Source organism: Girardinichthys multiradiatus, chromosome 2 (assembly GCF_021462225.1).
Source record: "Girardinichthys multiradiatus isolate DD_20200921_A chromosome 2, DD_fGirMul_XY1, whole genome shotgun sequence".
Classification (NCBI taxonomy): domain Eukaryota; kingdom Metazoa; phylum Chordata; class Actinopteri; order Cyprinodontiformes; family Goodeidae; genus Girardinichthys; species Girardinichthys multiradiatus.
The window spans coordinates 41,819,322-42,107,679 of NC_061795.1; the positions used below are offsets into that span (position 1 = coordinate 41,819,322).

The window sequence follows — 288,358 nt, forward strand, 5'->3', positions numbered from 1 at the left end:
ACAGTTACATGATTTGCCAGTACAGTGGCACGGGATGCAGTCTATACTTCAACATAAATAACAGATTTTCTCCTTCTGTATGCTAAACAGTGGGATTTTTTCATTTCTTTCTGCTGGTTCACACTGAAATTCAGACTATAATTTTCTTGTTTTATGTCAGTTAGGGAATCCCCACTTATTCTGCATAATACATGTCAGAATATTGAAAGCCAGAATGCTTTAATTTAAATTTCAGAAGAAGACAAGTGACGAGTATGCCTTTAAGCAATTTAGGACAGCCCAGATGATGATCATGGCATTGCAAGTTTCTCCTATGTTACTTTATAACATCTGAGATAATTGTGGAGTATTTTAAGGCAACATCACAAACACACTGCGTGCTTGAGTGACATATTGAAAAACTCAAAAGAAATCAGCCAATGTATCGGGAAGACAATGATAGAAATCAGCAGGTCTGATTCATCTGTGCGTACAATGTCCAGATGTTTTAGGGTTCTTCTGTTCAGTGGGGGCAAAGACCTTAAATTTTAGAGACACGTCCTGTGGTCTGATGAAACTAAAAAGAAAAATATAAAATAACTGATAGTTTGCCTTATTTGATCTCACCAGAGGCATGTATGTGTGGAAACTTGTTTTTGGGAGGATTTAGTCTTGATCAATGAAATAGCAAAGATGACCATGATGTTGCTCTGATTTTACAGAGCAGTCTGGCTTGTAGCTTGAAGTTGAATAGTGCTGGAGAATTTATGACATTCCATGTAGCTTCTGATCTTTTCCCAGCTCAGCAAAGATTTTACCCAAAAAGAAGATTAGGTCTTTCATTTTTTTTGTGGTATAATTTTGCTGATGTTTCTTTTGCAGTTCAATCTGATAATCAGTTCTCTGAGGACTTTCTTTTTCCCATGGACCCTCCTCTCCTCTTTATGCTCCTTTTCTCCATGTTTCTTTCTCTGCTCCTCCTTACCGTCCTTCCTCTTGTCGTCAGCACATTCCCCTGCCAGGAAAGACATAAAGCCTGGCTCCTGCTAATGCACCTGATTGATGGAATGGCACAGATCCAATGGAGCGTTGGCCTTCAATTAAGCCCTTCGTGGTCACCTGGCAACAACGTTAACGAAGTGTACCCTTCAATTAAGTCTCAGTGGTTACTCAGCAGAAGCCTGAGCCAATGAGGCGTGAGGGAAGGTTGGTGGCACATTGTTAATGCTCCCTTCAAGGCCTCAGACTAGTGCACTGGTTTTAATCACTCAGCCACCCTTTAGTGCTACCAATCTGTGCATGATGATCACTGCGCACACTCATGGCTCATTGGAAGTGCTGGGTAACAACGCCTTGATGTTATAGGAGGCTCTGAAGCTTGTTTATGAGGTGTTCTGGGTAACTCCCTCAAACAATATGAGCAATGAGTATCAGATTTCATAACAAATTATCCAAGGAGAGGCTTTACTGTTTATGGGGAGGAGCTGTTTTAATTGCTGAGCATTACAGTGGCTCTTTAAGAAGCCACTGTGTTAAAGGATAGGTTTCTTTTTAGCGAAGATGCATTTCTCCATCATGGTATCTATTAAAAGAGACGGGATGGCTGCAAGAGGAAAAGGGAATTAAAGAGAGAACAGGAGAGAGGAAGAGTGAGAGAGAAAAAAATAATGACAGTGAGTTCAGCCTGCTTTTCAGCAACCTAACGAGAGAGTAAGATGCTGCCTGAGGTTGATAATTAGAATGTCCTCTCAGGCTGAGGAGGCCCACACTTCTTCTGTCCCTGATACATCTGCACTACAGAGGACAAACTGCCCCAGTGAAGCTGGATGTTTCTTTTTTTATAACATGAGTCTTGAGAACATTTGAAAAAGTTGAGACTGTCCACTAAAACCCAGCCTGCTGTCATCTTTGGGGTTATGAAAAATACATTGCAGTCAAAAAAAATTTGCCCCCTACAGATGATATTGTTTCTCTTCATCCATCCCTGTTTGTTAAATTGTGAATGAACACATTAACCACATTCTTTGGAAAACTGTTCATTTATGCAAGCCACTCCCAGGACTGTTCACTCACATACCTGTGAAATCAAGAAATTACGAAATTCGAATGTTTCTGACAACATAAAGTAGGATAATAGATCTCAAAAATGAACACATATCAGAAAAAAACCCCCATATGAACATGGTGGTGGTAGTATGATGGTCAGGGGCAGGTTTGCTGCTACGTGACCTGGAGGACTTGCCTTAATTAATGGAACTGTCAAACCTGCTCTCTTCTAGAAATTCCTGAAGGACAGTGTCAGGCCATCAATTGACCTTAAGCTAATTAGCCTCCTGGACGCCTCCCTCGGGAGGTGTTCCAGGCACGTCCCACCGGGAGGAGGCCCAGGGGACGGCCCAGGACACGCTGGAGGGACTATGTCTCTCGGCTGGCCTGGGAACGCCTTGGGCTCCCCCTGGAGGAGCTGGAGGAGCTGTCTGGAGAAAGGGACGTCTGGGTGTCTCTGCTGAGTCTGCTGCCCCCGCGACCCGGTCCCGGATAAGCGGAAGACGACGAGTACGAGTACGAGCTAATTAGCTGGAAATTCACTTGAGTTCAGCAGCAGGAAAATTATCTGAAGCACACAGCAAGTCCATCTCTAAAAGTCTCAAAATAAAAACAACATCAACAATATGAATGCCATGTCAAAGTCCAGATTTAAATCTATCTTAATGCTGTGGCATGGCTTTAAACAGACTGTGCACACAAACTCTAATTAAAATGGATTAAAATAATTCTGCTAAGAAGAGTGAGGTAAAATTCCTTTACAGAGATGTAAGAGACTCATTACCGCCAGTTACTGCAAAAACGTAATGGCAGCTGTTACCACCAGCTTTTAGTTTTTATCTGTTTGTCCAGTATTTTTGTAAAAATGCTCAAATGAAGACAGTTTCTTTTTGATGTGAAATAATGGGTACAAAACAACCAAAACTACAAAATAGCAAAGCTACAGACTAGTTTGCAAAACATTCAAAAAGCCTGGAAATCTTTTGATCAACACCACTTTAAAGGTTTACACCCAAGTCTTGCTGTTTGGATAGAAAACATAAGGAGAAGCAACACATATCTTTACTCACACCTTTGTAATAAAAACTAAACAGTGCTTTAGCTGTTTTAGATTAAGCAGTGATAAAATATAATAGCCAACATTTTCTCTTACTATGCATCATTTCTATCTTTGCTTACATCTTGAATAAAAGGTTGCTATTACAGACATTGTACCCACTCCTTTTAACCCATAACATTATCATAAGTTCTGTTATGATAATACGTTTTTAATGCACATAGACAGTGAGAAAAGCTAAGCTACAAATGAGAGTTATTCAGTCTTCATTGCAAAAAACAGGTGCTTAATTTTACCTCCATTGGAAAGGAGAAGAATAACAATACCACAACTTTTACTACTAAGTTCTGAGATCAGATTACAATTTAAAAAGGTTTAGTCAGAGTGGTAATCACTTTGACTCTTCAGTACCCCTTAATATATATTTTTAACATCTTTCAGTGGACTGATTCGATGTTTCGGACCCTTTCAACAACACTGCATCAGTCTATTTTCAGCCGCAGATAGAATAGTTTTTAGCCCCACTTGATCCACCAGAGGAGATCGAGCTTCCTGTTCGCTGGTAAAAACAGAGAAGCATTGAGATGTTAAACAGCCACATAATTTTCTCAGGAGCTGGTTGAAACACAAACAGGATTATATTTTTCTTGTAGAGGTGCCAAATGATTACTCCTTGTGCACCGGCTGTATGCATAAAACAGGAGCCTTTGCACTCATCTTATTGAGACCTTACTTAATTTTCACAGCACCCCTTTGAGATGGCAGCAGTGCTGACTGGCCTAGGCCCCCTCCACCAGATTAAGGATTAAAACAATGTTATAAATCAATATCAACATAAATATTTTTTCCAGCAAAAAGTATAAAAAAAAGCACACCTACAAAACGATTTCATGGCAAAGAATATTTTTTCATTGGTTTATTTTTGTGTTTAAGTAGCACTTTATTGACTGATTTATTTGTTGATTTGTCCCTGCTTCAACACTAAGTCATCTTTCATGTTTTTCTTCTTCCATATTTTCATTTACAATAAACACTCAATTTGGAAATTTGATGAATGGGACAAATGGTATGCTCCTGCAACCCTGCACAGGATGTGACAAAACATTGGAGGCTCTGCCAGGACTGACCAGTGGCCTCTCAAACTACATCTAACATTGCAACCATGACAAGAAAAACGTGCAGTAACCTGAAAAATTTAAAGCCAGGTGTTACAAAACTATGCTGATTTAACAGATTAAACAAAAACACACAAGCATATCTTTTTAATGCATTAGTAGCTTTAGGGAACTTTTTTTTTTACAAGAGAAACTGATAGTCTGAATAAGTTTTCGCTCTAAATCCTTGCACTGTACATATAAAACTGGCTTAATATTCATATTTAGAAGAAATAAACGTGGGGGGAAAAATCAAATTGAGCAAGTGTTGACATCATCCATTTTTATTATTGGTACTTATAAATATTCAGTTTAAATACACTAACAAAATATCTTGGACAGTTTTCATGACTTGATATAGTAAAAGCTTCCCAAAAATTGAGATACTTCCAAAAATTCAGGATCTACAAACCTGAGCCACAAAAAAAAAAAAAGAAAACTAAAGGTCAACAGAAGATTTGGTAAGAGACGCTACACAGTAGCCAACAGACACAGTCCAGGTCCAGTCTTCAACAAGGTGCAGCACTATTCTCCTACCATCTGATTAATGATTGACAATAAAAAGTTTTCAATACACAACTGACATAAATAAATAATTAAATATCATCCAGCTTTTAGGATGAATTATTCACAGAGGTTGTTAAAGGCTGGGTTTCTAAATAATTGAGAGCTTGATTGCAAACCTGTTTCAGCAAAGTGTAACTTTTGATAGCTGGAAATGAAGAGAAAATAATCTAGTAGGTGAGGGAGCAAACATCCAATCAGCAAAAAAACTGTATTTGCTAACATAGCGCACAGACGTGTTGGGTTGTTTTAAGGACACAATTCAACCTCACTCAAATAAAAAAGAAAAAGAAACATTAATATGCAAAGAAATACTTCTTTACAAAACTGGTTGCTGAAATATTACCCATCTCATGTTCACAATTAAGGAAAATATTAAACTGACAGGTCTTAAGATGATTGACATCTAAAACCACAGCTTGAAAATAACAGGGGCAAAATTTGCTATTCTGTGTTGGTTTTGTGTTTCTTTTAAAGAATTCAGCTTTTTAAAGCAGAATTTTAAAGCATGTTGGCAATACAAAAATATGAACATTACTACTTTAAATGCTCTAGTGTTATGAAGCTGTATGTCACTTAAATGAAGACATTGTTTGACATTTTGTTAGATCACAAGTAACAAAGGAAAGATATGTAATTTGAAAATGTAAGGAGCATTCTCTTTGGAACCGTAGAAAGAATTGGTAGAGAGAAATGAAATTTTTGGAAATTGCTTAGGAAATTCTGTGCTGCTCGTTTAATTTTTTTTTTAAAGTTGCAGATCTGAAATTCAGGTTTCCGGCTACCACTGAAAAGAGCACACTGTCTTCTAAAAACCTGCTTTTCAGTGTGCAAAGCAACATTTGAAGTGTACAAGAAAATAACAGGATGTGTGCTTGCACTCACCAGAATCTCGGTGGTTCAACTGTTCAATATGCCAAATAAAGTAAGAAAATATATCCTGTCAGATAACGGCAATAGGAACACTTAAAGATTATCATCGGCATAAACTCATTTTAATTTTGGTAAATTTGAACCATTCATCTTGCAGGGTGGAATTACTATTCAATAAATTACTTCAGTGGCATTTAAATAACAAAAATATTATATAAAATATAATCATACACACATAACATTAATATACTGTTAAATGTCCCTAACCAAATTGCTTTAAAATCACACACGTTGCAGCTATTAATCAGCTTCTGCTAAAATATTTGACCTCTCTTCTTAGCAGAATTGGTAGAGATCATTTAAGCTGGTTGGTTTTCTGGCATGAACATGGCTTTAAAGGTTTGGTATCATTGTGTTGTTGAAACACCCTGTTGTGTCAAAGTTTCATCCCCAATGTATTCAAAACTGTCCCAACCTGTGTCCTCTGATAAAATAAATTCGGTTAGGATATCCAAGATCAATCCAGGAACCACTAAAGCTGAAGCCTGCAATGAATGTGATACTGCTGTAACATCAGTTTACCATCAACCTGGACCAACAAGCTGCTGACCAAGTAAGAACCGCTTGCTTCAGAAGTGACAATAAAGAATGACTGAATTTTCAAGCTCCTAACATTATCAAGCCAAATCTCTCCTGGAGAAAGGTACGGTCAGATGAGACGAAGACTGAGGCATTCGACCACAAGAGGAATCTTTAGACCTAAGAATAATGTTTCAGCTGTCAAGCATGGTTGTGGTAGTATCATGCAGTGAGGCTGTTTTGCAGTCAGTGTTACTGGTACATTGGGTAAGATGACTGGAACAATGAAAAAGGATTACCTCATAGTTGTTAAACGTCAACTCAAATTAGTAGCTAGATGGTTGAAACTCTTACACAGTTGCATTCAAAGCTGGTCTTGGGATGGACGTAGTAGGATAACATCAAGCTTCTGGATTCAGCTGTCATAGTTAATACATTTAGAATGTATTAACTATGGTTAAAAGTCAACCCTGTAGGAGGAAACCAACTGATTTAAGTGAGGGATATAATTTGTCCAATAACTGAATAATTAGACTGAATTATGTAGAAAATTTGAGGGTGGCAACTAGAAGCAAATGTTCGAGATTAATTTTGCAGAGGGAGCCTAAACCAAACATTACAGGGTGTGTAGAGCTATGATAAAATCTGCATAAAATTACAATGTGTGAATCCAGATCTTCTTTTTAAAAAACGGTTATGTTTTTTGTTGTATAATAATAAAAGCCCAAAATTAAGATGACATTGATGCCTGTGATGAATGTCTGAAAACCTCTGAACATAACTGCATTTGTTAAAAAACAATGACGTGATGTAACTCATCTTTTTCTGTAGCATCATTCAACATGTTTTAGTAACGATGGCCTGCAGCCAGGGTACCTATAAACGAGGCACCGAGAAGCTTTTCTGCTCTATAGCGTGTTAGCTGCTTATTGTGTCTCTTTCATGTCTGAATTACCCTCTAGTGCTTTTCTGCAACATTTTTTGATGGAAATCTGACAGAGTCACACCGGTCTGAGCTGCTGCAGTCTCATTATTGGATAAAGACAAAGTAGCAAATGGTTATTTCATCCACTAACAGATTGCAGATTTACAAAAGTTAATTAGCAGCAAAACATAGTCATTTATTATAATGCCTAAAGCACTTTTTTTAGTGTTGAGCGACACTAAAAATGTTTGCAAATAGTAGAAGCTACTTCTTTGACATTGAAATGTGTTTTTTATGGCTAACAAATTGTTTGGAGACACATAAACAATCTGAATACATTTTTCAATTTATCCAGATTGTTTAAGCTTTACCACCATACAGCCATATGTATTGAATCGTATTGTATTTCTTGCAAATATAAATATGATGCCACTTTAAAGGACATAGTTCATAAGATTCTGGCATCACAAAAACAAACCAATTGTGACGGCACTAACATAAATAAAATCCAAATGATGTTTCCACTGTTTTCCAAAGCAGATTTCCGAAGCCTCACGAGGTAGGCTTTTCTTCAACAGAATCTGCACAACCACATATGGAGTGACATTGTGTCACATGAAACTGCAGCAAGGGCCTATTGTTGGAGTTGATTATAAACAAAATCTTATCTTCATGTCACAAATCTTTGTAACTAGAGCAGTCGCTTCTTAGAGGGGTGGAATTAAAGGTATTAATAGAGGCAGAGCTTAAAACCACGACAGACAAAAGTTACGGCAGATGGTAAATGCCTGATCACTAATCTGTCAAGCTGAATTCAGAGACATTGTCATGAAGATGGTCAAAAAACAAAAACACACCAGTCTCCTACCTGAAGGTGTATATGCTGTGTGTGTCCTTGCAGCTGTAAATAATTGATTATGCTATCCAACGTATTAATGCTAGCAAGAAAAGCAAGGGGTGTAGCAGTTTCACGCAGGTCAGCTATAAACCATCCCTGGCTAACAGCTCTGCTGCCCAGCCTCCTTCACCAAGCACACCACAAAAAGTGCATATTTACTCAGTCCGCTGGCTGCTTCCTATGCAGTCAGCCATCCAGCTTTTCCTCCAAAGCAAGCAGTCTATCATTTTTCGTGACTAATTTTCTGGAACAAAAAAGGTCTGGAATTAAAAAATCCACAAATATTAAATACCAGTCAACCTTTTTGCTCATTCATCCCTTCCATAGCCATACCATAATGTTTTTGTTAGGTAGGTCTGAACTGGTATGGTGCCGGTCTGTTAGGTCTCTGTGCTACTCCCTCTCAGAAAATTTGATTTGATTTCCTTCCTATTACTGGGAAAATAAATCATGATATGAGCTCAAATATGGACGTGAGACTTCACAATATCTTCTTTCTTCTCTGGCGTTCCTTACATGATGATACTCTTCAACAGATTTTGGCTGTCTTGTGCTCAGTTTGTTGTTGTTGTTGTTTTTTACTGATTTGTCTACTTCAGAAATGTAAATGAGTACTGCAATTGTGAACTACAGACCTAGTTTCTGTAAAAATAACAAAAAGTATCCTTTAAAAGGTCTTAAGTGGATGATATATGTAGACAGAAAAGGACTCGAACCTTTATGATCTCTAATAGGAACTACATTCTAAACCTTTTAAACAAATTTGTTAAATCTGCCATGAACTGTTTAAAATTGTGATTTTAAAGCAGTTCTTTAAACTGGCCAGGGGATAAGGCATTATATTTTCTGTTCCAAGTGTGTGTTGTTTTTGAAGCCCAACGCTATTGACTTTGGTCAATAAGCTGTGGAGCGGTAACTGCTCTTTCTAGAGTCTTTCAATTATATCATGTGACCATCACAAGTCTTGTTTCATTAAATTCAGCAGGATACTGTATTCTTCTTAACTGATGTCTGGCATCAGTCAAATCAAAGAGTGGGCTGGACTATATCCAAATTTCTGCTGCAATTTTCAGGCAACACTTTAGCTTTATGGCTTGGAGCATTTTTTTACTGTGATCAAAGAAACCCGTCAGTGAAAACTGATGTCTGTAGGAAAGCCAAGAAGAGAATCTACTTTACTACTTTGCAACGCCCCTGCAACTGCGGACCTTACAAAGTTTTCACATTATAAGTAACAACCCTCTCTCCGGTTCTCTGTTGTGGATGTTTTTGTTGGTACCGGATAAAGAAACATTCTGTGAAGCAACATTTAGTTTTCAGGTTGCCAAAGGAGCTGGGAAAAACAGACAGCCTGGCATTAAATTTGTTTTATTTAATAACTTACTATTATTGTATCCACATTTTAAAATGTTATGTTGCACAAGAATAATTTGATAAGAAAATAGAGTTACTTTTAATTCCTCTTGTTGATTGTGTCATAAGCCCCTTTTCTATTGCTTGTGGAAACCCCCAGGCTTTTGAAAAGCCCAGGGCGCCTTTCGATACAAATTTACCCGGCTAACTTTACTTTCACAGGAAAATGGTCCTTCTCTGAAGTAGGCCTTTTTCAGATTTCTCTGGGATTGCTGATGGGGCAGGGTTGCGGTCAGCGAGGCATAGTAACACCAGCTGCAGACGCACAAAAAGTAGTTTGGAAGACATCCCAGGAAAAGTTTTTTTCCATTTTACAATTTCAAACATGAACATGTGGAGTTGGCTGACAAATACTGGGCCTTTAATTGCAGTGGGTTTGGCTTGAAACAGAAGAGTACAAATATTGAAAAGAACTTCATCCCTACTGTTCAGTACGGTGTAGGATCCATGATGCAATGGATATGTTTCTCTTCTGAAGGACCTGGGAAACTTGTGACTGAAAAATCAAGTACCCAATACGAGGAAACTGAAAATGGGGTTTTGCATAATGTTCCAAGAGTTGTTCTTAGGGAACAAAATTAACCTTCTCCCTTGGCCATCTCAGTCCCCAGATCTAAATCCTATAGATAACCTCTGGAGTGTGCTGAAGAAAAGAGAGAATATAGAGCACCCAAGAACCTGGATGATCTACAAAGATTTTGCAAAAACGAATGGTCGTTCCTCACTCAGTATTTGCTGCAACTTTATGAAATGTCAGTGGGAAGAAAAGATGTCCAATTGACCCATACAGGATTGCACTAACAAATATTAACAGCTGTTTTTGAATAGGGGAAACATAAATTATTTAGCAAAAAATATATTTTTCTTCGCAAGGGATTTAAAATTTTCTTCTTAAAAACGATCACTGTGAGATTACATTACAGAAATAAAAAGGAATTTCTTAGAGATCATAAACAGGGGTGCCAATAAGTGGAAGGTGCTTTGTAATGAAACACTGCAGTGATTTAAACTTTTAAGTGTTCCGACACACCATGAAACTTCTGAAAGACCTAAATCACTATGTTGTTACTCCGCATTACACTTTCTCTGCTTTTTGCAAAACTGATAGAATGTATAGCCTCAGTGATGCCTTCAATCTTAAGTCAAATAGGACAATAATGACTATTGACTGCTTACAATGTATAATTTGTGAAAAAACATCAGCTGCTTTGCATTGTAACAGGTTTTCTGTAGTGTGCTCAGGCCTGCAACTATTTACGTACTCATACCTATTTGAATTATGCTTATACACTTTGTTTTGCTGATTGTGCAGTGAGACAGATGGAGGTTCAGGCACCATTTAAAACTGCAGACAGGGACTCAAAACAACAAAGTAAGCCCGCGCCTGCAATAAACAGTCTGCTTTCATGGTTTCATGTGCCGTTCCTCTTGAAGAACATACCATAATATTTCTCATTTTGATGGCAGGCTTGAAAGCTTTACCAGCATCTGCTCCATCTGTGAGTGTCTCCTCCTTCATTTTGTTGGCAGAAAAAGGTTATTAGGTTACTGATGGTCCGTGCATGATTGAAGCACGTAGTTTATTGTCCAGATTGTGGGTAGAGACACATCCAGAGTTTAAATCTTTTGGAAAAGTCCCCCTTTGTTTGGACTCTAATGCTTTTTTTATGTGCATCATAACTCCACCCTGACTGAATTCACTGTGGCAGGACAGTCAGTACGTTCGTAATGGTCCATTTCTGACCAGTGCAGTCCTGAATGGCCAGCTGGAAGGTAAACCCTGACTGCTTGCTCTCTACCAGCTCCAGACAATCCTGAGACTCGATATTCTGGATGGCACCACCCTGTAGAAAAAGAGAAACAAGATGAGGGAACACAGACATTAGTTGGGCGCTTCATTAAAGCCTCTATCTGCGACCCAGTTATGAACGTTTTCAGCTTTCACCAAAATCCGTCTGTATGCTAGCATTTGCAGATGCTTTTCTTGGTAAACGTTTTTTACTCTATAGGTACAAGCAGCTCCATTTGCATGTCAACTAGAGAACATCTTCCAGTTGCATTTATGTCCATCCCCTTTATGTTCATTTAGATTTGCATTTGAATGGAAGGTTTTCAGTTATTGTCTTTTTCATCCATTAGCTGCAGTTAAAAATAAAAAACACTATATTTTTTACTTTACAACTTTATGTAACAGGACATATTGACATTGTCTGGATCTCAGAATGTCTATAAATTTTATTAAAACAGCAGACACAATATAGCTGTAATTTTTAACTAATTCAAACTAATACAGAACACAGGAGCACCATGAAGAAAAAAACACACACTTAATGGTTCAATAGAAACGAGGAGTGTAAGTATCTGACAGATGTCATTGAAATACACTAATTAACTGATTAGCAACTGATCTGAACACCTCTACAAAAGCTGAAGTTTTAGCAGCTTGTAGTTCTGGAGCATACAGGTGTCTGCAATGGTTTATCTCAGGACACTTCTGACACACATTAGAACAATAACCCTAAAAGCACAGATGTTTACAAGGCAGGTTTTAGGGAGTCACAAATAGCAAGATATCTTTTTCAGGAACAAAATAAAATGTGTTGCCTTTTGAACACTAGTTGAGACAAAAACCAAGTGGCGTTTGTCTAGTGCAGGGGTCTGCAGCCTGTGGCCCCGGACCCGCATGTGGCTCTTTGGCCCCTCCACTGTGAACCTTATAAAACCAAAATAATAAAGTTTTTAATTATAAAGGACCAAGTTTTGGCAGTCGTTTTGTATGTTTCTATGCAATATCTGCATAGAACATCTACAACAGAAGGGCACCAATGGGACCATGCCTTTCAAAATAATTTAATATTTTTTAGTTTCAAACTATGTGCTTTATATTTTTAAGTGGGCAACTTATCTTTCATTTTCAAAATTTATGAAAAGGGCTCACTCAGCTGGTGTTATTGTAGAAAATGTTTTTTCCGTTGTAAAAGTTAATGTTTAATTTTGTTCTTAAAACTGAAAACATTTTAGATGTATTTCCTTAGCTTTTAAAAAAAACATTTTATTTAGTACATATTTATATTTTTTGTGGCTAGACAAGTTTTTTAGGCAAATGTTATTTTGTAACAGCAGGGGCAAAAGTGGCTCCTTGAATTGAATAGCTTGTTGACCCTTGATCTTGTGTGCGATGGCCATTTTCACCCCTGATGTTAGTGAGCGAGAACAAATACTTGCTATAAAGTGCTAATATATGACCACTGGGATTGGGTACAAATACATATACCATTACACCTCATTAGACCATTATGACGTTGTAAATGTTACTCCTTGGCATAATGTGCTTACATATGACCAATGGACTTGACGCAAGTCCACTCCTGCCAAATCAGTGTAAACTTGAATCTTCACTTACAAACAAGAAGGTGGGTCTTTTAAGATCATGCCTATTCCTTTTATCATCCATCATTGCATTGTTTATTCTAATTCATTTCAATTCAATTCAGTTTTATTTATATAGCGCCAATTCACAACACATGTCGTCTCAAGATACTTCACAACAGTCAGGTACATACATTCCAATTAATCCTAACCATTGAACAGTGCAGTCAGAGTTAACTTTTTATTCAAATTGGATAAAAAGATTTTCTGTCTAAGGAAACCCAGCAGATTGCATCCAGTCAGTGACTTGCAGCATTCCCTCCTCCTGGATGAGCATGTAGAGACAGTGGACAGTCACTGGCGTTGACTTTGCAGCAATCCCTCATACTGAGCATGCATGTAGCGACAGTGGAGAGGAAAAACTCCCTTTTAACAGGAAGAAACCTCCAGCAGAACCAGGCTCAGTGTGAGCGGCCATCTGCCACGACCGACTGGGGGTTTGAGAGAACAGAGCAGAGACACAAAGAGAACAAAGAAGCACTGATCCAGGAGTCCTTTCTATGGGAAGGAAAAGTAAATGTTAATGGATGTAGCTCCTTTAGTCATTTCACCTAGAAAGAAAGAACAGATCAACTCTGAGCCAGTTTTCAAGGTTAGAGTCTGAAAGAGAGCACATATAATTAGTTACAGTAAAAGCTCAGTCAATCGCCATGTCTAGGAGAGAGAAAGGGTTAAACACTAAAAGACAGGGCCATGTGGATCATCGGTAGAGGGTGAGCATTAAGTTGTTGCCAGCAGAAGCTCGGACGATTCCCCTCTCCAGAAAGGTGTCACAGGTAGACACAGAGCCAGGCCAGGTGTAGCTTCTAGGAAGAGAATAGAGAGAACAAAGTTAAAAGCTGAAATAACAGCAAATAATGCAAAATTGGAGAGTAGTGTGAGAATATAGCGAAGAGGTTGAAAGTGGTCGTTATGTCCTCCAGCAGCCTAAGCCTATAGCAGCATAACTACACAGATTCAGTTTCAGTTCAGATTATTTAGTTAAACGGCGCTTATTTACAAAAATGTTGTCTTAAGGCACCCCACAAAGGGTCCCACTGATGGTCATTGTTATACTAAAAACCACAAGGATTGGGATACCTCTCTCTGTCAGACTGATTATAACCATTGGAAAAGAGAGGGGGTCATACAGGTAGCAGAAATGGAGGGTGTGTTTGCATCTCAACCATAACTGAGCCGGTTTAGGCTAAACCTGACACCCCCTTACTCCATCCAACAGGGAGGGAAGAAGGCTCCCTCCCTGATAATCTAAGTCACTCTAACTATAAGTTTTATCAAAAAGGAAAGTTTTAAGCCTAGCCTTAAAAGTAGACAGGGTGTCTGCCTCAAGGACTAAAACTGGGAGCTGGTTCCACAGGAAGCTATACAAACATCTGCATTTAATCTTCTAACAATTATGATTGCCTGTGACTGATATATTCTGTATCTGACTGAATGTGCATGCAAGTGCTGTTTGTACAATGGCAGCTGGGTATACATGTACCAATACACCTCATTATATCTTTCCGACTTTGTAAATGTCACAGTTGTCTACTTTACCACCCAAGGAAATGCATTTGTTTTAAAAACTCCTAAAAATTACCTGGTTTTGTACCTACACTTTTGGTAATGACATGTATGCACACTTCACTGCTCAGAGGTAACCTACATTGTAAATATTAAATACATTATTAAATCAGCAGGGTTACACAAACACTTTCAAACCATGGGGAGCAGAAAAAGCTGTTAAAACATAATAAGCTACCATACTCCAACACTGAAAGTAAACACCTGCTTATATAAAGGGAATTAATCTGATTAAAAGTAAACAACCACATACCAATATAAAGCAGCATGTATTACAAAGTTTATATAAAATTTTAATTGTCAAATGTCTGTCATTCAGTTTGCATCACTGTTTGATATTTATCCTACAGTATTCGGCCCCCTTGAACTTTTCAACCTCTTGCCACATTTCAGGCTTCAAACATAAAGATATAAAATTCAAATTTTTTGTGAAGAATCAACAACAAGTGGGACACAATCGTGAAGTGGAATGAAATGTATTGGATGTGTCAAACTTGTTTAACAAATAAAAAACTGAAAAGTGGGGTGTGCAATATTATTCGGCCCCCTTGCGTTAATACTTTGTAGTGCCAACCTTTGCTGCAATTACAGCTGCAAGTTGCTTGGGGTATGTCTCTATCAGTTTTGTACGTCGAGAGACTGAAATTCTTGCCCATTCTTCCTTGCAAAACAGCTGGAGCTCAGTGAGGTTGGATGGAGAGCGTTCGTGAACAGCAGTCTTCAGCTCTTTCCACAGACCCTTGGATTCAGGTCTGGACTTTGACTTGGCCATTCCAACACCTGGATACGTTTATTTGTGAACCATTCCATTGTAGATTTGGCTTTATGTTTTGGATCATTTTCTTGTTGGAAGATAAATCTCCGACCCAGTCTCAGGTCTCTTGCAGACTCCAACAGGTTTTCTTCCAGAATGGTCCTGTATTTGGCCCCATCCATCTTCCCATCAATTTTGACCATCTTCCCTGTCCCTCCTGACGAAAAGCAGGCCCAAACCATGATGCTGCCACCACCATGTTTGACAGTGGGGATGGTGTGTTCAGGGTGATGAGCTGTGTTGCTTTTACGCCAAATATATCGTTTTGCATTGTGGCCAAACAGTTCGATTTTGGTTTCATCTGATCAGGGCTGTTATGATTTGGGGTTTTTTGATTTCAGGTTTTTTCCTTATATGTTTTTCACTGCTCAAGTTTTGAATCATGCTTTTGTTTATTATTTTTCTGCTCATGTTTTAGGCTTGTTCATGTTTTGTTTGTATATTAGAGTCTCTGTTTTTGCCGCAGCCACGTTTTGTTCTGTCTGTCAATTAAGTTTATTCGGTTCACCGGCACCATGTTAATCAGTTTTGTTTTCCACCTGTACCATGCTCCATTTATACATACCTGTTCAGTTAGTCGTCGTGGAAACATTTCTCATGCTCATGTCTTGTTCGCAAACCTAGTCTTGTCTTTTTGATCATGCCATGCCTGTCTTGCCTGCCCGTTTGTTTTGTTCCTGCCTCCTGCTGAGTGTGAGTTTTTGTAATTAAACCTTTTTTCACTTACCATCACGATGCCTGCTCGTCTGCATTCTGGGATCCAATATCTCGTAAACCTTAACAAGAGCACCTTCTTCCACATGTTTGGTGTGTCTCCCAGGTGGCTTGTGGCAAACTTTAAACGAGACCTTTTATGGATATCTTTGAGAAATGGCTTTCTTCTTGCCACTCTTCCATAAAGGCCAGATTTGTGCAGTGTACGACTGATTGTTGTCCTATGGACAGACTCCCACCTCAGCTGTAGATCTCTGCAGTTCATCCAGAGTGATCATGGGCCTCTTGGCTACATCTCTGATCAGTCTTCTCCTTGTTCGAGATGAAAGTTTAGAGGGACGGCCGGGTCTTGGTAGATTTGCAGTGGTCTGATACTCCTTCCATTTCAATATGATTGCTTGCACAGTGCTCCTTAGGATGTTTAAAGCTTGGGAAATCTTTTTGTATCCAAATCCGGCTTTAAACTTCTCCACAACAGTATCTCGGACCTGCCTGGTGTGTTCCTTGGTCTTCATGATGCTCTCTGTGCTTTGAACAGAACCCTGAGACTATCACAGAGCAGATGCATTTATACGGAGACTTGATTACACACAGGTGGATTCTATTTATCATCATCAGTCATTTGGGACAACATTGGATCCTTCAGAGATCCTCACTGAACTTCTGGAGTGAGTTTGCTGCACTGAAAGTAAAGGGGCCGAATAATATTGCACGCCCCACTTTTCAGTTTTTTATTTGTTAAAAAAGTTTGACACATCCAATAAATTTCATTCCACTTCACGATTGTGTCCCACTTGTTGTTGATTCTTCTCAAAAAATTTTAATTTCATATCTTTATGTTTGAAGCTTGAAATGTGGCAAGAGGTTGAAAGGTTCAAGGGGGCCAAGTACTTTCGCAAGGCACTGTATTATTAATCTTTTCATTAACCTTACCATTAACACATAAAGTTTTTCCAACAGGCTGCAGAATATGTGCTGTGATAAATAGGTAGTTTTCAGCCACAGCCAACATTCATTTGACCTTGTGTTTAAAATTTTAAAGCCTGAGATCACAACTTGAATTCTGATTTTTTTTACAGCAGAACAAGGAATGGCAGGAGTCCAAACTCCCACCACTCTCCTGGTTTTACTCATGAGAGGTGTCTCACTCTTCAAGCAAAGCAATGAACTTATTCTAAATGCAAAAAAAAAACGTTTTTTCATTTTAACCCCAAAGCTTCTTGGGCAGTTTATTAAAATAAAGAAACATCAAATTAATAAAATAGAACATTTAAATTAAATAAATCTGTTGTATAATTAAAAGAACCTAGATGTAAAGATATAGGCATGAATAACTTGTGTTTTTACACATTCCTAATCAGAACACTCCTTCCCATAATGCATAAACATAGTTTTATTCATGTTCATGTCAAGGATTTATTTATTTTTATCATATCTAAAACAAGAAATCCTCTCAAACACCATATTTTTGGGTCCCAAATGAGAAACCATTGTTTCCTCAGGTTTAATAACATTTATAATTTGACTTGCAGGATACCGTCATGTACAAAAAAAAAAAGCAGCATAACTCTCAATAACTTCCTGTCAGTTTTTCCCTATCGATGTCTTTTTAAGGTTTATGGGATTTTGGTTTCACACTCTTAGCCCCCCCCCCCCCCCCCCCCCCCCCCCCACAGCATTTCAACCAGCTTGGGGTGAGGACTTTGACTGGGTTATTGCAAAAACCTTGACTGTTTTCTCTTTCGGCCATTCTGTTACCTGTCCTGTTGATTATCCTGTTGAGACAAGATCAACAGTCAGATAGATGGCTTCAACTTTGACCCTAGAATACTATGGTATAAAGAGGAGCCCATGGGCGACTTTCTGACTGCAACCTGATGAGGTATTGTGTCTGTAAAAAAAACAAAAACAAAGCTCAAATAATGTCTCTTCAACCTCTTTGGTTTAACTAGCTGGTATGTTAACTGGCATAAGGTGTTTTCGTGTGCTGCACTTTGGTTTTATTCAACCAGAGGTTCCAGAAGTCTTATGATTCATTCAGATGTATCCAGCTCTGAGATATTTTTCTAGAGAAAAGTTTTTTTCTTCTTTCAACTGTTCACTATTCACTAATAATTTCACTATTCTTTTTTTTTCTTCAATTTTACTGTCATTAACATTTAGCATTCCAACTGCCAGGCCAGTGGAGCCTGACTTAGCTTTTTGCATTTTCTCTGAACATTGCACTATCTGACCTTTAGGGGTTTGGGTTAGGAAATAAGGGGCCACCACCTACATGACTGATTGGGATCTGGGTAAAGCTTGGCAAATTTCTAACCACAAATCATTGTTGCTCACAGAAAGTCCCAACACTGTTAAAACTGGCTGCTCCCATCTGTTGTTGACTTCATTGAAATGATCACCAGCTTGGTGTTTATATGAAAGTATACGTTTATTTTTTTAATTCATTGGCATTACGATGTTTGACAGTAATCATAATGATGTATTTATTGCCAATAATGCTGAATAAATGCAGGAATGTAAAATATGCTGCTGAGTACTTGAACGTTAGTGTAACTAGTTATTGCTTAAAACAATGTGTCTTTAAATAAAGACCTTACTTTGAGTTTACTTGATATGAGCCCTGCTTTCTCTCCATGTGTGTGCGTGTGTGTGTGTTACATTTCATTTACTTCAACAACAAGCTGGCAACAAAAGTAGGTCCTTAGTTTTTTTTGGCATGAACAGTAACAGTAACACATTTTAATGAGCTTGGGCCCCATGAGAGAGGAGATGAAACTCATTTGTGTCAAACTTGCTGTGTTTTTCAAGAGAGCTGCTTTCCATTAAAAGCAATATGCTTTACAAATCTCACACGCTTACACACAAAAACAAAACACATACCATCAACAGAATGACCATCAGTGGGAATCCAGAAAATGACCAGCAGTGTTTGAATGTCTTAATGTGACCAAAACAATTCTGGATTAAAAACTTGTGCCTGTCTTTGAGTGGAATGTATTATACTGAGTCTCTTAAAATGGTGGGAATAGTTGTTTCTGCACAGAGCAATTCATCCACATCCAGTTCTGTGTTTAAATAGAAGTATATTTAAAAATGTGAGTAACAGCTTTTATTTCTATGTCCTTAAATGCATAAGAAAGGCTGCAGATTCTATTCTAAAGAAAAACATAAAACAATTTTTAAATTTAACAAAGAAATATTAACATTAGGCTGTTAAAAAATCTCAATATGTGCATTTTTTAACGTTTATTGTACAAACTAAAAAGACATTTTCTATTGGATTAAGGTCCAGGGTGTCTGGTCACGCCATAACGTTCATCTTTTTGGCCTAGAACAAAGATGCTGCAGGAGTGTTTGGAGTTTTGTCTTGTCTTTTTAACAGCATTAGGCTGTTGTTCAAAAGGAAAACTTATTCGTCAGAAAAGCCCTGGCATTGCATTGAGCAATAAGGAGGAGGGGTGAATAGCAGTAAACAACTAGTATCAGCACAAAGCAGCATATTTTAAGCTAATTTAACACTATAGTTTGGGATGAAACAGGTACAAGTTTTAATTGATTATGGGAAAATGTCTGGAAGTTAGTGGTACCATTTTACAATTTAAAATGTATATGATTACTGCAGTACTTAATTAAATCCAGTTTTTTTGTTTTTTGTTTATGGATCCAAGCCAATATCTCAGGCATTCTCTAATATCTCTGTAGGGAAGATTTTGTTTCCTTAAACATCAATAAGCAGTTAACACAGATTCTTGGCTGCAGCTCACATCATTTTTCAATAGTTGCAGGGTGACTCTTAGAAAACAACTTTAGGCTTTAGGGCCTTGACTTTATCATCTCAGAGTGATCTGTAAAAAAACACAGATATTGGAATTTGTGTGTATGATTCTTTCTGACCAATTTCCCCAAGAAACATGCACAGAGCACTGCAGCTTGTTATTATTTTTGCAAAAAATGTCACATTCAGAGGATGCTGCAAAGTCCCATCATCTGCATTTTCTTATACAGCTGATAAAATGATGAAAATAGAAACTGCTGCATCCTTCTCTAAAGTAGAACTGAAAGAGAACAGCATCTCTCATTTATAAGGAAATTTAGTTAACATCATTGAAATGGTCTGGCAGATTCTAAAGACCATATGGTGGTCTTGATCCAGTGTGAAGAGGACCTAAACAATCAGTTTATCAAAATCTGACAGATCAACTATTCTTACAGCTTAGTCCAGAATATAATAACTAATGTTTGATCAGCCATTGTACTAAAACCTCTCTGAACTTTGCTTAGAATTTGGCAGTGAACCAACTCCGGTTGAGGTCATTGTGGCTCCCTCATCAATCAATTATATGCTTGAAAGCTGAGTCACACCTTTAATGATCAATTTATTAACAAAGTCATAGCCTCAGAAATTCTCAGTTATTAAATTTGCTGTTTAAAATGGCTTTCCTAATGAAACTTGCTCTATTAAATAGTGACTGATTGTTTTTAATTCAGGAAAGCTTTTTGCTATTTTAATGCAGGGGTTTCCTGGAAATGTGTATCAAATCTGAATAAAATGACAAAAAATGCTCTCATCAAATGTTTTACTTTCACAACTGATGAAGTAACAATATCCACAATAAAAATGTTTGACCTACATGTTGTCACCTAAAATTATGCTATTATAAGCTGATTGTTTGCTTCTTTAAACCCACAGTTTTGGTTCATGTCTACAGTTCTTATGCAGCTCCATAACTGTATAAAAAAATAAATAAATAACACTTGTATTTAAAACATCACTGCATTCATTTGTAAAAGCTCACATCACAAATACCTTTATCTTATCTACTTATTACATCAATCCACAACTTTCAGAAACCTAGGAGCTTCAGAGCCCTGGTTTTAACAATTTCACCTTAACTGTGGCTTTATGCTGTGACTGTTGATAAGAGATTATAGCAGTAGGACACAAAGAAGAACAAAGGTTCATAACTATGGAGTGGCAGACTTTAACTCAATTAAAATAATCACAATAATCTTTCTGGCCTTTTTATCAGCAGGAACCTAGATTATATAAAGTGTGCAAATTCCTGATAATGTTTGGTGAAAAGCCACCACCTAAAAGCTGGCTCATCACGCAAATCACAGAGGCTAAGTTAAAGTCTACACTGAAACACACGTTTCCAAAAGTCATCTCTCTTGCAGAGAAAACCATTTGGCATTTATCCACCACAGTGTCCTTTATTCTGTACTCAGCTCTCCTGTCATTCTGCAGAGTTGGATTGCACTATCGATTCATTGCTATTAAGGTGGGAGCACTTGTTAATCAGTCCGTCAGGCAGCGAGTTGCCACAGAGCCATCAGACGGGCTGGCCAGAGAGCCAGGCTAGTGAGTAAGGCAATCTGTCAACCGGACACTCAATCTTCAGGTCATTCCGCTTAAAGGATGTTCTGAATTAAAAGACCCAGTGAAGACAAAGAGCAGAAAATAGCAGTGTAGGATGCAATAAGTGAATGTTAAAATGTAATTAAAGTAAAATCAAATCAAAATTCTTTTTATCTTAAAATACACTCATAATGAAGTGTAAATTTAATTGCTTTCTCTACTCTCTAAGTAGGACCAAAGAAGGAAAAAGAACACATTATTTAATGGAATTTATTGGGATGCAACATGTTGTGGTTTCACTGCTGTCCAACATTCTTAGTATTTATTTTTGTGACTAAGTTTAGAGGAATGACCACACTTTTATTGGAAAAAATCTCCAATAGATCTTGAACCAGACCATCTCCCTTTACTTCATGGGCAATGAAAGGACAGAAAGATGACGCAAAAAACCCAACCTGGAAAATCGAAACATGCATTTATCTGATATTTTCCTCACCGATTTCCTCAAGCAATCCACCCTTTTCCAAGTTGAAACCCATGGCCTCAGACTCAGAGGAACTGACTCTCATAATGGCCTTTTTGTATGCAACTATAAACTGCTCCAGTGTATGTTGATAGTTATGAAGCTGTTGGGGTCATCCATTTTGGTGGCACATTTTGACATGCGCACTTGCGCAGCTCAACAGACGTCGCCGCTCTGACGTCACTGGGAAGATAAACCGGCTGAGATGGAGAGTTTCGTTGCCATTTCTTGCCTGTCTCACAGGACAGCGCAACGGAGGCGCATATCTGGAGAGGCAAAAGCTCGCAGGCGAACTTTTGCTCCACAAGGCCATTCCCGAAAGAGCTTGAAAGCTGGAAATCTGTCTGATAAGAGAAGATTAGAGGATTTATTCACCGATCGAAGACCCCGCCGACACCCGGCGCAGGTGGAAACCCGCAGAAGTTCTATGTCCAAGGAGATGAGTTTTCCTCCTTGTGTATGCAGTTGACTAACGGTTCATCTTTTCCCTTCCTGGACGGATGACAAATTAGCATTTTTTTTTCTTTAATTTGATCACGGACGCGTGGTCCCCCTCCCCTCCTTTTTCTTCAGACTTGATCCCTCCTCAACCGGTGGAGAGCAGAAATCAACGTCAAAGTAATTTTGTTCTTTTCATATTAAACCGGATAGGTGCAATTAGAGGATTATGTTATGCTGAGCTGTGTTTTGATTTGGTGCTGAATTGTGCGTGATCTCAAATCAGCCAGGAGTTAGAAGTCGGACTTTTAAAAGTTTTCATTCAAAGCAACTGCGGTCTGGGCCTCGCCCAACCACTGTTTGTTCCAGTTTTATTGCTGGAGATTTTCCACTGAGTTCCCGCCTCAGAGTTTTATGACTCCTTGTTCGAGATTTGGGGCGTTCTGCCGCTAGAGGCTAAAGGGGCGTGGCCCCACCGTTTTATCAGCTGATCGCTGCGATCGAGACATCAGCACCAGGAAGATTTATCTTTCCATTTAACCTAAATTACACATTTTGTCCTTAAAACTACTGGTTTGATCTTCATAGACACTAAATGCGCATATATGTTTTTCTTTTATTATCATTGTTAGGTAGTCATTTTTATTCCCTTTGTGTAGAATAGTGCTTGTTAGTTAGGTGAAGGTTTTTGGACCAGAATAATGGTATATCAGGATTATTTGGCTTCAATAAATCTTCATATATATAATTAAGAGAAGCGTTTGTGTTTATTTCGTGCAAGAGGGATTTATCTGTCAAAACAAGGTCGAAGTTCCCCCACCTTTGGTGAAGTGGTTGAATAAACAGTGACAGTTTGTGATTTGGTTAATAATTTATAATTATTAAAGAGCTTTGAGCTCATAATCACAACACCAGAGGACATCTCTGATTTCTATTCATAAGTAATGATTTTTGAAATTCAATTTTTTAAATTATAATTTTAAATTATAATTCTTGATGAATATTAATTAATCAATAATCATAATCCTTACAAACCGCAGATGCCAGCTAAACCATATCATCTTCAAATGCCAAGGACAAGACCTTGAGGTTCCTGAACCAGACACCCTCGCCCTAATGACAATGCTTTGAGATCCCATCCATGAACACCACCGAGAGCATCTGGGATGAGAGTGTTGAGGTAAAATAGTTCCACCAGATATCATAATACAGCCTCAACACCCCAGTCCGGATGCCAAAATCATCTGTATTAAGACAATAAAATACCTGAAATATTTCATTTAGTGTGCAATGAATCTAAAATATATGAATGTTAAATTTTCATCATGACATTAAGGAAAATAATGAACTTCATCACAATATGCTAATATTTTGAGAAGGACCTGTATACCTAGCTGGTAGCAGTCAGGCTCTCACACCAGCTCAGGCCCCTTACCTTCCAGTGAGGTGACATTCCTTGTCCCTTGAGCCAGATTATAATGCAGGAAGTCACCACAGCTAGGTCTTCCCCAAAGCCTCCCACCCGATATAGTACCTGACAGTGGCCAGGTGCTATAGTTCGTCCCTGCAGGGGGTTGGCCCACATGGAACGGGGTTCTTGTAGCTTTTTCGAGCTGGGGACGGCTGAACCACAAGAGCCAAGGCTTGGTCCCTGTGATAATATTTCTAGCCGCAGAGTGCGACCACAGATGTTCAGCAATAATAGTGTCATTGACTTCAGCCTCTTGCTTTACAGTGTTAAGAAATCATGAGTTGCTGTTCATAGTTTGATAAAAAATGTGTTTGAGCATTGATTCTGAAGTTTATCCAAAACTGGAATAAAAAGTGTCAAACTTGACAGCGCAAAAAGGATAAAAGCTGCCTCAAATATTTCTTTCCTATTCGCTGTGTTCACTTTTCAGTGTGGTAAAATAAAGTACTTTAAGATCAATTCTTAAAACTGTTGTTTCGCTTGATGTCACCAGTTTGACTTCATCTGAAAGCAGACAATATTTGCGGAAGAGGCTCTACATTGGTAGGCCTGATGGTGCACTCTGACTGTGCTGTTTTATTCTGCTGTAAATCTAATGAACGGTAGCAAACTGCTCAACACTGCGAAATGAAACTTTTTATTGGATGTCCAAAAAGTAAGTTCAGCCCATAAAGAAGCTAATAAAAGCAGAACAACTAAGAAGTAGATATAATGAAGATCATTTTAACAGTAAACTCTGCCTAACACATTTTAGAGGAGTTACCCAACTGTCTGTAATGTTTCTGTGAATTTCTTTTTTCTCAGCTTCTTCCCCTTTTTCTTTTTACCCTCTGATAGCTATTACTTTAGAATCAAGTTGAATTTATTTTTTAAATATAAATAATGTTTTAATATACCAAATTAACCATTGTAAATTACTTTTGAATATGTTGTTCCTTTAATGTTCAAATGAACCATCCAACCTATCAGCGGTGGTAGAGGTGGTAATGGCAGTAATACTAGAAGCACATTGCAAACTGTAGCTCTAAGTTGTGGTCACACTCCTATCTTGGCATGTGTGCTGGCATATTGCTAAATTAAGGGGATTTTATGTAGCATCAAGCCCTCTCACATCTTTAAAGAATGCGTGTTCTATTTGATGCAATCATTTTCCGAACAGTGTTTGTGCATTGGGATCATGGGTGTTGAATTCAGTGTTCTGCTGCTTCAGGATGGGGTAAAAACCTTTTGCTATGAGGTCACCGTCTTGTTTCATAATTTTGTTTGTATATAAGGATCAACTAACTGCCCAGGAATCAAATTCCAATGCTGCTCAAGTGCCCCTAAGTGGTTAGATAATTATTAGCCAAATTAACCATGATGTAGGTCAACCTGTCAGTTTCACCTTCATTTTCAAGCATCTGGCATGCCGAGGTGATTGAATTGTCATTAGTGCAGACAGCATAGAGCAGGAGCAACGTATTCCAGTCCTTAAGAGCCGGGGTCCTGGAGATTTTTACATTATCCTCTAATCCAACACATATGAATGAATGGCTGAATTACCTCCTTAGTAAATCATCAAGTTCTGCATAGGCCTGGTAGCGAGCCACTCATTTGACTTAAGTATTATTGATCAAGGATTATTTAAAACATGCAGAAAACTGGCTATTGTGGACTGGAGTTGACCAGCCTCGGCATAGTGTGAGATTAAGTAATATTGTTTGGACATTCCTGCAATATATATATCACAGTTGTATCAGTTCCATTGCAGTAGCAAACATATGAGGTATACATGGCATATGACAACCACGGTGCTCATCTGGCCAAATTTTTGAATTGTCTGGTGTCAAATTGTGCAAGCTACTGTGTTAAAAATATGTGTTATTTTCCAAGGCATCATGTCTTCCTACGCAATTGAAATAAATAGCAGCAGTGTATTAAGAATGGCATTAATGCTTAATTTTATTATACACATACCGCTACCAGGCTAAAACCCACAGCCATCACCGTTAAAAGGCATTGAGATTAGCGTGTATAACTAACAATTATTTATGTTAGGCCATGGATTTTCCATTGATCTGATTTGGGCCATTCAGGATGATTTAAAGAGAAATGCTCTGGTCTGGTTTAGCCATCTTCGGTTCATGTTTAAAGTAAAACTTATCTTCCACACTAGTCTTTTAGGGTCTGCCAGGTAATTGACACATGTAGCTTAGGATTTTAATTGTGACTGACCTCACTTACAATGGATTTGTGATGACAGAACTCCAATTCAAAAGTTGGCTATAAAAGCCAAAACAGACAAAGAAGACCACCAGTGATGGTGGTGAGTGAGTAGATTTGCAGTATGCTGGTTCAGAGAGTCGGCTGGAGCTCTGGGTAATGTCACTTCCTGTTTTTGCTGTTGCACTTGGTGAATTGTTTGGTGTGTGAAGGCTCTCTCCTTTGATCTGATGTCTCTCTACTGTGATATCTCTTACTTGTTATAATACCTAAGCACGTTAAAACACATACTTTCTGTTGCTGTATTTAACGTTTGGGGACTCTCCGTGTCTTACACGGTTTTTCTAGTAGTGGTAAGGGGTCGCTAGCTTAGCGTTAGCTTTAGCTCCACCATGGCTACCCATTCTGCTGTTTCTCACTCTGAATCTCCTCCTCTCTCCTGCTCTCTGTGTCAGATGTTCAGTTACTCCTCTGCCTCCTTTAGTGATAATGGTACGTATAATAAATGTAGCATTTTGTAGCTTTGGAGGCGAGGGTGTCAGAATTGGAGGCCCGGCTCCGTGCTGTTGAAAAACCAGCAGAAAGCCGAGGCACCTTAGCCAGCGCGGAGCCACCGAGGGTAGCTCCCCGTAGCAGTCCTCCAGCAGAGCCCGCGCAGCCGGGGCCTCAGGCCGGCTGGGTGACGGTACGTAGAAAGCATAGTCCTAGATCCCAGCCCACAGGTCACCACCAACCCGTCTGCGTTTCTAACGGATTTTCTCCGCTCAGCGACACACCCGCTGAGAAGCCAACTCTGGTAATTGGCAGCTCCATAGTCAGAAACGTGGCACTAAGACACCAGCGACCATAGTGAAATGTTTGACAGGGGCCAGAATGGGCGACATCAAATCATACCTGAAACTGCTGGCTAAGGATAAGCGTAAATACAGTAAGATTGTTATTCACACTGGCGATAATGACACCCGGTTACGTCAATCGGAGGTCACCAAAGTTAGTGTTGCTTCGGTGTGTAAGTTTGCCAAGACAATGTCGGACTCTGTAATTTTCTCTGGTCCCCTCCCCGATCTGACCAGTGACGACATGTTTAGCCACATGCTGTCATTCAACCACTGGCTGTCTAGGTGGTGTCCAGAAAACGATGTGGGCTACATTGATAACTGGCGAACATTTTGGGGAAAACCTGGTCTATTCCGGAGAGACGGCATCCATCCCACTTTGGATGGAGCAGCTCTTCTTTCTAGGAATCTGGACGAATTTATTAGTTCTCCAAAACTCTGACAACCCAGGGTTCAGACCAGAAAGCAGGGTCATAGTTCATAACCCTGTCCTGTCTGACCATTTCTTAATAACCTTTATGTTTAATTTATCCGAGTACTCCACACCTGAAATAAAATTTCATTATAGTAGATCATTATCAGGCGATGCTGTAACAACCTTTAAAGAATCTGTTCCACTTTTAATTTCCTCATTATAACTGAAAAGCACAGTGGAGGGCAATAATTCTGTTTCTGCCCCTTCACAAATTGATTCTTTTGTTCATACTGTTTCTTCATCATTGCATGATGCATTAGACAATGCAGCCCCGTTGAAAAAGAAGGTAATCATTCATAGGAGGCTAGCTCCTTGGTTTAATTCAGAGCTGCGTACTTTAAAGCACAATGTTAGAAAATTGGAGAGAAAATGACGCTCTACACACCTAGAGGATTCCTACTTAACCTGGAAAAATAGCCTACTGTTGTATAAAAAGACACTTCGCCAAGCCAGAACAGCTTATTTCTCATCATTAATAGAAGAGAACAAGAATAATCCTAGGTTTCTCTTTAGTACAGTTGCTAAACGTACACAGAGCCATAGCTCTGTTGAGCCATCCATTCCCTTAGCTCTTAGCAGTCATGACTTTATGGGATTCTTCTTAAATAAAATTGATTCTATTAAAAAGAAAATCTTTGACATACTCCCGAATGCGGAAGCAAGAGTTCTGATGAAAATTAAAAAGAGAGATCATATCTCTCCTATTTTAGCTTCCCTTCATTGGCTCCATGTTAAATCTAGAATAGAATTTAAAATTCTCCTCCTCACATATAAAGCCGTTAACGATCTAGCTCCATCATACATCAGAGATCTGATTGTTCTATATGTTCCTAACAGAGCACTTCGTTCTCAGACTGCAGGTTTACTGGTGGTTCCTAGAGTCTCTAGAAGTAGAATGGGAGGCAGATCCTTTAGTTATCAGGCTGCTCTCCTGTGGAACCAGCTCCCGGTTTTCTGTCTACTTTTAAGGCTAGGCTTAAAACTTTCCTTTTTGATAAAACTTATAGTTAGAGTGGCTTAGATTATCAGGGAGGGAGCCTTCCTCCCTGTTGGTTGGAGTAAGGGGGAGTCAGGTTTAGCCTAAACCGGCTCAGTTATGGTTGAGGTGCAAACACACCCTCCATTTCTGCTACCTGTATGACCCCTTCTCTTTTCCAATGGCTATAATCAGTCTGACAGAGGGAGGTATCCCAATCCTTGTGGTTTTTAGTATAACAATGACCATCAGTGGGACCCTTTGTGGGGTGCCTTGAGACGACATTTTTGTAAATAAGCGCCGTTTAACTAAATAATCTGAACTGAAACTATCTGTGTAGTTATGCTGCTATAGGCTTAGGCTGCTGGAGGACATAATGGCCACTTTCACCCTCTTCGTTACATTCTCACACTACTCCAATTTTGCATTATTTGCTGTTATTTCAGCTTTTAACCTTGTTCTCTCTATTCTCTTTCTAGAAGCTACACCTGGCCTGGCTCTGTGTCTACCTATGACACCTTTCTGGAGAGGGGCATCGTCCAAGTTTCTGCTGGCAACAACTTAATGCTCACCCTCCACAGATGACCCACATGGCCCTGTCTTTTAGTGTTTAACCCTTTCTCTCTCCTAGACATGGCAATTGACTGAGCTTTTACTGTAACTAATTATATGTGCTCTCTTTTCAAACTCTAACCTTGAAAACTGGCTCAGAATTGATCTGTTCTTACTTTCTAGGTGAAACGACTAAAAGAGCTACATCCATTAACATTTACTCTTCCTTCCCATAGAAAGTACTCCTGGATCAGTGCTTCTTTGTTCTCTTTGTGTCTCTGCTCTGTTCTCTCAAACCCCTAGTCGGTCGTGGCAAATGGCCGCTCACACTGAGCCCGGTTCTGCTGGAGGTTTCTTCCTGTTAAAAGGGAGTTTTTCCTCTCCACTGTCACTACATGCATGCTCAGTATGAGGGATTGCTGCAAAGTCAACGCCAGTGACTGTCCACTGTCTCTACATGCTCATCCAGGAGGAGGGAATGCTGCAAGTCACTGACTGGATGCAATCTGCTGGGTTTCCTTAGACAGAAAAACCTTTTATCCAATTTGAATAAATAACTAACTCTGACTGCACTGTTCAATGGTTAGGACTAATTGGAATGTATGTACCTGACTGTTGTGAAGTGCCTTGAGACAACAGGCATTATATAAATAAAACTGAATTGAATTGAATTGAATGAACAATTTTGCCATTTATGAACTAGGGACTACTAGAATTCAAATGGGATATGTTTGAGATGAGAAAATAAAATCTATCTCTTAAGAATCCTACATAATAAGTGTTCTATGTTTTAAACTTAAAAAAAAGGGAACTTGAAAACACGTTGGTATAGTAATTTATCAATTGCAATGCCTTCCATAAAACAACAAATAATTCCTTTTTGCAAAAAATGTTTTTTAAGAATGTATAAAATTATGTTATGTAAGGTGATAGGTATTAGACAAATTTCAATATTTGATATTTACAAAATTAACAAAAATAGATTTAGGTCAACTCTTGTAATCAGGCAATGGCATCACTACTGATTGAAATAAAAAAATTAAAGGAAAGTTTTGTGGAAGGCCAAAAGTAAGTTTCACCTATAATCTTTAACGATGATAAAGAATAAGTTTGACCTATGAAATGTGGACAAACGTAACATTTTTCATAGCACTCCTTTACATTAAACCATTAATAGATCTAACTTTTAATCTTCTCTTTTAGAAAGCTAGAACTTATTCCATCTCAGCACTTTAACTTCTTCAAACTTTTCATGGAGAAAATGGAGCTTTCTTTTTTTTTTTTAAACCCATGGGGGTTTGCCTAATGGGGCTCATGTCTTTGACTCCTGATGTAAATTGTAAGTGAGAATCTTTCTGATTTTGGCTGATGCTAATTAGAGGCCGATTCCCCTGCCAGTCTGCCCAGAAGCTACGGATACTGAAGGACCTAAAGAGCTGGAAAATGGGGAGGTTGTATTGTCCGCTGAGGAGACTGGATGTGCGGAGGAAGGAGAGATGAAGTGTAGGTATGACTGTAAAGTAAGCCTATTATCCAATCTGAACAACAGTCTGAGACAAAAACAGGACACAGATACAAAGAAAAATGTGTACAAATGCACACACAAACCGGGGAAGCCTGGAGCTTGAATCTACTTGTTTCTTCTTGTTACTAATTATCCAGCTCCCTTAACTAATATGTCACACTTTAAGACAACATTAAAAGCGTGAAGATTATAAAATAAGTGAGGGTTGTTATAAGCCAGGAACTATAGATGTGTGGAAGCTCATTATCTATGGGAGGCAGATGTGCTTTTAAAAAGTCTGTCACATAAAACAGCAGATGAATGATCTGTGCTCTGACAATCCCGGGGGGCGGGGGTGCCTTGAGTCGGAAACAAAGTGGAGAGGAAGAGGCCTGAATCAAACTTAATTATTTAAAGCTATAACACTGCAGAGATTTGGCCCAGCAGATGAAAAACATAAAGTAAAAGCTTCTTGCAAAGTACCAATAAGGAAGCCAATTAGATAAAAGACAGAACACATCAAAACAAAATACCTGACATTATTAAACCATGTAGAAATCCAAGGGTTTGGGTTGAAACTCACCTGAGCGAATGTCCAGGTGAGCTTCATGTGTTTGGTGGCTGCGTAGCTACACTCCAGCAGCCTGGGCCTGCTGTTCACGTCCACCAGACACTTATTATCGTCATCATCGATGGTTGGACTGAGAACGCCGAGGTGAATCTGCTGGGAGCTGGTAAAGTACACATTCTGCTGGGAAACAGAGACGACTGGCAGTGAGGAGGACGGACTTTTCTAGACATGTTTTAATGATGGAATATTACTATAGGACAGTGAAATATAAAAATAATTTTTATGCATTTTATACATTATATAATACTGTGCAAAGGTTTCAGGTAGGGGAAACTTGCATGTCACATGTCATAAACCCTGGTCACACTGAGCCCTGCAACAAGACACACGGTAATTATCAGTGGTGACTCTAGGATCTGATCTTTAGCGTTGCTCAGCCACCAGTGAGAAACTCGGCATTTTCAAATAGCTACCCCTTCAAGGATCCGTGATAAGCTGTGATCTACCTCTACACACACTAACATGAAGCACCCCTGCTAGATCAGTGATCAACAAAACGGGAAAGGATGAGTATCTCATATCTACAGTGAATGACTGTAATGGTAAAGACAGAAGCATCAAACAAAAGTAAGATAACAGAAGCGGAGAAAGCTCAGCCAGACTACTGTCAAACGTAATTAAAACTACAGCAAAACTGCATGAAAATGAATGTGTGCTTGATGAAATGACTTGAAATGCTACACATATGAGAAAACTATGCTTAAATCTGAGCTACTATTACAGAACTTATACAGTCTCTTAGTTTATAGTTTTAAATACAGATAATTAAACCAAGCAAGTCAATGAGTTGCTTCATAAATTTCCTGCCACAAGACTTTGTAACCTTAAAATGATTTTTATTGTCTTGAAGCAGCTATACAGTTGATGTTAGCAAGGCTAAATAACAAGTGAATAAAATCCCACTGCTTTTGATTAATTTGTGTGTCTGTGTGTGCATTACCTATTGCAAAAAGATTTCAAAAGTCAGAGAAAACAAGAACATTTTGTAAGGTCGGAAAATGTTGCCCTACTCAGAAGTTTGCTATCAGTTCCGAAGTTTGTCATGTTCGTTGTTCCAAATCTAAAACACAGTAAACTGATTTGGCAAAAACACACTAAAGGATCATTTTAATGCTTTTTTAGCCTGCAGAAACAATGCTAAAGCATGCAATGTGCATCTTCTAACTTCACACTAAATTAAAGATTTTATATTAAAGAAAGTTGACTGCATTTGGCCATGTCTAGTTAAAAATCAGAAATACATGGATTAAATTTGAAAAACGTTTTGTGAAAACATACAAATTGTGATTTCAGTTCCATTTGTGGCATCAGGACCACCAACGGAGTCTTTCTTAAAAACGGCAGCACTTGGAGTCAAACAAACACTTCAACACTGACTACAGATTCTTAAAAAAACTGATTTTAATTATTGAGGCCTTCACTCTATTTGTTTAAATATACTGCATGTGCACATATAAAGGCATGAGGTTTTTAGATGTAATACAATAAAATAATCTAACAATTTAAACATAAACAAATGTGCTAAAAATATAATCAGGATTGAAAACATTCAAGTAAGCAATTAAAAATAGGATTATGTGTGGGGGCATTTTTATAGACTGCTACAGGCATTATTTTCAATAAAGGAAAGTGTATCTTTGTGTGTGGGGTCCTAAAGGGTCTGCAGGTTCTGTGAAAGCAACTAAGATTCACACACATTCAAGCGATGACTGTGGCTCACTGGATAGTTGTCTTGCCATCGAAAAGTTTTGGGTTCGATTCGAGCATTCTACTGCCACTTGCTGTGCCCCTGGGCAAGGCACTAAACCTCAAGTTGCCTACCCTTTCATTGTATTGGTTTATGAATGCGAGTGTGAATGTGGCACTAGTGTAAAGAGCTAGATTGGTCAGTATGGCTTGAAAGCGCAATATAAATTTAGTTCATTTACAGCTATAATATACTGATTTGCATCCAATTGTATTGATGAAACTAATTGGGAAAAGAGTTAACATTACTTAATTTTAACTTGCAGCTCTGTAGAATTTGGTGTCCATCTACAGCAACTATTTTACTGTTTTGTATTAATAATTTAGCTATACAGTTTTGGTTTAATCTTCAAGGATGCAGCCTAAGTGGATTTTAGCTGTTCCATTGTTTGCAACAGCACTAAGAGAGATACATGAGTACTTATAGATTTACAGCTTTGCTAATTCAACATGAAAGTGAAAACAACACAAGATGAGCTTTCAGATATAATGGAAACCATATATGCAGGTTAGTCAGACATCTGTGGTGACACAGAGCACAAAACAACACTGCTTGAAAGCAGATTAAACATTTAGTAAGTTCTGTTCGGTTTAACTATGGATGAATATGCACTGAAAACAATACGAAAGTCAGTTGACGAAGTGAGCAAATGTATTCAGTTAAACATTCAAAGTGTGTTTTATTGTACACTGATTCATGTAAAGAAAAATGTCCTATTTATATCTGTGTTTTAAGTTAACTTTTGCAATATGACTACTTACAGGAACAAGTTGAGCAACTTTGGACCCGAATTGACCAGCAGGAAAACAGGGCCTGTCAAAAGAACATAAGACTGGTAGGACTAAAAGGGGGAAAAGAGACTAGAGGTGCTTTGTCTGATTATGTGCAGAAGATACTTTCAGATGGTTTAGGGCTGACTGGAGGTGAATATACAATTGAAAGATATCACAGAAGCCCTTCACACTAGCCCTAATCAGCCTCCATGCATCATACTGGTGGGATTTCTCAGATATGCAGCTCAGGAAAAAAAATACTGGCAACTGTTAAAAAGAGGAAAGGGATGCAATAGTAGGACTATAGTTTATTGTTTTACAGGGATTTGACCAAGAAGAGCTCAGCACAGTGCAAACTGTTTCCCCGATGATGAAAGCGTTGTGGCAGTGCCAGTTGAAGCGCACGCTAAGGCTTTAGCGATGCTGCGATTCACATGGAGGGAAAATGGGCTAAGCTTCGCAAATGCGCAGGAGGCGGAAGGTTTGTTCGAGAGAATATTGAGAATGCGGAGGACGGTGTGGGAACATTGGGCTAGTTTGTGCAAGTGGGAGAGAGGAGAGTTCAGGACATTTGACAGGGAAGTGGAGGACACTGTGGTGCTGTCAGGACTGGGACGATGGGAGGAGCAGAGGGACCGTCTTCGGAACCCAAACAGACAAGAGAAGACTTGACATTACCACCGGGATGTCTTCTAAGCAAAATGTTTGTTGCTGTTGCACTTCAAATTCAATTTCAAATTCAAATTCGAAAATACTTAATTAATCCCAAAGGGAAATGAACAAATGTAATTGGTGTCTGTCTAGAGTGCATTGTTCATGGTGTGCCCAGCATGTCGTTTTAAGCTTTCTTTAACCAGCGGTGATTACCAAGGCGACAAACCGCAGAGTAAAAAAAAAAAATTCATTATTCTGTTTCAAATTTCCATGAGTTTTAAAATATAGACTTGAAATTCAGAGCAGATGTTTAAGACAGTTGTCGTGAAGTGTTAGTGTTAAGGTGTCACACAGCATTTCTCACCCAGGAAGGCAATCTCTGCAATGTGGAGTTTTGCACATAATATCAAAACATGCATGAACCGGGTTGTCATTCAGCTAACTGTAGAGGAGCGTGCATCAGCTCAATATAAATACTTTACACAGCATTTTAGGAAACAAAGCCTTGTTATTAATATTTAAGCAGGGAGCCGTCAATCATGTGCCACTAGTCAAATAAATCTGACAAGATGGCAACAAGTTAAATAGACGCACAAGACAATTCTGGACACCGTTTACATAATAATGGAGACAAGTGAAGGTTCAACTTAACTCTTAACATCCATTTCTTATGATGTATTGTGAAGACAGAAAATATCCATAACTTTGCATGAAAAAGACAGATGTCACCCATTCAACCAAGTAAAAAATTATCAGACAGGACAGGGCTTTACTCACATTCTGAAGCCCGTACTAAATGAAACACTAAACGTTTTCTTTAAATCTTGTGTCATCTCAGTCCTACAATAAATAGCGGTTAACTATCATCATCAGTGTTGAATGTGATGTTAACATCCAATTCAGTATCTGTGCTGGTTCTGCTCAAAGTGTTACTGAACGAAAAACAAAGCAAAAAAAAAGCTCCTAAATTATAGACAGCAGATTAAACAAAGATCACATCCATCCTCACTGCTCAAAAAACAATGTTGCAGTAACCCATATTTTTAAAAGAGGGCTGGGGTTCATCATGCGTAGCTACAGGAGGTTCTGTTAAAATAGGCTAATTTCTGAATACTAATTGTGTGTTTCTTATTTCACCTGCGAAGTAAGCCAATATTCTCCATATCACTTTTCATGTTGTTAGAAATGAACAGGAATCCAGTAGCTGCTCTAATCAGGATGAAGAACAGAAAGGGGTTAAAAAAGAGTGGCAAAAGACAAAGAAGTGAGCAGAAAGGTCAGGGAGAAAAGTTGTGTCTGGCTTAATATTAGTTGGGGGAATGTTTTTGAAACCTGTGAAAAAAGAAACATAAGGGGATGATAAAAAATGCAAGTGTTGACCCACTTTTCACGCCTGGAGAGGTAAATCGAAACGCGGTCAATAAAAATAAAGTGAGACATGTGATGTATCTAACTCAGTCTGCCAACAAAGAAAAAGACAAGTAACACAAACACAGAAGGATCAAGAACAACATGAGGTTTGTACAAGCATAAAAAGTTTAAATAGGGTGAAAAACCCGGCATAGGACAAAACCTGAATCAGTGTGTTTGTTTCCACAGGAGTATGTGTGAGAGTTCAGAGGAGGTAATTGTTGAGAATGATGACTGTCTTACAGGAACAAGACATTTCTAGATAGGAGCCATTATCGCACTGTGAAACAGCCCCAGAACCTTTCAGCCTTTACTTAAAAACTCGAGACAGACAATAGCTCACGCCAGCATATCTGGGTGCATGAATGTGTATAGTACATTAAGAGCATGTAAATGACTTTGAAGAAAGGTTTAATTCTTGGCATATGCATGTGTCCTGGTGCAGGTGATTAAACTTGCTTCTCTCTATCGATCACTGCTCAGCTTCCAACAGGAGGCTTACTTCCATCTCCTCTCCTGCCACATTGAGTCACATCTGCTAATAGAAAGATTAGCACGGTGCTGTGTTTGACAGATAACCATCTCCCCTGGCGTGAGTACATGTTAATGAGTGTGGACAACACAGAAGCTGTCAGCTTTAGGTGGATTTGTGATGCTTAAATCCAACGTGAGCAATGACATTTCGATTAAAGAGAAATCCTTTTGCAGCCACAAAAGAATTTCAGTTTGATTATCTAATCTGTCTGTTCAAGCTTATCTTAGGTGACTGACTATCATAAATAGGAAGTCAATGGACAGTGCGTTACTAGGTTGGTATTGTATGAGGAAGTCTTAAGACACACTGAGCAGCACAAGAAAACACCAAAATGTACAAGATTCGAGGACATTTCTTTCTGTATTTCTGTAGTAAAGGAAGTTGAATGGACAATCCTGGATCTAATATGAACCTTGCATTACACCCCAAAAATAATGTTAAACATGTAATAGCAGGCTAAATGTTTTTCTTATGCAAGCCACATCTGATTCACAGTATCTGCACACTTAAGTGGCCAAATCTGCCAAGCATGGATTTTGCACACTAACATTAATTTTAGTCATGGACAAGCCATGCAATTCTTGGTGATTGGGTGTAAAGTAGATTTAATAGAATGTTTCTCCTACGCTAGAGGGCTAATAGTAAAGCTGGTGGAGCTGAAGGAGAAGTTTGGTTCTGTTGATGTATAAGCAGAGTCTCTCATTCACCTCTTGATTTCCAGGCCATTTTAAAGAAAGTCATGCTAATGTTTCAGCCCATTGGCCTGCATCATGGATGGGAGCATGATTTTCTTTGAGGTGGCCTAGAAAATTGTTGGTGAATGGAAGATGCTACATAGAAAGAAGTTTTCCTTTATACATGAATTATTCAAATAGTGAAGTTAGGCATTATAAACAAAAAAAACTGGGAAAGCACATTCTATTTCACAAATTTATGGTCAGATCAGTACAAGGATCTCAGAATCTTTTCCCTCTGGATTGAAACCAAAAAGGAAAATGAGCCAAAATGCTGTTAAAATGTCTCTAGATTGCAGCAAATTCAGAAACCCTTATATCTTTCTAAAATAACCAATCATTTTGCATTTGCCAAATAGTTTTTTTTTCCTGCTCCTTTCCAAGCCATCCTACCACAATGCCACACCCACTGGCTCATGTACTAGAATGTTTTCTCATAATATGCAAAATTTTCCCTTATATATGGCAGGTTTTTGCACCTCCATCATTTGTTGTTGTAGCATGAGAGGATAGACATTTTTGACTGATCACTGTGAGCTAAGCACACATAAGCTCTAAAGTCTGAATTAGATTTTTTGTATTTGTGCTACAATTTGCAGCTCATAGGGTATTATATACCCTATGAGCTGCTGTTTCTACTTCTTACCCCACCTCCGTCAATAGACAGGCTTTTCTTTGAAAAGCTAGACTTCATTTAAACTGTAGCATGAAAAACTTAGAACATCCTTCAGTCTGTGACCTACTAGCACAGTCAATCCTGGGCGTAATCTGCAGGTGGGAGCCTACTTCTATGAGGATGGCAGCACTCTTGATTTTAGTGTACAAGGGGCTTGTAAATGATGCTATATTGTTGGTGTAAAGAATGTGGATAGTTTGTTGCAGCTGCATGCTCAGTTCCTTTTGGTTACAGCCATAGCAATTACTAGATGCAGTGGTTTCCCCAACAGCATTACAATGACTTACCTGGAATGCTACCAGCTGGGTCTGGGCGTAGCGAGGTAACTGCCTTGACAAAAGGTCAACATAGTTACTCCTGCTTCAGATTGTCCGCTGACCAATACATGATAGTTCTCACAGGTCAGACATCATAGATAAGGTGGTTTTGGAACCACGCCCCACCCAAAACCCCAACATGTTGCCACCATTGTCAATTTAATCATGAAAACTCTATCACAATACTGTTGAACTGCCAGAAGATTTCTCCAAGACCCTGCAATGACCATCCACATTCTGGTTAGGTTCTAGCATAATCATGCAGTAAGAAATGAAGAGAACCTAAAAACCCAATTAGAGTTTGATTACTTTGGTATGGCATACCTTTTTATGATCAGAATAGAGACGAGGATGAAATGAGTGGTGAAACACGGTGATTTGCTGCCAGTCTTTCCAAAAGGGAAGGGTATGGGTTGAAGACAAGTGGAGAAGAAATCCAAAGACAAGAATTAGAAGAGAAACTAGGCAAGAGAGAGTAAGTCAACAATTTTCAGTTTTAATTTTATGCTGGCAAAACCCAAACTAGGCATTTACCTTGCACAACTGATCAAGTGTTGATTTTTAACTTTGATAATTAGAAAATTATGCAACAGTCTTATGGGAATGGAAACATTTCTTGGTTGTACTTGGGCCTTGATGTTAAAGAATCTTAACAACACCTTTGCTCGCTTAGGAGTAAAAGTTTACGGGCTAATACCCTGATCCTTAAATGGTAGTAAAACATTGTTATATTTAACCTAAACTCTTATCTTCCCCATGAATAAAAATTATTTTGAGCTCTAATAGTAAAAGCTGTAGTTAGTACAGGGCTTGTTAGTACAGCCTGCATTCAGGCAAATATACAAAACTGGTGTGTTTCCATTGTATTTAAGAAAGGGCTGATAAGACACATAACAGGGTCTGTTTTTGTGTTCAGATGGATCTACCGAGGTCACGCTATTTGGAGTCTGTCAGTTTGGAGAGGACATTTTCTTTGCCTCAGAAAAGTAGACATAAAAAGATCAGGAAAGATTTACAAGCACCACAAGGAAGGATGCTTTAAAACCATGCTGACTTATCTTTTAATAGCTTTTGTTTGCAATGGCAACCATCACTGGATTGCTTTGATACTGCAGAAAACTCTGATGATTCTGAGTCTGAATCCTCCAAAGGCATGTTCAGATCTAACAGCATCACTGCTCTGACGGAGCATTTCAGTTGCTGAACTGGGAGAAGTTGTTAAATTGGCCCCACAGGCTGTGCGCCACAATGGCTTCTGCTATTGTTGACTGTGCTTCTAATTGGCAAAAACTGAAAGTCAAACAATAACTGGATTTGCTTTCAGTTTTTTTTTTAACTCCAGCATGCTATAGAACGAACACATCTGCTCATATTACCAAAAATACAATAGTCTGTCCTTGTGCTATTCCCTGTCCTTTTTCTAACTTTCTCACAACCAACTTAAGGACTTCGACCTTGCAAAACAGCAAAATCCTGTTTTAAAGCAAATGCTCTCCCACACATGGTGCAACATAGACTGTGCTACTAAATACAACAAAATCTTTACGGCTCACAACAAGGACAGAAAAAAAGTAATTTTGAATGTCGTTCTAAAATGGTTTTACATTATAGGTCTTAAAGAAAAATTGGAATTGATTCAAATCAGTATAGACTGGTCACAGTTTAATAAAAAAATATATATCAGAAGTTTTTGAGCAGAGCTGTGAGCTGCTATTGTATTTCCAGACAACTTCTCCACTGGCCAGTCTGATGAGTCCTGCAGCCATCATAAAATGTGTAACAACTATTGTGAAGTCTAAAAAAGCTGCACTGTTTAACTTTTATTTCTGCCATTGCTACAACTAATCTGGGTGTGGTTGAGGTGTTGTTTGGACATTGAGATTCCCAAATAGCAGATTCCAGGATCTTTGATCCAGGTAAAAACTTGTGAGAAGCATGTAATTTAATTGTGAAATTCCATATTCTTGAAAGCAGAAATCAAAGTACACTGTACAAAATTCAATGCACTAAGATGAAAATGTTCAGTAAGGTTACAATGCCTTCAAACAATGTGGAAAAGTTCAGCTAATGAGGTCATGGCTTTGCAAGTTTCTGATGTTAATTTAAAGGATTCGAGATGTTTGGCGGCACACCTGTGGATGTATTTTAAGGCAACACATCAAACATACTTCTTCCATTATGACTAGCTAAGCTAAAGCTGGTAAGAGAGTGTCATTATCCAGAATGAAATTTGACCTGTAATGAAATGGGCTAAAATAATGCTAATAAAGGAAGAAGTCATTAATCCAAAAGCAACATAAAAAAACAAGATTATAGTTTGCTAATGCACTCAGGGACAAAGAGCTTAATATTTGGAGGCATGCCCTGTAGAAACTAAAGTTGGACTGTTTGGTCACAATGACCCTTGTTACATTAGGAGGAAAAAGGTGGAAGCTTGCAAGCCAGAGAGGACGATCCAACTGTGAAGTACGGGGGTGGCAGTATAATGTTGTGTAGATGTTTTGCTGCATGGGGAGCTCTTGCACTTCTGGAGGGACTTGTACTCTCTGTAGTGACAGAATATTATGTGGGAATATTGAAGCAACATTTTAAGACATCAGCCAGGAAATTAAAGCTTGCGTGCAAGACAGCAAGGTTTATGCGAGCCAGGTGGCCTTCAGACCCGTCTCACTGATACCGATTCTTTGACACCAAAACTATTGTGAGAAGCTTGTGGACGGATACCCAAAACATCTGTCCCATGGGGTATTTGACCAAATACAAAGGAAATGAATGTAAACTTCTAAATTTAAAAAACATTAAAAGAAGGAATCTCTAAGAATTTTCTCTCCGATTATTATGGCATTTACCAAATTGAAATATTTGTGACAATCCAAACTGACCTAAAACAGGAAATGTTTAGTCAGATTTAATGTCAGCAAGGAAAACAAATACAACAAGCTATGTCCCTTTATACAATATATGTAACTGTTTAGTTGCCACTGTTTCTATATTAATGACCTTGGTCTTATTAGGCAAAGTGACAAATTTTATTTAGAAATAAATAATTTTTGAGTGATATGAATAGGCAATACTGGTTTCTGCAAACATACAGTTTAATCCATTTAAGGATATAGGAGACATTTCTCTTTTTGTGTTGAATTTACTTAGGAGAATCAGAGGCACAAGTTGATGTATTGGCGACTAAACCTTATACAGGAAAATACTTCTCAAACTTCTGAATCTGCCTGAAAGAAGAAGTGATTGTCAGGGTCCAACTAATTGTCCATTCAGTCGTAATAAAAGCTGCTCATAGACATTATTTACCCTCTGTTAGTGTAAAAAGAAACATATGTTATTACAGGTCTGAGGTATATCTACACAATAAAAACAGAACTTTAAACTTAAAATGTCATTTAAATGACTGTCATAGTTTTACGGATTGTTTTGACCCACATGCAGAAAGCAATCAGGAGACCGATGAAGTTTTACAAGAGGTTTTATTTTACAGTGAGCAGGTAAAAGGAAGTGGAGCTGGAACTGGAAGAAAACTGGTAAGTAGACACGGTAAGAATATATAAAGTCCAAGATGGTGAATGTAACAAAATAACAAAATTTGTCTTACTAGGGAGTGGACTTTGATCTGCCAGGAGGGGGTGAGACAACAATGGAACTGCACACTGAGATGAACGGAGCTGGTAGGTACTTGGACTCACTTTGAGGTAACTCTGAGGTTCGGCTGATGATATTATTGCGTGGGAGGGTGGACAGGGTTCGCTTGTGGTGGTCCGTAGTTGTTCCAGGAAAGGCACCGTCGGAATAGCCGCCAGCCAGTAACTTAGAAAGCACAGTGTTGGCAAACCAGGTATAATCCACGTGGCTAGGAAATCCTTCTCCAGTGACAAAAACATCCAAGTTGATGAGGATTCTTCAAAGACAAGGTCAGGCATAGGAATCTAGTCTGCAAAGAGCAAATACAAAATTACCCAAAAGGACAAAGACAAGCTTAGGCAAACTGTGGCTTGAGTCTATACCACTGAGGGCAACACTCTGGCGCTGAACTGCTGGCGGCCTCCATCTTAAGTACCCTCCAGGGATGATTAGGGAATATGGGACACCTGCCACCACTCCACACGAACCCAGAGCCACCTAGAGGCCAAGCACAGTGCAACAACAACAAGACAACACACAGATCCTGACAATGACCATTTGAGGTCAAATCCAAATATTAGTTAAATTAAAATGACCTTGTAGTGGTGAGTCATTGTTTTGTTAAATTGCAAAGGTGAAAGAGGTGGCACATTTATCTCCTAGTGGGAGGCTTTTATGAGGTCATTTTTCATTCGGTTGTCTTCCTTGTTTGTTTCTCCAGGTTTTTGTTTGATCTAATGTCTTCCTCTAAATTTTATCTTAAAATGGAAAAGAATCGTTAAAGGGAAAACAAAATGAAAATCACCATCACACTTTATTGCTTTTTGGCTCCTCACAGATAATGAGATAATTGAGCCTGGCCTGACAGAGCAGTAGTGTTTGTTGCTTCTTCTTGCTGTGAGAGTGACTTCTTCCAGTCTGAGGCTGCTGGTGAGCTTATTATTGCCAGCTGTAAATGTCAAGAGACACAAAAGCACAGGTGTTTGCCTAAAGACCGTCTGTTGAGATGGCAAGAAGACAACAGAAACATTATGGATCCAAGAATGTGAAAGCACAAAAGAAGAGCTTGATCTGAATGAAAGGAGAATTAATGCAAAAATAAATGGAAAACCACATCCCATTTTTTCTTCATTTCAAAATGATGCACAACTTTGTGTTGGCATTACCAACATCTCTCAAATTTAACAACAGAAGAGGGGACTCCACTCACATTTGACTTAATTTGCCAATTACTTTGTTTAAAAAGAAAATAATTTATTTTAAGATGGGTGACGGTGTTAGTGGTGTAATGCCATGTATGATTAATGTCATGTAAAACCATCCAAAGTAAATATATTTACCTTGGATCTCATAACAGCATCTTTCATCAACATACTGGCCCTAATTCTAATTGGCTTGCAGAAGCTGTCAGGTTGGAAATTGGTTACTTCAGTCATAACCTCAACTGTTTAGTATTTCCATTTTCTAAACAGTATGTTTTAATCACCTGAAATATTAGCCAGATATGTTTATTTTACTGCTGCAATACCTTGGGCTGTTTTTTTTAAATGATATCAGTAAGCCTGTTAGAAAGTCCCATCTTGTATGAAGGTTGGATGGCCTGTTGTAAGTTGTGAATGGGATTCCTTTCCCTAATAACGAAAAGAGAAACCAATCAATCTTGGCAAGCCATAATGTTGAGTCAAATAGATTTTCCTCAAAGAAGACTTTTAGTTAGTCAGAAAAGTTCCTAGTTTGATGATGATACTGAAAATGACTCCCTGCTGAGATAAGTCCATTTAAAATTTACAGTATTAATACACCACCAACTATTCACAAGAAAAAAACACTGCTCTCTATCCCAAGAAGGACTGTGTTTCAAAGTGTAATGTTACATTAAACTTGGGTTTTAGCCTCCTACAAACATCAAAGATAGCTACAAGGTTTCTGGCAGCTTGTCCATTTGTTCTGGAACCGACCGGTTCAAAAATTACCGTAGTTTAGCTACACTGGCTGAAAGGCTAATATACTTTCTCACACAATTCAGTCTGAAGCCATTATAACATCATCAGGATCATTCACTTTACAGCAACAATGAATCCTTAAACAAGCACACAAGGATGTAACATACAGTTGGTGTTGTAAGTTTCTTACAGGTCTTAACAAAAACAGAAATGTGAAATAAACCCAAAAACACAGGGTAATGTTTCCGTGGTAAATAACCTGAAAGGTTTAATTTTCAGACTAGATTGATCCACCCACAAACTAATTTCCTTAGCAGAGCTACAACAATATTAGGACACAGATCAAATTTATATTACCGGACTAATTTTCAATGCAATTTCTCAGTAGTTTGTCAGAAATATCATCATCCATACTGCTGACACTGGCCTATAATAAGCCCCTGACTCAGTGGATGTATTTTCTGAAACTGACAAGAGGAAAGTAGAAATTGTTTATTCGTCTTCATTAACAACCAAGACTTCATCTCAAGACAGGTGGCAAACAAACCCGCAGAAGTCTTTTTTGTATATAAACACAAAACAATATCACACTTTTACAGCATATTTTAGATTCTGAGACAATTATTGCATATTGGACCCCTATGGTACATTAGATATCAGGGCCAAAAACAGGCAGATAAAGGAATACAACAGCTCCTATTGCAGCAAAGGGAACACTCCCAGGTTATGTTTAATTGTAAACTAGTTTTCCAATTAATGTTGATCTAATCAGTGTATTTATGAGCATACAATACATATACTAGCAATTACTAGCACTACTAGCAAATTTAAAATATGTGCCATCAGTACCTTGCAAATAAAATAATTTACAATGCCTTACAAAATTAGTAAACCTTTTAAAGTTTTTCACATTTAGTCACTTTACAAGCAAAAGCATCTTTGTGTTTTATTTGGGTTTTTATGTTTAGAAATAAAAATCTCCAAAGTGTGGTGAGGATATGCTTTCAGCTCATTTTGCCCATGCAAGTATCCCTTGTAGCCCGGGCGGTGCAACCTGCAGGGAGATAAATCTCCGCCCCAGACACAATACTTTTTCAGTTTGTTGCAGGTTTTCTTCAACATAGGATTGCCATGTAATTTGCTCCATCCCTTTTTCCATCAACTTTGATCTGTTTATCTCTGTCTTGTGAACATAAGCTCCCCCACAGCATGATGCTGCCACCACCATGTTTTGGAATGATGTGTTCAGTTTTTGCCAAACACAGTTTGCATGTAGGTCAAAGAGTTACTACAGTGGCTTGATCTTGTACCAGTTTTCCATACAGCCCCGATTTGTGGAGTGTACAACTACTGCTGACAGATTTGCCAACCTGACATATAGATCTCTGCAGCTCTCCTGCCTCTTGGATGCTTATTTGGTTAATGCTGCTTTTCTGGCCTGTCCAGTTTAGGTAGACAATCATCTCTTAAATGGTTTACAGTTGTTGTATACTCTATACATTTTCAGATGATGATTTGAACAGTGGTCCATGAGATGCTCAAACTTTGGTTTCTTGTTTTATAACATAATTCTATTTTAAACATCTCAACAGCTTTATTCCTAATCTGTCTGCCGTTTCCTGGTCTTTAATGTTCACTAATGTTCTTCATCAAACTTCTGAGACCTTCATAGAATATCTGAGATTTAATTATCCATAAGTGGATTCTATTAACTTATTAGGTGACTTCTGAATGTGACTTGCACTAGATTTCACTTTTTAGATTTTTATTTTTTAAAGATTTGAAAACCATCAATCATTTTCCTTCCACTTCTTAATTATGGTCTCTCACATAAAATACTATGAAGTGTGTTGTGACAGTATCAAATAATACTTTTTCAAGGCACTGGGAACATCCCTCATTAGTCTGCATGTTTACCAAAGGAGGTCAAAATCATGACCACGTTAGAAGTTGGGTGTCAAGATACATACTTAGTAACCATGAATATAAACATGTAAATCCTGAAATCTCTTGTCTTTCTCATTCTGGTTTTATTCTAAATGAAGATTAAACCCCAATCTTTCTTAACTAATGGCTATTTATAAACTGTTAACGTGAATCAAAAATATAAGAGACATTTTGAAAAATCTTTCTTATTGAGAACTAATATCAGGGAGTGAAGAAAATACCCGTGGGGGCCCTCTCAAGGTCTGTTTACCTCTCATTAATCACATAAGATTTCTAGTTAGGCTGGTAAAAAAAAGCTCTGATCTGGATTCAAGCAAAAAATAATAAAAATAAAACAGATATTAGAAACGCAAACTTCTTTTAGGAAAGAGAAAAATGAGGAAGGCTGGTGGCATGAGCTCATTTTGTTCTGCAGCTTTTGAAAGCATGCTCGCAGAAATCCACTAAGTTATCAGCTCTGAGAACAAATGTAAAAGAACATTTTAATGTTTGGCTTGCTGAATCTTTTTAGGTTTGAGTTTTCTAGCAGGAAACTATGATTAACATGGTTCCTCTGGGCTTGTTTTATTTCCAGTAAAGCTGATCGGACGGCAACAGCAGGAGTCCGACAGCTTTAGGAAAAAGTACCTCAATAAGACTCCCACTATTACATGTCGTCTACTCCCCCGTTTCTGCTTCATTTCAGTTTCTTCCCATCATCCTCATATTCCTTTAAGTATCTCTCCTTTTATCAGTATCAAAAGGCAGAGAAGGAAACCGAGTATCAATCATGCATCACTGGAGCTCAGCTGATCATCAAGTATTCCAGCCCACATCCATCCATCCATCCATCCATCCATCCTTCCATCCATCCATCCATCCATCCATCCATCCATCCATCCATCCATCTGCTTGAACAAAAAAGTTGAGTCATTTTGTTCAGAAAGAAGGCGACTCAGAGATAATCTTAAGCACTGGATGAATCAGAATACAAAAAAGGATCAGAATGGTGAATATGTACTGTGGGGAGTTAAACTGCAAATGGTATTCCTTATAAATAGAGAATGAATGTGTGAAGATGTGAGAAGACCAGAGGGGTGTCAGAGAGTTTAACATCAGCTGTGAAGCACTGTCAACTGCACACTTTCAGCCTAAACATCTGTGGTACAGAGTTAGGTACAAGGTTTTAAATGATAATAAGGTTGCCATTGTTTCACCTCCTTTCAGTCAAAAAGCAGAGATTGTCACTTAAGTGGGAAATTTCATTAGGTTAATTCACTGAGCGAGGAATACGTAAAAAGATTATGAATTTACCCTTTGTACTCTAACACTCTCTAAGCCGTCTCTGATTACCGCAGCAGGTACCGTAACAAAATACCCACTAATTCTTTCTATGTGTAGTTAAATGCATGCACCTCTGATTCAAGAACCATGAAGATCTGGAGTCATTAAAATGATTAGTTCCACTCACTGATTCCATAATGTGCAATACAAATTCTGTAGCTATCTTGACTCCTTTCAAAGACCCTTAAAATCGTCGTTATCTGAAAGCACAATTTAGTGCAGTGGCTAAAATTGGGCTCATTATACGTCATTTATTTGCATAAACTGAAATTCTTTTAAAGATATAAGTAAAATAATCTTTTCATTTGCAGTACATAAAATGTTAGTTTCCAAACTGAAGAGGCAGATCTCAGCTTGTGTCCACATACTTATGAACTCATGCAACACACAGCCGCCTTGATGCCCCTAGTAAACATGCATAAAAAGCATTAAAATAAGTGTATTTTTGCAGTTACCAGAAATATCCATGAGAATCAGCCTTTAATTTTGACTGCTTTAATTTATTCGTCTATTATCACTCATTCTTCTACAACACTTCACATGATTGGAGAATACAATGAATATAGATTACCCTTCATGTTTTCTATATAATTTGGGTCTGGAGAATAAGACAATCATGGAAGAAGGTTAATTTTGTTTCTGCAGAACCATTTTTATGTCTATTTGTCAGAATAATTGGATTGTTATCATATCTAATAATTCAGGATAGCTCTAACAATGCTCCCCAAGAGAAACATGCTCACAGCATCATATCTTCCTCAGTTCCTAATAATAGGTATCACGTGCTATTTCACATATTCCTCTTTTGTTTCGCATCAGATCCAAATCTAATGGTTATTATGAATACTTTGAAACTATCATGAATTGCTTAGATAGTCCAATTAGAACAAAACCAGAGGATGAAACAGACTCAGCACACAGGATAAGACGGTAAATGAGGTTTATTTCTACTGTAGACTTTGTTTAAGGAATCTTGAGTTGGAGTTGTCCAGAAGCCAGAGGAGGAGGAGGTAAATCCAGGAATCCAAGGAGAGAGAGAGAGAGTACTGGTGATGAGAATATTTACAGTGCAGTCCTTAGGAGAGAGTATTACCAGATGTTGGCAGGCAGGTAGGCAGATAGGCAGGTCGACAGGCAGACAGGCAGGCAGACGGATAGGCAGACAGACAGGAGTCCACATAACTGAGGTTATGTTCCAGCAAAGGTCTGTATCAGCAGCTACCTTAAGAAGCCCATGAGCTCATTAAGAGAGTGCATTGCAGCTGCAGACAATGAGCTGCCAGAACCAACCAGAAGGGGAGGAGCAGAGATCCTACAGAAACCCCTATTTGGCACTCTTTGCTCCAGTTCTCCAACTGTGAACTTTGGAGATTTTGTGACCTCTCTTATAAATCTCCTCACTGTGAAGGGTGATGAGATAAACTAGGGTCCTCATCCAGCATTGCTTGTCTTATCTCCAGTTGTTTAAAACGTTAAATTATTGCTCTGACTGCGATTGCATATATCTGTTTTACTTGAATGGCATGTGCTCTTGGTTTTCCTATTTTGAAGAGTGGATGGTCATATTTATACCCAGGGAAAACAGAAAGTCCTGCATTGCTAACTGAAAATCCAAATCATCTGAATTTATTACATTTATTTTATAGAAATTGTTAGGGCGGCAATTACTATTAAACAAAATTTCAGAACTAAATTATGCCACTGCAACAAAAAATTAACTTATTTTAGGGTTTTTTACACATCTATAGGAGGCAAAGAGTGCAGTATGCATAGACTGCATCATTATACTTAAGACAGAAAAAACAGCCGTTTGCATTAAAGTAGGTTTAATTTTCTGTTTTCTAGTTCTTCTTTGACTAAGATATTAAATGTCTATACAATTTTAAGTTTGCTCAGGAAAAAACAGAGCAACTGGAGTTTAGAGTAAAGTTTTAATGAAGCCTTATGTCAATTATCATGGGTGTTTTGTCAAAACAGACACTCGAATTTTAACACATGATGAAGGTCAGATGAAGATTAGTGCATCACTTGTTACCCCAGAGGACTGGACCAAGCAGACCCATAGGTCTTAGTTAACTCTAAATAAAGCAGTCTGCTCTGCCAGAGGCGGAATACATTTACCTGTTTTCTGTCTGTCCTGTTCTTAATTAGTCTGAGCCAAATTCATGAGGTGCATATGAAAACATTTCAAGTACGAATCTGCTGAGCTCAGACTACGCAAAATCTTTAGAAAGAAGCTGTTCCCGTTGGGAAAACAAAAAACATGTGCAGGTGGCTTATTATGCATTCAAAGAAGAAAGTAAATAGCAATAGTTGTGGAATTAAAATGGACCAATACAAGTCAATTTCTTTATCAGTACCTGCTTATTATGCAGAGCAGAGTACATATGAGGCAAAACGAAAGGAGGGACACAGAAATGCACACACCGCTGTTCCAGACGTCAGTGTGCCGGTCAAAGCTATTAACATTACTGACAAAGGAGACAAAGCTCTCCCAGATACCAGGTCTTCGACAAATAGAAGCCTAGTTCTGAATTTGCAGCAGCATTTATGCAACATGGACGGTTTTCTTTTTTTCATGCCGCAGAGCATTTCAAAGAAGTGAAACATGGTTTGGTTTTTTAATTGTTTTTCTGAAGTCTCCATTAAGCAGGCCATAAGAACAGCTAGAGTTACACTTTGGAACTAAAAGGTCTAAATCTGCAGTGAGCTGATAAAGGTGATGACTGGCTTCACTGACTCCCTCATAACGTTTCTGCTATTACAGCTGTAAGAGCTAAAAGGCTTAACTGTGCTGCTGAAAAAAGTGTCCAAACATCATGACGGTTCATCAATATTTTATGTTTGAATTGGATCAAATTTATACTAAAAACAGCCAAGTTTCTTACAATGATAATTTGTCTTTTTCAACTCCAGAACAACTGTGACCTTATGTAAGATTAAACCATTTACTAGGAAACCCACAAAACATAAAAAATAAAGTTACAATTTGCACTTCCTTGAACTCCACAGCCATTTAGCACTGGGTTGCTTTAGTGGTTTCAGGGCTGTTTTGTGGCAGCAGGCAACAGACAACCTAATTTAGCAACCAGCTGTTAAATAAAATCGACCATTTACCAGCTAAAGACCTGGAAAATGCTAACATAATGATAATAAATCAATGTGATGTCTTTCTTTTGTTCTGCTTCACTCACGGAGGCAACCAGTATTAATAACAAAAAATACATTAATGATGGGTTTTTACCGGAAAAATGTGGAAAAAACATATGTTTTTCTAACATATTTGGACATTTGGATATTTATACTAAAAGACTGCAAGTTATACAAATAAAAAATATTTTCTGTTAAGAGTAATAAAAAATTAAATTTCTGGTGATGTATAAATTTGGACACCTCAGGGGTAACATTTATTCCCACATAAGAAGGCTAACATTACACAAAGCTGTATCACCTCTTGTGCACACAACTAGAACACTGCTACTCAGCATTTTAAAGGAGGTTTACCCATTTAAAACTCAGACATTTTGTGTGGTGTGCTCCTGACAGCTGAAGTGAGGCTGAGCACTATGGTTAGACTCAAAAAGATGTCTGATGCCTTGTAGCAAGCTATGAGTCTGCTAAGGAATTAAAAGATGTCTCAAATGAATTAGAAAGCAGAAAGTGGATCACATTTAGAGCAACCGCCAAGCAAGTTCATTCAGAAAGTAGACTGCTAAAGGAAGACTCCAAACATCTTACAATGTCATCACTGACCTACTACAGGCTTTTGCTACTGTTGATTTAAAAGTGCATACCTGTAGAACCAAAACGAAACTGCATGAGTTAAACTTTCATTGGAGATGTGCAAGGAGGGAACATTTGCTCTCCAAGAAAAAAACACTAAGGCCATATTGACGTTTGCCACAGAGAACACAGACAAACCCTAGACTTTTGAAATAATTTTCTCTGGACGTATCAGTCCAAAACTGATTAATATCAACAATAGCACAGAGGATATGGTTGCCCATGTTATAGTCTTGAAATACAGTGTTATGAGCAACCAGTCCATGTCCAATCTCCGTAACCAGGACATACCAAATGTCAGATGCAAGGACTAGACAGAATATGGGTAAAAAAAAAAGCAGCCAAAGTCTAATGGAAGGTTTAAATAGTTTGGATCCTCTAAAACAAAATATGAACGACATTATGGGATGATTTTAAATCTTTGCACAGTATCTAATATTGATTTAGATACCAGATACATTGAAAAACAAGCAGAACAAAAAACTAAATGCTTACCATTCACCCACATCTCCAAAATGCTTTATTAAAACAGGGAAAGACTTATAGACTGACAACTTTGGTACATCTGAAACAAACTGTAGTATGAAATAAGCCACACAAAGCCATGCTGCACTTCTTCAAAAGCTTTTCTGCTGGATCAACACTGCTGAAACATTGGATACACCTCTAATGTAACTTTCTGCAAAGGTTGCACTCTGCAAATCCCCCATTTAAAATATCAAAGACTATGAAGTTGCTCTAATTAACAGCTGCAACCACGTCTCTTTGGATCTCTGTGTGATCAGTGTTTTCTGCTGCTTGAGGAGATCGAACTAACAGATGAGAATGGAACCACTTAGGAATGAAAAGTCACTCACCTGGGGTGTCATTCCATGGCAGACATACATGATGGGAACGTTATCAGTGTCCGGTCCCTGGTCCAGACACAGGTCATCTCTTAGACTGTTCTTTAACTGGAAAACAAAGGAAAACAAAATAAAGCAAAGGGAAAAAGCACATAGAAGAACTCCCAGCCTGAATATAACCAAATAGGCTAATCAATGTATAGTATAACATGCATCAGATAAGCAACATTTTATTCTGGCCTGTTTCTTTTTTCTTTGTTTAAAAACACAAGTTTCTTCTTTTAACCAGACAGGAAAAAAAACTAATAAAAAAACCCACAAGCAGCAGTCAGTGATATGTGGAAATAGCTTAATTTAGGAATATAAACAAATCCTACACAACAGATAATCAGTTAAAGGCACTTTTAAGAAAAATTATGCCATTGGTAAAAAGGATTCGGTACAGGTTAATGCAGATTTCTCAACATATAAATAAAACTGTAGCCTCTTCTAAGCCATGTACAACTAATTTATATATACATATATTATTGAACAAGTGAGGTTAAATTTGACGCCTTTCTAGTAAATACAGGATTTAGTAAAATAGTCATAACTTGAGTCATTAGTTACTTAAGTTATCCCTTTAATAAATAACCTGCTGTTCTGTAGAGGAACATGATATATGTGCTTATCTCTAAAGAAAATGAGGTTGCGTGTACATTTATATATGTGTCACATCAATGGGAACATTATTAATTTCTAAATGATGCCTTGCACAGAGAGACAATCAGTCATGATCTAATTTGCTATTTAAAGTACAGCAACAGGGGAGCTCCCCGCAGGACTAATATACCTGCTCGGTGGTTACAGGACGGATGGACGGATAGATAGATAGATGGGGACAATTGCTAACCACACAATAGGGAATAAAGCCTAGAAAACCTAATATTTTTAATTCTGTTGGTTTCTTTTTCCACATTTTTCCACTTCTCTGTCCTACAAATGGGACACATAAGAGCAATTCTCCAACACCACATGCAATTCTCTGTTGAAAATACAATGAAACCATCAAAAGCTTGAAGTACTGAAACTTCACTGAAGGATATAAACTTAGAGTAACCTTGTGCACTCCTCACAAACTCAAAAATAAATCCCGGAAATGGAGAAAAAATCCCTCTCTTACAGAAGTAACAATATAACACATTCGCGTAAAGATTTTATTTTATTTCCTTTTGTTAATTACACAACAAAACTGCCTCCTGTGGCATCTCTTCCTTTCTTTCTTTTTTTCTCCTTTGATGTTTTTACAAAAATGATTAATCCATTATGACAGAGTGATGCACAACAAGGCTCTAAGTGGGTGGCTAAAATGGGACTAAATGGAATCGGTGCAGGATAATTACTGCCTGCCAGGAGACAGTCCCGCCAACACTTTCAACTAACCTTCACCTTTTTTTAGAAGCTGTACTGAAATTTTTCAAAAGGAAAAATCCTTGTTGAATTAGCAGGCCATTTATTTAGATTGGCTACACTCCACAAAAGATTACAAACTAATTAAACAAATTACATAAATTGTCACTCAGAGAGCAGTCCTTCAGGCATCCTTTGTTTCTTTTTATTTCCAAAGAAAAATGAGAGCATATTAAATACTACTACTTTATTTCACAGATGGTGTCATGTTTTCAGATCTATGCCACTGCCTTAAACAAATGACTGCCTTAAACAAATGTATAGTTTATGTAAATCTTAGAAGCAGTTTGCATAAAAAGCCATGTAATAAAAAAAAAAAAAGTGAACAACGTATTAAAAGAATAAATCATTCCACTGGAAGAGACTTCTACATTCAGATCAAGGTGAAATACCAATTTTTTTTAATGATGAGCACCTTTACCGAGGCACAGGGGTGTTGCTACACATAATCTAAAATGTCATTCTTATTAATATACAGACCAGGGGTCGCGTTAATCGAATATTTTCCATTTTTGACCGTATATTTTGAATGTGACGGAAAAATCTGAAGGCCATCTGTCCTTTTCACAGACTGCAATTCATACCCCTGACCACTTGGAGGTGAGTTGGCATATTAAATAGCTGTTTTCTTAATTGATGCATGACCTCATTGGCCCCAACTCTATAACGGAGTTTCAACGTTTCTTCAAAAAGCCCAATAACGATGATGGTGTTGATAAAAAAGGTAAAAAACGAGGGACTGAGTCAGTGGAAATGAAGAAAAAACAAGTGCCACTGCGCAATTCAGATCTATGCGGACCAGGAGGAAGTTTTGAGATTGTGCATTCAGGCCAAAACAGTGATCTGTTCATTTTAAGTGCAGTCGTTGAATTTCATTGTTTTTGTGTAGTTACTGGGACCACAGTCAATGGAGAAAAAGTTACAAATGTATTCATCTGATTGATGTGGATTCCCTGTTCAGGTTGTTCAGACTGAGTATTAATTAAAATGAATGAAAATAAATGATATTAGATGTGTAATTATTATCATAAAAAAAAAAACCCGGTAAAAATAGATCATGACAGGACATTTTTGACCTCGTCAGTCAAAATGACCGACAACAAAAAAGTCTAGCGCAACCTTTGTTATACACCCATCAGCCACTGTATTTGGTACTCCTGGCTACTACCAGATCAAACCTTCTTTTTTATTTCAGAACTGCCTCAATTCTTTGAGGCATAGATTTAAAAAGGTGTTAAAAAATTGTCCTCAGAGACTTTGGTCCATATTGACATGATCCGTGATGCAAATCTTCTGTTCCACCATATTTGAATCGTGCTGTATTAGATTGAGATCTGGTGACTGTGGAGGCCAGTGGAATACAGTGAAACTCATTCACTAAGTCTGATTAGACATTAGGTATTATCCTGCTGGAAGCAGCCATCCAAAGATGGGTACACTGTGGTCAGAAAGGGATGGATATGATCAGCTAGGCTGTGACTTAAAAAAATTGTTCAGTTGGTATTAAGGGTCAAATATCCCCCTACACCACCACCACAACCAGCACCAAACTGCTAATACAGGGCATGGTGAATTCATGCATTTCTTCACAGTACATTCTGACCCTGAAATCTGAATGTCACAGCTGAAATTGAACCTTATCAAACTATGCAACATGGCTCCAATGGAAAACAAAATGGAAAAATCAGGAGCTGGTAGATTAACTGGTCAGAACCAAAGCAGAAAGTACATCTACCTGAATAGTGGTGCTGGAATTTAAGCTTTTAAATGGGAATTTGTCACAAGTGGTCATTCACCAAAATGCTGAATTACAATTACACTTGCCACAGATCTCCTTTTAAGTTGGGTGCTGGTTTGTTATGTATTCAAGCATTGCTTCTCAGACAGCATTTGTTCTAACTTCCTTCTTCTTACGGGAAAGATCTTTACCACATTACCTTTCATTCGAGCAGGAGATGTTGGTTTTACTTTCTTAAGGTGCAGCCATCATGGCAGAGCTTTTTGTTCCCAACATGCCATCGTCTTTGACAATGTTCAGCAGTGTTTTAGCCCATCTTTAGCTTGCTATTTTCTGTTTAACATATTTTGCAGCTTTATAAATGCAACCCGAAACATAACTGAAAAAAGTTGTAAAAATGATACATTCCCTTTAAAGGATTAGTTGTGAAGCTCTTCTTTAAACCCTGAGCATTGTAAATAGTCTGTTGCATCTGTCTTAACTGTCATTCAAGCGACCTTTTTAAAAGAGATGATTTGAATACTAATGCCTTCAGATTCTTTGGTCTGACCTTTTGTCTTCCTTATAAATGACAGCAGGATACACACATTCAGATTCTGAGATCAATCAAATGTCTACTAAATCAGATCCCATAGGTGCCACATTCTGAGTTGTTTATGAGTGGGTAGCTCGAAGGACATTCCTTCATTTTCTGCAAATATCTTTTCTATATAGGAGTCTTTTTCTCCTTTTCAAGAGCAGCTACCATTCAAGCTCCAGTATCACAGACTTAATCTCTGCTTCAAATTTCTTATTGCATCCCACGGTCTCTCTGTGCTCATCTGCGATCACAGCACATATGGTCCTGCAGGGGTTTCAGCGTAGTGCTTAAGCTTTTGAGGGCTGATCTGAGCTTTCTATTTAATATAACATAATATCTATTTAACATAATATCTCATGTTGCTGTCACATATCAAAAAGCAATATCCATAATCTGATATTTTATTGATCCCCTGAGACAGATTTCTACAGATTGCATACAGTTGTCAAAGGTCAAGCACACACACAGTCATAGTCCTGGGAATGTTGGTAATCAACTTCTTGCTCAAAGGTACTAAGGCTAAGTGATTCTCAAAGCAAATACTTACCTTAAGCTTAAATTAAATTGTCAACTCCCAAGGTTCCTCCCAAATATGTTACTGTTGGCAGCAATGACAGATGATTTGGCTTCAAGCAGCTAGATTGCAAAATTGCAAAAATAGACAAATCTCATGGGGAAGATTTTTATGTGGATGCAAAATCTCCAAAAAGGATAGGACCAATATTATTCTCTCCCATACATCAAGTTCCTTTGCCAATACTTTATTTGGCTATGCTTTTTTTCTAGGAAGAGAAATGGTGTGGTAATTTAAAGATAACTTATGGGTATGAGTCGCTGGTGAGTTAAAGAGAGGCCAAATATTACCGTCTGTAAGCAGGTTTGAACATGACTGGCACGGGCAGAAAAAATAAATAGAACAAAAATATATATAGTCATCCACCAGATCTGACACGTTGTTACTTATTTGTTTGTTCCAGTGACAGAACCAGTCTTGTTACAAGATCAGACTGACGACATATTACCGACAGCCATTTAGGAAATCCTTTGTCTTAGTTGTTGTCTTAGTATCGTTTCCCTACAAAATACTCCCACATACACATCCCAAACACTCACACTAACGTCAAGGCAGTCTCAAACATAATTTATTAAATATATTTCTACTTTTATTAACAGTGCTGTTAATAATGTGAATCATTTGTCATACTTTTATAAATTTTTATTAAACAAGTAGTAGTACTATGTTCTGTGTTAACAACACTTACAGAACTGACCTAAGGAGAATGAGAACACGGAACCAGGGTGAGAACAACGACAGAATCCAGCAATGAATAATGGAAACAGGGAACCTATGTACTGAGGAGGTGTGATTAGTGACATGGGAACTCGGTGAGTACAGTCTGAGTGATGCAGGACAGCTGGGGCGGAATGTAAAGAGACAACTGAGGGAAGGTGACTAGAAAACACCTAAATTAACAAAGAAAATACTAAACAGGACACAACAAGGATCTTACTAACTAAAACTAAAGACTAATGCTAACATACCAGTCTAAACCAAAATGCAAAGGAAACAGTACACAAGATAGAATCAAGACACTCAACACAAAGAAATGAAACAATATGGAAATACCTATATGACAATAATAGACACTCCAAAATAACCTAAATGCAAATGTAAATCAGAACCAACATTCCAAACACACAGGGATCAGGACAAGTGGTCTGTCATCATTTGTATGCAATAATAGCTGATGGTTGGAAAACCTGAATTCAAACCTTTTGTTTATCAGCTCTCTTGGTGTCATATTTGTTCAGACTGAACCCTAAAGCCCATTGATTGGTTTTAGTTCCTGACATTCAGGTGGGTTCCCAAGAATTTATTCCTTTCATAAAAAAAATAATTCATAATAATGTCTTTACACACTTGATTACATACCATATTCCAAAACAATATAAACAGCATTGCTATGCATTAAGAACATTTTAAACATATTTGTTTTTAAACTGTATAACAAATGTTATTAACAGGATGTCACACATGAGCACTGCTGCAGGCCAGACAAGAGGGATGCAGGGGTCCTCAGCCAAACCCCACCTCAGCGCTGGTAGCCAAAGCACCCCCACCCCACCACCGCCATCTCCATGCCAGACCCATCGCCACCCCAGGGCAGCACCCAAATGCTCAGCCCGCATCTCCATATGCCTCAGCCTTACGATGCAGAGGTGGCAAAGCCAATACCTCCTACGCCACTAAGTGATGTATTAATTTATTGGAGCCCAAACTAATTAAAATTTATGCTGTTGGTTTTTCATACAATCAGAGCTCTGAATTCATATTTAGCTCTATCCTTTGAAAGTCACCATTTAAAACCAAGGTTGCAATGGCTAAATGCTGAGCTCAAGGTTTCAACACAACACCATACAGTCCCATTACAATCTAAATCCAAGTCTTAACTGACAGTATATGCATTACAAATGCTGAAATAAAGGCTGTAAAAAAGTGGGGAAGACATAGGTTTTTAGAAATAAAACCTGATAATCCTGTGGACTGCAGGGAGATTTATAGGCTTTATCGGCTGTGTGCCAACCCACTTATGAAAGGCTTGAATGTAACAGAGACTCATTACTTTGGACATGTTTAATTGTATAAGTCCAACAGGTTTAATTAAACAGTTTAATGAAAAGTCTTTAATTGAAAAAAGGAAAAATAGGAGTCTCTGAAAAAACAAAAACTGATTTGAAAACACATTTGTGCAGTTTTAAAAGTATTGGCTGGTAAGAATCCATAAAAATGCTTAACAAGAAGGAAAATGGCCATCAAAAGTCTATGAAAATGTTTCTTCGGGAGTCTTTGTAGCCTCAGATATTATTTACATATAGATTAGTACAATGAAATCAAGGTCGTTAAAGGAAACTCACCACTCCATAAGCAACAGTGTCGCTGTATGATCGCAGCTCCGGGTAGATGTTGGAGAGGAACCAGCTGAACGGTCGACATTTGAGTCGGGACCGCAGGGCTTTTCTCTCAGAAATGTCCCCAATGTCTATCCCTGAGTTCTAGGGAAGGAAGTAAACACAAACACATTATTTTTCCAGTTTTAGCTTTTCACTAATACTCCACAACCTCGAGCAATGCAATAAAATACAATGTGCTTCAACCCTCAGATTTAAAATGCTGCAGTAAATACGGAGCTGAATTCGGGGCCTCGAGCTCCTTCCAGCTCTCCTGCAATTCTACAAGGCCAACTAGAGAGCCTTAAATAATAAAGGAGCTCAAAGGCGACAATAAATGTTTGAGAGAAGAGGGAAGTTATAGAGAGATGGCATTCATTAAAAAGACCAATTTTTGGCAGAAAAGAAAGGATTTAGCCCCAAAAGAAAATAAATTTAAACAGCTTTTCCACAACAGATGTTGAAGACATGAGATTTAAATAGCAAATAAAGTAAATATTCTTTTGTATATATTATATATTTTTCTTTTTTAGTTTCTTAGATGCATCTAAGTGTATAAAAACTGATATAGGGTTTACCACAAATTAAAAACAAAGTCCAGTTGTACATATTTTTATATTGTCCTATCTTCGGAGCAGGTACAGTTTGATGTGGAGACTTTTTCTCCCTGTCGAGAAAGTCTTGCGGACTTCTGCTTTCAGTCTGTGCGTATGTAGTCAAGTACGATACGCCTGACTATGTTTTGCCCTTAAGCTGTAGGCCAAAATAAACAAAACACCGCTCTTGAGAAAACAACCGTTGAGGGGCTCAGCCAATCGCCCAACCTTAGTTGGTTGTTTGTGCCAGATCGACTGGACTTAGTATTTCAGTCACTGTTGGTCTACTGGGATTTTCACACCCAACCATATCAGATTTACAGACGTTAGTCCAAAAAAAAGAAAATAATCAGTGAGCAGCCGTTGTTAGGGCAACAATGCCTTGTTAACATCAGACATCAGAGCAGAATGGGTAGACTGGTTTGACAAGACAAAAGGTAACAGTAGCACCTTTGGGATGTGGAATAAAGGGGATATTTGTATCATGGACGGGCAGCCGACAAAACTGCAGCAAATCTGCGATGCTGAAAGGTATATGCGGACAGAAATCTCTGAGGAATTTTTTAGACACCTTGTTAAGGCAAAACCAGAAAGAATTAGGGCAGCTATGAAGGCAAAAGGGGGCCCAGTGCAGTAATAGTGAGGTGTAACTAATAAAGTGGCCAATGAAGAGGTCAAAACTCTCAGCTGCTCAACTGTTTCTGACTGCTTTAAATACAGCTTTGTGATATTCACAAGGATCTCAGATGTGTACAAGATAAGTTAAATCTGAAACTATTTTGGAAGACCTGTGTCATGATTTGAGGGTGTTTTTTTTTTGTTTTGGTTTTAGTTATTCTTATTTCCAGTTTATGTCTTGGAATTATTTATTTTCCTGTCTGTGCTTTAGTTTCTTATTATTGTTTTGTAGTTCATGTTCTAAACGTTATGTCTTCCCGATTAGTTTTACTATTGGATTTCTGTTTTGCCTAGTCATGTTTTGTTCTCCCTGCATCTGTCAACCTGCCATCAGCTTCTTTTGGTCCACCTGCATCATGCAATCAATTTTCTAATTTCACCATGCTCCATAAATACTCTATCATTCTGTTTACTCATTGTGGAAACGGTACCACTTCTCTCCTGTCATCTGTTCCTGTTTTGCCTGTTTGTTTGCTCCTGCCTACGCCTGAGAGTGAGTTTTGTTTTTTGGCTTAAAATAAAGCCTTTTTACTTAATGTTACACTGCCTGTCCATCTGCATTCTGGGGTCCACTACATTCAGCCAACGTGACAACTTGATCATTAAATTATGAAGTGTAGCAAAATTTGGTCTTGATAAATAATAAATAAATAAGACCTAATAAATAGGGCTTTTCAAAGATTTATCAATCTTTATTTATCTTTAGACTGCGGCTGATTTTTCAGGTATTTTCAATTCGTTAAGCACTGAATTTTAACCTGTAATTAATTCAGGAATGAAAAGGAAGGCTACTTAACTCAGTAATAGGCCAATGGTGTGACATATGACAGAACTTAGTAAACAATTTTAAACAGGATGCATAGTCTCTCTTTAACTAGCATCTGCGCACAATAAGACAAATTGTTTCAATGTAATGAAAATTCATAAAGAAAACTGAAAGCTAAAAATAGTATTGAACACCAACAAGGTAATTTCAAATGAGCAACTGGCTAAAATTTGGCATACAACAGACAATGAACTGTGCTAGGTCTTTACTGGGTCTTTTCCTGTTTCTTAAAGACATGCTTCTCTTCAGCACACATTATACAAAATCCTGTTACAATCACACCTCCTTGAACCGCCACCTTAACGTGGTGGAGGGGTTTGAACGCTCAAATGATCTTAGAGGCTATGTTGTCTGGGGCTTAAATGCCCCTGGTAGGGTCTCCCATGGCAAACAGGCTCTAGGTGACGGGTCAGACAAAGAGCGGTTCAAGAATCCTTCATGAGGACTAATATATCGAGGCCCGGTACGGCGGAGCCGGTGTCCCACCCTGGAGCCAGGCCTGGAGTCGGGACTCGCCGGGGAGCCAGGTGGCCGGTGTGCTCCTCGCGGGACCTGGCCGGGCCAAACCCGAACGAGAGACACAAGGCCATCCCCAAGTGGGCCCACCACCTGCAGGGGGAAAGTGAGGGAACGGTGCAAAGAGGATTGGGTGGCGGACGAAGGTGGAGACCTGAGTGGCCTGAACCCCGGATGCTTAGGCTGGCTCTAGGGACGTGGAATGTCACCTCGCTGGGGGGTAAGGAGCCTGAGCTTGTGCGGGTGGTCGAGAGATATCGACTAGAAATAGTTGGGCTCACCTCCACGCACAGCGTGGGCTCTGGAACCCATCTCCTTGAGAGGGGCTGGACTCTCTTCTACTCTGGAGTGGCCCACGTGGAGAGGGGGCGGGCTGGTGTGGGTTTGCTTGTTGCCCCCCAGCTCAGCCATCTCGTGTTGGGGTTTACCCCAGTGGATGAGAGGGTCGCATCCCTGCGCCTTCGCGTTGGGGATGGGCCTCTGACTGTCGTTTAGGCCGAGCAGTAGTGCGGAGTACCCGGCCTTCTTGGTGTCCCTGTCGGGGGTGATGGATAGTGCCCCTCCAGGGGACGCCATTATTCTGCTGGGGGACTTCAACGCCCACGTGGAAAACGACAGTGACACCTGGAGAGGTGTGATCAGGAGGAATGGCCTCCCTGATCTGAATCCGAGTGGTGTTTTGTTTTTGGACTTCTGTGCTAGTCACGGATTGTCCATAATGAACACCATGTTCAAACATGGTGTTCAAAGATTGACTTTGTTGTCGTATTATCAGACCTTCGGCCGCATGTTTCGGACACTTGGGTGAAGAGAGGGGCTGAGCTGTCTACTGATCACCTCCTGGTGGTGAGTTAGATCCGCTGGAGGAGGAGAAAGTCGGACAGACTTGGCAGGCCCAAGCGCATAGTGAGGGTCTGCTGGGAGGGCTCCGCCAGGCGTTCCCAGCAGACCCTCAGTATGCACCTGGGCCTGCCAAGTCTGTCCGACTTTTTCCTCTTCCAACGGATCTAACTCACCACCAGGTGGTGATCACCTCTGGGAGAGCTCCGGAAGAGCTTTGACCAGATTCCGGGGGATGTTGGAGACATAGAGTCCGAATGGACCATGTTCTCCGCATCGATTGTCGATGTTGCTGCTTGTAGCTGCGGCCGTAAGGCCCGCGGTGCCTGTCGCGGCGGCAATCCCAGAACCCGGTGGTGGACACCAGCAGTAAGGGATGATGTCAAGCTGAAGAAGGAGTCCTATTGGCTGTGGTTGGCTTGTGGGACTCCTGAGGCGGATGATGGGTAAAGTGAGGCCAAGCGTGCTGTGGACCGGGCTGTGGCAGAGGCAAAAACTCGGGCCAGGGAGGAGTTCGGTGAGGCCATGGATAAGGACTACCGGTTGGCCTCGAAGCGATTCTGGCAAACCGTCCGGCGCCTCAGGAGGGGGAAGCAGTGCTTCGCCAACACTGTTTATAGTGGGGGTGGGAGGCTGCTGACCTCGACTGAGGACATTAGCGTGCGGTGGAAGGAGTACTTCGAGGATCTCCTCAATCCTGCCATCACGCATTCCCTGGTGGAAACAACAGCTGGGGACTCGGGGTTGGACTCTTTCATCACCCAGGCTGAAGTCACCGAGGTGGTTAAAAAGCTCCGTGGTGGCAAGGCTTCGGGGGTGGATGAGATCTGCCCTGAGTACCTCAAATCTCTGGATGTTGTGGGGCTGTCATGGTTGACACGCCTCTTCAACATTGCGTGGCGGTCGGGGACAGTGCCTCTGGACTGGCAGACTGGGGTGGTGGTCCCCCTTCATAAGAAGGGTGACCGGAGGGTGTGTTCCAACTACAGGGGGATCACACTCCTCAGCCTCCCTGGTAAGGCCTACGCCAGGGTATTGGAGAGGAGAGTCTGGCCGATAGTCGAAGCTCGGCTTCAGGAGGAGCAGTGTGGTTGTCATCCCGGTCGTGGAACACTGAACCAGCTCTATACCCTTTACAGGGTACTCGAGGGTTCATGGGAGTTTGTCCAACCGGTTCACATGTGTTTTGTTGAACCGGAGAAAGCATCCGACTGTGTCCCTCGTGATGCCCTGTGGGGGGGGCTCCAGGAGTATGGAATCGGGGGCCCTTTATTATCGGCCATCCGGTCCCTGTACGAGCGGAGCAGGAGTTTGGTCCGCATTGCCAGCACTAAGTCGGACCTGTTCCTGGTGCATGTTGGACTCCGGCAGGGCTGCCCTTTGTCACCAGTCCTGTTCATAACTTTTATGGAGAGGATTTCTAGACTCAGCCAAGGGCCGGAGGGGGTCGGGTTTGGGACCAGTGGATTTTGTCTCTTCATTTTGCAGAGGACGTGGTCCTGCAGGCCTCCTCTAGCCAAGACCTACAGCATGCGCTGGGGCGGTTCGCAGCTGAGTGTGAAGCGGCTGGGTGAAGATCAGCTCCTCCAAGTCAGAGGCCATGGTACTCGACCGGAAAAGGGTGGCTTGTCCTCTTCAGGTTGGAGGGGAGTTCCTTCCTCAAGTGGAGGAGTTCAAGTATCTTGGGGTCTTGTTCACGAGTGAGGGAAGAATGGAGCGGGAGATCGACAGACGGATCAGTGTGGCTGCCGCAGTAATGGGGGCACTGTGCCGATCCGTTGTGGTGAAGAGAGAGCTGAGCCAAAAAGCGAAGCTCTTGATTTACCGGTCGGTCTACGTTCCTACCCTCACCTATGGCCATGAACTTTGGGTCATGACCGAAAGAACGAGATCCCGGATACAAGCGGCTGAAATGAGCTTCCTCCGTAGGGTGGCCATGCACTGCCTTAGAGATAGGGTGAGGAGCTCGGCCATCCGGGAGGGGCTCGGAGTAGAGCCGCTGCTCCTCCACATCGAGAGGAGCCGTTTGAGGTGGCACGGGCATCTATCCGGTATAGACGGATGCCTCCTGCACGCTTTCCTCGGGAGGTGTTCTAGGCACGTCCCACCGGGAGGTGGCCCAGGGGATGGCCCAGGACACGCTGGAGGGACTATGTCTCTCGGCAGGCCTGGGAACACCTTGGGATCCCCCCGGAGGAGCTGGAGGAGAGGGAAGTGTGGGTGTCTCTGCTGAGTCTGCTACCCCGCGACCCGGCCCCGGATAAGTGGAAGACGACGAGTACGAGTACTGTTACAATCTGGTACAAGGAGTAGAGTGAAAACAAGTCATAAAAGGTGCTGAAGTCCAAAGAAAAGTTTTGAAATACCTCAGAAAGTCTGTAGAGCTAGTGATCAGGGCTTTTAAAATTTTCAAGATCTATCATCTCAGAAGGAAATGTTTTAAAAATTACATTTTCTACTGCAAATGCACTATACAAACACTGACAAAGCTCAAACTGTATTCATGTTAAATTGATTAGCTACTACAAATTAGAACAACCTGCAGCCTCTCACTCACAGATAATACAAGAAGATTACTCCAAGCAGCTGAATACCTGCAATGGAACGTTCCAGGCCATGTAGACGTGACTCTTGTAGTTGTCCATCCACACCTCAGCCACTCTCAGAGCATTGCGTCGCACGTGGGTCGTCAGATTTTCCGTGTAGGGTTTGTGAGCGCGCTCGATGTGGGCGATCCTGGAGCAGGGCAGGACCTCCACGCTGCCACCACACTGCCACACCTGTTGTGATAATCAGACACTGTCAGTACTTTAAAATAAAATAAAAAATCCAGGTGTTTAATTGTTCATGCAATTTTCTACACCTTTTTGACAGTGGAAGCTTTCAAATACATGAGCAAATCCAAGCTAGCATGGTGACAGTTTCAAACAGGATTAACTGTAAATAAGAGAAACATACAGTCCACTGGAAATAATACATATGTTTGGCAGATATATTTTTTAATTAGTTACTAAAGGCTAAAAGTCCCTGTTTGAATAATATGAATGACCCAGCTAGGACTTTATCTGAGTTAAATTTTCAGATCAAACATATTTCAAAACACTGATGCCTTGCTTGTGCCTCATGTTTTCTGCCCAAATACTAAATGGGCATGGACACATTTTTAATACCATTTTGGGTTGGTTAGTGATTGTCCCTAATTAGCACCGAAATATACTGAAAATGTAACCTTTTTTAAAAGACAAAGGTCTTTAGTGTAAACAACAAACAATGCTCAATATTACTTTTACCACTGGCTTAACGGCAATATATACCCTGCAAGAACAGAGAAATTTGCTCTTTTACTCAAAGGGAAAGAACAACAAAGTTGTTTCTGGACAGGGCATGTCATAATTAACAAAAGATCAAGTGCAGACCTCTTGGAAGTCCTCATTGACCCCCTCCTTCTACACCATCTGTATAAAATAGCTGTCGGGCACCACACAAGATGATGTATGAGGGACAAACTCCCAAACCAGGGCTGCAAGAACAGAATGATCAAAAGATGTCTTCATGTAGACAGGGTGTACAGCAACAAAAATAAATAAATGTCAATTTTGTTATTTCAACTGAAAAAAGTATACCCTAAAAAACCCAAACCCTTCATATTACTGAGGAGGATAAGAGAATAGGCTATGCACAACAATGCCTTAAAGGTCATATGTCAGGGTTTTTCCTTTGTTAAAAACTAAAAAAATGAATTTATATAAAAGTATTAGAAATGACCCAACTTGATAACCTATAAATTCAATTGTTTTTACCAACTTTGAGAGACACCACCAGGTGGCCTTTACTTATAGAGCAATAAGGTTTATTTAGCATATACTTGGATTATTAAGCCACTAAGTCCAATTTTAACATAGAATATATTTTTCTTTATTGCTCTTAAATAAACCATTACACCTCTTCTTTGGTCTGTAGCTGTAAAACAGAAAACAAGATAAAAGGAGATAGTATATGGGTTATGACTGGGTTTCTACACATATTTGTGTATTGTCCTGTTTTCAAAGCAAGATACAAAAGTTCACTTTAAAAAAATTGTAAAAATATTTACAACAACCATGCTTTGAAAAGTAATTTACAAAAACCCTAGACTCTAAGAAAGATGTTGCACTCACTCGCCACTTTATTAGATACATCGGTATTGTGCAATTCGCTCCCCAAATGCTTTCATCGCATCACCAAAAGCCTGAATGCAGTCTTGAGCACAAAGTTCTTCATAAGTGGGTTCAATGTTTTGGAGAAGTCAAAGATGCTGTTTTCACATGATATCTTGAACTGAGCACAGCACTCCTTGTAATTTAATAGTGCTCTGTTCAGGAATAAACAAAAGATGTAAGTCGAAAAATTTTTAAAGCTACCTAAAACCTTCTGCAGAGGAAGTGCCATCTCCCCTCAAAGGCAAGAGCAGGGTGACTGCTGTGCATGCACCTGTACAAGTCTGCTTGTGGCTGGCATTCAGCTTAAGCACAATTACAAAATATTCAGTTCTTTAGGGTCTCATTATTGATAGTGTTTGCCTTTCCTATTGCCTAACCTAATAGTAAAAACTCTAAGGCTCATGCCCTGACTATCAAAACTGATGCTGAATTGTTTCTTCAGTTTTGTTGATACTCTACAGAGCTAGAGAGTGACTAGCTTTACATGTACAACACAGCCAAGAAGAGGAAGGAAACTGCAACTTCACCAGCCATCTAGGCACAGATGTAGTCTTTATGCATTACAGATTTATCAGCTGAGGTGTTTAAACAGAATGCGGATCTTTCCAAGGAAGAATAACATCCTGCTAGTGCACTGAAAATGAGCGCCAGTAAAACTATAGTTTGAACGGGCTGTTTCTCAGGGATATTTTCAGACTCATTTTATATTTTGACAGGTTTTTATTTTGTTTGATAAAAAGGACAATGCACTGCTTTCAATGTAAGTATGCTTCTTTTCATCTTGCGTACTCCGCAGGTTTGTGTAACCCCCTCTACAAAACGACATCCTCTACATAATTTTAGAGCAGTTAATCCTTTTTGTGCAGATGCTGAGAATGCTTATTGTCAAAAACTTTCTGAACCTTTCAGAAGTAAGCTGGTGTCATCATCCTGTTTTCTTTCAGGCAACCAATAATAAGGCAGGAAACGGTCATCCTGATAAACGAATAAAGGGGGAGAAGCAGCTCAGGTGCTTTATTTATTTATGCAGAGCATTGCAAAAGTGGTAATACACCCAGAATTTTTCACATTTTGACACGCAAACACTTGAAATTGTGAAAATAGATTTTGCTCATGTTTTGATATAGGTCAACACAAAGTATTGCATAGTTGGCGACTTTTTAATTAAGGTCAAATAAGTAGAGTTCACAACTTATTGCTCTTGGCTGTTTCTCTGATTACTTATTACTTTGAGATGTTCAAAGCTACCTCTACTTTAAACTTCTCCGCCACTTTATCCCTAACATGTCTGCTGTGTTTTTTGGTCTTCAAGATGTCCAATATTGTTCTCCTTTGAGGCCCTCGCAGAACAGTTGAATTTATACTAAGATTACACATTGGTGGAACCTATTAACTAATACAATTAGGTGCTTTTTGAAGGTAGTTGGTTGCACTTTATTTTATTTAGAGGTAAAAGAGTAAAAGGGGATGAATAAATATGCACACTATACTTTTTAGATGCTTTTTTGTAAATCATTTAAAAAAATTTTTTCTTCTACTTTACAATAGTGTACTACTTTCTGTTGGTCTGTCATACAAAATTAAACAAACCTTGCAACTGTAACGGGAAAAATGTGAAAAAGTTTAAGTGGTACAGAAACTTTGGAGATGTGAAACAAAGTATGTTGTGTTTGCAAAGTTGTTGGGAGCTGTGTTGCTGTACGTCAGCTGTGCCTAAAAAAGATTAAGGATAAAAGATGACCGGCAGTATGCTCTTTTCATAAAGCAAGCAAAGAAATATCTGAATTAATATTCTCCAAAAATTGGTACTTTTCTAGCTGCTTTGACTTTATTTTTTGCAAAGGTTTCTTTGTTAATCTTATATGTTTAATAAGTAAACCTATACTAATTTCCATCAGAAATTTCTAGGAAGCTTTCAGCATAAGGACTTTTGTATACCTGGAAAAAAGTGGTAATTTCAGTAGCAACCCCTGATGTGTTTGTGTGTTAAATCTTTCCTGCAAGGCTGCCTCATTGCCTGCATCCATTCAAAGCAAAGAGCTGCTGTAGAGCAATAACTAAACTGTTGTAATGGCTCGGAGCCCAGACAGGAACATAAACCAGAGCCAAATTCTGAGGTGGTGAATGCCACTTGCAGAAATACCTCGGCGCTCTCACCATCCGGGATTTACAACACGGGGTTGGAGCATTGAGGAGCTATTCTTCAAGTATAGCAAACTGTGTCACAGAAGGTGGGTGTGCAGAACGTGATAGAGAGACAAAAATTTTAAAAAGACAAGAGAAGAACAGGATAGATTGTGTGAAATATTAAATAAAATGTGACAAAATAAATAAATAAACTGGAAAGTAAAGAGAGAAGATAAAAATATGAATAGATGGTGGTGGTCTTTTTTTCTTTCTCTATCTAAATATAAATCTTCTTCCCTGGGAAAAAAACAGCCATGCAGCACATCTACAACTCTTGACTGCTTATCAGTCTCGCACTTTTTCTTTTCCTTTTTTGGTTTATGTTTAACAAATTTCACTTATGGACTTTCAAAAGTTTTGCTGAGAAAATAAAAAAAGTAAAGTTGCGTATTATAAATCATATCAAGGAAAGACTGCCTGTAGTGATAAAGAAAAGCCATCTTGAGACAATGAGGATTAAATGTGCACAATAATGTGCTGTGGTGCAGATGAAGCTTCGTGAAAGCAGTTTTTATCACAATGGGGCCAGAAATACCGAAAGCTTCGGCGAAATAAATGATGGGGGAAAACAAAGAAAAAAAAAAAAATCTGTGATAACAAAAGGCCCTGCTGGTTGGCAAGACGGAGATAGAAATAGAACAAACTGACTGTTCTCTGCATTAAACCTTGGGCTGAACTTCACACATGATGAATTATTTAGAATAAGAGAAAAACCCTTGAGATATGACGACAGAACTGATTCTGTCAAAACAACACTACAGATTTACATAATTATTGATTTAAAAGAGGAGCAATTTGCTGAGTTGCCTGCTAAGTCAGCAAAAAATGAAAATATTGATTCCCGTCATTCCTAATGTGTTTTGAAAAAAGTAAAGCTGAGGTTAAAGTGTATTTCTGTGTAAACAGGCAAGTTATTAAGGTTTTATTTGATGTCATGTTTCATGAAACCATTTAGACAAAATGGCATGTCAATACTAAGGCTTCTACGACCTTTTCTATGGATTCCAGTAATAGTCCATTAAAAATAAAATAATATTAAGCTTAGTTAAAAACTATTATTGTTTTTAATTTTGTACTAGGGGGTGTGCAGATGAGCTTCACCCTGGAGCACTGGAGCATTTCCGGTTTAATAAAGCTGAAAAGGATCAATAGCTCCTTAATTAAGCATTGGTAAATCACAGAATCACCTACTTCAAACCATGGAGAAGACGACAAAGTGCAACGAGCTAATTTTATTTACATCGAGATGTGTTCCGAGCTGGACAAGCCAAATGGGTGGCTATAAGTCCTGGTGGGCTGTTCACAAAATGCAACATCCTTCATTGTTAATGTTTAACATGACAGTTTGTCTGGTCATGTCCTTTAAATCCAGGTTAATTCAAGATCCTTCTTTCTCCTGCACAACATTGCCAAGTGTCCATGCATTTTTTTTTTAAAGGTAAGACAGTCACTTCTCTTCCCTATTAAATCCATTATCAAGCTCTATCGTACACAGTTGTGTTCAAAATAATAGCCATCCACCTAGACTAACCAGATCAATTACTGTTTCTGGCAGAAATCCTATTACTACATGGCAAATAATTCACTAGTAGGTTTAGTAGAGTCATGGCAGATCAACAGAACATTCATTATATGCATGCTCCTGACTGTGTAATTAAATCATTGTCTGAAAGAGACATGTTCAAAATAATAGCAGTGTGGAGTTCAATTACGAAGGTCATTCATTCTGTAATGAAACAGGTGTCAATCAGGTGGCCTTTATTTAGGATGACAACAAGTCCTTTACTATTTCTGGAAGGTTAAATGCACTGAATTGTTTCCTTGTGAATAGCCTATTTCCTTGTTTTAACAAGACATTAAACAGGTGTGGCTGATGAAGTGGCTGGTAAGTGTATGTTCATAGTTAGTTTATGCAGAAACCAGCTGATGGCTGCGGTGGATTTTTAAAGTGTGGAATCTCTAGGTTTTTTGAGTTGACACTGAACTCTAGAATCTTCTCCACATGCCTCATTTTACATCTGTTAGGTCACATAATTAGAGTTATTAAGAGTTTAACAGTAAACACTGCAACAAAAAATGATTCACTTCAATCTGAATTAAAGTGACTACATTTATTCTTAATCTTAATCTGCTGATAAGAGAATAAGGTCTGATCATTTAGGATAGATTTTAATTGTTGTTGTGAACAGATTTTAAAATCTGTCCACATGTAGCTGAACCAGCTGGTCAGTGTGTGCTCTTTCAAGGCCTAAAGACATAAAAGGGTAGCCTATCCAGGAACAGCCAACCTTAAATGTCAAGCATGTGAACATTAGATAATAAGCTGTAAGCTCACTGGGAGCTTTGAGGTGCCTCCCCATTTCTTTTCAGTGTTTGTCATTGTTTATTTGGTGGGTTGTTCGTGACTCTAAGCCCTATTTTAGTGCACAGGCGAAAGCGAAGTGCGGGCAGAGCAGCTGCAGGGAACATCTGACTTGATTCATAACAACACACTGCTGGGGTCATGACTGCAACACTGAGATCTCCCCTGCAGAGAGGTTACATGTTCATGCGCTTTGTTTTATACTGAGCAAATAATCCTTTGTGTTCAGCTTATTAGTCTGTACATTGGGGGACTCATTTGGTATAATTGGATTTCAGGAATTTTATAATAAAGGCACAATAACTGCTCATCAATGCAGAGGCACTTAAGCATTTTTCAGAACGGAGGATCTGAGAAGGTTTGTTCAGACTTGAGTTGCAGAAATGGAAAAAGTCAAGGCTGAGTCCACCATTGATGCAAACTATCCCAACTGAAGGAGACAGGATTTTTTCAACTTCTAAAATTTAAGCAATTAATAAAATAATTTTATAGAATATTCAATTTGCAACAATTCACTCTGCCTTTTTTATGTTTGAGAGAGATGAAGAATCTGCACTCAACATACAGTATCCCACAAAAGGGAGCACACCCCTCGCATTTTTGTAAACATTTTATTATGTCTTTTCATGGGACAACACTAAAGATATGACATTTAGATAAAATGTAAAGTAATCAGTTTACAGCTTGTATAAAAGTGTAAATTTGCTGATGAAAAGAAAGATTAAAACATTTACAAAAATGTGAGGGGTGTACTCACTTTTGTGAGATGCTGTAACTGATTCAAACTGACAGTGTAGTGTATATAAAGGACAGGGTGCATATACAGATCTGCTCTGAAGTTTACAGGCATGAATTTCATATTAATTCAGGCTCAGAAAAACACAGGTCACCCCCCTACTCCCTGAAGACTTCCATAGCACCTGCTTAAGAGGGCATGCAAAATCTTGTAGGATTGTGATACCAGGTGTTTAATGTGCTGGCCTCTGCACATTTGTTGCACAGATTCTGTATTTTTATTCTGTGTGCATTTGTTATACTCTCTTTTATTGTATGTTTTAGCACCAATGTGAGTCAGTTGTACTATGTATAAACTATGACTGTGCAATGACAATAAGGAGTTAGCTTAGCTAACAGTAAAATTCATTAATGGCCCCAGCCTCAAGCCTGATGAAAAGGTGTGGACTGTGCTTAAAAACTGGATCCATGTCGGGAAACCAAAATTAATATGATTTCATCCACAATGAGCATATATAAAATGTTAAACGGAGTGTATTTTTAACAGTTTACTCATATTGCCTTTTTCCCCCTCCAAACACAGCTAATTAGAATATAATGATAAAATAAGCTGACTTTTTGAAAATCTTCCATTCTAAAGTAAATAATTTCATTTAAAGCTGTCTACTGTCACCTCTGAACAGTGTGAAAATACTAATATCATTTTGGGACAAATTTTAAACTTGACACAACTAGCTGGTCTCCAAAATCTCTTTCAAAGTATACATCTACACCATAAATATGGCACATTAAATCACCTACAGTTAAATAAGATATAAATGCAAAGTGTAATGTCAACAGATAGTATACAATGAAAGTAATACTGTTTTTTTTTAATAGATGTATAATAACATTATAATTCTAACCTTATGTTTAAATTATTATGTTAAATTTTTATCTTGCTGCTAATACATCATTACTAATCAGCTCAATTTGCTTGAGTCATGCTAAATGAAAATCGTAGCTGACAGATAAAGCTCCCATTCTGTCAAAGGAAAGGTCATTTGTCAGCTTTTGCAGGACAAATGTAGCTGCAATGCAGATTATTTCAATTCAGAATGTGACAATGGCTGTAAGACACTTGTACAGATGACACCATGCAGCAGATATTATGAACCTCCTTAGGTGCTGAAATGTTTTCTAGTTGGAATTGGCAGTGAAATTAATAGTCTTACCCTAATGCCGAGCTCCACATTTTCTCCACCATAAATTTCCATGCCTTCATCAAGCAGGCCGATTTGCTCAAAGTATTTCCTGTCGACCACAAAGCAGCCAATCAGGGCTGGGGTTCTGAAATAGAAAGTGAATGGAGGAAAGAGAGGTGTCAGAAAAAAACTGCTTTAAATGCATGGCAATAGGGGAGTTTAAATGCAAATATTCTCGGAAACCGACATACAAAATCCTTTTTCTAACCCACAATTAGCCTACACTGGAAATTACACCCTGAGGAGCTGGGCTTTTATTCCAAGAACACTACATATTCGAAGAGATGGAGTAATGTTCTAGCATGTCAGCATGAACCTATATATGGCATCATACAAACAAATGGAACTGTTGTCAAAAAGAGGGACCAACATCAAACTGAATCAACAAGAGTGGAAAAAAGTAACTGATTACTATTCATGCTGTCAGTCCCACACATCTCCTCATATCACTATGTAAGACAACATACTAACAAAAGCAACTCGTTTGGGCGAATTTCTCTTCCCTAAGGATAAACAGATTGGCAAACAGAAACCTAAAAATGCTGAGAGAAACAAGGCACTCCCATGACAGGCTTCCAACATCAAACAACATCACACTGAGATCACAGCTTATATATAAACTATAGTTGTTTTTATAGCACAGTAACCTGTGAATTGAACTGAAGAGCCAGAAAACATTTGATTTTTACCCTCACGTTCATAAACCCAGAGATTCTCTGTTAATAAAATGCATTTTATGTCTAACATTAACATTTGTCAAAACAGTCAAGAAAATGCCTTAGTATCTGCTGTGGAGCAGCAAAAATGCCCTTTCTGTGCCATGACCAACATCTGATGGAGATGAGCAAGGGATACAGTTTGGGTTAGCATCAGGCTGGGTGGTCTGATTTTAAAAAAATGGGTGAGTGTAGGCACCCATAAACATCATTTGTTACTACGCATTAGTTTCTTCTCGGTCTGGGTTGGACTGGTCTTATCTTTGTCTCTGATCCTGTTGTGGTGTTCCTTGACAGAATTTCAAGGCATAGAATTGAAGAGAAGAGTGTCTGGTTTGTTTTTGGAAGATGATATGGTTTTGTTGTCATCTTCAGGTGGTGACCTTCAATAGGCACTGAAGCAGTAAGCTGCCAAGGGTGAAACACCAGGATAAAAAGTTAGCTCCTCTAAGACTGAGGCCGTGGTTCTGAACCAGAAAAAGGTGGACAGCTCCCTCTTGGTCAAGAGTCAGATTCTGCCTCAAATGGAGCAGGTATTTTGTTTTGTTTGTACAAGTGATGGTAGAATTGATAGAAGGATTTGGGCTTTATATGCAGTAATCCAGGTGATGCTCCAGTCAAGTGTAATGAATAAAGCTTTGCTAAAATGCAAATCTTTGATTTACCAGTTTTTCTAAATTGGGTCTTGAGATACAAGGACTGAATACATGACTGAAAGAACAAGTTGTGGATACAAGTGACTGAAATTTGGAGCTCCTCAACCTGAGTTATGTGTTTTGTATGTATGGTTTTATGTCCTGTTAAGTTATGTCATCTTTATCCTGGTCCCTTTGTGTTCCCTGTGGTGTTTCTGTTGTGATCAGTACTTTCTCCTTTAGTTTTCTCGGTTCTTTCTTACTCCCTGTTCTTCCTCCAGTAATCAACACCCCAGCATATTAGCCTCTCAGTTCAGCAACTGCTTTGTCAGATCCATTCACATTTTCTCTGTTTCCACCCAGTGTTTACCAGCTTGTCTTTCTCCTTCACAGAGACCCCGCGTTTGTCCACCAGTTCCAGCCCTGGTTCCAGTCCAATCTTCTAAATAAACTGTCAAAACACGGTCTTTGTCCTCGTGGTTTTGTATCTCAGAGTCCCCATTATGACAAGTTTGGGATATTCATCTTCCTTAATTATAATACTGAAGATATGTCTCCTTGCCATAATCTATACACATCGTGTTTACTTTCCAACTTTAGAGGTAATGTGTAGATATTGGTCAGTAAGCAACTTTGCTTTTGTTGCTGGGTTAATTTCTAGAGTCCGTCTCTGCAACCTCTATCATTCATTCTGGCCACAATTATTGAATTTCTGGTAATAGGCCTGCATTGTCTTGAAAACTTGTGTGATGGCTCTATGATGCAACCGTTTCTGTGTGTTACTTTTATTGTGCTTTATGGCTGTAATTTTATTCTCCAGGATTCATATGGGTTTTAGAAAGCTGACACTTATTGGAATCTGAATATGTAATCATTCATGGGAATTAGGAGTTCAAACATCATAATGTAAAAATAATGAACCTAGTAAGTGATCTCATCAAAGACACACCAATATGCTTCAAGGGAAGTTAATAATTAATACACTGCTGGTATTTGTCATGATAGAAAGAAATGCTCTGTAATGAAATTCTGACTATTTTCTATTATTGTTGGAAAGTTCTCAGTAGAAATATAGAGAACGTCTTCTGGTTACCTGATGGGGGCTGTGTGGTTGCGAAGCATCCACCAGGACTTTGGTGGGTTGATGTATCGACACCAAAGCTCCCAGTCAAAGCCCTGAGCAGACAGGGGGTACTCCTCAATTTCAAATGTGTCATATTTGATGTTGTCAAACGAAGGCGAGACCACTCTGGTCCGGTCCTCCTTTATTCTTTGCAGAATCGGTTCCGCCCTGTGAGATGACAGAGTATAGATAGTCTTTAACATTTAAACCAAAAGTTTAACCCAGCCTTTGTAGAAATTCCATTTATTTTGTGTGGAAATGCACAGAGAAAACAGATAGTGGTTAGAAACTGGACAATGGAATAAGTGGAACAACTGCTTTTAAAAGTGGGAATAAAAAACTTGTAGTTATGCTGCAACATTTTTTGAACAAAAAAAGTCTATTAACTTCCTATTTATTCTCACCCTTCTTCAAATCTGAGTTGATTTGATCTGATTCACCCTGTGTCTCCCATTCGGACCCAACATAATCTCTTCAGTCAGGCAGTTTTGAGCCTTGGATAGAAAAGGTTAAATAATCTGTACCTCAATTGGCTTTTTAAGTGTTACAACAATGCACCATCTCTCTCACTAACCATAAATCAAATAAAATTCAGTACAAAACGTTACACAGTACTGGAGGCCAGGAGAGGAAACAGGCCTTCTGGTCGGGATCTGGGCTGGGGTTCGGGTCTTGGGGGTTGTCTGGTGCTGGGCTGGCTTTTCGGCTCCCTCGGGATCGTTTGGATTGCCTTGGATCTCGGTCCCTGGCTTCGCTGCCCAGTCCATGGGTTGGGGGGGCATCGGGCTCCAACGAGGGGTTCTTGGCCGGGTGGTGTGTAGTGTTGACTGAGATGTGGCTTCGCTTTGGTGGAGGGGCTGGCCAGCTTGCTTGGTGCGGTGGGGTGTGCCGTGCGGGAGGGTGAGTGGCTGGCATCCTGGGGCTCCTCCGGGGTTTGGGTGAGGGGTTGGTGGGGTGCCTGGTCCTTGGCGTGCTGTGCTGGCCTTCCTCCAGTGCTTCCTTCTGTGGCTCTTGCCCCTGGCCGGGCGCAGGGCTACGGTTGGCGGTCGGGTAAGTGGAGCGTGGAGCATGTCTTGTGCCCACACTGGGGTGGCTGGTGGGATGTGCTTGGCCTGTAGCAGTTGGCCTTCCCAGCCCGGTTACCCGGCTGGTGCACATTTCCCTCTCATTATGTAATATATAATGTCTCCTCTAGATTAGTACTTATTAATTTGCTTTCAACACACAATCAAGTAAGGCATAACATACAGGATGGAAATGGAAAAGTCGACAGCAAAATAGGTCGAAGGAAGCCAAAAATACTTACAAACTAAAATGCCGTTTAGTTTCTAGTGTGACAACATATAACACTTTGTGTCTATCAGAGCTGTAAGGCTGAAACAGGCTAATCATAAATGCTTTGAGATTTGCCATTTATTTGTCAGTTTTATGATTGTTATTATTGAATTTAAAAATAAAAAAGAAGGAAAACTATTATTATTATTATTGAATATCCATAAACAGAGAGAATGTAATTATTCTGTGCAGTGAAATCTATTGTGCACACAGATAGTGCAGAGTAAGGCTGGATTACAAAGGTCCGATCCACCTTTAACGTAACTGAATCAGAGAGGTGAGTCGTGGACTCCTTAGGGAAGACAGAGTGTTTTCAGCGAAAGGAGTAAATTAGTGTCTGGAATGGGAATTCCCGGGAAGATTGGTCTAAACCCTGTTTAACCCCTTTGATTTGATCCAAAGAGGGAGCAAGGGGAAAATCGGATACTCTTGATGACGAGGTTGGTTGTCTTGCAGGGATCTGAGAAAACCTATAGACTTCAAAGAGCAGAGCCGGGATTCAGAATTTATAAGATCCGGCCTCAGTCAGATAACATTGGATTCTGTGGATGCAAATGCAAATGTGCAAGAATAGTGAGATGACTAAAGGACTGATATCACACATTGAAGTGTTACTGTGTATAAAAAAGCTGAGAAATGGGGCAAATATTACGCATTTATAAACACATAATGAAGTTGTCTGTATCAGACTTAGATTTTAAATGTAGGTGCAAAATTAATCTTTGTTTCAGTATCTAAGGCAAATCTGCAAAAACACAACACTTCAGATTATTTGGGATAAAAGGTTTTCAGTTGAAAGATACATTGCAAAACCAAAAGCCTTAATGTGCCTCAAATGTGTAGTTTTTAAATAGTTTAAACTTCATATGATTAGTGTTCTAATTCATAAAAAGCTGGAATTAAGGCAATGAAACGAGTAAAAAGTCGCTTCAATCGGCTTATGGGACAGACTGCTGATAGCTGTCGTTTAAAAATTCAAAGTGCACTCAAATGTGCCCTGAGAGAACTAACTGTTTATAGCGGGATCATTCTTTTTTTATACGTTCAGTGAGAGACAGAACAATGATACCACCCACTCTAAAATTAATGTATGAAATAAAGGGGCTTAAAAATTGTGTAAAAACAAAAGTCTATTTATTTTAGTCACCCTACAAAATGGGAAAGACCAGAGAAAGATTTAAGGCAGATGTGCAGGTTGAATGTGAAGCATGTCTGGAGAAAAGCGTTTTCTCTTCATGAAAAAACCAAAATAAATGCAGTTTGCTTCATCTGCCTTGACCAGATAAGATTGAGGTTGAACTTTACAGCAACAAACTCTGAGTGGGTTTGGCATAAAACTTAGGATAAATGTGTGGAAAGTCATCTCATACCCACTGTGAAACATGGTGGAGGACCTGGTATGCTGTGGACCTGTTTCTCTTCCAACAGGCTAAGGAACTCTTTGAAATATCAGGACTTTTTAGATAAAAATCTATTTGACGCTAACATTAAACAGAAAATAGATCATCACTGGATCTTTCAATAGAGTACTTAATAAAAACAAAAATGCAGAAATTGCTTCCCAGACATATGATCAACATTCTTCTGCTGTATTTCAGTCCTGCAAAACTAAATCCTATAGAAAACCCCTGGGCTGAGGAGAAGAGAGCAAAATGATTGTCAAAAACCTTACATCAGCATGATTTGTATGAGATTATGGTACTGCAACAAAAGGTTAATTTAATTTAGGATTTTTAAACATCTTTACCAAGAGTGCCAACAAGTGTGGAGGGTGCTGTAATAACCAAATGTTCTGAGATAAGAGATAAGATGATGGGGGATGAACCTCGTCTTTGAATATTTATACTAATAAACAGACAAACACAAGTATAGTCAGCTTTTCTAGAAATTCCTGTATTAAGTCAGAGGGCAACAAATTAGTGAGACCTCCACATTAAGGAATTGCAAACGCTTAAAGGCTTTGGAAAAAAGAATTTGTCTCACTGCTGAATACATAAAAGTGTTTGGCGCTTTGAAACTCTGGGAATTCCTAATTCAAATCAAGCGTAGCCTCAGTAAATTCCAATTAATTATCAACCAATTTATGGCAAAGAAATTGGAATTATATTTATTACCCAAGAGCAACAATGTCTTTAAGCTGGTTTTTGCAAAGATAAACTTTTAATTTCTTTTATAAGTTTGTCTGCAGTTTTAGTTGAATTAATTAAAGTATTGGAATTCATTTGCATCTGCTTGACATTTTTAGCTTAATCCTTATTTTTCCATCCATCCATCCATCCATCCATCCATCCATCCATCCATCCATCCATCCATCCATCCATCCATCCATCCATCCATCCACTGACACCAAAATGCAATTTAGAGAGACATCTTGATGTATTATACAATGCAATGAACATAGACCAAAATACTCTGAGAAATTAACAGGCTGTACACAACTACCTCTCTATTTTATTCTGATTTGACATATTTTGTTTTGCTATTTTTATGGAATTTGTAGGCAGTTGTTTCATGGTTAGTTTTTTTAATGAACATCATAAAACCTGCTCCACACCCTGGATGAAGACCCTGCTCCATGACCTACACAACTCATCAGACCACAGCTGGATCACAGTAAATTTGGAACTTCCTCTAAAGAGTGAAGCAAGTAGGACACTGCTCTGCTACCAGTACATGACAAACAGATTTATCTAGCTTTCTTGGATGTCCTAAAATGCTCCTCCACCCTCACCCGCAAGAGTCTTTCCATATTCAGTCACCTTGTGACTCTTTCACACTACATCAGTACAAGCTACACACTAAAAGGAAAACCCCATGGCCTCTACAGCCAAACTGCTGCACCTGAAGTAGTTTTTTCAGAATTTTTTTAAGGAAGTTTCTAAACTTTCTTTTTTTCATTCAAAATGTGAATAAAGAATGGTATTCATTGGTGCATGGAGAATGTATATTGGTTGTTGTAGCTGCATGGTTATGGCATGACAAAATCTTACTGGTTGTAGCAGCGTAGCAACAACCACGCTCCAATAGTGGTACTGGTCGTACTGCCAGTATGGTGTGTGATAAAGGGCGGTATTGCTGGTATAAAACCAACAAGGCTAGTCCTGCTTTAAATTCTCTAAGACCCAATCAAGCTGGTGCGTGACGGTGCACGAGGGTACACTATGGTACGCTGTTAGCACTTTTCCCCACGCTGTGCCCAGGACCACATTACCTTGTCACCATGCCAGTAAACCACTGTGACCTTACTATGGAAGTTATGTGCATGCTGAAAACTTTCTGTAACCCTGCTCCATTTCTAATGGTGAGCCCACTTACTCTTTCATATAACCAAAGCACACAGTTCCAGTTAAAGTCAGAGTAGAGTTTCGTAAACTTTACATGTTTACGTTTGTGATGGTAGGACAGAAAATACTTTTTTCCGTAAAAACTGGTTGTCATGTAGATATAGAGACTTGGTGACCCTAAGATGCCACTTTTTGCTGCAGCTGTTCAAGAATAAGCTTTGGAGATAATTTACCCTCTGTCTCGTGTGTGGTGGGGAATTAAACGTGGGTCCTCATCTAGCCCAATTGCTAAAAGAAATGGGGTGCCATAATATCTGTTACTATTAGTCCACTGTGTTTTCTGAAATTCACAGTGAACACAGCCATCTACCAGGAAACGTTAGAGCACTCCATGCTTCCATCTGCTGACAAGTGTTGTTACATGGTGCTTCTCAGCCCACGATGGGCTCCTGACCCCCGCTGAAGGACGCACCAAAATTATTTTAAGTAATTTTGTCCAGTTTTCATGAATATATTCTGGTTCTAGGCTGCTATTTTGGCAACATGATCCAACATAAGCAGATTAATCAAAGTGCTTTATTTTAAATGATGTGCTCCCATGTCCACATATACACCCCACCCTGTTTTACCTCATTGTGTAATCATGCTATTTTGCATGAAAAGTTTGTTGAGATGACAGGAGAACCACATATAAAAACATCAACGATAAATGAGGATTAGCATGATATCATCTAGATGATCACTCTGACACAAAACACCCTATAATTACTTGTGTTTGACTCAGAATAAGCAACATTGCAGATAATTACAATGAGCGGGAAAGACAATTAGTTGATCCAGCAATCAGTTCTTGGAGGCTAATTATATAGCAATTTCTCAATTTCTACAAAAAGTGATAATTCTGGATAAATAAAAAGGAAGTGGGCTGGTGTCAGATTAGAGGATAAAGGATTAAGAGGAAGTTGTTAACGGAGGAAGAAAAAGGAAACTCAGAAAAACTCAAGAGGCAGCGCTCACCATTTCCTCATTCCTCTGTGTGTAAGCGGATGTGTTTGTGCGACTGCTTATAACTGTGACACAAACGCAGCTTCAACTTATCACACAGACGATCTGCACCAGACTAATAAATATTTCAACACAATTTTTAAAATGGAAATATTAAAAGTGTTATAATCAAGCTCTGCTCTCTTGTGGTTCTGCCAAGAAGGGTTTCATTAGTCATAGACCAGTACCCTTGTGGCGGCAGCATGTAGGAGGTTTGTGTGGGATCTGTGTGTATGAAGGGCTGCGTATGAAGAGGGAGACGAAAAGGATAAAGGGCTTGTGTGGGTGTTGGAGTAGCAGGGTTAGGAACCTTGTAAGTGTCTCTTTTCTAATCCTGAACACAGCAGCCAACAAATGCTCTTTTGGATCGAACCCAGACATTATAATGAAGTGCCAGCGAGAAAGCATGCTCTGTATACACAAGTGTGCGTTATGAACAGACTGTATGCATGCATGTTACTCCGATTCGAGCATGAGAGTGTTATATTTTTCAAGCTGTCAAACTGATTAACAGGGACAAAGACCTGTTGTTGTATCCGAGTGTTTTCAAGAGGTGAAGAAGTGTCCATACTAAAAAGTAACTGGCATGAAATCTGTGTGGAGAAAACGGCACTAGATTTCTGCTAATAAAAAGCTTGAAGTGTTTGAAAGGATAAATGTTAGCAAGCCCGAACAGCTTCATTGTTGCGACAGACGAAACATAACAAGCAATGCTAAAGGGGGCAGTAATTAACTACTGCTGTTATTCAGTCTTTAATGGATTCATTAGAAATATTCCTGCTTAGTGTCAATGTCCTTGTCTTGGCACATAAGGTTGGTATTATTTCTACAACCTTCTCTAGAAGGATTAAGAACAAGCCCAATTTCTTATGAACGTTATTTTGAATTTAGATGACAATGAACAGAACAAAAAATGCTTGTCAGATATACAGGGGTTGGACAATGAAACTGAAACACCTGGTTTTAGACCACAATAATTTATTAGTATGGTGTAGGGCCTCCTTTTGTGGCCAATACAGCGTCAATTCGTCTTGGGAATGACATATACAAGTCCTGCACAGTGGTCAGAGGGATTTTAAGCCATTCTTCTTGCAGGATAGTGGCCAGGTCACTACGTGATACTGGTGGAGGAAAACATTTCCTGACTCGCTCCTCCAAAACACCCTAAAGTGGCTCAATCATATTTAGATCTGGTGACTGTGCAGGCCATGGGAGATGTTCAACTTCACTTTCATGTTCATCAAACCAATCTTTCACCAGTCTTGCTGTGTGTATTGGTGCATTGTCATCCTGATACACAACACCGCCTTCAGGATACAATGTTTGAACCATTGGATGCACATGGTCCTCAAGAATGGTTCGGTAGTCCTTGGCAGTGACGCGCCCATCTAGCACAAGTATTGGGCCAAGGGAATGCCATGATATGGCAGCCCAAACCATCACTGATCCACCCCCATGTTTCACTCTGGGAATGCAACAGTCTGGGTGGTACGCTTCTTTGGGGCTTTTCCACACCGTAACTCTCCTGGATGAGAAGAAAACAGTAAAGGTGGACTCATCGGAGAACAATACATGTTTCACATTCTCCACAGCCCAAGATTTGTGCTCCTTGCACCGTTGAAACCGATGTTTGACATTGGCATGAGTGACCAAAGGTTTGGTTATAGTAGCCCGGCTGTGTGTATTGACCCTGTGGAGCTCCCGACGGACAGTTCTGGTGGAAACAGGAGAGTTGAGGTGCACATTTAATTCTGCCGTGATTTGGGGAGCCTTGGTTTTATGTTTTTTGGATACAATCCAGGTTAGAACCCGAACATCCCTTTCAGACAGCTTCCTCTTGCGTCCACAGTTAATCCTGTTGGATGTGGTTTGTCCTTCTTGGTGGTAGGCTGACATTACCCTGGATACCATGGCTCTTGATACATCACAAAGACTTGTTGTCTTGGTCACAGATGCGCCAGCAAGATGTGCACCTACAATTTGTCCTCTTTTGAACTCTGGTATGTCACCCATAATGTTGTGTGCATTTCAATATTTTGAGCAAAACTGTGCTCTTACCCTGCTAATTGAACCTTCACACTCTGCTCTTACTGGTGCAATGTGCAATCAATGAAGACTGGCTACCAGGCTGGTCCAATTTAGCCATGAAACCTCCCACACTAAAATGACAGGTGTTTCAGTTTCATTGTCTAACCCCTGTACATACAGTAAATAGAATTCATGTGTATCATTTGTATCATGGTTTGCAACATAAATTTGTTTCTATACAGCTGTGTCAAGACCTTGAGATGTCCACACTTGGTGCACAATTTCTCTTGTAAAACCAACATTGTTGAAAAGGTTTACATGCTATTCTTTTTTCCCTGCTGTTATTGTTGACATGTCTCACCTAACCATATAGCTTTGAAGTGTTCACAGACTCGCTTCCTCCACCAACCTGGAAAATGTAGCCTGCAAACCTTTAAGACCTTTGAGGAAGAATAAACTGCAGTTACATCAATAAATGAGCTCTTCTCTCTTTAATCAGAACAGTCAGGGTGGGTTGAATTAGGCAAGCCACAATACAGATATTTTTGACAGCAGCACAATGCACAGTACCCCTGTCCCAGAATCAACCAATCAAAGGCTGTGAAATTGTTTTCTCCAAGGATTGCTGTGAATTTGGTTTCACCCATTTCCCCTGTCAAATGATCAGTTTCACTGCTGAAGAAAAGCATTTCCACAACATGATGCCACTACCATGAGCCACCATGGGGATGATGTGTTCAGGGTGAAGTTCAGTGTTCATTTTCTGCCACACATAGTGTTTGTATATGGGCAAAAAGAGCAGTTTTTTTTTTTCCATAGGTTTGCTGTGTCCCCTACATGGTTTGGACTTCTTTCAGCTTTCTTTCAACAATGGATTACTTAGTTTTCATTTCAACAGATTTTCCCACCAGAGTTACCATGGGTCCCTTGGCTGCCTCTCTGATAAATGGTTTGACTAATTGACCTTTCGCAAAACCCCGCTCCCAAACGGTCCTTGTCCAATCACACATCATTAGCATTTCTAGCTATGTAAGCTAGGTCCGACATTCCCCAAGATGGTGAAGCGATGCGCCTATGGTTTATGTAAATCAGACAGTAGGTATCCCAAGAGTTTGTCTGGGGGAGTCGTATTTTTTCCCTTCCCAAAGCCGAAAACACAACTGGAGCGGTGCCTACAATGGATAAAACGGTGTGGAAGGCGTCACTCCCAGCTGAATGTCTCGAAAATTAACAAGCATACGTACGTCTGCTCAAAGGTAAGGCAAGTATTGTCCTGCTCTAGAGGAAAAAATGTGAACAACTTTAAAAGGTTATGAGTACTTTTGTAGGACTCTGTATATTGTGAAGACTGTCTGCTGCCATGACAACCCTTTTACACAATCAAACCTGTGGCCAACAATGCTAATAAATACCTAACAAAGTGTCTGTACAGCTGAAAGCTGTCTTGAGTGGTGAATTTACAGAAAAGTAGGTTATACCTACAGCTTTTGATAGTACTCATGCAGAGAGAAAAATTGTCTTAGATTCATCCAGAAATATGACATTGAAAGGTGTTACACCACTCCACATTTTTATTTAAGCATAAATGCTATTTGTATTTCTAATGAGGTGAAGATTACACAAAATTAATAACTAATAAATAATATAAATTAAATAAAGCTAGCCTTTATTGGTTGAATTAAATTCTGTAAATATTTTAATGTTCAAATGTTACATTAAGTGGTCACAAATATAAAACAAAACAGAATGTGATTTGAATTCATAATCTATAGGAATGGTGTTAGAGGCTAACTAGACAGCATGCATCCCGTGAGAGAACATTCATTTCAGTGTTTTGAGACCTGATACTTGGAGTCGAAAATAGATGACTTGTGAGCATCTGCTTTCCACTATTACATGCTATCCTGTTGATGAGTGTCTCAGCTCCTTTCTGATAATTAAGAGCTTTTTTTTCTTTTTTTTGTGAAAACACAGCAATAGAAAAGGCAATTAGTTCAACATTATTTTCTTCCCTTATATTTTTCTACTCTTCTAAAAATGACAAACTCAAACTGTTTGCTGCACTTAAGCCCTGCAGATTACAGTTGTAACTCAAAATTAAGACATTAGGATTCAGTACTACCTGTACAGACCTGTACAACACATGCATGAATTAGCATATTCACAATCAAATATACAATCAAGTATACTTCTATGTTGCCTTAATGAGGGCACTAATTGTCCTCTAATAAACCAACAGTTCTAGAAATCATTAGGTCTGGTTTCCATCCTATAATGGAACACACCATATTTTAAAATTCATCTTAAGGTAGGCAAAGTAGCTATGTGGTGTAAATTCAAAATATATTCACAATGCAAATATTTCAGAAGATATTCATCAGACCCTTCAAGTGATTTCTCAAAGCAGAGGTTTGCACAATTTTTGTGTCCTTTGGTTCCAGGATGATAAAATATCTAACTCTGATAAACTGCATATCCTTTCACGCTATTTCTTTAAAATAAGCATTATTGCTGTTTCTCCTCTGTTGCTTATGGTTTGAACATGATCTACTTTTACTGCTGTGTGTTTGGCGCAACCTTTTAAACGGGTGTGTTATCAATGTGCAAGGTCACAGAAATCTGGGCTCCTGGTTGTCGTCCACAAATGGACTGTCGAAACTTGGCACACAGCTACAGATGATAAAATTTACATCACACAGAATGATGACAGTTGAGAAAAACAAAAGATGATTTTGTTCTTTTTAAGCGAAACGCTCTACTTACCATCCAGTGTTGAACTCCACATGTGCATCAAATAGAGCCACCACAGGAGCAGTAGCTGCCCTCCATCCACTGACTCTGGACCTGATCAGTCCTTCCTGCTTGGCATGGCGGACCACTTTGATGAAGCCCGGGCCATGCTGAGCGTTTGTCTCATCCACAAAGCTCTGCAAGTGTTCCTTCAGCTCCACTAAAATTAAAGAGATAAACAAAGATATCAGTTTTATTAGATGCATTCGCAACATGCCAAAACAGGTTAACCCTTTGTCTCATCCATCCATACATCCATACATCCATACATACAGGGGTTGGACAATGAAACTGAAACACCTGTCATTTTAGTGTGGGAGGTTTCATAGCTAAATTGGACCAGCCTTCATTGATTGCACATTGCACCAGTAAGAGCAGGGTGTGAAGGTTCAATTAGCAGGGTAAGAGCACAGTTTTGCTCAAAATATTGAAATGCAGACAACATTATGGGTGACATACCAGAGTTCAAAAGAGGACAAATTGTTGGTGCATGTCTTTCTGGCGCATCTGTGACCAAGACAGCAAGTCTTTGTGATGTATCAAGAGCCACGGTATCCAGGGTAATGTCAGCATACCACCAAGAAGGACGAACAACATCCAACAGGATTAACTGTGGACGCAAGAGGAAGCTGTCTGAAAGGGATGTTCGGGTGCTAACCTGGAATGTATCCAAAAAACATAAAACCACGGCTACCCAAATCACGGCAGAATTAAATGTGCACCTCAACTCTTCTGTTTTTACCAGAACTGTCCGTCGGGAGCTCCGCAGGGTCAATATACTCGGCCGGGCTGCTATAGCCAAACCTTTGGTCACTCATACCAATGCCAAACGTCGGTTTCAATGGTGCAAGGAGCACAAATCTTGGGCTGTGGAGAATGTGAAACATGTATTGTTCTCCGATGAGTCCACCTTTACTGTTTTCTTCTCATCCGGGAGAGTTACGGTGTGGAGAAGCCCCAAAGAAGCGTACCACCCAGACCTGAAGGTGGTGCCGTGTATCAGGATGACAATGCACCAATACACACAGCAAGACTGGTGAAAGATTGGTTTGATGAACATGAAAGTGAAGTTGAACATCTCCCATGGCCTGCACAGTCACCAGATCTAAATATTATTGAGCCACTTTGGGGTGTTTTGGAGGAGCGAGTCAGGAAACGTTTTCCTCCACCAGTATCACGTAGTGACCTGGCCACTATCCTGCAAGAAGAATGGCTTAAAATCCCTCTGACCACTGTGCAGAACTTGTATATGTCATTCCCAAGACCAAATGATGCTGTATTGGCCACAAAAGGAGGCCCTACACCATACTAATAAATTATTGTGGTCTAAAACCAGGTGTTTCAGTTTCATTGTCCAACCCCTGTACATACATACATACATGGTCTTCCACTTCTCCAAAAAGTAAATTGGGTATCCATTTTTTTTTTCCATATGCACATGCTTCACATTATTTAACAAATGCTAATATTTGACAGAAAAATACTGAGTAAACAGAAAATGCAGTTTTTGAAATAATGATTTTGTTTATTAAAAGAAAAAAAAACTTTATAACCAACCATGATTGTGTGAAAAATTAATTGCCCATTTTGTTAAATTATGAACTAAATTGTCCATATTATTAGGACAGCTTAGCTGAGTTTTTCTGTCCACACCCAGGCCTGATCATTGTTAAACCTGTAGAATCAGTAAATCACTTACAATCTGGCATAGCATTAAGTTGGGTAAAATATCATATAAGGCAACATATCATGCCCTAATCTAAAGAAATTCAAGAATAAATAAGAAACCCAAGCGCATAGTGAGGGTCTGCTGGGAACGTCTGACGGAGTCCTTGGCCAGTGATGTATTCAACTCTCACCTTGGGGAGAGCTTTGACCAGATTCCAAGGGATGTTGGAGACATAGAGTCTGAGTGGACCATGTTATTCGCATCTATTGTCGATGCTGCCGCCCGCAGCTGCGGCCATAAAGTCTGCGGTGCCGGTCGCAGCGGCAATCCCCAAACCCAGTGGTGGACACCGGCAGTAAGGGACGCTGTCAAGCTGAAGAAGGAGTCCTATCGGCTGTGGTTGGCTTGTGGGACTCCTGAGGTGGCTGACGGGTACTGCGAGGCCATGCGTGCCGCTGCCCGGCAAAAACTCGGGCCTGGGAGGAGTTCGGTGAGGCCATGGAGAAGGACTACAAGTTGGCCTCGAAGCAATTCCGGCAAACCGTCCGCCGCCTGAGGACGGGGAAGCAGTGCTTCGCCAACACTGTTTACAGTGGGAGTGGGAGGCTGCTGACCTCGACTCGGGACATTATCAGGCCGGTGGAAGGAGTACTTCGAGGATCTCCTCAATCCTGCCATCACGCATTCCCTGGTGGAAAATGAGCCTGGGGACTCGGGGTTAGGTTCTTTCATCACCCAGGCTGAATTCACCAAGGTGGTTAAGAAGCTCCGAGGTGGCAGGGCTTCGGGGGTGGATGAGATCCGCCCTGAGTACCTCAAGTCTCTGGATGTTGTGGGGCTGTCATGATTGACATGGCTCTTCAACATTGCGTGGCGGTCGAGGACAGTGCCTCTGGACTGGCAAACTAGGGTGGTAGTCCCCCTTCATAAGAAGGGTGACTGGAGGGAGTGTTCCAACATCAGGGGGATCACACTCCTCAGCCTCCCTGGTAAGGCCTACGTCAGGGTATTGGAGAGGAGAGTCTGGCCGATAGTCGAACCTCTGCTTCAGGAGGAGCAGTGCGGTTTTCATCCCGGTCGTGGAACACTGAACCAGCTGTCCCAACTGTGGTACACTGGACCAGCGCTATACCCTCTACAGGGTACTCGAGGGTTCATGGGAGTTTGCCCAACTGGTCCACATGTGTTTTGTGGACCTGGAGAAAGTATTTGACTGTGTCCCTCGTGATGCCCTATGGGGGGTGCTCCAGGAGTATGGAATCGGGGGCCCTTTACTTGGGGCCATCCGGTCTCTGTACAAGCGGAGCAGGAGTTTGGTTCGCATTGCCGGGACTAAGTCGGACCTGTTCCTGGTGCATGTTGGACTCCGGCAGGGCTGCCCTTTGTCACCGGTCCTGTTTATAACTTTTATGGACAGGATTTCTAGGTGCAGCCAAGGGCCGGCAGCGTCTGGTTTGGGGACTAGTGGATTTCATCTCTTCTTTTTGCGGATGACGTGGTCTTGCTGGCCCCCTCTAGCCAAAACCTACAGCATGCGCTGGGGCAGTTCGCGGCCGAGTGTGAAGGGACTGGGATGAAGATCAGCTCCTCCAGGTCCGAGGCCATGGTTCTCGACCGGAAAAGGGTGGCTTGTCCTCTTCAGGTTGAAGGGGAGTTCCTGCCTCAAGTGGAGGAGTTCAAGTATCTCGGGGTCTTGTTCACGAGTGATTGAAGAATGGAGCGGGACATCGACAGACGGATCGGCGCGGCTGCCGCAGTAATGAGGGCACTGTGCCGGTCCATTGTGGTGAAGAGAGAGCTGATTCAAAAAGCGAAGCTTTCGATTTATCGGTTGGTCTACGTTCCTACCCTCACCTATGGCCATGAACTTTGGGTCATGACCGAAAGAACGAGATCCCGATACAAGTGGCTGAAATGAGCTTCCTCCGTAGGGTGGCCGGGCACTCCCTTAGAGATAGGGTGAGGAGCTCGGCCATCCGGAAGGGGCTCGGAGTAGAGCCGCTGCTCACCCACATCGAGAGGAGCCAGTTGAGGTGGCTCGGGCATCTATACCGGATGCCTCCTGGACGCCTTCCAGGCACGTCCCACCAGGAGGAGGCCCAGGGGAGGCCCATGACACGCTGGAGGGACTATGTCTCTCGGCTGGCCTGGGAACGCCTTGGGCTCCCCCCGGAGGAGCTGGAGGAGGTGTCTGGGGAGAGGGACGTCTTGGCGTCTCTGCTGAGTATGAGTACTTTGGACTGATGACACAACTCAAGTTCATGTTGGTCAGTTTAAAACTTGACCAACAAGAACTACTCAGCACATTAATAAGCTAATGAGTTATACAGGAAATTACACATCACAATGGTAATCTAATTGTCATAGCTTTAGGTACGGACTTGACCCACATGCAGAATGACACTCAGGAGATCAGTTATAGAAGTTTAAGATATTTATTGTAACCGGTGAGGTGGTAAGTCTGGGACATGGAACCACCAAATTTGTAAAAACAGGAAGAGCAGGTGAGTTTAATACTTCCATGAGAAAACTAGTAACTAAATAAAGGTTGTATCTTACAGGGGAGTGTGACCAGAACCGCCAGGGGAATTGGAGATGCGGAGTTGTGGAAGCTCAACACTGAGGTCGTTGTGAGAAGGTAAGCTGAATCCGAGGGGCAGGAGTTATGTCTGGGTTTGAGTGCATTGGAGGGTGGACAGGCTGTTGATGACTTGGGTGTTGGTGAGTAGCCAAGAAGCTGCCAGCTAGGTAGTTGTCCAAAGAGGGTGCTTGGGGCAGAAAACTTCTCACATTGGTCCGTCAGCTCTCCCAAATCAGCTAACGGACCCTGTCTTTTGGCCGATCTGGACACGTTGGGCAGGCGGCTATAAGATGTTCTGAAGACCCACAATAAAAACATTGATCTCAGCCTCTCCTCAGGGGAGAGGCGGGCATGCCCTACCTGCATGGGTTCAGGCTCTAAAGTAGCAGCCTGGGGAAATGATCTGACTGTAGGTGTAACATTAACAGGACAAGAGGGTCTGACTGTTAAGCGTTCTGTTCGTGATCTTTTCCTTTCTCTATTTTTATTTTCCGCTCTGGTGGCTAAAGAGATTAACTCGTTAAGAGTCTTGGGTTCATCTAAGAGGGTGCTTGAGGCTTGAATCCTGAACTTAGGACCTTAGCCAAAATCCAGAACATCCACTGTGTTTTAGTGTTAGCGAAAGACTGGAGACTGGAATCAAACGTGGTCAGTCACCTGAAGGAGAACACAACAATAATATGTCGAAGTACTCAGCGAAGTCTTAGGTTTTTAGACATAGAGCTGGCTTGGTAATGTTACCACTGTTGGCAAAGCACTCAAGTGATGAGGTACTGGCAGCCTCCTGCTTAAATACACCCATACATCAATCAGGAGATGACTTGCACCTGTTATCCAGGAAATCCGGAACTCCAGCGCCCTCTAGGGTTGAAACACAGTTTGTAGCATGTAAGGAGAACACAAACAGAGAGATCCCAGAACTCCGACACTAATACATCAAAGGCTTTTAAAGAAGCAAAAATTTCTGTGAAGAAAACTCAAGAGTACAGAAGTAAAATTATAAAACAAAAACAGACAGTGGAGTGTTACGGGGCGGTTGTGTCAAGAGGGTGGAAATGTCCAATAAATTCAAACCTGATTTGAGGTAGCTTGCAGTGGAACATTAAATGTAGATACAACTAATAATTGCATGCCAACATGTCAGAGAGTATTAATGTTGAATAAACAATGACCTTCTGTGCCAAACCCTCCTTGTGGAGGGTGTCAGTGACTTCCTTCTGGACATCTGTCACATCAGCAGTCATCCCCAGGATTGTTTAGCCTACTGACCCAGACTTAGAGACCAATAGAAGATCTCATATCACTCCAGTTTTGGCCTCTCTTCATTGGTTTCCAGTAAATTCTAGATTTCATTTTAAAATGTTAGTTGTAACCTTTAGGGCCTTACATGGCCAAGCCCCCCAGTATATCTCTGACCTGTTGAAACCATGTTCTTCATCCCGAGCTCTTAGATCATCAGGTCAAAGGTTACTGTTGGTCCCTCGCACTCGTTTCAAAACTCGTGGGGATCGGGCTTTTGGGGCTGTGACACCAAGGTTGTGGAATTTTCTTCCATTGTCTTTATGCTGTAGAGACTCCATTGACTCTTTTAAAAAGCAGCTGAAGACATTTTTATACAGACAAGCTTTTAATCAACATGTTATATTGTATTGTTTGATATTGTGGTACTTTTTTTTTGTTGTTGTTGTGAAGCACTTTGTGATTTTTATCTGATAAGTGCTATATAAATAAATTTTACTTACTTACTTTATAGGCTCATGAAACTTTTGCAGGTGTTTTGAGTTAATTAGCTAACCAGGGTGTGAAATTATGAGTTTCCAGTTGTTCACTTTTTCACAAAATTCAAACTTTGTTTTCATTATTGTTAAGTCATAATCATCATAATTACAAGAAATAAATGATTGAAATATATCACTAATGATATATCACTGTATTGAATCTATATACAGGTCCTTCTCAAAATATTAGCATATTGTGATAAAGTTCATTATTTTCCATAATGTCATGATGAAAATTTAACATTCATATATTTTAGATTCATTGCACACTAACTGAAATATTTCAGGTCTTTTATTGTCTTAATACGGAGGATTTTGGCATACAGCTCATGAAAACCCAAAATTCCTATCTCACAAAATTAGCATATTTCATCCGACTAATAAAAGAAAAGTGTTTTTAATACAAAAAACGTCAACCTTCAAATAATCATGTACAGTTATGCACTCAATACTTGGTCGGGAATCCTTTTGCAGAAATGATTGCTTCAATGCGGCGTGGCATGGAGGCAATCAGCCTGTGGCACTGCTGAGGTCTTATGGAGGCCCAGGATGCTTCGATAGCGGCCTTTAGCTCATCCAGAGTGTTGGGTCTTGAGTCTCTCATCGTTCTCTTCACAATATCCCACAGATTCTCTATGGGGTTCAGGTCAGGAGAGTTGGCAGGCCAATTGAGCACAGTGATACCATGGTCAGTAAACCATTTACCAGTGGTTTTGGCACTGTGAGCAGGTGCCAGGTCGGGCTGAAAAATGAAATCTTCATCTCCATAAAGCTTTTCAGCAGATGGAAGCATGAAGTGCTCCAAAATCTCCTGATAGCTAGCTGCATTGACCCTGCCCTTGATAAAACACAGTGGACCAACACCAGCAGCTGACACGGCACCCCAGACCATCACTTACTGTGGGTACTTGACACTGGACTTCTGGCATCAGAATCAGAATCAGAATCAGAAAAGCTTTATTGCCAAGTACGTTTTTGGACATACAAGGAATTTGTTTTGGCGTAGTCGGTGCAATACAGTACAAATTAAACAGTATAAACATATCTACAATATAATATAAATATATGTGCACAGTTTTAAGTGAGTGAGAGTAAATATAGAGCAGTATAAGATGCAAGAGCAATACAACAGTGCAGGTGATCATTGTGCAATTAAAGCAGTGCAAGTAAAGCAGGAGTCCATGCTGAGCGTTAATGTAACGCATAGAGTTACAGGTTACAGGTGTCCTGTCAGCAAAAAAAGGGGGGGTATGGGGGAAAGGGAGAGTGTCAAGGTGGTTTCCGGGCTTTGTTAACCAGGCTGGTGGCATTTCCTTCTCCCCAGTCTTCCTCCAGACTCTGGCACCTTGATTTCCGAATGACATGCAGAATTTGCTTTCATCCAAAAAAAGTACTTTGGACCACTGAGCAACAGTCCAGTGCTGCTTCTCTGTAGCCCAGGTCAGGCGCTTCTTCCGCTGTTTCTGGTTCAAAAGTGGCTTGACCCGGGAAATGCGGCACCTGTAGCCCATTTCCTGCACACGCCTGTGCACGGTGGCTCTGGATGTTTCTACTCCAGACTCAGTCCACTGCTTCCGCAGGTCCCCCAAGGTCTGGAATCGGCCCTTCTCCACAATCTTCCTCAGGGTCCGGTCACCTCTTCTCGTTGTGCAGCGTTTTCTGCCACACTTTTTCCTTCCCACAGACTTCCCACTGGGGTGCCTTGCTACAGCACTCTGGGAACAGCCTATTTGTTCAGAAATTTCTTTCTGTGTCTTACCCTCTTGCTTGAGGGTGTCAATAGTGGCCTTCTGGACAGCAGTCAGGTCGGCAGTCTTACCCATGATTGGGGTTTTGAGTGATGAACCAGGCTGGGAGTTTTAAAGGCCTCAGGAATCTTTTGCAGGTGTTTAGAGTTAACTCGTTGATTCAGATGATTAGGTTCATAGCTCGTTTAGAGACCCTTTTAATGATATGCTAATTTTGTGAGATAGGAATTTTGGGTTTTCATGAGCTGTATGCCGAAATCATCCGTATTAAGACAATAAAAGACCTGAAATATTTCAGTTAGTGTGCAATGAATCTAAAATATATGAATGTTAAATTTTCATCATGACATTATGGAAAATAATGAACTTTATCACAATATGCTAATATTTTGAGAAGGACCTGTATGATTTCACTACCTGAAATTAGTGACAAAAATGTCAAGCTCTTTCATGATATTGTAATTTTTTTTAGATGTACCTGTAGATTTGTGTAGACAGGATAACCGCGTTCTCGAGTTAAGATAAGGGACTTTTTCTGACCAAATTTACCCCATCCAAAGGCACTCCAACATGTAAAATCTTTCTGGCACGTTAAATGAATCCTATTGTAATTGTTCAGAAGCTTTGCCGCTTTTACAGTTCTTGTCTGAACAATGTTTGTGTAGATAGGCAGTTAACATAGCAACACAGATATTTAAGAATTTCAACAACTCATGTTTAGGTGAAAACGTTTGAAATTTCCGGGTTTGGATTGATTGCTTTTTTAGAAGGAAGGACTTGGGATGGGCTGTTAGCTTCACTCCCCCTGGGAATTCATCCCTTCTTCTTTATACACTCAGACTGCTGGTAAGAAACCGACAGCCCATTGCTTCTTAACACAAAAAAACGAAACATCCTTTCTAAACAGTTTTGTGATTTCAAAAGTATTTTAAACGTCTCAGATAATTTACTACTCAGTTGGCAGTGCACAGTAAGGATTTTGTATTTCTAGTTTTTCTTTCAACCATCCTTAGCTAATTTGTCTTAATTTCACCATGTAGATCAATAAGCAGCATTTATTACTTACACTGCTACCTTTCTTGTGTGTGACTTACTGCCATGCAATTGAAAGTGACTGCAAACCAAGAGCATTAAATTAAATTTCCAAGAGAATGCTTGGAAATACTGCATAAATACTTGAAATGCATTAGCAGAGAATCATTTGAAGAAAATGATGAATGTATTTATCCCACTGGTTGCTGCGCTAATCAGTATTCAGCTGTGTACAGCTACCATAACTAAACTGTGATATATTGTATTATAGAAGAACAGAGGGGCAGTGGGAGACCCATAAAATCTGTGGGCGATGTAGCGGAGACAGATTTCTCATAATAGTAATTATAGATTTGGCAGCTATGAAATACAATATGCTCCACAGAACGTGGAACAATTAATAACATTGGCCCAGAAATGGAAAATCACATCCAGGCTTTGACTGCAACTGCCTTAGTAAGTTTTTTAATGTTATCACACACCAGTGGTGAAACTAATGCCCACTCATGTCCTAATTTAGTGCATGGCATAAGGCAGAAAATAGAATAATTGGCAAATGAAATGCAGAACTTTGTTGTAGTAGCTTACCTGCACAAACCAGTACTTAGTTGGAGTCAAGCACCGAATCGTTGCCTTTCAACATAATGGTAAAGTCTTTAATTTCACTGGGGTGAATTTAATCAGCGTCTATTTGCATTGGCACAAAAGCCAAGTCGTATACTGCAGGTTAGTTTGTGGTACACAAAGACTTTATTCTGTGGCATCCAAAGAAAGTTTAATTCGACCATTCTACCATTATTATTAACAGTGTCATTATTAAGATTATTGTTTTATATTCAAGCCATTCAGAGGCAGAGTGGCTTGTGTGGTTTGGATTATTGTCGTACTGCATAAGTGCTCTTGTGCTGAAGGTCACAAATGGATGGCAAGATATTTTCCTCCAGGATTTCTTGGCAGACAGCAGAATTTATAGGTTCATCAATTACAGAAAGTTGTCCAGCTCCTGAAGCAATAAAGCAAGTGCTTTTTGAGATCTTTTAGCCTACTTCATGTCAGGCAGGATCTATTTGTCATTATTTGATTCCCCAGGTGTGGCAGTAATCAAGCCTGAGTGTGGCTCGTGTAATTGAACCAAAAGATTGTGGTTAATCACATTTAACTCATGATTTAACAGAGGGAGGACATTTGATTGGTTTGTATAGCTTTTTTTCTCTTGACAAATGACATCATCACTTAGATTACTGCTTCTTGTATTTACTCAGGTTGTCTTTTTTTTAGTTTAAAATTTAATAAGTATGACAAAAAAAAACAAAAAAAAAACATGAAGAAATCTGTAAGGGTGCACATACCTTTTCATGACACTATTTAACTGATATTGAACAACAGTATTCCAAGCTTTTCCTTTTCAGCTAGGCACAGTTAAAACATAAAACTGGCTGACTTCTTAATAGAAACATTCAGTTTAGACTGTTGTTACCCACTGACAGAATTGTTAAAGGGATTCAGAGTGAGAATGGATTCAGCTTGTAAATTGTAATGAACCAAACAAAGGACTCGAAAATTCAGCCAGATACAAAGCACAGTTTAAAAGATTTATTGTAAATCTGAAACTAGGCGAGTCAGGAAACTTTGGGACTGGTGGGAGTCAGGAGCACGCTGGAAACGCTGTTCAGGATCATTATGAAGGATACAATTAGGACCAATTGTTCCTCCAGGATTTCATCAGTTCTGGTAATCCAAAAGGATGTGACTGTCTCCGACTTTAGACAGATCCACTTCAGCCTGATCACTGTGGAGTTACTCTTGCTTCTTCAGAGAGAAACTACGGAACGGCAGGCAAGGGTGGTGATGTCACAATAAGTAATGTGGAGTCTTGGACAAACATACGTCAGAGGATCTGTCAGTAATGAATCTAGAATCCAGAGGGTAAAAAAGGTGACAGGCAAGGGTCACAGACGAAGAGGCAGATATGAGATTACTTATTCAAGGGCTTGGTAAAACTCAAGAGGTCAGGGCACATAAACGTGGTTGATGTCCAGAGATCAGAAGCTTGGCAGAAGTCTGATGACGGCAAGACAAGGCAGGAGAATATAGGGCACTGAAATGTGGTCGTAACAATGAGATCAAATGAGGGCAAGGAAAAAAAATGCCGGACATATACACACTGGAGCTGTTGATATTCTGGCAGAGACCTGAAGGATGGAGTGCGCCTAAACAGAGTAGATCACAAGTGAGTGAAATTGCGCTGATTGCACCAGTGGAGACATCAAACTAGTAACACAAATGTCACAAAAATGTTGCTATCTGTGCAAACTCCATTTTATATTCTCTTAAGATCAAGTTTGGAAAGCTGGAAGCTCAGCTTTAACTTCCTTCTTCCCTGATCAAGTCTGACATACCACTGGAAACGTCTACCTAGGTGCAAAACTCAACACATTCTGCCGACATCTTCAAGATAGCCTGGCATGTCTTTTATATACAGCAACACAGCATATTTGAAAATGTAACCGCAAGTAGAGTGATTTTGCTGCCTTTTCTTCATAGCTAATGAACGACACAACTGGTTTACCAATAGTAAATATAAATGGACTGAATTCATATAGATGCTTTGTAGTCATGCTGACTACTAAAAGGGCTTTACATTAGAGTCACATTCACCCAGTCACACATTGATACACTGATATGCAGATCGCTTGGCAATTTAGGGTTAAGTGCCTTGCCCAGGAGCACATCAACATGTGACCCATAACTTTCAGATTCCAAGACTACTACTAAACCCACTGAGCCGCAGTTACTCAGTCTCCTTTTGCTATATACGTTCTTGCACATCAAACGTTTGGAGCTTTATGCATTTTAAACCTAGCTAAAGAAGTTAAAAAACAAACAAAACTGTGTGAACATCTTCATTTTATGGACAGGTTTAACTTCGGACAGCTCAGCTTCATGGAATTAATGTGCTAACTAAATACTGAAAAAAAGTTTTAAATAAGAAAATTAATTATTGAATATCGTAAAGGTGCTGAAGTCCCAATTCATTTTAAAGCAAATAAACAATGTAAAAAAGGAGGTTGGTGGCTGAGGCGCCTGCAACTTAAGTTCTGGCAAACACCCCAAACAATCTTGGGCCGGTTCCGACTACACTAATTGCTCTATATCATAAATGCATGTTTGACATCTGTAACATCATGATGATTTTAGTTGCCTCCAATGCTTCGACAAGACAAGACCAGACCAGACCAGACCAGATTAGACCAGATCAGATCAGATAACATAAAATGCCCTGTGCTTTCTGTAAGGTAATAAAGAAAGGAAATTGAATTCTTGTAAAAGTTTTAATCTGCTTTCATTCTTTCAGTAGCTGTAACAATGTTTAACACATCACTTGTTTTTTAATTGCAAAGTAGCTACTTTTTTTTACCAAGGTACCATTTTCACACTTCCACACAGATAACTGTGCTGAATGTGTGGGCAGTCAGGATAGTGGGCAACTGACCAAAAGATTGGGAGGCATGATGGCTATCTACATGCAGCACAATTTATTTCTGTTAAAAGCAATGAAATTGTAATTGAATATGGTGATACAATGAAGAGGCAACATTTGTCATTTAAAGACAAATGACTCCAAAATCACATGTCTTCCTCAAAGTTCTCACATTCCTATCCTCCTAACTTCAGGATGGGGAAGACAGTCTGCATCATTATTTGCTATTCTTGCCAATTATTCCTGGGAAATTTGAGGCTACACAGTTAGAACAGTACAAGAGGGAAGAATAACTCATCCTCCACCATCCTCAACTACAAGTGCATGGGCTGGGTATAAAGTAGTGCAATAAATCCATATGTCTGCAACAAAATATAGGCAAAGCTGTAAAGTGTTTCTTGCAAACTCACTAAAAATTGGTTTTAAGACAAAATGTCAGTCCAAAGAGGGTTATCCAAATACGAGACATCATATGTGAAGCAAAATGGGTCTTCAGGTGGAGTGGATGTATAAATGAGTCTACATTCTGTCCTTGGGGGAAAAAAAAATTATGGGTGAAAGAGTATACATTAAAAATGAGCTCAAGAGCCAGGTTTAGATTTAGGTTCTTACAGCTGTTACTGTTGTCGTCCACCAGTATGATCTCTTTGAGGAGGTAGGATGGAGTCCTCTGGATGACCGTGTGAATGGAACGCAATAAAACCGACAGGGCCTCGTTGACGAAGATGAAGATCACGCTGAGCTGAGGAAGGTCTGATGAATAGGACATGTTTCTGCATCTGAAGAGAAGGAAAAGAGAGATTCGGATGCTTCTCTGTCTGAATAACAGCTCATTAAGGAATGAAACAACTAGTGGACTGACCCGTCTGGTCGTAAATCTGGAATGGGTCTGGTGAGAGAGATGCGATCACTCAGGTAACCGTTGTATCCGAAGTAACGGAACTTTTTGAGGGCGACCCGTCGGCTCTCTGGGCCCAGGTCATGACCCCAGTGATTGAACAGCGAGGAGGCGGCGTCTGAGGCAGAGTCTGATGAAGATGCTGCTTCTTCACCATCCTTCGGAGGGGTTTCTGTGGAAATACAGAGGAGAAAGGTTGGACATTTTTGAACAGAAGTACTTCTTTTGAGTGAACTCCAAATGTATCAATATTAAACACCAAACTGGATTTTCCAACTTTTGAAGAAAGTGTTAACAATTCACTGGAAAAATAAATGTCTTTCTGCTCTATTAGGGGTGCCTCTGTGGAAAAAAATGATTCTTACTAAGCAGAATGCTAGAGCTTGAGGGATAATGTGAGCTACACGAGGGAACTGGTCGAAACCCAAATGCAATTTCAGGTGACAAGGATTTTCATTGTGATTACAAACAATGTTGGCAGATGTATTTGTGCAGAGGCTTACACAAATACACTAACATGACCAATGTAATACCTCTTTTTTAATGGGGAACTGCAAGCCTGATTTTCTTTGCTATGTGTGAAGCACTAAGCTGTTTACTTTACATGGTTATGAACAATAAAAATACAAACAATGATCAAATCCTCCATGAAAGCAGCACATTTCGAATGACAACAAAGCCTATATGGTAGGTTCTAATATTATAAATCTGTGGTTAAAAATAAAAGCATGAAAATGGACTAGTAGCCTGGAGTTATTCTAGCTCATCATTTGCTAACAAGCATGAGGCCTGACAGACAAAACAGCCAAGTATCAAAATAATTTCAGTGTGGTAGTTGGGTGGTTTGTTTGTTTGTTTGTTTGTTTTTGGAAAAAAAGGTGATTATATGAGGTGAATATTCATGAACTGAGACATGGGGAAACCTCTTATGCAGGAGCACTGATGCAAACAGAGAAAATGCGTTAAAAAGGTGGCTTTGATGGCAAGCCTTAAACTAAATTAATATTTTATTAGAGTAGAAGCTGCATAACCTCATACTGAAAATTTGAGAAAAACCCCAACTTTTAATTGCTGCATTTATTCAGTGGGGAATAAATACCAATGTTAAGAAATCACTAACATTTATTGATACCCTAAATAATTCATATAAAATAAATGTAACTGAAAGAATTTTTTTATTTATACATCTTAATTTGATCAGAGTGTGAATATCTCTTAGTCTCTCTTCACCACATGAAAGGAACAAGAATATCTAAAATAAAGTAAGGCAGATGTGCTTCATAAGTAACTGGCTAGATAAAAAATAGCTACACACAAAACTACTACTTTCAGAGCAAAAATAACAAATTTTAAAACACCTGAACCTGTGACAAATAACACTAGAAAATGGCCCATTTTTCATCTAAAATGAAGAGGAAGGTTATAAAGGTAAAAAAAATCTCCAAAGCTCACTGTTGGAAAATCATGGCAAAAAGGTGCATTTTGTAAAAAGTAAACGTGTAGAGTTTTTCTAAATGATACTGGGAATTTACCTGGACACATCATTCGATCAGATGAGACTAAAATCACCCCAAGTGGATCTGGCATAAAAAAGGATGAATATTGGGAAAAGCACATCATATCGCCTTTAGGATCTGTGATGGTGCAGGCCTTTTTGTTTTCCATAGGCCCCAGGAACCTATTTAGAGAACATATCATGAACTCCCAGGACCTTTTAAATAAGAATCGGGAGGCTGCTGCCAGAAAACCGAACCCATGATTGCACAACCCTGTTATAATTTTTATAGTTAACTGGATACTTGCATGGATCAATTATGAGTCTGTTTTTTTAAATGAAAGTGATTAGGCTATTCAAAGCGGATGTTAGTAACTTCTACTCAAAGACCAACAGTAAAAATGGGCAGCATAAAAACCTCCCACAAACACATCATGATCTCTGAGGTAAGATTTAGAGGTAATACTGGTACTGTCAATCTGCTTAACTTTTTATTTGCATTTACAGGTATAATGAAAAAGTTCCAGGCAGTTTGAGTTTCCAATAAATATTTTATCAACATTTCTTGGATTAAAGATGAAACTAATCATTTTTAATGCTACTGCATCCAGATCTGCAGCCAGGGATTTTGGGCCCCATGAAAATAAATCTTACTGGGGCCCCCCCAAAGCCGGCAGAAATTTTTTACACTGTTCTACATAAAACTATGCATTTTAATGACAGTTTCGGTTATTATTCCTATATTTGTGAATAAGGAAAATATGACAGTTACTTGGTAAGGAAAGCACTGAAAGTACAATGAAATTAATTTAGATTAAATTATTTGCTGCAAGACTGAAACTCAATATTCTCAGTATCCTCAGACGGTACTTGGGCTGCTGCTGCTCTTGACGCGTCTGCTCGAAACGTGTCTTTTTTTTTTAGCAGAGCAGCTTGCTAAACATTTGCCTGCATTGATTAATTAACTAATACAACAGTGAAAGGCATAAATCCAGAGTTTTCTTCAGAAATATAAGCTAATAGGTGGAGAAAAGTGAGCTAGCTTATAACAGGTTAATGTTCCAGAACTTTCTATTACATGAACCACTAACAGACCCACCTTGCCTATGAAGGAATTGGGTGACAGCCTGTCTACCCTTTGCATCTTTCACTAGTCTGAGCTTTTTCTCTTTCCTTTTTTGGCTCCCTGACTTGTGCGGGATCTTGCGGTCTCATCCTCCACTTGCTGTCTGTGAAAAGTTGTCTGCGGCTTTCTGACAGAGCAGGTGGTGGACTGAACCAATTTACGTAAATAGAGAGACTTACTGTTCCTAATACATTTTAAATCAAATATATGTATCATTGTAAGTTTATCACTGAGTGTCATATTATTTTGTCAGTATTATAATTGTCCTCTGTGGGCCCTTGTCAATCGTGGGCCCCTAGAATCCTTCTCCTTATTCTCCCCTTTCCGGCGCCCCTGACTGCGTCACAGAGGATTATAATTTAACAAGAACCTGTGACCAGACATTACATACCAGGATGAAATCTTTGACACTGTACAGAAAACAGTAATATTAACATGAATGCTGTTTAGAAATTAAATGAAGCGTGATATAGTCATGTTTCCTTCACTAGACCTTAAAAGTCCCGCTTGTTTCTTTTGTATTTTATGAGCAGGAGTACATTTTTAAAATCATGCAAGCTTGAATCTCTATTTGTATGTAACAGTGGTATCATTACCACTGGAGCTAATTTCTTTCTGCACCCCTAACATTACTCAGAACTTAATAGAGTAACCAAGGTTAAAGCTGAAAATTTTACTCTGGAAACCCAAACCCCTTATGTCATTATATAATGAAAAATCTGCAATATGTAATAAGCTCTAGAACCCCTAAAGAACAACCTGATAATTCATTAATCATTGTAGCTGTCCTCTGAGCTATTATAAACAATCCTCTATGTACGGTTGCAGTAATGCATTTACTCTGTTGCCTGCAGCAGCAGATTTAACAGTCAACACATCTTTGTCAAACAGACCTTTGAGTACCAAATAAGGGCAAACCAGAATTTGTGCGACCTTTTAATTCTGTTATAAGATGCATAGGCAGCTCTGCTGCTAAGAAATCTGGAATGCGCAAATAGGGCCTTCTTTCACTGGTGCAATTTGCCCAAATTTAAATGAAATATGGCACATATATTTAGGAGAAAGTCCGCCCATATTCTTGCATATTTATGTTAGTCACAGGCCAACCAAATTGTGTTGAATATACAAAGACCAGATCTATTTAAGTTATGCAGAATATATGAAAAGAAAATACCAACTGCTGAAAGTTGGTGGTAATCTAGGTTCAGTAATGCCACAGAAGGTAGAATTCCTCCTCTTTTTTAGTGAAGTGTGGCTGACACTTTTTCAAAAAAAGTCTGATCAAAAAATTTTTTAAACACAGAATCCAAAACGTATTATTTCGGAACATTCCAACAGATGATTTACCTATATAAATGAAGTCTGTTAAGATCTAAACAATGTCATGTTAATCTGTTGTGCTAATGGTGAGACAACCAATAGGAGCAGGTGTGTGTATGCAACAGAAAAAACTGACAAGAGGACTTGTCGAGTTAATACACAGCCAGCACCCGCCAAACAAACCTTTCACAATCCATTGTCTATACCTGTTTATTCTTGCACGGCCATTGGGGGGCTGGTGCCTACATCCAGCAGTTATTGAGTGACAGGTAGGGTACACCCTGGACAGGTCACCCATCCATCACAGGGCACACTTATTTTTTCACTGATTGACTTAATTTGAAAAGGCTGTAATTGTACAGAAGTCTTTTTTTATTCTAATATAAAGTTAGCAAATTATATTTCCATAGACTACATTTTACTAAACATTTTTACCTTTATTCAATGCTTTTTATCTTCCAATGAATACGTTAGAGGTACATATCATTCCTCTGTCTTTTACCATCTGCAGCGTTGCTTATCGATTTAGAAACACTCCAGACATTATTTACTCCAGTCAGATGTTTTTCATATTCTCTTATTTAACAGAGGACTTCAGGGCCCGTATTCACAAAGAATCCTAAGATTAAAAGTAGCTCCTAGTGACGTCAATTCGCCTCGGTAAGATAAAAGTTATTCACAAAGCACCAAATGTTAAGAGTAGTGAGGAGGGCTTTTGGTGAGTCTAAGAGTGTCTTAAGCAGGGAAAATGGTAAGTGGAAAGACAGAGGGAAAGGAGAGATATTCTCCTACAATGAACCATAAAAAGTGAACAAAATTACAAACAATATAGTACAGAATTATTTAAATTTATAGAGACTGTAAAATGCTTTCAAAAACTAAAGTTGGAAAAAATTGGAAAAACTCTAAATATATACATAAATACAAACTCTAGACAAGATAAAGTAAAATAATCTAAGCACTATATACATAGAAGAAAGATGTAAATGAGAATAGGTATTTGTTGTATTGTACATGATGTCAGTAGCCTAAGCCTAAATGGTCTAAAATGCAAGTTTCCTGGTGTGTCGCAATCTCCTCTCTAGCTTCTGAATGCAGCAGACAGTGCTGCTGGCATTCCAGGCTGGTGCTGAAAGCAGAGGGAACGATGCTTTGATGTGCTGGGTTTGCCTGTTTGTTTGCACTGTGATCCCAGGACCAAATCTATCTTTCAACACTCCTCTCTTCTCCTCCACCAGCAGGCTCTGCTCCTCTGTTCAGTTAGAGTTGCTTCACCTTTTTTTCTTTGTTTTGTTTTGGTCATTTTACCAAACTAAACCTCATTATACAAGAAGGCAATGACAGTACAATGCAGAATTTTAATATTAATATTAAATTAATTAAAATGAAATAAATGAAGTAGCAAAATGAACACATGGTGAATAAACATAATAAGCAAATCATAAATAATGATGAACATGTAAATAAGCTGCGTTCAAACATTTTGATGCTGTGTGACAATTTAATCTTGCTAAGTTTTATCATCAAGATTCACACATTTCTGAATATAGTCTAAATTCTAGCATTGGTTAATTTCTCTCCATTGATTACTAGCGCATTTTTTTTCTTTGTTTCTTTTAATAATCAATCACAGCTCTTAGAGGACAGCGTCACACCTAGCAACAGGTTCAACCACACCTCCTCACTAAGATAGGAATTTCTGTCCTCTCCTTGTTCAGAGTTGCTCTCAGCAGCAAACTGAGTCACTGTGAAGCTAGGAGTCCTTGCCAAAACGTTTTTGGCTAACATAGGAGCTGTCTGAGAAGACTGAAAATCTTTCTGAATTCGGGCCCAGGTCTTCAGGACTTGTGTTTGTGGCAGTAGGGAAGACAACTGTTACCTGATACAAAGAATGCATGTCAATTACTCCTGTCTGCTGGTCTTCTTGGCCATGTTTGTATCTGTATGTATTCAGTGCAATCTGCTTTGAGAATTAAGAGCACAAATAAAGCAAATGTCAAATGCAAAACCTTTGCAAAAATGTCAGATTTAGTAGCAATCAAATTAATAGGACAAAGATGGGAATTAAGATGATATTCAGTATACTATCCATGCAATGTAAATAACTTCTATTGAAAATCTAATGTGATACCATACTGTACATGTGGATCTAAATTGACAGACTAGATCAATGAACGACACACTGACATGCTCTTTTGTGCATTCCACAACAAAAAAAAAGATTATATTTTTAGATTATTGTTAAGAATCTCAACAAACAGGACTCAAATGTAATTTTTGTACAATATTAAAGTTCTGAATTAAACCAGACTTTACATCTATCATTTTGTTTCCAGTTTTTCTGCCCTCAGAACATGACTGCAAAATGCCATTTGCCTTTTCTGAGCTCACCAGTTCTTTTTTTAGTTTGAAGAGCAGTACTTCCACCTTTACCAATAACACGCTTAATGCTCTCGTGGGTGAAATGCCACCTCCCTCTAAGGCCCCTCACAGCCTCATAATATGCACCCTAAAAGCACTGCAAATGGCTTGTCCTCCATTTTTCTACACAGTGAATCACTAAAAGTTTTAAGGAGTTCTAAGTCGCTCTATTTTGTCCTGTATTTTCACTTGATATGACCCATTTATAATTAATAAAACATTTTGTTGATGCATTTTGCTTTTCAGCAAAAAAGAAAGAAATGATGTGGTGCCCTACCCTCATGTGTCCAATAAATTTCATTATTATTTTATAGGAACCTGTATTCAGTTCTCCACATATCTGGAAGGCACATTGTTGAAGTCAGGAAGAATCAAGGGGAAAACTGTTAAAGTTGCCCGTGTGCATTGTGCAGCACAGGACTGCATGAATAAACAGGATATCTGATTACATGAATGTCTGAATCTATGTTCATCAAATAAGAATAAAACAAATGTATTTTGTAGTTACTAAATGTTAACATGTTATCTTATCACATTATTGTCTGACATCCTGTAATATTTTTGCTGTAAAATGTCCAAACCAAAGACGTTTCATGTTTGGTTTCTCTAAACAAAGTATTGCTTGTAAAATGTTTATAAAAAATAAAGGAATAACCTTTAAATGCAAAACATCCAAACAGGACTCATTATAAATAGTTCCTTATTTAGGCAGTTAACTGCAAAATCATATTACCCAACGAGGATTAGTTAATATGCCAGTGCGCTGCTTATACTTTATTGTGCATCTTTTATTTTACAGTATTTACTTTTGTGTGATGTAGTAACACAGTGCTGTGATTATGTCCAGAACACGCAATGGTCCACTGTAACTACACATTACAAGCCTTAAAGTTGTGATCTAGACAAGCAAGATGAGAACTAGGGCAGCACAAAATATTGTGAATATATTATAATCACAATATCAATTTGGGGCTGCAGGGTGGCGCAGTTGGTAGCACTGTTGCCTTGCAGCAAGAAGGTCCTGAGTTCCTGGCCGGGGGGTCTTTCCGCATGGAGTTTGCATGTTCTCCCCGTGCATGCGTGGGTTTTCACCAGGTACTCCGGCTTCCTCCCACAGTCCAAAGACATGCCTGTTAGGTTAATTGGTCACTCTAAATTGCCCTTAATGTGTGAGTGTGTGCTTGGTTGTTAGTGTGTTGCCCTGCGATGGACTGGCGACCTGTCCAGGGTGTACCCTGCACCCATAGGCTGCTGGAGGTAGGCACCAGCTTCCCTGCGACCCTCTATGGAATAAGCGGTAGAAAATGACTGACTGACTGAATATCAATTTGAGCAATGTTGATATTGCAACGGGCTGTTTGAGCCAGCATCGTCCCAAGAACTGCACAACTTGACAATATGCAATACATCTATTTGAACTAGATGTGCAAGAACTAGAACACATCTACTTACTAAAAAGACTATCTGAATATCCCCATCACGTGATTGTGCAAGTGTCTTGGAATTCGAATGAAGATAAGTGGCTTTTACTTAATAATGATTCAGCATCCTCTCTTATTCGTCTAAGACAGTAGGAAGTATAGGAACAATATAATAAAATAGAAAATGAATATTAAACAACATATAATAAAATAAATAAAAGCCCAGGGAAAAGAGATGAGTTTTTAACAAACATTAATATGAACCTATGGTCTGAGAGGTGTGGACATGTAGTGGTTTTTTAAATGTTCCTAATGACTGCTTTGTTGCATTCAAACAACCTTTACATTTGAGACAAAGTGGAAATCATTCATTTATATTGGGATGGTTGCTGAGACTGCTTCAGTTGTGTAAATGTTGGATAAACAATGCCAGTTTGGTCACAAGTCTTTGTCCTCATTATTTTAGAGGTATTAAAAAAGGATCTGCATCATTCAGCCCCAGGGGGCTGTGATTGTTATTGACATCTGATGTATGATATATGTTATTCCAAACTTAAATGCACACTGATCATTTTCATTTTATTTGTCTTTAAGGTTTACACCATACACCCACTTCAGCCACAAGAAGCTAAAATTCTGTGGCAGATAAAACATTATTCCCTTTTCTTTTTAGGTCTTAATCTCAGTTTCTGTATGACACAACATTAAGAATCCCAGATCAGCGAGCTCATGTGTTTGCATCGGCATTCATGGGCTGCTTTGCATTGTATAATAAATGTGGGTGTGAATAGTGTTAGATGAAGCTGATTCATGAGTGCACATTTCCAGTGGAACAGTGATATTCAAAAGCGATATACACTGTCTGCAGATACGTGCATGCACAGTGTTATAAATCTGATTTTCCATCTATGTCAGTTTGGGTTTTGTGCCCATGTAAACTTGTGATATTTTCCTGTGCTGTGTTTTATAAATAGGTAACCTCATCTGGATCTCTACACTTGGCTTGATATTTACTATAAATAGAGTGAATAAAAAAAGTTTATGTATTTTTCATGGATAAACAGCACCTCGCTTATGGCCGAGCCTAACAGCAGCCTGGACTGCACTGGAGAAACAAACAGCATGACCGTGGACTGTTAGTCTTGTTGGATGGGAAATGGGCCCCACATCAATGTCTAATCACCAGTATTTACACTCAAACACAGACAGAAAAGCTTCAAAACTAAAAAAACAAAACAAAACTAGTTGGAAAACTACAAAGAAATTTAATAATTCGAAAAATCCTGTTTTCCTCATTGGCAAAAAGATTTAAAAATATCGTTGAACATAATAAATAATGCATCAATACTATTTGATTAATAAAAAGCAGGGATGCAAAAGCAAACAAGTCAAATAAAACCAAAGTGGTAAAGACAGAATTAAAGATGGAGGATCAAGGAGAGCAGCACAACAAAAGTACCGACAGGTTGCACAGGGAATGATGAAGAGGAGGAGCGGCAGGCCACGAGATGAAGTGGATGGGAATAAAGTGATCGTGAGAGAAGGTATTCATCTCCAGGCATCTGTAAACCAGGCAACTCTGAGCTCCGTCACATCAGCTTGCAGAGACACCCTCTTTTATATGCTCAGACACCAAGACAGCTCCCTGTCCACACACATGCACACACACATCCCCCTAAAGATCCAAGAGCATCAGGTCCAGACTCCCCACAATGTAATGGATTCACAGCAGGCTGGGTGACAGTGTTTCGTTTGTCCTCAAGTCATTTTACATAGAACTGAAAAGCTACTGGCTCAGCAGGTTGGTAGCTGAATGCTGTGGAACAGCTTTTAACCCAAGGCCCAAACTGGGAAATTGGCGGCCATCATGACTACTGCAGTTACATCGTATTCAATCGAGGCTAAAACCGAGGACTAGTACTGTGAGCTATAGGTTCTACTTAGGAAATTCGATGCCATAAAGAGTGTTTTAACTTGGGATGTCACTATGTCATTAAATGCTGGAAACAGCACATATTCTGAGATAGAAAAACTGAGATGTACAAGGATTAACTGCTAATTAAACAATTGTCAGAAATAAAATGAAAAAAGACGATGATGTAACATTTCTTTTAGAATAAAGTGTTTGATTTGTTTTTCTCTATGAGAAGGCATCTTTACATGATGAAAAAAACAACTTGAAGGAAAGGTTTTTGTAGCTTAAAACGTCTTCCTATAAAATTATTTCTGTTAGCTTTAAAACATCTGAAAATAATGTTACACTTTCTTATATTGATGGAACTCCTAAAAATTCCTGACCAAATGCTTCATGACCAAATAAATCTTAAAAAAGGTTTTAGAATCTAATTAAGCTGTAAAATATATAGCTAAAATATTTTGAGCTATTACATAGAGTATTTACACTGCCTGGCCAAAAAGAAAGTCACCACCAAAAAAAAAAGGTCACACACTAATATTTCGTTGGACCGATAAGCTTCTGCAATGTCACAAGATTTATTTCCACCCAGTGTTACATTAATTTTTCACCAAGATCTTGCATTGATGATGGTAGAGTCTGACCGCTGCGCAAAGCCTTCTCCAGGACATCCCAAATATTCTCAATGGGGTTAAGGTCTGGACTCTGTGGTGGCCAATCCATGCGTGAGAATGTCTCATGCTCCCTGAACCACTCTTACAATTCAAGCCCAATGAATCCTGACATTGTCATCTTGGAAAATGCCTGTGCCATTAGGGAAGAAAAAATCCATTGATGGAATAACCTGGTAATTCAGTTTATTCAGGTAGTCAGCTGACCTTATTCTTTGAACACATACTGTTGCTGAACCCAGACCTGACCAACTGCAGCAAACCCAGATCATAGCACTGCCCCCACAGGCTTGTACAGTAGGCACTAGGCATGATGGGTGCATCACTTCACCTGCCTCTCTTCTTACCCTGATGCGTCTATCACTCTGGAACAGGGTAAATCTGGACCTTCTTCCATTGCTCCAGAGTCCAATATTTATGCTCCCTAGCAAATTGAAGCCTTTTTTTTCCCAGTTAGCCTCATTTATCAGTAGTTTTCTTAAGGCTACACAGCTGTTCAGTCCCAATCCCTTTAGTTCCCTTCGCATTGTATGTGTGAAAATGCTCTTACTTTCACTATTAAACATAGCCTGGAGTTCTACTGTTGTTTTTCTTCTATTTGATTTCACCAGACGTTTAAGTGATTGCCGATCACGATCATTCAGGATTTTTTTCCAGCCACATTTCTTTCTCCAAAACAATGGGTCCCCACAATTCTTCCAGTTTTTAATAATGCGTTGGACAGTTCTTTACACAATTTTGGTAGTTTCTGCAATCTCATTAGATGTTTTCTTTGCTTGATGCATGTCAATGATTTGACCCTTCTGAAACAGACTGACATCTTTTCGAAGCAGCTCATTGCACCATTTGGGGTTAAGTAACTTGTTGCCAGCTGAAACATAATCGTCCAGTAACTATGCAGTAATTATCCAATGGGAGGCTCATACCTATTTGCTTAGTTAAATCCAAGAGGTGACTTTGTTTTTTTGGCCAGGCAGTGTATTTGTCAATTCTATATAAAATAAAAAGCAATTTAAACATGCCAGATTTATATATTAATGTGAATGTCCAAATTAAGATAACATCATTAGTTATGATTAAGGATTACTAGTGATCCTAACTCATTAGCAAAACACAAATTTATTATGTGGAGAAAAGTGAGACCTTGCAAAATGTCTAAGTTATACAAAGTAGGCTATGGTGACATGGCTGCTGAGAAAATGGGAGTGCCGATGTCCATGTGCCACAGAATAACAATTTAATCAGCCCCGGAGCAGAAATTACAACATTTACCTGAATGCAACTCGATTTTTATTGCAATAAATCACTATTTTCTGTCACAGGAGAGATTTTTAACCCCTAGGTGGAGTGCAGGTATGTTCAGTCTCAAAACTACAGGTCCTTCTCAAAATATTAGCATATTGTGATAAAGTTCATTATTTTCCATAATGTCATGATGAAAATTTAACATTCATATATTTTAGATTCATTGCACACTAACTGAAATATTTCAGGTCTTTTATTGTCTTAATACGGATGATTTTGGCATACAGCTCATGAAAACCCAAAATTCCTATCTCACAAAATTAGCATATCATTAAAAGGGTCTCTAAACGAGCTATGAACCTAATCATCTGAATCAACGAGTTAACTCTAAACACCTGCAAAAGATTCCTGAGGCCTTTAAAACTCCCAGCCTGGTTCATCACTCAAAACCCCAATCATGGGTAAGACTGCCGACCTGACTGCTGTCCAGAAGGCCACTATTGACACCCTCAAGCAAGAGGGTAAGACACAGAAAGAAATTTATGAACGAATAGGCTGTTCCCAGAGTGCTGTATCAAGGCACCTCAGTGGGAAGTCTGTGGGAAGGAAAAAGTGTGGCAGAAAACGCTGCACAACGAGAAGAGGTGACCGGACCCTGAGGAAGATTGTGGAGAAGGGCCGATTCCAGACCTTGGGGGACCTGCGGAAGCAGTGGACTGAGTCTGGAGTAGAAACATCCAGAGCCACCGTGCACAGGCGTGTGCAGGAAATGGGCTACAGGTGCCGCATTCCCCAGGTCAAGCCACTTTTGAACCAGAAACAGCGGAAGAAGCGCCTGACCTGGGCTACAGAGAAGCAGCACTGGACTGTTGCTCAGTGGTCCAAAGTACTTTTTTTGGATGAAAGCAAATTCTGCATGTCATTCGGAAATCAAGGTGCCAGAGTCTGGAGGAAGACTGGGGAGAAGGAAATGCCAAAATGCCAGAAGTCCAGTGTCAAGTACCCACAGTCAGTGATGGTCTGGGGTGCCGTGTCAGCTGCTGGTGTTGGTCCACTGTGTTTTATCAAGGGCAGGGTCAATGCAACTAGCTATCAGGAGATTTTGGAGCACTTCATGCTTCCATCTGCTGAAAAGCTTTATGGAGATGAATATTTCATTTTTCAGCACGACCTGGCACCTGCTCACAGTGCCAAAACCACTGGTAAATGGTTTACTGACCATGGTATCACTGTGCTCAATTGGCCTGCCAACTCTCCTGACCTGAACCCCATAGAGAATCTGTGGGATATTGTGAAGAGAACGTTGAGAGACTCAAGACCCAACACTCTGGATGAGCTAAAGGCCGCTATCGAAGCATCCTGGGCCTCCATAAGACCTCAGCAGTGCCACAGGCTGATTGCCTCCATGCCACGCCGCATTGAAGCAGTCATTTCTGCAAAAGGATTCCCGACCGAGTATTGAGTGCATAACTGTACATGATTATTTGAAGATTGACGTTTTTTGTATTAAAAACACTTTTCTTTTATTGGTCGGATGAAATATGCTAATTTTGTGAGATAGGAATTTTGGGTTTTCATGAGCTGTATGCCAAAATCATCCGTATTAGACAATAAAAGACCTGAAATATTTCAGTTAGTGTGCAATGAATCTAAAATATATGAATGTTAAATTTTCATCATGACATTATGGAAAATAATGAACTTTATCACAATATGCTAATATTTTGAGAAGGACCTGTACACCTCTCAAACCACCTTCCCCTGACTTTCTCCTCCAATTAAATAAATTACAACATAACTTTTCACTTTATAAACTTAAACTGGAGCTGAAAATGTTGCTCTCACTATATTTGTATTGGGTGGCCATGGTGTTATGCACTGAAACCTCTCTTAGGCAACTTTAAGCTTTATTCCTCCCTACCTTGTGGTTGAATCTATCATGAATCCATCATGAGCAATACAACTGAAAAGGAAGAGTTGTTTTGTTTTACCTTCTGAAAGCAACTAGCACAAAAGCTAGGTTGGCAATAAATACACTATTACAACAACCTTGTCCGCTCCACAGCAGATACCTGCATCATCTCCGACTTTAGGCTTGAAATAAAATTCAGTTTAGATTTACTTGTCAAGCGAAAATGTGATTTCTGTGTGATTTGATTTGATCGTCAAGCTCTTACTGGGTAAAAGGCTGATCTGTGGGAGATCACCATCTGAGCTGTCACTGGAGTTGTGATTGGCAGGTAGACACTCAGATAAAGTGTTGGATTACAAGTAAGATGCAGATGGAGGGTGAAACCGTAAATTAATTTATAAGGTCTAAACGGAACTGTAAAAAAAAAAAAAAAGAAAACCAGTATCTCACTGTGCAGAATGTAGTTTTGAGCCACAGATCCATATTTTACTGTCAGTCATCCAAACAAACACTGACTCACATTTGCTGCAAAATAGATTCACAGTGCTTGAGAACAATTCAAAACAAAGTGATGGAAATCTCTTCTGAGCACACCTGAGCCTTTAAAAGTCTGAGCTGCAGTAAAATATACTGCCAGCACCTTGTACTTCTTTGAGGAAACTTCTCCTTTCTTATAAGGATGCTGGCCTTATTTTGATGGAGAGAAAGTATAGATAATCTGTTTTTACAGACATCAACTTAAGATCAGCATCCCCCTGTTTATTCATCTATTGATATATGTGTGGGACAGATTCACATAAACAGCTTTAAGTGTTTAAGACATCAAATGGGACATGGCTGGATTTATTAAACAGCAAAGCATGGATGTAAAACCACTCAATTAGCCCTCTACACATCCTCCGTACACTTTCAAGTCACATGACAGATCGCACTGAAACAGTTGCTGCATGGCAGGAACCAATCCCAGCAGGCTTTGCACTTGTTACACAAACACACACCCACTCACACCCGAGGATTTGAAAGAATTTGTTTTCGCAAAGAGAATCTCGTTTGCTCTGCAAGCCTGGCGACATTATCTCCTTCAGAAAGCTTTTTGCGTTTCAGTATTTAAAGAGGCATCAGGGAAAACACAGGCTATTCATTTGCCTTTTGTACCCACTCCGAGTTCCCTTTAAACCAAACAACAATTCCTTTTTCAAATCATAACAAGCAATGAGTCAAAAAAAGGAAGCTCTTCTGTTGTTTCTGCTGTGTTTTATGCCATATGAACAACACACACAAAAGTCATTTGTAAAATGTGAGGCTCTCAAGTGGGCAAAACACTCAAGACTATTTCTTGGAAGGACATGCAACTAGCTTCTACAACTTTTGAGCTGCTTATTGAACAGTGAGATACACACCAAATGTGGTTATTTTTCCATAAATAAAAATAACAAATCTAAACCTAAAGCCCCAAAGCAGCATTACAAATCTATGAATGGGCACAGCTTCTATTCTCAGCGTCTTTACAGTTTTTACCATGCCAGCATTACAGGTATGCAGCGTTCTACATTATGATATTAGTTATCACAGTAAACAGTGGAACTTTTATATTATAAATGATATGTAAATGCAATGTAAATTACTGTAGAGTAGTTAAAGCATGGAAACTGCCAGATTAGTGGAGCATAAACAAAACAGTCACTCTTTATGTTTTCATACTTTCACACTTCATTATTTCTCACTGTTCTAATTTCTAATATTTTCTCTCTGTTCTAATTTCTAATTGTGCCACTGACATAAAATTTACCCCATTTGCAAAAACCCAAGTTATCAATACACGCAAGGAAATTAAAGCAAATTAGTCCACAAATGAAGAAAAAAAAAATTAGAGTGACAAAGGGAAAAGTATTGGACACATGAAGAAAAAAAATCAGATGGTACTTGAAATCTGTCAGCATCTAGAAAGCATTCCAGCTGCTATGTGCAAATCAAAACCACCTGGTTTAATATTACTGATGGCCTGCGAAAACTTTCCTCTTTCCCAAGGTTTCACACAGAGTGGTACAATTGGTGGGAGGAGAGACTTTCACAGATACGTTTTGGTGTTGCAAAACGTTCTAATTGAAATGGTAACAGTTGCATTTCTAAACTTCTGAATGTTCCAGAGAGTGTCGTTGGTGCCTTAATCTGGAAGTGGAAGAAACATAATTTCACAAAAAACAGGCCATGGGCAGGTGCCCCTCATTAGTTTTCTGAGAGAGGAGTCAAAAGAATAATCAAAAGACTTCTTCAAGAGGTAAGGAGCATTTTAGAAGAGCTTCAAAAAGAGCTGAAAATAACTATCCAAGATTCCACTGCTGAAGAAAAAGGATATTGAAGCCTGTTTAGAGTTTGCTGCAGAGGATTTAGACAAGCCAGTGAAATACAAGGAGAATATAGGTCAGGTGAAGCCAAAACTGAACTCTGGACCCTTGGACAGAGTTCAATCAATCATATTTGGACAAGAATTGGTTCACATATCACCCCAAAGAGAAGTTTGTAAGTGGGAACATCATGGTGTCGGCTGTCTTAGGGCATATGGTTTTGGCAAACTTCATATAATTGAAGGAAGGAGGAATGGAGAGATATATTGGAGGGATATACATTTTGGGAAAGAGATCGATCGATCTATCGATCTATATATCTATCGAACTATTGAAGCTGTTCAAATTTGGCTTCATCTTTGTTTATTGGAATTTATTGTGTGTTATTACAAGATACTTTACAAGACAAAATCAGACACATATCCAATTACATAGAATACAATCTGGTCATTCTTAATTTCAATTTATATTAGTCTAATTCATTCCAATGCAATCCTACCAAACAGTTCAATGTAAAGGTTTTTACAGCTACTCACTGTTGTGATCTTTTATTTAAACATGTGAATTCAGAAAGGAAGCCTTATAAAGTTCCTTTCTCACAGCATTTTGGAGAAGTCAAACGCCTCAGTGTTGCCCCTTACATTCTTCAAGAGTAAGCTAGGAACCTTACAGAAAAAAAAACAGACTAAAAAAGGGGTGTATTCTATCCTCCTGAAAACTGAAGGATTTTAGGAAAGAGAATTACGTGTTTTCTTTTCCTTAAGAGATGAGAGGATCAGAAGTATCCCATGTCCTGTGTAGGAGCTAAGAGCAGAACAGATCCGGCCTCGCTTATCTTAAATACTGAATGCAGAAGGAATAAAGCTCACAAAGATCTTAGTTCAAAGAACAACCAAAGTAAACCTCCGTAAACTTGCTCAGTCTCCATGTGTGTTAACAGATGAAACAGATTTGTCAAAATCCCTGATTCGCTGACTGAGGATAAGTCTGAGGATGATAACATAGACTTTCATCTCTGGTTTGCCACAATGTATTAGAATTCCTAGCTCCTCTGAGCTCAAAATGTAATCTGAACAAAGGCATAACTTACTTTGTAAACACTTTAAATCAGTCTCCTTTAAATGTTAGAAAATAATACAAAAAGATGCTTTCTTCAGTGGCATTACAGTTAAAAATAACAGCCGTACGCAGTCGTCAGACAACACAGCTTTAATTGAACAAACTATAAAGGCTGAGCAAATAAACAGCTAGCTTATTAGCAACTTTTTAGGAAACTTTCTAATACATCTTGTTATGAAACCAGACAAGCCAGACATTCTGTTTAATGTCTCTACTATTCAGGCCAGAATGTCAGAAAGCAGGCATGTTTACAATCTTCTACCCTGAACCTGAACCTTCTACCCTGAATGTCATTACCCTAAACCCTGATGCACTACATTGCCTTTTATGTGAAACACACCTACTGACGCTGAAAGACAGTCACCTGTCTTGCTTGTTCTTCACAGTAACTTATTGTTAGTTTTGATTAAAAACTGAATTGTTGTATCTTCATTTGTAAGCTGGTTTGGATAAAACCAAATGCATAAACATAAAAAACCGAAAGATATAACAGAAAAAAATACCTCTCCTGATTTTTTGGACTGACATACGATGTGATATATGATGGCCAACAATGGCGAATACTACCAGCAGTGTAGATCTTCCACAGTCTGCATTTATGCAGATGTCATTGAACACCTTGACAAGGGCAGTCTCAGTACTGTGGCGAGAACAGAAACCCGGTCGTCGTTAAGAAGGTATTTGACTGTTAAAACACAGCTTTTTCTATAACCTTACTGATAAATTGGAGATTTGAGATTGGCCTGTAATTTTACCACAGCAACTTATCCAGATTGTTCTTTTTCGGGGGAAAAACACCTGACAAAAGGGATGAGTTTATTATTTGAATTGAATCAGACGATATGACAGGCAAAACTTCCTTAAAGAAAGCTGTGGGTAAAATATTGAGACAGCAGGAGGAGGAGCTTAGTTTATGTACAATTTCTTAAAAGCTTTGATTTTCTAAAATTGTGTCATCTTGTCCAAATTTGTTTTGATTCCACAAAACATCGATTCTGGACTTGATATTGATGTACAGACTACCTCTCTAATCTTCTGCTTTTTTCAGTAAAGACACAAAAGGGTTTGTTAACCTGTCAACCATGGCAAACAAGACATGCAAGAGGTCTAATCTTTTGCCACCTGTTTGGCTTTTTGACTCTTAATTTTTTCACTTCTTACCAGTGGAGCATTTTCTCCACTGAGACTGCTTGGTGTCCAAATTATTCATTTTTGATTGACCAATCCGAAGAAAATGATTTCAAAAATCCTGGTCTGTGTCAATATTCTATCTAGCAAACTTCAGTCTGGCATTTATGTTTTTTTTTACAGAGCAAAGGTTACCTACTCACATACTACAAATGAAATAAAAACATGTGGAATTTCTTTGTGATTGCACAGGCATGCACTCTTACATCAACAGTGCTGTAGGTCCTATGATGACATTTAGGGTTGTTGGGGACTTCTCTTAGCATCTTGTGGTCTGCTCATGTGATGAATTTCCTTTAATGGCCAGACCTGGTGTGGACCCAAAGTGATACACCTGTGTATAATTTTAGCCATTTTAATGGGAATAAATGTTGGCATGTCCTTATGCATTCCTAACCAGAAATTACATTTTTTAAATTACATTTCACCAAAAAATATTAAAGGTATTTTCTTCTGTTTTGGTTGGTTACAAGTGTTTTAAAATTTGATATTAAATATCAATATGTCCAAATATGCTCATATATTTCCAAACACAAAGGCTTTCACTTTTTGTTTGTTTTTAAAGGCTGATCTACACATTTAAAACCTAATTAATAGATCTTACCAACACTAGCTGACTCTGTGTCATATGTAGTGTGATATTTACACCACACCAATGCTTCTGCATTAAAAGTTATAATGCCTAACAGTATGTAAAAATTACAGTTGAAATTTTCCGTGTTTTGTTTTTTTCTCTAGTGCTGTGGACGAATTTCTAGTACACAGTGATGTACACCCCCAAGCTGAGACATATGTGGTAAATTAAAGACATAAAGAGCTGTTTTTAGTATTCAGTGTCTTCAAGTTTACATGAAAAGATGTTTGAAAAACATTTAGCTTTTCCTAAAAAATATAAAGAACACGTCATGTCCTGCAGTGTTTGCAATTTGCTGGCTCCCATTTGTCTGTCTGACGTGACATATCTAAATTTGTACTTGCTTGCTTGATAACTCAGACCTTGCTGTTTACTAGGCTGAGCAACAGTGTGTTCTTTCCCCTCCAATAGAAAGTCAGCATGGCAACAGATTAAGCATCAGAGCGGCAGAATCCATTAGCAAGCCATTTCCCTTTTTAACAACCTTTTAAATGCATCAGCCATCATTTTCTCTTCATCTTGCTGTCTTCAGTCCAATGGTCTCAAAGATGAAAATCATTCCTTGTGTCTGTCTCTCCTTTTCCACATAGCACCTTTGTGTTAGAGGGGACAGCAAATTGAACACTTTCCTCAGTCAGCCCACAAACATAATGCATTACAGCAATCAGAAAATAAATTCAAATATACCTGCTTTAAAAAAAAAAAAACTTCATGAAGGCAAACCTTAAGCACACCATTGAGTACTCAAGCAATAGGAAGGTATTGCTTATCTCCACTCCTCTGCAGATTGAATTCTCCTAATGTCCCCTTTCAGAAATCGATACAGATTGAGTGAGTCCATATGGATCTCTGCTGGAACAGACGGCTCCACTAATTAGGTTGCAGCTAAACTGATAAGGTTTCATTGTCTCATCCAAGCAAATGAACAGGGAAACAATGCATTTGCAGTAAAATACATTTAAAGAGAGAGAGAAGAAGACAGGTAAAAAACAAAAACAACATTAACAATGGAAGTTTTACTATCAGAGATAATTGCATCTTTTCACTGGATCTCATTCTGCGGAATCGGAAAGAAACAACTATCTGTTATGATGAGGCTAAAGAAAGCTGTAATGTTGCTCTTGATTAAGCTAAATCCAGTTTGTTGTTATGTTTTATTTCTTTGCTTAATTGTTCATTAAGATTTATAAGTATGATTATTAATAGGTTAATTACTGTTTCTACTGACTGCATCCAATATAATCATTCAGTTTCAATTGAACTGGAAAAATTGGTAATCAGATTATACCAGTAAGTACATAGATTTTTATAATACACAAACCTCATTCCTTTCTGCAAATTATGAAATTAAATTGATTATGGATACATCTGAGACTGCTAACAATTTTGATACATGAATATAAATTAGTGACCTTCTTAACTGCTACATTTAATTGCCAACTGTTTAAGTCCTTATTATTCCCTACCCTTAAACTTTTTTTTTTTTACATTTTTAGTCCCTCTAAACACATTTCCAAATGTTAGAAAAAACAAACAACTGCCATATTCTGTTCTGTGACCTTTAACGAAACAAAGCATTTTTTGGTGAACAGAAATAAACAAATAACAGGCAGAGAAATGTCATATTTAGACAGATGTATTACTTCTCTCAGAACTACTCTGTCCTTCTTTAAAATATACAAAAACATCTTGCAACTGTGCTGTGGTTTAAAATATTCAGCAGAACAGATTGGAAAGGTTCCTGCTTCGAAACGAGACATTTCCATTTGTGGCGGTCTGTTTGCTCTATCAACACAGCATGATTTACTTATGGGGACATAATCAGAGAAACAAAAGGACATGCATGTTCACAAAAAAGAGAACCTGGAGCTGTAAAGAAAAAAAAAATCTGTTAGTGTTTATAAGAGCTGTTGTAATTATGAATATGAATATATTATTTAATATTTAATATTAATATTTTATTATTTTATCAAATAATATTTCGGTCTGTTAAGGGTTATCCCGTGAATACCAGCCCAATAAGGCGGTGGCATTAGGACAAAATAGAAAAGGGTGAGCCAAGCTCTGACATTATTGAACAGCATAAACTCTGCACACACATGGAATGAATTTACACAATTTCTTAAAATACAAGAATTTATTAACAAAAATAAGTCAACTCAAAGTCAAACATATTTCAATCAACAAACTCTTTACTATGCTAAAACAATCCAACTAAACTACCAAGCAGAATTAAAGAATAGGGAAGACTAATGGGCTATGTACAATATAAACATGTTGATCAAAGATGGTTGAAAACCATGACCGAAAGAGTGATGCAACATTACCATGCAATGTTTATGTTTGAGAACCAAGGATTGTCTTGAAAAATCTGGAAGTGAAGTGAAGTTAGTCTTGGAACTAACTTAGGCAATAATTGGCATACCTTTAGAGAACCATTCACAATGCAAGATCAGATAAAGATTATTTTAATAAAATAATATTTTAAGAATGATTTGCTGAATAAAACCAACCTTCTGGATGACCAATTCTCAACAGTGTTTAATTAGCTGCCTTTATTTATTAAAATAATATTTAAAGAAATATTATTAAGGAAATAGTAAAATAATATTTAAGGAAATATTATTTTGAAAAAGAACCAAATCTTTCTGGAGAAATGGGCTTAATGGTGTTTACTTAGTTATCAGGTTTAGTAAAATAATTTTTAGGGAAATATTTTACTAGATTGAAAATCAACAACCTTTTTGGGTAAATGATCTTTAGCAGGCAAGCACGTGTTCTTAGCTGTTAGCGGTTGGAGCTAACAAAATAAGCTTATGGCTTATCATCAGAAGCACAAATATACCTTTAAAACACCACTAATAAAAGGGTTAAAATGCATAAGCATGGACGGCACGTTATGGCCGATCTTCTGTGTTTAAAATCACCCTTTAAATAAAGTTTTTCTTAACTTTAAAACAAACACAGAACACACAAACTGAGGAGGTGTGCTGAGCAGATAATCTGCTAGCACTAAGATGGCTGAGATTCACACAAACAAAACCAAACTTCATAAAACGAAACCTCTCATGTGAACCGTGCTGAGGAAAGCTGTCCAGGGCGACAAAGTTTGAAGAAAGCTTCCACAGTGAACAAAGGGTTAACTGCAGCTAACCTCCGTAGCTATGGGGTGGGGTGGCTTGTTCTGTCGGCCGGTCAAACTGCACATTACAGCTGTAACCACGGTGATGTGCTCCTGTTGTCCTTCCTTCAGACCGGGAAAACTGCTCCATTCGGCGCCTTAGACACAGGGACTCTGCTGGGAACTCTCTGGAACACAGTTTGCCTCTGTAGACCTCAGAGAGAAAGTGAAGGAACGCTTGTACCTTAATTACCCTCGTTCATGAATGAATACCGGATACACAAACCACAATTCATTCGTACTTAACTTGATGATCGCCTGATTGTATGACACTCTTGGATCCAGTGTGAAGAATTATGTCTGTTTGCCAGCAAAGAGACATTAGCGCGCTGTCTCTCCTTCCAGCTCCGCAGGGCCGTGTGGAAGAGGCAGAATATCTGCGAAAGCGGGGTTTTATTCAAATAGTGACGTCACGGGAGTCCACTATTACCCCTTTTCCTGCTGTGCTGGAAGTAGGTTAATGCGGTTCATTTTGAAAGTTCCAGAAAAGTTCGTACCGGACTTTCATGTTGTAACCATGGCTGGTCCCAACAGAGCCAATTAGAAAACAGAAGCAGAACAGCAGGTTGTCGTGAGAGGAGAAAAGTAAAAGAGTATTTCAGACATTAAGAAAGACCTAAATATATGTGTCTTACAATGCTAAGCCCAGCAATATATCCAGGTCATACTGGTTCAGCTTTGTGTGTTCATTTTCCCACCGGACTGGCTTAGGTTCATAAAGATTAATTAAGTAGTTAGAGCCCTAGGGGATTGGAAATGGCAGTAAGAAAGAAAATAACAGAGAAAAACAACTACAAAGGCAAATGGTAACAAAGAAGATAGGTAGAATCAGGACTGAGCCCTAGCAGAATGTTTTAAAAGGCTCATCTAGCCACTGACCGCATTTATACACTGCTGAATGTGAGCCTTCGGCTCTAATAAATGTATAGTTTGTTGTAGTTTTTGTTGCTTGGTGGGGATGTGTTAAAACACAGTTGTTTTGTTCAAGGTAAAAATCATCATAGTTTACAGAGTTGGTAGGATCTACTTTACTCAGCAATAGGCTGTGGAGTTAATGAAGTTTATCATTTAATTTTGATAAAAAACCACAAAACAAAGCAATAGTTAATTTATATTACTACTTTTGCCATATTTCACTTTTCAAGTTTTTACTGTGTAATGTGAGAACATTTAAATTAATGCATCACATGTTTCAGCCATTGGGGTTAAAAAAGTAAAAATATCTGCAACCTTTACTGTATTTGTCAAAACAGAAAATAAGGATTTTTAGTTTTCCCCAAAAACATGGATTACCTCGTTCCTGTTAACCCAGTATCCTGGATCATCTTATCTTGTGAGCTCTACGTATTGTTATACTGGTAGCCCTTTCTCACTGTTTTATATGTTCAAGGATAAAGGGGCATGTTGGTTTAATGACATAAAAATAATGAAAAGTGTGCCATCCACGAAGATATAAAATAGCACCTGTTTTTTCTGTGTCTGGTATCAGGTCAATTTGCCTTTTGCAAACCCCTTTCATACCAATCCATTGCCAGTTCATCTCTAGACAACAGCCTTTTTTGCATCTAAACAAACCGTTTCATTCAAATGTAATTACACCATTACACATGTTCTCAAACCATTACATATCAGTTTATTTTTCTTTTAAGGAACATACTTGTAGAGCGACCTCCTAGTGATGAATATGAATCTTTCGCATCATTAAACCATATTTACCTTAAATCATCGGTTGTCAAAGGGGGTAGTGTTTGCTTGTAGTATCCTCATAAAGCAAAAACAATGGTTACAGTTTGCAAGTAGAAAGTGCTTCATTTTGTTGTTTGGAAATCAATTTTTTAACTTGTTTTCAACGATTTTCCACATTGGGAACAGTGGCAGATGCATTTTCCAGTCTGTTTCAGAATGCCTCTGCACATTGTTAAGGTTGGAGCCAGTGCAGCCCTTGGCACATTTTGCCAACTTACCCATTTGTTGAACCAAATCTGCAAATCTTCTGTCGTTTTTTCAAAACTAGATAAAATGTCCCATATAAGGCTCAAAAATTGCCTAAAGCTCAGACCTCAATTTTTATCAATTAGAAACCACAACCATCTGTTTAATGATATTTCTTTTTAATTTTACAAGTACCTGTCAACACGTTGTGACATTCACCAGAATAAAACAGGGTTCTACCATAACTTCACAGAAAAAAATTGCAGCAGCATGATTCAATAGGAATAAAAAAATTAATTGCCAAAAAACAGAAACCATTTTACAGTTAAATGATTTTTTTGTGTATTAATTTTACAACCAAGTCACAATATGCAGCCAGACTTTCTGTTTGCATGTTCAGCTCTAAGCTCCTATGCATCACAGCATCATTCTCATCACACTGATAAAGTGCCAATATGAGCTACACCAGGTGTCATTACAGCTGCCACATGAGCCAATAAATTTAAGGCAGCATATGCCATAAATCTGGAGGGCTATTAAAATGTTTGACAGAGGCACTCAATTCCTGATGCCACACACCCAGTTAGATCTATAGAGGGTGATCAATATATGGTGCACCCTATTTCTGATTTTATGCTTGAATTTTATACTGGAAACTCCTAAACATCCAAATTCTAACAAAGACAAGTAACTCCAAGGTAACAAAAATACAACAAAATGAGACAAAACCCTGCAGAGGAACTGTAGCTTGGCCTTTAACATATGGCCTTCATTTAATGGAGTTATGATTATTAAAAAATAATTTTTTCATGACAACCCACTTTATGGAAATGTCCAAGATGTTTTCCATCCTTTTTAAGCCCTTGGTTATTGTTTGTTTATTATATATTTTGATCATCTGTATGTTTGTTGTTGTTATATTGTTTTGTTTGTTATTACCTTTGCACCATATGTTTTCTTTTATCATTTTATTTTCTGTGTGACATAAATAAAGACATTATGTGTTTTTACATATTTTGTAATGTGTCCAGGGTTTTATGGATGTAATGCATTTTTCAAAATTCTGGCTCAATCTTTATAATACACTGGTAATGTTAAATCTGTAGAGTGGGTTTTGTTTCTTTTACATCTGAGGTTGGATTGAAATTATTTTTAGAACCTGCATACAGAACAGTCGGTTTAAATGTTTAATCTCTAGAAATCTAATAAGTCTAATTCCCAATCGTAGCCATGATTTGTAGGATTCAACCCTGCAGATATGTCAGGACATACTTACTGACCCTATTGACATGTTTTGATGTGTAGACAACTCAAATACAGTGAGGAAGTAGGCGGTGGATTGATTGCACTCCGCCGCCTTCTTTATATGGATAAAAACAGAACTCAGAAACTTACATTGAGGATTTTGAACAGCAAAGAATCCAAATAAGAGAAAACACCCAACAAGAGGTCACAGACAGCAAAAACAGGACTGGCTGTGCAGGAAGCAAACAGGAGACTTCAACAAGCAAGTGATACTAGGATTATAAATACTGGGAAGGTAATTGCTGGCAGGGAAACAGGTGAAAATGATTCCTGAACATGGAACAGCTATGGGGGAGGAGCCATAAATGAGGGCGCTGAAAGGTAAAAGGGTCACACACCAGCAAACATAAGTAGGACATGAGGATCAGGTGAACAATAACTAAATAAAATATAACTAAAGTCAAAGGCAACACAAAATACAAGGTCAGCAGTGACAAAGCAACTCAGGAATGGGTATCACAGGAAGTAATTGGAATTCACAACCAAAATGAAACAGGAAGTACAAATCAAAACAAAACCCAAACCAAGAAAAAAGGAAAAAGTAACAACAAAATCACAAAAGAGGTTTTTAAATGACAACCTTTTACTAACAAAAATCGCTTAATATTTTAACGTTTCCCTTTTTTTAAACAATTTAAATTAGGTGTTAACAGACTTGCACATTGTCATCTTCACAACAAGAAATGTTTTGCTCATGTTGAAAATGTGGTAACTACTACATTTTTTTGTACATCTGACACATTTTTTTACCTCTGTTTCTACTGTATTTTAACTTTATGTACATTAATTCATATGCAAAATCTCAACCAAAACCAATCTGTCAAAAACGACCTTGCTAATTTACCCATTAAAGTTAGAAATAAAAATGTTCAAGCATCAACCAGACCATTTGAATTAAACATACAGTTTTAACGGTGCAGTAAATTCTCACTAAAGGTCGCTGATGCTCAGAACCACATTAAACCAGAGATGAAAGCTCCTGTCTAATGATAAAGTGATAATGGTTTCCTGAGGGCATTCTGCTCTCTTTAGCTGTACTCTCTAATGTACACATAAGACTTTCTTTATTTGAAAGCAAAATGCCACTGAAGATCAAGGTGTGTCCAAGGAATCTAAATATATGTTGTGTACGAAGTTTAAAATAATGATTTCCTTTTTTAGCATGGGTAGAGATTTATTTTTATTTTAGGAACATTGCCTTGATGGGTGGAATTTAGTATAGGTTAATTGTGATTTGCTTATTGCTCTGAACCATCTGTATGTCACAGGTCTTTATCATGTGGTGGTCAAATGATATGCCTCAATTGTTACTGGAATAGTACCATATACCAAGGTTTTGAAAAGTCAAGGTTTCAAAACAGGTAAAACTTTCTGTCATATCATTGCTTCTATTTTAAGTATTTTGAATGAGATGCTGGAGTATCTCAATCAAATCTGCTATTAGTACTTTCATTTGTCATTAAATGGTTGCTTTCTGTTTAGAGACAGACATGCAGAGTTTCTTCTTTAACTTTCAGTATTGTTGCCTACCCATCTGCTGACTGATGTCTCTATGCAGACTCAGGAATCCTGTGGTTTAGTACCATAAAGTCTAAAAAAGCTGCAGGCACTAAAATTTACTACCTTAAATGTCATAAACGCACTAGAGAATGTGCAGGAGTGTCCAGTGCAATGTAGCGCTACCCCTCCCCCATCTTTTGCTATAAACTGCCGAGAAGAATGTAAAAGAGCGCCACTCATTGCTCTCGTTAAGGAAACACTGTTTTAAAACTACAGCTGGCAAGCTACGAAACTACATTTCTGTTAAGCAGCTGAATGCAGGCTGGCTGCCTGAGTCTGACTAATTAACCGGCCAATTTTAGCTTTTTTCCTGCATCTCTATAAATAGCAGAATAATAAAAAAGGGATGCTACGCTGTGCAGTACCTTAAAATTTATACTAAATTTAGAAGGAGTTTGTTCTACATTGCTGCTTAAGTCAAAGCATCAAAGTCAAAATAAATTAATTGTTAAGATTACATTGTAACAATCAAAATGTTTTGCTATTTTAGCCACAATAGAAATAATTTTTACCTTTGTTTTTGTGAATAAACGGAGTTAGATCAAGTTATCCATGTGTTTTCCTTTTTGTGTAAATAAGGTGATACTGTGATACTTTTATTCTAGGTGACTATACCATGAATTACTTATATCTTCCCATGCCTCTTCCTGAATAAATTCAGAAGCGTTTTAAAACCCCAACTTGCTGCTATGGCCTGTTGCCCACATGCTTATGTAAAATGATGCATTGTGCATATGAATCATAAGAGCAATACAAAAACACTCAATGCACAAAATTTTTGTAACATGAATGCACAAAGTTGATGAAGCTTGTGAAGGACATTCTGAGCTTGTTTTGTATCCCGAAGTGATCCAAGTATCTGCTTAAAGGATATCAAGCAGAAACATAATGCACAATGACAAGGTGACTGCTGCTGGCCCTCAGAAAATAACATCTTGTTATGAATACACTCATCTCAATACTTGTGTAACTGAACTGCCCTTTTCTTTCCTTTTGTCTTCCTCCCATCTTGGAGGCGCTTTCAGCAGTGTTGTTCGTTTGCCTGTCATCTACAATGATCACCAGCTTACGACAGCAGCACACTTGTATAATGCTGTTTATCACAGATTTTCTGATGTGCCCACAGATTTCCTTCAGCGCCTGTAGAAGTTTCTGTTCCAGCGATTCATGAATCTTGTCTTCTCGAATCGTCTTCTCAAATTGTCTCCTCGCTTGTCTCCGTCTTCCACTTTCTTTTGCTCTGATTCATCAGCATGACAGACAGCGGGCAACATCTGACAGCTACTGCAGGTCATTGGACCGCTTCTCTGCTGTTTGTGTGCATGTTGTGTTTTTTGAGTGTGAGACTGAGGGAAAAGGAAGGAGCCGTGAGAGACATTAAGGACATCCTTCAATCAAACGAGGTGTGAAAATTTTGACAGGTGGGCGGGACTTCCGGTGGCTGGGACATCCTAGGGTGGGACTTCCGGTGGCTGGGGCTTCCTGTGACGTAACCGGATATCATCATTAATCGGATGTTGTCATTAGCCGGATATCATCATTAATCGGATGTTGTCATTAGCCGGATATCATCATTAATCGGATGTTGTCATTAGCCGGATATCATCATTAATCGGATGTTGTCATTAGCCGGATATCATCATTAATCGGATGTTGTCATTAGCCGGATATCATCATTAATCGGATGTTGTCATTAACCGGAAGTTGTCATTACAAGGAAGCGAATCTTTCTAATTGTATATTTTTTAGATGTTTTTTACATCTAAAAACAAAACATGTAGTTTCTCCACTTTAAAAGGTCACTCAATTTAATGCAGGCACATCACACGAAATTCTGATAAGAAGAGAGAACCTGACAGATTGTAAATTCATTTTGTTTTAACACGGGGTTATTTAGGTGCTATTTAGAAAAGAAGGATGAATTGGCTTCTGTTGTAGAGATGATCTAAAACAGAGAAACCAATGAACTGAAAAAAAATTGCTATGAGTGCTCAGCATCCTGTTTCCAAATTAGAAATGGATTCTACAGCTAAAAGACTTTGTTTGGAATCATGAGAGACTCCATTTGGTAAAATGGATGATAATTTTACTTACCTTAAGCTTTTCTTTTTTTCATCTTAGAGCAATAGTTATTGATGATTTAGAGAAAACAGTTTTCTCCTCATTCCACGTGGGAGCCAGAGGTTGTAACCAGTATGTCTATGTAAAACGTAACAAGAAACTGAAAAAATTAAAAATAAAGGTTATAAAATCCTCAGACATGTCACTGTTTATTGAATTAAAGCAGACAACTTGTGTATTGTCTCAGACAGTCTTCACACCAACTGTAGTCAAAAGTAATCAAGAGGAAAATAGCACTTTCCTGGCTATAAGTCTTGAGCATTGTCTGACAATACACATCCACTGTTTAATGAATAGATGGGCAGACCTCTAAACATCCACAGGTGTGCATTGTCTCAGACAGTCTTCACACCAACTGTAGTCACAAAGTAATTAAGAGGAAAATAGCACTTTCCTGGCTATAAGTCTGGAGCATTGTCTGACAATACACATCCACTGTTTAATGAATTAACGCGTCTGCGCTGTTGCTGAGGTGTCTCGAGGGGTATGACCAAGGGGCGTAACTAAGCGCGCTAATAGGATTTTGTCATTAGGGGGCGAATCTAGAATCAACAAATCAAAAAACAGAGGGGCGTTCTTCATTGTTTGTTTTAAATACTAGCGGAAAACGCAACAATTTACCTGCAACATTCGCTGGAAAAGAACGCTTGTTGAACAATGGTTAGAGTTAAGAGAGTTTTTCATCAAACCGGGGAGAAAAGCAAGATGTGCCAAGATGATGAACAACCATCTACATCATCTATTTCCTCGTCTGAGATATCTATCGGAATTCCTATCGTAACATACTCTGCAGATGATGATTCAACTTCACCAACAACAATGGATGAAAAACAGGCCAACAACAATGGATGAAAAACAGGCCTCAGGTCAGCTAAGACGTACATCTCTTCTGTGTGAAACCCCAGTAACCGTCTACAGGCATACGCGCTGTGAAATGGATGCCCCGAAGAAATCAACATATTACCTATGCAAGGTACAAAGGCCTCCGTTCGACACTCTGCAGGAAGAGTGGTCTTTGGAACCATATGGACTGAGCGGTAGCTGGGGGTATATTTTCATGTACGAAATAGGAGAGCTCTGCCTGTATCAATTGGATCAAGACGAGGTATTTAATGGATCATTGGCTCTGTGTACTCTCACCCACAACGACTGGGCTGTGTTACGGCTGGCAATCCCACACCTTAACGATAACCCTGAATCAGTCTCAGTGTACGAAAGGGAGGATGAAGATGAAAGCTCTCCTCGACCAGCAAAAAGGATGAGAATGTGTCCTTCCGATGTTGAAATAGCTGCGAGAGAACCTCTCTTTAGTGCAGTGTGGGGGTCAAAAACCACAGCAAATGGCCGCTGGTCTTTTCAGGCAAGCAAACGCAAGAATAACCAGACGACCCCCTCAGATCTGTTTGTGTTGGAGGCATTCAATCAGAACTGCGGTGTATTCAAGACTGTGCTGGCTCTACCGTATGATGCTTGGGTTGAGAAGATGAATGAAATTGGACAGCGTCTTTCCAACCTTTTCGAAAACTCACGCTGCTGGATTGATGTTATGTCAGTGAAAAGAATCCTGACGTTCCATGTTGTGGATCTAAAGCCCACCCTCTTTTGAGGACCCACCCTCTTTTGAGGACCCACTCCCCTTCTTGAGGACCCTCCCACCTTCCTGCGCTATATATCAGGGTCTAACTGCGAGCTCACAGACTCTTCTTCTTCATAACGGCGGGCGGCAGACCTTGAGAATGTATGGAGCGTACGGGAAAACACCATACTGGGACCTCTACAGCCAGCAAGAAGAGACCGTCTTCTCTCCTGATCATGATGATAAAAGCTTCAACACCGGGCCGTATCATCCACCTTCTCCAGACCTCTACTCACCAGCCGCCTCATCGTCGCAGCTCTTTGAGTCCCTATTCAGTTCAGGGACACCGACAGGATACAACCTCAGATCATATCATCCGCCTTCACCCGGCCTCTATTCACCGCTATGCGTGGCTGAGTCTGTACACACAGATATCCAACCTGAAGACAAGAGGGTGATCGTGGAGGACGAGGCAGCCATCAGCTACTCACCCTCCCCACAAACTCCAGACCCGATACCTGCCCCTCAGCCTTCACCAGAGGAGGAGGAGAGTAATCAGGGTGATGAAATTGACGGCTGGATCTCAAGCGCTCTCATCAATACGGTGAAAACAGCAATACTTCATTTATTCAACATAACCTGTTTGAACTATGTCAAAGAAACCTGTTATGGGTGCATTACGAACCACCCGAGCCAACGACAGCATCAGTGCCTGGAGATATTGGAGGAGGAGTATTACCAAGTCAACTTTCAACGCATCGTGCGACGACTCGTAAACCCCAAGCTCCTTCCTGCTATTCGGAAACTTCTGACACTTCGACGCATACAAGCAGATGACTTCAGAGTGAAAACGATTGCTGAGACGGTTTTATATGAACTGAAATCGGTACAAGGCTTCCATAGTGCAATCACTGATATGTACGATAAGATGAGCGGTAATGATTGTCTCAAGCAGCTTAACTCTGTCTCAGAGTGCTACGATCCGATCTCAGATGATTGATGACTTGTTTTGTCTTTTCTGTATTCTCTCTCAGCTTTCTACTGGTATACATATATAACAGTTTTGGTTTGTTTTTTTAAAGATTGCAATGTTTGAATTGATCTTTATTATCTGAATGTGTTTTTTTTTTTCTGTTTCTCTATTAAATACGGGTACAAAATAAAAAAAGAAGTATAAATATACCCTCAGGTGTTTGTTTTATTCATTATTTAACAAGTAGTCGTCAGAGTGAGCATAAAACTGGGATGTCTGAAAGAAGGATCATGAAAAATGTATATTACAACCCATCAAATCCTGGAAGTTTAGGGGGTTTAGAAAGGTTGAAGAGGGTTATACAAGATGAAACGGGGAAGAAGGTAGCGGTTGAAAAAGTTAAAGATTTTTTATCGGGAGAAGATACCTATACTCTACATAAACCTGCAAGAATAAAGTTCCCGAGAAACAGAGTTTTTGTCACCAGACCATTGAGACAGTTCCAAGCCAATCTCTGTGACATGCAAGCTCTGGCCAAGGAAAATGACGGTTACAATTATTTATTAACAGTCATTGACATCTTTTCAAAGAGGGCGTATGTACGTGTTTTGAAGAGGAAAACTGCTGCAGAGGTGATAAAGGCTTTTGAATCAGTTTTTAAAGAAAGTCAGGTCCCAAAAAAACTTCAGACTGATGCAGGGAAATAATTTTTTAACAAGAAATTTAAGCTTCTAATGGAGAAACACGGTATTTAACATTTTGCCACAGCTAGTGAAGCAAAAGCCTCTGTGGTTGAGAGGTTTAACCGTACATTAAAAACAAGGATGTGGAGATTTTTTACTGCTAACAACACCCGGCGGTACATTGACGTCCTGCAAAATTTAACTAGAAGCTACAACCACAGCTACCACACCAGCATTAAGATGAGCCCAATGGAAGTGACCTCAGAAAATGCCTTTCAAGTGTTTCAGAATCTGTGCGATGTTACCTCCAACAGATATTGCAGGGACTCAGTGACAATGTTTAAACAGGAGGATCTTGTCAGAATATCCAAGGTACGTGGAGTGTTTGACAAAAAATACAAACTGAGTTTTACGGATGAAGTGTTTACAGTGTATGAGCGGATACCCCGATCTCCTCCTGTATACAAACTCAAAGATTTGGATGGAGAACCTATTGAGGGTTCTTTTTACGCTGAGGAACTTCAAAAAGTAAAAATATTTAAGGACAAGATGTATCAAGTGGAGAAAATATTAAATCAACGCACCGTCAAGGGTGTCAAACAGGTTTTTGTACGCTGGAAAAATTGGCCTGAGAAATTCAACAGTTGGATCAAGTTTGATGAACTACGAAACGTATAAAATAGGTGTGTACTAAAACCTAATGATTCATACAGCATCATGGAACACAAGGCAGAGGATGACGGTTTTTACATTACCCTTCCCTCTAATGCTAGCATGGAAGTGTTTAAAAATAATACCAGTTCGAGTTTCCGTGTAAATTTAGCTCAACATATTGATTTAGAAGGCCAATGGATGGTTGCATTAGTAGAGATTTCATACCCTCATACATGGCATAATTTACCGGATTATTATGCCTACTTTGAATGGAGGAAGGTTGGCGATGTGGAGATCAATACGCAAAGGATCAGAAGTGGCTACTATAACAGCGCTATTCAACTCGAGAGAGAGATGGAACTGTTTTTCAAAAAAATGAACTCGGGTATCCGCATTAAATTCAGCAAAGTTCAAAAGAGATTTGCATTTCAAGCAAGCGGTCCGTATGAAATACGCTTCTTCAACACTCTGGCTTATATGATGGGCGTGAAACCAGGGGAATGGATTCATGTATCTGAACCAAAACTGGCTCCTTTTCCGGCAGATATAAAGGCTGGTTTCTATCACCTATACTGTTACAGCGACGTGGTCAGCCCGCAAATAGTAGGCGACACTTTTGAGCCTTTACTGCGGACCGTCAAAGTACAAGGCGACTTCAGTGATATGGTTACTCTGACGTTTAACCCTGCCCACTACCTTCCAGTTTCCAGAAGACATATTGAAAATATCCATATAGAAATTAAATCGGACCAAAATGTTCCTGTAAATTTCGTCTATGGTAAGACCATCGTAAGACTACACTTCAAACCGGTGATATCACAACGTAGCCTGAGATAAATTTTATTTGTATAAACAGAGATATATATAACCTCTAAGACTGATTGATTATCATTCATATTACCCTGGTCCTTCAACACTGCATCAAGCAGGCAAGAGAGAACATGGCACATCTAAGTCTGAGACGTGATCCAAATCGCTTTGTGAATTACTATGTAAGTCAATCAGGCGGTAATCTGCCAGGGTTTTATGGGGCCCCGGTCATGTACGGACGCGGAATTGGATCATTATTTTCAAAATTATTCCGCTTCGTATCCCCTCTGGTTAAAAAAGGATTTGCTATTGCAAAACCCCATCTTAAAACGGCTGCATCAAATATCGCTTCGGATGTCATCGGTAGAGCCGTGAGTAAAATGAGTGGTTCTACACGCACCGAAGGTCAAGAAGGTTCAGGAATTATGGTTTTATCCAAAAGACCCAGAACAAGACCCCCTGGTGATCGTTTAAGGACAGTTAAAAAACAACGACAAACGCGAAAAAGGAGATCAGTTGGAGCTGACAAACGAAGAGGAAGGAAGTCATCCGCATGTTTTGATATATTTAAATAATGGCTCTTTTACATAACAAATCATCAGAGTGCACGCTGGCAGAGTTGGACTTATTTTCTGCCCCGATGACGCAGCTATCGATTGAAGATAAAATTTACACCGAGATCCAGCCTTTATCAGCAATCACCGATGGAGGCCCGATCGAGTTTTTCATTCCGGGAGATGGAGAAAAGTATCTAGATCTCAACGATACGCTGTTGCATCTCAGAGTGAAAATTACTAACGAGGATGGAACAAACCTGCCGGATGATGCACCTGTAGGGCTCATCAACTACCCGTTAAACACCATCTTCAGTCAGTGTGACGTCACTCTCGGAGATCGATTGATTTCACAATCCAGCGCTACATATCCATACAGAGCCATGATTAAGACATTGTTAAACATTTCTGAGGATTCTTTAAAAAGCCAGTTTAGCTCTGGTCTTTTTTATAAAGACACAGCCGGGGCTCTGAACTCTATTGTTACAACTAACGGCCCTAACCAAGGTCTTAACAACAGAGCAGGCTTTACGGAAAATTCCAGGGAGGTACATCTTTTTCTGTGAAAGACTTCTTTTAAACTCTGTTGACCTCAAAATTAAACTTACAAGAGCCAACGATGCCTTTTGTCTCATGGCCGCAAGAGACTCTACTTTCAAACTCAGGATATTAGGAGCATCTCTTTTCATCAAAAAAGTTACCGTCTCTCCAGCTGTACGACTGGGTCACACTACAGCTTTAATGAAAGCAAATGCTCTGTATCCACTTTCACGTGTGAATGTAAAAACATATTCCATCCCTGAGAATTCAAGGGTATGCAACCAAGAGAATCTTTTCTTAGGCGTCTTTCCCAAGTATGTGGTGATTGCATTACTGGATCATGACGCTTTTACAGGAACACGCAATCTCAATCCGTTTGACTTTAATCATTTTGATATGGAATATTTAGCTTTGTGTAAGGATGGCAGACAAATTCCAGCTAAGGCCTTCCAGCCCAATTTTAACCAAGGTAATTCAGTGAGAGAATATTACAACTTGTTTACGGCTACAGGACGACATCTAAAAGATCTTCCGCTGAGTATAACACGTCAGGAATTTAATCAAGGATACTCTCTATTCGCATTTAATCTTAACCCGGGTGAGGACACAGATGCTCTATCTCCAGTTTCCAGTGGGAATTTAAGACTGGAAATGCGTTTCAGAAACCCATTGCCTCATACCACCACGCTGATCATCTACGCTTGTTATGACTCTATTTTAGAGATTGATTCAAAGAGGCGTGTGCTGGTGGATTATTATTAATCTAATCAGACATGAATAATCATGAAATTGAGAACATATTGCATCATCTGCTGGGAGATTTGTTTTGTGGTGTATGGCCGTGCGACCAGCTCCCGCTGCTAGCTGACAAATTCCCAGGGCCGGCCTACTTTATTGTGAACACACATCCTTCACACATGCTGGGAGAACACTGGCTAGCTCTGACATTGGATGAGAATGGTCAATCCAGCTTTTTTGACTTTTATGGATTCTCTCCGGATTTCGAGTTCGACCCGTCAAGCATCGTAACATTTTTAGAAGACAGATCCTCAAAAATATTGTATCATAATAATCAGCTTCAAAACACTATGTCCACTGTGTGCGGTCACCATTGCATTTTTTATCTATGTCATAGAGCTTGCGGATTATCACTGCAGCAAGTGTTGTCAAAATACACCGGAGATTAAGAATGATTTAATGGTATCTAACTTTGTGAAAAAATATCAGAAATGTGTCATTAATCAAAGTTGTACATTTTATACTCATGGAACATGCTCTTTGGAGATGTTTCTGGATTGTTATGGAATTTAAATTGTCTTTTTTTTTTCCATTGTTTGTTTTTTCTTATGATATAATATTTGTGTAATGACATCATATGTTAGTGTGTGAAGTAGAGAACGAAGCTAGACTTGAAAATATAATCAATAAATATTTTATTGAATAAAAGAAATAGGCTACATGTTTCATTTTCTTATAACGGTTTATGGTGAAAATGTAATCCATGTAGTGTCGTCTTACGAAGAGACTTTTTTGACTTCCCATCAGCATTTTTTGGATCTTCCAGCTCGGATCTCGACCAATGGGGAGAATGAGTTATCTGCCTTCTTCTTCTTGTTCTTCTCTGCTTAATGCTGGGTGGTGTACCCCCATTTTCAATAGATGTACCCCCTGTTTTGAACTGTCTATATTCTTCACAAGCATAAGGGTTAATGACTGAAGATATGGGGATGTTTACCTCTGACAAGGTATGTAGAAAGTCTGACCACCCTTGGGGTAGCCATGCTCCAGATTTTTTAAACGGAAGGATGAGATTTTTCAACAAGTGGGACCCCTTTACAACATTCCCTTTATATACAAATTCACCTCGCGAAGTCCAACTCTCACTTCTTTCGGATAATTTCATCAAAATGTACTCAGCATTTTTACGGTTATGCTTCGGTAGGCTTTTCAGTACATCCATAACAACCTGATCCTTAGGGGCCTCGTCTTGCCCTGGGCCTTGTTTTTCTTGGGACCGCTCATGTTCAGGAACCTCTGTGTCACGCTGCAGCGTTAAACTTACCCGCTGTTCTTCTTTCACACCTTGCTTGAGTAGAGTCAGATACCTCTGGAAAAGTGCATCATATTTCTTGATTTTTTCATAAGAAGTCAAACCGGGCTCATTTATTATCGCTCTCATTTCAGCATCCAAATTATCCTCCGCCGTCTGTCTGATGGACGTGTCTGACTGGGTCAGACGCTTGAATTGATGAGGGGAAATGAGAAACATCTTCTGCGATGTTCTGAGAGACATTATCTCCTGATTATACCACCCACTAGATCACCGATCAAGGGAGCAAGAGCCGTTAAGATGGGGAGAATAAAACCACCTCGTTGCCTTTTGAGAGCCAGCTGTTTAGTTTTTATTCCGGTTTTTTTATCACCCAAAAATCTGGTGATTTTTCTTTGCTTCTTCAATTTCCGGTGTTGAGATGGAGATAGTTTAATGTTACCTTTTAGGATATTCAGAGCAATCTCGCACAGAGCCTTAAGAAAGTCGGGAGAGCAGTGTGCAAGAATATCTTTGCGCTTCTGCGGGGTGGCCTCAAACAAGGCTCTGAATAATGGTACATTCCTTTTTATACATGCAGACATGATGACTTACTTTGTTCTGGGCACATACACAGCAGGCCACTGGTGAGGAAGTATGCCTGTTCTCAATCTGAAATGTTCTGGGCAGGTAGGCGTAAAATCGATGATTAAATATCCATGAGCTTCTCTCGTCGCATCTTCAAAACTCTCCAAGAAGAGACCCTTTTGAGATGGAAACATTTGGCGGGCTAGTATATTCAGCTGGAGTTTATCTCTCAGGTTCTTAAACAACACCATATAATTACAGTTCAAACTAAGTGCGACTGAACCTTTGATGTAAAACATTCTGAGTCAACATCATAACACTCATATTACGATGGTGACGAAACTGGGTAAAGACCTTCATCACGTTTTCATCATCTGAGGCTTGAGCGATAACATCGTCTAGAATAATCAGATGATTCTGATCAGGAGGAAACAGGTTTTTATCTTCAAAAGAATGAGGCAATCCTTCCACAAATTTTATATTTTTATTCATCTTCTGCAATTCAGCATACATGGGTTGAAAAGAAGTGTAAATCCACACAATATTTTCTGGAACAACATCCATGACATGGTTACAGTTCTGCAAAACACTTTTTACAAAAAAGGTTTTTCCACAACCACTGGGTCCTATTATCATACATGAGAAAGGCGCTCTAAATCTAGGATCAAAATCAACCTCCTGTAAATTGGCAGATTGCAACATTTTTATTTTATCTTTCTTCTTCTTCTTCTTATGCTCTAATAACCGAAAGGCAGAGTTGTCCCGTCAGAAAAAAGGCATCTCTTGTCATACACCAACCGAAACCTTTTAACAAATGCAGCATTTCTTAAGAGGAATCTCTTTTTATCCCTCCTGATCGTGTGCTGAGGGATTTCAATGACACCCTCAGTTGACCCCTGTAAGTAGCCCTGGACCAGCCCTTTGATGCTGTCCAAATTGACCCTCTCGCTGCATTCATGCGTCTGAGTGATACCCTTAGCACGTATCACTAGCTTTTTCTGGTTTTTGGTTTGATATGCATAACTCTTGGGTCCTGTTGATGCAAACTCCGAAATGCTGTCTCCTGCGAGCTCGTCAGTAAGATCACCCAGATAATTCCCCAACTCCAGAGGAGTTTCACCACTTTTTGTCACATAAATCAAACTGTCTGTGTCAATATAAATCAATCTGTCCTGCAATTGCTCCATGCTGCTGAGAAGTTTTAAACGCGCATAAGCGGTGGTGAATGCTGCAATAAACACATTGTTTACCTTGCTTGGGGGGGAGATGACACGTTTGCTGTAGTTCCACTGCACTACACACATTTTCAGGGTTGAAGAAATGGAAGTAGTTAACCCTGTATTTACTCGAGAACATGAAGCTGAAAAACTCATCAGGGTTAGTGATGACTGTGGTCTGAGACAGATCACTTCGCTGCACAAACTTTCCCCAAAAGCTGTTTAAGCACAGTTTCGCTACCTGTCTTTTGGCAGGGTTCACCTCGATTTTGCCTGCGTCTAATTGGATACCCTGGTGAAGTTTGTAGTCTGCGACATACTTTGACCTGCTCTCCTCATCCACCACTTCAGATGGGTAGCCTGAAGCCTCCTGCTTACCCTTTAAAAAGCAGTGAATGTAACCTTTAAAGATTGTGTCGCTGGTCTTCTCAAAATGCCAAACATCAGTGATTTTAGCTAGGCGATAACCACACTGCAGCGCTTTACAAAACTCTACACTCACCCACACACCTGTCAGAGCTCTGTCCTCATCATTATGCCTGCAGGGACCTGACTGGTTATTTATTTCAGCACATGTGCGGCAGAGAGTAAACACCAGTTTACCTTGGGATGTTCTGTAAGGCAAAACAGGGCAAAAAGAGCCCTCGTGGGGGGTAGACCACAGCTCTGATGAGGCCAAAGTAGCTGTTGGGGTCATCAAAATCTTTGTAAATGATGGTGGGGTGCCCGAGGGGAAAGACGCAGCTAGCATTTACATAGGGGTACAGAGATGTGTAATCCACATAGTGTACAGTTTCACCTGCCCCCGCTGTGTACCTCAACCTCGTAGGACAGGTGCGTCCACCATACAGAGCATCTCGGGGTGATAGCGGTTCGGGAGCATTAACTTTCTCAAGAAAGCTGATCACCCCTGGGTCTGAGTTTTTCATTTCAGTCCACTCATGCTCCCAGATAACCTCGAGACGAAGACCGTACACAGTTTGGAGCACCTTGCTTCTCTCAACAGTGGTTGCGTAAAACTGTTCAAATGCGACCCCTCTCAACGGACATTTGTCATGAGGCATGTAACACTTTTTACAGCCGTGGAAAAAACAGCCGTAAAATTCAAACGCAACTTTGACACCGTTAATCTCTGCATACCCATCCACAGAATATGGACCAATTTTCCTTTCCCCCATGTTTAATGCATGTTCGATGTCAATTTTTCTGCTGTCTGAAATCCAGCCAAGCCATTGAATGGACGTGCTGGAAAACGTCTTACTACTACACCTGTAGTCCAGAGGTGAGGGGATGGCCAAGGTTTTAGGAGGAAGGAAATTGGTTACAAAAACCTTCATGCAGGCTGAGGCTATCGTGACGCATTTAAGCGGATCCACACTTGTCTCCTTAAAGAACTCATCCCTGAATTTAACACAACCTTGATAAAGAATGTCCACATCATTTTTACAATAACGAAGAGCTTCCTTCTCAAAGTCAAAGACCCCTTTGCTCGCTTCTCTGTACCAGCTGCTAAACACCTGTTGTTCTTGAAGGCTCATGCGTTCTACAGCGTAGGAGGATGGAGGAGGAAAAGACCCCACATACTGGAGATGTTGCTCAGACGAGAATAGGTGGGGGAAAAAACCTTTGGTCTTATCACTAAAACCTAATGCTTTCGGCATCGCACTAAGCTTCATACACATGAAGGACAGACTATCAATGTATTTTAACCTGTAATCAGGGTCGGTGAAACAGAGAACTTTACTTCCCTGCATGATGAGATGAGGTTTAATGCCTAACTGCAGCATAGCTGTGATAATCAGGTAGCTATCATACCCACGTGCGTTATGAGCTATTAAGGTAAAGCCTCTGTACATCGGTCTCCTGAAATGGAGAAGTAATTTTTGGGTGCAATTCAATCCATAAGCATGCCATTCCTCACCTTTCAGCGTTTTAACACAGACCAGATAGGGGATGTGCACACCGTTCTCGTCAATTAAGCATTCAAAATCATAAAAAACCAATTTATCATCTAACTGATTACAGGCTTGGGCGGTTTGAATGTAACACAGATGACTATCGCACGTCACATCTAAATCAGGAGGTATATTCTCACCACAAATATGGCATTTTACATTACACACGTGTGGTTTATCCTGCTTGCTGATTGGAATAACGTATATCCTTTTGCACACCTTGCACAGTTTTACCAACTCACAGTCACTCATGGGCCTGTCAGCACTAGGTCTTTTGCGAGGTTCCCTGTGTCTACTGAAACAAGAAGAGTTACGACAGATTCTGTGACAACCTGCACAGGCGACAGGTTCGTTAATTTCACGCATACACTGGTATGAGTGACACACCGGACAATAGCCTTCACAATGGTGTGTGTCTGGCTTTTCATAGCTCCCGTAACAATATGCACAGATGTATCTCGATCCTATAAAACCCTTGAGATTTTTTATCCCATAGTAGTGACCTTGAAATAACAGCAGAAAGAGAGGGTTTGATCGATCAGGGAAACTGGTCTCAAATTTACACAGAGCTGCAGAGTCTGTAACGGTTCTGTGAAACAATACAATTTTTCTCTTTAGAATGTTTTCAAATTTACCAATGTCACTGAAAGTTACTGCTGTCTGATCATCTAAACCAGCCCTGCGTTGCCACTCCCTCCCCAGCTCTAAAGCCTGATTATCAGTAAGGTTAGAGTCAGAGACGTGTGCAAGACTTATGGCAAAGCATAACTGATTACCGGTATTATCTACAATATACAGGTGACGCTTTTTCTTATTAATCAGTTCACAGTCTAATGTTCCTTTAACCTTATGTTTTGACCCTCCTGCAGGGTCATTAACTACCTGTAGAACAAATTCCAGGTTATTATCTGCAGGCATTTCAGCGTTGGACTGTACTAACTCATACAGAAAATTCTCAAAAGCAGGCAGAATCATATTCCCATCATCGTTAATGGTAAACGTGATGTTATGGTTCAGATTTTCCCCGACTAATTCTAGCTGCACAACATCGTTACGTCTGGCTAACGATCTTGCAGTATCGGCTAATTCAGTGAGAATATGCATGATGTTTATATAGATTGTAGCAAGATCAGGAACATGACCAGGGCAGGGAGGCGGGATGGTAAAAGGTCTCCTTATTTCAATGTTATTAAAACGTTCACGTTCAACAGTCGCAGGAGGATCTCCCTCAATCTGATCAGGGTTGACTGCAACCTCTGGATTTAAATTACCGCCATGCTGCCCAGTATGATCAGCGGCGTGTGACGTTGAAGGAATTTGTAAGTCAGCTGATTCATTTTGCTGAATGCTGGATGGAGATGGTGTTCTATTTAAATCTTCAACAGCCTGTTCTAATGAGCTAAAAACGTCACCGTACAGATTTTGATTTATTACATTTTCACTGTTAGCAGGAGATGCATTTAACCCGATGTTATCTGCTACATCAGCATTAACAGGAATTTCATTAAGTTGAGCAACAACATTCCTTATCTCATTCAGCGCATGTGTGATCTGGCTTTCCATATTAACATCAGAAGAAGAAGAAGAAGACCCAGGGATCAGTTTAAATTACCTTGATATCAGCGCAATGTTTCACTAACAATGTCTGACATGCTGCCAGAAGCGTTAAACATGATGCTTTATTACAACGGTCACGTAAGGATAGGGGAACTCTCTGTCTGCGATGTTGCTGTCCAGGTCTCGATGAAATCTGCTCCACCATCAACGTTGCCTCTGGAAAGATAAAGAAAAAAAATAAATTAATGAAATATGCGAATTAATTCAGTAGGTAAATGAGTATAAGAAGAATTAAACTTACCATTCAATAAACCTTTAACAAGCCTTGCCCTGGTATAAAGAGCACAGAGTCGCCGTCTTTTCCTCAATTTAAGATATTCTGTGAAACAAAATAAAGTTACCTTACAATGCAGGTCTTTTGAAAAAAAAAAAATCTTGTTTCTGTGAAGATTTGAATATAACTATAACTTACTCCGTACACGGGGTATTTGAACGGTTCCGGGCGGTTCCAACTCTTCCTGCACTGAACTGCTACAGTTCTGCGGAATGTTATCCAGGCTTGGGTTCTGGATTAAATCATTCGATATATCTGTAAAATATTTTATCAGGGGTTAAAACAAGTCTGCAATATCGCATAGACCTGTGAAAACATATGCTTAGAAATATATATATATATATTTATTTTTTTACTCACTCTCCTCTTCCGGAGCTGTTAATTTTTCCGGCGCACGGTCAGGTGACTGTGGTACATGAATGGTTTCGCCCTCTATTTCATGTTTAGCTGGGATCGGATTGTCTTTTTTAAAGACAAGTTTCCGTCTCAACTTTGATTTTTTCGGAGGCAGACGGTTACAAACGCTGACTTCTCCAACGTTCAGGAATACGTCTCTTGTTAAATCTGTAAGTAGAATTTATCTCATTTATTTTTTAAATCACAAAATAGCATTCACCAGTTGACTAAACTAGATGTTGTTGTTGCAGTTAATAATTACCATAGTCAGACTGTGTAAAAACGATACCATCCAGCTCATCACTCGTGGGTTCTAAAGAATATAAGTTAAACATTATTATTATCCAACGAGCATTCACAAGCACTTAAAGAATTCTTAAAGATGAATACTTACTACTGAAGATTGCGTTGTATCTTTCGATAGAAGCAGAATGTTCACCTTCTTCGTTTCCTGAAATATTTTCCGACATTTTTTTTTTTTCAGCTTCTCCTTACAAGTGTTCTAAAAATATTTCAGTGTAATTGGTTAAAAATAAACTTTTAGCTACCAGATTTGAAGCCGATCTCCCAGTAAAGATTGCGCTGTATCTCTCGATAGAGCCAGGGATGACTGACTGCTCCACCTTCAGCGCGCTTAGTTACGCCCCTTGGCCATACCCCCCGAGACACCTCAGCAACAGCGCAGACGCGTTAATTCATTAAACAGTGGATGTGTATTGTCAGATAATGCTCCAGACTTATAGCCAGGAAAGTGCTAATTTCCTCTTAATTACTTTTTGACTACAGTTGGTGTGAAGACTGTCTGAGACAATGCACAAGAAACACCTGTGAATGTTTAGAAGTCTGCCCATCTATTCATTAAACAGTGGATGTGTATTGTCAGACAATGCTCCAGACTTATAGCCAGGAAAGTGCTATTTTCCTCTTAATTACTTTTTGACTACAGTTGGTGTGAAGACTGTCTGAAACAATACACAAGTTGTCTGCTTTAATTCAATAAACAGTGACATGTCTGAGGATTTTATAACCTTTGTTTTTTATTATTTTCAGTTCATCTCTACAACAGAAGCCAATTCATCCTTCTTTTCTAAATAGCATCTAAATAACCCCCTGTGTTAAAACAAAATGAATTTACAATCTGTCAGGTTCTCTCTTTTTATCAGAATTTCGTGTGATGTGCCTGCATTAAATTGAGTGACCTTTTAAAGTGGAGAAACTACATGTTTTGTTTTTAGATGTAAAAAACATCTAAAAACATACAATTAGAAAAATTCGCTTCCTTGTAATGACAACTTCCGGTTAATGACAACATCCGATTAATGATGATATCCGGCTAATGACAACATCCGATTAATGATGATATCCGGTTACGTCACAGGAAGCCCCAGCCACCGGAAGTCCCGCCCTAGGATGTCCCAGCCACCGGAAGTCCCGCCCACCTGTCAAATTTTTCACACCTCGTTTGATTGAAGGATGTCCTTAATGTCTCTGCCGTGGGCTGGTGAGGAGGAAAACGAAGAAGAGGAAAAAGACTCTAGGCAGCATTGTGTCACTGGTGGAAACTACCAGAAACAAAAAGACTGACTCAGTCTAAAATACATTTTAGAAGTTATTTAAGTCACATTTACAGTTTTAGCAATGAAGTCATGAAGCTGACCTTCTCTCCTTGTTTAAATGTGAAGGTTGTCAGAGTTTTTGTCAATGAAAGCTGTCTCTTCAGGACAGCTGGAGCTTCTCTTTCCCTGTTCTCCTGGTTACAACCAGATCACATCCCTGCTGTGCTCAGACAGATAATTTTCCTTTGGTTCTCAGCTGCTATTTAATCATTAATTTGAGATGTGATTTATGTGATTGACTCTAACTTTACATTCTTTAAATGTATGCAACAGTAGCTGAAGGCAAAGAGGATGTGTCTTTCATTATTAACAATTTGTTTGTAGACTAAACCTTTTTCTTGCTCTCGGTGGAAGACACAAGCGTTTTCTCTCCCTCCCTCCCCGCTGATCCCTGCTTCTGCTTTTTGTCTGTATTTTTCTCAGAGCCTCACTTTGCATATCCTCCAAACTTTTAAATTATGGATTTGGTCAGTTGGACTCTCAACATAATTGATACAATTTTTTTTTTTCAATGGGAAGACAGGGTAAAGGAAACCCTCTTGTCCAGACGGGACGTTCTTCTCTGGATACACAATGGATTCTTGGCAGCAGGGGAAGATTGTGTGCCTGACTACCATGTCGGTCGAGGACATAGAAAATGTGTACATATTTGGACTATTGATAACAGAATTTCTGCTTTTTGGAGTTGGTGGTTACCTGGCTTATCGAGTGATTCGCAAAACGTGGGAAGCTGTTCAAAGCTTTCCAAAGCTGCCTGCGATGTTAGATGAAGTCTGTAGAGCGATCAACACTCAGACTGGAATATTAAGAGAGCATAATCGCAAGCTGAACACGATTCTTGAACAGAATCGCAGCCTGCCAGCAGTTGGACTCAGAGGTTAAAGGATATAATCTTGGAGAAGTTGTACGCTCGAGATCTGCGGAAAATACCAGACATTTGGCTATTTGGATTCACAATTGAGACATACCAGTAAAACTCATAAGGTAGTTGGAAATTCACAACTGCCTGAACCACAACATTTATAGTTTTCTAAATCTGGCTCCCCAATGTGACCTTGGCAACTTCTGCTAACTGGCTATCGACAAAATATCTCCTGGATGTTATATAAACACAACGCTCTTCCCCAGCACTCCCCTACCAGCTGTGTGCTGATAGGACTATGCGGCCGATTGATAAAACTTCCACCTCTCTTCTCAAGGACAATGGCGCTTCTATCAGTGTTGACAGTCTAATTCTTGCAAACACACTCACTTATATATTCACACCCTCAAGATTCCACCGTACCCTTTCTAAATCTTTACTTATGTGTGTGTTGCTTACCCCTGCTGAGGTTTTTTGTACTATTTCAGACTATTCTGCTAAGAATAGAGTCTGAAATATGATTTTTTTTCCCTCCTATCTTACTTTACCTAAATGTGTGACTTCATTACTTTTCACAGATTTTCAGATTTCTCAGAAGGATTTCCAGCAAAAGCCAATTATTAGTAGTATTTCATTACTTTTCATAAATTTTTTGTTTTATCAGAAGGATTACCAGCGAAAACCAAATAGTATTAGTAATTTGGACTATAGCTGCTCTTACACCAATGATCCAGCTTTCTTAGGTAGACTACGATGAACTGTTATTACTTAGTTCAACTTCAGTACCAGTAAAAGCAATATATTATTATCACCTGAAAATGTGGAGTAAAGCTGTTTTGTACCAGTGACTCAGCTTCACTAGTTAGAATTCAGTGGAATGATGAGACTATCAATATTATCATCTTCTTTTAGCATAAGATCCTTTATTATTAAGAGTGGCTTGGAACCAATTTCTACCAGGATTATTAATTATTATTACTCCTAAGGATTATAAGTGTCATTTGATTTGTTTTTGTGTGTCTGTATCTGTGTTTATTTTCTTTGGGATTGTATTGTAATTGGTCTTCCACGTGTACAGCGCTTTGAATGTCTTGTTACTGAAAAGTGATATATAGATAAACTTACCTTACCTAAACTCTATTTTCTACAAATATGCTGATTATTTTCAAGAGTAAACGGTGTCTTATTAAATTGTTAACACCCGCCCAGACACATTAAACAAATCCAGCATTTCCTATTCATCAAATATGCCAAGTATTCTGTTGAAGCCAATCAAATATTTAATTGTGAGACATATTGATTCTAAAGCTGCTATAACATTGTTTCCCATCTTGCCATGTATATTGGCATATTCAAGTGTTTTACGCAGGTCCAAATGTAAGTAAATAAAGCAGATTTGATTGACCATCAAGTCCTGTCACATCTTTGGAGCATACATGCTGCTTTTAATGCACTCCGGTTCTGAAAAAAGTATGTGTTTTGGAATTAAGGGTGTGAATTTAAGGGTTCTGCTGCTTCAGGACAGGCTACATTACTTCTGCCATGGTTTCAGTGCCTTGTTTTATTTATTTTCATGTTCAAGAATAAAATGACTGTCCGGGAAGGGATTCTCAATGTCGGGGGAGGACTGTGGGTCAGACCAAAGCGCAGACAAGAGCTCGGTAGCCGCATCTTAGTACTTCCTTGTTTATTCAAAAAATATCCAAAACGTAACAAAAACACTGCAGGGATGAATCATAAGTATAGTCCAAAACTTACATGAACTCTGCAGGTCACTTAAGGCAAAAACGTAGCAAAAACGTAGCATAGTCTCCAAACGAAGCATAGACAAAGCATAGATATGGTAAACGTAGCATAAAAACAAAGCGAAGCAAAACAAAGCATAGACATGGTAGGGAACGGGGTAGTAACAAAACGAACCAGCGAGAAACTAAGCAAACAGAACTACTAATATATACAGAGCACAAAGAGGGGAACAAAAGGCAGGTAATCAAAGAAACAGGGAACAGGTGTGACATGGACGCAGGGAGACAGAGGGAGCAGGTGAACCTAATAAGACTAAGACATGAGGAAAGGGACTGATTAACAAAACAGTGAAACAGACCTAAACAAAAACTACAGACCAAGATAAAACAGAATCAAGAATAAACATGAACTAAAGGAAACCGAGAACTGGAGGTAGCACAACAACCTAAGATCTAAGGACTAGCAAAAGAAACCATAAAGTCCAAAAATGTCACTCCATGACACTCAATGCCTTATGAGTGCCTCAGCAAGGTCAGAATAATTACATTACATACATTTATTCAAATCGCAGAAGGTCCCAATCGGTCACTCATGACTTGGGTGGCTCAAGTCAGAGTGTAAAACTCCAAATTTGTCCCACAATGCAGTAGTAGCACATTTGTACCACAGGTAAGAAGTCCTCCAAAACCCACCTGCTGTCATAAGTATGGATGAATCTATGCCTGGCAGCTATTTATAATGGTGGATTCACACTGCTGGTCTGGTCCAGGGGTTGGTGAAATTCACATCTTCAGTGGGTGTGGTTTGCTTTTACACAGATAATTTTAGACCAGACCAAACAAAGCCATGCAGCTGCAACAGATTGTTTTGAGCATAGTATTGCTCCAGTATTGCGCTGATTGTGAAGAAAAAAGACACGCAGAAGAAAATCCGTCTCATCTGGGTTTCCATCGTTACTCTGGTATTCAAAGGTAGTTGTATGCTTGCACCTCTTTGTTGCCCCACGAGACATTTTCAAACTCAAGCTCTTCCCATGTTTTTCTTGTTCTTCTACTCACTGCGCTGCTCTTATGTCACATCTTATGGTATGCTGCAAACGGAATACATTCACACTGCAAGCAGACTGCTCCAGTGTCTGGATAAACTGTACCAGGATGTGGTTCTCTGGTCCGTTTCAGAGTTCGGGACTGGTTTGCAGCAGTGTGATCCACTCCAGAAACCAGACTGGCACCGTAAAAAGCCTTTCACATCAATGGTTTGGTATAAAAGCACTGTGAGTCAATGCTTGGCAGTTTTCTATCTATGCATTTCAGTTTATCTTCGCTGCTTGATGTAAAACAACTTGGTTCATTATCATCATGCTGTGGTAGTATCAGCAGCATCTACCTGCCTTTTCCAAAAACTTGTCAATCCCACTTTAATATAATCTGAGGCGATTGCTCTAAGACTGCAAGGGAAGCTCAGCTTCCTCTAAAATGTCAAAAAATAAGTGATCAAATATATACTGTTGTGTGTACATGTCATTGACTAAATAAGCGCTACAACGCGCTCAACCTTTGTTCAGAATCAGCTACTTATCTCTGGTAACGACGCTGCTTTCCTCTCACTCATTCTCGCAGCTTCACAGTGCTTTAAACAGTGAGTTCAATAGCGAAGCAAAAATGCTGGGCTTTGTCCCGCCCATCGGATGCTCAGCGTCTCTGGGGTAGCCTCGGCTCCAGCGAAACGAGACGAGTCATTGGATAAATGCTGGGCTTTGTCCCGCCCATTGGACGCTCAGCGTCTCTGGGGGTCTATGGGGCAGTGGGCTGGCCCGGATGTTCAGCTTCTGCATGATGATTGGATGATCTGTCTGAGGCTGAATCCCTTTTTGATTGACAGTGAAATGAGCGAATCAGCGATCTTGAACTTGAGCTTCCCCTCCTTGAAAGACCAGCATCCGGCACTGGTCTTAGTAATAGTAAAACGGATATTGATGCAGAAGTTGAAGAGTAAGAGTGTCATTTGACTTTCAAGCAGACTTGAAGTCATTAAATGTGAACATAGTTATTTTCAGCATTTAACAAGTCAGAACTCCATAAATTGTAATCTTTATGCATAATCCATGAGGTTTATAGACATTTTCTATGTCAAAATATCTATCTTGGATGAAATAGACAAAAAGACAAAAATATGGATGGATGGACTGACACACTAACGAATGGGCAGATAGATGGGTGTCGGATGAATGGACATACCGATACGTGGGTGGATGGATGAATAAAGCAATTGCTGGATAGACTGATTGATGGACAACAGGAATCAAAGTTATGTGCATCTTTTATATAAAATGAGTTTTAGTAGCACACTGGATAGAGTAAATTCGTTTCAGTATTTCAGTTAATAACCATGTCGCCAATAGGAAAGTAAAGATCTGCTCATAAAAACACTTGTCATGCTCAGTTTTTTTTCCATACTTCTCCAGATGTGGAAAAGTCTTTAATATTATTTCAAAGTTTTCAAGACTGTGTGAGATAACGGAGCAGGTCCACCCTCTTCAAAACCCAACAGCAAACACAGGCTCCTTTCCTGGTTGCTGCTCTGTGATTTGAATCAATACATAGAAGAATCTGATGAAAAAGAAAAGAGGGAGTAGAAGACAGATATGTTTATGTTATTCCCTGTGGTAAGACTTCAGAAGCGTTGGATTTGTTCGACATAATCTGTTCAATGAGCTATTTCATACTTACTGCTGCTTCTTACAAAACGGTGTATATTTCATGGATAACATAGGGGGTGTGTTTATGATCCTTGGTGATACATTTAGACCAAAGAAAAAATCCAATTAGGTATTCAGAACTCATGCTACAGAGCTTTGTTTCCACGCTCCACATCACAATGACAGGAGCTATTCGGGGCGGCTGTGGTGATATTAAATCATTTAGATAATGTGTTGACCTGGGGGGGTGCTCAGACACAGATAACCTCAGCAGTTACAATAGGAGGAGGAGAGGATGTGACTGGACAGTCAATATACACTGCACTCAAGCACACACACCCACACCAACAGAGCATCACCACAGCTTCACAGGAATTTATATATTATTCATCTCTGCTGCCGGAACACATTTACTGCTCGTCTGTGAGGTGGAGAGGTCTTGGCTGGGACAGGTTAGTTAATTTAGGAGAGCCGCAGGGAGAGCCACCTTTGCTTTCTTCAACTTTGCCGAAATTAAGAAATTTTAAGAGATTGTAAAATGTTAAAAGGCACTTGATTGAAAAGGATTAGTTCATTTCAAATATATCTCATAAACTTGCACTTATACAGGAATGTGTTCATCTGCAAGCATCACTTAAAACTGTCTGCTACAAGGTACTTTGATGCATAGGACAAAAAAACCTGAATGGGCTTTATCTTTTGCCTAATCTGTGAAAGAGTAGAAAAATGCTGAAGAGAACTATATTGTTGCTAAATGACAACAAAGCTCCCCTGTTGATCTTAGAGAAATGATTCTGATCCGAAAGTAACAAAGTTTTTCTGCGCCTCCCTGTGGGAAGCAGAGTAGCTCAACCTCTCTCTATGCATCAGTCCTCCTACTGTCAGTTAATGTTTATCTCTACTGACAGCTTTCACTGTTGTCAGAGAGGATGTTAAGAAAGCAACACTTTTTTCAAGTGAGAGTCCCACCTTTCAATTACAGTCATGCATATTTGTCCCTGTCGGTGCCGACAGAGGAGCAGGTAGGTGCAATACTGTCACCCCCTCAGGTGCTTGCTGATGTTTTCTTCTTTTTCAAATGCACCAACAACATCTCTTTGAGCATTTTTACAAATAGAAATGTTTAAATTTTGACATGCCACTGAATTCAGCCCTCCTTTGCTGAAATTACAGCTGCAAATATTGTGGTGTGGCTTTAACAGTTTTACATACCTAGATGGAAAGCTTATTTCCTTAAGACTTTGTGAACTCTAGCAGCACTTTAAAGACCTAACTGTAAATTTTCTCACATATCTGTCTCGTCATCTGCACTCTGAGCCTAGTCACCCCACTGGGCCATACTACTTCTGTGGTAGTTATGCCTTGGCCTTAGCATTTTTTTCTGTCCTTGAACTTATAAAATTATTATGCTCAGATCTCCACTTAGATCTTCTAACTGTCCTGCATGCTCTGCTGGCCTGAAGCTCTCAAGAAAAAAAAAGATTTGGAAATTTTCTTCATGGGAATAGTTTATTTAAAGAGATCAAGTTTGCCCTCCAAATCCATGTTTTAATAACAGTATAGTTTGCATTGACAAACACTCAATGCCCCTTGCAATGAGTGGCTTCATTTGCAAATGTTTTTACTGCTATCACAGTGTCCTATCTTGCCAGGTATGGTGGCCTATTGAAAAAAACACAGACAGATCTAACCTGATGACATAAAGCTGATTTTGAGAAACATCATATCCTGTCATCTCTTTGAAGTATGTAAGGTAAGGTAAGATAAGTGTATTTATATAGCGCTTTTCAGTACCAAGACACTCGATGCGCTGTACATACAATTACAGTACAATCACAAAGAAAATAAACACAGATACAGACACAGAAAAACAAATCAAATGATACTACAATCCTTTCAAAAAAATCTGAATCCTTCTGAAAAATCTAATAGTCTCATCATTCCACTGAATTCTAACTAGGGAAGCTGAGTCACTGGTACAAAACAACTTTACTCCACATTTTCAGGGGCTAATAATATACAGGTCCTTCTCAAAATATTAGCATATTGTGATAAAGTTCATTATTTTCCATAATGTCATGATGAAAATTTAACATTCATATATTTTAGATTCATTGCACACTAAATGAAATATTTCAGGTCTTTTATTGTCTTAATACGGATGATTTTGGCATACAGCTCATGAAAACCCAAAATTCCTATCTCACAAAATTAGCATATTTCATCCGACCAATAAAAGAAAAGTGTTTTTAATACAAAAAACGTCAACCTTCAAATAATCATGTACTGTTATGTACTCAATACTTGGTCAGGAATCCTTTTGCAGAAATGACTGCTTCAATGCGGCGTGGCATGGAGGCAATCAGCCTGTGGCACTGCTGAGGTCTTATGGAGGCCCAGGATGCTTCGATAGCGGCCTTTAGCTCATCCAGAGTGTTGGGTCTTGAGTCTCTCAACGTTCTCTTCACAATATCCCACAGATTCTCTATGGGGTTCAGGTCAGGAGAGTTGGCAGGCCAATTGAGCACAGTGATACCATGGTCAGTAAACCATTTACCAGTGGTTTTGGCACTGTGAGCAGGTGCCAGGTCGTGCTGAAAAATGAAATCTTCATCTCCATAAAGCTTTTCAGCAGATGGAAGCATGAAGTGCTCCAAAATCTCCTGATAGCTAGCTGCATTGACCCTGCCCTTGATAAAACACAGTGGACCAACACCAACAGCTGACACGGCACCCCAGACCATCACTGACTGTGGGTACTTGACACTGGACTTCTGGCATTTTGGCATTTCCTTCTCCCCAGTCTTCCTCCAGGCTGGAAGTTTTAAAGGCCTCAGGAATCTTTTGCAGGTGTTTAGAGTTAACTCGTTGATTCAGATGATTAGGTTCATAGCTCGTTTAGAGACCCTTTTAATGATATGCTAATTTTGTGAGATAGGAATTTTGGGTTTTCATGAGCTGTATGCCAAAATCATCCGTATTAAGACAATAAAAGACCTGAAATATTTCAGTTAGTGTGCAATGAATCTAAAATATATGAATGTTAAATTTTCATCATGACATTATGGAAAATAATGAACTTTATCACAATATGCTAATATTTTGAGAAGGACCTGTATTGCTTTTACTGGTACTGAAGTTGAACTAAGTAATTACAGTCTGTTGTAGTCTAATTAAGAAAGCTGGGTCATTGGTGTAAGAGCAGCTAAAGTCCAAATTACTAATAATATTTGGTTTTTGCCGGTAATCCTTCTGATAAAACTAAAAATCAATAAAAACGTAATGAAATACTAATAATAATTGGCTTTTGCTGGTAATCCTTCTGAGAAATCTGAAAATCTATGAAAAGTAATTAAATCACACATTGTTTGCTGTTATTTCAGCTTTTAACTTTGTTCTCTCTTTTCTCTTCCTAGAAGCTACACCTGGCCTGGCTCTGTGTCTACCTGTGACACCTTTCTGGAGAGGGGCATCATCCAAGCTTCTGCTGGCAACAACTTAATGCTCACCCTCTACCGATGATCCACATGTCTTTTAGTGTTTAACCCTTTCTCTCTCCTAGACATGGAAATTGACTGAGCTTTTACTGTAACTAATTATATGTGCTCTTTTTCAGACTCTAACCTTGAAAACTGGCTGAAAGTTTATCTGTTTTTTCTTTCTAGGTGAAATGGCTAAAGGAGCTACATCCATTAACATTTACTTTTCCTTCCCATAGAAAGTACTCCTGGATCAGTGCTTCTTTGTTCTCTTTGTGTCTCTGCTCTGTTCTCTCAAACCCCCAGTTGGTCGTGGCAGATGGCCGCTCACACTGAGCCTGGTTCTGCTGGAGGTTTCTTCCTGTTAAAAGGGAGTTTTTCCTCTCCACTGTCACTACATGCATGTTCAGTATGAGGGATTACTGCAAAGTCAACGCCAGTGACTGTCCACTGTCTCTACATGCTCATCCGGGAGGAGGGAATGCTCCAAGTCACTGACTGCATGCAATCTGCTGGGTTTCCTTAGATAGAAAAACTTTTTATCCAATTTGAATAAAAAGCTAACTCCGACTGCACTGTTCAATTGTTAGGATTAATTGGAGTGTATGTACCTGACTATTGTGAAATGCCTTGAGACAACATGTGTTGTGAATTGGCGCTATATAAATAAAACTGAATTGAATTGAATTAAGATAGGAGGAAAAAAAAATCATATTTCAGACTCTATTCTTAGCAGAATAGAGTCTGAAATAGTACAAAAAACCTCAGCAGGGGTAAGCAACACACACATAAGTAAAGATTTAGCAAGGGTGGAATCTTGAGGGTGCGAATGTAAATCTGAGTGTGTTTGCAAGAATTAGACTGTCAACCCTGATAGAAGCGCCTTTGTCCTTGAGAAGATAGGTGGAAGTTTTATCAATCGGCCGCATAGTCCTATCAGCACACAGCTGGTAGGGGAGTGCAGGGGAAGAGCGTCGTTTGTGTCGTGTGTATGTGTGTCCCTTGTGATGCACTCCTGTCCTGAATACTGCGTGTGTACTGGCAACAAGGGTGGAATTAACAGTGTTTAAGTGTGAGCCAATGGGGAACAATATTTTTAAAATTAAGTCACCATCTCATTATTTGTTTTCCATATTTAATGATTACCTGAAAGAAATCTCTATGAGTGCCCCCAAGTGGTCAGTTAATTGTTAGCCGAAGTAATCAGAAAGCCTGTAAGTTGTCCAGCTGTCCAACAAACAATAATTTTAATCATAAATAATCCTATTTGTCAAATATATTCTTAGATACTGATTGGCTTGTAGAACCAACAGTGGGCAAAATAGTTCAAACAGCAAGAAATCCCAAACTTACTGTCTGCTTTGTGTTTGGTTAGGATTAATTGGAATGTATGTACCTGACTTTTGTGAAGTGCCTTGAGACAACATGTGTTGTGAATTGGCGCTATATAAATAAACTGAATTGAATTGAATTGATTTTGCAGATGTCATAGAGCCAGGTTTATTATTACCAAGAAAAATCCTAATTTTTATCAGGACAACCTATTCCTGATGATAATAAGCGATATAATAATCGCCAAATTGTAATTTAAATTAAGGCAAAATGAGAGTAATTCATCTCACTGCAGGACCCATTACCTTGCATTTTACAGAACTAGTATCCATAACACTGCAATGCCTGTGAGTGGAATATTTTTTTACATTAAATTATTAAAATTGGGGATGCACGGTGGTGCAGTTCTTAGCACAGTTGCCATATAGCAAGAAGGTCCCTGGTTCGAATCCCAGCCAGGCTTATCTGCATGAAGTTTTTACTGTGCATGTGTCGCTTTCCTCTGATTATTTCCTCCCACAGTCCAAAAATATGTATGTTAGGTTAATTGGTCTCTCTTAATTGTCTAAGCGTGCGCATGGACAGCTTTTCGTCCTGTAGATCTCCGTTTTGCCCTGTGATAGACTGCTGACTTGTACAAGGCGTGTCCCAACTCTTGCCCATTGACCACTGGAAGCACCAGTGCACAGATAAGTAAACATAGAAAAAGGTGGATGGATGGATAGCTGAACGAACTTGGAATTCGGAGGTAGAAATTCCCTCTTAATAAGCAGTAAGTTTGCACAGTGACTTTCACCAGTTGGTAACCTGAAAAAAAAAGTATTTTGTTACTCAGCTACCCTGGATCACACTTGTTTTGATTAAGAAAACTGGCCTTTTTCCAAATAAAACTGCAGCAGGAACACACAGTGTGCCACTTTCTTTTCTGCTCCTCGCCATATGCAGGGTTTCAGACTCATGCAGCATTATGGATTGGCTGAAACTGACATCTTGTCACCCTCCCCTAGCTGACTTAATTAACAAGTGTACCTCTGATAGCAAGTGATGTTCTGTACTGTGTGTGTGTGTATGTGTGCTCAGAGACATGACATTAAAAGGTCTGTGATGCAACGCATCAAGGCAAATGGACGTTCAAGCCTTCCACATCTGTAAACTCAAACAGCGCCTCTCTTTCCCGGCAGTCCTGACAGATCTGTTTGTGTATTTATGATCCTGCTCCTGGCAACATCAGCAGATTTCCAGCTGCTCCTGCCTAATGCTCTTAGTTATCAGGAATGGATCAGAGTGAAAACTATAATTGCCTGTAACATTGTACAATTTGTCCAAAGGGTTTAACCACAGAAAACCTTTTTGCCCAGGCTTTACAAATAGTACAAAATTGTTAGTCATTTACAATAGACAGGGCTGCTAAGTTACGGAAGAAATATTTGAAATTTAAGTGGAAAGTCATTGGTTCTCAAAGTTTGATCCACCAATGGTTTAACAAACAAAAGGCAGGGGAGGGAGGATCTTAACACAATAGGGTTTAATAGGATTAGGCCAAAACTATTTACCAACGTTTATAATTTCTGTCCATATATATACAGGGGTTGGACAATGTGTGGGAGGTTTCATGGCTAAATTGGACCAGCCTGGTAGCCAGTCTTCATTGATTGCACATTGCACCAGTAAGAGCAGAGTGTGAAGGTTCAATTAGCAGGGTAAGAGCACAGTTTTGCTCAAAATATTGAAATGCACACAACATTATGGGTGACATACCAGAATTCAAAAGAGGACAAATTGTTGGTGCACGTCTTGCTGGCGCATCTGTGACCAAGACAGCAAGTCTTTGTGATGTATCAAGAGCCACGGTATCCAGGGTAATGTCAGCATATCACCAAGAAGGAGGAACCACATCCAACAGGATTAACTGTGGACGCAAGAGGAAACTGTCTGAAAGGGATGTTCGGGTGCTCACCCGGATTGTATCCAAAAAACCACGGCTGCCCAAATCACGGCAGATTTAAATGTGCACCTCAACTCTCCTGTTTCCACCAGAACTGTCCGTCGAGAGCTCCACAAGGTCAATATACACGGCCGGGCTGCTATAGCCAAACCTTTGGTCACTCATGCCAATCCCAAACGTCAGTTTCAATGGTGCAAGGAGCGCAAATCTTGGGCTGTGGACAATGTGAAACATGTATTGTTCTCTGATGAGTCCACCTTTACTGTTTTCCCCACATCCGGTAGAGTTACAGTGTGGAGAAGCCCCAAAGAAGCGTACCACCCAGACTGTTGCATGCCCAGAGTGAAGCATGGGGGTGGATCAGTGATGGTTTGGGCTGCCATATCATGGCATTCCCTTGGCCCAATACTTGTGCTAGATGGGCGCGTCACTGCCAAGGACTACAGAACCATTCTTGAGCACCATGTGCATCCAATGGTTCAAACATTGTATCCTGAAGGTGGTGCCATGTATCAGGATGACAATGCACCAATACACACAGCAAGACTGGTGAAAGATTGGTTTGATGAACATGAAAGTGAAGTTGAACATCTCCCATGGCCTGCACAGTCACCAGATCTAAATATTGTTGAGCCACTTTGGGGTGTTTTGGAGGAGCGAGTAGGGAAACGTTTTCCTCCACCAGTATCACGTAGTGACCTGGCCACTATCCTGCATGAAGAATGGCTTAAAATCCCTCTGACCACTGTGCAGGACTTGTATATGTCATTCCCAAGACGAATTGACCGCAAAAGAAGGCCCAACACCATACTAATAAATTATTGTGGTCTAAAACCAGGTGTTTCAGTTTCATTGTCCAACCCCTGTATATATATATATATATATGTATACACTGCTCAAAAAAATAAAGGGAACACTTAAACAACACAATATAACTCTAAGTAAATCAAACTTCAGTGAAATCAAACTCTTAGGAAACAACACTGATTGACAATCAATTTCACATGCTGATGTGCGAATGGAAAAGACAACAAGGGGAAATCTTTGGCGATTAGCAAGACACACTCAATAAAGGAGTGGTGCTGCAGGTGGGGACCACACACCACTTCTCAGTACCTATGCTTTCTGGGTGAGGTTTTGGTCATTTTTGAATGTTGGTGGTGCTTTCACATTCGTGGTAGCATGAGACAGACTCTACAACCCACACAAGTGGCTCAGATAGTGCAGCTCATCCAGGATGGCACATCAATGCGAGCTGTGACAAGAAGGTTTGCTGTGTCTGTCAGCGTAGTGTCCAGAGCCTGGAGGCGCTACCAGGAGACAGGCCAGTACATCAGGAGACGTGGAGGAGGCCGTAGGAGGGCAACAACCCAGCAGCAGGACCGCTACCTCCGCCTTTGTGCAAGGAGGAACAGGAGGAGCACTGCAGAGCCCTGCAAAATTACCTCCAGCTGGCCACAAATGTGCATGTGTCTGCACAAACGGTTAGAAACCGACTCCATGAGGATGTTATGAGGGCCCGACGTCCACAAATGGGGATTGTGCTCACAGACCAACACTGTGCAGGACGCTTGGCATTTGCCAGAGAACACCAGGATTGGCAAATTAGCCACCGGCCCCCTGTGCTCTTCACAGATGAAAGCAGGTTCACACTGAGCACATGTGACAGACGTGACAGAGTCTGGAGACACCATGGAGAGCGATCTGCTGCCTGCAACATCCTTCAGCATGACCGGTTTGGCAGTGGGTCAGTAATGGTGTGGGGTGGCATTTCTGTGGAGGGCCGCATGGCCCTCCATGTGCTCGCCAGAGGTAGCCTGACTGCCATTAGGTACCGAGATGAGATACTCAGATCCCTTGTGGAACCATATGCTGGTGCAGGACAATGCTAGACCTATGGACTTGCCTGCCCGTTCTCCAGACCTGAATCCGATTGAGCACATCTGGGACATCATGTCTCGCTTCATCCACCAACGTCACGTTGCACCACAGACTGTCCAGGAGTTGGCGGATGCTTTAGTCCAGGTCTGGGAGGAGATCCCTCAGGAGACCATCCGTCGTCTGATCAGGAGCATGCCCAGGCGTTGTAGGGAGGTCATACAGACACGTGGAGGTCACACACAATACTGAGCCTCATTTTGACTTGTTTTAAGGACATTACATCAAAGTTGGATCAGCCTGTTGTGTGTTTTTCCACTTTAATTTTGTGTGTGACTCCTAATCCAGGCCTCCAGTGGTTAATACATTTGATTTCCATTGATGATTTTTGTGTGATTTTGTTGTCAGCACATTCAACTTTGTACAGAACAAAGTATTCAATGAGAATATTTCATTCATTCAGATCTAGGATGTGTTATTTGAGTGTTCCCTTTATTTTTTTTTAGCAGTGTATATATATGAAATATATTTAAGGGAGCAAAGACAACTTTGTTCTGTTTTCACTGCTGACCTATAAACTAAACCTTCTTGAGACTCATTAGCAGTGTTGGCGATGTTACTTTAAAAAAGTAATGAGTTAGAGTTACTAATTACTTCTCCCAAAAAGTAACTAGTAAATATAACAAATTATTTAGTTAGTTACTGAGTTACTCCACTATAAAAGTAACTAGTTAACAGGGAAAGTAAGTTTTGCGTTACATTTTTTAAGTTTAAATTTATGAATTTAGATTTTTTTCTAAGGTTTCACAAGCCATTTGCATAAAGTGGAATTACAGAGACAAGTTGCCTACTTACACCGAACTTTTAATATTTACTTCACATGTACATTCTTGCCTTGAACCTCAAGGAGAAAAAAGCAGTCTGTACTTCCACTTTGAAAACGCAATCTTTCCCTCTAGACCCACCATTGTTGCAGCTTACATCTGCTAGTTTGCCTGAGCAGGGCTGCAGTGTGCATTTGTGGTTTGTTTTTAAACTGAACACGGCCTCTGATTGGCTTACAATGAAGGCTTATTCTACCTTAGCCAATAATCATCAATGATGCAATTGTCTCCCTCGCTTCTACATTCACCAAAGAAAAAAAGCTTAGCTCCTGTGGCTGTGAGCCACGACAGATGAGAAGAGCTTCAATGAATAGCTTTAGTTTATAACGCGTCCCATTTAATTGTCGGTAACGGCATTGGAACGCTAAAAAAAGTAATTCATTTGATTACCCGTTAGTGAAAATAGCAACGTCGTTATTAACGCCGTTTATTTTAATGCAGTTATTGCCATCACTGCTCATTACTGCTAATTAATTCCTAAATGCCCAGGACTGAAACCAGCTCACTCTCCTTTCTATTCATAATAATTGCCAGTATGGTCTCAACCCAAAATGTATTTTAACTACTTTCTTCAATAGTAGCAATTTCTTATATGTCTTTTATATAGCTGTATGTGTCTTGACCTATTTATAAATGCTTTACATTTCAACATATGAAACATACCTAAGTTGCAGCCGAATTAAACCCATTTCTTAATGTTTAGTCTAGCTTTACTTTACTGTCTGTACATTTTATTTATTAAGTTATGAATAGAATTACGTAGTAAATGCATGCCTACAGTTAGATGGGTGAAATAAACCGTATGGTTAGGTTTATAAATAAAAATCAACAACAAGAAAACATATTAAAAGTTCAGTAAAAATCAAAAGGTTAGCATCATACAAAGTAACCAAAATACAATAATCAGCAAATGTTAAATAGCAAAGCCATAATCTTTTTTTTTAAATTTCCTCCAAGAATGACAAACCTTCAACTAAATTAAATGTGCAGTTTAAGAGATGAAAATAAGAAGGTACAAACTGACTTTTTGGACAATTTCCCTTTTTTCAGTAGAAGGATCTTTTGCGAAGTTCCCCCTGAGGAAACTGCATGCAAACCTTTGCTGCTGGTGTGTATGGAACGGACAGATTATGGTTTTGGGGGGGTAGTTGGGCTTTGAGCTGGGTTTGGGCTTAATTATGCCTGCCTGACTGGGCCGTTTTGCGCCTTCAGCTGAGAGTAGCTGATGGGCAGGGGACTGGTAGGAGGAGATAGAGTTAAGAGCAAGGCTTCATAACACTGAGTTATGAAGCATTAGGGATGAGTAAATTAGGGATTCAAAGCTGCTATATTTATGACAACATTCAAGTTAACTGGTGTTATTTGCTACTGACAATACTCTGGATGTAGAGTTAATGCACACATGTAAAAGTAAATGCATTAGTGATAGTGGTGTCAAAATGTTTTTATGATGCTTGAACCTTTACAAATATTTTCTCATTCCAATTAAAAACACCAATGTACTTTACTGAGATTACTGGGTGATTAGCCAACACAGAGCATAATTGTTAAGTGGAAAGAAAACAATAAATGATTTTCAAACGTTTTTGCAAATATAAAGCTGAAAAGTTTGGCATGTCTTTGTATCCAGTCCCTTTTAATCTGATACCCAGAAATAAAAGTGCAACCAATTGCCTTTAGAAGTACAGTCCATCAGTGTGTAATCTAATCTCAGTATGAATACAGCTGTTCTGTAAAGGCCTCAGAGGGTTGTTGAAAAAAAACATAAAATTAGAGTGTTTTCACCATTACCCTGTTGTTTATGTTCTCTAAGGTGCTGCCATATAAGTTGTTTCCTTAATGTTCAGTTTATTCTTGTGTTCTGTTCTTTGTACTTTTGGGATTGTTTATGTTAGTTCTCTGACCTTTTCCCTGGGTTTGATTATTTCCTTGTGTTTTGCTGAACTCATGTTATTTAGTCTCAATCCCTCAGTTTCCCTGCTTTCCTTCTACATCAGCTGCTCCACATTTCCTCTGATAAGCCCATCCAGTGGCTTTGTTATTTTCCTTCCTCCATATTTAAGCCTCTGACTTCTCACTGTTCACTGCTGGATCTTTCTGTTATCATACCTGTTACTTCTTCATTATAATGACTTATACTCTGTCACTTCGTTTTTCTGCCAGGGCTCTATGTCCTGTGCCTTTTGTAAGTTTCGCTTATTCTTATGAATAATTCCTCATATTCATCATGCTGCTCCTGAGTTCTTGTCTGCAGCTGTTTGCCACAATACTTGGGTATATAAATATGCAAGTCCAAAATTGAACATCTAGTTAAAAAAAACTATGGAGGAAAACAAACACCATCCATCACCCTAAACATACCATCCATATGGTACATGGTGGTGGAAGCATCTTGCTGTTGGGATGCTTTTGAAGAATTTTGAAAACCATGTAAAGGTGCACACAAAGTTACTCATATCCCTGGAAGATTGGAACAACTTTCATTCAACCAGGAAGTTTGTTTCCAACAGCAAATGAGACAAGCATCTCTCAATAGATAATGAAACAATGTGACATAAAAATAAAATAGAAAAAAAAAAGATTTGGAAGGCCTTCTTGCCATCACCCTAATCTTTAGCTCCTTCCCCAGATTATCAGATTGATGAACCACCCAACAACATTTTTATTACTTCCAGTCATAAGAAACATGTTGGTAAAATTTAAATATTACTTTAAGACTAAATCTGCCAGGGTATTGAATAATTTTCCGCACTATATTATTTTCTCTCCCAATAAAATGCCCTGACGTTTGAGGCTACAATGTGAAATCAAAATGTATAAACGATAAAGCTGTGTACAGGTCCTTCTCAAAATATTAGCATATTGTGATAAAGTTCATTATTTTCCATAATGTCATGATGTAAATTTAACATTCATATATTTTAGATTCATTGCACACTAACTGAAATATTTCAGGTCTTTTATTGTCTTAATACGGATGATTTTGGCATACAGCTCATGAAAACCCAAAATTCCTATCTCACAAAATTAGCATATTTCATCCGACCAATAAAAGAAAAGTGTTTTTAATACAAAAAACGTCAACCTTCAAATAATCATGTACAGTTATGCACTCAATACTTGGTCGGGAATCCTTTTGCAGAAATTACTGCTTCAATGCGGCGTGGCATGGAGGCAATCAGCCTGTGGCACTGCTGAGGTCTTATGGAGGCCCAGGATGCTTCGATAGCGGCCTTTAGCTCATCCAGAGTGTTGGGTCTTGAGTCTCTCAACGTTCTCTTCACAATATCCCACAGATTCTCTATGGGGTTCAGGTCAGGAGAGTTGGCAGGCCAATTGAGCACAGTGATACCATGGTCAGTAAACCATTTACCAGTCGTTTTGGCACTGTGAGCAGGTGCCAGGTCGTGCTGAAAAATGAAATCTTCATCTCCATAAAGCTTTTCAGCAGATGGAAGCATGAAGTGCTCCAAAATCTCCTGATAGCTAGCTGCATTGACCCTGCCCTTGATAAAACACAGTGGACCAACACCAGCAGCCGACACGGCACCCCAGACCATCACTGACTGTGGGTACTTGACACTGGACTTCTGGCATTTTGGCATTTCCTTCTCCCCAGTCTTCCTCCAGACTCTGGCACCTTGATTTCCGAATGACATGCAGAATTTGCTTTCATCCGAAAAAAGTACTTTGGACCACTGAGCAACAGTCCAGTGCTGCTTCTTTGTAGCCCAGGTCAGGCGCTTCTGCCGCTGTTTCTGGTTCAAAAGTGGCTCGACCTGGGGAATGCAGCACCTGTAGCCCATTTCCTGCACACACCTGTGCACGGTGGCTCTGGATGTTTCTACTCCAGACTCAGTCCACTGCTTCCGCAGGTCCCCCAAGGTCTGGAATCGGCCCTTCTCCACAATCTTCCTCAGGGTCCGGTCACCTCTTCTCGTTGTGCAGCGTTTTATGCCACACTTTTTCCTTCCCACAGACTTCCCACTGAGGTGCCTTGATACAGCACTCTGGGAACAGCCTATTCGTTCAGAAATTTCTTTCTGTGTCTTACCCTCTTGCTTGAGGGTGTCAATAGTGGCCTTCTGGACAGCAGTCAGGTCGGCAGTCTTACCCATGATTGGGGTTTTGAGTGATGAACCAGGCTGGGGGTTTTAAAGGCCTCAGGAATCTTTTGCAGGTGTTTAGAGTTAACTCGTTGATTCAGATGATTAGGTTCATAGCTCGTTTAGAGACCCTTTAATGATATGCTAATTTTGTGAGATAGGAATTTTGGGTTTTCATGAGCTGTATGCCAAAATCATCTGTATTAAGACAATAAAAGACCTGAAATATTTCAGTTAGTGTGCAAAGAATCTAAAATATATGAATGTTAAATTTTCATCATGACATTATGGAAAATAATGAACTTTATCACAATATGCTAATATTTTGAGAAGGACCTGTAAATACTTTTGCACAGCACTGAAACAAACACTATGGCAAAGGCTATGATGCAAGAGATACTTGGGGTAATCCGTCAGGAAGAAACATTTACAGGATAGCTTAAATACACTTACATATCAAAGCATCTGTTCGTGGATGATTTTCTGAATAACTAAGCAAAAAAGTGAAAGCAGGGATTCTATTTTATCTAAGACAGCAACATGATGAAAGCCTCGCCAAAACAACCGTAAAATTTCTTAAGATATTGTGGGATTTTAAATACTATTCTGAACTACCTTCAGAAACCTGTCAATCTTTGTGAAACAACATCAAAAACAAGACTTTACCTTCCCAGAATGTGACAAGCGCTCTCTCATCTAAAATAGCATAACAGAATTGAAAATGTCACAGCACTTCTAAAGCAAAGAAGAGAAGGTTTTGTCCAGATGTAGACAGAGCTCTCTGTCAGCCGGGCCAATATAAATAAAGGTTAAAAATGAGGCTCAGCCTTGAGTCATGTAATGTATGGGGCAAGTCTTTTTTCATTCTACCTCCCGTCTTATAGCCCCGTGGCTCACAATCCTGCCATCTGTCAGCCGTGACCTATCGGTGGCACGAACTAGGCAGTGAGCCAAAAGCTGCAACTGGAAAAAAAGAGAGGGAAAGAAATGAGGTGGGGTGGAAGGAGAGGAAGAAGGAACTGAATAAGAGATGCAGAGATTAATTGAGATTAATGCATGTCAGAGGAAGAATAAAGCAGGAGTGAACTGAGTACGGATGTAATCCCCCACCAACAAAGCTTCTGCTCATCATCACATCTGTTGACTGAAATGTTTTCATATTTCCAAAGGTTTAACATGCTAATAGCTGCATAGCTTTAAAATATTACTTAGCCATTATAAAAGATGAAACAAACAAATAAACAACTAAAGCAGTATAGTAGTTTAATCCTTAAATTTGAAAATATTGGTCATTTAAGGTGGTCTGGTTTAGTGGGAGCAATACAGATCTCAGTTGTAGCTCCCATGAAATTTGTGAAATACTGCTTGCAATAGAGAAGAACCGTACTCGTACTCGTACTCATTGTCTTCCGCTTTATCTGAGACTGGGTCGCGGGGGCAGCAGACTCAGCAGAGACGCCCAGACGTCCCTCTCCCCAGACACCTCCTCCAGCTCCTCCGGGGGGAGCCCAAGGCGTTCCCAGGCCAGCTGAGAGACATAGTCCCTCCAGCGTGTCCTGGGCCGTCCCCAGGGCCTCCTTCTGGTGGGACGTGCCTGGAACACCTCCCGAGGAAGGCGTCCAGGAGGCCCGATCCAGAAGAACCGATCAGACTGATTTCCAGATTACTTTGAGGTCTGAGGTGCTGACCTTTTTTTTATTTTAAGGACTAACACCTTAAAGAGGAATAAATGTGCAGCAGGTTCTGTGATTATTTTTTTTATTTATACAGGATAAATCTAATTTAGAGACCTATTACAACAATATATAAAATCACTAAAGTTACATACAAAACAACAGTACAAGTGAATGTCAAGATCAAGGTTATTATCGTTAACAAAAGCTAATGAAATAACGAAAACTAGAAGTAAAAAAACGTTCGCTAACTGAAATAAAAATAAAAGCAAGACTTTGCAAAAAAAAATGTTATTATCTAGGACATCACCTTTAAGAACTGTGATGCAATACACATAGGTATTAGTCAGGGCTCTCCCAGTTATATCATAACCCAGCCTGGTTTAAATGCCAAGGAGTAAAAAAGTAGTTTTAAACATTTTTCAAATTGCAGAGTGTTGGAAAAATACTGTCTGTTCTGTAGTTTAGATCACAGTAACAATTAAAGACAGATCTGCTCTATGCTTTAATGGCTGCCTAGAATAGTCAGCAGGTCTCATATGTAAGCAGGTGCCAGTCTACATAATGTTTTAAAGACAATGAGTTCTTGAAATTTATTTTAAAATAGGGAGGGAATTAGTGCAAAGAAAACAGATGTGATGTAGTCTTGTTTGTGTGTTTCTGTTAGGGGTCATGCTGCAGCATTTTGGACCAGCTGCAGATATAAGAGAGCAAAAAGCGGCTAAAGCTAAAGTAAACTTCAGTGGTATAGGCTGTATAAAATAAATGCATGAATCACCTTCTCACTGCCTGGACATGAGAGAAAAGGCCTAACCTTGACAAGGGCCTTCAGCTGTAAAATACTGGCTCTGACAACTGTGTTTATTGTTGGTCAAATAAAAACATGTTATCAAAAATTATACTGATGCTATTTTTGCACAGTCACAAACTCATTCTCCTGGTGTTACCCTCCCTGTACCAACAAGAGCTTCATGTTTAGGTAAATTGTGAAGAATATACCATGGCAGAACCATTTACAACAGATTGCATGAAAGTGACATTGTCAAATAATGCAGATCTGAGATATGGTTTCCAGGCAACACTGCTAAAGCATCTCTACGCCTACATACAAGGACACTGACCTGACCAATCCTGAAAGGCTCTGCAATGTTTTGTGAAACCAGAGTGTTTATCCAAAACTTCTATCCACCAAACAAGAGGAGTGTTTAATGAAGCTGACAGAGTGGTCCTGCTGTGTTGTTGTTTGCCTGCTGTGATTGTTGCTCTCACAAGAAATAAAGTCGGCCATGGAACTCTCATTCAGAGTAGTTTATCTCATTTTTCTATAAAGCGGTTTTATGATACTGATATTCAGGATGTAATTTCAGAGATATACCTACTGCTGTTTCTCAGCTGTCAGTTATATACCATTATTATTTTACACTTTGCTTATTTCATATTCAAGGTGCTTTAATGCAATCGCAGTAAAACAGTCCCAGGAGTAGCGGGACGTGAGGGATACCACAGAATAAAACATGTCACGATTCATTCAGTCTGGCTAAATCCACTGTCTGTAATCCCTAAATTTATATTCTAATAGTCCTGTTGGCCCTAACTACTCATGAGTTATAGCAGTTAAATTATTCCTAAAAAATCTGACGTCCTTCAATTATAGTCAGCATCAGTCGTGATAAAAAACCATGTCAGGGGCGGATCTACATGGGGGCAAGAGGCCCCCCCCCCCTAGTTTGATATCCTTAAAATACTTAATTACTAATTGCTTGTTTTCCCAAAACACTCTTACAGCCTTCAAATTAAACATTAATTCACCAAAAATATATAATTGTAGATAAAAACTAAGGTCCCTGAAAAACAGCCCTGCATCAAACACTATCTGTACATTAACAAGGCAGTCAGTCTGCAGCCCAGCAGAGTGGAGCAACTGAGCTGTCCAAGTTTCTCCTGTTAAAGTCTCCATGGGATACTTTAGATTTTATGGGTGAAGTTCTTATCAGTAATAGTTCCTTTACCTCTGGTAGACAGATACCATATCACACTGAGTTTGAATAAATCCTCAGAGTGGTGGAAAGCAAACAGTTAGATACATAAACCCACATTTTATCTTTGTAAAATGACTCCAACTGAAAATGTTTGTTACTCTGGGGTACAAAATTCTAAATCAGCTGATATTAACCATTTAAACTTCACAGTAAACCAAAGTTTTACCAGTGGAACAACCTCCATGCTACTACATTAGGTTACCTCGGTTGGCCCTGTTGGCTGTGCCAATCTGACCCATCCATTTGTGACTCATTAACTGGTGCAGAGTAAAGTATTGCATTTTGCAGCAAGCTGTCATTTGTGCCAATGCTTTAAAGATTGTACTTAAAAAGTCCAGCAAAAACAACAAACTTAATACTCAACTTAAATCACGTGAAAGTGTAGGCGTTTCATTTCGGTTGATACTATCCTGTTTCCCATTTGATGCAAACATTTTGAGTTTGAGTTGTTTTAAATAGCTAAAATCAACTAAAACTGAAGGGTCCATCTGATTAACTGTCAGCCGTCCGTCAGTTTTGTCCAAACTCACAGCGATGTGACATCTTTCTATAAATGGAAAAATTAATATTACTGATTAAAGTTTCATAAAAACTCGCTAAGAATAATACAAATTATCCCTTTAATTTCATTTCAATCTATCCCCAATAACTCTAACCATAAACACTTGTTTACGTTGGGCCACTCCAGCCGTTTTTGTGGTGTAGACAGCTGGTGAAGCGGTGCATTTTTCTAACCTTTTAAACCATTCCCTTTAAGAATGTATTTAGTGGAAAATTTGAATTGTCCCTGTTACTGTTGGCATTTTGTGAATCCAAATTTCCATTTCGTACCCACAAATATACCATTTTGCACACATCATATTAAGATTATGTACTTTGCCTTACAAACTTAAAATATTACTTTTAATTAATAATTCACTCCCTCTTTTTCAAAAGATAGCTGTAAACAGATTACTTTAAATCTGTTAAACGTAAAAGTAAATATGAGCCATGGATGAACTTTTAAAAACTGATATTAATGAAGTAAAATTATGTATAAATTCAACCAAATCAGTATGCTTACCACTCTGCCTCCTCAAAACTTTATTCAAATGTTCCTGGTAAACTAAAATACTAACATAACCGTTTTCTGGGGTATTTTTTCACCCTAGTAATTACTTTTTACTCCAGTAAATGCAGTGAGGTACTAATTATTTAAGAAACACTACCCTGGTTCCTAGAAAAAGGTTCCTATAGTGGAACACTGCCCACTATACTCAGTGAAAATTGGTGATGGCAGTAGTATGGTGTGGAGATAATTGTCTTTAGCATGGACAGGGAAGATGGTAATACTGTGGTTGATGGTAAGATGAATGGAGGTAAATCCTGCAGGAAAACACGATGGAGGCAGTAAAAGTCTTTAGACCAGCATGGAGGCTCACCTTTAGGAAAGACTAAGACTTTAAACATACAGTCATAGAGATACATTGGAATGATTTTGATTTAAATCTAATAGTAAGAATCTTTTTCCCTGCACAGTTATGCACTACTCCAGTGGTTCTCAAACTTATTCTGCTGGCACCCCCTTTGGTTGATAAGACTGTCCCCTGGCACAGACTCTAATTACACACACACATATTTTGTTTTCAAACTCCATTAACATTTATTTCACAACTCTAACTTTTCTGAACAATTCAACAAAGTAAACTGCAATAAATTATAGGGTTGCAATAAAATAAACTACAACCCCTTTTATATAACAACATAACAAACCACTCCTTTGTAATAGTGTGTTGGGACCCACCGCCATGGATACAACATGAAAGGCCAGTACAGACTTTCCTGGAACTTTCAAAATAAACTGCATTTAACCTACTTCCGGCACAGCTCCGCAAACTGTAACAGCGGATTTCCCATGATGCCACTGGCCGTATAAAACCCCCACCTTTCCAATGGTCCGATCTCTTCTACGCGGGTCACACAGGGACCATGACAGAGAGACCCAGCGCGCAAATGTCTCTTTGCTGGCAAAAAGACATAAACTCTTCAAACTGGATCCAAGGGTGTCATAGGATCATGGGATCATATACACAAGTTAAGTACTGATGAAGTACTGTTGAAGGAATCTGGTATTCATTCATAAAAAGGGGTAATTAAGGTATAAGCCTGGCTTGACTTTCTCTCTGAGGCCTGCAGAAGCAAACTGTGTTCCAGAGAAGTCCCCAGTAGAGATACTGTCTTTACAAAAAGTAGAGTGGTTTTTCCCGGTCTGAAAGGACGACAACAGGAGCCGCATCCCGTGGTAACGCGCAGTGTGGTCAGCGGACAGAACGGGCCGCCCACCCACTGCTCCTGAGGTTAGCTGGAAGCTAACCCTTTGTTCATAGAGCTTTCTTCAAACTTCGTCGTCGCCCAGAAAACTCCTCAGCATGGTTCATACGAGGTTAGGGTTTTGGGCAGAGTAATAGAGAAGGATTTAGATTGAAATTATCTAAACGTTTTTCATTTTATGAAGGTTGGTTTTGTTTGTGTTGAAGTCAGCTATCTTGGTGCTAGCAGGCTAACTCCAGCACACGTGCTCAGCTTTGTGTTCTGTCTATGTGTGTTTTTAAAGTTAAGACAAACTTTATTTAAAGGGCGATTTTAAACATAGAAGATTGATCATAACGCGCCGTCCATCCTCATGCATTTTGACCATTTTATTGACAGGATTTGTAAAGGTGTTTGTTTGATTCTGGTGCTAAGCTATCAGCTTCTTTGTTAGCTTTAACTGCTAACAGCTTAGTACACGTGCTTGCCTGTTAAAGAACATTTACCCAGAAAGGCTGTTTTCAATCTACTAAATAATAGTCCCTAAACATTATTTTACTAAATTTGATAACTAAGTAAAAACCATTAAGCCCCATTTCTACAGAAAGATTTGGCTCTTTTCCAAAATACTTCCTTAAATATTTGACCATTTCCTTAATAATATTTCTTTAAATATTATTTTAATAAATAAAGGCAGCTAATGAGACACCGTTGAGAATTAGTCATCCAGAAGGTTGGTTTTATTCAGCAGATAATTTTTTAAAACATTATTTTATTAAAATAATATTTTATCTGATCTTGGATTGTGAATGGTTGTCTAAAGGTATGCTGATTATTGCCTAAGTTAGTTCCAAGATTAACTTAACTTAATTTCCAGATTGTTCAAGATAATCCTTGGTTCTCAAACATAAATAACATTGCATGGTAATGTTGCATCACTCTTTTGGTCATGGTTTTCAATCATCTTTAATCAACTTGTTTATATTGTATATAGTCCATTAGTCTTCGTTATTCTTTAATTCTGCTTGGTAGTTTAGTTGGATTGTTTTAGCATAGTAAAGAGTTTGTTGATTGAAATATGTTTGACTTTGAGTTGACTTATTTTTGTTAATAAATTATACGAGTTTTGCTGTTCAATAATGTCAGGCCTTACTGGGCTGGTATTCACAGGACAACCCTTAACAGACCGAAATATAATTTGATAAAATATTAAAATATTAATATCAAATATTAAATAATATTCTCAGATTCATAATCACAAAAAGTGTAACAGTTTTTTTCTGTGTACTCTTCATCCCAAATGGCTCTGTGCTCCTCTTAGGGGGCAAAACCCTACTCTGGGAACTACACCACTGCTCTATGTTGCTCTATCACATAAAATCCAAATAAAATGCATTTAAGTTTGGTCATGTAATGTGGTAGTTTGTCCAGTAGCCAGAGGGCTTTAAACAGAATCCCTCCAAAACAACTGACCAGTAAAACACTGGCAGAAAAAGATATATCTTGTTGACTCAAAATTAATTAGCTAGCATGGGATAAGATTAGAAAAAGAAACATAGCAACTGAAAACTTTCTGTTCGGTTAGCTGTAAAAATGAGTTTTTACTGCATAGATACATGGAAATTAAAGCATGCTCCAAGAAAGTAACATAACAGAATGGTGATTCTTACCTTTTCAAGATCAACAGAACCCCTAAGAGACATTACGGTGTCCAGGCCGAAGACCAATTGGAAGTGACAGCAGAATGTAGCAAGACTTCAACCGCAAGGCTATGTATGCCTATCTCTGAAAGGCTGAGCTTCTGATCAGGTTGTTTCACATTTGTTTCTCTGGGCTTACTTTGATTTTGTTCTAAGATTTTAACAAACAGACCTAAGAAGGAAAGGCAACATAAGGCTACGTTTTCATAGGTATGACATTGGCAGACGATTGCACCAAATAAGATGTTAGCCATTTCCTATTTCTTTGATCTCTAGGCACAATTTGAGACTGGCAGCTAAAGGTTGACTACAGTAGCAGCTCAAGAATTGCAAAGACTACAATAGGAGCACACTTAAAGTTGATATCCTGGGTGGAATTGACTGTCCCCTGGAGAAAAGAGCTGTGTATGCAGAACTAATAGCGGAGAGGGATGGAGCTCAGAAAAGCATGCAAAGTGTGGGCCTAACGGGGATAGCTGCACACTCATCTGCTGCCAATCCCTCTGTCGAGTCTTTAAGCTCTTTGGCATCACAGGACCACACAGGGAAGAAAGCCATCAGGAATATCACAGCAATAAATACCAGTACAGAACCTGTAGTTTGATCAAACAGGAATGGACCAGATGGACAGCTTTATCTTTGATAGTATACCACCTTAAATGTGAAAAACGTCGTTCAGATGAGAATAGAAGCCAAAATATATTGAGAGTTGTGTGAACGTTATTCAAAGAGAATGAGAAAATGCTGTTGAAGGGTGAAAAAAATGTTATCTAGTAAACTGAATATGGACCTCGAGCAGCCCCAACTCCTATTACCTTCCAGACTACCAGACAAACGGAGTCTGGCAGATAAGTTGAGGTGCATGTGTAGGCTTTCACAGAACAAGGTATAAGCACACAGCAACCTCTTGTGTTTGAGTGGCGCTCTCCCTCTCCAGGCTTTTGTTCCTCTTCAGTTACATGACACCCTGACTTGGATTGCCAGAAAAGCTCCAATTCTGTCAATCACCTTTAATGCCTTCAAGGCAACCCTTGTCTGCTGCATGTCTTATTGCCGTCACTCTTTTCTCTTTTACCCAGTCAACTCTTATTTTCTTCCTCACACTGCCGACATCAAAATCGGCTTCCACTCTGTTAACTTTTCTTCTCTCCCCTTCAGTCCGGTTTTAAATGGTAAATGGCCTGCAGTTCTAAAGCGCTTTGCACTACAATCAGTCATCCACCCATTAATTCACACATTCACACACTGACAGTGGTAGGCTATTGTAGCCACAGCTGCCCTGGGACAGACTGACAGAAGTGGGACAGACCACCATCAGCAGGCCAGGCTGGTGAAGTGTCTTGCCCAAAAAAACACAATGACTGATGGAGCGAGGTTCAAACCGGCAACCCACCAGTTACAGGAAGAATCCCTACCACCTGAGCCTCTGTGGCCCCATATGACATTTGAATATAATTTCATATATCAGATTATTTAATATATCAGTTTTTCTGGTATGGCTTCATTTTGTTTATCTTTTTGCCTTTATATTTGTTATTTCTCCAAAACCAGAGCATGGGTGCAGAGAAGGCGAAGGCATGCAGCATAGGACTCCGGGATCAGGAAATGACCCAGGACGGATGCGTCAAGGACTGAGGGGTCACTACACCATGCACCACGTTGTGTTTTCTTTTATTAGATAAAGCTCAGAGGAATTAATCGGTTTGAATGAGAAAAGGACCAAATACACTCATCATAGAACAAAGAGTAACATTTTATTCAAAATCAAGACAGTAAAATTCCAAACATTTCCGTTCTCACTTTAAATGGTCTAAAGGATGTTCTTAATTTCTAAAACTGTATTCGTGAAATCTGTCAACTGAAGCCAGACTCTCAATCGAATCATGCCTGGAAGTTCATCTCTGCTGTGACGAAGGTAGCTATTATGGCTCATTAACCTCTTCTGCCCCTTTCACAGAGAGCGGGGCAGTCCTGAAGTTACAGACGAGTAGGTCCAGCAGAGAGCAGCCTGGCCTGGACAGATGGCAACCCAAAACCCCCTGAAGTGAAAACAAGAAAGGGGACCTGCATTCAAAATAGCTAAACAGACACAACTAGTGCGATGTGTAGGGGTTGGTGGCATTTACAAACACAATAAAGAGAACAGCAGCTCCTTTTTGATATGCACATTGGGGCCTTTTGGCCTTTTGTAGAGAAAGTTTTATTTATAAAGATTAATGCTAGTTACACAACAGGAATTTCATAATGTTTGGTTAGAGACATTGCATCCAATGTGCTTTTTACTCCAACATATTTATTTCTGTGGGGATCCATTTTATAACTGATAGATAATGCTCTAACCATGAAAACTGATTATGCTGAGTTGTTTCTGCACCTAGGGAGTTGTGACCAGGTTGGAGCCTGTTGCAGGCAGGGAGTGACTTCAGCTGTGGGTTTACTGGTGACTTAAAACAGCTAAATATAGCTGAAATAACAGCATAGATTTTGTCTTCAGCTTTATGCGAGTGACCTCTTTGTAAGTGGACGTGTTTTCTGGTCCATTGTGGTGAAGAGAGAGCTGAGCCGAAAAGCGAAGCTCTCAATTTACCGGTGGGTCTACGTTCCTACCCTCACCCATGGCCATGAACTTTGGGTCATGACCGAAAGAACGAGATCCCAAATACAGGAGGCTGAAATGAGCTTCCTCCGTAGGGTGGCCGGGCACTCCCTTAGAGATAGGGTGAGGAGCTCGGCCATCCGTAGAGCCGCTGCTCCTCCACATCGAGAGTTGCCAGTTGAGGTTGCTAGGGTATCTATAACGGATGCTTCCTGGATGCCTCCCTCTGGACGAGGTGTCTGGGGAGAGGGAAATCTGGGTGTCTCTTCTGAGTCTGCTGCCCCAGCGACCCGGTCCCAGATAAAGCGGAAGACCACAAGTACGAGTATATATATATAAATAAATATATTGATATCTATCTATCTATCTATCTATCTATCTATCTATCTATCTATCTATCTATCTATCTATCTATCTATCTATCTATCTATCTATCTATCGATCGATTTATAGATATATATATCTATATATATATATATATATATATATATATATATATATATATATCTATATATATATATATATATATATATATATATATATATATATATATATATATATATATATATATATACAGGGGGTTGGACAATGAAACTGAAACACCTGGTTTAGACCACAATAATTTCTTAGTATGGTGTAGGGCCTCCTTTTGCGGCCAATACAGCGTCAATTCGTCTTGGGAATGACATATACAAGTCCTGCACAGTGGTCAGAGGGATTTTAAGCCATTCTTCATGCAGGATAGTGGCCAGGTCACTACGTGATGCTGGTGGAGGAAAACGTTTCCTGACTCGCTCCTCCAAAACACCCCAAAGTGGCTCAATAATATTTAGATCTGGTGACTGTTCAGGCCATGGGGGATGTTCAACTTCACTTTCATGTTCATCAAACCAATCTTTCACCAGTCTTGCTGTGTGTATTGGTGCATTGTCATCCTTATACACGGCACTGCCTTCAGGATACAATGTTTGAACCATTGGATGCACATGGTCCTCAAGAATGGTTCGGTAGTCCTTGGCAGTGACGTGCCCAAGGACCCACAAGTATTGTGCCAAGGGAATGCCATGATATGGCAGCCCAAACCATCACTGATCCACCCACATGCTTCACTCTGGGCATGCAACAGTCTGGGTGGTACGCTTCTTTGGGGCTTCTCCACACCGTAACTCTCCCGGATGTGGGGAAAACAGTAAAGTTGTCCACAGCCCAAGATTTGCACTCCTTGCACCATTGAAACCGACGTTTGGCATTGGCATGAGTGACCAAAGGTTTGGCTATAGCAGCCCGGCCATGTATATTGACCCTGTGGAGCTCCCGACGGACAGTTCTGGTGGAAACAGGAGAGTTGAGGTGCACATTTAATTCTGCCATGATTTGGGCAGCCGTGGTTTTATTTTTTTTTGATACAATCCGGGTTAACACCCTAACATCCCTTTCAGACAGCTTTCTCTTGTGTCCACAGTTAATCCTGTTGGATGCGGTTCGTCCTTCTTGGTGGTATGCTGACATTACCCTGGATACTGTGGCTCTTGATACATCACAAAGACTTGCTGTCTTGGTCACAGATGCGCCAGCAAGACGTGTACCAACAATTTGTCCTCTTTTGAACTCTGGTATGTCACCCATAATGTTGTGTGCATTTCAATATTTTGAGCAAAACTGTGCTCTTACCCTGCTAATTGAACCTTCACACTCTGCTCTTACTGGTGCAATGTGCAATCAATGAAAACTGGCTACCAGGCTGGTCCAATTTAGCCATGAAACCTCCCACACTAAATGACAGGTGTTTCAGACCAAAAGTTTGGACACACCTTCTCATTCAAAGAGTTTTCTTCATTTTCATGACTATGAATATTGCAGCTTCACACTGAAGGTATCAAAACTATGAATTAACACATGTGGAATTATGTACTGGACAAAAAAGTGTGAAACAACTGAAAATATGTCTTATATTCTAGGTTCTTCAAAGTAGCCACCTTTTGCTTTGATTACTGCTACGCACACTCTTGGCATTCTGTTGATGAGCTTCAAGAGGTAGTCACCTGAAATGGTTTTCATTTCACAGGTGTGCCTTGTCAGGTTTAATAAGTGGGATTTCAAGCCTTATAAATGGGGTTGGGATCATCAGTGGTGTTGTGCAGGAGGTGGATACAGTACACAGCTGATAGTCCTACTGAATAGACTGTTAGAATTTGTATTATGGCAAGAAAAAAGCAGCTAAGTAAAGAAAAACGAGTGGCTGTCATTACTTTAAGAAATTAAGGTCAGTCAGTCCGAACAATTGGGAAAACTTTGAAGGTGTCCCCAAGTGCAGTCGCAAAAACCATCAAGCGCTACAAAGAAACTGGTTCACATGAGGACCACCCCAGGAAAGGAAGACCAAGAGTCACCTCTGCTGCGGACGATAGGTTCATCCGAGTCACCAGCCTCAGACATTGCAGGTTATCAGCAGCTCAGATTAGAGAACAGGTCAATGCCACACAGAGTTCTAGCAGCAGACACATCTCTAGAACAACTGTTAAGAGGAGACTGTGTGAATCAGGCCTTCATGGTAAAATAGCTGCTAGGAAACCACTGCTGAGGACAGGCAACAAGCAGAAGAGACTTGTTTCGGCTAAAGAACACAAGGAACTTTATGGGATTCTTCTTAAATAAAATTGATTCTATTAAAAATAAAATCTTTGACATACTCCTGAAGATGATTACTTCATCCTCAGCAAGTGAGACAACATTGGAAGTAACTGCAGAACCTGATTTGTGTTTGGACTGCTTTGATCCTGTGAAGCTTCCTGAGTTATCAGAAATATTAGCTTCATCTAAACCTTCAGCTTGTATGTTAGACCCAATCCCAACCAAATTATTTAAGGAAGTGTTCCCTCTGATTACCAGCCCCATTTTAGATATGATTAATTTTGTTCGTTCGTTCGTCGTCTTCCGCTTATCCAGGACCTCAACTGGCTCCTCTCAATGTGGAGGAGCAGCGGCTCTACTCCGAGCTCCTCCCGGATGGCCGAGCTCCTCACCCTATCTCTAAGGGAGTGCCCGGCCACCCTACGGAGGAAGCTCATTTCAGCCGCTTGTATCCGTGATCTCGTTCTTTCGGTCATGACCCAAAGTTCATGGCCATAGGTGAGGGTAGGAACGTAGACCGACCAGTAAATTGAGAGCTTTGCTTTTCGGCTCAGCTCTCTCTTCACCACAATGGACCGGCACAGCGCCCCCATTACTGTGGCAGCTGCACCGATCCGTCTGTCGATCTCCCGCTCCATTCTTCCCTCACTCGTGAACAAGACCCCGAGATACTTAAACTCCTCCACTTGAGGCAGGAACTCCCCTCCAACCTGAAGAGGACAAGCCACCATTTTCCGGTCGAGTACCATGGCCTCGGACTTGGAGGAGCTGATCCTCATCCCAGCCGCTTCACACTCGGCTGCGAACCGCCACAGCGCTTGCTGTAGGTCTTGGCTAGAGGGGGCCAGCAGGACCACGTCACCGCAAAAAGAAGAGACAAAATCCACTGGTCCCCAAACCAGACCCCCTCCGGCCCTTGGCTGCGTCTAGAAATCCTGTCCATAAAAGTTATGAACAGGACCGGCGACAAAGGGCAGCCCTGCCAGAGTCCAACATGCACTGGGAACAGGTCCGACTTAGTGCCGGCAATGCAGACCAAACTCCTGCTCCGCTCGTACAGGGACCGGATGGCCCCTTATAAAGGGCCCCCGATTCCATACTCCTGGAGCACCCCCCACAGGGCATCACGAGGGACACAGTCGAATGCCTTCTCCAGGTCCAGAAAACACATGTGAACCGGTTGGGCAAACTCCCATGAACCCTCGAGCACCCTGTAGAGGGTATAGAGCTGGTCCAGTGTTCCACGGCTGGGACGAAAACCACACTGTTCCTCCTGAAGCCGAGGTTCGACTATCGGTCGGACTCTCCTCTCCAATACCCTGGTGTAGGCCTTACCAGGGAGGCTGAGGAGTGTGATCCCCCTGTAGTTGGAACACACCCTCCGGTCCCCCTTCTTATAAAGGGGGACCACCACCCCAGTCTGCCAGTCCAGGGGCACTGTCCCCGACCGCCACGCAATGTTGAAGAGGCGTGTCAACCATGACAGCCCTACAACATCCAGACACTTGAGGTACTCAGGGCGGATCTCATCCACCCCCGAAGCCTTGCCACCGCGGAGCTTTTTAACCACCTCGGTGACTTCAGCCTGGGTGATGAAAGAGTCCAACCCCGAGTCCCCAGCCTCTGTTTCCACCACGGAATGCATGATGGCAGGATTGAGGAGATCCTCGAAGTACTCCTTCCACCGCCCGATAATGTCCTCAGTCGAGGTTAGCAGTCTCCCGCCCCCACTATAAACAGTGTTGGCAAAACACTGCTTCCCCCTCCTGAAGCGCCGGACGGTTTGCCAGAATCGCTTCGAGGCCAACCGGTAGTCCTTCTCCATGGCCTCACCGAACTCTTCCCAGGCCCGAGTTTTTGCCTCTGCCACAGCCCGGGCCGCAGCACGCTTGGCCTCACGGTACCCGTCAGCCGCCTCAGGAGTCCCACAAGCCAACCACAGCCGATAGGACTCCTTCTTCAGCTTAACTGCATCCCTTACTGCCGGTGTCCACCACCGGGTTCTGGGATTGCCGCCACGACAGGCACCGCAGACCTTACGGCCGCAGCTATGGGCAGCAGCATCGACAATAGATGCAGAGAACATGGTCCACTCGGACTCTATGTCTCCAACATCCCCCGTGATCTGGTTGAAGCTCTCCCGGAGGTGGGAGTTGAATACATCCCTGGCCGAGGGCTCCGCCAGGCGTTCCCAGCAGACCCTCACTATGCGCTTGGGCCTGCCGAGTCTGTCCGGCTTTCTCCTCCTCCAGCGGATCCAACTCACCACCAGGTGATGATCAGTAGACAGCTCAGCCCCTCTCTTTACCCGAGTATCCAAAACATGCGGCCAAAGGTCTGATGATACGACAACAAAGTCGATCATCGACCTCCTGCCTAGGGTGTCCTGGTGCCAAGTGCACTGATGGACACCCTTATGTTTGAACATGGTGTTCGTTATGGACAATCCGTGACTAGCACAGAAGTCCAATAACAAAACACCACTCGGATTCAGATCGGGGAGGCCATTCCTCCCGATCACGCCTCTCCAGGTGTCACTGTCGTTCCCCACGTGGGCGTTGAAGTCCCCCAGCAGAATAATGGAGTCCCCGGGAGGGGCACTATCCAGCACACCCGACAGGGATCCAGCACCCCCGACAGGGACGCCAAGAAGGCCGGGTACTCTGCACTACCACTCGGCCCGTAGGCTGAAATGATATGATTAATTTATCTTTAGTAAATGGATATGTACCATAGGCTTTTAAGTTAGCTGTAATTAAACCTTTAATTAAGAAACCTTCACTTGATCAAGATGATTTGAAAAATTACAGACCTATATTCAATCTTCCATTCTTATCTAAAATTCTTGAGAAAATAGTTGCTAATCAAATGTGTGAGCATTTACACAGCAATGACCTGTTTGAAGAGTTTCAGTCAGGCTTCAGAGCTCATCATAGCACTGAAACAGCTCTGGTGAAAGTCACTAATGATATTCTTATGGCCTCAGATAATGGACTTGTGTCTGTACTGGTTCTGTTAGATCTCAGTGCTGCATTTGATACAGTTGACCATAATATTCTTTTAAAAAGGCTGGAATATGCTGTAGGGATCAGGGGAACAGCGCTAGGCTGGTTTAAATCTTATTTGTCTGACAGATTCCAGTTTGTTCATGTAAATGATAAATCATCTTTAAACTCCAGGGTTAATTGTGGATTACCACAGGGTTCAGTACTTGGGCCAATTCTCTTTACTATATACGTATATGCTTCCAATAGGTCAAATTATCAGGCAGCATAGGATACATTTTCACAGTTACGCTGATGATACTCAGCTTTACTTATCCATAAATCCTGATGAGCCCAACCAGTTACATAGACTACAAGCATGTCTTGAAAATATAAAAACTTGGATGACTTTAAATTTTTTGCTTCTAAATTCAGACAAGACAGAAGTTGTCGTCTTTGGACCGGAGTCTTTAAAAAAGAAACTGCTTAGTCAATCACTTAACCTGGATGGCATTAAATTGACCTCTGATAATAAAGTAAAAAACCTTGGTGTTACTTTTGACCAGGACATGTCATTTAAATCCCATATTAAACAGGTTTCCAGAATTTCCTTCTTTCATCTCCGGAACATTGCCAAAATTAGAAATATCCTATCCAGGAGTGACGCTGAAAATCTAGTCCATGCATTTGTTATTTCAAGGCTGGACTATTGTAATTCGTTACTATCAGGATGTCCACAAAATACAGTTAAAAGCCTTCAGCTGATTCAAAATGCTGCAGCAAGAGTTCTGATGAAAATTAAAAAGAGAGATCATGTTTCTCCTATTTTAGTTTCCCTTCATTGGCTCCCTGTTAAATCCAGAATAGAATTTAAAATTCTCCTCCTCACATATAAAACCCTTAATGATTTAGCTCCATCATACATCAGAGATCTGATTGTTCCATACGTTCCTAACAGAGAACTTCATTCTCAGACTGCAGGTTTACTGGTGGTTCCTAGAGTCTCTAGAAGTAGAATGGGAGGCAGATCCTTTAGTTATCAGGCTCCTTTCCTGTGGAACCAGCTCCCGGTTTTGGTCCGTGAGGCAGACACCCTGTCTACTTTTAAGGCTAGGCTTAAAACTTTCCTTTTTGATAAAGCTTATAGTTAGAGTGGCTTAGGGAGCCTTCCTCCCTCCCTGTTGGTTGGAGTAAGGGGGAGTCAGGTTTAGCCTAAACCGGCTCAGTTATGGTTGAGGTGCAAACACACCCTCCATTTCTGCTACCTGTACGACCCCCTCTCTTTTCCAATGGTTATAATCAGTCTGACAGAGAGAGGTATCCCAATCCTTGTGGTTTTTAGTATAACAATGACCATCAGTGGGACCCTTTGTGGGGTGCCTTGAGATGACATTGTTGTAAATAAGCGCCGTTTAACTAAATAATCTGAACTGAAACTATCTGTGTAGTTATGCTGCTATAGGCTTAGGCTGCTGGAGGACATAATGACCACTTTCACCCTCTTCTCACACTACTCTCCAATTTTGCATTATTTGCTGTTATTTCAGCTTTTAACTTTGTTCTCTCTCTTTTCTCTTCCTAGAAGCTACACCTGGCCTGGCTCTGTGTCTACCTGTGACACCTTTCTGGAGAGGGGAATCGTCCGAGCTTCTGCTGCCAACAACTTAATGCTCACCCTCTACTGATGATCCACATGGCCCTGTCTTTTAGTGTTTAACCCTTTTTCTCTCCTAGACATGGCGATTGACTGAGCTTAACTGTAACTAATTATATGTGCTCTCTTTCAGACTCTAACCTTGAAAACTGGCTCAGAGTTTATCTGTTCTTTCTTTCTAGGTGAAACGACTAAAGGAGCTACATCCACTAACATTTCATTTTCCTTCCCATAGAAAGTACTCCTGGATCAATGCTTCTTTGTTCTCTTTGTGTCTCTGCTCTCTTCTCTCAAACCCCCAGTCGGTCGTGGCAGATGGCCGCTCACACTGAGCCTGGTTCTGCTGGAGGTTTCTTGCTGTTAAAAGGGAGTTTTTCCTCTCCACTGTCGCTACATACATGCTCAGTATGAGGGATTGCTGCAAAGTCAACGCCAGTGACTGTCCACTGTCTGTACATGCTCATCCGGGAGGAGTGAATGCTGCAAGTCACTGACTGGATGCAATCTGGTGGGTTTCCTTAGACAGAAAAACTTTTTATTCAATTTGAATAAATAACTGAATCTGACTGCACTGTTCAATGATTAGGATTAATTGGAATGTATGAACCTGACTGTTGTGAAGTGTCTTGAGACAACAGATGTTGTGAATTGGCACTATATAAATAAAACTGAATTGAATTGAATTGAAGGAATGGACATTAGATCAGTGGAAATCTGTGCTTTGGTTTGAAATCTTTGGTTCCAACCACCGTGTCTTTGTGCGGCGCAGAAGAGTTGAACGGATGGACTCTACATGCCTGGTTCCCACCGTGAAGCATGGAGGAGGAGGTGTGATGGTGTGGGGGTGCTTTGCTGGTGACACTGTTGGGGATTTATTCAAAATTGAAGGCATACTGAACCAGCATGGCTACCACAGCATCTCGCAGCGGCATGCTATTCCATCCGGTTTGCGTTTAGTTGGAGCATCATTTATTTTTCAACAGGACAATGACCCCAAACACACCTCCAGGCTGTGTAAGGGCTATTTGACCAAGAAAGAGAGTGATGGGGTGCTGCGCCAGATGACCTGACCTCCACAGTCACCGGACCTGAACCCAATCGAGATGGTTTGGGGTAAGCTGGACCGCAGAGTGAAGGCAAAAGGGCCAACAAGTGCTAAGCATCTCTGGGAACTCCTTCAAGACTGTTGGAAAACCATTTCAGGTACCTCTTGAAGCTCATCAACAGAATGCCAAGAGTGTGTGTAGCAGTAATCAAAGCAAAAGGTGGCTACTTTGAAGAACTCATAGTTTTGATGCCTTCAGTGTGAAGCTACAATATTCATAGTCATGAAAATAAAGACAACTCTTTGAAAGAGAAGGTGTGTCCAAACCTATATATATATATATATATATATATATACACACAGACACAATGGAGTGGAAACAGTTGTTTATTTTATCAGCCTATCAAAGTGTTATCTATGAAAAGTTAAAATAATTAGTGGAAGAGAAACACATGTCCTCAAGTCTTTGTATACATGTGTGTTGGGAGGTTTTCGCTATTATTTCCCAGACACAAACCAGATTAGATTCCTGCAATCACCTTCACCGAGCCCGTGATGGATTTGCAGTTAGATTAGTAAAGACAAGTGATATATGTATGATGCTCTTTTATGCAGACTACATGTATTTGAGATCGAGCAAGTAATTGTACCATTTCTGAGTGTGTGTGTGTGTGTATTTTTGTGTTGAGAGGCTTTTGTGTGAATCTTTGGGTTGTTTAAACAGAATGCAAGTGTGTTAGGGTGCATATACAGGAAAAGTAAGGCAATTCTGCTTAGACAAAGGTGCAGTGCAATGAATCACTAATGCTGTCTATTCTTCTTGACTTTTTTGAAGAAAGGACATCTCAGCTACATCTTTCTTACATTGGGTGAATAAAAATCAACATTTTCTAACTCTGACTCAACATCATGATTTGCAGAGTGACTTCTGAGCATTTGCTCCATTGTGCTTGGCACAATCTTCTTCCAAATTTGTATTTCAGCAGCCCTTAAAAGTCTTGGAAAAAAGGTAGGTAATTAATCTATAATACATCAACAGTGCTATTCAAGCAGAGACGACCTTGGAAGCCTAATGTATGTGGAGAGAGGCTGTGTGCATAAAAAAAAACATTTTATTTGCAGACCCCTGCATCTCAGGAGCTTCGAGATCGAAAAGCAAGATAGATGGGCCATAGGCACACAGTGTTTGTGAAGAAGCATAGTAGGGCTTTGCCAGAAATCCTATGTGTCACAATGTATAAAATAAGCTTTTTGAAACATGAGAATAAAAATGACTTATTTCGGGGATTGTAAAAGGCATTTTAGATAATCTAGCAGCTTTGTTTGTGTCTAATTGGCATTATATGCATTTGCTTTAAATATGCCTTGGGAGTTTTTTATTACCAAAATAACTTCACAGTAGCATGTTGAATAAAAACACTGCAGTAATGAGAGCAGAGATGGAGATACTGGGTCAGTATTTGCTTGCCTGCAGAGGGATTAAGATTACAAAAAATAATCTGGACAGCACAGATGGGTGAATGGCCCAGCGCCCACACACAAACACATAGCCATGACTTGTCAGCTTTCAACAGAGGACAGACAGACTAACCTGTCAATGCATTATGGGATCTAGATGTGGTAAGGACAACTTGCTGAAGTTCAAACTGAGCATTAAAATGGGGAAAAAAGGAAAGTGGTTTTAAACGTGGCATGGTTGTTGGTTACAGACGGGCTAGTCTTAGCCTTTCAGAAACCATCTCTCAGGTTTACAGAGAAAAGTTTGAAAAGCTAAAATGTCCGGCAAGGAAACGTGTAGATGAAAATGCCTTGTTGATTTAAGAGATGAGAGAAGAATATGAATATAATGGAGACTTGTTCAAGATGATAGAAGCCAACAGTAGCTCAAACAACCATTTGTTACTGCCAAGGTGTGCTGAATCTCATAATGCAAAACATGTCAAACCTTGAAGCAGATGGGCTCCAGCAGCAGTAGACCACATCAAGAACCTTTACTGTCAGCTAAGGAAAGAAACTAAAACTGAAATTCAAACAGGCTCACCAAAATCAGACAATAACTGTTTCAAAAATCTTTGCCTGGCTCGATGACTCTCGATTTCAGCTGCAACATTCAGATAGTTATGAAGGACCATTCCATAATTAAGAATACTGTACATACAGAAATAAATAAATGACTCAGTAAAATAATTACAGGGCCAAAAAGTAGCTGAACATATAAATTAGAGTGCCATCAAATGCAACAAAACAATGAAAAGAGGAGATGTATTCAATAATTGATCAATTAATCAGACACAAATAAATTTCTATTTTACATCTTTATCTACTGGAATTTATCTCTTTGCTGTTATGCTTATTTTTAATTCAAACTCCTAATTTTCAATCATACTTTTTTCTTGAAGTCTATTTTTCCTTTATTTAATACAAGTGAATTTCCTGCTGTTTTAATATTCATAGCCATTTTATTTCTTTCATGTTTATTAGCACCCAAATATATTTATAACAAGTCCATTTTTAGGAATAAAAGGATAGTAAAACAGTTTAAAAAAATTATATATTTTTGTGGAAAAAACATGTTTCAAAGTAGGGCCAGAATTTGACGTAAACAAAATGAAAACATGGAACAATCATGCCTCATATCAATAGTTCAGGCTATTTTTTTATGCCGTTATATGTGTGCCACCAACCTAAGCGTGTAGTGAGACTGATGTGAGTGCATAGATGTGTGTGAACAAACAATAATTTGTGGTTTAAATTTCACACAAACTTGCTCAATACGTGTTCACAGACACGTCTTTTTCATCCTGTCAGAGTATTCCTGGCAAATACTGCATTTAGTTTCATAAAAAACAACCAATCACAACCAACAAATCAAAATATTGCATCAAGCGGCAGAAATTACAAACATTTAGGATTTATGAAAAACACAACAGAACATAATGACATAAACACTTTTTGTACACAATTTTGTAGCCTAATAATATTTAATTAAGCACAAACATGTGCTTACTTAGATTGTGCATTCTAGGTAATATTTCTACATATCTTGATTCATCTGTGAGAGGGTTATCCAGCACATCGCAGACTCACTACCAAAACAGATATCCTTGCTAATTAAATAGCTAATTTTAAAACACAAAGAACACCAAGTTTGCTAAGAGTAAAATGACAGAAAGTAAAATATTTTGCTTAATACCCATCTTCTTTAGAGATACTCATAAATTTATCTGGTGTTTATTCATCTGTGTGTACAAATTCGCACAATAAAGCAAGTGAGAATCTTTTGAATCCTCCAGCACACCTCTCTCCAGGAAATGCCTTCAAAATCCCTAAAATATTTAGATGAAAAAAAAAACAGCATGTCAGGCTGACAATATGTTTCTTTACTCCCAAATCATTTGAATCTGCGACAGTTTTCACACACAAGTCTGGTTTGTTCTGTACATTTCTTTAAAAAAGCCCCTGACTATATTTTACATTTCTTGGGGCTTCCACGCAGACTGAAGAACATCTGTCAAATCTTAAAAACAAATAAAATATAGATTATTATTTATCCTCCTCCGGCAGCACAATGTAGATATTGATTGAAGAGTATCAAAGGGTATCCTCAGGAAAAATGAAACATAAAAGCTCACAGACACTAGAGAAAGTCTTTTTCATTATCCAGTCTTGCCGAGGGAGCTCAGCCTGTTTACTTTTTATTCATTGTATTTCTGTTGTTGTGTTCACTTTTACCATTCATCTCTCAACTTTGTTCATTAACTTGCCAAGCCATGTGTTTTTATATTTATATATATACATTGAGAACAAAACTGACATAGTTAGAACATCTAAAATGGTGTAATGAAAACCTTTTCACAGAGCATTACTATTTATACTGCCTCATTACTTTGCTTTATTGCCAACTTCCTCTTTAGTTTTCCCACTTTTGTACAGGACTATGTAAAAATTTGTTTTTGGTTTTTTTATCACAATTTTAATTTCGAACAAAGATAGCCAGACTGAATACAAACAGCAATTTCAAAATGATGATTTAATTTATTAAGGGAAAAAAGCTATCCAGACCTCCCTCTTTCTATGTAAAAAGTATTTGTCTCTGATATAAAATCATGCAGGTGGGCTTTCTGGCTCTTAAGCTCCAGCCCTCTGGTCTTCAGGACTGTCTGTGAAGACTCAACATTGGACTCTGCCGGCTCCTGGCACGCCTACTCCGGCATCCATGGTGTTCTATTGAGCTACTTCCCGACACCCTGATCCTCTCTGCAGGTTCCTGCATCCACACGGGCGACCTTCTCAACCGTTTCTTTTTTCTGCCCCTCCTTCTAAGCCCCCCTGAGTTGGGTTTATTTCTTGGTTTATGGACTGAGTGGGCATCTGGGATCGGGCGGTGGGGGGTTGTGTTCAGTCAAAGTGCTATTAGTGTCTCTCCATATTAGTTTATTACTTTGTATGGAGTTATTTTTAGTGTCCTGTTCTTTAAATTCTGGTTTAAACTCTTATGATGGTATTAGTACTTAGCTTTTGGTTAGATTCTCTGTGTTTCCATTGAGCTCCTCCTGTTCCCCGATATTCAGCCTTATCCTTAGTTCTCTGCTTACATTGTCCTCCAGATGTTTTTCATTCTGTTAATTGTACTCACCTGGTTTCCATGTTACTCATCATATCTCCGTAGTATTTCAGCTCCTTGGTTAGTTTCTCTCACTGTTGGATTCTATTGTTGCCCCTGCCCCGGTTCCTGTGTTTTGTTCCTCGTGCTCTGTAAGTGTTTCTGTTTCCTTCATTAAATACTTTCTCCATCGTGCGTGTGCTTCTTCACTGTTCATATTTGGATCCTTATGAACAAACTACATACATGACAGTATGAAATTCCAGATGAGAAACAAAGTCATTGACACCTATCAGCCAAAGAAAGTTACAACGGCATTTCTAAGACTTTTATACTCCTGCAAACCACAGTGAGAGCCATTATCCACAGATGGAAAAAAACATGGAACATTGGTGAACCTTCCCAGGAGTAGCCAGCCTACAAAAAATATACCTCAAAGACTCATCTAGGAGATCACAAAGGAATCCAGAACAAAATATAATGCATAAGGATCCCCAATGCTCCAGTTAAGGACAGTGTTTGTGACTCAACAATAAAGAAAGAAGGCATAAATGGTTTCCATGGGCGATTTCTAATATGAAAACAACTACTGACCAAAAAATACAAAAGCCCCTCTCACATTTCCCAAAAAAACATCCTGATGATTGTCGAGACTAGAAAATATTCCGTGAACTAAACAGGAAAAGTTAAAATTTTTGGAAGGTGTACATTTCGTCACATCTGGAGTAAAACTAACATAGCATTTCTGAAAATCATAGCAATTGTCAAACATAGTGTGAATGTCTGAGATTGCTTCAGGACTTTGACAACTTGTAGTAAGTGACAAAACCATAAATGCTTCTCCCTACTAAATATTCCTGAAGGAGCATGTCCAGACATTAGTCTGTGACCTTAAGCTCAACCAGAGTTATGCAGCTGGACACCTGACCTTAAAAGACTGATGGTAGTTGTTGCAGCCAAAAGTGGCACAACCAGGTGTTACACTTTTGGGGTGGTTACTTTTTCACATAGGACCAAGTAGGCTTGAACAGCTTTTTCCTCTTACAAAGAAAATCAACATTAAACAACTGCTGTTTATTACAGGTTATTTTTGTCTGATCTTAAAATATGTTTAAAGATTTAAAACATTTTCACGGAAAGCAAAAACAGAAGAGCACTGTAAGGGAGCAAAAACTTGTTCAAAGCACTGTAAGCCTGCAGACATATTTCACTATTTCATATCACTTGTCACATCTTCATCTCAAGCTCTTTAGGATCTCTCCTCCCAGTCTCCAGTTTTCTCCACATCATCTCCCCTTTCCTCTCATGTTTTAGACAAAAAGAGCTTCCCAGTCCAATGAAAGTTTGTTGCCTCATTTTCATGTCAGAAAACATCTCATCATGGAATATTTGGAGGCTGAAACCCTGACAGCTGACGTGCTGGATGTGATCACAGGAACCCCTGCCAAGCCAAGTCATGCCTCTGAACATCCCAGTTTAGCACAAAAAACACACATACACACACTTGTCATCAGCTATGATCTTGTCCATACCATAAAATAAACAGATCCAGCTGAGGAGAGCTAATGCTCTATATAAAAGATGCCTCTGGGAGACAATGTTGCAGCATATTTGCACCTTTTTAATGGTTCTAGATTTATATGATGAAACTAAATGTGCTTCATTGGAAGTCACATTTCACAATCCTTTGAACAGAAGGCTGCAACTTCCTAAATTATTCTAAGAATAAACCTTAAAATGTAAAACCTTTGCACTCAATTTTACAGTCAACTAATTATACTAGCAGAAAGTGACAAACTGTTGCAAATGTCTGGCAGAAATTTGAGATCTCACTGATTTCACCTTTTGGAAATGTGCTGACAGTTCAGTTCATTCGCTTTTCAAACTGAGTGCAAGGACTTTTTTTTATTTTCCTCAGAAAAGGCAGAAAAAGCTACTTTGTCAGAGTAAGATGTAAAACAACTCAAGGAAAATTTAGTAATTACCCTATTTTAAATTAGAGCCAGATTAATGCCACTACAACACAAACCAAACACAACATTCAAGTTTTATTCCATTCAAAAATGATAAATGTGTCATTTAAACAGAAACAGGCTCTGCAAGTCAAAGACTTAAAGTACCGTCTTGCATCAGTAATATAAGACAGATGTTGCTAACAGCTATTTAGAACTGAAACTCTACAGCAGCTGCAACCTGCTGCAGTTAGATTAATTCATTCACTCACGATTTCTCGTCTAACAGAAACAGAAACAAAATTTAATAATATGTAATAATATGAATAATTTGACATGATGTAAGCATTACATGCATCACAATGTATGTAGCAAACAATGCAAACTTCACTTGTCCTTAGAAAGTAAATAAATACAATTGAATTACGAACTGTAATACTATACATAAACAAATAGCAAAATACACAAGCTACTACTACTACTACTACTTCTAATAATATTAATAATAATGTATATTCTTTTTAATAAGTCTTTGATTAATACCTTGATAGTCTGTACATGTGCCACACTAGACATTCCCAACTTCCTCCTTTCTGCCATCAGAACTTTTCATTCACTTTCAAGTGCATATCCATCCATCCATCCATCCATCTTCTATACCTTCTTCTTTGAGGGGAGCTGGCGCCTATCTCCAGTGGTCTATGGGCGAGAGGCGGGGTACACCCTGGATGGGTAGCCAGTTCATCACAGGACAAACGACCAAGCACACACCCATTCATACCTAAGGCACAATTGAGAGACCAATTAACCTAACAATCATGTTTTTGGACAGTGGGAGGAAGCCAGGGAGAACCCACACATGCACGGGAAGAACATGCAAACTCCATGCAGAAAGACCCCAGCCTGGGAGTCGACCTGGGACCTTCTTGCTGCAAGGCTACAGTGCTACCAACTGCACCACCATTCAGCCTTCTATGCCCACTAACTATCATCTATCAATTTAATAATGTTATATGTGTGTATCAGAAACATCAAATCTTAGATTAGATCTTAGGTTTATATTTACTTATTTAAAAGATGTTGCCTACATGGAGCATGTTCTGTGTATTTTAACACTCTGGCTTCCTTCTACAGTTAAAAAACATGCATGTTTAATTCACTAGTCTTTACAGATGGAAAGTAGTGAATATCATAACCTGGTGCATGCAGTTCATCTTTCCCTGTATTTTACAAGGCTGATGTTTTTTATTGTGCATTGATCCTGGCTGTCTCTCGCTTGCCAGATATTTTACCTAATTTCTTTACTTTCTCTTGATGTAGGCCTACTTACCACTAAACTCACGGTCTTCATAGCCCAAAATGTGGTTCAAATTCTAGTTTGTTTTTACTGGTGATTGACTGTTTGGTGTGCTTATGAAAATATGGTCCCACTCCAGTCTGCATCTACTCTTACCAGAGCAGGACCAAGATTCGGCTCACTCCAACCAGTAGTTACAAGGGTTGGACAATGAAACTGAAACACCTGTCATTTAGTGTGGGAGGTTTCATGGCTAAAATGGACCAGCCTGGTAGCCAGTCTTCATTGATTGCACATTGCACCAGTAAGAGCAGAGTGTGAAGGTTCAATTAGCAGGGTAAGAGCACAGATTTGCTCAAAATATTGAAATGCACACAACATTATGGGTGACATACCAGAGTTCAAAAGAGGACAAATTGTTGGTGCACGTCTTGCTGGCGCATCTGTGACCAAGACAGCAAGTCTTTGTGATATATCAAGAGCCACGGTATCCAGGGTAATGTCAGCATACTACCAAGAAGGACCAACCACATCCAACAGGATTAACTGTGGACGCAAGAGGAAGCTGTCTGAAAGGGATGTTCGGGTGCTAACTCGGATTGTATCCAAAAAACATAAAACCACGGCTGCCCAAATCACGGCAGAATTAAATGTGCACCTCAACTCCCCTGTTTCCACCAGAACTGTCCGTCGGGAACTCCACAAGGTCAATATACACGGCCGGGCTGCTATAGCCAAACCTTTGGTCACTCATGCCAATACTAAACATCGGTTTCAATGGTGCAAGGAATGCAAATCTTGGGCTGTGGACAATGTGAAACATGTATTGTTCTCTGATGAGTCCACCTTTACTGTTTTCCCCACATCTGGGAGAGTTACGGTGTGGAGAAGCCCCAAAGAAGCGTACCACCCAGACTGTTGCATGCCCAGAGTGAAGCATGGGGGTGGATCAGTGATGGTTTGGGCTGCCATATCATGGCATTCCCTTGGCCCAATACTTGTGCTAGATGGGCGCGTCACTGCCAAGGACCTCCGAACCATTCTTGAGGACCATGTGCATCCAATGGTTCAAACATTGTATCCTGAAGGCGGTGCCGTGTATCAGGATGACAATGCACCAATACACACAGCAAGACTGATGAAAGATTGGTTTGATGAACATGAAAGTGAAGTTGAACATCTCCCATGGCCTGCACAGTCACCAGATCTAAATATTATTGAGCCACTTTGGGGTGTTTTGGAGGAGCGAGTCAGGAAACGTTTTCCTCCTCCAGTATCACGTAGTGACCTGGCCACTATCCTGGAAGAAGAATGGCTTAAAATCCCTCTGACTACTGTGCAGGACTTGTATATGTCATTCCCAAGACGAATTGACGCTGTATTGGCCGCAAATGGAGGCCTTTCACCATACTAATAAATTATTGTGGTCTAAAACCGGGTGTTTCAGTTTCATTGTCCAACCCCTGTAGTTCTTCTCATTCACCACAAGCAGTTGGCACTTAGATCTGGCTCGTTTTCACAAGACACATCACTACCGTAAATACATCTGTTGTTTATGTCAAGCTATGATGCTGAGCTAGCTTGGTTTACAAAGAGAATGCTTGAATTATTTGTCTTTGACATAGTTTCTAATTTACAGAATTTTTGGGTCTTTTTACATTTTTTCTAATCCAGATATTTCAATTATTTAATAAATTGTATTAGCCCTAATAATAATAATAGTACTAAATATATGAATATTTTTTAGTTTTTGTTGAGACTTTAATATGACTTTAAAATAACTTGAAAAGAGGAATTTGTAAGCATTAGAGTACACTTCATCTATTGTAAATCAGTTCTGAAAGCTAATCTATGTGACAAGCTTGCCTCATGTCACTCAGATCAGTTTTCACATGAAAGACCAGCCATTCTGTGTCTCCAGAGAATAAACATGACTTAAACCTACTGACCTGAAATGATAATCGCAACTCACCCAATTGGAAGAAATCCCGGAAGATCCCTCTTTATTTTTCTTTCATATATGGCTTGATTTCTGTGCATTTTCTTTCATGTTTATCCACTACTGTCCTTCACATGGTGGCCAGTGAAGCATCTCCAATTTGATTGGTCTAAATCAGATGGAAGTATGCCTAATTCTTTTTTTCACATAGGCAACAAATACAAGGTTTGTATTTCACTTTCAAACCTTTTTACCAACTGGAGGAGAACACAGCAAGTAAGGAGTAGTTTTAATCTCACTAGACATGTATTTCAAAATCTATTCTTACATTTGTTCCACGTGAAAAGAAAAAAGCTGCAAAAAGGAATATGAGATGTAAAAATGTCTCCATTCTAACATACTCATCGAGTGAGTGGGCTGAAAACAGACAGCAGTTCTGCAGAAAGCAACATAGTGCGAGGAGTTGCAGAGGAGTCGTTTGATAAACTGAGTGAATCACAGAAGTGAAGGGTGGAAAATGTTCCGTTTCCCAGGAGGGATTAAACATTCTTACCAGCGCAGAGGGTATAGTCATATGCAGCCAGTGATTTATAAAATGTCAAGCACTCTTTTTTTCACCATACAGAAAGGTTTCTGTGTGTAGTGTGTGTGTAGGGGGACAAACAAGGCAGAAACCATAAACTATAGTCAAAATTAACAAGGTTGAAAAGGCTTAATGCTCTTAAACAAGCTAGTTTGATCTGAGGCTTTAATCAGACGTTTGCAACTAGCTATGATACAAATAGTGTTCTCAATAGTTAGTAGCACTCCTGATAAAGCTGTGAAAAACAAACCGTTAATTTTAAAATATTTATTCAGTGGAGATAAAAAAAAAAAATCTCACTTTGAGAAATAGCTGTTTTCTGCAAACTATATTGTGCCATGCTAATTAGCACTACTCTAAAATGTGGTACAATTCCCTTTTGCCAATAGGACAGAGCATCTCCTATAACATTTCAGAAGGTTTATGCATAACGAGAAAGGGGTCTTCGAAAGTATGATCTCTTCTATTCAGCTCTCAGGTTTTTAAAGAGATTCAGGTGTTTCTGTGTCTAGTGAAGCATTTCTGCATTAATTTGGTTATTTGTTTTAGGATAATTATTCTCCTGAAAGACCCAATGAAAACCAAGTCAGTTTTTATTGTTTAAAATGTCCTTTTATTTCAAATAATTCATAACGCCATGCACTCTAAGAAGGTTCACAGTACCAGCATCACAAATTGTCCACTATGCTAAAATGGTGGGCATGATGTGATTTTTGGTCAAAGTATCAAGAGCATTCAGAAAAGTCCACATTTATGTTTGTGATGGCAGGTCAAAAAAGGGCTTTACTGGGTTTTTACCAGCTCACACAACTGGTTGGTATTTATTCCACATAATATATTTTAAAAGTCTTTAGGACTAGTTATGAAAGAAGATTTTACATTTTACTCCCTTACTATCATCTGCACTGTGTTCACCTGGGTCCCAGAGCTTGTGTATTTTTTTCAAGAAGTTTAAAAATGTAACTCAATCAAGTAAAAAGCAAACAAACAATGTTGAGGTGTCAATAATTAATTCTGGCCCGACTCACTCAGCAGAAACATTTTGACAAATGTCAGACTAATTTTTGGATGAATAAGGACGTCATTATTTTGCCAACCAAGGAAGCAAATTTCTCCATCACTGTGTGATACTAATATCCAGAGAACTGTATGGTTGTGCCCTGAATTCACATTGTTTTGCCCATGTTTTATTTGAAAGCATTACTGAGAAGACGCCCCATTTTTACTGACATAAATGTTTCGTAACCAGTACCGGGCTGCAATGTCACACTAAATGCCACACAAAAAAAATAAACAGAACAGCCCAAACACGAAAAGTATTTAGTGCTAAAAAATTGAACACATTTTTAACTCTTTTTTGCAGTCACACGTTATCACAGTAAAACCGGTAAAAGTACCTCTGTACAGTGAAATAATCAAAACTAAAACTTTCATTACTTTCCAATTTTAAGAAAAACAAACATCATTACTTTCTTTCCAACAAATGCTTTCACAGACTTTCTTTATCTAAATCACTGTGAAATTTAATCTGACAACACAATCTTTTAAGAGCCCTTTTATGTTTAGCTCTGACCTTGCAGATAAACTGTGTGTAACCTTTAATGGTAACAACCTAATACAGTGAATGCTGCATATAAAGTATAAATCTTTGGCTAGGGACTAATGGTGACTTGTCCTAAAATGTGTTTTTTTGCATTAAAAGCTCCTACAAGTGACCCCCGTAGTGAATCTTTTTACAGGCCAAATTAAAATGACATATCAAGGTTTCCTTCACATGTGCAAAAGAATTTCCACCTGTGCTCTTCTGATTTTTTTCTCTGTGCCACCTTTCAATTCTATCCGAGGGTAGTAAAATATTGAAATTAATTAGTTGCATCATATAAAGCTATCAACAAAAGTCTATCAATTCTTTCTTTCATGTACTGGGTTGCTGATTAATGATAAGGATTAAAAATGTGCCACTGGCTTGGAGATTTTCTTAGTTCCAATGCTAATCTGTTTCATTCTGTATAAAATGCAAAAATACCATTTTGAGTCTAAAACGGGAATCCCCCTCTAAATATATGACGATGACACAGCATATGTAATGACACTGTCTGGAAATTTATCAAGGTAAATTCAGAACAGATTGTTTTCATGACAAAAAAAGACATTTAAAATGGGTATATACCAAAGGGATGTCTGTATGTGGACGTAAGTAGTTGATGACAACAGATTTCTCTATGAGCTGAAACTTATGCTATCAGAAACTGAATTTGAATTGCTCAGAATGAATTTGTATTCAAGTAATTTGAAATTAAACACACTGGATTGAGAATCAATTTCACTGAATTGAAACGGAATTTAATGATTTGAAGCTAAATTCATTTGCTCTGAAAATGAGTTTCAGTGTTTATAAAATTTCAGTTTCACTACTTTGACTTTCAGTTGTATAATTCAATTTCAGTTCCAAAATTCAGTTTTTCGTGTCATACATCCGGGTCCTTGATGAAAGCAAGAGTAATTAAACATAGATTCACGTTTCACATCAGGTTAAACTTTCTTTACGGCATTTTGAGCCGCAGCAGTGTTAAAATGACAAAGCACCAAGTTAAATGACCATAAATAAGAAGTGCCATGTATACAAATGACAGACTAGCCATAATAGTTGTGCTACCTGTAGCTATTAGCTGAAGATGCCGTCTGTCACCTAGCAACCACGATAGTGTAAAGCACAGAGCTGTGAAGCCATACAAAAGGAGCCCGAAGGTTAATCTTGCTGTCTACACTGTAGATACCCGCACATGTTTTTTGGTTTTTTTTCCCATGTCCATTTTGGCATGATTTACAGACTTTTCTGTGGACAAATTTCTCTTTGCAAGCATTGGGATAGACCCCCTTCAGACAAGCAGTTGTGCTGGGTCCATGTCAAAATATACTGGCCAAAAGCAGGGCTGCATACCCACCTACTCATATCTACTTTGAGCTCTGCACGTAGCTTAAGGAGAGATGAGGTCTAAAATCTCTGATCAGGCCATTTGTTTTTTTCTGAGAGCATCCCTTTGGTAAAACAGTAGTCTCCAAACAACAGGTACTCTCAGATTATGACAAAGTTACCTGAAGCCTGTATGAGGAACTGAATTTAGATGGAAAATACATAAATGGGTTTATAACAATGTACACGTGGGAGCTTTCATTATAAACCAACACTTTCTGCCTGTCCGGCAGAGTAGCACTAAGAATTGTTGTCTGAGTGCCAATAAGAAGCCCAACAGATTTACTATCACAAGTACAGGTCCTTCTCAAAATATTAGCATATTGTGATAAAGTTCATTATTTTCCATAATGTAATGATGAAAATTTAACATTCATATATTTTAGATTCATTGCACACTAACTGAAATATTTCAGGTCTTTTATTGTCTTAATACGGAATTTTGGGTTTTCATGAGCTGTATGCCAAAATCATCCGTATTAAGACTATAAAAGACCTGAAATAATAATGAACTTTATCACAATATGCTAATATTTTGAGAAGGACCTGTAGAGCATTACGGCTTTCTCTCAAATGCTTCGCTTGATATTTAAAAAAAACTTATTTCAAATGCAATAGAACAACGAAAGGAAAAAAAGAAGAAAGACAATTAGAGAGGAGCCTCTGGGGAACCACCCAGCAGCCACAGCTGCACAAGGCTTTTATTTACCTCTTCTAAGCCATATTCTTGATGGCTTATAATTCCTATTTTGTTTAAAATGTTCTTGTTTAATAATCTTTTCATTTTATTCTCATTTATTATTTAGCCATTTTAAAATGTTCAAAATAATTTTTTGTATTAATAGATATAAAAATATAACACTGTAAATAAAATAGATTGATGATAAATACCATTTGTTTACCTTATTTGTAAAACAATTAACATCAACACTAACATAATAACTTTCTGAACAAAGTTTAAATCAATTTATTTGTAGAGCATATTAATAATAAGTAAACCAAACAGTGACATTAGATTCAATTCAGTTTTATTTATATAGCGCCAATTCACAACACATGTTGTCTCAAGGCACTTCACGACAGTCAGGTACATACATTCCAATTAATCCTAGTAATTGCACAGTGCAGGCGGAGTTAGCTTTTTATTCAAATTGGATAAAACGTTTTTCTAGCTAAGGAAACCCACCAGATTGCATCCAGTCAGTGACTTGCAGCATTCCCTCCCCCCGGATGAGCATGTAGAGACAGTAGACATTCACTGGCATTGACTTTGCAGCAATCCCTCATACTGAGCATGCATGCCACGACAGTGGAGAGGAAAAAACTCCCTTTTAACAGGAAGAAACCTCCAGCAGAACCAGGCTCAGTGTGAGCAGCCATCTGCCACGACCAACTGGGGGTTTGAGAGAACAGAGCAGAGACACAAAGAGAACAAAGAAGCACTGATCCAGGAGTACTTTCTATGGGAAGGAAAAGTAAATGTTAATGGATGTAGCTCCTTTAGTCGTTTCACCTAGAAAGAAAGAACACAAAAACTCTGAGCCAGTTTTCAAGGTTAGAGTCTGAAAGAGAGCACATAGAGTTTGTTACAGTTAAGCTCAGTCAATCGCCATGTCTAGGAGAGAGAAAGGGTTAAACACTGAAAGACAGGGCTATGTGGATCATCAGTAGAGGGTGAGCATTAAGTTGTTGCCAGCAGAAGCTCGGACGATTCCCCTCTCCAGAATGGTGTCACAGGTAGACACAGAGTCAGGCCAGGTGTAGCTTCTAGGATGAGAATAGAGAGAACAAAGTTAAAAGCTGAAATAACAACAAATAATGCAAAATTGGAGAGTAGTGTGAGAATGTAGCAAAGAGGGTGAAAGTGGTCATTATGTCCTCCAGCAGCCTAAGGCTATAGCAGCATAACTACACAGATAGTTTCAGTTCAGATTATTTAGTTAAACGGCGCTTATTTACAACAATGTCGTCTCAAGGCACCTCACAAAGGGTCCCACTGATGGTCATTGTTATACTAAAAACCACAAGGATTGGGATACCTCTCTCTGTCAGACTGATTATAACCATTGGAAAAGAGAGGGGGTCGTACAGGTAGCAGAAATGGAGGGTGTGTTTGCATCTCAACCATAACTGAGCCGTTTAGGCTAAACCTGACTCCCCCTTACTCCATCCAACAGGGAGGGAGGAAGGCTCCCTCCCTGATAACCTAAGCCACTCTAACTATAAGCTTTATCAAAAAGGAAAGTTTTAAGCCTAGCCTTAAAAAGTAGACAGGGTGTCTGCCTCACGAACTAAAACTGGGAGCTGGTTCCACAGGAGAGGAGCCTGATAACTAAAGGATCTGCCTCCCATTCTACTTCTAGAGACTCTAGGAACCACCAGTAAACCTGCAGTATGAGAACGAAGTGCTCTGTTAGGAACATATGGAACCATCAGATCTCTGATGTATGATGGAGCTAGATCATTAAGGGCTTCATATGTGAGGAGGATAATTTTAAATTCTATTCTAAATTTAACAGGGAGCCATTGAAGGGAAGCTAAAATAGGAGAAATATGATCTCTCTTTTTAATTTTCATCAGACCTCTCCTGATAATAAAGAATTACAATAGTCCAGCCTTGAAATAACAAATGCATGGACTAGTTTTTCATCTGACTGAATTATATCTGTTTAACTTCCAACCATTAGGGAAACCCAGTGGAAGTTTGAAAACGATGTGCCAGGAGTCAGCTGTTCTCTCGGGGTTTAGCGTGCCTCGACCACCCAGTCGGCTGGCGAGGTGAGCCAACTGTTAGCACCGCAGGAGAGGAAATGTCTGAACACGTCAGAGGACTTTTGCAATGAAGCAATCTCTTGGTAAGCCGAGCAGGTATTTCAGATTTAAATAGCTACTTTTACCTAAAAACATTTAAAAATTTCATTTCGTTTCACAGAAAGCACACTATATCTAACTATATTCACAGCTTTTCTTTTTCCTCTCCCATTTCTACTTCCATTTGAAATCTGGGAAAAAGAAAGACACATCTGTCGGCCGCATTCGGAGGAGCCTTCGAAACTGAACAGCTTCGTCCTCTCACTTACAACCACATGTATAGCATTAGCTTAATGTGCATTTTTACAACCAAACAACATGTTAATATGGGGAAAATAACTGCAAAAAACTTTCTCAAGCACAACGTTTCTCCCAACATTCTCCGTCTCACTAGATGAATCCCCATAGAGTTCCTCACTGTAAGTTCGAGCTTCTGACTTTGCTGTGGATTTTCTCTTGGGTGGTCATAGATGCATGGATACCAGAATTTGGTGTTTTAACTATAATCAGAAATCTTTGGTAATATTGAGCTGATTATAAGACGGCCTTGTGATTGTCTGCTTTCTTTCACAATTTTTACATGTTTGATTTTGGACTTGGAAATACAAATAACCATTGTGAGCTTCTCACCTGAACACAGTTTAACAGTGAAAGTTCTAAAAATGATAATACATGCCCCTTACATTTCATAGCTGCTGATTTTTAGGACATCTGGATTGAAATGGATGTGTGCTCAGCCTAAACAGTTCAGATTAATCTGCTGACTCTTAAGTTTCAAATAAGTGTCAATGTGAAGGTGAATGGTGGCCATCTCCCATGTCAGCCAAGTGATTGACTCGCTACTGTGTAAGCTGCCTCCCTGGAGTCCCTCCAGGATCACCTGCTAATTGATCCTTGCAGAGATTTATGCTGGTGCTGAATTGGAAGTCACAAGATCACTGTAGCAATTAGATTTCATCCAGAGAGGGCATGCCTATCTGTGACGAATTTCAAGTGAACCGTCAAATGCTGATCATACCTTTTTACTGAGAATGTCATGGGAAATGTCAAGAGATCATCAAAGTTAGGGGCATTATCTGCCTTCCTTTAAATATAAACATTTTATTAATGTTTTTGATGCACTGCATCATCTTTTTTATTTCCTAAATGTACACTATAATTCTTTTTTATTAGACTGTCCAAATCAGTTCAATCAGAAAAAAATGCTCTCATTTTACTACCATGGATGGCAAATGTATTTTCTGCATACTAAATTTGGAAGATAATATCAGCTTACTCTACTCCTAGAATTGCGGTACACACAGCAAAAAGACAAAAAGTGCAACATAATGTGTGCAACATGCATTTGACTACTACTATTACCAGTGTTCATTTTTCAATGTTACAATAATGAATTTTCCCCAAAGAAGAATCATCCTGCTCTTATTCTAAGGAGGACTTCTCTGAGCTATAAAGTCAACAAAAGCACTCAAAGAACCTTAGAAATGTCACATTTTCAGTTGCAAACAACAAGACCTTTAAACAGAGAAAGATTTTGTCCAACAGTATAAAAGCAAACAAATAAGCTAAAGGAATGGTTGCTTGTTTTGATAATGAATGAAGAAAAAAATTTGTTATGACAGAGCAAATCTCATTATTGTACAAAATCAAAAAGTCTGTTTCTAAACAAGCAACAGACATTAAACCGCGTATATATTAATTTGTATGGAAACAAGACCCAGTTCCGACACATTTCAGCAGATTGAACTACATTAGCATGCACCACGTCATGCATATCACAGTATTACTTTGCTGCCCCAACAGAAAGAAACCCGTTTGAGAGTCAAACCCGAACAACATGGAAATGAGTCTAAGCAGTGATCTAAAACAAGAACACTTCATATCCTCAGCATGGGGTGTGGATACCAACAGTCTGACCAACACAGTTAATGTAATTACAACTTAATAGACTGTTGTTACTTTTTAGTGGTGAAACTATGTAAGGTACAAGAGGTTTTTTTTTTTTCATTGCGAAATACGATGCACATACATATCATTTACAAAGCCTTTAAAAATGTACTATGCTTCTTTTGCACAGTACATTGTAAATAAATCTGAGGCATGTTTAAGCTTTCACTATATGTTTTTTCACCCACTTACCCACTTGTGAGGTTGCAGGCTTAACAAATGGTGATTACATTAGCACAGGTTTTATGCACAGGAGTTTACAGCTGTTCCTGCCATATTAAGTGACAAGAATTTTGGTTTATACTTTGTTCTATGTGCCTGGCATTTGTGTCAGTCAAATATGCACTGTTCCTTTTTGAATGAAGAATCATAATCAGAAAAGATAGACAAACACATCTTCTAATTAAATATTAGGAGAAACCATATATTAACAGGTAAATATCAACTCACTTGTGGTGGACAGGCAATTATCTGGTCCTCTTGTCAAGAAATATGACCGTTTCGGTTAAGTTTTCAAAACCAGTTTTTATATATTTGTTTTTCTTCTGCAACTCCGCTCATATATTAATGTGATGGTCCCATGGCTCAGACAGCTAAAGGAAGAAAAAACTCTGGAAAGATTTTTCTCTGTCACTTATGAAAAATCCCTCTTTTTCCAATATACTTGTAATGTTTAAATTAATCAATTATGATCTACATATCAAATACATGTCTAAAACCTAAAAAAATTCCCAAAGGGCTTTGCTTTCCTCGTATTGCTGCTGCAGCTTCGATAAATTTAAATAACACGCACACAAACACTATGGCTGTGCTAGGGTGGCATGGTGTAGTCCCCAGCTCCCACCACGGAGCCTGTGCCGATTCTGTGGGCACCTGGGGTGTGGGAATGGCCTAGGAATCTCTGTTGGTGCCATGTGGGGTCCTGCAAGGGGCTACCCGCCTTGGTGGGGTGTTGTCTGTGTGGGTGCTTGGGCCATGAGGTGGTGGGTCATGTCTGGTGGCCTATGGCTCCCGGAGGTCTGTTGGGCTGGTGCAGGGCTGTGGGGCCTGCGCTGGGCCCTGGTTGGTATCCCTCCTAGGGTCTAGAGGGAGGCCCTCCAGGGTGAAATGCAATGTGCCCCTCCTACCTTGGTCCCTCCAGGTGAGGTGGTGCCTACCCAACATGTTGGGAGCCCTTGGGGGGGTAGGGGCAATGTGGCTTGGTCAGGGGGCTCGGTGCAACTGCGCCTCGCTCTGTGCCTTTTTGGCCCGTGGGCTGCTGCTCCTGTGCTTTGCTGGCAACCTACATCTGTGCTGGGTGTATGGCTGCCCTGAGGTGATGCAATATGAATGGCTGCTGGGTGTACCTGCCCCTTGCTGCTCTTGGGTGTTGTGGATTGCAGGCCCTCTAATGTTCTCACCACACTTACAAATGTACACTTCCGGGTGACAAACACGTGCTCACACACACCCACTCAGCACAAAACACACAATTACTCAAAATGGTTGAAGGTGATACAAACACAAGTCACTATAACATAAATGTGGTTTGCTTTCTTTGATACTGTATTGAATGTGAATTTAATGAAGTTAATCATCCAATGAGGGTACTGTGTGGAGGTATCTAAACTGCCCTGGCACATGTAGGCAACCATCTGTTCCATATGGTATGCCTGAAACGCCGCGACAGGACACGTTAAAAAGAGAGGAAAAAAAACCAAGTAACAAAAATGATGGGGATCTGTTTACTCTAAACTGACACTGATTCTCACTCAAAATAATCCAATCAACTCAATATCCTCCAAGATTAGAGATTCCATATTTATGTCATAAGCTGCACATAAAATGTAAACTTTCAGGAAAATCAAACCGTTTACAATGTGCATCTTTTATCTCAGCCTTTGTTTGAGTTGTTGATTAATTGCTGAGTCACCATCTTAATCATCTCCACAGATGGTGTTGTAATTTTTACCCAGAAGAAATAGTCATCTGTCAACAATAACAGATTATTGAGAGCCGACAATTCATCTCCATCTTTTTATCTCTGCACCTGCTGCTAATGTCAAAGCTCCAGAGGTACCCCCGTTGCTTTTGTTTTGCTGAACATGAGTGACAACAGACCAAGCTTTATTAAGCTGCAGGAACATATGTTGGCATTTATTACTATTTGTTATGTGTGCTTGTTCTTAATAGACAACTTGAAGCCATGTTTTTTTTTTTTTTTTACTTTTCCAAACATAAATGTCAGGCTACAATGAAGAACCGAAGACACAAAAAAACAGAAACAAAAAAGATGGAAAGCAGAAGGAGCAGACACTTATGACAGTACCACCAGATAGACATCTTAATCTTTCAAAACCCTGCCTCTGTTCACGCACATACGTGTTTAGTGTTTTTCTACGCTGCAGTTCGGTTAGCTCTTGGGGCCAAGATGTCTTTTGACAGCAGGAAGAACTTGAAAAATGTCTCACTTTTTTTTCCTTCGACTATCTGACAGATAAAGACAAACTGTCATGACTTTCACTTCAGCTCCACCTGAGCTGCATGGCTCTGTGTACATCCTGATGGGAGAAAAACAAAAACTCTGTTGAGTAATTAAAACTTTCCTACAGCGATGTGATGCCTGAAAATCTATACTTCCATTGCAAAAGAAAAAACAACAAAAAACCAACTAATAACAAAATACTAAATTAGGACATCAAAAATTAAACCCTGCCTGGCCTTCTTAAGTCTATTTTGGGATATAAATACCTTGTTTAAAATGGAAAAAGTATGCAGTAATGAAGAATCAATATGAGAGATATAAAAAGCATTATAAGGATTGCGCTTTCCAAGCAGCAATTCAGCCAGGAGATCGTGTTTCTTTCATGAAAGAAAAAATGTGACTAAGGAGGATTTAGCTTCTCATTTCGTCTGGTTTCAGCCAGACAAGCCTGAGAATGTGACTAATGTGATCAGTGTGCTGCTTCCTTGAATCACAAGCAGATTCATGTCAAATGTATTGTCTTCTCTTAGTCTGACATTAACTTAAATCAATCAAGATCTATTTGTTTTTCAAACTGGTTTCTAAACCATTTAATCATTTTTACTTTCGAAATGCAAAACAACATTTTCATAAAACAGAAATGTGACCCTTTGTAAACAGACTACACACGTGCATTCTTGTTGTCAGTTATTTGCCGTTTTATTTGGCGATGTCTCGATTAGGGTTGCAAAATTCCAGAAAGTTTAAAAGCTGGAAGCCTTTAATGGAAATTACGGTAGGTAAAAATAATAGAAATTGACAGAAATTGACAAGAATAAATGGGAAAGCACTTGTAATTTAAAAATATTGAAGGTTAGCCCTCAACAAAGATTTCACATGTAGTAAAGGAAAAGATATATTTTAGAATATGCTTTACTGAGATTTCAAGCAACTATGCTTGAGTGTGTCTTTGCTATTCTTTAATCATATGCATATAGCATACTGCTTACTGCAGGGGTATTGAGGCACACATCATGTAACATTTAATCACATGCACAGATGAATCAAAACAAAGATTTAAACCTGTGGAAAACATTTCGGTTCTATGGAGTACATCTGCTTTAATAATATATTGATATTTTATTACCACTTAGTGTACTGAAATATTATCATGTAAGGACTTAGGAAACAACAGCAGCTGTAAGCTTAGAATCAGTGGTGGGTGTTGTACAGTTTTGAAGAAATTTCGCAAAGCTTTTTTCTACTAACAGCTTGCAAAGGCACAATAAAAAATACGGCAGCACATACCTGAGAGCCAATAACAATTTTCAGATTCAAGATTGCTTTGAAGAACACAAAAGTATAACTTCAAACTTTATATGGGTAGCATTCCCTATATAAATATGTTGCACACAAGTCTCATTGACCCTTAATATTTGTAAGACTAGCCTTAAAGACAAGCTTTTGCTTGAACTGCAGCTATATATAAAAATCTGATTTTGTGTAGTTAACTGTGATAATCACCTTCTTATTTGGTTGAAGGAATTTAACAAAGGACTGGATATTCAAAGCATGTATACTAAGACATGTAGTAACACATAAATAACATCAATTGGTCATTTAAAGCAAAATTTCTGAGTGAAGCTTTCAATTGACATCTCAACTCTACAATATTTGTACCATACTTTTGGACTTGTGATGTAATGAAACTAGCCAAACAAAAACCACAGCTTAACAAATGATTTTTGAAGTTTGCTCATTTTGGACGTACATCTAGTAAAAGCTATATACACATAAGCTCTCACAGATTGCCTGTTTACCTAGAACATATCATATGACTTGAGTTTCCTCCTCTGGAACTTTATTAAAAGACCCGAACTACCTGAAATGCCCTTTTAAATCTCCCTCCTAGCAATAACAGGCCAATTTCATCCAAATAAACCACTGCAGCTCCACACAGACTGCTGTATGTCAGGTAGATAAAGTGGAGGTCATTGCAGACTCTGACAACAGCCAGCTAAACAGATTAATGTCTGGAGGTTTGACCTCAGCAGCAGGTTCAGCAGATGAATGGATGAAGAAATGGATCGTCTTCTCAGAATAATCTCCGTTTTAAGGTGATGAAAATGTCGTTCCAGGCAAATGACAGCAGCATCAGTGAAGATGATTGAGACAATGGTTTGAGTTGGGATTTTTCCATGAATGGGTCCTTTTTCAAGTCAGTGACAAACATGATATCAGTTCTCTAAAATCTTTATCGGAGAGCACTGAGATAGCATCTGTAAGGTAAACTACTACAAAAATTAATAATAGATTAAATACTAGATACATAAATTGTGTAGAGAACATTAAATCTACTATTTGTAAACAAGTAAAAAATAATTTCAGAATAAATCTTTTGCCAGCTTGGTTGATTTCATGATTATGAGTGAAACGTTTGATGGTTCAACTGCATCAATTTGTTTTTTTTAATTGATTTTGTGTTAAACACACACTACATCCTAACAGGTTTTTCACCCAGGTTTTTGAAGGTTTTCCTGGCTAATGTACTCTTATTTTACAAGATTTTCCATATTTTCTTATATATACTCCCCGGCCACTTTATTAGGTACACATTGCTAGTACCGGGTTGGATCCTCTTTTGCCTTCAGAACTGCCTTAATCCTTCGTGGCATAGATTCAACAAGGTACTGGAAACATTCCTGAGAGAGTTTGGTCCATATTGACATGATAGCATCACACAGATGCTGCAGATTTGTTGGCTGCACATCCATGATGCGAATCTCCTGTTCCACCGAATCCCAAAGGTGCTCTATTGGATTGAGATCTGGTGACTGTGGAGGCCATTTGAGTCCAGTGAACTCATTGTCATGTTCGAGAAAACCAGTCTGAGATGATTCGTCCTTTATAACATGGCGCATTATCCTGCTGGAAGTAACCATCAGAAGATGGGTACACTGTGGTCATAAAGGGATGGACATGGTCAGCAACAATACTCAGACAGGCTGTGGTGTTGACACCATGCTCAATTGGTACTAAGGGGCCCAAAGTGTGCCAAGAAAATATCCCCCACATCATTAAACCACCACCACCAGCCTGAACCGTTGATACAAGGCAGAATGGATCCATGCCTTCATGTTGTTGACGCCAAATTCTGACCCTACCATCCAAATGTCGCAGCAGAAATCGAGACTCATCAGACCAGGCAACGTTTTTCCAATCTTCTATTGTCCAATTTTGGTGAGCCTGTGCGAACTGTAGCTTCAGTTTCCTGTTCTTAGCTGACAGGAATGGCACCTGGTGTGGTCTTCTGCCGTTGTAGCCCATCCGCCTCAAGGTTCGACGTGTTGTGCATTCAGAGATGCTCTTCTGCATGCCTTGGTTTTAACGAGTGGTTATTTGAGTTACTGTTGCCTTTCTATCAGCTCGAACCAGTTTGGCCATTCTCTTCTGATCTCTAGCATCAACAAGGCATTTGCGCCCACAGAACTGCTACTCACTGGATATTTTCTCTTTTTTGGATCATTCTCTGTAAACTCTAGAGATGGTAGTGCGTGAAAATCCTAGTAGATCAGCAGTTTCTGAAATACTCAGACCAGCCTGTCTGGCACCAATAACCATGCCATGTTCAAAGTCACTTAAATCACCTTTCTTCCCCATTCTGATGCTCAGTTTGAACTGCAGCAGATCGTCTTGACCCTTCCAGTTATCTGTTGAAAGTCTTGCTCTCTCTCGCTTTCTTGTAGGCTGAATAACCCAAAGACTTGTCTCCTACTCCCCAGCTCCTACTGAATCTTGTGCAAAATTGGAGATGGCCCAATGGAATAAGACCCTAAGATCTTACAGATATTCTGATATTGGCTGACCAACTCCATAAAGAGTCTCAGGAACAGTTGTCCCTCCATAGCTCTAGAATTGTCACCCAGTCTGAAGTGGTCTGCCCAGATTTATAAAGAGTAAAAAGAAAAATTCCTTCATCCTGGCACTCAGGTCTTGTTAAGTATGCTACACTGGTTTTTAATTGCTTTGATGACTTGCATACTGTTTTGACAGGTTTATGTCATTATCAGCGGTTGAGGTGAAAACGCAAAAGCAGGCCAGATGCAAGCAGAATCATGATGAAAGGATATTTGATGAAAAACAATAACTTAATACATGAAGCACAAAGGTAAGTGGTGGGAGAAAAGCAGTAACACAGATGAATGGCAACAAGATTGGCTAACAGGAACTAGATAGGAGGATCTAGCAAGTAATGAAAAGGGTATATCAATGCAAATGAGTGTGATTAGTGTCATGAAAACCAGATGAGTTTAATTAACTATTTAATGAATGCACTGTGGCTGAATGGGTACCTAAACTGGGGCAACTGAAGGGAAATTATTAATACAACAGAAACATAGCAAAAGTATATAAAACTTGTATGTTCTAAAATGCCAAAACTTTAACTTTGTCACAGAGTCTCTGAAAGGGACTAAGTAAAATATGTATGAGTATGTATATGACGTCCGATTTGTTAGAACATTTTCCATGTTTTCTTTTTTCTTTTTCTTTTTTTGTTTAAAGTCCTATACAGAGAAAGGGAAGCATCTTATTTGGGGAAAATGTGGTTATTCTAATTCAAGCGTGACATTAAAATGTTTGCTACAACTGGCATAAAAAAGCAACTGTTCAGTGCTCTATTAAGGTAATGAAAGAGAACAAAGAGGCATGTTTCCTCAAGGCTCACATTTGAACATTAAAGCAACACAAATTCATTATGAAACCTGAGTGTTTTTAACAAGAACCAAATAAACATGAATAAAATTACCAGGTACACAAACTGCAAACACGTTTTTGTGATTTGGCATCTAAACAAGAGTGATGCCATGGTAAAAATACACCCAGTTGATCAAATCTTTTAAGCAGAAAAAGTAAACCATGTCACTGTGTGTGTTCTTCTTGGCTGAGTGGGCAGGATACTTTTTTCGGTCCTTCGTGACATAAAAACACAATTAACCGACTCCTTTCTTTTGTTACTGCTTCAGGTGCACCAAAATGAATATTCTAGCCTGCCTAAATATGCTGCAGGTGAACGTAATAAGCAATCACACTGTACTAAGCTCATTTATAGAATTCCTTAAGGGGTTCGGTACATGAATATGGATAAAGGCAATATCAACAGTGTTTACACTGATTTCAAGGTGCTTGTGTGTAGGGAAAAAAACAGAGGAGATGCTTATTGTTCTTTAATGTTCTATTTAGTTCCTTGGGGAAGCTGAATTGCAACACCTGATTATCTTTGAGCCCGAGTATCAAGTAGAAAAGGTAATTCTCCAGAGATGGATTCAAACTCCTTCACCCACTTCTTAAGTTTCTTCATTCTCATTTCATTTTATCTCCTCCCTGAATCTTCTGGGTTCAGTGCACTCCTCTACACTGCCTCCTTTCTTGCGGCATATTGTTTCCTTTAGCCTATTAGTTCTCTCTTCCCCTCCTTCTACCACTATTTTCCTATTTACTCTTCTTCTCTATCCATTGTGTCTTTTTCCTCTTTTACTTCTCCATCTATTCTTTTATCCTTCTATTTGAAAGGCCATGTAATCTGATTACTGGAACACCACAAAAATAGTCCTGTAAACTCTGAAGTTCATTTCAATTATGTCACCACTATATTGTAGTAAATAACACCCTGAACAACCCACTTAAGGCAGCTTCATGACATGTCCAATCATCTATAGATGACCAGGTGTGCTGTGTTATTCACCTTCAGGAGAGGTAAAATGTGCCTTACCTTGGAATAAAATTGCCTTTTATATGACGGCTCATGTACCTGCAGTCAATCCAAACCCATATGTACACAAAGATTGCATTGTGGTTCTTCAGCAGAGTGACAGCTCCTCTGGCTGAGAAGAACAAAGCAACACGCAGCCAGAAGAGCCTTTGCCTGGCTGCACCTGTGGTTAATTTCGGTTGCATTATGTTTTCTGAACTCATCTGTCTAAGATCTACATTTTTTTTGTAGAAATCACAGGAGTCTGGATGACCACAACATTCATAATTCAGTAGTAGGATATTATATATTGTTCTGTAGTATTAAGCGCCCTCAGATTGAAGTTGGTGGATGTTACAATACAGAACATAAAGCAAACCTCTGAATAATAAGATGCATTTAATTGTTTAACTTTGACAAAGGAAAAATATCGGCATCTAAACCTATTGATGAGTATCAGCTTTCTGTTCAAAGTTTAATTTGTGGGATCCTAAAGATTTGATCGATCTGATCCAATATCAGTATCAGACACAATACTGATGTCATTCATGGATCAAATAACAGCTGAAGCCACAGATCCACTTATAAGATTACACTTAAACCTTCCTTTGTGATAAAGCTTATAGTTGAGTGGCTTAGGTTATCCTGAGCTATAGGGTTATGCTACTCTAGAGTTAGGCTGCTGGAGAACATATTGATCACTGTTCTTCTGCTTCTGTGTTTCTCTCCTAGACAAAGCCACCGGAGGAGCAAGCTGAGTTGTATCCAAATGCCAGGTTTGAAATGTTTTTTACATTATTTGCTGCAAATTGTGCTTATGAAATTTTTTTCTAATACCCTAAATAAAGAGACATTTGGCTGTGCTTAAAAGATGCTCCAGACATTTTTAAACCTGCTTGATATAACTATGTTTATGAAGTGCAAATATTTTAAGGTACATAAGAACTAAAAAAAATAATTGGGTTTTCCAAATAAATGTGGGTATAAATTGAATACTGTAACATAATGACCAATAATCATCTCCAACTTCAGCGTAAGAATGTCCTTCTAGAAATGCTGGCTCAGCCTTTGTCAGTGTTTCAATCAGTTTTGTTAATTAGAACATTGTAGATTCTCTGCACAACTTTCAGAGACTCTGTGACCAAGTTAAAGTTTTCACATTCTAAAACATACTAGTCTTATATACATTTGCGAAAAATAACAAATCCAAAAATATGACTGAAAATAAACACAATTCTTTTTTTTCTACCCACACACAATACATATGTACCCTGGTAATTTATTTTAACATATAATTTATGTTGTAGAATAATTTCTTGCTCTATAATTAATTGTAAAGTATTCAAAAACTTCATGGGGCAGTCTAATATGTCACTATAATCACTATGACAGAATAAACATCACAAGCTATGTTAATAAGGTCATTTACATTTCTAATTACTGTGATAATTAAACAATGTTTTAATGTCAGCTCATACCTCATCTGTCATATATTTAAAGAGTGCCATAACCTCATCTGCTCAGGTGTTGCTGTAATTTCATGGAACAAAATGTCTCCTCATTAAAACCTAGTCAACAACACGAGGAATGTTCATCTGTAAAAACAATTTCACAGTTCGAACCTGGATTCAGATACAATCAGGACACAGAACAGTGAATGCCCAGGGAAATGCCTTGTTTTAGAAATGGCTCGCTGGAAAAAAGACCAGAGAGAGAAGAAAAGACTGATTGGAGAGACTTCCTAAATCTCGCTGTCCCAGCAGTCTGCTGTTTGTCCAACTGAGAAGCAGCTGTTCTGCAGCAACGACAGATCTCCATAGCCATAGTGGAGCAGAGCAGCTGCAGGGCACAGAATGTTGTACAGAAACACAGCAAGGCAGTCAACACCTGTGGGACAGCCAATAAACACAGGCTACCTGAAATAACAAACACCAATCTGATCGCACATACAGTGGAAAGAAAACTACATACTACTACAATGTCGATTATTAGAGCTATTGTTTGATTGATACTTTTATTCAAGTGTCATGCACCCTTGGTGCCCAGCCCACATGAGCTTTTAAGACACTCCTTATACAAAACAAGATGGTCACATACAAATCATATGCTCCACAAAAATATCATTAGATTTTAAAATTTAAGCAGGATATAACACTCGTTGTCCTTTATCCCACGATTTACTATAAGCAAAACTTTCCCTATCATGCATCCACTTTAAAATGTTATCCTCAGAAAACCTACATACATACATCTGTGTTACCGCAATTTAGATATTCAAATAGAGAAAGTCTTAAATCAGAGTACAAAGGACCTTAAAGAACAAAATGATCCTCATCTACTGAAAGATGCTCATAGCAAATATACTCTTCTTTTTTAGTTTTTGATGCACAGGTGCATATATGGAGAGCCAGAGAATACAGGCGAGTGTGGACAGTACAACATGGGCCAATCCATCACACAGCAACACAAACACACACAGGACCAACAACCATGGATTCACAAACTCATACTTCAGGGCAATTTAGAAACCAATTAAACTAACAATCATGTTTTTGGACTGTGAGAGGAAGCCAGATTACCTGGAGGAAATTGACACTTGCACAGTGAATCCAAATGTTTTGTAGAAACAGTCCAGGCGAAAAACTGGTAGCTGCAAGGCAACCATGCTAATAACCTTTCCACCATGCAGCCCAAAGCCAAACTTAAATGTATTTCTATGCAGTACAATAATTTATTTCTCATTTTATTTAAGAATGCAGAAAAGTAGTACAAATCATCATGAGAGCTTTTGCTTTACATTTTCCAACACCCAACATTAGAACTTCAACTTATAATTTCCCCTTCTATTGATACTAACTAAATTAGCATCCTATGTTTAGCAAGCTAACAGGACACTTCTAAGTAACTTTGAAGGAGCCTGCACTGATGTAGCATCTCTTAGCTACTATAAAAGAACAATAAAACCCTCATCATGACTTAAAAATGTATGCAATGTCATAGTTGAACAGCACATTTCTGCAAGTTATAAAAATATCTCACATTCTCGGAAGAGATTCAGATCAATATCTTAGTTCCATCATTCTGAACAGTGACAAGACCAGCACTCATGCAAGATTTATTTTATTTGATGCAAAAAAAAAAAGCTCTCACAATAGTTTGACCCCTAGGGCCGGACATGTTTTGACAAAAATAGAAATAATGGTTGTCCTTTAAATTTATTTTAAAGTGCGTTCCTGTCCTTCAGCCTGCAACCATTGTCAGCCCTCTCCAGTGGAATCTGATATGACCCTCTATAAAGATGTAAGAGGTGCGGGGAAAGATGGCTATGTAGGATATCCTTTATGCCAAAGACATTCAATATTAAGCACTTCTTTAAAAGCTGATGGTGCACAGAAGCTGCTTCAGGCATCAAATGGAAGAGAATAACAGTGGGTGGAAAACTCATCCTAGATAATCTTTTTGAAGCAAAAGGCAAGTGTCTCCTCTCAGGGAAAACTCCTGCTGAGTTTGTGGCTCATAGTGCAGGGCCCTGCATCTTACAGCTGTTTTGTCATAGGAGATTATCCCACACAGAAAGCAGAGATCTGTAGTGGAACAGAGCAAGTTAAAGAGTTCAGGTGGTTCTTCAGATGACTCTTTGAATATTAAGAAAATAAATGTAATTTAAATTTTGGTCAGGTCTAAGAGATTACCTTGTATGCTTACAATCATCTTAAGTGCTATAGAGCTTTCTGCATTACCTATTTGTTTACCATTGCAGAACATCACAATTTATTGCACTCTAGACATTTCAGTCATGCTGATATAATATGCTTTGAAATTATTCCCCTCTGTATCCATATTCAACTGTTTAGGGGTCCATTTTATTGCCTTAATAACTAATATTCAGTCATTTCAAAAACAAAAGTGGGGTCTTACTCCTGCAGTATGAACGGGCACAGCAAAGTGGCAAAATACCTGGGAAGAACTGGCATTGGCATCTTTTCTCACTAGCAAAAATGAAAACTGCCAAAAATCCTTGAGGGAACCTTTTACTTTAGCTTTCATCTCTGTAAATATTTCTAACTTTAACGTAGGACTTCTAACAATGTTGCATTCCAGTATTAGATTTGTAGATATGCACAGTAGGCCATGAACAGTTAAAAAGTATATTTATTAAACACATTCAAGTTAGCTATTATAAACCTTTTTTCCAGTTTGTACCTTCTCAGCTCGTCTTGGCTCGACTCCACTCGGTTATTAGGGTTTTCCATTAGGTACTGGTACTTGGTATCAGCTTCTTTTTTAGTATCTACTTCCAAGCGGGCCAAGTAGGGCTGAAAATGCGACGCCAGAAAACTATCAGTCACTGATTGGTTAGGGAGTGGCATCACTGGTTGTGTCACAAGAGCGACTCTATTACAAGAATCAAGCAATTTTTTAAAACTTAAAACAGTGACTGAGCATATTCCGAGCTTTAAGGGAAGTTGGTGTAAAGCCAAAGCTTTCATTTTTCTTAAAATAAAGGGTTAATGTTTTTTCAAATAGTGACATTTTAGATAACGATCACTTAAGCTAAATAGAAATCTGAACATTACTGCATAGGATTTTTGTTGCTGAATCTGTCAAACTTTATATTTAACATCCATCCTTTGTAAATATACAGCACCACATTTGGTGAAAACAATAAAACAAGGAGGCAAGGACAGGAAATGGGAAAGGCCACAACCGAGGAAAGGAAGGAAGAAAATGGGAAAAGGAGGAAGGAAAAAAGGAAGCATATGAGAAAGGAAGAAAGGAAGAACAAAAGGAAGTTTACAAGGCATCTTTTCTCACTAGCAAAAAATAAAAACTATGAAAAAACCTTGAGGGAACCTTTTACTTTAGCTTTCATCTCTGTAAATATTTCTAACTTTAACGTAGGACTTCTACCAATGTTGCATTCCAGTATTACATTTGTAGATATGCACAGTAGGCCATGAACAGTTAAAAAATATATTATATATATATTATAATATATAAGGACAAAAGGAAGTTTACAAGGCAAGAAAGACACAAGAAACAAGGATATAACGGATACAAAGATGGAAGGATGTAAAGAAGGGCACAACCTTCAGACAACGAGATATATAGTATAAAGGAAAATATTTTTGCATATTTTAATTTTGTGTATTTTTCCATACTTATCCAGAAAACACTGAGATGTTAAATAGACTAAATGTATACTGCACTTTTCTAGTCATACTGATCACTCAAAGCACCAGAGCCCCATTTAACCATTAGTACTCAAACGCACATACATTCATAAACCCATATGCAAATCAGTCAGTAACTTGGGGTTAAGTGCCTTGCCCACGGGCACATAGACAAGAAGCAGGAGGAAGCTGGAATCAAACCATCATATTTCTCATTGCAAGACAACTAGTAGTAGTAGACTACCCACTACCCACAGTATCCCCATATCAAAGTCCACACTGTTCTAGGTTGTGTAGGATACCTGGCCTAAAGAGCTGGGCACCTTGTTGATATTGCATTGACATATTTATACCTTTTAATATTTAATTTTTTCTATACGTTCTTGTTTTAATGTAGGTTAGGTTAGATACATTTAGGCCAAATCAACAAATACTTCAATCTCATAATGCTGCTTTCTGACTAGTGAGATTGCATTTTGTATATCTACAATAAGGTGCTGATACAGAGCAGCCTCAGGGCACATTGTGTCTATGCAACTTGTTACAGTGTTACTAACAGCTGACTAAGCACTAGCCATCAAAATGATTCAAGTGTTTCTTCATTGACCTCATTGGTAACCTTGTTCAGTTCTGTATGTGACTTGTCTGTATTGAGCTACAGGCTATTGGCTGCACACCCCCTGCTGTCAGCAGGACTTCATCCAGAGAACGTCACATCACATAAAACAAAGTTGATAAGGGTACAAAACAGATGTGAGCGAAGCTAAAATATTAATTTGCTGAATAATACCAAAATGAGATAAGGCACTGTAGGTTCATCAGAAGCTGCTTTTGGACACCCATACAGGAAGCAGTGGACAGCAAGGAATCAATAAATAATTTTTCACTCCTGCACAAGAACAAAACAGAAAAAGAAGTTGTGTCGAAACTCCATTTTCACTGACCCTGAAGCCAATTGAAGAGCAGACACCCCTGATGCTGGCTGACAGACTCTGAGTGACAGAAACAAATTATGTCCACTGAAGTCGTTCAGTTCTTCTCTGGCACCAGTCAAGATTATAAAAATCTTTACAATATGAGCTGAAGTCCAGAATGTTCTTTCCAGCACAGACACCATCATCCCAGTTTGATGTTTCCAGATTAACCATGAAGAAGGAACCTGTCAACAATACCAAGAAAGGATGGCTAAACCATCTGGGCTGATATTCTTAAACACAAAGAGGTTGCATTTCTACTAGGGATGCAAACAAATAATTGAATTACGATTCATTGTCCAATAATGGTTTATTAGATTAAAATTTGTGCGATTTGATTAACTGATAACGTCTGCTTATGCTGTCCTTAAATGATAATTATACACCTCTTTGTTCATGCGGAATATTAAGCATATTTTATTGTATTCATCTTATTTTTTTCCTATTCAGTAACCTAATAGGTTCCTGTTTAATTATATTTTGTAAATGTGTCTAAGTTTAATATTGTGTGAGAAAACCACCATTTTATATTAATTCATTTAGTATTTAATACAGCTAAATTAAAACATAATGATGTGCTTCTTTTTTTAAGTTCAGCACAATGTATAAAATTTAGCCCTTCACCTTATGAAAAGACCCTCGATACAAGAGAAAACTCAGTTTTGTAGGAAAATGGCCATTTATCAATTTATTGTTAGATGATCGATAAGATAACTTTAGATTAACTCATGAATTGCTAACTTGCATCCCCATTTTCTTTTCTAAGATCCCTTTCAAAGTGTGCTGCATGTAAGGTTATTTTACTAATGTTGAGGCAGCTGCTGTTAGATGTCTCCACATCATGAAAATGCAGAAAAAGAAACTAAAACATGCAATAACAGTTGGTCACATTTTAATAACCTATAATATGGAAACTTAAAAGGTTCGAAAAACCTATGGAACATAAAAAAACAAATGTGAGAAAAAGATTATTGCTGATGAGACATTCTGAAAAATTTTGAAAAGCAGTTACAGTTGTGCTCATATCCATCCATCCATCCATCCATTTTCTATACCCGCATCTTCCATACAGGGTTGTGGGGGAGCTGGTGCCTATTTCCATTTATCCATTGATTACTATGCAGCATGGAACTTCGACAATTTTGAAAAAACAAAAACTGGATGCACAAGTTTTAATTTATTTAGATTTTACACTAATCAACTGATGTTCACCTGAACCAAGATGACATACGAAAAATATTAAGTGTCAGATCTTTTCTGTGATTACCCTGCAGTCTTTGCTGCTGCAAGTGTTTTTTTTTTGGACAGTTCACAACTGTCTCCTTTCGTTGTCCGATGAGCTAACCCCTCGCTCCTACTTCCCCATGTCTAAAGGGATTGCTCAAACCAGCTCTCCATCTAACGGGTCCGGACTTCCCTAAACCTGAAAGATCTTACTAAGCAGGTTTACTGAAATTTCTGTTTAAGCTGGTGTCGGGAAATGACTTGCCTAGCCTCTGACAGCTTTCATCCAAAAGTCTTGCCCTTCTTCAACTGGAGATCTGGGCGACCGAGTAGCCTATCACAGTCATCCACACCTTCGACAGTCACTTTTGTTCACGGCTGCTCATTCCCTAATTTTACAACTGGCTCTTGGTAAACTTGACTAAGGCAACCTATAAAAACCTCCTAAAATATCTTAGAACCAGGCAACAAGACTTTTTACCACCAATGAAAAACCAACAATACAGTGACTCAGATAATTGAATGTCCACGATTTAACTAGAATTTTATATGCTTTCTTTAATTAGTAACGCTTTTGCAGGGGTCAGTAACAGCTTAAATTCGGCAACACAAAATAATTTCAATAATAGAAATGAATCAATCAACTCAAACTGTCTTTCCCTGATGCTGAAACTAGTGGGTTTGAAGAGGCTTTGAAGACAGAGGCTCATGCATGCACCTGATGGAGAAAAATTCTTCTGGTAACGAGTGGTTTCTTGAAGGGAATACGACTTAATCTTCACTTTTCTTCCTTTAAGTGGCAGGCACTGATGCTCCAGGCTTTGATGGTTAAACAGGATCTTTGTTGTTATTTGTCTCCGAAGACAGTAGTTTCCAGAGGCTGAAGAGTTGAAGGAAACCCGGAGACATAAATGAGGTTGGTTCAGGACTTCCAGAAGCCTGAAACTTAGAGCAATCAGCTGTTCACTGATCAAGTTCACTTCTGTTGTCTGGATAAAAAGGCTTTAGATGAAATCAGATTCTTAATTTTGAGGCACAGTCCTTTCTGGGCACACGGGTTGATCCTGTTTTTTATTGCAGTCAATCAGTGGGGCTGTGTCACTGTTCCTTTTCCATCCAAGCTTATTTTCTCCATCCGAACTTGTTCGCTGGTTTTCTGCGAGGAAACAACCCCGTTTCTGCTCTCAGCATTGTTTTTATAGCGCTTGATGCCTTCACCGGTCAGGCCCTTATTAGGCTTCTTAGTTATTGCGCAACCTATTCAGCTCAGCTTCTTGATTATTGCTCAATACTTTAGTCATGGTCATTGTGACCCACTGATACTGTTTCTCAGCCTTGGAGATGCCGATAATAGCTACGCTGGTCTGTAGTTGCATCCGCCCTTCCTCCCGTTAGCATGCAGCTGGCTCTCGTCACTCCTTGTCATCCTCCAGTTCTTTCCCTAATCTGCTCAGTTTTAAACTTTACACAGTATTACACATTTCATTCTTCAGCTTTCAGCATTTACTTTAAAACACAGTTGCAAAACCATCACTTCATTCTTTTTATTCATGCTTTACAAATGATTAACGTTATATTTATTTCATATATAGCTGATTGAGAATGTCAAACCTTAATGATTTTCCTCTAATTATCAGTTCTTAACCACATTTCAATCATACATCTTTTAACTTGTTAATCAAACACTACTACTTTTATTCAATACATGTGAAAGAATGTAAAATCATCACACATAATTTATTTGGATATACTTGTTTACATTTTTGCAAAAGATAAGACAGATAACATGTGACAGATAATATGTGGCTCCACACAGGCCTCTCCAGTCTCTCAGCTCCAGAATATGAGAACATGCTTGTTTCACTCCTCACTGCTTCAACTGTGTGTTTTACTAATTATTGCATGGATTACACATAAGGATAAAAGGATATTTATTGTAACCTTTATGGAGTTAACTGTGAGCAGTTACTAAATGTTGCATGGATTACATGGAAAGATCTCACCTTATTTTGACACTCCTTTTCCTCATCCACCTCTCCTTACTGTTGTACTTTCAGTCGTACTGGTGCCATAAACAACGTAAATGGAACAATAAGAATAGAGAGCTACTTGCAAATGTTTCCATCAACAGCTAAAGCGTTGAAACATGGGTGTTCCATCAGAAAAAGTATCCCAAATTCCAGAATGGCCTTGCCAAAATGTCTATTAAAAATAAGTGGACTATTCTCAACAGCCAGATTCCTGTCAGGAAACAAACCCAATGGACTTAACCAATTCTCCCAACAAGAGCAGTCAACAATCCAGCTAGAATTGATGCCTACAAAAAGTGTGCGGTGAAGGTGCAACTTGTTAATGGACATTTAACCAAATATGAGTGAAGGTGTATGTACTGTATAAATGTGAGCCTGTATGTATAATTTTGACCCTTTTCTGAGCAAAGAAGGTTTGACTGATAAAGTTTTTGCACCCAACATTTGGCTCTAAAAATCATTGATGTTTGCTGTTTCATATATTCCACTCTACAAAGAAAGGTTAAATGAATCATTTAAAGTCCCAAATTAATGATTTATGACAAGGTATATCTATGACACAACCACCAGTAGAACAAGTTCTTTAAAACAAGACCTAAAGCTAATTGTGTCTAGCGTTTCCAGCAGCCCACAGAAGACAACTCTATGAAGGTTACCATCTCAGACATCCTCCCAAAGCCTTGCTGGCAGAATTTAGCTGTGGGGCAGCATGGAGGAAAGCCTTTCCTCAGTATTACAATGCAGCCTAAGGGCAATACACTGCAGGGTTTAGTTGCCAGTGAGTGACAGTGGCAACCTCACTTAGTGTAAGTTTTTCCATTGAACACACCATGTGTGAAATCTGAAGGGGCGATCATGCAGCCTATCATTGTGAGGAAATCTGAAACAGCTGATTTTGTTTGCACAAACATACAGATTTGAATGCGACCAAAGAATTTCTGAACCCTTCTGAATACTTCTGTCAGGATGAGACCAGCTGCTTTTTCTGCAGCTTGCTTAAAAAAAAAAAACTATGCAGGTTTTGTGCATTGCTTGTTTACAGTCCAATGTGCACATGCATGTCAGATACACCCCACAAATTACTACGTGCAGAGTATTTGTGGTAGAAGCTAAGTTACCAGGCTTCTACAGAGTATGTGACTGTGTTCACTCGTGTGTGAATTGACAGGGTGGATACTGACCGCCATAGGCACAGCCTCTTCTTTAATGAAGCAGCGTGTTCGCCACTTTCCTTTGGTCATCAAAGAGCTCAGGAGCCTGTTTTGCATTTCTAACCAAATCACCTGCAGTATACATAGCTAATATGAACAACTAAAAATGAAATCATTAAAAAAAAAAAGCAGGACTGATTGGATGTGTTTTTCCCAAAGCATTCTAATTCACCTGCTCTCAGCATCCTTGTTTATTAAAATTCTCTTTATTTTGGTTTCTGATGGAAGAACCCAAACACAGAAAAACAGGAGGCAGCAGATTGTGAAGTAAAAATAAAACTTTAATAACTAAACTGAGGCACAAAAAAATCCTAAGCACAAGAGCATGAGTACAGCAAAAGATATGACCACTTAGTAAGAAAACAAAACAAAAAAAAAGAAATACAACAAAGAGCTTTTTAAAAAAATCTAAATTATCCCTAAATTTAGATAAAGCAAAATTAATAATATTTGGAAAATGCAATAAGCATAAAAACAATGAAATCAAAATAACTATTAATAGTATCGCAAATTTTGCTGGAAAGCAAAGATTTGTCAAATGAAATCAAAACTAGCAAGGAGTATTGCAGTCTTGAGTAGAATAAAATGTTTTACTGATCAAAAATCACTTTATTATATATAATACTCTTGTTTAGCCCTATTTGAGTGGAGGTTTGGGGTAATACGTATAAAAAAACCTACAGCTATTGTACACAATACAAAAGAAAGCAATTAGAATACTGAATAAAGTGGGGTATTGGGAACATACTAATCCATTGTTCGTGAAATTGAATGTACAGAAGCTCTAGGATCTTGTAAAATGTAAAACTGTACAATTTATGTTCAAAGCCAAAAATCGTCAAAACACTTCCATACAACAGTCAAAACAAGTTTAGTGACAGAGAGTGTGGTTATAATTTAAGAGGAAATTTTAAAAATAATGCAACTGAACAAAAAGAGCTTTTATATATTGGTGTGTAGGCTTGATCTATGGAATGGATTAAATGACAGACATAAACAAATTACAAATATAAACTAATTTAAGTATAAAGATGAACGGTTTAGAAAATATGTTGTATAGAATGGGTGGTTTAGAATGCGTTAAACTATATTACTGATATTAATATTGTGTAAATGGTAAGGCAGTCACTAACGGAAATGAGGAGCTTTTTTGAGTCATGTGAGAATATTTTAAAGGTATAAAAGGTTTGGAGAGACTTGAATGATTGTATATTGAGGTGTATGTTAGGGGAAGGAAAGTATACGTTTTTTTTCTTCTACCTGCTCCTTTTCAAACAAATTGTGTAAAATTGGCAGATTTTATTTTTTTAATTTTCCTTGCTGTTGTTGTTAATTTTATTGTTTGTTCAAAATAAATATTAATAATTAAAATAAACAAAACGAACAAACAGGCTTTGGATTATGACCACCAGTCTGATACTTTGTTGATATGTTTTTGCTCAAAAGCCCTGACATGTTTAGAGATGGCCCCTGAAACTGAGCTGATCTTTCATGTCCTGTAAGATGCAAAGTTAGGCATCTATGCATCAATGTGTTTGTCCAGCACATCCCAAATATTGGATCTGGGGAATTTGGAGGCAAAACAAACACCTCAAAGTCATTGTTGTACTCCTCAAACTTTTCATTAACAGTTTCTGCTTTGTGACAGGTTGCATTATGCTGCTAAAAGAAAACAGGGTCATTAGAGAATATTGTTTAAATGAAAGGGTGTACATGATCTGCAACAATGCTTCAGGAGGTGGTACATGTCAAGGGAAGATCTACATGGATGTAAGGACCGAAGGTTTCCCAGCAGAACATAGCTGAAAGCATTGCACTGCTGACTAGCCTTTTTCCCATAGTGCATCCACGTTTCCTGTGTCCCCAGGTAAGGAACACACTGACACCTGGCCATCCAGCCCTTTCCACCTTTCTACAATGCTCCATGGTTCAGGTGTGATCCTCGTAAGTTCTTTGCACTTTTGTCAATAAACAGGGGTTTGCATGGACATCCAAACTGCTCTGCAACTGCATAAGCAACAAACTGCGATGTACTAAATATTCTGACATCTTTTTCTCAGAAGCAGCACCAACATCTTCAACAATTTCAGCTATAATAGCTTATCTATTTGATCAGACCACAAGGACTGGCTTTCGCGCCCGGTGTACATAAATAAACTTTGGATGCACATGTTCCTGTTGCCAGCTCACCTCTGTTCCTACCTTGAACTACTTCTGAAAGACACTGGAAAAACTTCACACGAGGTGCAGCTTTGGAGATGTTCTCACCCAGCAATCTAGCCATCAGAATTTTGCATTGTCAAAGTTGCTCAAATTCTTATGCTTGTCCATTCTTTGTCTTCAAACACATAAACACATGAACATGAATATTGATTAATGCAACAGAGAGCTGCATTCATGAACATTATTTTATTGTTCATTCATGTCTTTATAACAATAGATGGAGTTTCAAATATTGCTTGAAACTGTGAACATAACTCCTTTTTCCAGCAAAGTGTAAACCCAGTCAAAGGTAAGAAATACCAGTTAGCTTTGCTGCTACTGCTCATAAGCCTCAACTGTTGTTTTGTTTAAAACAACATTTGTGAATTAGACTGATGACATTCGAAAGGTTATAAAGACAAATTCAGTAGTTTGTGTTTATAAACTACTTTACTGCATTGATTACATAATGTCAAAATACTGTAGGTAGGATGAAATATTTACTAAATGACATAATGATACGGCTTCAAGGTGACGCTCTGGCTTTAGAAAAAAGTTTTGTTGGGGATGTGTTTGGGAAACAAAAGAGCAGATCTAGCACCTGGCCTGATCTAAAACTGGAGAAGCTTTGGTGGAATAAAAGGGTGGGAAAAATTCATTAGAAGGTAACACAAGGCAGAAGAGTTATTCTTTCAACAAAAAGCGAAATCTAGATGATCAATAGCTCTTATGTAATCTTATGTTATCAAGATTAAATTCTATACAATGTTAGCCTATAACTGTAGGATTATGTATAAATGCCTAGGATAAAATTGCACAAAATAATTTTTGTTCAAACAAAATTTAAGCAGAAATAAGATAGGTGGCACTTAAGCACCTACTACTTTAGACTTATACCTATGCATAATATGCAACAGTTGTATTTGCATATTATAGAATTAAATCTAAAATTACTCTTTGTTATTTTTTATTTTATAAATCTGTCAAATGTCAAAACCCAGGTATTAAAAACACAGATGAAATGCTGATTTTAAAATATCCAAAGTAAAACACAGGTATTTTTTCTAAATTACTGAAGTGACTGAATGAATCAACACTTCTTCAAATGTCAAGGTTTTTTATATGTGAAGAGGATGTGATAAAACTAAAATTGGCTTATAAAAAGACATTCATATCTTTGTAATTATTTGCCAATTACATGTGTCAGTTAGACGATGCGGCACTGACACGAAACCCAGGCAGCATGGTGAGCAAGAAGCTTCTATTCCAACATGCTGAGCAGGCGTGATCAACCAGGTGAGACGGATGAATGTGAGTTCTGACGGTTTGTGACACAATCTGCTGATAATTACCGTATGGGTGTTAAATGAAGCCAAAATAGCAAATGACCTTTTTCCAATCATAGAAAATCTGCCCCTAAATTCAACTGACTGAAGCTCACTTTGATGTTTGAAAAGGATACCGGACATGATAAAATCAGACACCAAATTATAAATTTTTCTGACTAGCTTTTTGGTAAACAATAACTTCATTAACATGTTTTTGTCAAATCATTTGCCCTTGATGCACTGCCTTTATATATTTTAATGGCATTTGAGTGGAAAAATTAGGCTATTAACTGGTTTTCACAAAGTACTTCAGTCGCTGATCTTTGATCTCCCTGCCTACAATTTGGTAACAGCCTGTTAGCGCAGATGTAAATAAATGTATTTATAAAGCCAAAAGGTTAGGCTCTTCACCAAATTGAAATAGAGGTAAAGGTCTTTAGACATTTCTCCATCTTATACAGCAAACAGGAGGCAGTCAGAGTAAACAATACTGCTAAACATAAAAACGTAGTACAACTATGCCACCTAATTCATAACAGAAAAATGTATTATATTAATTTTGTTTTTCTTTTCCAAAACCTACCTTTTTTACTCTGGATTTATCTTTGATAGAAAGGGGAAATTACAGGGAATTAGCAGTATTGTAAAGAAAACTGGCATAACCCAAGTAATGGACCCTACTCTTTCATAGTTTCTAACTTGATTTAAACAAAAACCACCCCAACAAATAGGCAGCTGATGGTCCAAAATAGTATTTGAAAAAAAAAAAAAGATCAGCACGAAGACTATTTTCTTTGCTTGTTGCAAGATTTAAAAGGGATTTCACATTTATGTTGATTTATGGATTCCTTGATCAAAGAAAGGCTGTGTGTCTTGACTGATTTGGCTCTGAGTATAAACAAAATCTCTCATGTTGGGTTCCTAGAGTTTGATCTTTTTCAATTATTTTAGTTTGAAAAGCTCTGATTTCCACACTTATTCAGTATGTTATGTACCTCAAGGGAGGTGTGTTTAGAATTTGCAATTATAATATTCTGTTTGGTGTTAACAATCCAATACTGCTGTAATTTAAAATGTATCAGACATATTTAACTTTCAGGCTAACAAAATGTGGTTGGTATGAAATGATCAGTGAACTGAAACGTAATGCATAAAGACAAGGGCTGTTAGAAGTAACTGTACATTAGGATTATGCTAACATTGGCAAAACAGATCTTAGGTCTTTGAACTGAAAACAAAAAGTTCAATAGCAGCATGACAATTGTACAGAATTTTTCATATAAAAATGTACACAGCTGGAAGTTTATCTTACGTACAAGCTAGTTTCAACACAGCAAGCTGCTACAGGTGTCACATTCTGGGTTTGAGGCGGACCAAAGTGCAGACAAGAGCTGGGCAGCAGCATATTGCAAGAGTCTTCAAGTTTTATTCCAAAGGTTTAAAAAAACGAAGCAAAAGTACTGCAGGTACAAACAATAAGTCGAAGTTCAAAAACTTACAAAGTAGACTCTGCACGAAACAGGGTAACACTTGGACCATAGTCAAGGGTAGTGAACGGGAGGAACCAGCGAAGCCAAATGAAAACCAGAGAGCTAATAAACAGAGGGGAGTGAGGTATGAACCAATGAGACACTGAGGCAGGTAATCAGATGAGAATGGAAATCAGGTGTGGACCAGGCTATAGAGAACTGAGGGAATATGGATAGTTGCTAAGGAGATCTAATTAGAAAACAAAGGGGACATGAGAGGAGCTGGACCAAGACATAACCTAAAATAAACATTAATGAAAATAAACAGAGGACTAGAGAAAATAGAGGAATACTACAATCTAATAATTAACAAATAACCCATAAAGAAACAATGACCGTAGAATAAACAAAACCTAAACAAACACTGACTGAAGTAACAGAAAAGGAAACAGAGAACTAGAAAATGTGCAAACCAAAAGTAAACAATAACTAAACCTAACCTAAAAAGGGAGGCTGGAACTATAGAAACAAAACTGAGGAACTAAACCAAGAAAGAGAACAAATACCTAACATAAATAAACACAGAGATACTAAATGAGAAACTAGACTAAAGAATCCAAAGGAGAACAGGAAACCAAAATAATAACAATAATAATAATAACAATAACAATAATAACAATAATGAGAAAACCATACAAAGTAATAAGAAAGCAACCATAAAGAAAACTTAACAACGAAAAGGAAAGAAAACGACAAAACACTAGGAGGCGGTAGAGGGAACAAAACTAACAGGGGGCAAAAGGAACTAAACAAACATGACTACAAAAACCTAAACTAAATAAACGGTTGAAAACACAAGACCACAACAAAGTCTAAAGATATCACATCATGACAACAGGAAGTGAGAAAAGAAGCAGCAAGAAACACTGTGCTTTTCCATAGGCAAACAAGCAAATACATACATACAACCTAGAACAAAATACTTTGACAGGAAGTTCAAAACCTGTAAACAATGTAGTTTTACACAAGAAGAGACACACACAATAAAGGTTACTCACAATAAATTATAGAGGAGAACAGAAAAATTACAGCTAAAATCAAGACTGCAGGTCTTTTTTCATTACATGTACAAGCAGGCATTAGCAGTGTAGCCAAGCAATCTGATACTGGAAATTAGAAAGGTATTAATTTTAAACTTGTAAAACAATTATTGATATGTAAATGTTTTGCTATATGGAAAGTATTTCAATAGGTGTCTTCTATAATGTTTGGTGTTGCTCAGGATGTTGCTTTAACAACCACCATAATAAAAAAAAAATCTTGATGCACTCCTAGTGTCAAACAGCAAAACTTCAACCAATGTCAATTGTAAAATTACAGATTATTGAAACAAATCTGGTCCCTGGTGGGATTTAAGACCTGCTAATCACAAAATAGAAAATACATTATGCTTCTTGGAAAGTCCAAATTAAAATGCACCCTGTACACTTTTCTTTATATTGTTCTGCCAGTGAATAACTCTTTAGAAGGTTGTAAAGCAATATAAAGCAAGTTTAAATTGCTCTCCAAATTCAAGCTGCAATTGTCAGAAGCCTTGTCCGACTCAATATCCTATTTACTTTTGAATACATGACACTGATCTTTCTCCCTCTCAAGCTAGTAGTAACTTTCTGTAAATAGGACAGGACAATCTGCAACAGTAATGCAATTTTATTCACAGCATATAGTAGATTTTTGAAAAAACTCAATACCTTTGTGATAAGTGAAAGGAAGCCATAGAAGGTAATCAGTATAGTTAGATTTAGATATATTTTTAAAAACAATTTAGTGTTTCTCTATCATTTTTATTTTTATTTTGGACCATCAGTTGCCTCAGGTTTAGCATTAGACTCTGCCATTTAATGTGTAATAGGCCTGTTTGCAGACATGACTCCAGCAGTCACTCTGTGGAAAGCCGCTTGAATCTTATCACAGAGAGCCACTCCCTATCATTAATGTTGGCACTTGTTAAAAAACTCCAAACTCAGGGAAGAAGATGTGCAAGCAATTTAACACTCCATGATACACTGCAATTAATTTCTTAGCTGCTGAAATTTTCATAAAGATATAAATATGTAATTACATTTTACTATGTGACATTAGCCCACTAAGTTGCATGGAAAAACCAATTCAGGATATCTGCTCAGTTTTACATATCTAAGATGTAAATGTCAATTTCAGAAGCAATTTTATTTTTACTATATGGATAATTCTTTACTGTTTGAATCATTTTTCAGTTTTTTAGGCATTTAAAAATGATTAGATTGACTAGGATTGAATCAGTTTTATATTTTTCTGACTGGTATGTTCACACTAACCAAACTTAATTAGCTAAAGGTGTGTATTTAATTTAAGGGGCAAATTTTGCTAAGAATCTTTTAGGATATTTCCATCCATTCAATTCCATTTACAGGCATCTACTTCCCTAATATTACATCAGAGAGGACAGTCCTCTCCCCAGCAACAGTCACTGGTTTATTTTGGGTGCGTTCTTAGACCAAATAGAAAGTACGGAATGCAATTTCATACATACTATAAGTTCTGGGTCTGCGTCATGGGTCTCCCTGTGCCTGAGCTAGAAACATCCAGAGGTATAGGGTCCTGAAGACATACAATGCCTGAACCAAATCAACTCGAGTCCTTTCAATGCAGAAGAGCAGCAGCTCCACTCCAAGCTCCACCCCCAAGATGATGGTGTTCCTCGTCCTATCGCTAAAGCTAAGCCTTGCCACCCAACGGAGTAAGCTACTAATTGCAGCACCCTACATATTTCAATCTTCTACATCCCAGATGTTCTTCTTTTGGTCATTATCTCTAAACCTTTATGGAGGAATAGGATGTTGACCAACTGACTAATCGAGAGCTTTGCATCTTGGCTCAGCTCTTTCTTTATCAAAACAAACCAGAGGAAGGCAAAGGGTACTGAACACAAAGTCCTGGTACTTCCATCCATCTCCCATTAAAACCAACAAACATTTGTTCGCAAGCCACCAAGGTATTTGAAATCTTCCACATGGGCCAGAGACTGACCTCCAACCCGGACAGAGCAGTCTACCTGTCTCCAGCTGAAAACTATGGCATCAGATTTAGACAATCTGATTTGGCAATAAACCATAGCTGTGCAGACACAACATGTCAACAGAACCACATAATCTACTCGTAATCTCTTTTTCAAACACGACATCCTCCTCTCAATGACTGTACCTTGAGATTTTTCCCATAAGCACCACACAGGATTGGGAAAATGCAACCCTTTAAAGGTTTTTCAAGGACTGGATAATCATTCAGAAAATTACCAGGATATCGTACTCCCAAACTGCCTCCACAGACATGATCATAAACCTTTTCCAGACCCACAAAACACATGTAAAGGAGAAAACTAGAAAAAATGCGTCTACAACAATCGGCCAGAACTTCCTATCTAAACACCTTAGAGTAAACTTTAAAGTATGATCCCAATAGTTTGTTTTTGTATACAGATGTTTTACTTATAAAAGTAAAATTAAAATACCTCAAATTAACTCAAATTAATTTGTACATTTTTGAAAATCATCTCCATTTTATAAATATACACTGTGCACTCAATATACCTCATGCATTTAAAAACAAGACATACACACATCAAACTCTAACCCCAACTATTGAAATTTGTATAACATAACTACTGGAAGAATTACGGTTCACTGCAGTTTAATTTACTTTTCAAAAAGTATTTCAAAAGGACAAAAATAAAAACAGTGAATGTCTGACTGAACAACAATCTCCTGGGTGACGGATTTGCCCTAAAATTGTTCATTCACAATGCACAACCCTTTCCATTCAGCTGACTTCCTGAAAACTTCCACTGCAAAATAAATCAGACGTTCTGTATCTTCAATACTGATTTGAACCAGATTTGCACACTGAGAAGAAAAGCCAAGCCATTATTCTAAACTGCACACTAACAATTGCAACACGGGTGTGTTTTAACCAAACAGTGGCCTGCACTGCTGCTTATTGCTTAAACAAAATATAAAGCCTGATAAATATCTGTTGGCGTAATCTGGATTTCCCTTGTCACACCAATTTACCCTCTGTCCCAAATGACAGAATGAATAACAGTTTTCCTAGTGTGAGTGCAATACTTTGGCTCATTCCTCCTATTAGTTGGTTAGGAAAGAAATTGGGTTTTCAACACTAAATAACATTAATACCGGATTTTCTTTAATTTGTTTCTGAGAAGCGTCCATGTGAACTCAAATTTTCTTGCAGATGAAGGACACAGTGGCCTGTCAAGTGCCTATTAGGAATAACAGCAGCATTGTTAACACAAAGGACATCACAAAGAAACACTGGCTTCATTAAGAAACTATTTAGCAATAACAGGCCAATTTATGAAGCTATTTGTGGGCACTACATGTATGCAAACTTCAGTTTTGTTTTATGCCGAATGTCTTATTTTCTTGCTCTAGCCAAGTTAAAATTAAACAAAGTTGTTACTGAAGATAGGATGGCTCCTGTGGAACTATACAAGTGTGTCGCAACATCCTTTATGTTATAAATTCATAATATTAATTAATTAATTTATGTTAAACACAACCGATAGTCTCTCTGCTGCAGCTGCATGTTTTACTTGTACTATTCAGCAACAGGTAAATCTAGTCTAGATATGGTGTTGACAGATGCACTAAGGATATCTTTGCCACATCTGTCCGTGCATGGTTGCTTTAAAGGTCCATTTTTACTAAGCCAATAAAATGGATAACCCTTTAAAGTTTCCTGTATCCTCATAGAGTTAAAATATAATATGAACTGTAACTTCTAAAGGGATTCTAATTTTATTTTTAATAAGAAAGGGGGGTGGGGGCTGAAACCATAATCTCGCCTAGGGCACCAAAACGGTCGAAGCTGGGTAAGGCCACACTTGCAAAACAGTTACAAGATCTGAAGGAGATTATACTGCCTGTTGAATTCCACCATCAGTGCTTTGAATATACTGTACTTCAGAATAAATGTATGTTTATTTTGTCACCTGCCAACGCCTGTGAGCTCCACTAATGCATAACTTAAAAATCTGTAAGCTGCCAACTGGGACTGAAAGAGATGCACATGTATAGAGAAGAGGCAACAAAGTCATCTGGCTTCAATCTGCAAAAAGTGACACTATCAGAATTGTCAGTGTCACACCTCCTGCATTTGATAGATCAGAGACGAATGCAAAGATGGATTCATTGCAAATTTATGACACCTTTCTTGACACTCCGCTTTGAAAGTTGATAGTGTGAGCGTGGATGCAGGAGAGGGGAGGGGAGGTTTTAAACCTTCAGTGGGACTCATGCAACTTTTGATGTAATATTCAACAAACCAGCAGCTTCTGGCTATCTGTGTGGATCAGTCTTTCATCGCGTCCTCTGGTGTACCCCTAAACTGTATTATAACAGAATATCCTCCGGTATCTTCAGTACAGCTGGGAGAGAAAAAAAACAAGAATAAAAAAACAGGGGTGGATTTTTTTTCTCCCAAAGTACCTGTGTGTTCACGGCCATGCCTGCCCAAACTGACTAATGTCAGGATGTTAACAGAAACTGAATTCCTCATGAAGTGATATAGACACTCTATAGTGAGGCAGTGACATCCACAGCAGCTCTCACACCACCGGAATGAATCTTTGATGACATAGCTGACACACAACTTACACCGAGACCCACACACAGAGCCTCAGACGTCTACCATTCAGACTCCTCTTCCTCAGCAGACTGTCAAAACAGATCAGCTTGCATTGACTCACAGAAAGACTTCTAAAAATAAAATGTGTGGTTGGCAGGATGGGAAGGAGCTGTAAACAGGTCCTAGAATTCATAATACAGGAAAAAAAAGAGTAGTGACCAGGAATTAATTTTGTGTCTGTGAAGTAATGTAGTGTTTTTTTTATACTCCTAGATTGGAAACTATATTTCTATTAAAAAGGACCAATTTGAAATGGATCTTTAGGCACTTTGTAATAAAGAGACAATTTGCTACAAGATCAACAAGATGATTAATGAAGTACTGTTAACTGCAAACCTGACATACAGCGGAGGAACAGCTAAAGGATGATGCATCTTTCAGGTCTTTGCTGGAAATAACAGCACAAAATGCTCTCACAGCTGTAAAGAAAACTTTCAAAGGCCTTCTGGAAGTCTGTGGGACTATTGATCAAGAAACATAAAAAGACAACAGGAAAATTTTACTGCTTTAGACACAAAATTAATAAAATAAATTATAACGAAATTAAGAAAATGGAGTAGTTTTAAATTTTTGAACGCAATTGTAGATAGCAAACACGGCAACCACGTCTTCCCCCTTTAGTTTTATCCTTTTGTGGCCTGCAACACCTTAATACATTAATTCAACGAATATCTGCTAATTCTTGGGATGTTCCTGAGTGAATAATTATTGGCATCATTACCATTAAGACTTCATGCAACCAATAGAACTTATTCTTTAGTTCTAAGAGCTAAGGTGGCCATTGAAGATGTTGATTTTGTGTTTTGTCAACTATTTCTGTGTTGATTTGGCTGAATGTTTACCTCACTATTCTGCTGAGAGTTTTTATGGCACCCCAGTTCTCAGGTCACTGCCACAGGCCACCAGATTTCACGATACCATCCACTCTAAAATGTTTGGAGACAGCCTCAGACATATGGACTTCTGTGTCACTTCATATTTTTACCCCAAGGAAACAAACTTTTGGGTTACTAAAAAAACCTTCCTAGACGATCTGATCAACTTAAGAAAGTAGAATATAAACTAAAACAATGCTTTAGTTCAATTTATTTTATAGGAATTGTTAGGGATGCCATAGGTGTGGCATGAAATTATCTGACACAGAACATTGTGGAGATCCTGGCTTAAACCTTTTACCTCAAACGGCTTCAGAACAGGAGCAGAAAATAAAAGGTAAGCATAATTAGAACCACCATGTCACTTGTATATCGCCAAAACTACAGATACTGTGCATATATCACATAAATGTATTGATAGAACAATCATTCAGCATTTGAAAATCCCTTCACTGAGCCCCATGTTGCACAAGTAAAGGTAAAGTCAATTAAATAAACTGGTTCTGCATCTACGCTGCAGTCTAGCCTTTTTGTATCAGTAACAAAGCATAAACACATCGGCCGCTGGCTGCTCATATAATCTGGCATCGGCTTCGATGGCCAGAGAGGAGGAGAAGAGTGTTGTTGGGTTTATGATTATTGATTGATTAATCTTGATCAATAATTATAATTACAGATCATAACCTGACAAAATCAACTTCCTAACCAAAATCCTCATTTATGAATCGAGACCAGAGATGTTTCTGGTGTTGCAATTGTGGCTCAACGCCTCTGACAATTACAACCGTTAAATACTCCGTAATAATTCATAACTATTGCCGGAGATGTCACTGTTTAATCGACCGTTTCTGCCGAAACGTGTGGAACGTTAACCTTATTTTGACTGACGAATCACTTTCGCACACAATGAACACAAAACGCTCTCTCTTTATCTATGTGAATATTTATTAATTTTCACCTACTCAACATGCAAAATTCTACAAACACAGGAGTAACACATCTAAATAAGCAAAAATCAACAAACGGTAGTGGGTATATATTGAATCAACCAGCAGTTTATGGCACAACAGACGAAGGAAATGAGAATATGAGTGGTGGTGTGGTGGCGAGTGGTGGCGGGTTGGACCGCAGCTCCGACTGTCCTTTATGATCTTCTGATCATAAAACTTCCCCCTAACTCCTGAGCACAAAGGATTCTAACTTTTGGCGGCAAGCTAGCACAGTGAGATTGAAGACAAAAGGGAAATGGAGAATTTTACCATGAGGTCGTTTTAACAGTCCAGTCTTACAACGCGCCCGCGTTGACTCTCAGATAGTAGAAACACAAGCAGCTCTAGGACCGCGGCGGATCCCGATATCAACATAACACATCAAAGTTTCAATAAGCAAGGTTACATGCACATATCATTCAGAACACATGAGATCCTAACCAGCGATTCTGATCGCTTCTACAACCTCTGACCCTGCCCAGGCCTTCTAATAAAGAAATAAAAGATTAAATAAAAGATGGGTTTTACTTGTTGAAGCCTCCTTCGGGGCAGCGAGTGGGAGGAAAAAGGGGGGTTTGAGCGTTGCTGCGCGTCCGCAGTTACACCAAGAGAGCGGCCAGTCCTGTCCTTCGTTGCTTTTTGACGAAAAGGAAAAATAGGATCTGACCATCAGCAGTCAACTAGGGATAAAACACGATGGCGGTTCGTTTCCTCGAACTCCGTGTTTTAGTTACGTGTTAACTCACGTCTTCGATCGGCAAAGTGAAATCTCTGGCCTTCTTAGTCCAAAAACCTCAGTTATGAATTGTTTGTTGGCCAACGAGAGAGAGAAATAACTGGAAACTCCACGTGGGAATTTTGTTACTTCCAAGGACGCTCCAGTTGCGTGGCGACCCCGTCAAGATTGCCAGCTGGAAAGGAAGTTTTAAAATGCCCGCCTTCCTATATAGCGTCTTGTGACGTCAGACTTGAGACGCCCCGTCATAACAGTCGCGATGCCCGATGGGACATGGAGGCGCGCACCGTCCGGGATACAAAATGGCCGCAAGCATCAGGAGGCCTGGTGTCTGTGCAAGTAGTCCAATATTCAGCAACAAGTGGTCCAACAGTGTGAGGAGCACTCCTGAGGCTAAATTTACTCCGCTGCTTTAACTATGGACTAGTGTCCATGCTGATTCTGTTGGGCCTTCTGAATATAGATAAGCCTGCAATTCTGCACCAAATGATTAATGAGCTTTTATCATAGGAACATCTCTGAGGAGTGACGCAAAAGAAGGACCGAAGTGCAGACCTGGAGAAGCTAATATTGGTTTAGATTTAAATGTATGCATGAGTTTAGGTTAGTTTTAATTTGCCCACATCTCCTACTCATCTTATTTTGTTTAAGAGAGTGGTTCCGAATTTATGCAACTATTGTTTCCAAAGTGGTAACAAAGTACCAACTGTTGGAATTAGGCACCTTATAAATTGTCTAGTTTGCAATTTTTGAAAAACTACATGAAAATAAACAATAGAAAATTATGTTTAAATTTTCTAAAACTTAAAATATTTTTCATATATTTACTTTTAAACCCATGTCATGGAAAATTAGACAAGTCTAAAGGAAAATGATGGTAAAACCCATTACTTGAAGGGTGTACCTAATGAAGTGCTTGGTGAGGGATTCATAGCCAATCATGTTGGTACAGACATCTTTCACAGATACATACAGTCAGACAAAGAATACCTCAGTCTCAGGCAATAAACACTTGCTTTTTTGTCCTTTTTAAAGTGCCACAACAAAAAAATTAGGTCATGGATTAAGCTGCTATACCAAAAGCAGTCTACACCAAAGCAATGTAAGAATGATCGGCACTGATGAAACACAGGAGGTTGACAACATTCCAGTCTGTTTTTAATCAGCAGAGCACAGACTGGATTTGGTTTTCCAATGATAAGGCAGCAACGTGTGGAATGGAGAGGGAGAGGGAGATGTGAAAATAAGGCAAGGCTGATACACATTAAATAGCACCTTATGACAATCCACATTTATACTGCATACCTCATGTTGGACATTATTTACATGACTGGTGTGTGGCCTGGAATATGTGCTTTTCAGCAGTAGACAGAGTTTAATAAATGCCAATAGATAGGCGACTTGACACCAACAGATCATAAGGGCACATTCACTTTGCTGGTCTGATCCAGGGATCGGTAAAAGTGAAAAAACTCACACTTTCTGTTGGCCTGGTTTGCTTTCACATTTTGTTGTCCGGACCAGGGATGAAAATTAGCACCCACAAATCTTTGAAATGATTTCAAGGAGTTGAAACGTATCATTCAACGAATTGCAGTTACGGAGAAAACTGCTGTTATCAGGGCACTGTGCAGCCTGAAAACAGTCCAGCATGAAGAACTGAACGTACCGTTTAGAAGTGCTCACACCATCAGTCAAAAAGGAAGACCCTTCAGCGATTACAAATAGCTTTGCAAGTAAATAATGCATTTACTATTAAGAATTTCTCATAACCAAGGCAAATGTTAAACACAAGGAAAAATAGTGGATGGAAAAATGTTTGTGTAGCTAGTTAAAATTTTTCTCCACCAGCCACAGTGGCTGATGGAGAAAATTTGTAATTTCCACCCCTGATGCAGACCAGACAAAGTCATGCAGTTGCAACGGATTGTTTCGGGGGCAGTACTGCAATGATTTAAATTTTAAAAAAGCACGAAGAAGAAATGTTGTTTCATCTGGGTCTCTCTTGCTACTTTGGTGTTCAATTGTAGTTGTGCACCTGCACCTCTTCACTACTCCACATTGCCCCATGAGACATTTTCAAACTCTTTCATCTTTGGATTCTCGCTTTTACTTTGTTTATCCTCTTCTTCTTTAACTCAAACGTGCTGCTCTTACGTTACATCTTCTCTTCCTGCTTTTGGTACGCTGGCCCGGCATGCACTTAAACTGCAAGCGAACCGCTCCAGGATACGGATATACCATGGCGAGACCAGCAGATGTAACCGTGCCAGGGTAAGGTTCTCTGGTCTGTTTCAGAGTCCGGGATGGGTCCACACCGGCATGATCTGCTTCACAATCTGGACTCTGGCACGGCACAAAGCATTCCAAAGGTTTGGCATTGAAGCACTGTAAATAAACTCCACTAGATTCAAAACAAATGCACCTAGTGTTCAAACTTTGTTTAAGAATTTATAGCCAATTTATTTTTGAAAAGTTATCCCTTATCCTCTGCTTTTGTTTAAACGTTATTTTAAATAAAAATAAAACACGGACTCATTTTTATGTTGTTCTACTTTTATGACAAGAGTAAATTCTTCCAATTTCTGACTTAAAACCTTTGCATTATATATATGATCTAAAGAGAAGATGATTTTAAACTTTTTTTTATTTTAAAGTTTATTTCCAAATACATAAATCCATTCTTGCAGTAAACAGGTCTTCATTTAGAGCCTCCACTTTTACAATTGTAGTGTACTTTTCTAACTGTGTTTCTGTAAAAATAATAGTAAAAGAGATCCCAACAAAACTAGCATTTGGTATTTTCATATTTCAAATAAATACTTATCAAACTGTGATTTAGATGTACCACTTAGAGGTGTCTGTCAGATGAATGTCTATTCAAAGAAGATTATTGACTTTGTTAGCTGATAAATTATTTGCAGCACAATTAAAAATGACTCTCTTATTTGAAGTTTCAGCTTTAAAACCTTCACATTTACTATTTATACTACAAGTGATAAAAAAAACAACACTGACACAAGAGGAAATTAAAAGGCAGTATAATGGTGTCCAAAGCATTGTTGTACTAGAAACACATACAAAGGTCATCATTTGCTGCTTAAATGAACAAAATGATTGAAGCGTAAAAATCTCTATGCTTGTAAGGCAACCTCTGCAAGGAAGAAATGTTTCCCATCTAATTACATTAATTTAATCACAATTCTTGACTCTGTATTACGAGCCAATTTTCAGCAGGAACATCAAAGACAAAAGAAAAATCCTGGATGAGTTTCTCTCTAAGATGTTTGATAAAACTCTGTCTCTTATCTTTCCCAGGAATGACTTTACAATGATTTGAGTATTAGGGAGAACTTAAGCTTTCATCATGTTGCCACAGTGGGCATCTCTCCACAGAAATCTATGTTCAGTTATAGGATTGTGTCCTATTTAGTGGCCCATGCAAGAAGAGTCTGTCCCACTTCTTAATTTGTGTTGACTCACTGATGTGCAGATCTGAGGGGGTAATTAAACATGGAGGACCCAGGGGGGAAAACTCTGCCTGCATATGTGTAACTGAAACATTTTATCAATGTGCAATATCATCTTCTGACAATAGCAAACAAACCAGTTTGAGGTCTTGTTTCTGTCCCAGAAAGTTTATGCTTGACAACTGAAATGACCTAATCTGATTTCTGAATTTAGATAAGAAGTTGGTCAGATGAGCCAATAATACAAACACAAATAGTACTTTAAAGTAGGACACTATCTGCCAATGGATTTGATTCTTCACTCAGTTTTCACACCTCAAAGTCAGAGTGCGGCAGAATGAATACAACACAACAATCACTATAAATACAGTATCAAACACGACACAATAAAAATCGGAAACGTTCTCAACTCAAAAGCTGTTTTTTTAACAAACGGTTCCAAAAAGTGTTTTAGTGTTGTAGGATAGAATGTAATTTTAGATGTATCACGACGCGTACAAGGACAATGGAACACAAAAGCCAGAGCTCAGAACAGCACAAGGGAATGACCGGGCAGTTTAAGACGAGCACATAACAGTTGCTGCATTTTCGTTGACCATCAAATTGCGTAAATTGTAATTATGAAAACAAAATAATCACTTAATGGAAACACGGCAACTTCGAAAAAATTCCCGTTTTTCTATAAAACGTTTTGGCTCTAGGATGAGGTGGTTTTTTGACTGTATCGAAATTGGTGTATTTAGCAAAGCTGCAATGGAAACACTTTTTTCGCATCACACAAGTCACGTGATCAACAACCGGATGGTACTACTGGCGAAAAAGACGACAGGAAGCAATAGGAGAATGATTGCGCAGCATGTTAGGATTTACCAGGACACAGAGTATTTTTTAAATTTGGTTTGCTACAGGGGCATTACCAGCATTTTACATTCCAAAAAGCAAATAAATGCAAGCATTTACCAAGATCTTGAAGCGGCCATCCGTCGCCGCCATGTTTTTTAATGAGTTATTGCGTGAACAACTTATTCATGTGTGATTTTATTTGTATTTCTTATTTAATGGAAACACCGGAATTGCAAAATTGTGTTTTTTCGACATTGGGAGAATATTGACAAAGTTTTGCGTACATTTGTAATGGAAACGCAGCTAGTGTCTCTACCGGATGTTTGAGCAAGAAATTCAGCCAACACCCTTTCGTCTAAAGAGAAATTGACTTTGACAAGAGCCACACATTCATATACAGATTTTTTGAAACACAATAAACTGTTAAAACCATATCACTAAGGCTGTACAAAATAAGGAAAATGTTTAATTCGAATACTGTTGCTGAGAATTGCCACACAATATGTTTCTGACGCTTTTTTCTTTACCATATCCCAGTGTTCCTACTGCTCTCCATGAGCTACAGCATCTCAAGTTCTAAAAATCACAGTAACAGGAGTCTATCCAAAAGGATAATTTGAAACACACTGGAGTATACTACCAAATATTGCTCAAAAGCAGTCGTTTTACATCCAATTACGATATGACACACACAGATATGGTGATGACAACTGCAATTTGATTTTTTAAACAGCTCTACATATCACATGTTTTCACCCTAAAGCAACAAAAAAAACTGCTGGTTGTGACTGCCACCATCAACCTATCAAGGAACAATTCGCACCCACTTTAGCGAGTAAAGTAACATTCAACATTCTACTCATAGGTAACTGTAAGGAAACATGGCTCAAATAAATACAATAAATACCGGAGGGGATTTGCTTTGAGTTATTTTGGTGTGATTAGGGGCAATATGTCATATTTCAAAAACCCTTTTAACAGTCTTTACAAGAATTACATTTAAATCAGAAAACAATATACTGTATAATATAATTCTATTCGAACGAAGATCTGAATCTCTATAAATCTCAAAATACTTAACATGTAGTAAAACACACATTGCTGCCTAATAATTTAAGTACCTTTGAGGAATTGTTGTTTTTTTGGGTACAAAACAAAAAAGCAGGATGCAACAAAATGGGAACGTGTTGGTTTGGAATGAGGATAACACTTTAAGAAAGGAAAAATTAACCTGGAGCCTGGTGTGAATTAAAGGTTTTAGCTAAAGTGTTTTCAGTTATCAAAGAATCTGAAATGCATGTAAAGTGTACTTTTCAATTTTTGGGTTTTTAATCAGTCAAACGTTCATTTATCTATTTATCTAGATTTATAGCATTGCCTTCTTTTAATTCATTAACATTTAAAAGGGAAATTTAATAACAATAATTGATCAAAGTGGTTTATTTTCTTCTCTTTTGTCCAGTCAAGGCATTTATGTTTCTCACCAACTCTTCACTAACAACCCCCTCTTCTTCACTTCTGACTGAGTCAAATATTAAATTCTATTTAATCAAATGAGCCTTAGATCACAGCCATTCAATCCACCTGCGGTTTCATCAAAGTTGTGGGCAAGATGATGCTATAATCAAGACAACTTGGAAATATAAAACAAAACCGGTCCCATATCTACTGATTTAATAGTAGACACAATCTAATTCTCAAAATCACTACATTTTAAGGGATTTGTGGCAACCACACTTTCAGTGGTCATAATGTTATGCCTGATTAGTGTAGATCGGAAGTTGGTAAGACTCTTCCCTATCATGCCTGATGTCATGTAAGCCTACTTTCTACTTTCTTGCTCTCAGGTGGAAAGTAGAACTCATATAACCCATTAAGGTGGTTTCCACTTCAATCAGCGCAGGGAGGAAGCTTCTCCACGCTGGTAACATTTGAATTTAGAGAATAATATTTGCACAAATTGGACCTTTTTCAGAGTTCACTTCTTTGCATAATCATTGGCTGGATTTTTCAGTGAGGAGGAAAGGGTAATTGGTTGTATTTCCACATCCTTTAAAACATGTCTGCAGGGTATCATTAACTTATATTAAAATAAAACATTGTTAGGGTTATCTGAGCTCTATTCGGGAAGTTTCTGCTGCAGTCTCTTTAAAAATATGAGGCTGCACAGATGCTGCAGGCTACAACAAATGCCAGCAATTCATTCTTGATATGTAAAACGGAAAATAAATAGACAATGCGCATCTTCATTCAGTTCTACAATAAAAATAAATAAAAATTAAAAAAATAAATTCACATTTAAGAAGTGGGAACAGATTTAAAGTGTCATGTTGAGGTGTTTCCCACTGTCTCTAAGGTTAATCTAAGCCGCTTCACCTTCAGCTGTATAACGGAGCTGCTTCTGACCCGCTTAGACCCTCAGCAGAACATCACTGACCTTTGATGTGCTCGTTCACGACGCTCTCCAGCCGCTCCAAGCGCTCCATAATCCTCATCGTTTCACCTTTCCCGTCCTCCTCCAACTTTCTGTCCGTCTCCCCGCCACCGCCGCTCTCCGCAACTTTCCCTCCGCTGTTGGCCACATAGTTGGTGATCCAGCCGACGTACAGCAGACACACGATGTTGGTCATGCCGCTCAGGATCACGCATGTCGACACCAAAGTTTTAGTTCTCCTTGTGCACAACATCGCGACATCCCTCCACGGGCTACCTGCGCGCAGGCAGGTGGATTCAGGAGAAGACGCGCTCGGGATAAATGTGTCCGAACGCAGCTCAGCTCGTCTCTGCGCTCTCCGCTCTCTGCTGTATTACAGAGATGCTTTCCGCGGCCGTAATGAAAGTCATCTGACTATATGACTCAGAGACATCCCACTCTGAGCTGTGGGAGAACCACGCTGCGCTCATCCGCTGCAAAGATGTCAAAAACAAGCCTTCGAAGCCTCCCCGGTTGCCTCCCGACGGCCCAATTGCAGCAAAGGAGGCGGGATCTGCTGGCCTCTGCTGGCCCAACTCACAGCTGGAGCGCACAGATGAGGGCGCAGAGGAGTAGGTAATGTTAGGCAGCAGAACTACAATCAACCCGGGCAGACATGGAGTCCGGTGAGTGGGGTTAAAAGAAACAGGTGGCTTTTAGAAAGCCGGAGCGCTAAAAGCGCAGGAACATCTCATTAAAGTATAATATTATAAAAAAGTTTATTAATTTCAGAAATGTATTTCAAAAGGTGAAACTATTGTATCATACAGATTCATTAAACACTGTTAATTTTGAAAATTATGGCTAACAGTCATTAGGAACCAAAACTTCAGTTTCTCAGAAAATGTAAATATTAGATAAGAGCTAGAAAAAAACAAAAACATTTTAAGGCATAAACGTTATATACAGGTAATGTTATGGCCAACACTCCACATGCCACAAATCGTCATTGCTAAAGAAGCTGGCAATTCATAGTGAATATTAATGGAAAGTTGAGTGGAAGGAAAAAGTGTGTTAGAAAAAGGTGTGCATGCAACAGGTAGAATTGCAGCCTTGAGAGTATTGTGAAATAAAGCTGATTCAAGAGCTGGCACATGCAGGGGGGAACGTGCCCCCCACTCCCGCACGCAGTTGACGCTCACAGTTCAATAAACCTGCAAGTGAGATAAATTACAACATATGTGTACTTGTCAGACAACACAACACACATCGCAGGGGGAGAAAGAAGACGGCTCTGCGTTCTCTGAGCGGGAGGAGACAGGTGAGGAGAAGCTATTTTTATCTTACTTAGGATATTTATTCAGGCATGATCACTCAAACAATAGTTTGTTGTTATTGTGTCATGAGCTTGCTGCTAGTTAAGGACTTTGTAGGTATCTAAAAAGCCTCTTGCCTTTTGCGTTAACAAAGCTGTATTACTACAATATTGGTGGAAAAGCTACTTTTGTGCAATGATGAGATGCATTGGTGCTGTAATTAATTTATATTTAACTTATTAGTGGGCCAATGAAAATGCAGTTATTATTTTATTATTACGCTGTTTTAGTGCTTAGAATGAAGTAAATCGCCTTTCACTAACAAATCTTTATGTAGATTATATCACATTTCTCTGTCAACATTTCTCTCCTCAACCAATATTGTAGGTTTTTATGTTTCAATTTAATAAGAGATGATTTTATAAAATCTGTTTTCTTTTGTTCATTCTTTCAAGACATTTATCCAAATATAGTGTATTGTTAACCAACTGGGTTAGACAGAGTAAGGTAACAGGTAAGAACACAAATACCAAGGTTTTATATCGTCAACATATAGCTGTTTGGTAGTGCACTTATGTTGAATTTTACAAGCAACCAGTTAAACAGTGATTAATTATGTTAAGATTTGCAGTATATTAAGTGATTTCTTACCTCTAATTTCTTACCTCTAGAAGGAAACACAGGGAGGAAGAGACAATGAGGACAAAGAGAGAATAGACTGACATGAAAAAAAGAAGAGGCAAAGAAGAAAATGTATATAAGTAATCACAAAACACACACAAACAGAAGAGGTTTAACCTAAAGTTTGGTGGTCAGTTCGCCTTGTTAGTAGGCTTTATGTTTTCTCAAGGTGACATGTAACACTAAGGTGATATGTTTCAACATCTCATTTTCATTTTATTGTCTGCAGTTCCATGTTAAAGTTTAATGTTGCTGTGCTGTTCTGAATTGACCATCTTCACCTCCACTGTAAGTACAGAACAACCAAACTACTTTATTTATTATTAGGGCCTTCATTACAGTGCATTAAAAGGTTGTACTGTGCCCCTGTGTTTACATTTTTAAGAATGTAATTGTGTAAAAACAGAATAAGTTTGGTGGTCTAGCCCTCTAATTTACATATTGTGCTCACAGGCAGGTTTGAACATCTTAGTATGATGAAAGCAATCCTGCAGAGTGAAATTCTGATCACAATAAAATATTTAAAACACATGTGCATGTTGTTCGTTCGTTCATTCGTCGTCTTCCGCTTATCCAGGACCGGGTCGCGGGGGCAGCAGACTCAGCAGAGACGCCCAGACGTCCCTCTCTCCAGACACCTCCTCCAGCTCCTCCAGGGGGAGCCCAAGGCGTTCCCAGGCCAGCCGAGAGACATAGTCCCTCCAGCATGTCCTGGGCCGTCCCCTGGGCCTCCTCCCGGTGGGACGTGCCTGGAACACCTCCCGAGGAAGGCGTCCAGGAGGCATCCGGTATAGATGCCCGAGCCACCTCAACTGGCTCCTCTCAATGTGGAGGAGCAGCGGCTCTACTCCGAGCTCCTCCCGGATGGCCGAGCTCCTCACCCTATCTCTAAGGGAGTGCCCGGCCACCCTACTGAGGAAGCTCATTTCAGCCGCTTGTATCCGTGATCTCGTTCTTTCGGTCATGACCCAAAGTTCATGGCCATAGGTGAGGGTAGGAACGTAGACCGACCATGTTGTTATGTTCTATATTATAGTTTTTTTCTAGATTTAATTAAACTATACATCTCAATCTTTACTATTTTGTAGTATATCATAGTACATTGAACTGTAAACGTTGTGTGAGATTTTTGCTAATGATACGCCCTAGAATCCGGTTGTATGTGCCTTTTTTACTTTGAGCACCTGCCCCTTTAGTGGTCTCTGCACGGCCCTGTTCAAGAGTTTGGGAAAGATTCACTTAGCACAGACTGCAGCTTAAATTAGTGCTTCTAGCGCCACCTAACACACACATACAAAACACTGGGTTATAACTGCCATTTTATTTGTGTTGAGGTTCTCCTGAGCCAAAGGCAATGTCAGAAGTGTCTTTGAACATTTTCAGGTAGCACTAAAATGATAAAAAAATGTCTCCTGCAGTGACTCCTGTTGTGTTTTTCACAAGAGATCTGTAATTCTGAAGAAAACTGAAACAAGTTAAATATTTTTTGAATGAAAAAATAATGTTTACCATTTACTCCCTTTTTATCTTTTGTAGCCTGACTACACAAATACTAAGATTGGAATCAATCTTTACTAAGCATTTACTACCCCCTATTAAGGATTAAAAGCAGTTTACCATTAAACCTTTTTGTTACAAGTTATTTTTCCAATTGAATCACAATAAAATCTGTGAGAATAAACTTATTTTTACCATGTTTTATGCCTTTACTGGGGAGAGGCTAGTTTTTGAAGCTTTTCAAGGTAAAGGGCCATTTAAATATGGAAAATAATTTTTTTTATATACGGTAATTCTGTGTAGTCAAACAGTAGATATGCTTTTTTGACTTCACTGCAAGAAAGCTTGCCACACACACACACCCACACCCACACACACACACACACACACACACACACACACACACACACACACAAAGACTGTATATTTGTGATCACTGACCACCTAAGGAGCTTACCTGAGAGCTAAACCAACTTCAGAGCCACCACCAGCAGATTGATCTTGCAGTTAGGCCCTCCAGGCTGCTGCTTTCATCTTTGTCTTTCATCCACAGCTCCGCCAATCACACAGACATCCTCACAGATTCACACATGTGGGGCAGAATCCAAGAACTCGCCATTCACCCAAGAGTGCCCTCGCATATTCCGCCTCCTCGCCCAGAGTGTAAATAATGCATTAGGTGTGAAATATTAAAGCTCACTGTGCTGTACTGCTTTCCATCTGATCTGGCCAGCTGACTGTCAGTTTGTCTTCTCCTTTTCTGTTTTGCTGCTCTTTTAGTTTGACCAGATAAAAAAAGGCAAAAAGGATTGCAGATTTTTTTTTTGTTTTTTTGTGGCTGAAGTAAAATCTATATAATTTTTACAATGCAACCAAAGTAGCCACTATGATTGCGATTTATCTGCACACTGTTGCAAAAAAAAAAAAAAGCAAGGATAAACAGCAATCAGCTAGTCAAATGATTGTCAAGATCATCATCATGGGACGTCACTTTTAGTTCAAATCTTCACCACTAAATTCCCCACACGTTTTCCACAGGTTCAGTTTGATAAAATAAAAAAATCCCTTGAGGGAAAAAATGAGCCTACAGTAAATTGCAACTGTTGCTGAAAAAAAAAAAAAAAAAATTTCTTGATGCCTTTTTACTTCAGCTACAAAACAAGCTTAACAGAAATAAGTGCACTGTGCAACTTTTTCTCATTTTATCATGTTATGAATGCAAACTTCAATGCATTTTTCAGGGATTTTATGTGACCCACACTCATACCTCCCCACACCACACACTTTTATCGTTTTTGCAAAACACATACACTTTGGATGGAGGAACTTTGTGAACATGATTTTCAGTACTTGCCATAGATTCTCAGTTTAAGTTTGGACATTCACCAGGCCATTCCAACCAATGCATTCATCTTAGCCATTCTACTGTAGCTCTGGCCGTATGTTTAGAGTCTTTCTCCATTTGAAAAAGCACCTCTGTCCTTGTCTCAAGTCTTTTGCAGCCTTTAACAGGGCGCAGGCTCCTGATGATGAAAGCAGTCCCACAGCATGATACTTCCTGCACCACATTTCACTGTAGAGATGGTGTGTTCACGATGATGTGCAATGTTAGTTTTCTGCCACACATAGTGTTTTGCATTTAGGCTAAATAGTTTAGTTTGGGTTTCAGTTAACCAGAACACCTCAATCCACATATTTTCTGTGTCCCCTGCATAGCATGTGCCAAATTGCAAAGGGGTCTTCTAATGGATTTCTTTTAATAATGGCTTTCTTCTTGCCACTTAGGCAAGAAGGCAAGTTGTGGAGTTAAATAATGTTTGTCCTGTCAACATATTCTCCCACCTCTGCAGCTCTTCAAGAGTTACAATGGGCCTTTTGGCTGCTTCTCTTATCAATGCACTTCCTGCATGGCCTGGCAGTTCAAATGCTCTGCCATGTGTTGGTAGATTTGCTGGTGTATTCCTTTGTCTTTATGGTTCTGTTTGTTCAAATGTTATCTTATAAACCTCTGAGACCTTCAAAGAACATTATATTGTGATTACAGAGAGGAGGACTATATTTAATAATTAGGCAACTTCTGAGAGCTTTTGGTTTTGCTGTATTTTATGTAGCAGTATCAGAATACAAGTGGCTTAATATACATCCACACCAGATGTTTATTTACAGAAACTTTGAAAACCATGTGCTATTTTCATTCTACTTCACAGGTATCCACTACTTTGTGTTCAATCCTGATAAAATGCAAGTATGTTTTTGAGTTTAATGTGACAAAGTGTAAAAGGACATTTGTGAAGTGAAAATAGTTTTGCAATTTTGTACACTATGAGATAACCATCACGTCTACTTATATGGCTGAAGGATCAAGCCTTGAATAGTTTTACTAATTTTTGTTTCCTACGGTGGAAGAAGATTTCTGATTCAAGGATTCTGAGGAGAAACAGCACATTGTAAAAATACATTGAATGGGGTAGTCTTTTAGCATGAGAAATGTTTTTATTAGGTTGAGGTCTTAAATAAAAATAAAGAAATTCACACTGTGGATTACTATTAAAACCACTGGAGGTGAATCTTGCCTGAAGACCTTTTTATAGACCACTGTTCTTATGTACAGAGAATTTATTTAATTTTACTCCCATAACCTTTTCTCCAGTCTTTGATTTTGCCTGAGCTATTGGATCATTTCGACATTTATTAAAAAGGGAGAAAATGAACAAAAATATCCCAAACTGATGGAACTTTGATCAAACAACTTGCAGCCATCTAGAGTGAAGCCAGTACTGCATGATCTTTTTTGAAAAAGGTCTGAAAACAGCACTCTAAAATCAGAATAATCAATGACAGGAAAGCTTGAGCAGAAGGATTTCAGGGAACTTAAAGTTGGTTTTGGGCTCTGTGGTGAACACCAGAGTAGGCCCAGGAGCATATTATATATTAACCTCTAGTTTCTTGACAAAAACTATGCATGCACAGAATTACAAATATGCATATGCAGTCTTTTCAATATCTTTTCAAAATACAACTTTGCAGGCTGTGTATTTTTTATTTTCTGGCATGGGGAGGATACGTTAGGTAAGCTAACTGTGATGGACACAACTTCATCAGGGCTTTGTAAATGTATTCGTTCCCCACTTGACAACCTTTTGTCACATTACAACCACAAACCAAGAGTCATTTTCTTTCCACTTTACATTTATGCACTATTTTGTCTGTCATTTAAAATCCCCAAATGATACAATATGGTTTGCTATGCTTTTATGTTCTCTGGCAAATGACTAAATTTCAAAGAGTTAAAAAACAAACCTTTAGTCTAAAATTTGCTGAATACTTGAAATAACTGGTTAAACGTCAACATTTCATTGGATCTACAGGCCTGGCTATCCATAATGCAGAACCTTCATCTTGCAGTTGAGTTGTAAGTAAAGCTGTTGAGTACATGCGGCAGAGCATAATGTGCCATGTTTTTTTGGAACGTAACTGAGCCGAAGCTTATAGAAAAGAAGCACTGCACTAAAAGCTGCACTTAACTACATTTCTTGATTAAATGAGCTGTTACTTTGCAACACCACAGGTCTTTGATGTGACTTATTTTAGCATTGATGGAGTCATTTTCTGTAAGGATTTATATAGCTGTTGGAGCATGAAGACAAAATTAGAAGCATCTGCATCCATAAGGCTTCTGCAGGGAGTTATTAATGCCTCCAACCTTGTGGTCATATTTATGTACATTTCAACACAATGATACAAACACACTTTCTACAGAGGAATCTGAGCCTTTACTACATGAAGTAACTGTAAAAATGCTCCGATGTTGAGAGCTTTTAGTTACTGGGTCATGGGTTTTTTCAGTCATTCTAAAGTCAGAGAGCAGGTCTAGGTATTATTTTAAAGTTCAGTCACTATGACTGTTTTATTTGACAGGGCAGAAAGGTTTAATATTAAGTAAATTATCTTTAAATGTACTCTTTAAAAATGTACTATGATGCTTTTTAAAAACTGAAACAAAGAAATTTACAAGAAAAAAAATATTTCTTGAGAGTATTTTTTAAAATAATTTATTTAGGCATTTGTTTCTTTTAATTTTCATGACAATGGCTTACAGCTAATAAAAGCTCACAATTCATTAGATAAAACACTAGTGATGTTACCTCTAACACCGAGGCTTCAAAGCACGCTTCAAACTCGACAGGGTAGTTATGGTGAAGCAGTGGGCCGGAGCTTGCTTCATGTGACGTCCCCTATGACGTGTGAACCACTTCACTGCTTCATTCAGACCGAGTCAGCTGACTGCTTCGAGTTGACTGGCGGAGTTTCAAACATCTGGCGCGATTCAGTGTATTTAAGATGGCTCAAACCCCGGTTCACATCCCCGTTCTACATGTATTATACGTTACGAACAGGTCTCCTTTCTGGATATTCGGAGTTTTGGTGGATTATTCTGTCATGGAGCAACCATCTAGGAAGCGTTCCCAAGTGTGGGAATATTTCAATTTCTTGCCACCTAATAAGGTAATGTACATTCAAAGTGTTTATTAGAAAGCCTGTACTATGCAGTAGTGTTATAGTCATGGTATCATGTTATGCAAGAGGTGCAGTAACGGGTTGTTATCTTGGTTTTGTAGGTGCAGTGTTTTCTTTGCCCGCAGCTGATGACGTATAATAATAATAATACGTCATCAATGCTGAGGCATTATAGAGCCAAACACGAGAACAGCCTCCTGCCACCAATTAAGGTCAGCATAACATAGATATACATGCAGAATTAGAAAGAATGACAATTAAATGTTTGTAAGTTAAAATGAAGTTACTTGTCTTTATTATTTTCTTTCTTTATTTTTTTTAGGATCCAGGAAGCAAGAGCTTGATGAAGCTCTTGTGGACTTCCTAGTGAAGGACTCCCAGCCTTTCACTGTATCCAAACCTACACCACCCAGCCAAACATTTCCTTGTCACACCAGCCTCCTCTGTTCCTGTCAGATCCTGGTCATTTTTTGCCTGCTACTAACCCTCTTCCACTAGTAGGGGCGTTAGGAGCTGAGTTCTGGGTGGTCAGGTGTTTCGCATGAGTGCCATCAGCTGGAGGACTATAAGAAGGAGGCGAGCCAGTACTTCGACGCCTGAGTGTTTTGCCTCTTCGTGGTATTTAACCTGGCCAATTCATGGAATTGTTTCTCTGAGAAGATTCTGTTCTTGTACCTTGACTAATGTTTGTTTTTGTCTCAGGTTGACCAAGCCTCGTTCATGAGAGATATCAGAAGGAACTTACCAACAGTTTTTAAGGACTCTGGATTCTTGTTTTGTTCCGCTGGCAGCCAGATCAGACTTTGTCCTCACAGCTTCAAGCGAACCCTGTCCACCCTCACCATAGCTTTTCCAAAGCTGGAGAAATTGTCTCAAAAAAAGAAACCGTTTGAGCCCTTCTAATGTGCAGAAATTAATTCAATTCAATGTATTTATATAGCGCCAATTCACAACACGTCGTCTCAAGGCACGTCACAAAAGTCAGGTACATATATTCCAATTAATCCTAATCATTGAACAGTGCAGTCAGATTCAGATATTTATTCAAATTGGATGGAAAGTTTTTCTGTCTAAGGAAACCCAGCAGATTGCATTGAGTCAGAGACTTGCAGCATTCACTCCTCCCAGATGAGCATGTAGAGACAGTGGACAGTCACTCGCATTGACTTTGCAGCAATCCCTCATACTGAGCATGCATGTAGCGACAGTGGAGAGGAAAAACTCCCTTTTAACATCAAGAAACCTCCAGCAGAACCAGGCTCAGTGTGAGCGGCCATCTGCCACGACTGACTGGGGGTTTGAGAGAACAGAGCAGAGACACACAAAGAACACAGAAGCATTGGATGTAGCTCCTTTAGTCGTTTCATCTAGAAAGAAAGAACAGATAAACTCTGAGCCAGTTTTCAAGGTTAGAGTCTGAAAGAGAGCACATAGAGTTAGTTACAGTTAAGCTCAGTCAATTGCCATGTCTAGGAGAGAGAAAGGGTTTAACACTGAAAGACAGGGCCATGTGGATCCTCGGTAGAGGGTGAGCATTAAGTTGTTGCCAGCAGAAGCTTGGACGATTCTCCTCTCCAGAAAGGTGTCACAGGTAGACACAAAGTCAGGCCAGGTGTAGCTTCTAGGAAGAGAAAAGAGAGAGAACACAAAGTTAAAAGCTGAAATAACAGCAAATAATGCAAAAATGGAGAGTAGTGTGAGAATGTAGCGAAGATGGTGAAAGTGGTCATTATGTCCTCCAGCAGCCTAAGGCTATAGCAGCATAACTACAGAGATAGTTCAGGATAACCTAAGCCACTCTAACTATAAGCTTTATCAAAAAGGAAAGTTTTAAGCCTAGCCTTAAAAGTAGACAGTTTGTCCATCTAGAGCCCCCTGATGGCAATTTTAATACTAAAAACCACAACGATTGGGATACCTCTCTCTGTCAGATTGACCATAAACATTGGAAAAGAGAGGGGGTCATACAGGTAGCAGAAATGGAGGGTGTGTTTGCACCTCAACCATAACTGAGCTGGTTTAGGCTTAACCTGACTCCCTCTTACTCCATCCAACAGGGAGGGAAGAAGACGGAGGTAAAAAATAAGGAAGATAGCTCAGGATAACCTAAGCCACTCTAACTAAGCTTTATCAAAAAGGAAAGTTTTAAGCCTAGCCTTAAAAGTAGACAGGGTATCTGCCTCACGGACTAAAACTGGGAGCTGGTTCCACAGGAGAGGAGCCTGATAACTAAAGGATCTGCCTCCCATTCTTCTTCTAGAGACTCTAGGAGCCACCAGTAAACCTGCAGTCTGAGAACGAAGTGCCCTGTTAGGAACGTATGGAACCATCAGATCTCTGATGTATGATGGAGCTAGACCATTAAGGGCTTTATATGTGAGGAGGAGAATTTTACATTCTATTCTGGATTTAACAGGGAGCCAATGAAGGGAAGCTAAAATAAGAGAAATATGATCTCTCTTTTTAATTTTCATCAGAACTCTTGCTGCAGCATTTTGGATCAGCTGATGGCTTTTAACTGCATTTTGTGGACATCCTGATAGTAACGAATTACAATAGTCCAGCCTTGAAGTAACAAATGCATGGACTAGCTTTTCAGCGTCATTCCTGGAAAGGATATTTCTAATTTTGGCAATGTTCCGGAGATGAAAGAAGGAAATTCTGGAAACCTGTTTAATATGGGATTTAAATGACAAGTCCTGGTCAAAAATGACACCAAGGTACTTTACTTTATTACCAGAGTTCATTTTAATGCCATCCAGGTTAAGTGATTGACTAAGCAGTTTCTGTTTCAAAGATGACAACTTCTGTCTTGTCTGAGTTTAGAAGCAGAAAATTTAAACTCATCCAAGTTTTTATGTCTTCAAGACATGCTTGTAGTCTATCTAACTGGTTGGTCTCATCAGGATTCATGGATAAGTAAAGCTGAGTATCATCAGCGTAACAGTGAAGATTTATTCCATGCTGCCTGATAATTCTACCTATTGGAAGCATATACGTATATAGTAAAGAGAATTGGCCCAAGTACTGAACCCTGTGGTACTCCACAATTAACCCTGGAGTTTAACGATGATTTATCATTTACATGAACAAACTGGAATCTGTCAGACAAATAAGATTTAAACCAGCCTAGTGCTGTTCCCCTGATCCCTACAGCATATTCCAGCCTTTTTAAGAGAATATTATGTTCGACTGTATCAAATGTAGCACTGAGATCTAACAGAACCAGCACAGACACAAGTCCATTATCTGAGGCCATAAGAATATCATTAGTGACTTTCAGCAGAGCTGTTTCAGTGCTATGATGAGCTCTGAAGCCTGACTGAAACTCTTCAAACAGGTCATTGCTGTGTAAATGTTCACACATTTGATTAGCAACTATTTTCTGAGAGAATATTGTTATGTCTTTACACTCAATGCCATATGTCAGGACAAGGTCCAGAGAATGAAGAGAAAGGTGGGTAGGTTTGTTAATAGCATTAAAGGCTACATTTAAGCTATCACTTTCATTGTCAACATGAATGTTAAAATCCCTCACTATAATAACCTTATCTGTATTTAACACTAAATCAGATAAAAGGTCTGAAAACTGATCTAAAAATTGAGAGTAAGAGCCTGGTGGATGGTACAAAACAACAAACAGAAGTGCTTTGCAATTTGGATGAGGAAAACTAAGGATTAAATATTCAAAAGAGTTGTAGCTATTGATTGGTCTGGGGCTAGTCAATAAATCGGACTGAAAGATGGTTGCTACTCCTCCTCCTCGCCCAGTATTTCGAGGAATGTGAAATTTTAAATAATTAGTAGGAGTTGACTCATTTATAGTAACATAATCCTCTTGCTGCAGCCAGGTTTCTGTGAGGCAAAATAAATCAATCTGATTGTCACAAATCAGGTCACTAACTAGCAATGTATTTGAAGAGAGAGATCTTATGTTCAGTAAGCCACATTTAATTGTTTTATTTTTCTTTTTAGTCTGAGTTGGGTTTATTTTTATTAGATTTTCCTGATTTCCTCGTTTTAGATTATTTTTTAATCTATTCAATTTTGGCCGTGGGCGAGACACTGTCTTAATAGGGTAATGGGTGGGTAGCAGTACAGAAGCTGCAGAGAGGAGTATTAAACTATGACCCTGCTTCCTGGTCTGAACCCTGGGTTGTCTCAGAGTTTTGGAGAACTAATAAATTTAGCCAGATTCCTAGAAAGGAGAGCTGCTCCATCCAAAGTGGGATGGATGCTGCCTCTTCGGATCAGACCAGGTTTTCCCCAAAATGTTCGCCAATTATCAATGTAGCCCACATCGTTTTCTGGACAACACCTAGACAGCCAGTGGTTGAATGACAGCATGCGGCTAAACATGTCGTCACTGGTCAGATCGGGGAGGGGACCAGAGAAAATTACAGAGATTACATTGTTTTGGCAAACTTACACAACGAAGCAACACTAACTTTGTTGACCTCCGATTGACGTAACCGGGTGTCATTACCACCAGGATGAATAACAATCTTACTGTATTTACGCTTATCCTTAGCCAGCAGTTTCAGGTATGATTTGATGTCGCCCGTTCTGGCCCCTGACAGACATTTGACTATGGTCGCTGGTGTCTCTAGTGCCACGTTTCTGACTATTACTGAAATTACTTTTCTTGAATAAAAACACCTGAAGTAACACGAGCACCCTCTTTATTATACCAAGCACAATGTCCAAAAACACTCAGTACACCAAGCACACTCCCAAAGAAAATATCAGAATTAGCCTTATTGCCAGGTTCGTACATACAACAAACAAGGAATTTGACTCCAGTACACATTGCTGTCTGGGTTTCTTTTTTTTTTTTTCTTTTTTTTTGCGTTATAAGATATATTCTGCATATATCTTTATGTCCTTAAAGACATATATACAATATACACATATACAAGGTGGAATTGCGACTTTGGTACTTGAATGTTCAGCAGAGAAACAGCCTGGGGGAAGAAACTGTCTCTGGAGCGGCTGGTTTTAGTAAACAGTGCTCTGTAGCGACGGCCTGAAGGTAAATCTCTAAACAGTTTATGTGAAGGGTGTGCGGGATCTGCAGAGATTTGTGCAGCTCTTTTCCTGACCCTAGACCTGTATAAGTCCTGGATGGATATGAATGACAAATCAAAAATCTTCACTTCATTTTTTTTTTTTTTTGTCATTTATTTAAAATGGGACAGTGGAATTTCATAAAACAAATGACAATTCAAGTTTAAGAAGCCAGAAATAATCTGTAATCCCCTACAGTTCACATTGTTTTAAATTATAATTTTTTCATGAGTTAATTACTCAGAATCTTCAATGGGTTACTAATAGTGAACCACTTTATGACACAATGGTTCAAAATGACTCTATGCTTCAAAAAGCCTCATTTTGACATCACTATAAAACACAATGGACCAGGACCAGCAGATGACATGATGATGACAGATGGCCCCAGTAAGCAGTAAACCAGTAAGCGTATACATTGAGGCAGGGGTAGGGAAATGACAGGCAAACTAGAAGAGCTAATCAGAGGAATGAGTTGCAGCTGAGGCAGAGAGCAGGCAGAGCAATCAGAGGATCAGTGGAGCAGCTGAGGCAGAAGAATAGAGCAGAGAATGAGGGAAAAGACAAATGCAACCAAAGGGAAAATACATTAGAATAGACATTGAGCAAACTAAGATATAAAGCACAAGGAATAAGAAAACAGTAACACAGAAGTGAACTGAATAAGGCAAAACGAAAGAAAATTATGAAAATGAAAACACAGATGAAAATCAAAACATAAAACACAACTGGTTTGTGACAGAACCTCAAGAAACCTGGACTCTGTACATTTCCACTCTTTATCCAGACTCTGACTTTGATCTCCAAATGAAATGCAAAATGTACTTTCATCTGAAAAGAAGACTTTGGACCACAAATCAACAGTGCAGTCTTTTGTCCCCTTAGCCCAGGTGAGATGCTACAGTTACAGTCCATGTCCTGGACATGTGTGTTTGTGGCGGCTCTCGAAGCACTAACTCCAGCAGGAGTCCAGTTTTTTTAATCTCCGCCAAACTATTAAAATGGAATTGCATCGGAATCCTCTGAAGAATGTGGTTATCCCTGTCATTGTGCACTTTACGTTTCATTCAACTTTTTCCTGATATGCTTGGATACAACACTCTGTAAACAGCCAGCTTCTTCAGCAGTGAATTGTGGTTTACCCTCCTTGTGAAGGGTGTCAGTGACGGTCTGATGTAAAACAATAAAATCAGCAGTTTTCCCCAAGATTGTTTAGGCCATGAAATAGTCCTAGTATCACATAACTGTAATAACATTTCTTTTTTTTGTCCTATTTATTGTTCTAATTTTCTAAAAGAATGAATTTTGTGTTTTCATGAACTGTTCGCCATAAGCATCAAAATTATATGACATCACTCTATAATTAAGCTGTTAATGACTTGCAAATTTAAAATTAAATTGCTAATAACATAATAAAACTAAGTGCCAATAATATTGCACCTGTCTGTTCTTCAACATGAAACATTGATGGATAACTTTGCAGGATCGCAAGCACTAAAAAACCTTGCTTTAATGTTTTACTGAATTTAAATAAAGCAGATTTTAAATGCTGATTTTTCCATTTGACAACTTGGTATAAAATATTCAAACCACTCAGTTGAAATCAGTGTGTTATTCGTTAGAACTGAATTAAAGTTAACAACCAAATACATTCCTTTAGGAAACAATATATATTTCAAGACCCACACAATTGATACGTTGCCTTGAAAAAGCAACTTTTACATTTTATTTTATTTTGTTTGCCCCAACATTTATGTGTTACAAATTAAATTTCAATGTTCTCAAAGACGACATCATGCAACCAGAGGAGCTTTCTTTCTATTAACAATCCACATTTTTTGAAATATTATTTCGTTTGCCATTTGAGAAACACATTTAATACATTTTGCAGTGATTTAGTAATACAAATGGAAATATAAAATGTTAGTTCAGATGGGTCCCTAGGATCAGAGAACCCCATGTACCTGCCTACATGTACCTGATGGCTGAATTCACTTGAGCACTGTAAGCTAGAGTTGTGTGATTTTTGTTAAGTTTGCTGAAATATGGGAGCTTTTACTGCAGTACAGAGCTGGAATGAAAGATAATTGCGGAGGAGGAACTGTCAAAATCTCTTTTCCGTTTTGGCATGACATCTCAGTCTGATAGCAGCGGATGCAATTTCTCTGAATTGCTCAGACAATATACAGCTGATTATGGGGGGCCATGCCCGAGTGCAACAAGGGCTTAATTAAATCAGTTTGTGAGTGGATGAATTGAAAAGCTCTCTGTGGTGAAAAGCGTTTGCTCAGATGAAAAAATGAGAGCTGCAGCCCCCTGTGCAGCAAGCTAATAACCTTAAGCTCGCTTGAATGGCAAAGAAGAACTGAACCATGAAGGTTGGACAATGGTCCTGAATATCATTTCGTTTCTTTACTTTAGGAAGTTTGATTTTTTTATTAGTTTTTTAGGCTTGGCAATTAGACCTTGGCAAAAATGCTTTAACTTTGTGATTAAACATGATATCACTGATTCTCGTAAAAATAAAAGAGTGGTTAGCTCCAAGTATAAGTAAGTGAGTAAGTAAATAAGTGAGTAAGTAAACTTTATTTATATAGCACCTTTCACAGCTAAAAATCACAAAGTGCTTTACAGAGATCAAATAAAATAAATACAGATATAGGCTTAATATAGTACAAAGACAATAAGAACAGGTAAAAATCAAGAAGTGAAGAAGTATCTCTGCAATCACATTTCTTCTTTATAACCTGCTGCACTTTACATCAAATACATATATTTGATATAAAGTGCAACATGTATATTGCTTTAAATGGCGATGCAGGCTGAACAGGAGGTTTGCATAGAAGTTAAAGGTCCTTTTGGTCTCTGAGGTGAATCACAGAGTAAGACTGAGGGCATATTTCATAAATATCGTTACTGTCATAACCAACAGAGTGTGTATGCACAGATGTGCAACTGTGCATATGAATTCTTTTTACAACACTGTAAAACCATGCAAGCTGTGCATACCTTATAAATTCTACCCTATAAATCTTAGTTATGAAATGTGAATGTCATGCACAAGTGTGAAGTAGCAGAGGGCATTTCATGATGTTAGACTTGCTTTAGAGAGGTGGTTACCACTTAAGCATCATAGATAAAAGGTGTCTGGTTCAAATCCCAGATTTATATTGCTATCATGCCTTTCTGTAACAGGGGGGTTGATACAGAATTCAATTCAAATTCAAAAATACTTTATTAATCCCAAAGGGAAATTAAATGTTGTTATAGCTCATATTATGTAGGTTTCTTCAAAGAGCCGTTGTACAGGTCCTTCTCAAAATATTAGCATATTGTGATAAAGTTAATTATTTTCCATAATGTAATGATGAAAATTTAACATTCATATATTTTAGATTCATTGCACACTAACTGAAATATTCCAGGTCTTTTATTGTCTTAATACGGATGATTTTGGCATACAGCTCATGAAAACCCAAAATTCCTATCTCACAAAGTTAGCATTTTTCATCCGACCAATAAAAGAAAAGTGTTTTTAATACAAAAAATGTCAACCTTCAAATAATCATGTACAGTTATGCACTCAATACTTGGTCGGGAATCTTTTTGCAAAAATGATTGCTTCAATGCGGCGTGGCATGGAGGCAATCAGCCTGTGGCACTGCTGAGGTCTTACGGAGGCCCAGGATGCTTTGATAGCGGCCTTTAGCTCATCCAGAGACTTCTGGCATTTTGGCATTTCCTTCTCCCCAGTCTTCCTCCAGACTCTGGCACCTTGATTTCCGAATGACATGCAGAATTTGCTTTCATCCGAAAAAAGTACTTTGGACCACTGAGCAACAGTCCAGTGCTGCTTCTCTGTAGCCCAGGTCAGGCGCTTCTGCCGCTGTTTCTGGTTCAAAAGTGGCTTGACCTGGGGAATGCGGCACCTGTAGCCCATTTCCTGCACACGCCTGTGCACGGTGGCTCTGGATGGTTCTACTCCAGACTCAGTCCACTGCTTCTGCAGGTCCCCCAAGGTCTGGAATCGGCCCTTCTCCACAATCTTCACCTCTTCTCGTTGTGCAGCGTTTTCTGCCACACTTTTTCCTTCCCACAGACTTCCCACTGAGGTGCCTTGATACAGCACTCTGGGAACAGCCTATTCGTTCATAAATTTCTTTCTGTGTCTTACCCTCTTGCTTGAGGGTGTCAATAGTGGCCTTCTGGACAGCAGTCAGGTCGGCAGTCTTACCCATGATTGGGGTTTTGAGTGATGAACCAGGCTGGGAGTTTTAAAGGCCTCAGGAATCTTTTGCAGGTGTTTAGAGTTAACTCGCTGATTCAGATGATTAGGTTCATAGCTCGTTTAGAGACCTTTTCAATGATATGCTAATTTTGTGAGATAGGAATTTTGGGTTTTCATGAGCTGTATGCCAAAATCATCCATATTAAGACAATAAAAGACCTGAAATATTTCAGTTAGTGTGCAATGAATCTAAAATATATGAATGTTAAATTTTCATCATTACATTATGGAAAATAATGAACTTTATCACAATATGCTAATATTTTGAGAAGGACCTGTAGATGCTGATGGCTGTGGGCAGGAAGGATCTCCTGTAGCGCTCCGTCTTACAGCAGATCTGAAGAAGCCTCTGACTGAAGACACTCTGTTGTTGTAGGACAGTCTCATGAAGAGGATGCTCAGGGTTCTCCATAATGTTCTTCATTTTATGAAGAATCCGTCTTTCCACAATGATCTCCAGAGGTTCCAGAGGAGTCCCCAGAACAGAGCCAGACTTTTTTATCAGCTTGTTGAGCTTTTTTAAGTCCCTGGTTCTGATGCTGCTTCCCCAGGAGATGATGGTAGAAGAGATCACACTTTCCACAACAGACTTATAGAAGATATGCAGCATCTTGCTGCAAACACCAAAGGACCTAGGCTTCCTCAAGAAGTACAGTCTGCTCTGTCCCTTCTTGTAGATGGCTTCACAATTGCATCTCCACTCTAGTCTGTTGTCCAGGTGAACACCGAGGTATTTATACTCCTCCACCACCTCCACTTCTTCTCCCATGATAGAAATAGTGTTTGACGTATTCCTGTTTCTCTTAAAATCTACAATCATCTCCTTTGTTTTAGTCACGTTCAACATGAGATGATTGTTTCCACACCATGCCACAAAGCGGTCCACCACCATCCTGTACTCAACTTCTTGTCCATCTCTGATCCACCCCACGACTGCAGAATCATCCGAGTATTTCTGCAGATGACAGGAGTCTGTCTTGTACTGGAAGTCTGAGGTGTACAGAGTGAAAAGGAATGGTGAAAGTACAGTCCCCTGTGGTGCTCCTGTGCTGCTGATTACCTGGTTAGACTCACAACCCTTCAGTCTCACAAACTGTGGTCTGTTTGTCAGGTAGTCTTTAATCCAGGAGATTGTTGAGGCCTCCACCTGAGTCTTCTGGAGTTTCTGACAAAGCAAATCAGGTTGGATTGTATTAAATGCACTGGAGAAATCAAAGAACATGATCCTCACAGTGCTGCTGGCTTTGTCCAGATGACAGTGGGTTTGTTGAAGCAGGTGTATGATGGCATATTCAACTCCAACTCCACAGCGATAAGTAAACTGAAGGGGGTCCTGATGGTTTACTGTTTGCTTACTCAGGTGGGCCAACAGGAGTCTCTCTAGGACCTTCATGATGTGAGATGTCAGGGCAACAGGTCTATAGTCATCGGGGAATGATGGGTGAGTTTTCTTTGGTACCGGAACAAGACAGGAGGTCTTCCACAACACCGGAACCTTCTTCTGGGCCAGGCTAAGGTTGAAGAGGTGCTGCAGAATCCCACAGAGCTGCTCTGCACAGACCTTCAGGACTCTAGGGCTGACATGACCTGGACCTGCAGCCTTATTCCTATTCAGTCTCTCCAGTTGTCTCTTCACCTGACTTCTTGAGACACACAGGTGGAAGGGGGAAGCAAAGGAAGCATCAGCATCTTCTGATATGGTTGAAGGCAAACATGTAGAAGGATCTAGGGCTGAGGTGGAAGATAAAAAATGTGAGGTGTTACTGGACAGCTGTGGGTCCTGTGGGTCAAAGGAGGGTGGGATGTCTGTTTGGCTGTGAGCAGGAGAGGAGGATGCTGAGCTTCTTTCTGAACTGAACATATTGAAGAATATGTTCAGTTCATTGGCTCTGTCTAGACGTCCATCGGTCTGATCATCCTTCTGCTTGAAGCCTGTGATCTTCTTCATCCCTGTCCACACATCTCTGATATTGTTTTGCTGGAGCTTGCTCTCCAGCTTCTTCTTGTACACCTCCTTGCTGTCTCTTATCTTGACTTTAAGTTGCTTCTGTAAACTCCTCAATAATTCTCTGTCTCCCTCTCTGAAGGCTCTTTTTTTCTTGTTAAGCAGGTCCTTCAGGTCACTGGTGATCCAAGGTTTGTTATTGGGGAAGCATCTCACGGTTCTGGTGGGGATGATGTTATCCACACAGAAGTTTATATAGTCGGTTACACACTCAGTCATGGCATTGATGTCCTCTCCATGTGGCTGGCACAGTGTGTCCCAGTCTGTAACCTCAAAGCAACCTTGCAAAGCTTCTTCAGCTTCCTGTGACCATTTTCTCACAGTCCTCTTTATTACAGGTTGCCTCTGAACAAGGGGCTTATATTTCGAGCAGAGAAAAACAAGATTGTGATCTGATTTGCCTAGAGGAGGTCTTGCTGTAGAGATGTATGGGTCCTTGACATTTGCATAAAACAAATCCAATGTTTTGTTTTCTCTGGTAGAGCAGCTGACAAACTGTTGAAACGTTGGAAGTGTAGCAGAGAGTGAAGCATGGTTAAAATCACCAGAAATTGCCACAAAAGCATTGGGGTTTTGTGTCTGTAGCTTAGCAACAACTGAGCTGATGGCATCACAAGCAGTGTCGGCAACAGCGGAAGGTGGAACGTAAACTGTTGCCAAAATAACACTGGTGAACTCTCTGGGTAAATAATATGGACGAAAACATACTGCCAACAGTTCAATATCTGGACTGCAGAGTTGACACTTCACAGTAACATGTCCTGGATGACACCATCTGTTGTTCACAAATACTGCCAGTCCACCTCCTTTACATTTGCCGCTCCTCTTTAAGTCTCTGTCTGCTCGTATGGTTAAAAAGCCCGGCAGAGAGACGCTGGAGTCGGGGATATGATCCTGCAGCCATGTCTCAGTAAAACACATGATACTGCATGCCCGGTACTCTGGCTGGGTCCTTTGTAGGGCTTGGAGTTCATCCAACTTGTTTCCCAACGATCTCACATTGCCCATCATAATCGGCGGAAGAGATGGTTTGAACTTCCTCCTTCTCTCTCTTCTCTTAGCTCCTGCTCTGCATCCACGGCGTCTCCTTTTCAACTCATCAGGGATTTGGGGTTGTAGTTGAAGTACTATTTGAGCTTTTGATATATTAATCAGCTGCTCCCGGTTGTAAGAAACAACCCCGTTGCCATATCAATGCATCATAACAAATGTCCAAAAATAGAAAGTATCAAGAAAAATCCTCCAAGCTGCACAGCATCCGACACCGGAGTGGACAGTCATTAAAAAAAAATCAACTGTATCCACCACAAGAGGAATAGTTCCCAAAAAAGAATAAATCAGAATCAAAAGTAACAGAGCTACTCCAACCTGCTGCCACCTTGAGCGGCGCAATTCTAGAATCCAAAGCATTGATAAATAACATTGTGCATGGACAATTGAATTAATACTAAAAAACAGAACAGAGTGGACTTCTCCTTCTAGAGTGGAAATTTAACCCATGGACCTAAGAGAAGCTACACATTACCCCAGCAGTCAGCAGTAATACGTTTTTCTCAAGTCTAAACATAAACAAAATGAATAATTGTCCTATCAGTTCTATCAGAAAAATCTCCATAAAATCTAGCCACACCTGAATTTCAAGATTTACTTACCTTCCTGTTTTCATCAGCTTCCTTCTAATGTAGTCAGACCAAAACATGTGTTAAAACGTTTTCCTTCTGATCTAGACTCCTAGGCTGTTTTATCAGATGATGACTTTCAACTGTCTGGTGTTTACCTCATTGAAACAACATTTTTCACAGTTTCAACAGCAAATCCAGCAGATCCACCACAGTCAAAAATACAAAACAGCAATGTTGTTTTTTAAAAGATTGTCTTTGTTCCATATAAACAGATATGGAATGATCTGGAAGTTGAACAAATATTTGTACTTCACATATGTTCGACCTCCGTTAATGTTGTTACTGGCCTTTTTTTATTACAAAAAGGAGAACAATTTTCTAAAATGCTGCTGAAGATGGTTAAACCCTTGCTGTAATTTTATTCACAAAAGGAGATACCTCCAAGGTAAGCATCCAATTTCTATTGAAGGCCAAGCTAATGGAAAAAAAATAGGCAGTCACCATGGTAACCAAAATAAGTAAAATACACAGTCTAAAACCTAAAAATCACTTGGAGCTATAGATAAGACAAGCAGGAAACTAAAATATAGGCCCAAATGCTCAATCACAAGAAGTACAAAGAGAAGAAGAGCAAGAAAAACAAAAAGAAACCTTCGTCATTCTAATGTTGGCTTCCTCATCTCCGCTGTCCTTGAACCTCATACCAGTGACCTGACAGCCAATCTCAATAAAACATTTCACTGAAAAAAAAACAAACAAAAAACTAATTGGTGGAATTAGTACAAAAATAATTTCATACAGGTGGCGCAGTTGGTAGCACTGTTGCCATGCCGCAAGAAGGTCCTGGGCTCAACTCCCGGCTGGGGGTCTTTCTGCATGGAGTTTGCATGTTCTCCCTGTGCATGCGTGGGTTCTCACTGCGTACTTTTGTTGTCCGATGAGCTAACCCCTCCCTCCTACTTCCCCATGTCTAAAGGGATTGCTCAAACCAGCTCTCCATCTAACGGGTCCGGACTTCCCTAAACCTGAAAGGTCTTACTAAGCAGGTTTACTGAAAGTTCTGTTTAAGCTGGTGTCGGGAAATGACTCGCCTAGCCTCTGACAGCCTTCATCCAAAAGTCTCGCCCTTCTTCAACTGGAGGTCTGGGCGACCGAGTAGCCTATCGCAGTCATCCACACTCTCAACAGTCACTTTTGTTCACGGCTGCTCATTCCCTAATTTACAACTGGCTCTTGGTATATGGGCTAGGTTAATTTTAGTAGCTCAGCACGAGCCCCAAGGGCGCTGTTTTAACAAACTTGACTAAGGCAACCAATAAAAACCTCCTAAAATATCTTAGAACCAGGCAACAAGACTTTTTACCACCAATGAAAAACCAACAATACGGTGACTCAAATAATTGAATGTCCACGATTTAACTAGAATTTTATATGCTTTCTTTAATTAGTAATGCTTTTGCAGGGGTCAGTAACAGCTTCAATTCGGCAACACAAAATAATTTCAATAATAGAAATGAATCAATCAACTCAAACTGTTTTTCCCTGATGCTGAAACTAGTGGGTTTGAAGAGGCTTTGAAGACAGAGGCTCATCCATGCACCTGATGGAGAAAAATTATTCTGGTAACGAGTGGTTTCTTGAAGGGAATACGACTTAATCTTCAGTTTTCTTCCTTTAAGTGGCAGGCACTGATGCTCCAGGCTTTGATGGTTAAACAGGATCTTTGTTGTTATTTGTCTCCGAAGACAGTAGTTTCCAGAGGCTGAAGAGTTGAAGGAAACCCGGAGACATAAATGAAGACTTCCAGAAGCCTGAAACTTAGAGCAATCAGCTGTTCACCGATCAAGTTCACTTCTGTTGTCTGGATAAAAAGGCTTTTAGATGATATCAGATTCTTAATTTTGAGGCACAGTCCTTTCTGGGCACACGGGTTGATCCTGTTTTTTATTGCAGTCAATCAGTGGGACTGTGTCACTGTTCCTTTTCCATCCAAGCTTATTTTCTCCATCCGAACTTGTTCGCTGGTTTTCTGCGAGGAAACAACCCCGTTTCTGCTCTCAGCAATGTTTTTATAGCGCTTGATGCCTTCACCGGTCAGGCCCTTATTAGGCTTCTTAGCTTTGGCGCAACCTATTCAGCTCAGCTTCTTGATTATTGCTCAATACTTTAGTCATGGTCATTGTGACCCACTGATACTGTTTCTCAGCCTTGGAGATGCCGATAAAAGCCACGCTGGTCTGTAGTTGCATCCGCCCTTCCTCCCGTTAGCATGCAGCTGACTCTCGTCACTCCTTGTCATCCTCCAGTTCTTTCCCTAATCTGCTCAGTTTTAAACTTTACACAGTATTACACATTTCATTCTTCAGCTTTCAGCATTTACTTTAAAACACAGTTGCAAAACCATCACTTCATTCTTTTTATTCATGCTTTACAAATGATTAACGTTATATTTATTTCATATATAGCTGATTGAGAATGTCAAACCTTAATGTTTTTCCTCTAATTCTCAGTTCTTAACCACATTTCAATCATACATCTTTTAACTTGTTAATCAAAGATTGCTAATTTTATTTAATACATGTGAAAGAGTGTAAAATCATCACACATCATTTCTTTGGATATACTTGTTTATATTTTTGCAAAAGATAAGACAGATAACATGTGGCAGATAATATGTGGCTCCACACAGGCCTCTCCAGTCTCTCAGCTCCAGAATATGAGAACATGCTTGTTTCACTCCTCACTGCTTCTACTGTGTGTTTTAATAATTATTGTATTGATTACACCTAAGGATATAAGGATATTTATTGTAACTTGTATGGAGTTAACTGTGAGCAGTTACTAAATGTTGCATGTATTACATGGAAAGATCTCACCTTATTTTGACAGTACTTTGGCTTCCTCCCACAGGCTAAAGACATGCCTGTTAGGTGTATGAATGAGTGTGTGCATGGTTGTTTGTATATTGCCTTACGATGGACTGGCGACCTGTACAGGGTGGACCCCGCCTCTCGCCCATAGACTGCTGGAGATAGGCACCAGCTTCCCAGTGACCCACTATGGAAGAATCGGTAGAAAATGACTGACTGATTTCATACATACAAGCATTTTTTGAGTGTCCAAGAAGCACAAAATGAAGAAACTCCAGAGGTTTTAAGGAAGATAAAGCAAGATACCTAGCTAGAGTCACTTTATCACATAAAACACATTCAGCACTCATTCAGTCTTTGTTTTTAGATTTAATTCAAAGGAAAAAATATTAATCGAATTTAGAACTGTTCAGTCTGGAACTCTGAATTCAGCTAAGAATTTAACAGTAAACTACTGTATTTCAATCAGTTCAGTTTTATTCTGTTTGAGCTTCTTTTTATGAAGGGTAAACTTGCAGAGCACCCCTAGAAACTGTTTCTGTATTCATTAGCATTCTCATAAGTGAATAAAAAATGTTTTGGTTACTTGCCATGTTATAGCTGATTAGAGGGGTAAGATACAGAAATACTATGTGGTACAACCCCATGTGTTGTCCGTTTCTAGTTAGCTGTCTAATGTGCTTGTATAAGGAAACTGTGTGGACTCTACTTTTTATCCTTTTTGGCTTTAAAGGAGCTGACTGCGTACAGTGCTGCGAAAAAGGTCACTGTATGCATACAATTTGTTAATATACGTTTTTCTGATCCAATACTGGCTACATTGACTACATTTAATTCTCCTGTGATTCTTTTGCTAACAACCAGTCTTGCTTCCAGAATAAAAGATCCATCAGGAGAGGCGAGAGGTTTTCTCCAACACTACCCTGGAGTTCATGCAAAGGTATTGCTTCAAGGTTAAACAAAACCAACATTGTAAGTCCTTCCCTTCACAAACAGACACAGTGACTAATGAATGCATGCCGTTACAAGGCTGTCATGCATTGTACACCCAAAGGACGATTCACAAGAAAATCTGTTAATACTCTGAAAATCTAATTCAAGCTTTTAACCCTCATTAACTCTTGCATGCATGTTGACATGACCTAATAATATTCATTTAACAACAGTGCATGAGTTCAAGGAATACATGAGAAATGTATTAATTACTGAATAATCAGTGTATTCATCTCACTTACCTTTATCTCAGGGCCCTGAAAAGTGTAGTCTAGTTTATCATTAATCTCCTGAATGTTTAACTCTGAAGTGAATACAATACATCTAACATCTTTTTCTAATTCATGATTGCTAATTCTTAAAACAATTGCATCCATCCGTCCGTGTCCGTCTGTCCGTCCATTTAGATCCCAAGTGAAATTCACACTAAATGAAATAGATTTCAAGAGAAACTCTGATCAAAAGCAACAACAGCCGTGTCTTCTCATTGCACATGCTTACTTTAAAAACGCATCTAAGAAAACTGCTGTGAACTTTTGTGATAAGGCCCTGGCAAACTCCGTGCAGTAATGTTGGGAATGGAAAGCTGTAAACGTGTAGAATGAAAGAGCTTAACTAAGAGCTTGCAGTCATGAAAGTAGGTTATTGTTTTGGTCCTGGTACAAAGAGAAGCAGTGACACATCACAGCAGAATTATTTTTAGTAATTCTCAGTGGGCTTTTGCTTATGTACCTAGCCTAAACAAAGTGCTTGTTGCTGAGCTTGTTAAGACACTATTATTCCTAAAAACACGAAGGTACAATTTAAAAAGGCTTTTAAAAAAGGCTCAGCATTGGAATGATTGTCATAATATTTATAAACTCTAGAATTGTTTTTATTATTCTTTTGCCAGGGCATAAGTTTCACCCACATTCATCTGCAGAATTGTTGTAATTTTGACAAATTAGGAATTTTCAAACATGAAAAGCCAGTTTAAGATTACACCACAACATTTCAATTAGATATGAATCCAGACTTTGACTAGGTTACTGCACACCTTTTTTTAACCATTTGGAGGTATACCTGCTGGTATGCTATAGATCATCGCCCTACTTCGTATCCTGAGTGTGCTTGAGCCTAAGCTCACACACTGATGGCAGGACATTCTTCTTCTGAATTTTCTGGCAGAGAGCAGAGTTCATGGTTTAGTCAATTATGGCAAATCGTCCAGGTCCTGAAGCAGCCCCAGACTGTCACACTAGAGGGTGACTGCTTTTTACACAGGGCCAGACTGGTTTGGATATTTTTATCTCAATAAATTAAACTATCAGGAAACTCCTGAATGTATTTATTCAGACTGTCGTATCTCATAATAAGATTTGTAAATATATAAATTTGTATAACTATAAAGTATAAATTAGAAAACTGACTGAAGTACACTTATTTTTGTAATTGTTTGGTACACCAATAAGCTTGGTTTAACATTCTATCCTTTTGTGTCTTCCTTTCCTTCTTTTGTGTTTTGACATTTTTTTTTTGCTGCGATTGTGTATTCGATTGGAGCATGTTAGACACAGACAGGCTTGGCTTGTGGCTGTATTACCATGAATCTATGTGTGTATGCATTTATGCTGTTTTACTGTATGAAATTGTGCTATGCGTGTCACCAATCACGTTTCTCCTCAGCCAAGCTGCAGAGTGCTTAGCTGCACAACTCTTCCTCCTGTTCATCCTTATTTCTAAATCTTGCTTGCAGCTCTGTGCGTGTAATCTGACAGCCAGCGTAGAAGTGGCTATTATCATCTTTTACCTCAAAAGAATCTGTCCGTTGCGCTGCTGTTGTAGCTACTTTTTCTCAAAAATGTCACAGGCAGACTGCAAAACAAGTCTTGTGGTGTGGTAAATGGTCCCCAAATCATCTCTGCAGCATGTGACAACTGAGAGCAAAGATGGATTTTCAGAAAACAAATGCTTTGGGGCAGTGCACTCAGAGATCTGACCTTTATATCCTCAATTCCCACAGTGTTTCTAACAACTACACTTAACTTGAGCTCAGATCCTTAAAATATAATTTCTAACAGAATAAGTTAGCAATATAATCTATCAACAAATACTTAGATATATCTGAATAAATGGAAATATTTATTAAGATATATCTGAATACATTTTTCCATTTAAATGTGTGATGTATTATGCTGTTACTTCACCCCATGCCATGTTGAAAATTTATATCATCTTTCAATTCAAAGCTTCTTTATTTTTTTTTACACTGCGGCCCTGCCCATGCGTTAAATAACTTCTGGCAGTAGCACTCTCTTGGGCACTAAGCAGATTCTTCCAACTGTAACATAGAATATTCTACCTTTAATCCTAAATGTGCTTTAAACTACAGGTTTAACAGTTAATATCTCAAATGGAGCCAGATTAAGTTTACCACAGAACAAAAATGAACCTGTGGGGTTCTTGGATCACATTGTATGAACTCGGTAACATAAGTCATTCCCACAATTTCCAGATTATGTTAGAATTGTTGACAGATTCTTCTGTTTGTGACGTACACTGATGCCATTCGCACTCATGCTCCCTTTGCCCTCCTGCGGGTTTTTGGATTTCGTAGTTGCCTTTATTTGTGCATCCGTTCAAGCCGTACTTTATTTTTATTTAAAGACACCTTCACAATGACTCTGGCTCCCTCCTGTCTTCTCTGAAACACTTGAATCAAAGATACCTTAAGCAAAACTATCACGAGAGCTGAATCACATCTCTTGACTGCAGAATTTCCAACGAATGCTGCAGAGAACCCCAGATGACCCGTTCCTCATTTGCATGACGGCATTGGGCATAATGAATTTCATTCTGAATATGTCACAGCTGGCTGAGCCCAGTGTTGACCCCTGTGGATTTTGTCTGTTCTGCTCCTCGAACTCTTTTCCTGCAGAAAAACTGTCTAAATCTAACTCCTTGGTCTTTGAGAAATTTGGTACATGTGATTCCTTTTTTTTTCTCTTTGTCACACCGTCCTCATCAGACACACATGAATACGATGCTCCTTTTCTCTTCATCTTTATTTTCAGTCAGAAACGTGACAGTCCTTTGTTCGGCTCCCCAGGCTCCGACAATGGCAGATGCTATGTGTCAGAGGAGATGCACTTTAGAGCCTTGGAGAGAGGCTGAATGTGTTCACCATAAAGCTCCCTCTCCTGTCCCATCTGTTTTTAAAACTCTTATTTGCTTCTTTTATTTCTGTTGTCCATTGACCATCATAGGACTTCTAGGAGCACTCTCAGGGATGTAGTTCATTAACGTCATTTATTGATGTTTCTAACCTCAGAAGACAGCAAATCAAAAATCTATTAATTATGTGAAGATCAAGCTGACCATTTCAAAGATTCTGTCCTTGTGAGTTATTTGTTTCCAATGCTTGATTATCTTATTGGGAATTAACCATTTTTGTTTTACCATAGACAAAAACATTCTCTGAAATACATCAAATATTCGGATAAACAATGTCAGAATAAATCGCTTGCTTTGAATTTTCTTTCTTTTCAAAAGATTCCCATCACTTTATAATCCGGACTGAGACAAAAGAAGCTACACCCAATATTCCTGCTCATCTTATAGTTGGCCACATCCTCAAGCACTTTATGAAAGACAAGATACATTATCATTGAAGTGTGTCCCTGGTCTTTGCCAATATCTTTTTTATGTTGCAAAGTCCCCAGAAGGAGTCCCGGAGGCATGCTTGACAGATGCTTCAACCATGGTTGTTTGTTTTGATGTGGAAAGGAACCTGTTTTATACTGAGGATCACTTCTTCCCTCCTCTGTCCTAACTGGTATATTTATCTTTACTAAAATTGAATTCAACATTTAAAACTGTGAGTTTAATCTGCAGTTTGATGCTTTGTTTTCAATGTTCAAAAGTGAAAATGCGTGCCTTTTCATCTCTGGGATTTTCTTTAGAGTGTATAGAGAGTTTAAGAACACACAAAGGAATCCATTTTATGATATTTTTTCTCCTTTATCCAACCATAGCAAAAAGCCAGAGGTGCACTTCTTTTCAACAACCGTAGAGTTAAAACAGAAACGCAGCAGGATAATGAATTATGAATTTTCACTGCACAATTTCACAAAAATCTGAAGTTCTAATAAAGCAGCTGGTAAAACACCCATCTATTTCCACATAATGAATGACCTTTTCACTGATGTCATGAGGTAAGGAGTTTTGTTAGTTGTTGAGAACAATTGTGAATAACTGGGATCAACACACAAATATGAGTTTCAAGGTTATTTAACATTAGTAAACACTATCCTGAGTTTTACCAGATTCCAGTGTGAAGCAATTTAATTTAGTTTGACACACCCTTTTTCAGGAGGAATACAGTTAAGGGGAGTTCAACCTAGGCCCTGTTCACACAACACCGTTTTCTGGTGAAAATGGAAAAGTTTAGCTGGGTTTCTACTGTTGGTCTACACAGCAATATGAGAACGTGTTCCAAAGCGTAAGGGTTTGAAAACGTCCCGGTCATTGTTGTCATGCAGATGGAAAAAATTGTATCTTTCTCATGGCGAAGCCCTGGCTCATGCACAGTATGACTGAAATCAGTAGAAATTAATGCGCACACGGACAGCATAATGGCTGCCAACTAGTTTAAAACCCACAGAAGACAATGATTTTAACAATAACAATGGCAGATTGCAGAGTACTTCCTTGTACTCCTGACTCTTCTGAATCTTACGACAGTTCTCCAACAAAGTGCTTTATTCCTCCCAATTTTGTAAGTGTGTATGCGTAAGTTGTTGAGTTTAAAAGAACATACCGCCAACTAGTGGTGTGACAGGGGAGTTTCACCATTTTCATGTCTACTGTTGCTATGTGAACGGAGATTGTAATTGAAACGTTGTCATGTAGATGTATTAATGATAAAGCGTTGTCATGTAAATAGGCCTTAGATCCATATGATTCTGACAATCCCCTAGCAATGATGGATGCTAACACAGAGGCTGAGTTTGGAGCAAACATTGACAGGGATAACATTCATCGTCAGAGCTTAAACTGGTATGAATCTGTTTATTGTCCCTACTAAAGTTTTCTTTTTGATATGCACCATATTGCCAAATGTATTGGGTTACACCAAATAAATAATTTCAGGTGTTCCAATCATTTCCATGACTGCAGGTGTAAAAAGATTGGTCTGGAGAACCTTGACTGGTCTCCACAGAGTCCTGACCTCAGCCTTCTTGAACACCTTCGGAATGAATCAGAGCAGAGGCTGCAATTCAGGTTTTATGAACACACTCATGAACCTTGTGGAAGATGTTTACAGAATAGTTAAAGTTGCCATTGCTGGCAACAATAGGTTCGTCAACAAATTGGAGCTTATAGATTAAGAATAGGATGTCATCAAAGTTCATGTACATTTTAAATTAGGGAGACAAATAATTTTGGCAATATAGTGTATTGCTATGCATAGTACAGCTGCCATATAAATAATACACATTTCCTATGTAATATTAAACACTTTACTAAGTGCTTAACAGAGAAGATTTATTTAGTGAATTATGTATAACTGAAACGGGTTCTGAATTTTTCCTCATTCTCTCTCTACAATACGCTTAACTCTTTATGTAATGTTGTTATTTTTATAATCAATACCATTTTTGCTGCTTAGACTTGAAGAAAGCCACTTGCTGCTCTTGGCTGTAACGATGGTGAAGGTATTGGCTATTCCATTGGATACATCTTCAGTCTGTCTGCTTGGTGATCATTCTTGCCAACTGTGGTGGGTGATGCAGCTTTTTGGCAGGTCCCTGAAAGGTATATAGCATACTTGAACGTATTACTAGCAATTGTAGTCCTCCCTGATTCGCTTTACAATTTGCTTCCTTGTGTTTTTTTGTTGCCCAATTATTTGGAAACCTATCCAGTATTCTAGCATAAGGCGTCTACAATATACTAATAAACACAGCTGAAAAGTAAATCTGAAGGACGTATACAGTACATTAAACAAAATAAATGCATTTCTAATATTACTGAGAATAAATTCCCACAATGTATCATTAGCAACCCAAGAAATCAACACATAAAAAAACAAACAAAACAAAGTAGTCCATAAATTCAGTTATGTGTAATGAGGTGGAAAGATACATGGAATATGTATTGAACACATAAAAAAGGGATGTATGAAAAACATACTAACAGCAATGGTTACACCTGTCTTTCTAAACCTCTGAAGGGTCCAGTGAGCACCGTTGGAGCCATAATCTGGAACTGGCAAGAACACAATTTCACCAGAAACCACCCATGGCCAGGTGCCTGTGATAAGATTTCTGATAGAGGGGTCAAAATAATCTAAAGAGTTGGGAGCCAAGGAACCTTCATAGAGCTTCAGAAAAAGCTGGATATAGTAGGTGCAGTTTTCACATGAAAACAATCAATGATGACTTTAAAGCTAAAGCTGAACTGTTTAGAGATCTTTGTGCACACCATGTTTGGAGGAAGAATTGTTCTGCACATCATCTCAAAAACACTATTCCAAAAGTGAAATTTGCTGGTGGAAACATCAAAGTGTGGCTGTCTTACAGCAAATGGTGGTGGCAGACTTCATTTGACTACAGGAAGGATGAATAGGGAAATGTTTAATAAATTGGAATATTTATTAAACATTTAATAAATTGGAATATTACTGAAAAGTTAATTTATCTCAGTAACTTAATTAACTAAGTAAAACACATAGATTAATTACCCACAGACTGATGTTTTTAAGCCTTTATTTTCTGTTAAGTATGATGATTTTCCGCTTACAGCTAATGGAAGTGTGATATTCAAGATTACATCAGACCAAAAAAAAAAAACACATTGATATAGAAATGTGGGCTTAATAAAAAGTATGTTTAAAACCTACTTAAAGGTTGTTATTTTCAAAAGGTACTTTCAATGTAACAAATGAGCCTCATCAGAATGCATATTCTAATTTACTGAACATTACTGTAGGTATTAAAACGACGAATTATGATATTGACATGTTTACAGCCAAAAACCATTATATTGCTGCATTAATTACCTCAGGTTGAGTTTTCATAAGGTGTTTATTACGCCTTGGAGTAATAAACACAATACTTGGAGCATAATGGTGTATTGTATAGTAGGAGTTTCAAACCAAACAAATCTATTGAAACATCCTTTGTAGTCAGATATCTCACCTCTAAACAAAGATTCTTCACCAACCCTGACCATGTACAAAAGGTAATGTTAGCTGCAGTAATAACTTGATATATAACCTGTTACATGTATAGTATTGTACAAATTATACTAATGAAGTTGTTGCCACAGTGTTTGAGCATGGTACCAAGACATATATTGTGTTGTCAAATGTTATATGCCTTGTAATAGAGCAGAGTAAATTGCCACTAGATTTTTAATTTGTATGGAGACCATGGTTGGATGTAACATGATTTCCAGATCAGACTTCCAGAGAAAATGGTATGCACTGAAATTATTAGGTGATTCACTCATAATGCAACTTAGTCTATTTAGTGAACAGGATTTAATGCCTGAATGAACATGTGAATTAGGTAACATTTCAAACCCAGTTTATTTAGCAAAATATCAGTAATGCATGCTTGCTTTTAAGCATCTATAAATGAAATCCACTTGAACACTTAAGCGTTGAATTTACTTGACGACCCGCATGTGTTTGCTTTAATCTTCCACAAAACCTGACTTTAATGGAAAAACAGAGGTAAGAGATTTTATTCTAGGACCTCCAGTGGGCTGTGAGGAGCCAATATTCCAACATGCTCTGCCAATGTCATGACTCTGACCCACAACGCTATGGAGGTCAACAGCAACAAGGCACACAAGGAATTGATGTTTATTACTGCAGCTAGTCAGCAAAGAAGCACAAATACAGGTGTTATTCATTCTGGGCTCAGTGGAAATGTCTGCTCGGGTTCATGTTGTGTTATTAAAAGGTATAAACTGGACCTTGAAAATAGAGTGTCTAAAGAATTAGATTATGGCCCATGTCAGGTGTGTACAGCTGGTATACACAAACAAATTTACAATAATTTGTGAACAGTCTGCTTGTAGAATTACACAATTTATATCATGCTTGTCAAAGAGCAGAAAAGAAAAGCAGCTCAGGCTTTTTGAATTTGGTTTACTCTGCATCTTTTGTATTGTGCAAACTTACTTATCTTGATGTTTGGTAGATTGATATTAATATTCTGAGCAGATTGAATCCCCAGGAAAAGATCTTTAAGTCCATATTCATACCAGACAACATATATTTCAGATTATGAAGCTCTCTCCTACCCCCTTTAGGCCACTTAAGGTGTGACAGGTTTTGTGCTTCTTGTATCACAGAAAACAATGTGAGATAAGCAAGACAGGTTCTTTTGGTGATGATTACCAAAATCTTTAATCAGCCCACCAGCTACACTTAGGTTTAACAGATGAAACCAACAATGGATACTATTTAATTTTCTTCTTAATTTTCTGGTTTAGAAATGGGTTTAAAAAGTGTACTTGTGACCATTTTATATGTTACCGGCATTTGACTAAAAAAACTAACAGCTACTAAACGCCAAATAATAAATTCTGCAAATAAAATAACACAATTCAAAAATTTTCAAATCCTGCTATATGATTCAATTTTATACTTCCTTGTTTTGGCTCGGAGACAGTTTCTGTCAGTGGTTTTCAAAGATGTCTGCCGCAGACCCAAACACAGAATACTGACTGAGATTAATGTAAGTTTTCTAAATTAAACACAACAGAACCCTGATGCAGGTTGGTGGGGATCAGGTAAAACAAACATGTAAAAGGCTAGCTGTATCCTTAAAAGCAGTCTTGTCAATGCAACACTAATGATGGAGTTGTCTGCAAATGTCACAGTAGAGTTCTCATTATGTTTGGGCACACACTCATACTGTGACTGCTGTGTTATGTTTTACATATAAAATGAAACCATGAAGTGCACCATGGTCAACAAAATATTTTAATTTGCTTGTTCCAAATTTATGCTATTGAATGTTTGCAGCTGAATATGACTGTGAATGCAACACTTATCTCCACTTTCCTCCTGCAAACTGTCAGACTGTGATGGTAAACATCTTATGCTGGTGGTTGTCCCAAACTTCTGCAACACTTTACTTCTCTAAATACATACCACTCAAACTACAGAAATACACACATTTGTGAATGGGATTTATTATTTCACTCCAGCATCCAAACAGAACATAATAATTTAAAAGATCAAATTTGATCAATTCTGTTTCATTTTTATTCTAAAATGAAACAGAATTTCATGAAATACACTCATGATGTTATGATTTGTGAGTGTTTTTGGGTTTTGTTGGTCTGTTTCACAATTAAGTTTTTGAATCATGTTTCTGTTTATTATTTTCCCGGTTATGCTTTAGTTTCATGTTTTTCTAGTTTCTGTTAGTTTGTATTCAAGAGTTTCCGTTCAGCTCAAGCCACGTTTTGTCCTGTCAATCAACTTTATTCGGTTCACCTGCACCTAGTTAATCTGTCTTCTTGTTTCACCTGCTCACACTCCATACATAAAGGTCCTTCTCAAAATATTAGCATATTGTGATAAAGTTCATTATTTTCCATAATGTCATGATGAAAATTTAACATTCATATATTTTAGATTTATTGCACACTAACTGAAATATTTCAGGTCTTTTATATTCTTAATACGGATGATTTTGGCATACAGCTCATGAAAACCCAAAATTCCTATCTCACAAAATTAGCATATTTCATCCGACCAATAAAAGAAAAGTGTTTTTAATACAAAAAACGTCAACCTTCAAATAATCATGTACAGTTATACACTCAATACTTGGTCGGGAATCCTTTTGCAGAAATGACTGCTTCAATGCGGCGTGGCATGGAGGCAATCAGCCTGTGGCACTGCTGAGGTCTTATGGAGGCCCAGGATGCTTCGATAGCGGCCTTTAGCTCATCCAGAGTGTTGGGTCTTGAGTCTCTCAACGTTCTCTTCACAATATCCCACAGATTCTCTATGGGGTTCAGGTCAGGAGAGTTGGCAGGCTAATTGAGCACAGTGATACCATGGTCAGTAAACCATTTACCAGTGGTTTTGGCACTGTGAGCAGGTGCCAGGTCGTGCTGAAAAATGAAATCTTCATCTCCATAAAGCTTTTCAGCAGATGGAAGCATGAAGTGCTCCAAAATCTCCTGATAGCTAGCTGCATTGACCCTGCCCTTGATAAAACACAGTGGACCAACACCAGCAGCTGACACGGCACCCCAGACCATCACTGACTGTGGGTAATTGAAACTGGACTTCTGGCATTTTGGCATTTCCTTCTCCCCAGTCTTCCTCCAGACTCTGGCACCTTGATTTACACACCTGTTCAGTTATTCATGGCGGAATCATTTTCAAATCATGTTCATGCCTTGCTGTCAAATCATGCTCAAGTCCTGCTCATATCTTGCTTTTTGGATCATGCCATGCTTGTCTCGCCTGCCTGTTTCTGTTTTGTTCCTGCCTCATCTGTGAGTGAGGTTTTGTTTTTTATTCATTCAATCTTTTTCCACTTACCATCATTCTGCCTGCTAGTCTGCATTCTGGGGTCCTCCATTGCTCAAGTCCTGACACATGAACCACTATATCACCTGTTCATTTGCTTGTCAGAATCAACCAATCACATGGCAGCAATTCAGTGAATTCAGGTTTCTCAAGTAAAAGACAATATCTTTTTGAGGTCAGAAGTCAGGAGAATGGGCAAACTGATTGGGGATGATAGAAAGGCAACAGTTGCTTAGACTGAATTATGCAGATCTTTGAAGACACAACCCACTTAATTGTGAAGCAGAAGGGCCACAGCAGCGGTACTTGACCTCAGCCAAAACAAAAAGGGGGTCCAACCCATTACTAGCAAGGTCTCACGTTATACCTATAAAGTGGCCAGTGAGTACAAACTTCCTGCAGTGTTGGACAATCTAAAATGATATAGTATAGCGGTCTTAATTTTAGCAACACATTTGTTATATTTATAGAAGAAGACAAATTTAGGTCTGCAGAAAGGAATAAATGCAAAAGCTCATGAACAATGTACGGTGCATTTTGAAACTACTTCCCCCTTCTCAGCCAGTCAGTCTAAAATCCAAACTTTAACCTAAAGAATTCTACAGAAATTATAGTTAATGGACCATGAAATTTAAGGGGGAACATTTTTGTCATTATCTTAGACATCTGCCAATTTCTCTGTCCATCGTAAAATAAATTACAATTTAAGCTGATCAGGAAACATTTCTATCAAGGGGTTTTGTGTGAACAGATCAAATTCAATCATCTCTTCCTACTACCCATTGCCCAGTTCACCCATGCATCACAGTACTTATACTTGCCACAAGCGAGAATGTGCGCAAGTGCTTTCAAATCAACCTGTCTGAGAGAAAAAGAGAAACCACTCAAGTGCAAAAGAAAGATCAAGTCCTCGTGATGTTTCAAAATCAGACTGACAGAAGATGTTGTAATAATGACACAATGAAACCAAACAACTGGATTAAATGGGTGTGGGGCAACACAAGACATAGTTCAGCAAACCATGAATAATTTTAGAGAATTAGGATGAAATGGAGATTTATGTAAGGTAAGTTTATTTATACAGGCCCTTCTCAAAATATTAGCATATTGTGAAAAAGTTCATTATTTTCCATAATGTCATGATGAAAATTTAACATTCATATATTTTAGATTCATTGCACACTAACTGAAATATTTCAGGTCTTTTATTGTCTTAATACAGATGATTTTGGCATACAGCTCATGAAAACCCAAAATTCCTATCTCACAAAATTAGCATATCATTAAAAGGGTCTCTAAACGAACTATGAACCTAATCATCTGAATCAACGAGTTAACTCTAAACACCTGCAAAAGATTCCTGAGGCCTTTAAAACTCCCAGCCTGGTTCATCACTCAAAACCCCAATCATGGGTAAGACTGCCGACCTGACTGCTGTCCAGAAGGCCACTATTGACACCCTCAAGCAAGAGGGTAAGACACAGAAAGACATTTCTGAACAAAAAGGCTGTTCCCAGAGTGCTGTATCAAGGCACCTCAATGGGAAGTCTGTGGGAAGGAAAAAGTGTGGCAGAAAACGCTGCACAACGAGAAGAGGTGACCGGACCCTGAGGAAGATTGTGGAGAAGGGCCGATTCCAGACCTTGGGGGACCTGCGGAAGCAGTGGACTGAGTTTGGAGTAGAAACATCCAGAGCCACCGTGCACAGGCGTGTGCAGGAAATGGGCTACAGGTGCCGCATTCCCCAGGTCAAGCCACCTTTGAACCAGAAACAGCGGCAGAAGCGCCTGACCTGGGCTACAGAGAAGCAGCACTGGACTGTTGCTCAGTGGTCCAAAGTACTTTTTTCGGATGAAAGCAAATTCTGCATGTCATTCGGAAATCAAGGTGCCAGAGTCTGGAGGAAGACTGGGGAGAAGGAAATGCCAAAATGCCAGAAGTCCAGTGTCAAGTACCCACAGTCAGTGATGGTCTGGGGTGCCGTGTCAGCTGCTGGTGTTGGTCCACTGTGTTTTATCAAGGGCAGGGTCAATGCAACTAGCTATCAGGAGATTTTGGAGCACTTCTTGCTTCCATCTGCTGAAAAGCTTTATGGAGATAAAGATTTCATTTTTCAGCACGACCAGGCACCTGCTCACAGTGCCAAAACCACTGGTAAATGGTTTACTGACCATGGTATCACTGTGCTCAATTGGCCTGCCAACTCTCCTGACCTGAACCCCATAGAGAATCTGTGGGATATTGTGAAGAGAACGTTGAGAGACTCAAGACCCAACACTCTGGATGAGCTAAAGGCCGCTATCAAAGCATCCTGGGCCTCCATAAGACCTCAGCAGTGCCACAGGCTGATTGCCTCCATGCCACGCCGCATTGAAGCAGTCATTTCTGCAAAAGGATTCCCGACCAAGTATTGAGTGCATAACTGTACATGATTATTTGAAGGTTGACGTTTTTTGTATTAAAAACACTTTTCTTTTATTGGTCGGATGAAATATGCTAATTTTGTGAGATAGGAATTTTGGGTTTTCATGAGCTGTATGCCACAATCATCCACATTAAGACAATAAAAGACCTGAAATATTTCAGTTATTGTGCAATGAATCTAAAATATATGAATGTTAAATTTTCATCATTACATTATAGAAAATAATTAACTTTATCACAATATGCTAATATTTTGAGAAGGACCTGTATAGCGCTTTTCAACAACGAGACATTCAAAGCGCTGTACATACAATTACAATCACAAAGCAAAATAAACATAGATACAGACACAGAAAAACAAATCAAATGATAAAATCAAACAACAGAGGTAATTTAAAAAAGTTAAATAAAACAAAATAAAGAGAATAAAATGATGGACAAGAAAATGAAAGGAAAATTGGACTGAAAACTTAACCAATAATCTTTAGATAACACAGTCAAAGGCCACCCTAAACAAATACGTTTTTAATCTTGATTTAAAGCAATTTAGGGTTTCGGCGCTTTTACAGTTTTCTGGGAGTTTGTTCCAGATTAGTGGAGCATAAGAACTAAAAGCTGCTTCTCCATGTTTGGTTCTGGTTCTGGGTATGCAGAGTAGATTTGAGCCAGAAGACCTGAGAGGTCTGGGTGGTTGATACACTGACAACAAGTCTGTAATGTATTTTGATGCTAAGCCATTCAGTGATTTATAGACTAACAGAAGTATTTTAAACTCTATTCTATGAGCTACAGGGAGTCAGTGTAGGGACTTTAGAACCGGGGTGATGTGCTACACTTTCTTAGTTCTAGTGAGGACGCGGGCAGCAGCGTTCTGGATCAACTGCAGCTGTCTGATCGACCTTTTAGGCAGACCTGTGAAGACACCGTTGCAGTAATCAATTCTACTAAATATGAATGCATGAATTAGTTTTTCACGGTCCTGCTGTTAGTCCTTTAATCCTGGAGATGTTTTTTAGATGATAGAAGGCCGACCTTGTTACTGTCTTTATGTGCCTCTGAAGGTTCAGGTCTGAGTCCATCACTACGCCCAGGTTTCGAGCCTGACTGGTGGTTTCTAGCTGTATTAACTGAAGCTGTGTGCTAACTTTTAAACGCTCTTCCTTTGGTCCAAAGATTATTACTTCAGTTTTGTTTTGATTCAGCTGAAGAAAATTTAGGCCCATCCATGCATTGATTTCTTCTAAGCATTTACCCAGCGCTTGAATGGGTTCATGGTCACCTGGTGACATCGTAACGTATAGCTGTGTGTCATCTGCATAGTTATGATAACTTACGTTGTTGTTTATTAAAATCTGAGTTAGGGGGAGCATGTAGATATTGAATAGGAGGGGCCCTAAGATGGACCCTTGGGGAACGCCACATGTGATTTTTGTGCTCTCCTATGTAAAGTTACCTACTGACACAAAAAACTCCCTGTCCTTCAAGTAGGATTTAAACCAGTTGAGTGCTGTACCAGAAAGGCCGACCCAGTTTTCCAGGCGCTCTAATAAAATGGAGTGATCAACAGTGTTGAATATGTATAGGTGACATAATCAGTTGTGGCATCATCCATAAAATATGCATTATTTAATAAGACAAACAATTAATGCATTATATGAAAAATCCACCATCCATTTCTCAAGACTGTTTAATTCCCAATTGTATTAAAAGCAATTATTATTATTATTATTATTGGTGTATATCGGTCAAAAGTTTTACATACACTTTGTCACTTAATGGGTCTCTTCATTTTCATGACTATTTGCATTGTAAATTTGTCGCATTAATATTTGTTGTTGGACCAAAGTGCAGGTAAGAGCTGGACAGCCGCATGTTGAATGATCTTTAGCTTTATTCAGAGGTATCCGAAACATAACAGAAATCACTGCAGGAGTTAACCAGAGTCAAAGTCCAAAACTTACATCTCCTAGCTCTGCAGGAACATGGAACACATGGCAGTCAAGGGTAGAGACCCGAGTTGAGAGACGAGGAACCAGCAACACATGAACCAGACTAACTAATATACTAAGGGAAGGTAATCAAAGGAAGAGGGAACAGGTGAGACAAGGAGGCAGGGAGACAGAAGGAACAGGTGAAACTAATGCATAGACTAAACATGGGCAAAGGGATTAACTAACAATAAAAAGACACAAACCAAAAACCACAAAGAAAGTCCAAAATGTCACACCGTGACAAAATTTTCACCAAAGGCAACAAAACTGTGAATGTACACACATGGGATTAAATAGTAGAAAAAATGTGTGAAATAACTTATAAACATTTTTATATTTTAGATTCCCCAAAATAGCTACCCTTTGCTTTGATTACTGCTTTGCTCTCCATGAGCTTCATGAGGTGTTCACCTATCATGGTTTTCCAAAGAGCCTTGAAAGAACTCCCCAGAGGTTCATTGAGAGAAGGCCAAAGGTTAATCTTTCAGTCAATACAGAAAAAGGATGGCTACTTTAAGGAATCTAAAATATAAAACTATAAAAAAGTTATTTTACAAATTTTGTTTGCTACATAATTCCATATGTGTTCATTCCCAGTTTTGATGTCATTAAAACTGCAGTAGGAAACTTTAGTAAAAATGTATTTTTTACATATTTTCCATTTGCTCCCGGTCAGAAACCAAAAGGAATGTCTTAGCAGTGTCAATCACACTCGTGTATGTGCAGCTCACACCCGTCCCCCGCACATCGCACACCGTCGTTAAAGATTGCCAGTGTGCTGCAGCTGTGCTAATGCTGCTGTGCTACTGATTTGAGGACCAAGTTTGTAGTTAAAGTTTGGGCAGGTCATAGTCAGTGCAAAGCCTATCGTTGATGTTTCATCCCTACCAATGTTCATGGCAGGCTCCACTGAGGAAGGAGGGCTGTAGCACAGCAGAGAGCAAGGGGGAGGGACCTGTAAGGTGTGCTTGTTCAAACTGTCAGACTAAATCCGCGAGTTTCTCACAACTGCTGCTTTAATGGCACTAGCTTTACAAACCAAGTTGTACCAGGGCCCAGAAGGAATTCATTTTTGAGTCATTTTGAGTGAGAAAACAAATTGAAAAACAAATCCAATTTACATATATAAACACCTGCTGTCATAAAATGGTAAGGTACTGAGTGCTTTTTCTACATCTATTTGAAAAAATAAGCATTAGAAAAGACAGTTTGAAACAACAGCATTGCTGGTAATACAGTTCCTTGTAAAACCTGTCGTAAAATTCAACAAAATAAAACCATCTGATGGGATATTGAATGCAGACCACAGTGTGACATTTCTCAAGCTTTGTTATGTGCCAGCAGATTTTATGAGTCCAGTAAGGCTGAGTCAGATACAGACAGGTACTTCATTTTCTGAGAGGGAACATATTTACTATTCCAACCTGGCACTCACTCATGAAATCTATCAGATCTCTCACTCATACACACACACACGCACACACACACACAAACAGACACACACACACACACACACACACACACACACACACACACACACACAAAATAAAACGTCAAGGTCACTGATTTTATCGACTCAGCCCTTCAGATGTATGCTGCAACTTGGTGGTAAATCTTGATATTATGTTTGATTAGGTGGGTGCATCTGTGGGCTGTACAGTCATGCCCGGGATAATAAGCTGCTCCCTGAGCAATAAACACAACATAAATTAATTCAGATACAAGAAAACTCAAAGTGACAAATAAAGAACTACATGTTCATTTTTGACACGCCAGCATAATTTTAATTCTTTATAACAAAGAACACATCATTTGGCTACTGTAGACACTGTGATCTTTACAGTATTTCCTTTCTATTATTTTTTTTTATCAGGGCATATAAGAAACATTAACAGATGCTGGTGCAAGTACTTTTTTAAATATTCACACCAGAGTGAATAGCATAATCGGTTTTTCATTTTTTGTTTTATTAACATGTTCAATCAGTTCCAGAATGTTGCTTATAAGTGGGAAGACTTTTGATAATATAAAAAATTGAAGATTTATTGCCATGATTATTTTATCAGTTTATATTCAACAAGTTTACCACAAACCTATAATTCTAAAAAACCTTCAAAATTCAATCAACCAAGTCACATTTCCTGTTTGTAAAACGATTAAGTAAGTAGGTGAAAAACATGTTTTAAAAAAAACTGGAAAAATAGTCACTGCTGAGGTATTTTGAATGCAGTGCACCCACATAATCAAATACTGCAACAGCACATTAACACTACCAGACCTGATTTGGTTGTACTAAACAATTAAATTGGATCAACTTTAGCACCGTGGGAGGTCAGGTCCTTAGATGGTGCTGTAGACACTGTGAGCAGATTTGTATTACCTACAATAACACTGTGCATCACCCTAAGGGTTCAAGGGCTCTGTTAGAGTTTTTTGCACACACATTTGTGACTGACATTTTTGGGATATAAACCTTGCGTGGCTTTAGGAAGCGACTCACAGTTTAACAGCACTATGGGGTCAATAAATATTAATCTTAAATGTATACCACATGATTGTTTATACTTAAAAACAGAGTTGCAAAAGACAGGTGTTGTGGAATTTTCTTATCAAAGTGGATAGAAGTTGACTCACAACAAGAGAAAATCCGGACTTTGTCTTATAAGTTTTATTCAAAGGCATTCAGCGTTTGAAGACCCTGACACTGAGGTTAGTCAGTGAAACAGAGCCCCGATCAACATTTACACACAGTATTTATACCAGAACATGACTGTGTTATCTCAACTTCCAAGAGTCTTAGAAATATGGCCCCTAGACCCTCCCCGGGTCAGAGTTAACAAAGTTATTTATGAGGCCACCCATCTACCTTCCCTTGAAATATACACTTCAGGAAGGGTTAACCATAAAACTCTCCAGCATTTGAATTTAGAGTCCATCTGCTAATAAAAACAGAACACTAATCAAACACAGAGGTCAGAGGTGAGAGGTAGATGGAAGGTCACCTGTGAGTGATACAACACAGAAACAAATGAGAGAGGTGAAGGGAATATCAGAGCATTTTAAAAGAATTTTCCATTACACTCCTTTCTTCTGATTACAAGATAATCACAAAACTAAAAGAAAATTCTACAAAACCATCACCCAAGGAAAAATGACCTCCACCAACCGGTTATCTGGAAAGAAAGTAGCTAGAGCATAAGTAGCATCAATAGGAACTGGTACCAAAAATGGTTGATCATTAATAGCACGTGGAATCAAACAACAAACATAGCAACTATCATTTCTTATCTTCCTCACAGTTTGATGCATCAGTTGCCACCAGACATTATCAGCATGATCATAGTAGTCAGAAAAGTGATGGATCTCTCTTCGAATCCGCTGATGAGTATTATTAGCACAATTTCTCAAATTAGCCTTACATTGTCTTTGCTGTACCTTTTCCCAAATGAACACAAGAGTTATAAAAATACTTGAAATACCAATCATTAGCATCAGAACAGACCATCTTCCATTTAACTGCATCGTGACCTTGAAGTGGTATGTCCTTTCTTCTGGTACTGAAAGCAAACAGTTTTTTCTCAAAGAAAACAAATTATAAACAACTTAAAAAAAAAAAAAAATTAATAATCCTGCTGCCTCTCCTGAGTGGCTTCTGCGCTTCAAGCTGCCCTGTTACCAGTCTGGTACAGGTGGGCGGTCGTAGGAAGCTCCTCTAGAAATATGTTTAGAAACAGGAACTCTAACCTGCTGGAAGTTAGGCTTCCATAGTCCAACTTATGATTTCTAACTTTCAGGCAATGCGATGGCCTTAAGTAGATTCTGAAATAACGTTGCACTGCCCAAGGGATTATTGTGCCCTTGTAAGAACAGTGTTCTTCAACCACCTGTTCAATCACTCGCCAGTGATCAGCTTACAGTTCTTTATCTTGTGGTGGTCCGCTGTCCTCACACCTTTCAGGCTGTGGATGATCCAGTTGGAAGATGACTCGTGTCCTGGAAGCCAGATGAAGCTGGAGGAGCTGGAGCTTTCCTGCAGCATCCTATCTTCACACAAAGATGTGGAAGAAAATTATCTTGGCAATATCCCCATGTCCAAATTAGGAGACCTGCCACACAGCACTTCAAAAGGACTGAGATTTGCCTGTGTCCTTTGTCTCAATCTCATATAAGTGAGAACAATAGGTAGAGCCTTCACAACACTTGGCTAATTTTCAATTCAAAGTCCCATTCTCAAACCTAAGTGCTTAACTACATGAACTTCATCAGAACATCCAACAAAATCAAAAGAATTGATCTTCTGACTTCACCTGATATACTAGCAGTGACCATCAGCTAAATATTCTGAATATCAAAAATGTGACATGATGTTTGTTGAAGGTCTGATTACAGGTCAACATTTCATAGTTTCAGAAAACCCAAAAAGAATTTCAAAAATGGTCTAATCTGTGGAGATATAAAATTTCACAAAAAATCAACACCATAATTTCAGAGAGGTTATCATAATGTGGTCTTAGGGAGCTATGCACCATTTATATAACAAAGTACAACGTCTCTCTCGCATTGTCACTAAGTCCTCACTGGAGGTCTGAGCTACCCTTTTTCCCATGAGTGCTAAAACTTTTGGAACCCCATGTTACTTTATTCTGACATTCCCCTCTTCTGGCGCAAGGTCCAACCCATGCGACAATCCAGCAAAAAGTTTGTACAAAAATGTTTTAGTAACCAAGATCACATAACCTAGAACCAAAGAGATGAATTCTGACATAACTATGTGTCACTGTGAATTTAACGAAAGCAACATAAAGAAAATCCAGATGTTTTTAACTGCAATTCAGTTTAACTGTCATTCAGTTCATCAATGTCTCACTTAGAAATAAGTCACATATCATCCTGATTTGTCTTGTATGAAGATGAGTATTAGATTAATGGACATCCAATGTAATTTGGATGAATAAACCCTACAAATTGAATCTAATAAATAATTCCCACCAAGTATAAAGGCATGACTCTGATTCTTTATCAAAAATATATTCCTTACTTTTGCATATCTTGAACTGTCAGCTAGCTTAATGGCACCAGGGAAACTTTCAATCTAATAAATCACCAATGATTCTGCTTGCAAAACTAATTCTTCAAACTAGTTTAAACTATTTCATTAACCTTTTAGTAATAAAACACATAAATCTAAAAGTCATGCTACATCCTTAATTATTATACAAAAAAAAAACATGTTTTTAAGGCAACAATCACTACAAACATGTTGATTCTATTGTCTCTTAAACAGTGTTAAAACTCAGGAAGGGAGGTGCTGAGCGTTACCATGACAGCAAAGGCATGAACCAATCTAGTAGGTGGGCGGAGTCAGGCAGAACTAACCTTTGATTGACAGCCTATGGGCGGAACCACAGTTTCTTCATCCCATCCCACATTAGTGAACCTTAAACTGCAAAGCTATTAACATGCACCTACCTCAGAAACAAGCTGCTTCTTAATTCTCCTGAAAACTCAAAGTTTAATCAATCTGGGATTTAGAAACATTATTCTAAACATGGATTATTGTTTCATGCAACATATAAACAAACATTCAGTCCAACAAAACAAAGACAAAACATCAAAGACAGACAAATGGCCAAATTTGAAGCTTCAAGAAATCAAAGACATTTTTAACAATCTCTTTTCAGAATATGTTTTCTCAGCCATATCTTTTAATGCTATAATTGATAAATTTTGTTATGACAATCGTCAGGATCCTTTTTAAAAATGAGTGCACATAGTCTAAAGAGATCTCAAAGTATTTAGAAGCACAGCAACAGTTTTCTCTTATATGAATCCAAATTTACTGATGCTGAAACCTTTTGCTAATTCTTTGTACTGTAACTCTGTAATAATAACTACAATCCTGAGAGTTATTGTTATAATTCTCTTTTTGTTTGGCTCAATTTGATCGCAGCTGTATTGCAGAATTTCAACTTAAATGCAAAGAAGTATTTTTTATTTAATTCAATTCAAATTCAAAGATACTTTATTGATCCCCGAGGGGAAATTAGAAAAGTCAGCATTGACATTTTCATGTTATACCCAAACTAAACAAAACTGCAGTGTTTGACTTAATCATAAATTAAGATAAGAAGCTTGTCTCCAAACTGGACTTTTTCCCACATAGTGTTTAAAAAAGAACAAACATCATTTTCTTTAATTTGGCGATTTAAATTTTGAGAGTTGGGGAGAACTTATTACTAGAACCCCTCTTTAATAATCCAAATGCTGATAAATGTTCTAATATTTTATAATTTAGTAATCTGAAATTACCTTGTGTACCTTTGTACTCCTATGTATTCCTTTAATCTTTAAACCCTAAGAAATCAAACAAGGAGACTTGAGTTTGAGCCGACCATCCTCTTACTGTTAAGAGAGCCTTTATTTCTTTTCTTTTCCTAAAATAAAGGATTTTACTTGTCTTTATTCCGTTATACAAGTCCTAACCTTGGTTCCAAAACTAAACTCTTCAACCCCAATCTGTGTTCCCCAGAGTAGAAATGTTGAGTATTATTGCATTTCAAAGTCACCAAAATGACTGGAACTCATCATTGACTTAGATCTATTCTAATAGGTCATCGGTCTACCTTTAATTAAGTCTTATAATTTCATGGACCCAAAATCTATGGCTTACAGGCTTCAGGAGTCCAGGAACCACAAGTTGAGTACTACTGCATTGAACAATGGTGTTAACTTTCTGCAGAGATTGAAGGATTGGCTAAATATATTGTTTCTGCTTGGACAATAATCAGATTTAAAATTATTAGTTCACAGCTCCTAATTTACTTCAGATCATATTTGCTTCTAACACAGTTCATAAGAAGCTTCAGACAAACATTATGCTAAAAAACCAAAAACAAAACAAACAAAAACCAGATCTGTTTTAAAATAAAGAAAAAGCATGTTTAAAAAACTTGGTGCTGTGGTGGAAAATAACTCCACGGTTCTGAAGGCCTTTTCATGCAGTCTTTTAGGAAACATGAGATTAGTTTAATTTTTGTGTGGTACCACTGTCCAATCAGATTCTTTCTAAATAACCCAATTTTTTCATACTCATTTTAAAGGTTTGTTTTACCAAGGAAAATGTGTTGAACAAAACCAATTACTCTCAAAAGTTTTAAAAGTTTTTAGCTGGTGATATCTTAGAAAACAACAAGTGTTTTAATATTTCTATGCAACACAGAACTGATCAGGTGTCCTTTCCTTCTCCAAAGGGAGAAAAAAGAACCTGCAGAACCAAACCTTTCATAGTTTTTTGTCAGGACCTGATATAAGGTACAGTGTAAATCAACACGCTGCATGAATCAGAAGAGGGAAGAAAAAAACCTAATATAACCTCTTCCCAGCAGCTGCTGTGAAAAACAATGAATTTGTACTTTCCACAAGCGTCAGTTAACACTTGCGGACAAAAACTGCACCAAACTGTAAGTACTGTGTCAGAAACTGTATGAAGACCATCTGCAGGAGAACTAAGCCTGTTTTAATTAGGTCTCTACCCATTAGATTTATGGGATACAAACTCTGACAACAGAAAATAATATCTGAAGGAGAAACCCATCAGGTGTTACGCATGCGCTGGGTTTTAAAAATGCTCCTTCATGAGAATTGTCCTGAGAATAACATAGAAACACTTGGTTACTGCTGAGTTTTGGAGATGTTGTAACTTCCTCTGCTTTTAATAACTTTTAATAACTAGAATAATTGACCCTGAATATTCCACGACGAAAGATAACTTGTTTCTCTAAAAGAATTAACTGGAAAGTATCAAATGAGTTAAGTTATCACCCTTTTAAAGATACTTTTCTATCCCTAAAATAATATTTTAACCTGCTATATCTGTCAACGTCAAGCAAGCGTCACATGAGCAGCGGTTAATAAGCGTTCTTCATTGCAGAAAATAGGAAAAGATTTATGCAAATGTGTGTGTGTTAGTACGTTACCCCCATCAGTTTCTAAATCGCTCCAGAGTCAGACTGTCACACAGTCCTCTATCAGTCCAAAAAACAACCAGGCCCTTCCCAGGTCTGTTGGTGAGACATTCACTCATTCTTTGTCCACTTTAACTTCTCCAGGAGGGAGAAAGAAGAAACTTTGCTCCGGTTTCTCTTCTGCCCGCATAAGATGCTTTCAATATAAATCCAGTGTATTGCTCTTCTGGCTCTTGCAAACAGCATGGATCGTTGTCCATCTCAGAGAATCCGGATTTTCTTCTGAGTTTAGTCCGGATTTTCTTCTGAGATTCGTTTTTTTTTTTTCCTTGTAGAAAGTCACACTGCGATTTTCAACATGCAGGAAGGCAGATCTTTCTCTTTCAGGCCTTGCTGGAGAAGCGTCTCTGGTGTAGTAGCCATGGAGAAGGGCAGGTTTCTAAGGTCCAGACTCAAAAACGCAGACGTTGAACTTAAATCCCATATATGTGTGTATATGTGTGTGAGAGAGGCAGAAGAAAAGTTTAGTATAGGTTCAAATTTTGTACAAAGAAATTTTATCAGTCAGTCAGTCAGTTGTCCACCTGCCTGTCACTTCCTTCCACAACATGAACTATACTCCTTTCTAAAACAACTTTATTTTCGCATCTCTAATGTCCCTTTTCACTTTTACCTTCTTTTCCGACTGATCGCAATATTTAAGACAAACAAAACTTCCTTCAGGAAAGTTTTAACTCTTTAACCCCTTAATTGATGCACTCTGTGCTTTTTAATCTTTTCTTGTTTTTTTTTATTTTTCCATCAACTGTTTTACTTGAAACTTTTTAAACTATTTAACTTATTTACACTCAAACTTCCACGCTGTGAAAAACCAAACTTATCTTCCAAATTAAAGCACATTTAACACAATCATCCCCACTTTTTCCTTTCATTATTTTATAAATCAGAGTCTGAAGAAGGAGACACCCCCGATGCCTCAAGGTTCCGGAACCATTTTTTTTTACCTGTTCAGCGGCACGTCTGCCCACTGGCTTTTCTCCTTTATGAGGTGTAGAAAATTGCTAAAAACCACCCGCAAAACCCTGTGTTTTGCTTTATCTTATTGTTACCAATAAGAACCTCCCTGCAATTCCTTTTGCAGGGTAACCGGGCCCTCAGCTGATGTCCTCCCTCTCGCAACTCCGGAACCTAATTAATTAGTTAGGAGATGATGGTTAATGTGTAATAAAAATAATAATATACATTATATCATACAGAGCAACTTCTCACCCAGATATATTTGAAGACAAATTGTTCGGATCTAATCAGCCAGACGCCGCAGGCGGGCATGAGGACTCCCCTCCGTAACATGGAAGTGGACTGAGAACAACTCTCAGGCTGGCCAGGCGTCCGTGTCCCGTCCTGCGGTCTCCTCTGGCACGTTAGATCCTGTTCGTGACGCCAAAATTGTTGTGGAATTTTCTTATCAAAGTGGATAGAAGTTGACTCACAACAAGAGAAAATCCGGACTTTGTCTTATAAGTTTTATTCAAAGGCATTCAGCGTTTGAAGACCCTGACACTGAGGTTAGTCAGTGAAACAGAGCCCCGATCAACATTTACACACAGTATTTATACCAGAACATGACTGTGTTATCTCAACTTCCAAGAGTCTTAGAAATATGGCCCCTAGACCCTCCCCGGGTCAGAGTTAACAAAGTTATTTATGAGGCCACCCATCTACCTTCCCTTGAAATATACACTTCAGGAAGGGTTAACCATAAAACTCTCCAGCATTTGAATTTAGAGTCCATCTGCTAATAAAAACAGAACACTAATCAAACACAGAGGTCAGAGGTGAGAGGTAGATGGAAGGTCACCTGTGAGTGATACAACACAGAAACAAATGAGAGAGGTGAAGGGAATATCAGAGCATTTTAAAAGAATTTTCCATTACACAGGTGAAACACAAAGTTTCCATACACTACACAGAAACAAAATTAATTTTTTTACTCTCTGAGATTTAATCAGAGCAGCTTTTTAAACGCTTTCTCTTTAGCAGCATTGCCCTTACAGAATTAGATTTGGGTCAAACATTCGGGTGTCCTTCCACATGTTTCTCACAATATTGTGCTGAAATTTTGACTAATAACCCCTAACAGAACTGGTACAACCCAGTCAGGTTGGTGGGCCACCTTTTATCTCGGTGCGTTGTGAAAGAAGTTGTTTTCTCAAAGATGTATTGTGGCAAAAAATAAAGCTCATCTTTCTGGAGGAGAAAATATGTGAGACTGGAAAAGCTATTGTGTATTCCTGTTAATTTAAAAAGAAGGAAAAGACAAATAAAAGTGGGATTTATTTATTGAATGTTTTTGGGTCAAAATTCTCTGATCGATCTGTATCGTGTCCTTTCACAGTAGGCGAAAAAAGCGAGATTAATATAGACAGGATAATAAAATAACAGGATGGTAAAATAAACCAACTCAGTATGATTTATTGAGTACTTCTCACCATCACCTCCAGCATCAGATGCTCCTGCTATTCAGCCATCCCTGAAGGCCTGCACAGACAGCAGTCATTTCTGAGAGTTATACAACCAGAAATATTAATTTCCTAAATTTAATAGCTTTTTTCAAGTGTTTATTTCATATAGACTAATATACATTTTGGGTACTCCGCTCATCAGAAAATAAGAAACAAACAAGCTGATATTAGCTAGTCAATTTGTCCACTGTCTGCTCAGGTACTGGTAAGTGCTTTACAGACATGCAGCTCATAGCTTGGTAGGGGCAGCGCTATGTTACTTCCTTCTCCATACAGAAAACTCCAGTGGTTCCGGAGCCTTCTCTGGCAACCCATTAAACAGATTTTAAACCGTAGGAACCATAAGAGAAACATTTTGTGGTTTTGAAACCATAACTATTTAAAACCTTCGTAGCTTTTGATTGTGGTAACTGTCCTATGCCTAAAGCAGACTACCTAACTGGTATATGGCTAAAGTAGAAGTTAGAATTCAGTTGAAGGTTATCACTGGTTACCACTCAGACAAGCCACTACGGACATTGTGAATGGTGGAAGAAGCACTTGGAGAATCTCCTGGTTTTGGCCACCATGTCTACCTTTGAGGAGAAAGAGTCTCCTCCATCTCCTTTGACCATTCTGACCAGCTTCCTTGTTTGTAGGATCCCCTATGTGGCTTGTGGAAAAAGCAAACAAGGTGGCTTCATTTCAACAATGGATTTCTTCTTGGCACTTATCCAAAAGTGCAGGTTTGTGACGTGCATGACCCATGGTCATGCCGGCCAATTCTTCTGCATGAGCTGAGGATCCTTGCAGCTCCT

At 39.1% G+C, this 288,358-nt stretch overlaps 1 protein-coding gene across 3 annotated transcripts; it reads right to left on the reverse strand.

Moving 5' to 3' along the window:
- Positions 1-3,968: 3,968 nt before the first annotated feature.
- On the reverse strand, positions 3,969-237,751 carry LOC124855778 (polypeptide N-acetylgalactosaminyltransferase 18-like). 3 transcript variants are annotated; one of them, XM_047345868.1, is made up of 11 exons: positions 237,279-237,751; positions 98,304-98,511; positions 98,054-98,220; positions 85,126-85,312; positions 74,642-74,839; positions 72,168-72,282; positions 64,065-64,250; positions 57,982-58,119; positions 51,311-51,406; positions 30,934-31,098; positions 3,969-11,332 (listed from the first exon to the last, which is right to left on the reverse strand). In XM_047345868.1, exons 1-11 carry the CDS (start codon positions 237,526-237,528, stop codon positions 11,186-11,188), a joined length of 1,857 nt encoding a protein of 618 aa, XP_047201824.1. In that variant the 5' UTR covers positions 237,529-237,751; the 3' UTR covers positions 3,969-11,185. The 3 variants fall into 3 exon arrangements, with proteins under 3 accessions (XP_047201824.1, XP_047201823.1, XP_047201832.1); XM_047345867.1 differs by having other exon boundaries at positions 30,934-31,101; XM_047345876.1 differs by lacking the exons at positions 3,969-11,332; positions 30,934-31,098 and adding an exon at positions 47,600-47,642.
- Positions 237,752-288,358: the final 50,607 nt, after the last annotated feature.

What these genes read in the sequence shown, in the direction of transcription:
- LOC124855778 (XM_047345867.1), bottom strand. Translation starts at nt 237,528, where the DNA reads ATGTTGTGCACAAGGAGAACTAAAACTTTGGTGTCGACATGCGTGATC. An exon ending in GGACGACAACAGTAACAGCT is followed by an intron (nt 85,313 to 98,053) that starts GTAAGAACCTAA and finishes CTTTAATTTTAG; the next exon opens with TGGAGCTGAAGGAACACTTG. An exon ending in TCACCTGGACATTCGCTCAG is followed by an intron (nt 11,333 to 30,933) that starts GTGAGTTTCAAC and finishes CTTTTTCTACAG; the next exon opens with GGTGGTGCCATCCAGAATAT.